A 260,224-nucleotide genomic window follows, 5' to 3' on the forward strand; every position below is an offset into this window, starting at 1 on the left:
AGGGGTACATTGTACCCCATACTCATTCATATGGGGGGACAGGATGTGGGGACCCCTTTGTTAAAGGGGGCCTCCATATTCTGAAAACCCCCCCCGCCCGCGGACCCCCACAACCATGACCCAGGGTTCGGGGGAAGAGGCCCTTGTCCTCATCAACATGGGGGACAGGGGGCTTTTGGGTGGGGGGGCAGAGCTCCCCCCCATGTTGAGAGCATGATGCGTTCTTGTATGGCCCCTTTCCTGACCTGCCAGACAGCATGCTCGGGTAAGGTTCTGGATTTGGGGGGGGGGGACCCACGCCATTTAAAAAAAAATTGCCATGGGGCACCCCTCCCAATCCATACTGGACCCAAAGGGCCTGGTATGGATTTGGGGGGGGGGGGCCATGCTGTTTTCTTCAAGATTTATTTTGCCGCCAATTGTTTCTTTTTTACATTCATCTGTCAGCGGGGAACCCCACTAACAGCCGATTACTCGTCGGTTGTTAAGGATGCAGCGGCCGGTAGGCTTGTGTTATTCGTTTCATAACGAATCGAAATTCGGCCGAATTTTGCATCTTTCGGACATTCAGATGCGTCTGAATATAAAAAAATAACGAATTACAACGAATATGAAAGAAATTATAGAGTGAAGGGCCCTCCTTACCTTGATGATCAGTGGAAAAGGGCTCCCTTATCTTAAGGGTCAGTGGAGAAGAACCCCTTACCTTGAACGCCAGTTGAAATAGGCTCCCTTACCTTGATTTTCAGTCAGAGAGGTACCTCCTTACATTGGTGGTCAGTGGAGAAAGGCTTCTCTTACCTCAGTGGTCAGTAGATAGGGGTCCCCTTTACTTCAGTGACTAGTAGGAGAAAGACCCCTTGATGGTGGTAGTGATGGTAGTGCTCTCATACATTGGTGGCCAGTAAGAGTTGGGCCCCTAACCCCTACACATTGTCGGTAATTTTGAAGACTGTCACTCTTATGTCGCGTACACACGACCGGACTTTCCAGCAGAAAAGGTCAGATGGAATAATTTCATTGGATATTCCAATCGTGTGCGGGCTTCATCTGACTTTTTTTTCCAAAAATTCTGACGGACCTAGAAATAGAAAATGTTTTAAATCTTTCTGACGAAATCAATTCCTATTGGGAAAACCGTTTATCTGTATGCTATTCCGACAGACCAAATACGACGCAAGGGCAGCTATTGGCTACTGGCTATTGAACTTCCTTTTCTAGTCCAGTGGTACTCGTGTGTGTAGGCAAGCCCATTTCAGCTGAACTCTGTCGGAACTCTATTGGAAAGACCGGCAAAGTATGGTCGTGTGTATGCGGCATTAGGCTCGGTTCACACTACCGTGACCTGAAAGTCGCGTGACTTACGGTGCGACCTTGCCTGGCAACTTTGTGGCGATTCTCTGTTGATTTGAGTACAACTAGATGTGACTTTGAAGAGAGTTTGAAGCAACTGTCAGGGAGTGCCTGGGTAATCTTCCTGTAATGTTGGATCCAAATCACATCAATATAGATGAGGATCCAATGTGGAGGTGACTTCTATTAAAATCTATGGGCACAATTTGGATAGAAGTCGCCTTGAAGTAGTACAGGAACCTTTTCTGGAGCAACTTCAGTATTATTAATTAAGACAGCTCTCATTGGCTAACATGGGATTTCACATGTCATGCGACTTGGGGTCTCACAAGTTGGAACCCAAGTCACGGCAGTGTGAACCGAGCCAAAAAGATAACTAAACATATCATTGGTGCCATTGGATGCTTTCAAGGGGGAAGAAACTCCACAAGTCCCACACATGGCAGGTGATGTTGACCCTAGAAATATGCAGGAACTATAAAGCATAAGGTCATTTTGCCACTGTCTGCTACTCAAGGACCCCCTAGTGATCCCCTAGCAACTTCTGGAAGATAAACTGATTAAGCTTGCGAGCAAACCAAACTAATGACTCAGAACCTTCTTAATTGATACAGCTGCTGGCACTGATCACAATCTCATAAGTGCATAAATATATAAAAACAAATAAAACACAGCACTATATTAAGATTACCAATGTGATATGACACATATAAAATGCATGAATATCTTAATGCAAACCGTGCATGATGTTAAACATAATAACATGTATTATATAAAATGTCCATTGTGCTGGCAAATTAAAACAATAACAGATGAAAAGTACAGCACTATATTGAAGTAACCAATGTGATATCACACATATAAATAAAGTGCATGAATGACTTAGTGCAAAATGATAATATCAAACATATTAAATAATAAAATATAAAATGTCCATTGTGCTGGAAAAGCAAAATCCTGTGATGGTGCTTCAAATTTGACAATGGTGTTTTATCGTTTGAAAATCACGTGCCGGGTGTCAGACCCAGGTCTCTACATCTGTAGATGCACTCCTTCACATTTTACAAACACTGCTCCATTTGTGTTACTGCAGAACACTTCTAATATCAATATTCTTATTAAAGGAGAAGTATGACCAAATCTTTTTTGGCCATACTTCTCTTGTGGGTCACAGGAGTACTAACTTGCAGGGGCGCCAATAGGGGGTACCACCGGGCCTCCTGTAGGGGGGGGCTGGACAGCAGGGGAATAGGTGTTGCTGGACAGGAGGACAATTACAGAACGATGCACTGTCTGTGTCTCTCCCTCCAGCAGCATGGGGCCCCTGTTAGGTAGGCTGTTCAGGGCCCCATGATTTCTAACAGCAGCCCCGCTTACTTGTACTTTCCTCTGACCCCGAATGAGCAGGCAGTGGGCTAGCCCACTGTTGGCTGATGTCACACAGCTTCTCCAGACCTCGAAGGATCCCAGAAATAATGTCTGGATCCACACAAATGCCCAATCGACAGCTGGCTCAGCCTCTTGGCACCCCACTGAGAGACTGAGCCAGCAGCTTACGCCCCCTCCCCAGCCTGGTGCTCCAGTGAGTGCTGGAAGCGCAGAGCAGGGAGCATTCCTTGATAGTCACTGCTCCAGACCGAGACCTGATCAATCAACGATCATGTGATCGCTCAGTTCCGGCAGGGCTCAATTACATTGATGCTGCAGCAAGTATAGATTTTTTTTTTATTACAACGCTTCTTTAAAAAATATATAAACACATTTCTATCATATAATAAAATTTATTTGCACATTTTAGATTTCTGAGTTGGCGTCACACCATATAAAAATCAGGAAGACATTTTAAAAACTTGGTATACAAGTCTACATCTGTATCATCCTAGTGTACTTACAATGATCTATTTACAGCACAGACATGGATACATTGTTGTTAGTGTTAACGTTATACATTGTTATCTCAGATCCCTTCCTGCCAGACTTTCATTTCACAGCATTGAAAACTGACTTTATGATAAAATCAGTAGGATAAAAAAGTATTTATATTTATATGCGCACAATTTACAAATCTGGCAGTAAGTTAGTAACTCAGAAGAGGTCATTGTTGGCTACGGTGCAAAGGATCTGGAACTCCATATCACGCATGTGTGCGGCGCGGGCTCCGTGTTTTCTGGGTCTTTATGTGACAGACATGAAGGTGGTTCTGGCGTGTGTCTGCTTATGTTCTGGATGGTGAGGAAATTAAATGATGGCGGCTATATTGTGTCAGATTCAACATAATCGCATCAATACGCGTACCATTGCGCCTATATAAAAATGGAGGTTATTTACATGTCTCCAATGGCTGGAGATCAGTGAGGGTGGATTGGATGCAGCAAAAAATAACTATGAGCGTAAACTATCAAAACACTGAAATTGATGTAGAGGGTATTCAGAAAAAGGAAAAGCTATTGCCTTCTATGGGGAAAAGTTTCACAGTGAACTGCTGTAAAATCCATTTATATGCAGCCTGTTCATTCTTTGTTTTTCTCTATCAGGATTTTTCAGCAAACTGCAGCACTGTTGTGTGGAAAATACAGTTAATGATGATCTGTACTGTAGAAGTTGTGCACTAAAATAGTAGGCAGATGGCAAAGAACTACTTATCAGTGTGCTTGAGGTCTTTTTTTTCTTTTTTTTTAGTTCTGGTCCACTTTAAAACAACGTTCTCTTTTTTTTTTTTTTGCTTTTTCCTGTGCATGGGCAGGATTATATTGACACTTGTCAGAGAAAAATCTTACAATTGTGTATTCAGATCTTAAAAAATAAATAATCTGATCTGAATGTACTATAATACAAATTTATATAAAACTGTAAATTTAGTGCTACCATTAGCGATCTTAAATGTAAGTCCTTTCTACGGAATTTTGTTAGGAAAAAAATAACTAAATCATCTAAGACAAAAAAATAAAAAAAAAGGTAAATTATTCCTGACTGATTATTCCTTCTTTTAGGCTGGATTCACAACTATGCATCTTTAGTGCTTTTAGCATTTTGCAGATTTGCACTACAGAACGTGTTCCATAGGAAGCCATGTTAAAGGGACTGTAGTGCAAATCTGCAAAATGCAAAAAGCACTAAAAATGCATAGGTGGGAATCGGGCCTTAAGGAGTGTTTTATCCAACCATTGCTGTAGTTCCCCAACCTATCCAGTCACTTTTGTCGGAAAACCGGTGATCTGTGAACCCCAGGTCTAAAAGTAGAGAGGAATTCCCAAACACACCCAAATGATCCTGCAAGGTGTCCTCTGGATTCTGGCTGCAGTGGATTATAAGGGACCAAATTTAAAGTTTCTGATTTTAAAATGGTTGCAGCAGTGACGGGACAAGGTCATCCAGCACCCAGGGCAAAGATGCCAAACTGCGCCCCCCTTTCCCTTAGGGTTAGGGTCAGGGTGCCCCCTACCCCTGCAATAAACCATTGCACCAGGGGCAGCTGACCCTCCTGCCCACCCCTTGTCCCGGCCCTGGGTTGCAGTGTAGGCTAGATAGCATTTTTCACTTGCATATTAGATAAAACCTGGAATTGATCTTTACAGGGAAATACATGTTTGGGAACTTTACACTATATTGTTATCTTAGGATTCTATAATATATTATTGAAGTGATGTCATGCAAAAGACACATACGCAAAGTCTGAACAACTTGCATGCTCCAGATTTCATGCCATAAGGGGTTTCATAAAGCAAAGTTTTTTTTCTTTTTCTTTAATGCAGTAAATACCCCATGGCACAGGTGAGGGCATCACAGAACATGGCAAGTTGACTTCTGCTAACATCTGCGTGCTGGACGACGGGTTCCAATCGGGATGGTAAACTGGAATCTGTGACCTCAAGACTTGTCAGCCAGCCGATCTTGCTTGAGGAGCTGAAAACTATCATTTAAACTGTTCCATCTGAAACAACAGAGCAGGATTTCATAAAAATATAGCAAGCTTAAGTGGGCTCAGTGTAGAAAAAAATCACAATTCAATAAAAAATGAAACCTGTATTCCAGGTATGGATTTTTATTGCAAAGTTACTTTATTGCATAGTATCTGTAAGTATGTATATTCCACACTTGGCCGATCCCCGTGGAAGCGGAGAATCAATGTAGTGGCAGTCACTACTACAATGATCCTTGTTGCCTTCCGGGTCCTGTGTTGTACAGCAGCCCTGCTGCATACTGAACACAGGGGGTCGCTCTGCACAAGCGCCATTTAGGGAACACTTTGCATTTTTATCAATGAATACAAGGCGTTCTCTGATTGAGAGAGGTGGAGATTGTGACTACACCACCCTGCCTCTCCACCTCGTCCAATCAGAGAACATCTTGTATTCATTGAGAAGAATACAGGCCGGTTTCTGAGTTACACCCATGCCGAGTAAGCAGCCCCATGTGTTCAGTATGCAGCAGGGCAGCCGCTTGTCACAGGGCCCAGAAGACAGTGAGGATCACTGTTGTAGTTGCTACAACTACAGTCAAACTACGTTTCCACAGGGATCCCACAGGTATGAAATGTTGACACTGGTCCAAGCTGGAGCAAAAAAAAACATACCTGGAATACAACTTTAGTTCTTAGAATAAAAATTTACATAAAACTACAACTAAATCAATTTAGAGCCTGTTCTGCTTTTAGCTGAAAATGTAATGCAAGATGCATTTTACAAGTGTTTAGCGCGCATTTTACATACACTATATTACCAAAAGCAGTGGCTGCCGAGGCTCAATATTTCGGGAGGTGGCAAACAAACCTGCCCCCCCTCCAGCTTGTCGTGGGAAGTGCTGGGCCATTGCTTCTGCTTCCGACCAAACAGGAAGTGGGTTCTGAGACCCGATGGGCTGGGAGTCATAAGTCACTTCCTAATTAGCTGGGAGGAGAAGCAGGAATAAATTAGCAAATATTAATGTAACTGGGTCTACTGGGAGCAGAAAGGTACCTCCAGATACAGGGGGCAAGCTTACATTCACCTCAAGGCTGAGTCCATAGCTATAATGGGAAGTTGAACATAATTTAGGCATCAGTCACTTTAGGTACTTTTCAATGCTTTAATGAGAACTTGAGAAAGGTTGTAGGAAAGAGGGTTAGGGGAGGTTTCAGATACACTTTTAGCAGATCACTTATGTCGCGTACACACGACCGGATTTTCCGGCAGACTAGGTCCAACAGTCTTCCCGATGGACTTTCGGCGGAGTTCTGACGGACCTTCCGAACGAATGGACTTGGCCACACACGAACGGACTAATGCCGCGTACACACGAGCGGACTGTATGGCGTACTTAGTCCGCCGAAACACATTTCAGCGGACAGTCCGCTCGTGTGTGCAGTCCGGCGTACTAAGAATTTCGGTTTTTGTCTGTCGTACTGCCATTTCGGCGGACAATCCGGCCGTGTGTATGCCAGTCTGCCGTACTTTTGAAATGAGCGGACATTTCCCGCCCGGAGAAAAGTCCGCTCATTTCGAGCGGGTATCCAGGTAGGCGGGGCCCGCGAAGGAGACGTCGCTGGCCCCGCCGCCTGGTATGGACTTAAAGGGGAACCCCAACGCCGAAAAAAATCGGCGTGGGGGTACCCCCCGAGTCCACAGCACACCCTTGTCCGAGCACGCTACCCGGCCGGCCAGGAAAGGGGGGCGAGCGAGCGCCCCCCCGCCTGAGCCGTACCAGGCCACGTGCCCTCAACATGGGGGGGTGCCTTGGGGAAGGGGGGGCCGCGCGGCCCCCCCCACCCCAAAGCACCTTGTCCCCATGTTGATGAGGACAAGGGCCTCTTCCCGACAACCCTGGCCGTTGGTTGTCGGGGTCTGCGGGCGGGGGGCTTATCGGAATCTTTAATAAGGGGGCCCCCGGATACCGGCCCCCCACCCTATGTGAATGAGTATGGGGTACAATGTACCCCTACCCATTCACCTGTAAAATAAAAGTACAAAAAAAAACACAACACACGAGATAAAATACTTTATTGCACAGCTCCGGGGGTCTTCCGTCTTCGGGGGGTCTTCTCGCCAGACTCCTCCGCTATCTTCTTGTAGCTCTTTTGCTAGCGGAGGAGTCCTTGTACTTAGTTTAGTGTAGTTTGTACTTTTATTTTACAGGTGAATGGGTAGGGGTACATTGTACCCCATACTCATTCACATAGGGTGGGGGGCCGGTATCCGGGGGCCCCCTTATTAAAGGGGGCTCCCGGATTCCGATAAGCCCCCCGCCCGCAGACCCCGACAACCAACGGCCAGGGTTGTCGGGAAGAGGCCCTTGTCCTCATCAACATGGGGACAAGGTGCTTTGGGGTGGGGGGGCGCGTGCCCCCCCCTTCCCCAAGGCACCCCCCCATGTTGAGGGCACGCGGCCTGGTACGGCTCAGGAGGGGGGCGCTCGCTCGCCCCCCTTTCCTGGCCGGCCGGGTAGCGTGCTCGTACAAGGTTCTGCTGTGGACTTGGGGGGTACCCCCACGCCGATTTTTTTCGCCGTTGGGGTTCCCCTTTAAGTCCATACCAGGCGGCGGGGCCAGTGACGTCTCCTTCGCGGGCCCCGCCTACCTGGAGACGCGTTCGAAATGAGCGGACTTTCCTCCCCGTGTGTGGGCGAGTCCGTTCATTTCAAAAGTAGGGCGGATAGTACGGTGGACTTAGTACGCCGTATTAGTCCGCTGAAAAAGTGCCGTGTGTGGGCAAGTAGCCCGTTCGGAAAGTTCCGACGGACAGTCTGGCGGAAAGTACGCCAGACTAAGTACGTCATACAGTTCGACCGTGTGTACGCGGCATTAGCCTGTTCGAAATTCTGTTTGTTTTGAACGTGATGATGTAAGAGAGGACTAAAAAAGGAAGTTCAATAGCCAGTAGCCCATAGCTTCCCTTACGTTGTATTTGGTCCATCGGACCAGCACACAGACAAACAGTTTTCCCGATAGGAATTGAGTCCGTCGGACAGATTTGAAACATGTTCTACTTCTAGGTCCGTCTGATTTTTTTATGTGAAAAACGGATTAGCCTACACACAATCGGATTGTCAGACGGACTTATTCCGTCGGACCTAGTCCGGTCGTGTGTAAGTGGCATTATATTCAGAGGACAAAACAGCTTTCTCTTTAGAAGATCTTGAATACCTGGATAAGTCTCTCTCACAGACTTAGCAACCAGAAGCAAGTAACCTTGATTAGACTGTAGAACAGCTTAACAGTACCAGAACCTTTAAGCCGACCCGGCAGTACTGTAAGGGTAGTTTAGATGTAGGTGCGTCCTCCAAACAAGTCATCAGGCCATTCTAAGAGACCAGCCATCTTCCTGGCTCTCTCCAGCAAGGGTCCTCCCCTGGATCCCCTCAGCTTGGTTCAGCTTCCTCCACACGGGTAAGACAACCTAAGGACCACCTCAGGATTAGTAGGCCCCAGACAGGCTTCTGGGCCTACTGCAGAAGATGCAGCAGCACATCCTCAGGCCAGAATGGCCCTGAGGGAAGAATGACTAGAGCACATGGCATCTGTCCAATAAATACCCCTTCCCAGAATGCACAGCGGCCAGGAACCTCCTACTGGGCTGTTTCTGGAAAAAGAACATTCATTACAGCTCAACCTAGCTGTAATTGTCCCACTGCCCTGTGGTACCAGTGACACCTACTGGCAACAGTAGGAAATGTACAACGAAGCCAAGTTTAGAACAGAACCAAATAAACTATGTACAATCAATCTGAGCTGTTTACAGCTCAGCCAAAAACTAAATTTACACTATAGCCCCATTTTTAGGAACAGGGGGCTATATTAATTTGCTAATGTCACACAACTGGGTGGGTTCAGGGCGCAGTGCTCTGTGCCTTAAGCCCACCCTTTTTTGAAGCCACTTAAAGCTTCCGGCTCTAATCACGTGCTTAAAAAAAAACCCATTGAAATCCATGCGTCTGGCGCACTGCATGTAGATTAGGGGCTGGGCGCATGGATTAAGGGGGCGTTGCCGCTGTGCCCCTAATGGAGCAGCCGCCACTGACCAAAAGTATTAGGACACATGCCTTTACACGCACATAAACTTTAATGACATCCCAGTCTTAGTGGTGTGGAGTTGTTTTGGACAATTTCATGCTCCCAACTTTGCAGGAACAGTTTGGTGATGGCCCCTTCCTGTTCCATCAAGCAAGTTCCATAAAGACATGGAGGAGCGATTTTGGGGGAACTTGACTGGCCTGCAAAGAGTCCTGACCTCAACGTGATAGAACACCTTTGGGATAAATTAGAGTGGAGACTGCTAGCCAGGCCTTCTCATTCAACATCAATGCCTGACCTCACAAATGCGCTTCTGGAAGAATGGTCAAACATTCCCATAGACACACTCCTAAACCTTGTGGACAGTTTTTCCCAGAAGAGTTGAGGCTGTTATAGCTGCAAAGGGTGGGCCAACTCAATATTAAACCCTACGGACTAAGACTGGGATGCCATTAAAGGTCATGTGTGTGTAAAGGCAAGCGTCACAATACTTTTGGTAATATATTGTATGTTCTCTGCTTGCAGGCATATGGGAAATATGGACAAAAATGCATTACATAAAATGCATATTTTGTTTTCATTGTAGGTTCAGTGAAATTTGCATGTGCTGCTATTGACTATAATGAAATTCACATTTTAAATCAGAAAGCTGGAACAAAGCAGAAGCATTTCCTGGGCTTACGGATTATGTATTCAATGTGTTGTCACAGTGATCGCATGATCAGAAGCCTGTCATACCAGCTGATGATCATCTCTCAATGCTGGGGGTGCGTAAGCGCAGAGCTGCAGATATGTGGCAATATGGAAGGCCCACCTCTGTGCTGACACATATATACATTCATCCAGCTGGAAGGGTTAAATAACACAGAGTCAGATGCTGGCAGGGTGCACTGAGAGTTGTAGTTCTTTGTTGCAGCTGATGGTGGACCAGTAATGCATTACAGACCATTTGCTATCCCTGTAATGTGAATCTCCCAGAAGAAATGCGGAGTGCTCCCATATTGATTTCATGATAGGAGTGGAGGTGAGATCTGAGACAGCTGGCTGTATTCTCGCAGCAGGATTGGACAGAATCCCCCTACAGACAGGTGCTATATGATGAACTGACAGTAAATCACTGAACAATATGATTGTGTTGCTGCAAGCGAAGGTGCAGAACAGGTGATGGAATGCGGTTTGGCAGCGTGATGGCATTAATCCTCATTAACTACAATCTGAAAAAAAAAATATATATGCTGCTGGGAGTATTCATAAATGAAAGGAAAACATTTCCACTCTATAAGCCTCTGTTCTGAAGTTCGAAGAGCTACTCTGTGTCTGCATAGCCACTTAAAAAGAACTCCAGTCTACTGAAAGATAGGTGACAACAACTATCTGCCACCTTTATGCCAACATGATGCCTGACACCTTTGCAAATGATTTAAACCTGAGCCTTTCACTTCCAAATACTGACAGCATAGCTCATGGAGTAACATATTTTAGTATACTATGTATGTCATACCTGTAAAATCCTCCCTTGCTCCCTGAGACTGCTGCTGGGTGCCACCATCTTGGATGTGATGTTAAAAGCACCAGCAGACTATGACTGGGCACGCAATTGACACTTTATACTTTCCACCCCCATTCCTGACAGCTATAGAAAAGGTTGTGTGTAAGGTAAGGGGTAGAGGAGCTGGGCCAGCACAGACAGTAATTAAGCACTCCAGAAGAGGAGAGAAGAGGAGACGACTATGACCTGCAAGGAAGGATTGAGCTGTGCTAGAAAGTTGACTCTTCCAAGAGTGTCAATCCCCTAGCAAGTTTAAGGCTGGGTTCACACTATTGGGTTTCTCCGCATCCAATTCGCATGACAGGAGATTGTGACGACTCTCTATGGAGCCGGTTCATACATCTCCGCAGCAGCTCCGGTGCAAATTGCACAAGAACCCTGTGACTTTTGGTCCATTTCAGGTCTGAATTCGGCCAAAAATTCGGGCTGATATATCGGACCTGAAATGCTGAATGGAGATGCATCGGATTCCTGCTGTGTTCTCAAGTGTGAACCCAGCCTTAAAGGGTCTGGTAGATATCTGGTAGTGTTGGACAAATAGGAATGAGAATTGGTTCTTGTGTAAATCCAAAGGAGGGGGTGTTCTCCTTGGGTAGGTGAACCATGATACAAGTGTGGTATGTAGATCTGTTTTTCAACCTAGGCTGCTGCCTTCCTAATCATGATAAAGGATCAGCCCATCAGAAGACCTGATCCTGGATATGTTATTAGGAACGCCTGGTAAGAACAGCCATCTACGGGTAGGTTGTACAGGACTCCATCCATAATCAGAACAATGATAAGTTAATCACTGTGAATTAAGGTTGCTGGTTGATCTCACAAACTGAACTCAAAGGTATTTGTGCCAAGGTCACCAACCTGTACATTATTTAGGTTCCAGTATTATTAATAACAGTAAAGAGTTGTGAGAGTGCCTATAGCAGAACTTCATCCTGATTGAGGTGCACAGTAAAACTAGGAAGTCTTCTCCCACTCACCTTTTTACTGAATGGATAAGGAGCCCTGGTTTGACTCCTCTGGTTGTACTTGGCCTCCATTTCTTCCATCCAATCAATGTTCCAATCTAGGACTGGCAGTGGATTCACTTTAGCCTTCCTGTTATGATCGGTGCCATCACTCTGATTCTGTGGAGCTAACGCTCCATCCAAAGGGGACGCAGATGGTGAGAAATCTGAGCAAAAAAAGTATACAAAAATAATTAAATATAGTTTTAAAGTATATTAATTACATAACATTATATAGCAATAACATTGCACAGAGAACAATAAACCATTAACATCAGTGTGTGCACCCAAGGAGCTTATACTCTAATCAATATCCCACCACAATCACACATTGGTGTGTTCCTCAGACTAATTGCTTCATATGATTATATGGATGGACTACATATCCCAGAGATCTTTGCAACCATCAGGAAGCTGGGTTTAGCTATAAAAGAAGCAAAAGCCCACGCGGAGCTCTCTTCCTCCTGGGCCTGACGTGTGATGGACCTCTCCGTGCATTGAGAGAGGGGTCGCGGCCTACCACGTGGTATAACACACTCCAACCCATACCAGAGGGGCCCATCTTTGCTGCTTGTCATCTGACGTCAATCCAGCACCACCTGGTCACCTGCCAGTTGGTGTACCAAGCTTCACATCGGGAGATCGAGATGGTGGATTCGCTGCAGGTGTGCTGCTACACAAGATACTGTCCGGAAGACATCCTATCGGCCTGGTCATTGGTGAGAGGCCAATCGCCCAACCTTTACCCACCCTTTGTCAAAATTTTACTGGGACACTTTGCACAGACATCTTTACCTTAGGAATACTTTACTGAATTTATTTTGAACACTGTTCTTAGACATCGATAGCCTTCTTCCCTACAAGAAACGTATTGCTTCCCACTACACCTTATTGGATTACAGTTAACGAGCTCCTACGTACCAGTGAAGACCATCAGATCTGCAATGGGGACACTATTGCTATTACTGATACGAGGGCCATTATACTGTTACTTCTAAAGCCGCGTACACACGTAGCCGTCTGGTCGACGTACTTAGTCTGGCGGACTTCCGCCAGACTGTCCGTCGGAATTTCTGAACGGGCTACTTGCCCACACACGGCACTTTTTCAGCGGACTAATACGGCGTACTAAGTCCGCCGTACTATCCGCCGTACTTTCGAAATGAACGGACTCGCCCACACACGCGGAGGAAAGTCCGCTCATTTCGAGCGCGTCTCCAGGTAGGCGGGGCCCGCGAAGGAGACGCCGCTGGCCCCGCCGCCTGGTATGGATCAAAAAAAATTGGCGTGGGGGTCCCCCCAAGTCCACAACATACCCTTGTCCGAGCACGCTACCTGGCCGGCCAGGAAAGGGGGGCGAGCGAGCGCCCCCCCTCCTGAGCCGTACCAGGCCACGTGCCCTCAACATGGGGGGTGCCTAGGGGAAGGGGGGCCGCGCGGCCCCCCCCACCCCAAAGCACCTTGTCCCCATGTTGATGAGGACAAGGGCCTCTTCCCGACAACCCTGGCCGTTGGTTGTCGGGGTCTGCGGGCGGGGGGCTTATCGGAATCCGGGAGCCCCCTTTAATAAGGGGGCCCCCGGATACCGGCCACCCCACCCTATGTGAATGAGTATGGGGTACAATGTACCCCTACACATTCACCTGTAAAATAAAAGTACAAAAAAAACACAACACACGAGATACAATACTTTATTGCACAGCTCCGGGGGTCTTCCGTCTTCGGGGGTCTTCTCGCCGGACTCCTCCGCTATCTTCTTGTAGCTCTTTTGCTAGCGGAGGAGTCCGGCGAGAAGACCCCCGAAGACGGAAGACCCCCGGAGCTGTGCAATAAAGTATTGTATCTCGTGTGTTGTGTTTTTTTTGTACTTTTATTTTACAGGTGAATGTGTAGGGGTACATTGTACCCCATACTCATTCACAAAAGAGCTATCTTCTTGTAGCTCTTTTGCTAGCGGAGGAGTCCGGCTTTCTTCCTCGCCACCGGCCTCTTCTTCCGACTTCGGGGGTCTTGTCCCCCTCTTCGGTTCTCCTGCTGGGCCACCGCGCCTTCTTATAGCTCTTTTACAGGCGGTGGCCCGGTCTTCTGTCGCCTCCGTCGCGAAGAACGGAAGGCGGCGGCGACGGCGGTGACAGAAGACCGGGCCACTGCCTGTAAAAGAGCTATAAGAAGGCGCGGTGGCCCAGCAAAAGAACCGAAGAGGGGGACAAGACCCCCGAAGTCGGAAGAAGAGGCCGGTGGCGAGGAAGAAAGCCGGACTCCTCCGCTAGCAAAAGAGCTACAAGAAGATAGCGGAGGAGTCCGTCGAGAAGACCCCCGAAGACGGAAGACCCCCGGAGCTGTGCAAAAAAGTATTTTATCTCGTGTGTTATCTCGTGGGCCGGTATCCGGGGGCCCCCTTATTAAAGGGGGCTCCCGGATTCCGATAAGCGCCCCGCCCGCAGACCCCGACAACCAACGGCCAGGGTTGTCGGGAAGAGGCCCTTGTCCTCATCAACATGGGGACAAGGTGCTTTGGGCGCGGCCCCTCCTTCCCCAAGGCACCCCCCATGTTGAGGGCACGCGGCCTGGTACGGCTCAGGAGGGGGGGGGCGCTCGCTCGCCCCCCTTTCCTGGCCGGCCGGGTAGCGTGCTCGGACAAGGGTCTGTTGTGGAATTGGGGGGGACCCCCATAACGATTTTTTTCGGTGTTGGGGTTACCCTTTAAGTCCATACAAGGCGGCGGGGCCAGCGACGTCTCCTTCGCGGGCCCGCCTACCTGGAGACCCGCTCGAAATGAGCGGACTTTTCTCCGGGCGGGAAAAGTCTGCTCATTTCAAAAGTACGGCGGACTGGCACACACACGGCCGGATTGTTCGCCGAAATGCGAGTCCGACGGATAGATTGGTGTGCAACACGGCATTCTAAGTCCGCCGTACTTTCGGGTCAAAAAAGTATGCCGGAGGCTACACACGGGGGGATTGTTTGGCGGACTTGAGTTTGCCGGACTTTTCCACCGGATTGTTTGATCGTGTGTACGCGGCATAAGCCTGATCTCTCATTAGGGTAACAGTCATAGGCCGGCCAGGTTCCATCTTTTACAGTGTTTCAGTATAATCTGTTAGCTGTTTTTATCCCTGCAGGGGCTAGCAATATTTCTTTGAGGAAATGTATATAACCTACTGTTTATCTGTCAACATCTTACCTTGTGTTATTCAGAGGAATTCCTTTGCTGAGTTGGCACTGTTGCCGAAAACTCAGCAGATCTATTACCTCTTCTTTATGACAATATCTCTTTGATTGGTTCTAGTAAACATTATCAGAACATAAACACACAGAGTTGTCTGATTTATTACTCCACAGTGGTACAAGGATATCTGAACCCAGAGTGTCAGGTGGGTTGGAATGTTCATCAGGTCATGGCAGCGCAGATGAGCAGGTAATTCCAAGCAGTCCCTTAGAGGGTCCTGCTACATACAGTTATATAGCTCTGATATATTCTACAGTGGTGTACAGAGAACTCTGAGCCAATCACATCAGTCTCTGCACCAGAGGGACTTACACTCTAATGTCCTCACCACAGTCACACACTATTAATAATATTGTATAGCTGGAAGGCCATTGATGAGAAGATTATGGGATTTTAAAGGCATTGACCCCTTCTGCCAAAATTATTACACCAACATGAGTTCACTTAATTAAAAGCATATGTTTATTACAAATTTATTAAAAAGTTGATGTATCAAACCCTTTTAAAAGCATCAATACAGCATGCCACACTGCTAAATGCCAAACCCCAGAAGATATGACACCCCAATTCCAGAGCATACATAAGATCTAATAATTTAGCATCAAATTATAGGTAAAACACAATGTCCTGTGTGTTAAAGAAGGGTTTAGCAGGGTGCCTGGACTCTACACATTTCATACTGTAGGCTTCTTCAGGGGTTCATGGGGTGCAATGAGCATGGTTGATGGTTCAAAAAAAAGATGTCCATTCACAAAAAATCATAAATAAGATAATAGTCACTCTAGATGCAGTTCAGGATATAGATGGCACAAAAGTGATCACAGACGTCCAGGCTAAGAGTATCCACATGGGGCCCCCAAGGGAACAGCACCCTAGTCAGGCGGGCGATGATAGGGAATGTAGCCCTACCTTCTTGATACCACCAGCTGGATGTACCTTAGTCTGTATTAGTGAGAAATAATTAAGTTCCTATCACACAGTCTAAAGTGACCCAAGAGTGGCCTGACCTTGATTCAATAATGGGTGGAGAAGGTCTGGTCAGGTGCCTCATATCCTTTCAGAGCAGCTCCTTCATTAATGGCCTTCTCATAATTATCTCATTGATGGCCTTCCAATTACAATTTGGGCATGTGGCACTGGCAAACACAGGTGAACTTGTTTACATAATAGTTCCAATATTGTATAGCTCTGACATATTACGCAGTGCTATACAAAGAATACTAAGCCCTTCAAATCAGTCTCTGCACCAGAAGAGCTTACGCTCTAATGTCCTCACCACAGTCACACACTATCATCAATATTATATAGCTCTGACATATTTCGTAGTACTATACAGAGAATGCTAAGTCTTTCATATAAGCCATTGTACACACGCTCGGAAATTCCGTCGGAAAATGTCCGATCGGACCGCGTTGACGGATAATCCGACCATGTGTGGGCTCAATCTGACTTTTTCCGTCGGAATGTCTGACCAACAAAGTTTGAGAGCTGGATATAAAATTTTCCGACAACATGTCCGATCGTTTGTAGAGAATTTCTGGTCGGACAAAGTGCCACGCATGCTCAGATCAAATTATGAGACCAAAGCTATTGGTTACTAGCCTGAACGTAGTCCCGTTGTAAATAACAAACGTCATCACGTTCCGAACGATCGGATTTTCCGACAACTTTGTCCGACCGTGTGTATGTAACACCAGTTTCGGACAAAATCTAATAGATTTTGTGGTTGGAATTTCTGACAGTGTGTACAAGGGCTTAGTCTCTGCACTAGAGGAGCTTACACTTTAAGGTCCCACCAAAGTCACACACTGTTATTAATATTCATTTACACACTATCATTAATATTACATAGCTCTGACATATTCTGCATTGCTATACAAAGAGCGCTTTGCCAATCTTATGAGTCCGCACCAGAAGAGCTTACACTCCAAGGTAAAAAAAAATACATTCTAGCAGCAGATAATCTCCCACTGCTTTAGGAGGATTAGACAAAGGAAACTTGGAACATTTTCTCTTTGGACTAAATAGATACTTCAAAAGCCTGTGTTTGCACTGCACTACACAGCAACATAGAGAAGAAATTCTATGCAAAGAATGCCTCATTGCCCTGCCTTCTAGTGCCAAGAAGGTGAAAGTGCCCTTTAAGACCCAAGGTGGCCTTAACATGTACCACCATGCTGCAGGGCTTGTCGCAGCAGAGCGGCAGGAATATCCGCAATGGGAAGGGGCATGAGCCAAGCACTTAATGCACTGGCTGCTTTTAAAGTATTAAACTTGTTTGCCTGCCAGCAAAGAGATTAGCAGAATGAGAGTTGGAAGGGGAGAAGCTCCGAGTTGGGAGACAAGACTTCATCAGCTCAAAAACATTTAGCAAAACTCCCGACCTTTGGCCAAACCTTTTCTGCAGCTCCGGATAATCAGGTGCTAAATATGCAAGAAATGATTTTATTGGTCTTGATAAAGTTCCTGCAGAATGTAGTTACTGTGTTATGGATCTGCGTTCATGAATAAAAAAATAATTAGTCTTTACTTTACAATCCGCCGCCTCCCCACTCAGCTCGTTAGCCGGCTAATGAATTTCCTGGAGAGCGTTTTGATATTTAGCAGAAAACATAAAACTGGCGAATTGTCAAAAAATTCCGCCTCTTGAAGGGGCCGTTTAGATGTGAATAGAAGAATTCTGCAACATCGGAAACTCTATACTGGCATACAGACAACAATGTCTTTATAAGTAAAACTTTTAACAATAAAGTATCAGAGCCTGAAGAGGGGACCTAGGTCATCCTGAAAGCTTGCATCTTAACCTACACAATAAAGGAGATCACTTAAATATGAAGTTCAGAGTCCATTCACTATAATACAGTTGGCAAAGGTGGTTTGAAAAGGTGCCTGCACTACTTTGGTGCAACTTTCCATGTGATTTTGATCCACAGAATGTAAAGTTCAATGAAAATCTACCAAAAGTTGCATCAAAGTCACTCTCCAACGTCGCACTGGAAATTGTGCAACATTGGAGATGCGCTAATGTGAAAGGAGCCTTAATCCACTTTTTTTTCAAATCTTTTATTTAACCACTTGCTTACTGGGCACTTAAACCCCTCTCCTGTCCAGACCAATTTTCAGCTTTCAGCGCTGATGCATTTTGAATGTCAATTGCGCGGTCATACAACATTGTACCCAAATTAGATTTTTATCCTTTTTTCCCCACAAATAGAGCTTTCTTTTGGTGGTATTTGATCACCTCTGCGGTTTTTATTTTTTGTTAAAAAAATTGAAAAAAAACGAATAAAAAAAAAATGGTAATTTTTCTCCTTCATTGATGTACGCTGATGAGGTGGCAGTGATGGGCACCAATAGGTGGCAGTGATGGGCACTGATGGGTGGCAGTGATGAGCACTGATGGGTGGCAATAATGGGCACTGATTGCTTAAACTGATAGGTGGCACTGATTGGCACCACTGGTGAACATTGATAGGTGGCACTTATGGGCATTTATAGGTGGCACTGGTGGGCACTGTGGGGGCACTACCAGGTGGCAATAATAGGTGGCACTGATGGGTGGCAGTGATGGGCACTGATGGGTGGCAATAATGGGCACTGATTGCCACCACTGGTGAGCATTGATAGGTGGCACTTGTGGGCATTGATAGGTGGCACTTATGGGCATTGATAGGTGGCACTGGTGGGCACTGGCATGTGGCAATAACAGGTGGCACTGGCAGGGGGTACTGATTGGCACAGATGAGGTGCCTGTGTTCCTTCCTCTTCGGGACCGATGTCCCTTTATCATAACCCGCTGTCAGTGTGAGGAGAAAAAAAAAGGGTTACTGAGCTTTTGTTTACATAATGTGATCAGCTGTCATTGGTGGACAGCTGATAAAATGGTAAGGGGCTGGGACCGGCCCCTTACTCGGACCGGTGATCACCCGAATCTGAGTGACTCGGTGATCACAGCTCGCTCCCCGCGCTCCCTACAGAGAGCGTGCACAGGGAGGATGTCCTATGATGGCCTCCAGGAAATTGAGGTTCGCGCTGTAGCCGTCATTTGGTTATGGCCCGGACCTCAAGTGGTTAAAAAAACATGAGAACACGAGACACAACATCTTAGATTACATAAAGATAGCATAAAGGCATTAGGTAAGGTAAATAAACACATTCCATTATATTCGGAACAGATTGGTTATTATTAGAAGCATAATGTAATAAGCTTACAAATGACTCTTAACCCATAGGAACCTCCTTATAGTAGTTCTGGAGGGCTATAGTTATAAGCCCTTAATGCTAAATTACCACAAGTCTATTCCATTGCCTTTTAATTTGCAGTAATAAGAGGTTGCGTGAGCTCCGTCTCAGCCTTTTCTAATTATCTAAAACAGTACTAGAAACAATTTCTGGAGAAACTTTCCAGGAACCTTGAAACAAAAGGGGTGAGTGAAAAAGGAGCAATAGAAAGATCGAGAGGGCCAAATGGCCCGGGGGGGGGGGGGGGGGGGTCGAGGGTAAGGGATAGAGAGGGATAGAAAGGGCAGGGGGGTAAGCAGGGTCACAGAGGAGGCGATGAATGTGTGTCTCCCCGATAACTTTGCAAGCAGGGAGGGTCAATGGTTAGTATGGAGGATCTGCTGTCTGCCATCCTCTTTATCTTAGAGGTACACTAATCTCACATGTCGCTCTCAAACTTGGCCCGCCCTTCATCAGAGAAGGCGAAGGTGTTCCAGAGTGTCCATGTCTTAGGATATCGCTCTCTTTGTTGATTGCGGTATGTGAGATAAGATCCTCCATTTTGCTAATTTCCTTCACTTTTTTAAGCCACAGTCCTATGGATAGAGGTAGGTTGGATTTCCAGCATAAGGAGATACACGCTTTGGCCGCGTCCAGGAGATGGCGAACTATTGATTTTTTATAGACTCTTTGCGGGATGTTGGATGCATTAAGCAGAAAGAAAGCCGGATCTTCGAGTATAGCGCACTCGGTAAACTTTTGTGTTGTATGGCAGATTGTTTTCCATGAGTGATCTAGTTTTGTGCAGGACCAGAATATGTGAAGCATTGTACCTTGTAGACGTGCACTGCCAAACAATTTTTTGTTTTTGTTTCTTTCCTTTGTTTTTTGGGTCATTCGTTATGATCGCAATTAGTAAATTCGTACATTCAAAAATTTGTACATTCGTAAATTTGTACACTCGTAAATTAGAAAATTCATATATATTCATAAATTCGTACATTCATACATTCGTAAATTAGAAAATTCGTAAATTTGGATATTCGTAATTCAAAAATCCGAAAATTTTAAAATCTGAAATAATAACTAAATATTAAATTATAGCTATTGTAATCTCCTTTCAAATCTGGCTGTTAGTGAACGTAACAAATACGAATTTATCCAAAATTATGAATTTTCCAAAATAACGAATGCCACATCTAAACAAATGGAACGGAACAAATTAATAATAAATAATAATAATAAAAAGTTTATTATTATTATTGTTATTTATTACTATTAATTCATTACGTTCAATTTGTTTGGATACAGCATTCATTATTTCGGATAATTCGTAACTTCGGATATATTTTTATTTGTTACGTTCACTAAAAGCCAAATTTTAAAGGAAATTCCAATACATATAATATTTAATAGTTAGTAATAGTTAAGTTATTATCAGTTAATTATTATTTCTGATTTACAAATTTACAAATTTACTAATTTACAAATTTATGAATGTACGAATGTACAAATTTATGAATATGCGAATTTACGAATGTGCGAATGTACAAATTTACAAATGTACGAATTTACGAATGTACAAATGTACAAATTTACAAATGTACAAATTAAAAATTTTCAAATATTCGAAAAATCTGAAAAATTTGTTAAACAGGTTTTCGTTAATTCGGATATTTCCGAAATGAACGAATTTGTTGAAATTCGTTAAAAAACAAATTCGGAAGGAAATGAATTGCACATGTCTAGTACCTTGCTCTCTCTGACATCTCCAGCAACGGTCTGAGGATGAGGGGAAACATTTCTTTAGTTCCGCGGGGGTATTATACCATCTGGTGAAGATTTAAAAATGAGTCTCCTGTATCTTCGTGCACTTGGATGATTTATATATAAAGTGGAGAGTGTTTTGTTTTTGCTGTGGGGAAAGCGTATTCTTGATTTCCCTTAATCCTCTTTTATTTTACCTTCCCTGGTTCCTCCCTCCCCCCTCATCAACACACTATTATAATACCTACATATAACTTTCCCACTTTTATTCCATATCTTATTTTAGACCCCAATGATATATTGACTGTGTCTCAGTGCTTCTCTTTGCAATACCTGCAGATCATGGCTGGTGGGAGGGGCCAGCAGGGTGCTATACATAGCTTACCAAAAACATCATAGTACCCTGAAGTAAGCAGTGGGATGGCTCTTGGGAGGAGTTATGCAAATATCAAAACCTCTACATCGCTAGTAAATCTGGAGACATGGGTGCTCCTAGACCAACTGTATTTGCATTCAAGTAACGCCCACATGCAATGCATACCTCCCAACTTTTTGAGATGGGAACACCTATTAGCAAAAGTATGTAGGCATAGGACACACCACCTGCCACTCCCACTTAATGGTGAATTATACAAACAATTATTATTTAAACCTACTATTCCTATTATACTGGCTTTTGAAATTTACAAATGCAACAATTTAGAAATCGGATGAAAGGTTTAGCACTGGGAAACACTTTTTGAAAGATAAATAGTGCATTTTATGCATGACCATATAGATCAGACCAAAATGAGGAGGAAAGGGGGACAGAGGGACTTTGTTCCAAATCAGGGACAGTCCCTCAAAATCAGGGACAGTTGGGAGCTATAGGGTTGATTTACTAAAGACAACTAGGCTTTGCACTTTGCAAAGTGCAGTTGTGCTCTGCATGTGCAGTTGCTCCAGAGCTTAGCAAATGAGAAAAAGTTCTGCTGACTTCCATCATCCAATTATGTGCAAGCAAAAATGTGTTTTTTTTTATTTTCCTTGCAAGTGATTGAATACTTTTTGCAAAGTGAAGCTTTACATCATTTACTAAGCTCTGGGGCAACTGCACTTGCAGAGTGCAACTGCATTTTGCTAAGGGCACAGTCTATTTGCCTTTAGAAAATCAACCCTATGTGTGATGCTGAGCCTCCATGACTGCATAGCTCCCAACTGTACCTGATTTTGAGGGACTGTCCCTGATTTGGAGCAATGTCCCTCTGTCCCTCTTTCCTCCCCATTTTTTCTCATTTTGGACTGATCCATATAGTTTTATATAAAATGCACTTTTTATCTTTCAAAAAGCATTTCCTAGTGCTAAACCTTTCATCCAATTTCTAAATTGCTGCATTTTTAAATTTTTAAAGCCAATATAAAGGAATAGTAGTGCTCAGAAAAGCCCTTCTGTATTTAATGAAGCTTTTTTTGTTAAAGCGGTAGTAAACCCGCAATTTTTTTTTTTTTAAACCTGCAAAGCAAAAGGCATAATGAGCTAGTATGCACCGCATACTAGCTCATTATGAAATACTTACCTTAGAACGAGGCCCCGACATCTGGCCCGATCCACGCCGAGGGAGCTGACATGCTCCCTCTGCGTTTCTTCCGGGTATCGCGGCTCCGGCGCTGTGAGCGGCCGGAGCCGCGATATCGTCACTCCTGCGCATGCGCGCGCGAGATTTCATTCCGGCCGGTCGGCCACTGCCGGATTTTCAGGCCGAGAATCCCCTTGTGCGCATGCGCCGCTGCAGTCAGCGGCGCATACCGAGGGGAATATCTCCTAAACCGTACAGGTTTAGGAGATATTTTTTTTACCTACAGGTAAGCCTTATTATAGGCTTTCCTGTAGGTAAAAGTTAAAAATGTGAGTATACAACCACTTTAATTCTCCTTTAAGGGGTATGGCAGGGGGTGTGTCCTATGCCTATAGACGTTTGATAGTAGGTGTCCCTCATTTCCATCTCAAAATGTTGGGAGGTATGTGACTTGAAGAGAACACAATAGCTCTATGAGAGAGATTCAGTGTTGATAGGGGAAGAAAATCACATCATCTATGGCCAGTCAACGCGGTGACCATGTTGCATATGCAACACGGAGGTCCTGAGTTCAACATCCACCAGTGATACTTGTTTGAATGCTGTCATTATGTTTGCACTGCTCCACTTACTTCTCAAGGTCTACCAACCTCTCAGTTGGCTAATTAAGTTCCAACCAAAGGCCACCCTCATCTATGACCATAACAGTGCGGTTTGAGTGCTCCTGGAAGTTGCTTTTTTAGAAGCTGAACCCTTCTCTATCACGTATTACTTCCATCTTGCTCCACCCATAACATCTACAGCAACAAACATCTTCCCACACTTCAGCCTTCTTGCTAATCCCCTCTGTCCTTGTCCGACATTGAATTATACAGTGCTGTGCTTTTGTGTGACAGACAGATGTTGCAGTAAAGCCGCTTAAAATAATCAGATTTTGCCTGATAACTCCGGATCCTGCTTGGGAACATAAGTTAACTGCAAAAAATGTAATGTTAACTCCTTGACCACCAAAGACCCCTCATTGGGTCCAAATGATGCACGGCTGCGTAAAAAAAAAAAAAAAAAAGTGCCGTTGATTAAAATAAACAGAGAACGAGGATTTACTGGCATCGGGGCTGTTGTTTTATAACCGCCATCAATAGCCGTACACAGATTGTCAGCTCTGCCCCATTAAGTGTGCCCGGGAAGGCTGACAAAAGCGATTGATTGGAGCGCGCCATTAAAGAACCCGCTGTTAAACCTAATTTCCTCATAAAGCAGGTCTCGTTCCAGCGGCTTTTACAATCTATGTTATTTGCACCTTTTAATAAAACAAAACTTGCAATTAACAGCCGGTAATGAATTAGTGGTGAGGAAAAAATAATTCATTACAACATCAGTAGGATAATTAATGGATTTCTGAAGTGCTGTTATCCCGTTATTACATACATAGAAGGCTCTGACAGACGTAGGGCTGAAAGGCAAACAACCATTGTTTCTGAAGGTGGCTAACCTTTGCTGGCCTTAAATTTAGTGTGAATGGTGGTATGCTCAGTTCTAAGTGCCTCTTATGTCTGATAATGATAGTGAAGACCAGCGCCACTTGTTACAGTTATATTAAGCAATTGCCGTTATAACAGTCATTTCACCTATCTGATCAATTTCAGATTGTACGACAAAGGACTGAAATCAACAAGTTTGTAAATTGTATTAAATATCGCTCTTGCTCCTTTGTTATTGCACAATACATGGAATGTCCTATATCAGTGATCGCCAATCAGTGGTCCGTGGAACACTGATGGTCCACACAAAATTTTAGGCGGTTCCTACGGGTTCTGCAGCAAATCAACATCGTGGCAGCTGTATACCATCCAATGTTGTTCTCAATGTTGTTAGCACACATTGATACCCAATGCCTCCTGTGAACTCAGAGGAAGGCATCAGGAGCAGTGCAGAGAGCAGGAGGTGAAGAAGGAGGGGACTTCCAATGGTGGCACTGATCACAGACTGTGGGAGGGAGCATGGAGTTCGAGCACATGGCTGGATTAGTAGGTGAGATCCAATGATGAGTCTGTGTAAGGTAGCAGTGTGTGCAGTGTGTGTGTGTGTGTGGGGGGGGGGGGGGGGCAGAGAGCTGGAGTATTGTATGTATAATGCATGTAAAATTCATGTTAGTGGTCCACGGGATTCAAAGTTATGAGTTTAGTGGTCCGTGAGGTCTGAAAGGTTGGCGACCACTGCCCTATATGACCAAAAGTAGGGCCATCCCCCGCTTAGTGGCTGTGATTTTCTGGGAAGGCTTTCCCCAAGATTGTGGAAATCTGAAATTTGTGGTCAGGTACTGATATTGGGTGAAAAGACCTGTCTCACATTTGGCAAACCAATTAATTCCAAAAGAATTGAGGTCAGAGCTCTAAGCAGGACACTCAAGTTTCTCCACACCAAATGAAGGAGTTAAGGTGTTTCTGGTAAAGTGTACTGTTAATACTACAGCAAATAAAGACATTTTAGACAATTTTGCCCTTTAAGCCTTGTTGTAATAGTTTCTGAAAGGCTCTTTTCTGTTTCAGAAAGACCATATGGAGTGGGGGAACTTGAGTGACCTGATCTCAGCCTCTCAGCCCTCTATTATACCATAAGCGAAGGATCATGGGAGAAGCTTTGGTAAAAGGGCGAGGGGACCATTCAAGGGTACGTGCCATTATTGAAGCTTTGCTATCAAGGTGTGTTAAATGAACACTTGGTGATAACATTATTTTCACCAAGGTTCAACACATGTATGCATACTATTTGAAGATTAAACAATCCATATAAATTTCTGTATGTAGCCAACCCTTCCTCCCTGTCCCACCATGTCAATGCTGTAGACTACCACAATATAACAAGGAACTCCCCAGTAGTCCAAAATGTAGGGGCCTGTTAGCTAATCTCTCACTCTAGGATCTCTGGGTTGTTTAGGAAAAATCGACGACCGCTTGTTATAAAACAATATCCTGCATGATTAGAGATGAATGAAAAGGCCTTGTATCTGATCGTTACTCGTATATTCTAACAAGAATTGCTGGATCACCTGTCCTCCCCTTAATTGAGAATCCACTGCCTCTGGGATCATTAATGGTGAGTAATGAGTCCTCGGGGTCTTTGAGGAGCAATCGTCCAGCTCACCTCTCCCTATTCACATAGTTAAAATCTCTAAGATGTCAATTATGAGCTGATAAACTCCACATTAAAGGGTTGCTATGGAAACAAGCATCCTGGAAAGACAAAAATGGTCAGTTTGCCAGGGGTGTGCATGTCGATATTGTAAAGGGCTACAGTGCTTTGAGGAATCCAGTGTTTACAAAGCATCTATAGAGAGTCACAGTAGAATATGGATATACAGTGGATATACAAGGTCGACACACCCCTGTTAAAATGTCAGGTTTCTGTGCTGTAAAAAAATTAGGCAAAGATAAATAATTTTAGAACTTTTTCCACATTTAATGTAACCTATAAACTGTACAACTCAATTGAAAAACAAACTGAAATCTTTTAGGGGGAAGTAAAACTTAAAAACTAAAATAATGGGGTTGCATAAGTGTGCACACCCTGTTAAAACTGGGGATGTAGCTGTGTTCAGCATTAAGCAATCACATTCAGACTCATGTTAACTAGGAGTTAGTACATACCTGCCATCATTTAAAGTGCCTCTTATTAACCCCAAATAAAGTTAAGCTGTTCTAGTAGGTCTTTCCTGGCATTTTCCTAGTTGCATCCTACAGCAAAAGCCGTGGTCCATAGAGAGCTTCCAAAGCATCAGAGGGATCTCATTGTTACAAGGTATCAGTCAGGAGAAGGCATTAGATATACAATGGAACACAGTGAAGACAGTCATCATCAAGTGGAGAAAATATGACACAACCGTGACATTACCAAGAACTGGACTTCCCTCCAAAATTGATGAAAAGACGGGAAGAAAACTAGTCAGGGAGGCTGCCAAGAGGCCTACATTAAAAGGAGCTGCAGGAATGTCTGGCAAGTACTGGCTGTGTGGTGACAACAATTTCCCATATTCTTCATATGTCTGGGCTATGGGGTAGAGTAGCAAGACAGAAGCCTTTTCTTACAAAGAAAAACATCCAAGCCTGGCTTACTTTTGCAAAAACACATCTGAAGTCTCCTAAAAGCATGTGGGAATATGTGCTATGGTCTGATGAAACCAAGGTTTAACTTTTTGGTCATAATTCCAAAAGATATGTTTGGCACAAAAACAACACTGCACAAGAACACCATATCCACAGTGAAGCATGGTGGTGGCAGCATCATGCTTTGGGGCTGTTTTTCTTTAGCTGGAACAGGGGCCTTAGTCAAGGTAGAGAGAATTATGAACAGGTCCAAATACCAGTCATATTAGCACAAAACCTTCGGGCTTCTGCTAGAAAGCTGAACATGAAGAGGAACTTCATATTTCAGCATGACAACGACCCAAAGCAAACATCCAAATCAACAAAGGAATGGCTTCACCAGATGAAGATTAACCTTTTGGAATGGCCCAGTCAGAACCCAGACCTGAATCCGATTGAAAATATGTGGGGGTGATCTGAAGAGGGCTGTGCACAGGGGATGCCCTCGCAGTCTAACAGATTTGGAGTGTTTTTGCAAACGAAGAGAAAAGACTGAGTGCTGTAATAAAATCAAAAGGTGCTTCAACAAAGTATTAGTTTAAAGCAGTTGTAAAGGCAGAAAGTTTTTTATCTTAATGCATTCTATGCATTAAGAAAAATAAACCTTCTTTGTGTAGCAGCCTCCCCAGCACCCCCCAATTACCTACCTGAGCTCCTTCTCTTTCCAACAATGTCCATGATCCCCTCAGCTATCCAATACCCTCCTCCCGATTGGCTGAGACAGAGCAGTGCTATTGTCTCCAACGGCTGTCAATCAAAGTCAGTCAGCCAATCAGGGGAGAGAGGGACGGGGTCAGGTCTGAATGGATACACGGAGCTATGACTCGGCTTGGGTGACAACCTGTAGCAAGCTGCTGGCTGAGGGCCACTCAAAAGAGGGAGGGGCCAGGAGCAGCAAAGAGGGACCCAAGAAGTGTAGGATCTGGGCTTCTCTGTGCAAAACCAACTGCACAGAGGAGGTAAGTATAACAAGTTTGTTGTTTTAAAAAAAAAGAATCCAGCCTTTACAATCACTTTAAGGGTGTGCACACTTATGCAACCATATTATTTTTTTATTTATTTTTTGCTTCCCTCCACCTAAAAGATTTTAGTTTGTTGTTCAACTGAGTTGTACAGTTTATAGGTCAGATTATACTGCGGCAACATGGCTCGGCTGCGCGAATCACCGTTATGGTGATGTCATGAGTACCATAGACAGCCACTAGGGGGTGCGTGCATGCTGCCCCGCGCTAATGCAAGTGCCCGGCGGTCTCAATCACCGCCGAGCTCTGACGATCGCTCGGGTCACATGGAGAACACATGGAGAAAACACAGTTTCCGGTTCTCTGAGGGGAGAACTGACAGAACTGTTATCTTCCCTGCACAGTCCCCATCCTCCTTCAGTTAGAACAAAACTAGGACACACTTAACCCCTTCACTGCCCTCTAGTGTTAACCCACTGCCAGTGAAATTTTTCCAGTAATCAGTGCATTTTTTATTCCACTGATAGCTGTATTACTGCCAATGGTCCCAAAAATGTGTCAAAATTGTCAGACGTGTCCGCCATAATGTCGCAGTCATGATAAAAATCACTGATCGCTGCCATTACTAGTACAAACCAATCAATATATGCTTATTGCGATTTTATTTACCAAAAATATGTAGAAGAATACGTATTGGCCTAAACTGAAGGAAAAAAAATGTTTTTTTAATATATTTTTTGGGGGATCTTTATTATAGCAAAAAAAATTGCATTTTTTTTTTCAAAATTGTTGCTCCTTTTTTGTTTATAGCGCAAAAAATAAGAACCGCAGAGGTGATCAAATACCATCAAAAGAAAGCTCTATTTGTGGGGAAAAAAGGACATCAATTTTGTTTGGGAGCCACGTCGCAATTGTCAGTTAAAGGGACGCAGTGCCGAATCGCAAAAAGGTGCTCTGGTCTTTGGCCAGCCAAATGGTCCGAGGCTGAAGTGGTTAAAGGTGGAAAAAAGTTCTGAGATGATTTATCTTTGTCTCATTTTTTTACGTTACAGAAACCTAGCATTTTAACAGGGGTGTGTAGACTTTTTGTATCCACTGTACATATAACAAAAAAATACACTTTTTTTTTTTGCTTTAAATTAAAACGCTCTTAGTTCTCGGTGGAGAAGGGTAGGGTTTGGTCCCTTACCAGAACTTTTCTGCTGTCAGTGAGGCTATCTAGACCAGCGTTTCTCAACTAGGGTTCCATTGGGGTTACGCTGGGGTGCCATGAGCACAAGACCCAGTTTGCCCTGGATCAGAGATGGATGAGAAGACTCAGTGATGAGGAGGACTATGTGGTGATGCGATGGGGGGGACTCTGTCATGGGGGTACTCTGATGTGATCCTGGGACTCTGTCATGGGAGTACTCTGATGTGATCGGGGGGGGGCTCTCAGTTGATGGGGGGAATCTAATGTAATGGGGGATTCTCTGTGGCGATGATGGGCTGATGTAAAGGAGGGCCCTCTAATTTACAGTATGTGAAGGAAAGATTCTGATGTGAAGATGCAGGGTTTCCACTGAGAAGTAACATTTATGTTTTTCATTTTAGACTGGGGTGCCTTGAGATTTTGCACACTTTTAAAGGGTGCCGTGACTGATAAAAGGTTGAGAACGCTGATCTGGATGATCTTCCCCACCGCAGTCCTAGTGTGAGCTTCATGGATTGGCAGTGAGCTAAACTCACTGGTGCCGCTCTACACAATAATACCTCCTCAGATTATGCACTGTGATAATATACCTCAAAATAAAAGACAAAAACCCAAAATGAAAATTGACATAAAACATAAATCATATTGCATAAAAGTCCATAAATTAGTCCTAGTGATATAAAATAAATCACTTCTCAAAATGAAATAGTCCCCAGTGATGAAAGTGCTTGTAGTTCTTCCACTATTAATTCACCATTCAGTGCCAAAACCACTGCATGTGATAAGTGCACCCTTCACCAGATGTGCCCTCACCTGGGATATATGACTGTACAATTAAGCTTGGTCTATACACACTTGTGTCCCACCAACGAGGACTCAAAATGATCTTTCAGGATCCTTGGGTAACACAGATAGTTCAGGCCACCTTCATACATTGGTATTACTCCTTTTTTTTTTGTTTCAAAGGACAGTTTTATTGAGCATAATGAACAGGATATAATCACGAAAACGCAATGCAACAGGCACTACGCAAACAAACTTGTGCATTTTACAGACAGGTACAGTAAATATACGAAAATGTTTTGCAACAAAAAATGTGTGATACAGTGATCAGCAGAGGAACCTAAAGGGTATACAGTGTAGGGAATAGTCCCTTGAAAAGACATAAAGACATACAGTACAGAGGTCAGCTAAGTCACGGCATTGCAGGTAGAAGCATTCTCCAACCATCTATCCCATATTTTGTTGTATTTATGGGGACAACCCCTATGAGCATACAACAGCTTCTTGAGGGGAAGCGTGTCATTGATCGCCCTAATCCATTGCTGTAGCGTGGGGGGACGCCCTCTCAACCACGTCCTAGCAATCTGCATCCTAGCCAAAAACAAGGTCTCCTGTAAAAAAATGTTGAGGTATTTCTCACTGTCGGGTAAAGAGAGGAGCCCCAGTATACACTGTCGAGGGGACAGGGACACCGGGGAGCCCATGCGGTCGTGAAGAAATCGGACCACCTGCGCCCAGTATCCCTGTATGATCGGGCAGGCCCACAATAGGTGGTAAAAGGATGCAGTCGGGGAGTCACAACGGGGACAGTTGGGGTCGAAATCAGGTCTGTATTTAGCTATGCGTTGAGGCGTAAGATAGGACCTGTGCAGAATGTAGAGGTGGGTAAGGCGGTCCGGGAGCCTAGGTGACATGAGCCTGTGATTCGCCAAAGCTTCATCCCAATCCGCGTCCGACACCGCACCCAAATCACCCTCCCACCGAGAGTGCACCTGATAGGCCACGCTCAGGGCAGTGGGGGATAGCAGATACGCGTACAGCCGCGAGATCAATTGCCGATGGTCGTCGCCCAGCACCAGGTCAACCACAGCTGGCGTCTCAACCCTCGGGATATTCCCAGTAAACTGGGCTTGGAGCGCGTGTCGGAGTTGGAGACAGCGGAACAACATGTGGTTGGGCAAGGCGTAGGTATCCTTGAGGGCCTGAAAGGATCTGACCACCCCATGGGAGACCACCTGTGACAGATAAATAACACCCTTATGCACCCATAACCCGGGATCCGGGACAAGGGCCAGTTCTGGTAGCTCGGAATTATTCCACAGAGGTGTGTGAGAGTGAGGAGAGGGGGCCTGTCCAAGGCGCATAGTAAGCTGCCAGATCCTACAGTGATGGGAGAGCAGGAGGTGTCCGTCGTTAGGGAGGGGCGGAAGGCGGGAGCTACTAAACAGCAGTTGGAAAGGGTGAAACAAAGGGCCTGAGGCCCGTGAACACACTAGGGTGGTATAGCGGGCTCTGTCCGTTTGATTGAAGTGAAAAAAGTGGGATAGTTGAGAGGCTATGTAATAGAGTTGGAGATCAGGCAGGGCGGCTCCCCCCAGGGTTGATGGACATTTTAAGACCCGCCACGACAACTTGTGTCGTGACGAGCCCCAAACAAATGTGTTAAGGATAGACTCCATAGCTTTAAATAGGCAGGGAGGGAGGTACAGCGGTGCCTGCCAGAATACATAAAGCAGCTTGGGAAGGATAATCATCTTAACCAAATTTATTCGGCCCATCACCCCAAGGGGGAGACGAGACCAGACTTGAGTTTTGGATTTTAGAACGTCAAATAGGGGTTCAACATTAAGGACGAGATAGTCGGAAAGGGACCTAGAGATGTATACACCGAAATATTTAATGGAGTCAGTTCTAGCAAGTGGGAGCGCTGCCTGTTCAGCGGTGGGGGGCCCCAAATCTAGCGGGAGTATTTGAGATTTGGACCAGTTAATCTGGAGCCCAGAGAAGGCTCCAAAGGCCGTAATGAGACGCAGGGCTGTCTGCAATGAGGGACCAGCATCAGCTAGATACAACAGCATATCGTCTGCATATAGGCTGATCACCTCATGCAGATCACCACAGCGAAGACCCCTAATGTCTGGGTGAGACCTAAGGGCTATGGCCAGGGGCTCTACAGCCAAGGCGTACAGCAGCGGGGAGATAGGGCAGCCCTGACGGGTCCCCCTGGAGAGGGCAAATGAGGGGGAAGTCCTACCATTCACTTGAATACGTGCCGTGGGGGCATAATATAGGAGCTGGATCCACTTAATAAACTTGGGGCCTATTGCGAATCTGCGGAGGCACTCCCAGAGGTAACGCCACTCCACAGAGTCAAACGCCTTGGCGGCGTCCAGGCTGACCACAACCCTGGATCCAAAATCAGCGTGCTGGGCCTGGAGGTTCATGTGGAGCCGCCGCAGGTTAAAGGCCGTGTTTCTTTGGGGCATGAACCCAGTCTGGTCCGGATGTATCAGGGAGTGGATCACTTTGTTTAGTCGTAGGGCGAGGACTTTGGCCAAAATTTTAACGTCCAGTTGGAGTAAGGATATGGGTCGGTATGAGTCGGGTAATTGCGGGTCTTTGCCGGGTTTGGGTATGAGGACTATGCGGGCCTCGCCCATAGATCTGGGGAGAATGCCGGTGTCGAATATATGCGAGTACAGTTTAGCCAATTGGGGGATTAAAATTTCGCTGAATTGGGTGTAAAACTCCAGGGGCAAACCGTCAGAGCCGGGGGTCTTGGACGTTGGGAGCTGCGACAGGGCTTCCATAATACAGTCAGTGGTGATAGGAGTCTCAAGTTGAGCTTTTAGCGAAGGGGTGAGGGAGGGGAAAGGAACATCACCAAGAAAAGTGGTAAGTTCGTCCTGGGTGTAACATGCAGCAGAGGAGTACAGGCCCGAGTAGAAGGACCCAAACTCCTCCGCCACCAGGTCGGGGTCCACAACCACCGCACCAGACACAGTTCTCAGGGACACCACCACTGGAGGCCGATGGTCAAGATGGGCCATGTAGGCCAACAACTTGCCCGCACGTTCGCCTTGTTCAAACAGGCGTTGTTTGTTGAAAAAAATACCCTGCTTGGCCTTCTCATGATGAAGTTGGTCTGTGAGCCTAACCTGCAATTTCAACAAAGAGGCGTTAGTCACCGAAGGATCAGCCTGAAAGGCCACCTCAAGAGCACGCACTCGCTCCTCCGCCTGCCTCAGCAGGCGCTTAGAGGAAGCCTTATGTCTAGATATGCGCATGGTGAGGATCATGCGGGCATGCATCTTGAAGGCCTCCCAGACGGAACCGAACGACGTGGAGGCGGCGTTTATGTGGAAGAAATGTTCCCACTCACGCTGGACAGAATCCAAGTCTGGCAAGACATTGAGCCAGAAAGGGTTGAGTTTCCAGTCTCTAGGCCCAGGGGGTGTTGGCAGCCGCAACTTGATCCAGTATGGGGAGTGGTCGGATAGCACCCTAGCTTCAAATCCTACGTCAAGAAGGTGGGGAAGGAGATGGGGCGAGATTAGTATGAGGTCAATGCGGGACAGGGCCGATCTAGAGGGTGTGTAGCATGAAAAGTGAGTCGATGTAGGGTGTCTGTATCTCCACGTGTCCGTGAGGGCGAACTCCGCTATAAACCTCCCAAACCGCGTGATACCCGAAGGCGGGGGCGAGGAGACAAGGGGGCTCAGCCGGTCAAGTGAGGGGCTCACAACCATGTTAAAATCCCCCGCCCAGACAGCCGGGACCAGGGGGTAGCGAGCCATAAATGCGACACCTTGCTGCAGTGCTGCAAAGGCAAAGGGTGGGGGAATATAAAATGCGAGAATGAGAAGCTCCAAGCCCCCTATAGTGGCATATAGAAATAGGAAGCGTCCCTGGGGGTCCGACTGCAAGTAATGCAGCTGGAATTGAACAGTCTTGGCTACCAAGACCGCGACCCCCCGGGAGTTCGTGGTGTGCGGAGCCTGGTACAGCCAGCCCACCCACGGTTTTTTAAGGCACAACTGTTTCTGTCCCGCCAGGTGGGTCTCCACCAAGATCGAGACGTCCGCCCTTTGGGACTTAACATGGGACAAAATTGCGGCCCTCTTAGCCCTGTCACCCAGACCTCTGACATTCCATGTCAGAAGTTTAAGAGACGCCATAACATAGGTAGATGCCGTAACAACAGGAATATCCCCCCAATACCATGAACACACATACTCTTAGAAAAGTCCATCCCATCCAGTGCGGACCCTGCTCCAGCCATCCGGAGCCAGCGCCAACATGGCGCATAGCAGGGGAGGGCGCAAACGCCACAGAGACGCCTGGCGACATGGGTAGGCACCGTCGGGAGGGCAAAAATACAATATATAGCATAGCGATAAACCAGTTGCAAACAATAATGTAAGACAGAAAAATAATAAACAAAAATACTGCATTAACTCTGGACCGACTAAGCAGGTTCAACTCTCCAACCTCCTCCGATGGCAGAGGGGCAGAGGCCGGCCAGGGAAACTGAAGCTTAGGGGTGCTGGGCAATCGCGGCATACACGCCAGCGTCCTGGAATCAGCCACAGCAAGAGGGGCGAACAAACTGAAGGGCATACAATAGTCACAGGAGGGATCAACCAGACCCACATCAGACGTGCAGGCAGGAGCCGCTCGAGGCATGCACAAACGGTTCGTGTTGGACAATGTCATATTGGGGCATGCTGCACCCGCACAGGAGTGCAGAAGCGCTGGAAAGCCAAGAAGAGCACCGGGAGAGGAAGGGCAAGGGCAACAAAGGGGGGCACAGGTAGCTCACTCACATGTCCCAACGGCGCGTATAGTCCAGGGGTCAAACAAGATCGGTATGAACGATCGTTCCAGATAGCATGTAGCAAGGATCAGGCCGGGCCAGCCCCCCCACGGCGCTCCATCCAGGAAAAGACAGCCTGCGGATCGTCAAAGAAGTGTGCTTTGCCTTCGCTGGTCACACGGAGACGGGCCGGAAAGAGCATTGCATAGGGCAGGTGGAGCACGCGGAGTTGGCGCTTCGCCTCAATAAACTTAGCCCTATTTTTCTGCACCTCCGCGGAGAAATCCGGGTACACCGCCACGGTCCCGTTGTCGATCGGTATGTTGCCCCGCTCCCGGGTAAGCCGAAGGATAGTGTCACGGTCGCGGTAATTAAGAAACTTGGCGATGAGGGTCCGAGGCGGGGCCCCCGCCGGAGGCGGCTTGGCAGCAAGACGATGGGCGCGCTCCACCACAAATGAGGAGGAGAACGCCTCACGACCATAAGTCCGAATTAAGAGATTCTCAATATAAGTGGGGGGATCAGCACCCTCACATCTCTCAGGCAGACCCACAAAACGAAGATTGCACCTCCGGAGACGGTTCTCCATATCGTCCTGTTTGGAGAGGATATTGTTCAGCTGGTACTGTAGTTGCTCAGTGGTGACCTGGAGAGGATGCAGGCCATCTTCCACCTGGCCGACCCGCCGCTCAGTCTCTGACACCCGCTCCCGGAGTTTGTGCATGTCCTGTCTAATTAAGGATATGTCGACCTTCACTTCTTCAATCCTGGAGGTGAGGGTCGATTGACAGAGGGCGATAGCCTCTAGCACGCGGGCGGTATCGCTTGCAGGATGGTCGTCTGCCTCAGGGCACGGGCCGGCGCCATCTTCCTCGGGAGGGCCGCGCTCGTCGCGGCGGTATTTATCCAGCTTAGCAGCGGCACCTGAGCGCTTAGAGGGTGACATAGTGGATGGCAGGGTTGCCCCGGGCCGATGTGACATCCAAAACTGGCAAAAAGGTTCTCAGGATCGGAGAAAAGGATAGGCCTCGAGCGGAGCTCCTACACAACGCGTCCTACTCCATGTAGCACCAGACCACGCCCCGGTATTACTCCTTTAAAGGTGGCCTAAAGTCTCTGTGTTACCCAAGGATCCGGAACGACCGCTCACTGGGATCCCTGCCTGTAATCTCACACATTCCTATTCATGAGTGTGAATGGGGCCTACAATGAAACTATTGCTTTGCAAAGCATGGGACAACATCCCCCCACCTTCTGAACCAACTTTCCTCCTATCAGCACATACCTGACATGCTGAGTACTGGTGGTTTTAGCCTGATTGGCCTGCTTTGCAATGTGACTTTGGTGTAGGGAGACATCATGGAGAAGGTGGCCTGTCTCTGCCTTTGGCCATTATACTCTCTTGCATCTCTTCGCACATGCATCAGATAGCAGCACACAAACGTAAACACTGTGCTGGCCCAATATAATACCGCCATGTCTGTGATTACATCAGGAATGTTGCTGCGGGAACTGGCAACAGTGGAGGGGGACTAAAATCAGAGAGCAAACTTAAACCAAGGTGTAAGCGCTGTTGAAGATTATTGGGAAATGCAACAAGCTAATTAAGAGAACGACTAAGAGTAAGGGATAAGGGGAAATCCTAATTAGAGAGTACTGTTGCCATGGTTGCAAAGAAAAAATGAGATTTGCATTTTCTAGATATTTTAGGAAACCATAGCTGACTGCAGCCTGAAATTAATGATAAATGGTAATAACACTAAATTGCAACATGTAGCAATATTATGTGTATCATTCTTTTTTTTTGGGCTTGTTCTGACATGCTTTGCTCTCTGTAGAGCGATCAGTGTTTGGATGGCTCTTCAGCGAGAGTTTGACAGGCAGTGAGAAGGCGTTGCTTTGCCTCCTAACCGCCTGCTTTAGCCCCTTCAATCTCAAACTAGCGGGGACCTTTAAGAGTGGCTCCATTTACTTGAAAAGGCAGTGTTCAGTGGGTGCCACCCCCACCAAAACGGGTATAAATCCTGCAACAGCTATGAAGCAAAGCATCGCAGCTGTGGCATGTGTACACCCCTGGTCACTCCCTCCCTAAAATCCAATGAATGAAGGGGCGGGCCAGGGACAGTCAGGCTGCGGAGGAAAGAGCTGGAGGACGTTGAGCAAGGAAATGAGGCAAGCTCTTTCAGAACTCTTGCAGCTTCAAATGCACATTGTGAGAAGCTCACAGAGTGCAGTGAAATCAGAGTAATTTCAGTTCAGGACAGGAGAACTGTGCAAGACTGAAGGGAATGCTGGAGGTCAGATGTAAGCTCCCTATTAGCTTGTCGAGCACCAGGAATTTATCCTATATACATGATTTGAGGTGTTGAGTCTTTGATAGTGTCACTTACCACTTTGGAGACGGTCCGCTACTTCCGACTGCGTCATTCCCAAGCAAAAACTGTCCACGGCCACAGCCAGAGCCTTGGCAAAACTGGCGTCCATCAGGAAAGAGCCGTCAGAAGAGCTGACCATGCTGCAGCGGGCACTGGTGTAATTATCCTCAGACACTGACCCCCAGCCATTGACCAATGAGCCAGCCATAGAGCTCTCGTATTCACTGATGCTGGATGTAGGAGTCTCACAATACTTGCGATACGACTTTAACGAGCTGACCTCTCCCAGTTCCATGTCATCATCTTCATCCACCGCATCCAATTCCGCCAGCTCAGATGGCAAAGGGCTGCAGATATAACCATAGGTGTTGGAGGAGAAGGGCCTCGGGAGGATCGATTCACTCTCAGAGGGGTGCCTATAACACAAAGATATTTTATATTTACATTTGAAATACATAAATCAAGACCCATTTACCTGCCTGAGGATTTGTAAACAGTTCAGACACTGTTGTAATCTAGACATTCCTGCCAGACAGCACAGAAAGGTCCTCGACCTCCACTGCAGCAGGTCAAGAACACACCTACCTCACCATTGAAGGTGAGCCTCTATTTTATATTCTGCACCTTCACTATGTCTTTCTAGTCAATGAAAGGGTATGGAGATGGTACTCAAATATTAAAGTGTCCCAGGATTTGGGGTTCTCAGAAGGCTCAAGGAAGCAATCAAGCGTTGACACCTCTAGGTGCCTCTTATGATTGCTGTAGTACACTAAATATGTTTAGTCACATCAAAAGTGTATTATATTTCTTTAATTCAATACATAGAAAATTGCATTCTCTTGCCGAGTGATGATGTTCTCCTGTTTCAGCCTACGCGCTTCATCACATTTGACTTTGTCAGGGGCTCAGACAAAAAACAACTAAAATGAAATCTGTGGGGACAGGAGAACATTGTCACCCAAGAGCACTAAGACTTGTTTACACTTGCAGTTGGGGGGCCAGTAAAAACATGTAGTTGAGCTTCAACTTTACTGCCCCCTTTAAGCTGCAAAGACAGCTGGTTGGGGGTGTACACATGCCGTGGATTCAATGCTTTGCACAAAAATTATGCCGCCCCGTCCCATTCAACAAGCAGAACCACTGCCCAACACTCAAGAAATTGGTGGTATGCTGCAACCACCCTGCACTCAGTTGTAGTGTGGTAGGTTGGCATTTTGAGGGTTGAAATGATCAGGATTGCTTTTTAGGGGGAGTGGCAAGCTGTGCCGCTAGTGTAAACCAAGCCTTAGGTTGCCCAACAGGAGTTGTATGGGGTAGTAAGGGGTGTCTTGCACCAGGTTGTGCACAATTCACATAGCACTTAGTTTAAAAGACCAGAATCCCTACTAGCCAGTGGCCATTATTATTATTTCAGTTTGTGTGCTGAATTTTCACAATAAGCAACGTCACAAAGAACACTAAGGCGCACACATAACCCTGATGAAGGCACAAAAAGTCGCAAAATGTGTTGGTTTGAGGAGAGAAAAGTTATTATGAGAAAAGTAATAGAAAATAAATAAGACATGAGTTGAAGATGATTAAAGTTTATAGGAATTCTATAGAAAAAGATTCAAGAAATATTAAATAGAGACAAATAATGTGGAACTTTACAAATCTTTGGAAAATTCTCTCTCTTGCTTCCTTCCCCTCCCTCTTACACATAATTTAAAAAGGTATAAACATGTTTTCTTTGATTACCGTTTTTAATTCATAAATCCTGGCCTAGGCTAGGATGATGTCTTGGCCCACCTGTATGGGCAGTACTCTGGCAGGGATTTCTGTGGCTTGTCTGCTCATGTGCCACATCACGTAAATAGGCCCCTGGGATATTTGACATAGCTTCCAAAATGCCATTTGTGAGATGTCATGTAGATGCAGACATGCCACAAGGGTCTGCCAAAGCACTAGAAGATTCTGCAGTGTGTTTGCACATGCGCAGGGATCTGACGCATGTGCATATACCCTGAGGGATCTCTGATGGGTCCCGTAGACCTGGCAGGCACTCACAACATATTTGCACATGCAGCAAAGATGGTGGTGCTGGAGAAAAGTGGCGGAACACAACAATGCAGGAATCTATTGTCTAATAAGTATGTTTTATTTTGATACAGGGATTGTTGTTCGTGATTCTTTTTTGAGTGGGCTGAAGTTCCTCTTTAAATTTTATGAGGTCTGGACAAAAAAAGGTGAAATAAGGGGACCCCAATCTCTTCCAACATAGATACATTATGTAAAAACAGGGTAAATCACCCTTTGATTTACTGTAAATAGAAATAAAAACATAAATTAGACAATAATGATAAAAGAAATGTAATTTTTTTTTTCATAATAAATACAATAATAATTTATGAACGTTGAAGGGGCCAACATGCAAATTAGTAATGCATATCACTTTCATTACTCTAAGATCAAAAAAACGTAAACCCAAGATACAGAGTAATGTTGGTTAAAGAAACAAAAACATCTCCAGATAAAATTACCGTATTCGTCATTAATAGGTAATGCAGACACACAAGGTGGATTTACAGGTCTTTTTTCTTCCATTACATAAATATATACCACATTCTCTTCCGCATTCTCAGCACATCTCAATTAGTCTGCTCAAAGTCTCTTGCACCATACAGAGGATCAGATCCCGGATACGGTGGAGGAATTGCTGAGCAGCTTGGCCCTAATCAATAGCTCTTCATCTAATTAATCTCCTCTCTCCCTGATAGACAGATATGGAAGCCGGGCAAGTTGGAGCTCTATCTGATAAAGCTGCGTCGCCCTTTCCTAACCGCCCTTGTGTGTTCGGGAACTTGATGAATAAAATTCATCGATTTAACTCCTTGCGTTCATATCGTTTCTCCTCTAAGCGAAGACGTTGCACTATTTATATACTGCCGATCAATGTCTATGTAAGTGGTTAAAGGACTGCACTGGTACCAAGGCAGATCTGCAAATCCTTGAAAGCGAAGTCTATAGCTAAAGGCCTTATATATATGCAAAAACAAAAACAGAGGACACTGGATAGTGCGATAAAACCACTTTAATGAATGTTAAATAGAAAAAATGCACTTACAATGAAGTGACTTAATCAGGACTAATGTGACCACACCAGGGAAATATAAAACAAAGTAATCCTTTGGTTCAATAATGCATTCCTCCTAGTCATAAATCAAAGAAATTGAATTTGATACTCAGAATTATCAAACAGAAAGTTGAAAGTTACTTTGTATGCTGATGGGAGAGGGGCTTATAGGATGGTCATGATGGGTATTACCTAGTGTGAGTGATATTCACTATTATCTAAAACAGAAATGAGTGCTCTGTCCCTTTAAATCCTCTAATAAATGATCAAATCAATCCTAAACTCCTTTTTTAAGGGAGCACTTCAGCACCTTTCAAGGACTTTTTTTTTTTAGCACTGAGCACCTTTATCACAATTACTTATATAAGGACCTTTTAAATAATAGACTTTTTATGATCTTTTTTGATTATTTATATCAACTTAATTTATTTGTACACTTACAATGTATTTACTGCTTGATTTGCACTATTGTATTTTTGCACAATGTTTTGTTTTTGTGGTTTACATACTTCTCAATTTGCAGTTTTTTTTTTGTATATTTTGCACTCTGAGTTCACAGATTGATGCAATTTAGGATTGATTTGATCATTACATGATTTAAAGGGACAGCACATTTGTTTTTGTTTTAGATTAGGCCCAGTGTCTGGGTTACATAAGTTGCAGCAGTCCATCATATATTTATTTCGAGCTAAGCGCAAGAATTTCCTTTAATATCGCAGCGATGTTCACTAATAACCCATTGAGAAAATAGGAGGTGGGGCACAAAACCACCTTGTTTCTACTATACAACTATAAAGCACAATAGTGTGGGGGAAAGTCATGCATGCGCACAAACCTTTTTCGCAGGTCTTCCAATTGCCTAATCAACTGGAACTGAACCAAAATTCTCTGGTTCTTTTCCCGATTCTTTCTTCCATCCCCTATAATTTCTTCCTTCCACCCCCTTACCTTCATTCCTGGTAAAGTTCTGCCATGAAATAAGCACCACCACCTATAATACTACAGGAGGGTCCCTGGTGATCTTGGGCCAGGGTTCTTTATTAATCTCTTTATAACAAGGGCCAATTGATGCATAGACGCCCAGACTAAATTCAGTAATAATTGGTATTTGTTGGCTAACTTGACAATAATGGCATGACTAACTTGCTCATTATAAATAGTTTTTGGTTGTTTTTTAAGGGCTCATTCACACTGCCCACATGCTAAATGTTTAATTTTAATTTATGGGCAACTGTCAGTTTTTAGCTTTGCACTGTTTTTTTTTTTATACGTGTCAAAAGTGTCACTTCATTCATGACAATGCACAGCACTGTTCTGCTGTGCTGTGTTTGCATTATAGCTCACTGCACCACACCCCTTGGCTGCACTGCAATGTGAATAATTGTTGTCTATGTGCCCTGGCTAGGGATGAGCCGAACATCCCCCTGTTCAGTTCGCACCAGAACTTTCGAACGGACCCCAAATTCGTACGAACGTTAGAACCTCATTGAAGTCTATGGGACTCGAACGTTCGAAATTAAAAGTGTTAATTTTAACGGCTAATATGCAAGATACTTTCCTAAAAAGGGTTTGGGAACCTGGCTCCTGCCCCAGGGGACATGGGTCAATGCAAAAAAAACGTTTAAAAACCGCCGTTTTGGCGGGAGTTCTGATTTTAATGACGATTAAAATAAAAAAAAAAAGTAATATTCCTTTAAATATGGTGCCTGGGGGGTGTCTGTAGTATGCCTGTGAAGTTCCACGTGTTTCCCGTGTTTAGAACAGTCCCTGCACAAAATGACATTTAACGGAAATAACGTCATTTAAAGCTGCTTGCGGTTTTAATGTTATATCTGGTTCCTGCAATATGGTTGAAAATCATTGAGAAAAATGGCATGGGTAGCCCTCCCTGCCCATTACCAGCCCCTTTGGGTCTTGTACGCATATTAAAGGGAACCCCGTACCCATATTAAAAAAAGGAAATACGTGTGGCCCCCAGGCCCTATATACTCAGAACAGCAGTATACAGGCGGTGCAAACAAGACAGGGACTGTGTAGGTTTGTTGTGTTAAGTTGAATCGGTTTGTAATTTTCAACTGGTACATTTTTAAAGTGTAGCTCCAGTCAAAAAAACTATTTTTAAGCTTTTTGGAAAACATAGGGAAGGGTTATCACCCCTGTATAATTTGTTTTGCCGTCCGTCTTTTTCAGAGCATGCAGACAGCACGCACAATCTCCTAACACTGACTGAAAGCTCTATTTAAAACGAGCAAGATATTTAGCTATATAGGTGGATATAGCGGTGTATACTGCGTTCAGAGCACGCAGACAGCACGCACAATCTCCTAACACTGACTGAAAGCTCAATTTAAAACGAGCAAGATATTTAGCTATATAGGTGGATATAGCGGTGTATACTGTGTTCAGAGCACGCAGACAGCATGCACAATCTCCTAACACTGACTGAGAGCTCTATTTAAAACGAGCAAGATATTTAGCTATATAGGTGGATATATTATTATTATTATTATTATTCAGGATTTATATAGCGCCAACAGTTTGCGCAGCGCTTTACAAAATGAGGGCAGACAGTACACTTACAATACAAATCAATACAGGAAGGATCAGAGGGCCCTGCTCGTTAGAGCTTACAATCTAGAAGGGAGGGTCAAGTTGAAACAAAAGGTAATAACGGTGGGGGGATGAGCTGATGGAGAAAATGAAAATACAGTTAGGTGTGGGTGGGGTAGGCTCCTCTGTAGAGAAGGGTTTTCAGGGATCGTCTAAAAGCTAATAAAGTAGGAGATAAGCGGACAGATTGGGGTAGGGCATTCCATAGGATTGGGGAGGCTTTGGAAAAGTCCTGGAGGCGAGTATGGGAGGAGGTGATGAGGGAGCTAGAGAGCAGGAGGTCTTGAGAGGAATGAAGAGGACGAGTACCGTATTTTTCGGACTATAAGGCGCACGTAAAAGCCTAAATTTTCTCACAAAATCGACCGTGCGCCTTATAATCCGGTGCGCCTTATATATAACCTGTTGACATGATGGCAAGCACCGAATTCGTTTTCTTCACTTGGGCTTTAACAGTATCTGTCAGATGGGCGCGCATGGAGTCACAGATCAATAGGGATGGAGATTCGTGGAAAAAGCCACCCAGTCTCTTACCGTAAACTGACGTACCGTAAACCTCTCTCAGGTTGTTCTACTGCGTGACTGATAGCGATGAGTTTGAAATCCGCTTCGTAAGCATGTCTCTTAACAGGAGCCATTTTTGGGGCAGCGGGTATACCGTAGAAAATGAACGAATGAATGCGCACACCTCCTGACTAAGATGGCCGTAATGCTCACGAAGCTGCACTGCTTGGATTGGGCATTACGGCCATCTTAGTCAGGAGGTGTGCGCATTCATTCGTTCATTTTCTACGGTATACCCGCTGCCCCAAAAATGGCTCCTGTTAAGAGACATGCTTACGAAGCGGATTTCAAACTGAAGGCTATCAGTCATGCAGTAGAGCATGGAAATAGAGTAGCTGCGAGAGAATTCAACATTAATGAATCAATGGTACGAAAGTGGAGGAAGCAAGAAGATGCCCTGCGCCAGGTAAAGAAGACCAAACTGAGTTTCCGAGGAAACAAAGCAAGATGGCCACGGTTGGAGGACAAAATTGAACAGTGGGTTATTGAACAGAGAACCGCAGGTAGAAGCGTCTCTACTGTCTCTATTCGACTCAAAGCAACAGCGATCGCACGCGACATGGAGATCAACGACTTTCGAGGAGGTCCCTCTTGGTGCTTCCGTTTCATGAAAAGGCGGAATCTCTCTATCCGCACAAGAACCACTATGTCACAGCAACTGCCAAAGGATTACGAAGAAAAGCTGGCCATTTTCCATACCTACTGCAAGAACAAGATCAATGAACAGAAAATCCGACCAGAGCACATCACCAACATGGACGAGGTCCCCCTTACCTTTGATATCCCTGTAAACCGTACTGTCGAGAGAACAGGGACCAGTACGGTATCTATACGCACTACAGGAAACGAAAAGTCATCCTTCACTGTAGTTCTCGGTTGCCAGGCTAATGGCCAGAAACTACCACCCATGGTAATTTTCAAGAGGAAGACTGCCAAAAGAAAAGTTTCCGGTTGGCATCATCATCAAGGCTAACCCGAAGGGCTGGATGGACGAGGAGAAGATGAGTGAGTGGCTGAGAGAGGTTTACGTCAAGAGACCGGGTGGCTTTTTCCACGAATCTCCATCCCTATTGGTCTGTGACTCCATGCGCGCCCATCTGACAGATACTGTCAAAGCCCAAGTGAAGAAAACTAATTCGGTGCTTGCCATCATTCCGGGTGGATTAACCAAAGAACTGCAGCCACTAGATATAGGTGTCAACAGGTCGTTTAAAGTTAAACTGCGAGCTGCGTGGGAGCATTGGATGACAGAAGGCGAACACACATTCACCAACACAGGGAGGCAACGCCGGGCGAGTTACGCCACTATCTGCCAGTGGATCGTGGATGCCTGGGCGAAGGTATCAGTCACCAGTGTAATCCGAGCTTTCAAGAAGTCCGGAATTATCACTGAACAGCTAAGTACCGGTACCGATGACAGCAACGAGCCTGACTCGGATACTGATGAGAATGATGAGAGGGATACGGGCGTGCTTGATGCCGAAATCGCCCAATTGTTAAACTCAGACACTGAAGATGAAGAATTTGATGGATTTGCGGGAGAAGAATAAAGTGAAAAAGTGAGTGTCTGGTTTTGTATTTAATTGAACAGTGTTAAGAGTTATTGTTATAGACCATTTTATGGTTATTGCTAAAGAGTTGAATAAAATTTGACTTACAGTACCACATCCGAGTTGTGTTTCATTAAATGCGCCTTATAATCCAGTGCGCCTTATAGTCCGATGCGCCTTATATATGGAAATATCCATTATATTAGCCGGTCGTTGCTAGTGCGCCTTATAATCCGGTGCGCCTTATCGTCCGAAAAATACGGTAGGTTGGTATTTAGAGACTAAGCGGTATAGCGGTGTATACTGCGTTCAGAGCACGCAGACAGCACGCACAATCTCCTAACACTGACTGACAGCTCTATTATAAAAGATAGATATATCGCTAGATATATAGGTGAATATAGCGGTGTATACTGCGGTCAGGGCACGCAGACAACAACCACTACAGAAGAGCAAGAACGAAAAATCGTCCGATAACGATCGGTGTATACTGTGTTGAAGGTACACAGAACACCCATTAACTGCTACAGATGCCAACACACTACACAAGGCCGCCGTGCTGGCGGCCTTATATAGTGTGGGGAGTGTACTACACAGCCTGAGCTATAATTGGCCACAGGCATCCTGCCTGTGGCCAATCATGGCTCTCCTCGCTGCCGGCGCTGTGATTGGCCAAGCATGCGGGGTCACAGTGCATGCTTGGCCAATCATGAGCCAGCAATGCACTGCGCCATCGCAGTGCATTGTGGGGCGTGAGCGCCACACGAATTTGGTGCGAATGGCCCATAACGTTCGGAATTCGCTGAACGGGCGAACAGCCGATGTTCGAGTCGAGCGTATGTTCGACTCGAACACGAAGCTCATCCCTAGCCCTGGCATTTATCCTGTGTGAAAACCACCAGTCACTGTACTATGCGATAATGAGCCCTAAGGAAATACAAGGATTTTTTTGGCGCTATGCATAAATAAAATAAACATCCATATTTTTTTTTTTTTTTTTTTTTACACAAATACAGTATTTTCAATCCCATTTCTAAAAAAGTTGGGACGCTGTTAAAATCTACATAAAAACAAAATGCAGTGATTTGCAAATCTCTTAAGCTCATATTTTTTTCACAATAGAAAATAGAAAACATATCAAATGTTTAAACTTAGAAAATGTACAATTTTAAGAAAAAAAATTAAGGTAAATTAGAAATTGAAGGCAGCAACACGTCTCAAAAAAGTGGAGACAGGGCTATGTTTACCATGGTGTAGCATCCGCTCTTCTTTTACCTCTGTAAATGTCTGGGAACTGAGACCAGTTGCTGGAGTTTTGGGAGAGGAATGTTGTCCCATTCTTGCCTGATAAAGGATTCTAACTGCTCAACAGTCCTGGGTCTTCTTTGTCATATTTTTAATTTCAAGGTGTGCCAAATATTTTCAGTTGGTATAAGGTCTGGACTGCAGGGAGGCCAGTAAAGCTCCTGGACTCTTCTACTACTAAGCCATGATGTTGCCATAAAAGCAGTATGCGGTTTAGCATTTTCATGCTGAAATATGCAAGGCCTTCACTGAAAAAGATTTCATCTGGATGGGAGCATATGCTGCTCTAAATCCTGGATATATCGTTAAAGAGGAAGTAAACCCGCCTTGTGTGTTTGTACCTATAAGTAAGCCTGTAATAAGGCTTACCTATAGGTACTGTAAATATCTCCTAAACTTGCACCATTTAGGAGATAGTTACTGTATACTGCGTCGATTACACCATCAGTGCATTCGCTCTGAAGGAATGGCCGCCTGTACCATTTCTTCAGGGCCTGTGCCGTGACCGGCGGCTCCCGTGCACATGCGTGGGAGTGACATCATCGCAAGTACAGTGGAGCCTGTGAACTGGGAGGAAACACTGGGGAAGTTGTCAGCTATGTCAGCAGTGTGCAGGCCTTCGTTCTAAGGTACGTTTTACATAATGAGCTAGTATGCTATGCATACTAGCTCATTATGCCTTTGTCTTACAGGGTTTTTGTTTTTCTTTGATCTGGGTTTATAACCTCTTTAAGCATTGATGGTGCCTTTCCAGATGTGCAATATGTCTATTCCATACACACCAATGAACCCCGAATATCATCAAAGATGCAGGCTTTTGAACTGAGCACTGATAACAAGTTGGAAGGTCCTTTTCCTTTTTAGTCTGGAGAACGCGGTGCTCAAGGATGCCATCTCTATGACCCTGGGAGGCCGAAAGCGACCGAATGATGTCACTTTCAGCTCTGGCACATATAAACACTGCCAGGTTTTATGGAGAGCAGAGAGAGCAATGTTTTTATTTTATTTTTTTAATCTAATGATTTCCAGGGTAAAGCAGATATCTGGGGTCTTATTGACCCCAGATGTCTTCACAAAGAGGACCTGTCATGCCTTATTCCTATTGAAAGGGATGTTTACATTTCTTCTATTAGGAATAAAAGTGATAAGGGACAATGTAAAAAATAAATAAATACAAATTTAAAGAAAATGTATGGTGGCCCACATCCCCTCATGTTTGATGCAGAAGCAAACACATACGTTGGTTGCTCCCTAATATGTAAACGGCATTCGCACCACACATGTATTAAAACAAACATTAGCGCAAGAGCAATAATTCTAGCGCTAGACTGGTAAAAAGACTCTAAACTGGTAAGAAATGTTTAAAGCGCAGCCTATGGAGATTTTTAAGTACTGAAGTTTGGCGTCATTCCACAAGTGTGCGCAATTTAAATGTGACATGTTAGGTATCTATTTACCCAGCGTAACATCATCTTTTATATGTTACCCAAAAATTGGGTTATATATTGTGTTTTTTTGCATCGAAATTAATGAAAGTGTATTTTGTCCAGAAAAAAATTATGTTCGAAAAATTGCTACGCAAATGTGACATAAATTGCAATGGCCGCCATTTTATTCTTTATGGTTTCTGCTAAAAAAATAAAAAATTTGTTTGGGGCTTTTAAGTAATTTACAAAAGCAAAAAAATGCCAGAATTGGCCTTTGCTGGAAGTGGTTAAAACTGTTCCTAATTTAGGCAAGCCTTTTCACCAGTTTTGATAACATTGCCGATATGAGGGACAAATTCAGGTAGTTCTTACTACTGCCATGTTAATAACCTGCCTCTAAGGCACCGACAGATTCTTAATTTACAGACCGCAGATTTATGAGGTTTAAAACAGCCTTAATTTCTACCCACTGGTCATGAGTCCACACATAGGATATATTTCAGCTCAGCTTCCTGTACGGAATTCACAGCTAAAGTCTGTGTAATGGCCAAGGTATTCAGAAGCAGCAGTTCATCACCATACAGGAAGCTTTGCCCATTTACAATCTACTTCTTTTCCCAACCCGCCTCTGTGTTTTACTGAGAATAAAAATCATCTGCTTCCTCAGCACAGGATCAAAGCACTTGATGAATGATGCAGCAACATGGCGATCAGTAGAACATCTTCGCACTGTGCCCAGTCTGCACTCTAATTGCTTGACAATCAATACGTTTCCAGTAAATCTTAGTTCCTGACATTATACTTGTAATGTATGGAAAGTCCCCTAAACAACCAGCATGGCTGAAAAGTGCAGAGCCAGCGCCGTGACAACTAATTGCAAGGAGTAATCACTTCTTCAATGACCTGCGAGGCCTCTTCAATAACGCAGGACATGAATTAGCTTTTGGCATTGCCACAGAGAAATCTTGGCAAGGCTGAGGTCCGTGAATATTACTTTATGGCAAGAACGCAAGCCTCGCAAGGGGCTTTTAGGCAGCAAGATCCCTACATGAATCATGGTTGAAGTTTTGAGTAGGTGCATTTTTGCTGCAAAACAATACAAGCAGTTTATTGATTGCTATATATCAGCCTTAACAGCAGACAATTATTGAAGATTTAAATCCTACGAAGAGAGCTTTAAATGTAATGTGCATTTATGAAAACAGTTTAGCAAACTCTTTTAATATCTCTCGCCTGCGATTATTGACTCCAGCTGTCAGATTTGTTTATTCATTGTAAGTGCTCCTGTTTGTGAAAATTAAATGGACAGATTGGCCCTCCCCAAAATAAATAATTAATTAAATGAAAGACAAGATGGATGGTCATCACTGCGGCTTGAAGTGTCACCGAAGGGAAGCTTTGATAAATGTGAATCATCTGTCAACGCTTCCTGTAGGATTATCCAGACAGAAACAGTAATTAATAACAAGAGCTTCCTTATGCAGCATGTCCTTAGATATTTGCTTCCAGAGAAAATTAGATAACAAACAGAAATCAGAAAATATGAGAGTTAGAAGGAAAAGGAAGGGGAAGTTTTTCTTATGTACATTATGTTTCAGATTGGTGAGTACGCTGGGCCAAGGGAGGAAATGACTACAGGCTATTCATTGCTTGGAGAAACCAGTCAGCTCTTACGTTCCTAGATAGGAGAGAAGAGAGCAGAGGAGAGAAGAAGAGGCATAGAGAGTAGAAAGGTGACAGAAGGTAGCAGAGGAAAGGGAAGAGAAAAGATGGGGGTTGGGGGGGGGGGGTTGGGAAGAGAGGAGGAGAGACAATGAGCAGCAGAGGGGAGAAGGAATTGAAGGAGAGATGAGATAGGAGAAGATAGAGAAGAGATGAAACAAGATGGAAGGATGGAGGAGGAATAGAGAGGGGGGGGGGAGGGGAAAGAAGAGAGAAGAGAAGGAGGAGAAGACATATAGGGGAGAAGAGAAGTCAGGAGTCAATAAAGAAGGAGAAGAGTGTAAAAAGACAGAAGAGAGAAGATTGGAGTGAGGGTTGAGAAGAGAGGGAGTACAGGGATATAGCAGAGAAAGAGGGAAGAGGAGAGTGGTTAGAGAAGAGAGAAGGGGAGAGAGAAGACGAAAGTGGAAAGAGGGGAGATAGGAGATTGGGGAAAGAAAGGGGAAGAGAAGACAGGATACAGAAGAGAGGAGTGGGGAGAGGGATTCAATGATTACCGTCACTCCTGGAGGGGTCACACTTAATCCCTACTAAACTATGGGAGGGCAGTAAGAGATGCCCCCCCCTTCCTTGCCCTCTTCCCCCTTCTCTCCCCCCACCTTTTTTTTTCTTTTCCACTCTCTCCTCTTTTTGCGCCCCTCCACCTTTCTTCTACCATTGAGCATGTATCTACCATATATCTTATACCTGACCATAACTTACCCTCTCCCAAACTCCAACGCAACCTTCTATACATGTTGGCAAGTCTCATTTCCTACTGTATGCCAACCAACTAATCTCCCCCTGAGAACCGCATGCCACAACCTATGCACCTGCAGCCAGAATTGATAGACTTATATGTGGCTTCGGCTCTCCTAGCACTGACCTATGCCTAGGCTCTCTACATTGTGGCCCAGAGGGCTGAACAGAACACCACTCTCCTATGAAGGACTTGGACGACTCCCTTACCTGATTCTTATTTTTTTGGTTTGTTATGGACCTAGATCCTCTGTCCACCGAGGCGAGATTACATTCATCCCTGCTGGTTTATGGATAGTCTACCTGAATATATCTGTTATGTTATCTTGTTATCTGCACATCATTGTATGATTAATGTTAATACTTATTGTATGCTTTACCTTTTCCAAATAAAAATTTGCTGTGTTAAAAAAAAAAAGAGGAGAAAACAGGTAAACAAGAGGGATGGGAAGAAGAAAAGGCAGCAGTAGAACAAATAAGGAACTTCAGCAAAATGAAAGCCAAGAGAAGTTAAGGTGATGGACAGAGTGGGGAGGAAAACAAAATATGGAAGGGTAAGAAAAAATAACAAGGGGAAGCAGAAGACAGATGTGGAAAGGAAGTAGAAAAGACAGGAAGAACAGAGAGAGAAGACATTAAAATAGTTTCTTGGTTCTGGCACTCACCTGGTATTGTCCCCTCTTTCGCTAAGTTCTAGATAATGGGCGACCTCATTTTGAGTGAGCACGTGATCATCACTGACTGACAAGAAAACGGGTGTAGTATGACTGAAGTGTAAATCATCTTGCGGAGCCTTTTTCTTAGCAACATTAGCTTGTTTGTGGTCATTGTCTTGTTGTAGTTTAGAATGAGAGGTGTGACCAGGGATCCTGTAAGAAGCATAGGAAGACCATGTGAGCTCCATAGACATGATACCTGGACAGATGATAAGCACCCTTGCTTGTGGCTTGAGATAAACTTAGCCCAACGACTAATGACAAAAAAAGTTTAAGTCTGAATGTTTGATAACTTAATAGTTTCCCCACTTTAATAACTTCACTTTGTTTTGTTGGTGATGTGATATATGGAAAAAGAAAGTTTTACATTTTTTTAAGTTTCCAGTAAACATAGGAAGTATGGGAATATTTCAACATTAGGAGGTCCTTTAAAGGCCTCTTTGGATTCCAGATATATCTACACAGAATAAGAACTAACTTACATGTTTTCCTGGGTCTCTGTGGCTGACTCCTCATCTGGTGGAGGGACAGGGGGTGGTGGCAAAGACGGGGTATAGGGCAGAAAGTCCATGACTTTGAAAGAAGTTGTGTACTGGAGAATTTTAGGAGAACTCAAGGTTTTCATAACTTTAGCGTATTCCACTGAGAATGCAAATAGAGAAGACCAATGTGTGAGGATGGGCAGAAAGTAATGAAAATAGATATTGTAACTAACCACATTGAGTGTTTCAGCACATGCAATTATGACCTGCTTACCTTTTCCTGCCGGGGCTCCATCCAAACTCTTCACACTGGGCACACTACCACTTTGGTTGGTCGTCTGACCAAATGGGGATAGAGGAGCACTATTCACATGATGAAGCTCTGTTTAAGATATAAGATTCTCTGATAATGAAATCTTAAATATAATCTGAAGGATATAATCTGGGTGACAATAGTCACTAGGACTAAGAGCGTGAACATCACCATCAGCACACAGACCACAATAAAGCTGGCCATAGATGTATCGAAATTCGGACAGTTCAGCAGGGACCAGCTAAATTTCCATCCATTTATGGCTGTTCCCATTCAAGAGAAGTCAATCTAACGATTGGACTACCGGTAAATTTTCAGTTGGTTGGCTGCAGCACTGATTAGTTTATTCTGAGAGCAGAGTCCTACTGTAAGAATAAAATCGCTGAGCAGGGAAGATTCCTGCATCCACCTTGTATTGTCGTTTTTTAAATTAGCACACATATAAGACAACTTTTCTGCAAAACTTACTGTCAATCAGGAAGACATACCCCCTGCAGTATTTCTATTCTGCTAATAGGGGTTACTGTAGCCAGTGTTATGGGTTAAAGACCTGAATGACGGCAAGTTTCCCACTTCCTGTGAGCCCAGGCTGTCATGGACCCACCCCTGGGAGTGTGCCATCATCCTGACCTGGGTTTAGAAAACTACTGTACTGAACAGTTGAATAAAACCTGATGGCTAAAGGCATGGTTAGGAACCCCTAGAGGTCTATTATAGATAGACCAAAACATAAAATATAAAAGCTATAAATTTATTTTCATATAACAATAATGGACATATACAAATCAATAGATAAAAACAGTATCTGATATCCAATTTGAACAATTGTATGAGCTGACCACTTTCCTGGTACGGGATGGACTAGTGATGATCAATACAGATGTATACACCTTACATGTTACTGACTAAATGTCCTTCTTCAGAGGTTAATGGTTCAGATAGGTACAGATTTTCTATAACAAAGAAAACTTTCAAATAGTACAATATTAGTATACAGTCATTAGTGTGAATATTATAACGATTGCAAGATATACAAAAGAATCTCTAATCATGTATGTTCAGCTATGTATATAGACTACTTACATAGGAAAAAATTCCACATGGGATAAGTCTGAGGAATAGTAGATGGTCACTCCAATCATGGACAGCAAATGAGAAACACAACAAGCTCAGAGAGACAGAAGGCAACCAATGCTTCACTACGAGGACTGGGCCAGTATAACTGTGTTAAAGATATAAATCATGGCAAGGTCACTAACAAGGGTATTAAGTGCAGTAAAATAAAGCACTAAGCAATAGGACCTTACAGCATCAATAAGGCTGCATAGAATAAGGTCTGTATTTGGTAATAATAAGAATAGTGAGCATACCTGAGAGATATTAGGATGTATCAAGTTGTGCTGCTTTACCACCATGAGCTCCTTGAGCATCTGAAATAAATGCCTGGAGAGCTGGTATATAAGCGTATATCAAAGCATCAGGCCAATCACATTGTTGAATGCTCGTAGTCCCCCGGGGAGATAACGCGCGGGTGGCTGCCGTCTGCACTGCAGACCGGAGAGCGTAATAACGGAGGAAAACCCAGAAAACGAGAGTTCATAGCCAGAGAGATGTCCCAGGTTGTCCTGGGGGAGCAGACAAGTGACCCGCGCAAGGCGGGAATGGAGCAACACAGTTATACTGGCCCAGTTCAAGCAGGAGCTTTTGCTCCTCAGTCTTGAGTCCTCGTAGTGAAGCATTGTTTGCCTTCTGTCAGGGCCGGTGCTACCACTAGGCAAACTAGGCAACTGCCTAGGGCGCACTTCTGTCTAGGGGCGCCTGGCTGCTGATTTTTCTCCACGTCTGCATGCTCTGCAGGCTGCAGCATGTAACTAACTCAGTCCCAGGCAGCTGCTCCATCCGACCGGTGGTGTAATTAGAAGCGCATAACAGCAATGGAGTGCCAGCACTAGAGGAAGCATAGCCAATGCTTCCTGTATAGCGCTGCCTCCTGTCACATGGGCAGGGCAAAGGGGGTGGAGTCAAAGGTAGAGACAATGGGGGCGGCAAAATTTGGTTTCGCCTAGAGTGTCAAAAATCTTTGCACCAGCCCTGCCTTCTGTGTCTCCGAGCTTCTTGTGTTCTAGAGGAGATCTCATTTACTGTCCATGATTGGAATGACCATCTACTATTCCTCAGACTTATCCTATGTGGATTATTTTACTATGTAAGTAGTCCATACACATGGCTGGACATGGCTGAACATACGCGATTAGAGATTCCTTTGTATATCTTGCAATCGCCATAATATTCACACTAATTACTGCATACTAATATTGTACTATTTGCACAGTTTCTTTGTTATAGAAAATCTGTACCCATCTGAACCAAATTAACCTCTGAAGGAGGACATTTAGTCCGTAACATGTAAGGTGTTTTACATCAGTATTGATCATCACTATATCATCCCACACCAGGACAGTGGTCAGCTCATACAATTGTACAAATTGGGTATCAGATACTGTTTTTATGTATTGATTTCTATATGTCCATTATTTTTATATGAACATTTTTTTATAACTTATGTTTTGGTCTGTCTATAATAAACCCCTAGGGGTTCCCAACCGTGCCTTCAGGCACCAGGTTTTGCGCTTTAAGGTCCGCTTTAACAAAGAAATCACCCTGTTTTTATTTCACACAAACAAAAATCCATTAGGGAACACTACCAGTTAGTTACATTTGGTAATGCTGGGTGGAACTGGAAATTGTGGTGTGAATACCTCATGAACAGGGTCCATGATAGAAATAAGGAGAAAGCATGTGATGGAAAATGGAAAAAACACCTTTGGGCAACATTCTCTTTTTTCATCACCTGAAAAATTAAGAAATTAAAACAACCCATAACACAAGGACTTTTAAGGTACCCACAAGATAATATGTTAAAATTACAGCATTTTATTTATGATACAAAATAATATTGTATGAATTGAAAAGTAGGCCCATTCTTACATAGTGTCAAAAGTAATCAAAGCTTATCTAGAGGGTATCCAGTATATGTAAATATTAACAATTTAATATGGTCAAAAAATGATAACGATATTGATATCTATGACTCATCAAACTGGGAGATGAAACTAGCCCTTGATATGTTTCTCTGAACTACATTCTGCTTCTTCAGAAAAACAGATGAGGATTATTATTGGATTTCCCATCTGTGTGCTGGTATGCAGGGGGGGTCCCTCTAAAAAAATTACATACATAAAATTTGAAGTACATGCTGAAAAGCTGGGGCCACCATCATTTAATGTTTCCCAAGCGAGCACTGAGACCATCCAGATGGATAAGGAAGGGAACCAGGTTTGCCAAACGTCAGTAAATTTATAGACAGTTTGTAAAAATCTGTGTTTTTTTTTACAACTGTCTGTAAATATCGGGGGCTGATAATTTGTCATGCTGTGTTGACTTTTTAAGTGTAAACCAGGCAAATTACTTGTTTTGGGTATTGTCAGTGTTTCCCTATTGTGTTTATAATCAATTGTCTTAGTTTTTAATAGGAGTTCTGGCATTTTTCATGTTGCCAGTAAAAAAAATGTGCTCCGTCAGTAAAATTGCCAAGTTTTCTCAGTAAAAAATGCTGTGGGAGGTTGGTAACACTGAAGGGAACACAAAGTATAAACCCATTATATACTTGATTTGCAAAAAGGGTACAGGTTTTGGTGTTTGCCCAGTAGGCCTCATATAAAAGGTAGCCCCAACTTTTTAGCATGCTCATCAAAATCTTTTGTAAGGACCCCGCCCCCCGCACACAGCACACAGGTGGGCAATGTATAGGCCCCAGTGACATGGGTAAGCTGTGATTTGCCACAGGGATAAACTACTAAAAGTTTGTTTTTTAATTGCATATTGTATAATATATTGTTTGTCTTATTTTAGATCATAATCCTCATCTGTTTTCCTGAAGAGGTGGAATGCAGTTCACAGAAATGCACTGAGTCAAGAGCTAGTCTCGTCCACCAGTCATAAATATGAATGTTTTTATTATTTTTTGACCATATTAAATAGTTTATATTTATATATACTGGAGAATGCTGTCTAGTTTTGGGCACCAGTCCTCAAGAAGGATGTACTGGAAATGGAGCGAGTACAAAGAAGGGCAACAAAGCTAATAAAGGGTCTGGAGGATATTAGTTATGAAGAAAGGTTACAAGCACTGAACGTATTCTCTCTGGAGAAGAGACGCTTAAGAGGGGGATATGATTTCAATTTACAAATACCGTACTGGTGACCCCACAACGGGGATAAAACTTTTTTGCGGAATGAAGTTTAACAAGACTCGTGGCCACTCTTTAAAATTAGAAGAAAAGAGGTTTAACCTTAAACTACGTAGAGGGTTCTTTACTGCAAGAGTGGCAAGGATGTGGAATTCCCTTCCACAGACGGTGGTTTCAGCGGGGGGAATCAATCGTTTCAAAAAACTATTAGATAAGCACCTGAACGACCACAACATACAGGGATATAAAATGTAATACTAACATATAATAACACATGTAGGTTGGACTTGATGGACTTGTGTCTTTTTTCAACCTCACCTACTACGGTATGTAACTATGTTCTGTATTTATGCAAATGAAAACATCTTTATTGAGCAGGAGTTTTGTGTTTAGACCTTTTTTTCACAATACAGTACAGTAGTTAAGAATGCTTAAAAAAACCTGATCATTGGAACAGAACCTGGTCGTTAAGTGAGGAGTACCTGTATATAAGAACATGCTTTTGCTTTTAATTCATACAATTTTATTCTTTGTATTATACATTGTAAATAAAATTTAATTTAACATATTACATTATGGGTGCCTTAAAAGTTTGCATGGTATGCATGGGCGTAGGCTAAACTTTTTTCAGGGGGGGGGGGCATCATTTTAAGGTCACGTATTGCAAAAAGATGTACACAGTGGTGTCGTGGCACAGGCACTGCTGTTACCTGTGATTCTTCAGCGATAGGCCCTGGACAGGCACTTGCAGCCAGGCAGTGTATTCTCTGTCGTCTCGGCCACTGCACGCCACGCACCTGTGACCTGTGGGATCGACATAGGCACAACATACATTTACATAGAGGCAGGCTGAGGCAGCAGCCAATCATGGAACAGTCAGGTCACAGTGATATTAAGCCGAGGCCCGAGGGGCAGAGCCAATCTGATGCTCGGGCCAGGGGGTGAGGAGGGAGGGACAGATATGTAGTCAGGAAAGAGTGAGAGCAGCCCCAGCCCCCAGGTCAGCAGCAGACTTTGAAAAAAAGTCCACGGCTGCCACGGAGGCGGCCACGGTGGCCATTATAACACAGCGGGGCAAGTGTCTTCACTCTGACTTCAACACTCTTACGATTCCGAGGGGGGCAATTGACCCAACTTGCCCTATGGTGTCGGACGCCCACGGTGGTATGGTTTGTCTTAATTTATTCACTTTCCTGAATATGAAGGATGTGTCACTCTCTTTTACAATGCCCCTATATTTGCTTTCTTATGAATTATTTCAACACAGTCAATACAATCATCAGCCATGGCAGCAGTTTTACCTCTTTTGCAGTTCTGGCTCCAGGGTTCTTTTAGGGCCATGCTTGGTGGTACGGGGAGAACTGGCTTGTGTGGGATCTTGTTTCTGGATCCACCATGTGTCAGATTGCTAGCACTGCCAGGATTAGAACCACGCAGGAACAAGCTTTGATTGAGAAGACCTGGAGATGTGGCTGATTTTGCCCTGATCCCCATTCCAGGGAGTCTGGTGGGCAGAGGACACTGGAAGGTTGTCATTTCTTTTCCAGGAAGATCCACATATAAAGCTCCATACATGCTGCCAGTATCAGGCACTAGCGGGATTATCTGGCTGCGGCTAGTCTCACTTTTGCGTTCAAATGAAATTGCTGCAGGGAAAAATAAATGACTATGAGAGCAAGTCAACAGATATAGAAAAACCAAATATAGAGGAACCACAAGTCACAACATCCTCCACAAGCCTAGTATTACTGGGCAGCAGGAAAATTAGAAATGTTCTTCTAAAACTCCAAATTAAATCTGAATCCAGAATATATTTTTGTTCCTGGATAATGTGGAGTATTTTGAAGGTTTTTTTATTGCTGCCTATGCCCTCATTGGAGAGATTTGCCCTCTCTATTTGTCCTGGTGAGCAACGCTGAGAAAGAAAAATGATAGTAAATACGAACATTTACATTTGTCACCAAACAGCTAAAGAGGGAAAATCTTCCAATCAGGACACCAGTTCCTGTGACAACAATCTAAACTGGGATTTGCCTGACTTTTGGAAAGAATTCCTCTGCTGTGTCTCTGGGACAGGATGTAAGGGAAATCCCCCCAGTAGGACCTGACAGGTTTTAAAATGAAAAAAGGGTTTTATGATAACCGTTAAAGATACATTTTATCCATTTTTTACGCTTGTCTGGGCTGGGCATTTGGTTTCTCTACACTCACTGACATTTTGGGAATTGATTGGCAGAATTACCTTCTGGCTTGGCTAAGGGATTGAATTACCTTGTATAAATGAGTTAGGGCTGCAGATAATACTGGGGTGCCGTGACGCGGCCTCTGCAGCTTGCGCATGTGTGTGCAAACTAAACCCCTGTTTTTTAACGTGAACTGTTAGACAGGAATATTCAGTTTGTTGCAAACTGGCTGGTAAGTTGAGCTGGGAATTTTTATTTGTTGTTATTTGTAGCAATGTAACAATGGGATCAACTGGGACAAATATATGCTTATGAGGGAAAATATCTATTCTCTATGCTTATGCTCAAATCTTTCATATCCATTCCCCCGAAGAAGCAGACGTTGAAGAAGACGTCCAAGAAACGAGTTAGGAATCAAAGGGATGATATCTTAACATTCTGGAACAAACAATAGAATGTACACCTCATCTCAGCTTTATCTTCATACAGATGTACTCTTTCTGCCAAAATTTCCTAAATGAGAAATGTGTCATGGCACAACAACTTTGAAGTCAACTGTTATCCAAAATACCATTAGAGAATTAGTAAAACGCTAAGATGGGTCAATTCAAACGGAACAGTAAAGTAAGTAAAGTGGGAGGGGATACTTGTCTTTACTTGTCAAAACCAGGTTACCGTCATTTGTGCCATTTAGTGAAGAGGAAGGGCCCTTAAAGTGGAACTTCCCCTTTTGGGTGTAGCGTCGCTTTATGCTCCAAGCCTTCTCGTGATATCCAAAACTTTGCCTATACAGAGCCTCCTGGACTTAAGCCTCATGTCAATGAATCAGGAGATTCCATTTTTGTAACCTATCTGTCCCTACCAAGGAACAGGGTTCTGTCCCTGCCTATTAACTTCCCAATTAAGGACTCCTTTGTGATACGGATAGTGCTATTCATAGCACATCTGCATTTAAAATGGCTGCTTAAATCAAATGTAAAAATCTGACACAGACTGCCCCAAGATAGTTCCTGATCCCCTTCTTACTTGCCTTTTATTAGGTCTTCTGGAAACTGCAATAAACATTCCAACTACACAAAGATTGCCTTGATATAGTACATTCACATTCCCTTTGTTTTCCCTTATGCATATACACATGGGAGGCATGGTGTCTCCATTTTGCCAAGTGAGCAAGCTACCATTTCTACTTAAAGTGGTTGTAAACCCTTACATATACACACTAAAGTGACTAACCTCAGGTAATTCACAGAGATTAAACAAATCCTATGTAAATTGCACCCGTTTATCTGTAGCCCTCTCTCTTCTACCATCATTCAGAGTACTGCATTTACACAACATGTCTCAGCTTCAGAAGGCAGAGGGCAGGGATCTGATGTCACACATTGCACAGCACAGGCTAAGTGTAATCTGAGACCTGAGTGGAGGAAAAGAACACATCCCCTCTACACAGTCTCATAGCATGCTGAGTATGGCAATCACCTGCTGTCTGCTGAAAGGGGGGCCTCCCAGGATTGCTTGGTGTTGGCATAGACTGTCTAATGCAGCTCATGCACATACAGGCAGAATAAGAGAGCAGACTAGAGTCACACTAGGTGCTTTGTGTTGAGGTCTATACTCACTATTGAAGAACATGATATGTTCATTTGTCATTTCAGGGCTTTTCAACCTTTTTAACACAGACTATAGTGCCTATAACCTACTAATTTATCAAAAGCATGAAAACCTTGACAGCGGCTCTGACTATTTTTCACTCTATTGAAGGCTGGCATTTCCCTTTACCAATCATTCCCTCAAATTCAAACAACGCTTATTCCTCCAGCTTATTAAACATCACTAATAATAATATAATAAGATGACAAAATAATAATATAATGACAAATTATCAAACTGCCACCCTGGCAAGACATGCTAAAATGTCTACGGCTTCTCCCACCACAGTTACTAAACCGCATAAAGATTGAAATGGGACCTAAATGTAAACCTGGAATTATTCCAAAGTGTGACGCCCAGATTGAGAAAATGTCACATCAATTAACGGTTTTGCAGAGCAAGCACTAAATAGCAAGTCCAGTTGTAAAAAAAAAAGAAGGATAATTAACACGCTGGCAGAGAACAGTGAAAATGAACGTGAATGAAAATGAGCTCAAGCAGTGATTTCCATGTCTCGAAGAGTGACATGTCCGTGTTAATATGAAGTAACTTAGAACTCAACAAAAAGCAGTGCCTACATGCAACACCATGCAATTATACATCATCCACCCACAGTAGCGACTGATGGACACATAATACAACAATTATACACACTATGGATGGTATACAGTAATCGCTTCCTTCTCAAAGCATCGGACAATTATGACAGGCACTTCCTACGTCAACCTTTTAAATGTGGAGGAATCCTTGAAATAACTTTCATTTCTCAGGGAGCCCTTGCTAATGATTACTATATCTACAGCTCAGGGTGTAGTCAGTGTAAACAGAAAGCTGAGAGACAAGAATAAAGAAAAGAATAAGGAATGTTGCATACTTTGCTTATTTGACACTCAGGGCTGTCCTATTCAACAATATTATTTTCAGTAATCATACAGTGCCTTGCGAAAGTATTCGGCCCCCTTGAACTTTTCAACCTTTTGCCACATTTCAGGCTTCAAACATAAAGATATAAAATTTTTATTTTTTGTGAAGAATCACCAAGTGGGACACAATTGTGAAGTGGAACGAAATCTATTGGATTTTTGAAACTTTTTTAACTAATAAAAAAATGAAAAGTGGGGCGTGCAAAATTATTCGGCCCCCTTACGTTAATACTTTGTAGAGCCACCTTTTGCTGCGATTACAGCTGCAAGTCGCTTGGGGTATGTCTCTATCAGTTTTGCACATCGAGAGACTGAAATTCTTGCCCATTCTTCCTTGCAAAACGGCTCGAGCTCAGTGAGGTTGGATGGAGAGCGTTTGTGAACAGCAGTTTTCAGCTCTTTCCACAGATTCTCGATTGGATTCAGGTCTGGACTTTGACTTGGCCATTCTAACACCTGGATACGTTTATTTGTGAACCATTCCTTTGTAGATTTTGCTGTATGTTTGGGATCATTGTCTTGTTGGAAGATAAATCTCCGTCCCAGTTTCAAGTCTTTTACAGACTCCAACAGGTTTTCATCCAGAATGGTCCTGTATTTGGCTGCATCCATCTTCCCCTCAATTTTAACCATCTTCCCTGTCCCTGCTGAAGAAAAGCAGGCCCAAACCATGATGCTGCCACCACCATGTTTGACAGTGGGGATGGTGTGTTGAGGGTGATGAGCTGTGTTGCTTTTACGCCAAACATATCCTTTTGCATTGTGGGCAAAAAGTTTGATTTTGGTTTCATCTGACCAGAGCACCTTCTTCCACATGTTTGGTGTGTCTCCCAGGTGGCTTGTGGCAAACTTTAGACAAGACTTTTTATGGATATCTTTGAGAAATGGCTTTCTTCTTGCCACTCTTCCCTAAAGGCCAGATTTGTGCAGCGTACGACTAATTGTTGTCCTATGGACAGACTCTCCCACCTCAGCTGTAGTTCTCTGCAGTTCATCCAGAGTGATCATGGGCCTCTTGGCTGCATCTCTGATCAGTCTTCTCCTTGTCTGAGCTGAAATTTTAGAGGGACGGCCAGGTCTTGGTAGATTTGCAGTGGTCTGATACTCCTTCCATTTCAAAATGATCGCTTGCACAGTGCTCCTTGGGATGTTTAAAGCTTGGGAAATCTTTTTGTATCCAAATCTGGCTTTAAACTTCTCCACAACAGTATTACGGACCTGCCTGTTGTGTTCCTTGGTCTTCATGATGCTCTCTGCGCTTTCAACAGAACCCTGAGACTATCACAGAGCAGGTGCATTTATACAGAGACTTGATTACACACAGGTGGATTCTATTTATCACCATCAGTCATTTAGGACAACATTGGATCATTCAGAGATCCTCGCTGAACTTCTGGAGTAAGTTTGCTGCACTGAAAGTAAAGGGGCCGAATAATTTGGCACGCACCACTTTTCAGTTTTTTATTTGCTAAAAAAGTTTAAATTATCCAATAGATTTCGTTCCACTTCACAATTGTGTCCCACTTGTTGGTGATTCTTCACAAAAAATTTAAATTTTATATCTTTATGTTTGAAGCCTGAAATGTGGCAAAAGGTTGAAAAGTTCAAGGGGGCCTATTACTTTCGCAAGGCACTGTAATGAAATGAATAATTAAAATAATAATAGCCAGAAAAGAAGGGCAGACAATGAAGTTGTAGTGTTCCTTCATACTGAAGGTCAGTCAAATGCCCCACTACACTGAAGGTTGTCAGGTCACCTTGAGGCGAGGTGACAGATGCACACCGTAGGGATCAGGAGTGCACTGCAAGGTTGTGGACCCTACGGCTGACTGCTGCAGACGGGAGACAGATCCCACTGGGGTTAGAGTGTAAGATTCCCTGGGGCGCGGAGTCTAAGAGCCAGCAGGTGTTCACCAGCGCCTCTAGTGGTGAGGATGGACTTGGCTGCAACTGGCTCCAGGTCGCGACCCCCAGGGTCCCCCAGCTCACACCCACAGTAGGCAACAGGAGGATAGGGATAGTGAGGGACAAAGCCAAGGTCAGGGCCACAAGCAGATAGGAATAGTCAGGGACACGCCAAAAGGTCAGGATCACAGGCAAACAGGGATAGTCAAGGAGACGCCAAAGTCAGTAACGGAACAACAGAAGAGCACACGGCAGGTAACAGGAAGCTAACACACAAAGGTTGATCAGCAGGGTTGACCTGCAGTGCACAGGTTAATATAGAGCTCCCTGATAGGAGCTAGGGTGGAGCCATGCCAGAGGATGGATTACAAAAGCAGACAGGTGAGGGTCGGCTGGTCTCTAGATGAACACATGGAAACAGGTAAGCAGACATTTGAAAAGAATCTCCTTACATTGGCTGTCATTAGGAAACATGTCCCTTGCATTGATGGAGAGTTGAGAAGAATCCCCTTACATTGGTGGTCAGTGGGAATGATGTTCCTTACATTGGTATTGAGTGGAAGAATGCTCCTTACATTGCTGATACTGGAAAGGATGCCTCCCTTAAATTGGTGGTCATTGGTCAGTAAAAAGAATGCCCCTTACAGTTGTAGTCATTGGGAAGAATGTCCCCCTTGCAAATAGCTTGAAAGATTTATGGTGTCAATGGCTACTGATCTAAAAATTGCAAATTGCTAATTGCTCGAAGAACCCCTAGAAACCTCTGGAAGAACCCAGGTAGAGAAAGGCTGGTTTAACTTTTTTCCCCACTCTGTACAAAAATAACAAATGTTTTTAATGGATTTCATGTTTATAGATGCCACACGTTTACCAAACTTATCAATTAATCGATCACTCAATGATCCTTCACCCATTCTATGTGCTACTGTATAGGGCAGTGCTTTTCTACCTTAGTGTAAACAAATCTTGGTCAATTTTTCCAAAACCTTCAATATCCAACCAGTAAAAATTAGTTTTTGCTCATACCACAAAATATGGGAATGCAAAAGCCCCCAAATCATTGGTGTCATAATGACCCCCCCCCCCCCCCAGGGAAGGACAGCACCTCATTGCATTGTTGTCAGTGGGATAATGGCCCCTAGGAGTGAATAACCTCCCACATCATTTGTGTCAATGGGATTGTTGGCCCCAGGAGAGAATAGCAGCTCAATTCATTGGTGTCAGTGGGATTGGGGCCCCTAGAGGGTTAAACCCCCAGCAAATCATTGGTGTCAGTGGGATTGTGGCCCCTAGAGGGGGAAACCCCCAGCAAATCATTGGTGTCAAAAAGATAGTATCCACCGGGAAAGAATAGCCCCCCAAATCATTGGCATCAGTAGGGTGGTGGCCACCAAGGAAGAATAGCTCCCTAAATCATTGGTATCAGTGGGATAGTATCCACAAGGGAAGAATAGCAGCCCCCCCCCCCCCCCAAATGTGGAATAGTAAATTCCAGCCAGGCAGGAGGGAGGCTGCAGACCCGTAGTTGAGAACCACTGGCATAGGGAATTGCAAGAGAATGGTACAATGTTAAACACGAATACTAACAAAATTTGCAATAAACTCATCTATTTATTATGTATGAAAAAATACCTAGCCATGGTATTTGTGTGTTTTCTGTCTGTTAATGATGAAGTCATTATTTTATGACTATCTGGATTGGGGAATTTTTATAAGGTCTGCATATCGATAGCCAGGTGAGTAAGCTGACAACCTGATTAAAGCTCATTGTGTCCGCTTCTATTATACCTGGCACAAACTTTCTTTCTTTCTTTCTTACTAGTACCAGCTACATGTGCAGTGAATATTTTGTTCCTTTTGCTAAGCTGAGTACATCATCAGACTTTTATATCTTTTAATAACACCCCTGCTCTAAAAGGTAAAAATACATTCAGTAATAATCATAGAATTAAAATAAAGCAAACAATACAGAACAGAAACTAAATGCATACAATGAAAATTGTAGTGCAGGGATTTCCTCCTGTTTTGGCTGTGAGACAGGACGTGAATATAAATCTCCCCAATGAACTGGGTTTATAGCCCTCCCTTACTCTATCCAAAGGAGAAAAAAAAAAGTTTCGGCCTAGGGCTTGTTTACACGTGCTTTGATCTCTGAAGCGCGATCCACATTCTGACAGCTCTTCAGAGTGCATTTGACAGGTGGTAAAGAGGCTTTGTATCACCTCCTTACTGCCTGCTTTAACCCCTTGAACCCCATACTAGCATATCACAATTGTACTGTACGTGGTTGTGGGGTACTTGTATAGCAGCTCCATTCACTTGAATGGGCTGGGCTCATTGGGCACTATGCGCACTGAAAGTGACAGGGAATATAATTCCTGCTGTAAACATGACGTGTACACCCTTGTACACTCCCTTTGCCGCTAAAGGGGGAGCAGCTGGGGGGGGGGCAGTAGAAGTGCAGCTCAACTGTGGGGTGTGAACAACCCCTTAGGGGCAACTAAAATCTTTGATGTCAATTCCTTCTTATCGCAGAGAAAAGAGGAGAAGCTCCGCTAATCTCAAGCCACTGGTTCATCCCAGTGGCATTGGCCTGGGAACAATGCAGGAACCATTAGGCAGTAAGTCAATGCACCATTGTTCAAGGATCCTCTAGCAGCCTCTGGAGAATCCCTAGGGTTCTACAGAACACTGACTGAGAAAGGCTATCCTTCACCATGTGATTTTACAGGGGAAAGATTTAAACTCTCTAGTATGTTGGATGATTTTGGTGCTTAGCCTTTTGGCACAATTCTGCAGCTCTTACAGGATTTGTGAAAGTCGGAGGTGTCTTTGCTTTCCATCCACATTAACTGGCTGTTCACACTGGTCGTGCTACTGTAGTTTCTTGAACATGATGCAGATTTCCAAGTGTTGGAAAGCCATGGGGAGTCACTTGTGTCCATCCTGAAATAAAAATGGATAAAGAAAATATTTACATCAATTCAATAACATTAAAAGATTAACTCCTTGCAAGGGGGGGTTGGGTACCGGGTTTATACCAAAACTCTTCTTTTGGTATAGATGGGCATGCATAGCTCCCAACTGTCCCTAATTTCAAAGGGACTGTCCCTGATTTGGATCAGTTCCTCTGACCCTCTTTCCTCCTCAATTGTCCCTTATTTTGGTCTGATCTATATAGTTGTATATAAAATATACTTTTTAACTTTCAAAAAGTGTTTTCCAGTGCTAAACCTTTCATCCAGTTTCTAAATTACTGCATTTGTAAATTTCAAAAGCCAATATAAAGAAAAGCCTGCAGGGGTTAACAAAACCCCGTAGGCAGAGGGCTAGCATGAATGCGTAAACAGTGCATGTCAGCCCTGCTTGATAGGGGATGCGGGATTGGCCAGAAGTGTAGGGGATGGGTCCTTCTGTGCAGCGAAGGTGATCCCGCCCCCTCCACGAGGCAGCATTCTGGAGGAAAGTTTCCCACCCTCCCTCCCTAAGATTGGATTGTATATGTCAAGTGGTGATTTTTCTGTGTTGTGTGTTTGTGTTTTTTCTTTTCAGGACAAGAACATGAAATGTCGTGGCAGTGGCTGGTGTTTGGTCTTTGCGGGTGAAGGAAGAGAGTTCTGAATGAAGAGTCAGAATCTGTCGGTGGTACGGGTCCTGAGGGTGGTACCCCAGTTAACGGAGGTTATCTGGTAATTGATTATGGGGGCATTGCGGTAGGTTGTTGTCTCTGAGTCAGCCTGTCGGCTTGAGGCCTAATAACCCACGTCAGAGGGACCGCAGTTTCATCATTTGTGGATATAGCTGAGTGTTATTGGTGGACCTGCAAAGACCAACACTAGGGGGAGCTGATGTTTGTCATAACTGATGTTGTTATTGTTTTTGTTATTGTCTTATTATTTTTTACGTTATTTAAAGAGTTATATATTTTTGGATATTTATACAGTTTGATTAATAAATTAATGGCTGCTACGGCCTATTTTACTCCAAAGGTGGTATGGTCTTATTTGTTATATAAATGGGGGGTAAGTTGGAGTATAGGTTGGTAGCAAATGCATATATGTTATACACTAGTCAAGGAATATCAGTGCTTAAAAAGAAAAGCATTTGTGGGTTTAACAAATCTTTTTTTTGTATAATTCTCCTTTAACTTTTGCTTGAAGGTGTCCCTCGTTACCATCTGAAAAAGTTGGGCAGTATGGACATGTGGCTTCAAACTTGTTTATGCTAGTAATTTTTCTTTAAGACAGTGTCAGAAAAGTGGTCAGTTGACCACTATAATGCTGGCACTAGGGGAATCCAACAAAAGGAAATGTGTCCTCCACTAAGGATTCCTGGCGCCATCTTGGAGGAGCCTGGGTTTGATTGAACTCAGAGTTCTTGTGAGATTTCAGCATACATGTTTGGGTGTAGGCGTACTTTAAATAGCATTATCTGCACCAAGATGGAGCCCTTAAATGGGAAGTGAAGTTAAGGACAGTACCCCATTTTGATTAGTTAGCGATAGGTTCTGCAGACATCTGGGAACAGACTGAGATGGAGAGATTCAAGGTAGTGGAAAAAGCAGAATTCTTTTGTAATTTGCCTATCTGCTCAGTTTTCAGTCTAAATACAAGTTTGTTTTTACTTCCAGTAGTGCTCTCCCCTCTTGGGAAGCCAAAAGATCTTGTGGGTAAGATGGAAGAAACTGTGATAGTTCATCTAATGCCGCGTACACACGATCGGAATTCCGGCCAGAAAAAGACAGATAAGAGCTTTTCATCGGAAAATGCGACCGTGTATATGCTCCATCGGAATTTAGCTGTCCGAATTTCCGCCAGCCAAAAATTGATAGCATGTTCTCAATTTTCCCGATGGAAAAACTTTCTATCGGAAATTCCGATCGTGTGTATGCAATTCCGACATGCCAAAAATCACGCATGCTCAGATTCAACTACGAGACGGAAGCTATTGGCTACTGGCTATTGAATTTCCTTTTTCTAGTCCCGTCGTATTTGTTGTACGTCAACGCATTCTAAACAATCGGAATTTGGTTTGACCGTGTGTAGGCAAGACAGCTTGAGCGGAATTCCGTCGGAATTCCGTCTGGAAAACCATCAGAGCTTTTTCAGATGAGAATTCCGATCGTGTGTACGCAGCATAAGAAAATCAAGAGCTACAAAGACTTGTTGCTTAAGAGAAGCTCTCTCTCTGATTGTGCTCCATGTAGAATAAGTGAAGACTTGTATCCTCTATGTACTGTCAAATTATATCTCTTCTTTGGGTGTTAAGCTGCTAGACCTCCTAAGGAAGGGGTACAAGGCTGAAAGAAAAAGTATTTATTTCTGTTTTCTGCATTTTTCTTCTTACCGATAAAAGATTTCTTAAAAAGAACTGTAATGTGGTATTGTGTTTATCCCCTGGTAACACCCCCAGAGCACCGATGTGTTACATCCTCCGAAAACATTATGGAAGTTCCTATCTAGAGAGGATGAAATGGGCACAACAGAAATAGGTGACAAGAAGCTGTAGTTCTATGCCACTTTCAATGGATTATATAAATTCTGAACTTCTGAGCCAGCTGGATGTCATTGGCTGTTGACTGATTGAATTTTTGTGGAAAGTTTTGCAGATGTAAACCCAATCATCACAATCTAATAATCTTATTATACAGGATTTATATTATAGAGGATTCATATATTCCTTATTGTGTTAGCATCATAGATAAGTCAATTTAAATGTTTTAAATTTGAAGCTTTCATTAAAATAAGCCTCAGTGATCCTGCCATGAAGGCCCTTGTTCAGCCACTTCCTGGTCTAGAGTCACAACGCTCTAACCCTGTCCCATAACAGGCCGTAGGGGTGGCATGTTGCAAGATTGTTGCACAGGAGAGGCCTATAGCAGCCAGGGTGTGTGTATCCTTGTCAAGCTGAGTATCTCCTTTCTGGTACAAGTGAAGCGGCCATACAGACACTTCCACAACCACTGGAACATGCCATCGCCTCTACGCAGCCCCTCCCTCAGTGACCTCCCTCCCCCATCATGTATGCTTGGCTCCACTGCCCCATCCAAGGGCCTGGGATGGTTACTACAGATGTCACTAAGTAGAGCGGAGGGGTATCAGTGAATGTCTTTTGCTAATACTCCTTTTAAAACCCCAAGTGCATGCACATACACTATATTTTCAAAAGTATTGGGACACCTGCTTTTACACGCACATGAACTTTAATGGCATCCCAGTCTTCGTCCATAGGGTTTAATCTTGAGTTGGCCCATCTTTTGCAGCTATAACAGCTTCAAGTCTTCTGGGAAGGCTGTTCACAAGGTTTAGGAGTGTGTCTATGGAAATGTTTGACCATTCTTCCAGAAGCGCATTCATGAGGTCAGGCACTGATGTTGGATAAGAGTCCTGGCTTGTAGTCTCTGCTCTAATTCATCCCCAAGGTGTTCTATTGGGTTGAGGTCAGGTCTCTGCGCAGGCCAGTCATGTTCCTCTACCCCAAACTCTCCCATCTATATCTTTATGGAGCTTGCTTTGTGCACTGGTGCGCAGTCATGTTGGAACAGGAAGGGGCCATCCCCAAACTGTTCCTACAAGGTTGGGAGCATGAAATTGTCCAAAATGTCTTGGTATGCTGACGCCTTAAGAGTTCCCTTCACAAGCCCATCCCCACACCATTATCCTCCCTCCACTAAATGATTTTGACCAGTGCACAAAGCAAGGTCCCTTCTGGACCATACCAGGCTACATGCCCTCAACATGGGGTGGGGGGTGTACCATGAGAGAAGGGGCTGGGATCTGGGGGCTCCCTTGTTAAAGGGGGCTTTGAGATTCTAATAAGCCCCCTGCCCGCAGATCCCCACAACCACCGCCCAGGGTTGTCAGGAAGAGGTCCTTGATCCCCATCAATATGGGGCCAAGGTGCTTTGGGGGGGGGGATCACATGCCATTTTTTTTTATATTTTTTTGGTGTGGGGATCCCCCTCAAGAACCTCAGAGAACAAGTGGCATGCCAAAAGTCAGATCAGTTAAGATGATGATCCTGACTTCCATTCAAATTAACGGGCTGAAATTGTGCCCAAGTCAGTCCAAAGTAGTGCAGGAAGCATTTTCAAAGTCAGACCAACACAAGTCGGACCAGTTAAAATGGCTCTCATAGGGAACCATTGATTTTCACATGTCATGCGACCTGTTCTCTGGAAGTCAGAGCGCATGTTGGACATGTATGAACCGGCCCTAAGACTGAGATGCCATTAAAGTTTATGTGCGTGTAAAGGCAGCCGTTCCAACACTTTTGACAATATAGTGTGCATACACACAAATACACATGTTGTGTGCTCCTTGTATTAAAATGGTGCTTTGGTTGAACATATTAGGAATCAATGCGCACACCCGAATGACTGCAATAATTCTAGGGCCATTGTTCACTCATGATTAAGTCAAAACAGATGATCCGTAAAGGCTTTTAAAGCAACACCTATGGACAGTTTGAATTCCAAAGGAATGTCACAGTTTCATGGGTGCGGAATGTTGTTTGGTGTCTATCAATGCAACACAACTTCATCTTTTTATGTTTTAACAAAAAACGGGTGATATATGTGTATGTGTGCACAGAGGGAGAGGGAGGGGCAGGGAGCCAATCAGTGGTGTTGCAGGGCATTTGAGCTACCAGGGGACAGAAGAAGAGAGCAGAATAAAAAGAGAAGGATGACTTATCTCTGTAATACTGCTGCTCCTTCACTGTCCAATCACAGGCTTCGGGTGGAGAAGAGAGGGGGCTGTATTGCCTACAGTCTACAGTAGAGAAAATTCATGTCTGCAGCCTAGCAAGGTTGATTATATCTCAGGACTCGAAGGACAGAAATATAAAGACTTTTGCACCCACAACAATATATTTCAATAGCTTACTTAGCTGTTTGCCTGGAGTTCATTTAAAAAGAAAAAAAAAAAAAAAGTCGAAAGTATTGTTAATCCCTGGAGGCTCAAGTAATGTTTTATTTCAGCACTTAACTATATTTTAGAGCCAGGAAGATGTAAAGTACCGCCGTGGAGAATGTCACACAGTATACGTAGCACTATATCTCCTGAGACAGCAATTTATTGCCGCTTCTGAAGGACAAACGCAAATGAGTCTTATTGAGGTGAGGAATTGCTGAGACGTAACGATATTTTATAGCTGTTAAATGGCGCTGTCACAAACTCATTCCTTAACTTATTTTTTTCCCCTGAAATACAGCCTGTCTTAGAACGACATGCAAAGCGAATTCACGGCTGTGCGGCGGAAAGGCGAATTCTGCCAGATCTCAAACTCTTTTGAGTTCCTGAGGCAACTAGTCGGGTAAGTGAATGATTGGAAGCATACGAAAATCTTGTTATTATTAAAAATATTTTATAGTCTGATTTAAAACGAACAATCTTAACACGCTCTCTGATTTTCCTTTTTGCCAGCGGAACTGGGGATATGAACTATACAAGAATTATACGATTCTGTCTGCAGCTGGAGAACAGCAATCAGAGCATTCGCTATGGTCAGCGTATAGTGGCTTTCTCTCCCTCTTCCCTTCTGCTCTCGGGCTCCTCTGGTGGGGCCTGGTTGCAGGGACCCTGTCTACAACTCTAACCACTTCAGCCCCGGAAGAATTTACCCCCTTCCTGACCAGAGCACTTTTTGAGATTCTGCACTGTGTCGCTTTAACTGACAATTGTGCGGTCGTACGACGTTGCACCCAAACAAAGTTGACTTCCTATTTTTCCCACAAATAGAGCTTTCTTTTGGTGGTATTTGATCGCCTCTGCGGTTTTTATTTTTTGCGCTATAAACCAAAAAAGAGCAAGAATTTTGAAAAAGACACAATGGGGGTTATTTACTTAAGGAAAATCCACTTTGCAGTGCAAGTGCACTTGGAATTGCACTGAAAGTGCACTTGGAAGTAAAGTCGCTGTAGATCCGAGGGGGACATGCAAGGAAAATAAAAAACAGAATTTTAGCTTGCACATTATTGAATGATAAAATCAACAGAGCTTCCACTCATTTCAAATCTACCCTTTAGATTTAGAGCGACTGCACTTCCAAGTGCAGTTGCAGTGCAAAGTGGATTTGCCTTTCTTAAATAACCCTCAATATTTTCTACTTTTTGCTATAATAAATATCCCCCAATTTTTTTTTAAAAAAGCTATTTTTTTCTCAGTTTAGGCCGATATGTATTCTACATATTTTTGGTAAAAAAAATATATATATATCGCAATAAGCGTATATTGATTGGTTTGCACAAAAGTTATAGCGTCTACAAAATAGGGGATAGATTTATAGCATTTTTATTATTTAATTTTTTTCTTACTAGTAATGGTGGCGATCTGCGATTTTTATTTTGACTGCGACATTATGGCAGATACGTTGGACAATTTTTGGAACCATTGGCATTAATACAGCGATCAATGCTATAAAAATGCATTGATTATTGTAAAAATGTCACTGGCAGTGAAGGGGTTAACACTAGGGGATATCACTGGCAGTGAAGGGGTTAACACGGGGGGGGGCGGTCAAGGGGTATACTGTGTTCCCTGGGAGGTAACTGAAGGGGGAGGGGACTGACTAGAGGAAGTCACAGATCGTGGTTCCTAGCTAATAGGAACACATGATCTGTCACTCCTCTCAGAACAGAACATTGAAGTGTGTGTTTACATACACTCGTCCCTGTTCTGTGTCTCCTGCTCATGATTGCTCATGGCCGGCGGTCATCGCGACCATTGGCCACGAGCTTCGGCACCCCCACTGAGTAGCCGGCGTGCACGCACCTGCTATCCCAACCCCGCGAGCTGACAAACAGCTACAATGGCTCGCACAGGGGATCCAACCTGCCGCAGTATAATTGCGCCAGCTGGTCGGGAAGCGGTTAAACATTGCACGCATAAACCTCAAAAAAAATTCAAGAATTTTGATTGCTAATTTTTTCCTTTCCATAAAGACTTTCTTTATTGACTTGCAATGTGCTAGAAAATTGGACTAATCCAGGAAGAGTCAATTCCCTAGCACGGGCCCTCCTTCCTTGCATGTCATAGCCCTTTCCTATACTGGAAGTTTCTAATGACTGTCCAGCCCCTCCACTCCAACCTCACCTTGCTACATAACCTTTTATGTACCAAAATCTGGACAGCTGCGCTCCAAATAAAATCCATTTTTATTGTAGTATAAAAATCAACATGAAACAGCAAAAAGACATTGTGGGGAATGTGAAAAAATTCAATGTGTTAAGTGCTCACACAGCACGAAACGCGTTAACTTATATCTATCTCCTGATTGGCTCACTGGCTGCCAAAAGCCAATCAGGAGGGCTAGTCCCCAGAAAGCTAAGTCTCTCATGGACATCGCTGGATCCAGAGGGGGCTAAGGTAAGTATTAGGGGGGCTGCTACTAGATGAGAAAATGTGAGTCACATTATGGAAGTGTCAAGCAGGAAAATGCATACCTCCTTACAGGGTCCTTTGTAAACATTGAGTGTACAGACTCCATATTCAGGGAGCTCACTCTACATGCTCATACCTCCCAACATTTTAAGGAATGAGGGACACCTACTAACAAAGGTATGTAGGCATAGGACACACCTTCTGCCACAACCCCCTTAAAGGAGAATTAACCAAAAAAAAGTTAATTAAATCCAAAAGTGCTTTTTTTTTACCACTACTATTATATTGGCTTTTAAAATGTACAAATGTAGCAATTTAGAAATTGGATGAAAGGTTTAGCACTGGGAAACATTTTTTGAATGATAAAAAGTGCATTTTATATACAACTATATAGATTAGACTAAAATGACGGACACATGAGGAGGAATGAGGGACAGAGGGACATTGCTCCAAATCAGGGACAGTCCCTTGAAATCAGGGACATTTGGGAGCTATGCATTCTGCTAACAAAGGGTCCACGCTACATGGTATCAATTTTGAATGGGTTGATTGTTGGTGTCAGGAGAAATAGACACAGTTTAATAATTCTATTATTAAAGGATTACCTAACTCAAGGCCAACTGTAGCTGCACCCTATCACCAAACTGTAATCACAGTGCAGAACATAAATGTATGTTATAAGCAGATCTCAGGTCTTACCTGTGTTTGATGATAGTGTCCTCACTTGCAAATCGATACAGACCTGTAAAAGATGGGAACTGTGTTATTATTGTAATATAAATTATATGTATTACCACAGTATAAACAATGAGGGCTTACTGCTGTGTTTCTTGGAGCTGTAAGGCTTTGAGTGACGCTGACACAGGTAAACCACGGCCACCATTAGCATGATCCAGATGGTGCCACCCACTGTGGCGATAAAAGCCGGATGTTTTATAACCTGCAGGAGGAGATCTAAAGGAATATGATCAACCTGTGTTTCTTCTTTCCCTTCAGGAAAATCTGCAAGGACAGAGGAATTAAAAACAAAATCAGCTGGTACTGGCATGTACGTCGTTCTTAATTTCACTTCACTTCAATCCCTTCCCTGCCATTCTACATCCCAAATAATGTCTCGGACTGCTTGATGTGAATTTAAATTGGCCACAGTAGACTTTTATTTAAAAAGCATTCCAAGTTCAAACTTGTACCAACTGTGTTGCCAGGAGAGGTTTTTTCTTAACAAAAGTCCTAACTAAGCTCTACTTCTATTACAAGCCGCATTCCACCATTTCAAGGATAGCTTCAAATTGAGCATATATACCACCTTCCGCCAAGAACCAAGCCCCTGGAAGAACAAACAACAATACAAGTAGAGGTTTCCAGTTGCTCCCAAGTTCTCTACAATGGGTCACTCCCTCAGCTGTCCAGGTGCAAAGCAGGGACTCGTCCTCACCCTAAATGCCAACACATCCAGAGAAAAACGGCTGGTGGTACACCATGAGGTCCATTGCTTGTTGTAAAACTTTATTATTCCAGAGCAAGTGGCACAAAGTCATGCCAGTGACCTGCTCCTCCAGTGTTACAAGTGTTGGACTTTGCGAGGTGCCACTGGCTGTATTTCTCAGAACTCCTGTTTTGTAACAATTCCAAGTCTTCCAAAAGACCATCCGACCAGCCAAGCTGCAGTTACAAGGACGATAACCACCCTATCCCAATCAGCTGATCACCCAATGAGGACAACTACTTCTGCAGCCAACAGTTCTGGAATGACCTCCCAGCAGTACCACTGTCCCTACCCTTGTAGTTCCCCCCTGCCATTTGACCAGAAATCGCCAATCAGGTAAAACTTGATTCTTACAGCACCACTCCTAGTTATGTAGAGACCCCCTCCTTATTCCAGATTTCTCCTCTGGAGTTTGCTTTTCTTTTAAAGCATCCCTGAGAAGTCTCTGTTCATGTTCTGTTTCTTTCCATTGTCTAGGGACATGATTTCTTGGGACATGACTTGGCTCTGCTGTGCCATCTGCAGACAATATTTAATAGATCCAGACAGCAGCTCTGTGTTGTATCTTAGGACAAGTGAAGTAAATTTCTTGTCTCTGCTGAAGGACAGAGAAACATGACTACAAAAACACAAATTTGGGAAAAATTTGATTCAAAGTGCAAGTGAAAGATATTATCCACAAGCAGGCCTTACATTTACTTTGATTCCACAACCTACTAATTCTTAAGTAATGTGACCAATATACCTGAAAAACGTATTTTATACATCGGTCACATGACCGCAGTTACTTCCTTTTCATCACTCCCTGCTCATACAGTCTGTGATTGGCTTATGGCTCTGCAGAGCCCAGCAGGAGTGTCTTAGCCTGTGATGTCAGGCTTATTATGGGTCCCAATGAAGAAGACATGCAGCATCTGCTTCCATGGGTGGTGTAGTCAGGAAGCCCTGGATTGTCAAAGCATGGCAGGATAACCAGAATTTAGTGTAACTTGTACTTGCTGAATACACAAAAGGAATCGTATTTACTGTGGACAGAATTACGTAATCCCATACTTTTTATATTTAGTTTACATAGGCTTTAAGAAAATCTGAGGAACGAAAAAAAACACAGAAGTCATCTTCAAGAAATGATTTTCTTGATATCGTTCCCATCTCACCTATAAAGATGTACTTTGGTTGGCTTGGTTTGCCAACACCTACATCATAGATGGCGGCTACTTGAATCTTGTAGGTCACACCAGCGGGTAACATTGAAATTTCTAGGCGCCGGGTTTCTGAGTCTACGGTCCAGTTAGCTTGGTGATGGGTCTCATTTCCGAAGCACCATACCTGAAATACAAGTATAAATCTGATGACCAAATTAATTCAGCTGCAACTATGTTATTGTAACTAAACACTACAAAAATGATAGTAGCCAATCAGAATCGATCTGTGGGCAGCACAGAGTTTGCTGTAGTAACTAATTCTACTATTGTAACGTAGCTTTCCACAGCTCCTACCAACTACATTTCAGCACGCCCCTCGCCTCAAATCTCTGCAGACAGCCCCAGAATGAAAGCCTCAATGCTTATTTACCCCTATTACATCCAGAAGTAGGATGGCTATAAGGATATAGTCTATTGTGGCAAAAAGATTGTTTAGTAGGATGCTTATATAGATAGTCTATAGCGGCAAAAACATTCCTTGACCCCCCGTACAGTGTCTCCCATTGGTGCCCCCAATCTTCCTATGGGCTGTCCAGTAACAGCTTTGAGAGTGTTTAAGGAATATTTTATTTTAGTTATATCTTTATAACTGTCCTACTAAAGAACATATTTTTGGCTGCTTTTTTAAAAGCTCACCTATGTGCATACCTAAGCTGGCCATAGACAGTTCAAATCTTGGCTGGTTCAGCAGAGACCGTGGTGCATTGAGGGCACATGGGCTTCATCCCCCCTATCCCTGCTGCCGCCCCCTATCCATGTGCCCAGTCCCTTTCAGGTGCCGGGTGCATGGATTCCTATGGCGGGGGTGGTCGGGTTTTTTTTTTAAGCAGGTGATTAGAGCCATATGCTCTAATATACTTCAAAATTGGTTGACTGGGGGCGCAGAGAGTGCGCCCTGATCCCACCCAATTGTGTGACCATAGTGAATAAATTTGTGTTATTTTCACACTACAGTGCCTCTCCGCCAATTAGGAAGGCAGGTCGTGAGATCTCTTTCCCAATTGACCAAAGCACCAGGCGATCCTATTGGATGCCTATCGCTTTGGCGGAACAGGAGACACAGAGGGAGGAAGCATGAAGAGCGGACACCGGAGCCGCCAGTAATGCTGACCTGTATACCCTATCTGTAATGCTGATCTATCCCCTATCTGTAATGCTGACCTATATACCCTATCTATAATGCTGACCTGTATACCCTATCTGTAATGCTGACCTATATACCCTATTAGTAATGCTGACCCCTATCCCCTAATTGTAATGCTGACCTATATACCCTATCTGTAATGCTGGGCCATATACCCTATCTGTAATGCTGACCTATATACCCTATCTGTAATGCTGACCTATCCCCTATCTGTAATGCTGACCTATCCCCTATCTGTAATGCTGACCTATATACCCTATCTGCGATGCTGACCTATCCCCTATCTGTAATGCTGGGCCATATACCCTATCTGTAATGCTGACCTATATACCCTATCTATAATGCTCACCTATATACCCTATCTGTAATGCTCACCTATATACCCTATCTGTAATTCTGGGCTATATACCCTATCTATAACGCTCACCTATAAACCCTGATCTGTGAGGCTGAGCTGTATACTCCTGATACTATGGGTGGAAGGAAGTGGAATACAGGGGACAGAGTGGGTGGATTCTATAAGGTATGGGGCTTATGAGAAGTGGGAAGGGTCAAATAGGAAGGGCGGGGTCTGGCACCTCCATCCTAAAAATTCACCAGCCGCCACTGTTTGAACCATGTATGTGCATACTGATTGTACCCGAATTGATTGATCAATCAACTTAGGTACAACCAGTCTGTTGGATTTTTAGTGCGATTAGTGCGGGAGTAGCCGCTAGCAATAATCGATATGTGTTCTCCCGGGAAGGGATGGTTCCATGTGCCGGAAGAACACAATGGGGTAGATTTACTAAAGCTGGTGCACTCAGAATCTGGTGCATGGTACATGGTAGCCAATCAGCTTCTAACCTCAGCTTGTTTGCTGTGGCAATAAAACCTGGAAGCTGATTGGCTTCTATGCAGAATTGAGCCTGATTTTGCACTCTCCAGCTTTAGTAAATAAGCCTCAATAGCTCTGCGGGAAGGGGTTCCCCCCATCAACACTGACTATGTTGATGGGGGAATTGCACTATGGCCAGCTTTATTGATATTGTATGTCTAGAGTGTTAATATTGATGTGCCAGGATCTCTATATCCCCTGAAGCTCGTCTCCCCACATACTGAGTGCAGTTGGACCTGGCCAAGTGCATACACATGATTATGCTCCTTATTTTCTCCTGAAGAAGCAGATTTTAATATCTGGGAAATGCATTGAGAACTGGCCTCATCTCCCTGCAGGTATCAGTGGGAAAATTGAAAAATAATTGATTATGTGTTACCAACAAATAGATGTAATTGATTCAGCCAAGTTGGAGGTTATGAAACAATTTATGGTTACTCTATTCTGTGATATGATTGTAAAAGTAGCAAATAAAATTATGCAACAGCATGCATTTTTGCAATTTGTGATTTTATGAATATTTTCTGTGAACAGAAAAAAAAGATTTTTTTATACAATTTATTTTGTTGAAGTTACTTTGAGAATTGGGTACTTTTAAAGTCCCACATTTTATGTAATATAGTTAAGATACATCGATCACTAATACCCAGAGATGACAAGTTAAAGGACCAGTAAAACCAAAACAGAAACGTTATTTTTTGTAAACGATCATCTTTTCAGAAATGTGTGCATAAAATATACACACTGAGAATATTATATTTTTGGTGTTACTATGGTTTTACAGTGACACCTTTTGTTTTACATTAGCTGCCATGTTAAGTTATATTTGGCTCAGATTTTACATTCTTCTAGAAATCAGCAGTGTGTTGTAAAATATCCCTCCCCACATCTAATGCAGGCCATACATGGATCGAATTCCAAATTAATTTTCTTTCGAAAATCAGAAATTTTGTGCGTTTTGTGATCCAATGATGCCACCGTTGAGTTCGAAATTCAACCAACCTTGTCTTCAATTTTACCTCATGTTGCTACAGAAAATTATTTTCGTCGATGGGAATCTTCTTTTCTTTACGAGAATTTTCTATTCTTACATGATTCTCCCATGATTGATTAGAAAATTGTTAATTTTTCCAAAAATTTCCAACATGCCCGATCACTCACTTTCAATGGCTGCACGAGAATTGTCCATTTGTGTGGCCCGCTAAAGATGCGGAATTCAAACGAAAATTCTTAGAAAAGATTTTCGAAATAAAATTCTTTTGGAATTCGACCCATGTATGGCTGGCCTTATATATAGTTACATAGGCAGTCAGGTTGAGAAAAAAAAAACACAAATTCAACTAACAAGAAAAAACTAATAATTAAAATAAATATAAAATATATTTTAAAGTAGATTCAGGGCTCGAGTCCTGCGGGAACGCATGGGAACGGCGTTCCCGTACTATTCCCACAGCGGGAACGCCGTTCCCATTAGCTGCCTGAGGGCTGAGGCTATGCAGCGCGTAGTTCGCCGCCGCTCCTCAGCCGCCGAGTGACTGGTTGCTAGGCAGGGGCCGCTCCGCATCTAGCAACCGGTCACATGACTTCGGCCGTGCACGTGGGCACGCACTGGCGCGAGTCAGTGGGCAGGCTGAAACACGCTGCGCGCCTGCTTGGATCCGGAGTTCCGGACTGTCCCCCCCCTCCTCCCCTCTACCCAGTGCCAGTCAGTCCTGGCCTCCTGGGGCCACACGCTGCACTTTTCCAGTTTACTTCTCCTTCTCTACCAGGTTAGTCACTAGTGTGTAAGTTGCACTCTGCAATACCCTGCCAATACTCATCAATACTCTGCAATACCCTGCCAATACTCATCAATACTCTGCAATACCCTGCCAATACTCATCAATACTCTGCAATACCCTGCCAATACTCATCAATACTCTGCAATACCCTATCAGTATCAATACTCTGCAATACTCTGCGAATACTCTGCAATACCCTATCAATACTCTGCAATACCCTATCAATACTCTGCAATACCCTGCAATACCCTATCAGTATCAATACTCTGCAATACTCTGCGAATACTCTGCAATACCCTATCAATACTCTGCAATACCCTGCAATACCCTATCAGTATCAATACTCTGCAATACTCTGCGAATACTCTGCAATACCCTGCCAATACTCTGCAATACCCTGCAATACCCTATCAGTATCAATACTCTGCAATACTCTGCGAATACTCTGCAATACCCTATCAGTATCAATACTCTGCAATACCTTGCCAATACTCTGCAATACCCTGCCAATACTCTGCAATACCCTATCAATACTCTGCGATACCCTATCAATACTCTGCAATACCCTATCAATACTCTGCAATACCCTATCAATACTCTGCAATACCCTGCCAATACTCTGCAATACCCTATCAATACTCTGCAATACCCTGCCAATACTCATCAATACTCTGCAATACCCTGCCAATACTCATCAATACTCTGCAATACCCTATCAGTATCAATACTCTGCAATACTCTGCGAATACTCTGCAATACCCTATCAATACTCTGCAATACCCTATCAATACTCTGCAATACCCTGCCAATACTCTGCGATACCCTATCAATACTCTGTGATACCCTATCAATACTCTGCGATACCCTGCCAATACTCTGCAATACCCTATCAGTATCAATACTCTGCAATACCCTGCCAATACTCTGCAATACCCTATCAATACTCTGTGATACCCTATCAATACTCTGCGATACCCTCCCAATACTCTGCAATACCCTATCAGTATCAATACTCTGCAATACCCTGCCAATACTCTGCAATACCCTATCAATACTCTGCAATACCCTATCAATACTCTGCAATACCCTGCCAATACTCTGCAATACCCTATCAATACTCTGCGATACCCTGCCAATACTCTGCAATACCCTATCAGTATCAATACTCTGCAATACCCTGCCAATACTCTACAATACCCTGTCAATACTCTGCAATACCCTGCCAATACTCTGCACTACCCTATCAATACTCTGCAATACCCCGCCAATGCTCTGCAATACATACCCTGCCAATACTCTGCAATACCCTGCCAATACTCTGCAATACATACCCTATCAATACTCTGCAATACCCTGCCAATACTCTGCAATACATACCCTATCAATACTCTGAAATACTCTGCAATAAATACCCTATCAATACTCTGCAATACCCTGCCAATACTCTGCAATACCCTGCCAATACTCTGCAATACCCTATCAATACTCTGCAATACCCTATCAATACTCTGCAATACATACCCTATCAATACTCTGCAATACATACCCTGCCAATACTCTGCAATAAATACCCTATCAATACTCTGCAATACATACCCTGCCAATAGTCTGCAATACCCTGCCAATACTCTGCAATACCCTATCAATACTCTACAATACATACCCTATCAATACTCTGCAATACATACCCTGCCAATACTCTGCAATACCCTATCAATACTCTGCAATACCCTGCCAATACTCTACAATACTCTGCCAATACTCTACAATACATACCCTGCCAATACTTGCAATAACCTGCCAATACTCTGCAATAACCTATCAATACTCTGAAATACTGTGCCAATACTCTGCAATACCCTGCCAATACTCTGCAATACCCTATCAATACTCTGCAATACCCTGCCAATACATACCCTGCCAATACTCTGCAATACCCTGCCAATACTCTGCAATACCCTGCCAATAGTCTGCAATACCCTGCCAATACTCTGCAATACCCTATCAATACTCTACAATACATACCCTATCAATACTCTGCAATACCCTGCCAATACTCTGCAATACATACCCTGCCAATACTCTGCAATACCCTATCAATACTCTGCAATACCTTGCCAATACATACCCTGCCGATGCTCTGCAATACTCTGCCAATACTCTTCAATACATACCCTGCCAATACTCTGCAATACCCTGCCAATACTCTGCAATACTCTGCCAATACTCTACAATACATACCCTGCCAATACTTGCAATAACCTGCCAATACTCTGCAATAACCTATCAATACTCTGAAATACTGTGCCAATACTCTGCAATACCCTGCCAATACTCTGCAATACCCTATCAATACTCTGCAATACCCTGCCAATACATACCCTGCCAATACTCTGCAATACCCTGCCAATACTCTGCAATACCCTGCCAATAGTCTGCAATACCCTGCCAATAGTCTGCAATACCCTGCCAATACTCTGCAATACCCTATCAATACTCTAAAATACATACCCTATCAATACTCTGCAATACCCTGCCAATACTCTGCAATACATACCCTGCCAATACTCTGCAATACCCTATCAATACTCTGCAATACCTTGCCAATACATACCCTGCCGATGCTCTGCAATACTCTGCCAATACTCTTCAATACATACCCTGCCAATACTCTGCAATACTCTGCCAATACTCTTCAATACATACCCTGCCAATACTCTGCAATACCCTGCCAATACTCTGCAATACCCTGCCAATACTCTTCAATACATACCCTGCCAATACTCTGCAATACCCTGCCAATACTCTTCAATACTCTGCCAATACTTATTCCTGTTTGTGGGATATTTTCTAATGGGCTGTGTAACAGAATTTGGAACAGGGTGTATTTGTGGTAGAAATTCCCTGCGAGGGAAAGATCATCACCCATTGTGTTGATTGTTTTGTTTGACACGTTATTTTGTTTTTGTAAACTGGCACTTTACAATAAATGTTGTACTGTATTTTCTGTGAAGTATATATGCATATGAGCGTACCTTTTTTTTTTTTTGGTGGGGGAATGGATCTTGGGTGGGAGTTCCCACACTTTTTTTCCCAGGACTTGACCCCTGAGTAGATTCAAATATATATATTTAAATATATAATATATATTGATATAGAAAACCTCCATTTACAGAATCTTATACCCACAGTTGATCCAGAGGAAAGCAAAGGACACCCTGTAAAGCATAGTCCAATCTGCTACAGCGAGGAAAAAGAAAATTCCTCTTGATCCCCCAGAAGACAATTGAATATATACGATATCTCCTGTTCTGAAATGTTCCTGAACCTTTTAAACATTTATACATATTAAAGCAGTGATTCTCAAACAGGGTTCAGTGGAACCCTAAGGTTCCTCCAGAGATAGCTAGTTGTTCCTTCAGCATTGGGCCATTTCTGCCTCTTGGATAAGTTCCCACTGACACCACTGTTCTTTTTAGCTATCTGCAAGTAGGTAATTCTTCCCAATGTCCACATGTGTAGGGACCATTCTTTCCACTGACCATCACACTAATGTATTGTGAGTTGTAGATTTCTAATTTTTAGCAGGGGTTCCCCGAGACTGGAGAACTATTTCAAGGGTTCCTCTGTGTTGAAAAGGTTGAGAAAGGCTGTGTTAAAGTATAACTAAAGCCTCATACACACGATAGGACTTTGTACAAACTTTCCCTTGGATTTTGTACAAAGGGCGTCAGCCCTGAACTTGTATTGCATACACACAGCAGGACTTTTTCAGCCAACTTTCACCAAATCATGTGGTTTTTCTGCTCTTTACCGCCACCTTTGGTCAACTTCTGTATTGTTGTCTGATCTTTTGCATTTGTTCTGAGCATGCTTGTTTGTACTTTGTACAAAAGTCCTATGGTTTTCTGTACACACGCTCAGACTTTGCTCCATCGGACTTTTGTTGCCAGAAAGTTTGTCCGTTCGCACAGCCAACAAAAGTCAGATGAAAACCAAAAAAGTTTGTCCGAACTTTTTTTAGTTTTTGTTTTGGATAGAGTGGAGATGGATTAGATCCCCTGTCAGTTTTTATTGCTGTCTGTGCCCCCGTTAATTTGTCCTGTTTAACATTATCATTGACAGTAAATGTAATAGAAAATCCCTAGGGTTGACCCTAGAAAAGTAATAGGGGAAATCTTCCAATGAGCACACTAGTTTTGGTGACCTGAGGGCACCCAAGGGATTCCCAAAATTTGAAGGGATTTCCTCTCACTTCCTGTTTGGCTGTGAGACAGGAAGTGATGGGAAATCTCCCCAATGGGACACAGATGGCGGAAAAAAAATCTGACAGAGGTTATAACTCTCCCTTACTCCATCCAAAAATAAAAATAAAGTTTTGCCTATAGTTCTGTTTTAAAGGATATGTAGACCCTAACAATAAACTTGAAAGCATTTTTGTTATATCTGTCAATAAGTGCAAAAATACCTATTGATCCTGCCAGAAATCTTGTCAGCTGATAACTTCCTGTGCTCTCATCCGGTATGTTATGAGATACAGAAACCCTCCACTTTATGTTATTAAAGCGGAGGTCCACACAAAAATGGAACTTACGCTTTACAGAACCCTCCCCCCCCTCCAGTGTTACATCTGGTACCTTTCAGATACCTGTATAATGCGGTAATCGCAGTGACCTACGCCACTTCCCATCCCCCTCCCACGCTCTCTGTTGGTAGACACACAGGTCCCAAAGACAGCAGGGACCATTCAGACTGCGCAGCACGACTCGTGCATGGGCAGTAGGGTACCAGGAAGTGAAGCCACAATGGCGGCGGCAGCATCCAAGGACTGAAGGATAGTTCGGCCTCAGGTGGACATCGTGGGCGCCCCGGACAGGTAAGTGTCCTTATTTTAAAAGTCAGCAACTGAAGTATTTGTAGCTGCTGACTTTAAAAAAAAAAATTGTCAGACCACAGCTTTAAGATGAGAAGAGGGAAGGTTATTGTAGTTCTTTCCTAGGCTGACAACACTGCTCCCCCATAGCTACAACAGCCTGGAAGAAGAAGTCACTTGGGCTGCCCACCCCCACGCTACACCACTGGGCTGGCCCGGCCGAATTACATCATCGACATTCCGCAATCAATTAAAATCGTGAATGGCTGTATCCGTTTCATTCCGGGACACTGTATTGTCCCGGAATGAAGGTGCCCGGGACCCGGGACAGACCTGCTAATTGCCAAAATGTCCCGGGCAATCCGGGACACGTGGGCACCTTACAATACAGTGAATGTTGTCACCCAAGGACAGGAAGTGTGTTACTGGTAGGATCACCAAGTGAAAATAAAGTGAAGAAAACAAATGCAGCCACCTCATCTAAGCACAGGCTGCAATATTATACCTATTTGTTTTTGGGTTTAGATACATTTCAAAAATCTCTTTTATGAAAGTTGTGATAAAAATGTTTAGTGGCCCTTTAATATATACAGTATATGAGTGGCAGGGCGATTCTAAGACATCATTATAAGACAACTGCGGACATGGCGTAGCTCAGTTGTTTTACAATCTAGACGTCTCTCCGCAATGTCTGTGACATTCCCCCGCTGCGAATGAAAAATCATTCCTGCTGAGCGAGTGTTTCCTTGCTCTCTTCCTCAGCAAAGCATTGAGATAAGTATATGTTAATTTGTAGTGAAACTGACAATATAATTAAGAAAGATTCACCTGTCAGACCTGAATGGCATCAGTCTTGTCTCTTTGTGATAAAATGTAATTTGGATTTGTAACACGTTCTGGATTTCTGCATCAATCAGAATTCTTATTATGCACAAGAGTTTTCCCTATTGTCTGCTCATCATCATCGTGATTTATAGCAAGTTCTTTTGTTGGACTTTACTTTTATATGTATTCCTTTTTATTTTGTATCTGTTCTGGGAACAGATCTAAAGATACAGGTACATGGTGGATACATAGGAGCATCTGATCCTTCCAGACAGAGCTATCAGAGCCCCAAACTATCCTTTTACTTCATCAGACAGTTTACGCTGGATATACAGCGCCTTGCAAAAGTATTCACCCCCTTGGCATTTTTCGTGTTTTGTTGCCTCACAACCTTTGAGGATTTGCAACATTTACTTTACAGAACATGCCCACAGCTTTGACGATTTTATTTTTTGTTTTATTGTGAAGCAAACAAATAGGGCAAATTAACCTTTTGTGGCTATCACAGCTCCAAGTCGCTTTGGATAAATCTCTATGAGCTTGCCACATCTTAGCACTGGGATTTTTCCCATTCCTCCTTGTAAAACTGCTCCAGCTCCTTCAAGTTGGATGGTTTGCGCTGGTGAACAACAATCTTTAAAGGCCCGTACACACGGTCGGACTTTTTGACAACAAACATGCAAATTAGCTGTTTTGGAGCAACATCCGACTGTGTGTACGCTCCATCGGACAAACTTTTTCTGTTTTCATCGGACTTTTGTTGGCTCTGCGAACGGACAAACTTTTTGACAACAGAAGTCCGATGGAGCAAAGTCCGACCGTGTGTATGCAAAAGCATCGGACTTTTGTACAAGGTACAAACACGCATGCTCAGAACCATTGCAAACGATCAGACTACAATACAGAAGTTGACCAAAGGTGGCGCTGGAGTCATTGAACGTCCTCTTTTGAAGCGGCGTCAGTACGTTGTGACGTCATTACGTTCGTGTTTGTTGTCAAAAAGTCCGACCGTGTGTATGCAATACAAACTTGTGGACAACACACTTTGTACAAAAGTCCACGGAAAAGTTTGTACAAGTCCGACCGTGTGTATGGGGCTTAAGGGGGAATTTGCACTCACCACTGTAAGGATCAAGGTATGTGGAAACAAAATGGTTGACAGTATGCTTTACTAAAATACTTGTCTATCTTTATCCTTCTCAGTAATATAAGGACTCATCATCTTTAGTCACGTACGCATAAGAAGAGGCCGCATCAGCCCTAAAAAGCAGTCTACGCCCAGAAGATTGTCTTATCAGCTGATAACACCCGGAGAATTGCCTTTTCTTTGCAAAATGTTGTTTTTTTTACATTGCTGATGCTTGCCTTTTTCTGTCTATAAAAGAGATAATAAAGAAGCCTCAGAGTCAGAGTTAAGCACGGACTTCTGAGCAGAAATACTGAGTACCTCCGTGTCTCTTTGCTTAGATAAGAACTCTAACTAACAATTGGGAAACGGTAACATAACCTGACAAATAGGTGACTTGTTGAGGTCACACCTAACATTCTGGCGCTGCCGAACAGGGACCTGCAGAAAGAAACTACAAGAGGCGAACGAACATAAGGACGGAACAAAGAGGTCGGGCACATCAAGAACCACAGACAAATCCTGCGCAGGTAAGAAAAGCTTTATTTTCTTATAAACTCTGTGCTTCTTAGATCTGTGCCCACCTGATCTGTCTGAATTGTTCTTCAGGTAAACACCAACCTCTGTAGTAAGCGGGTCTCGAACTTAATATTTTGACTTATGTTACCGTTGTTTCTTGTCTGTCTACTTGTCATCTGTCTGTTGTGAATGAAATAAGCCCTGTTTGTATGGTGTGAATTGAAACATATATCATCCCAATGGGTAACGGAATGCGCCCTTAACTCGTAAGAGTACTTTGGGGGTCCGACACTTAAGTTTGATATACGCTTTTTGATTCATGAGCCTAAAAACGGGTTGAAAGTATAAGTCCTGACTGCCTCGATAAAGCAGGAATAAGAAACGAATGCTGAGAGATTCCATGGTAATGGGAAGGGAATAAGGTCTCCACAAAGTCCCGGAGATCTAGTCATATGTGTTTGGCCACCTATAAGTGATGATTGTGATTGTCGTGTCTGCTGTATTAGTAGTCGCATTCATTGTCTGGTTGGGGTATAAAGTAGTTCGGTTTCAAAGTAAATACCCCGGACAAAGTTTTAATATTTTGGCACCCTAGGAGGAGAAGGCAACGAGACACTTAATAAGTGATCCAAACGCCACCTAGGCAAGACTGTCAAAATGGGCCAGACACAGGGTAAACCCCAGGAGGAATCTCAGAAATGTTATAGTGTTAAAGACATAATTACAATGTTGTATGGGAAGGATAAGGCACAAGGCACAAATAGGATTCTCAAGAAATTGGGGATGGATGGAGAAAATGGATTAAGTGTAGAAGGTTGGGAAGAAATAAAGAAAGACAGACAGGGAGAGATATTGAAAAACGGATGGGTATCACAAATACAATGTCTAATTAAGGTATCCAACAGGGCTAAAGAGGAGGGATGGGAGTATTGTCAGGAAAAGGGTGGATGGGATATGAAGGTCCGACACAAAAGTCTTCCTTCTGCTCCCGGCAATAGGGTAAATACGGGAGATACTCCACCTCCTTATAACACCACCACACCAGGTAATGAAAGACCAAAACTTTATCCTTCCTTAAGAGGAAGAGGGTGGGTATGCCGAGTATGCGGTACCCAGAACCCAGACTGGGCACAGGAATGTGTGCATTGCGGCGCTCAAAGACCAGAGCCCGTAGCTCCAGTCCATAGTCGGACTAGGGTAATACAAGTGAATAATCCAAATTTCGGGCAGGAAGGAGAACCGCCTACGGTGACTCGACAAGTTGTCTTGAGGGCATGGGCACCTTGGACAGCTAACACTCTTATGGCACTGGTACAGAATGCTCCTGATCCCGTAGCAAAACCCGCCGCCTTCTGCAGATTTGTGACACAGTTACTGGACACACATGAAGCAGCTTGGCAAGATGGGGAAGATATATGTAGACATAAAATGACACTGACAATGTTTAATCAATTCATGACTAGACTTACCCCACTTAGACCGAATGGGGATCCTGCCACGGACCCGCCAGGAGTACATCCTCGTCATATAGATTCTAGACCCCTGTTTATTGCTCAGTTACGAGAATTTTGCCAAGAGAAACAGCGGGAAAGGGGCTCAACGGCGCCCATAAAACAAGCCCCAGGTCAGACTGTTACCGAGTTTTACCTTAATATGGAAAGCATGATGGCTGACGAAGGGCTAGATTTAGCCCTACCCATCACCATTAGGGCTTTCAATCGACAGTTTATGGAAGGATTAGTACCACAAATAGGTGACAAACTAAAGACGTGTACTCCTGAATGGAGAGCCTTACAGGACAGAGGAGCGCTGTTGCAGAAAGCACAAGGTATCGAAGCTGATCTAACAGAAACTAAACCTAGGAGGACACCGGGAGTTAACACTGTTGCCCGGGTTAGGGAAGGAGGGAACTCCTCCCGTAGACCTCTTACCTGCTATTACTGTGACAAGGTAGGACATATAAAAAGAAATTGTAGAAAAAGGATAAAAGACGAACAGGAAGGAAGCACGGACAGAGACGAGAGGGACAACAGACAGAGGAGTAGCAATGATAGGGACGATACGGCATGACTTGCCCCGGTCCTAGCTGAATCAGAGAACAAAATGCTCCACATGTTGATGAAGGTGGAAGGTAAACATATTCCTTGTTTGGTTGACACAGGAGCGTCACGCAGTCTGTTGTCTGATTCAGTAGTCCCTCCACACATGACGTCCCGTGACACCATACCCATAAGTGGTTACGACGGACTCCTGACTGATGCCCCGCTGACTAAACCTTTAAAAGTAAAGATAGGAAATCACATGTTTTTGTCACGCTTTTTGATTTCCAGGGGAGCTCCCACTAATTTATTAGGAGCAGACATTCTTCAGAAAATAGGAGCGAACATTACTTATCACCCAGATGGCATGGTCACCCTAGCAATAGGAGATGACCCAGAGGGTATAGAAATCTGTAGTAAAATACAATGCTTGGAAGAAGAACCAGAACCGTCCAATACGCCCTCACCGGAAATAGACCAAATTCTGTCTAGCCTTTCGGAAGGGTTATGGGAAACACATCCAGCAGACGTTGGGCTTCTGCCCATACCCCCGGTTGCTCTACAGCTGATTCCAGGAGCAGTTCTCCCTCAGCAGAAACAGTACCCACTCAGTGCGCCCCAGGAAGCAGCTATAGAACTACAAGTGGAGGCTCTACTTAAAAGTGGAGCATTAAAAGAAATACAATCACCAGCCAATACCCCATTGTATCCAGTTAAGAAAAAGACATTGGGGGATGGCCCAATAAGGTATAGGATGGTACAGGACTTAAGGGCAATAAACAAAATATTGGCCCCAATAACGCCATTAGTACCGAACCCGCATACCTTACTGTCAGAAATACCATCAGATAGCTCCTCATTTACAGTTGTAGACTTGGCAAATGCTTTCTTTTCTGTACCCCTGGCGGAGGAATGTCAACCATGGTTCGCGTTCCGCCTTCGAAACCGTCAGCTAACCTGGACACGCCTACCTCAAGGAATGGCGCATTCGCCAACTCTATACTCACAAGCCCTGCAGACAGTGTTAGGAGAATGGCTACCGCCTGACACTTGTGTATTGTTGCAATATGTAGATGACCTATTGTTATGTTGTCCGGATAACGATACTTGTTTAAAAGCCACTCTCTCATTGTTACAATTCCTGGCTGAAAAAGGGTGCAAGGTGAATAGAACTAAGTTACAGGTATGTCAGAAAAAGGTTGTCTTTTTGGGCCACTGTATATCCCAGGGTACTCGACACCTCACTGAAGAACGAGTCCAGGCCATAAGACAAATGAATGTCCCACGCAACTTTAAGCAACTTCGTATGTTTCTGGGAATGGTGTCATATTGTAGACAATGGATACCACATGCCAGTTCTCTGATGCAGCCATTATATGATTGCTTGAAAATAGTACCCTATGTACTCACAGAAGCAGGTCATGAATCTTTTAGCACCTTAAAAAGGTTACTAATTTCGGCACCTGCGATCGGGATCCCTGATTATACCAAAACATTTCATTTGTACATTGCTGAAATCACGGGACACGCAACAGGGGTGTTGACACAACAACACATCAAACAAAGGCCGGTAGCATACTTCTCGGTGGCTCTCGATCCTGTCTCTAGAGGATCACCGTCCTGTGTACGAGCAGTTGCAGCAGTGTCAATTATCATTGACAAATCCTCAGAAATTGTCTTAGATAATCCTGTAGTGGTACATACCACACATGACATACACGCCATCTTGTCACAGGTCCAGCCAAAACACATATCAATGGCAAGGCAGCTGCGTCTACAATGCACCTTGCTCCTACCCCCCAATGTTACCTTTCAGCGATGCACTTCTTTTAACTTAGCACAGCTTTTACCATTACAGACAGATTTGACAGGGGGGAGTAATGATGATAATGGTGTAGACACAGCACAAGATACTCAGGATTCTGACACACTTTCGTTTCAGGACATAACATCTGATGAACACGATTGTTTTCAACTTATGGAACAAGAAACCACGGGGTTCCCACATGTCACAGACATACCCATTGCAAATGCAGAACACACACTGTACATAGATGGTAGTAGATTTGCCGATGACAAAGGTAAATATCACACAGGTTATGCTGTGGTAACGGACACACAGGTAATTGAGGCAAAGTCACTACCAGCACACATGTCGGCACAAGAAGCGGAACTAACCGCTCTAGAGAAAGCCCTAGAACACTTGGAGGGACAAGAAGGGAACGTTTACACTGATTCCGCATACGCCTACGGTGTTGCACATGATTATGGCCACATATGGAAAGCTAGAGGTTACCTTACAGCAGCAGGCACACCTGTTAAACATGGTGAAGGAATCAAAAGAGTCCTGAACAATCTTCAAAAGGTTAAAAGAGTAGCCATCATGAAGATAGCGGCACACACGAGCGCAAAAACAACTGAGGCAAAAGGAAACGCATTTGCAGATTTAACTGCAAAGAAGGCAGCTCTAGGGGAAGTAAGCCCTGAGACCTTAGCCACGGTACAGGTGAGTATGCCCGAAACCACATGGCAGCAGCTAATCGAACTACAGGAACAAGCAGGGGCTATTGAGAAGGACCGTTGGGTTAAGGAGGGAGCTGCACCAGGCCTTGACAATGTATGGAGAGAAGGAGACAAAATATGTCTACCCGCTTCTCTATACCCCGCAATGGCAGCGGCTGTCCACTTACCCACTCATGTCAGCTCCAATTCTATGTATAGGATTGTAAGCCAAGGATGGCTAGCCCCTGGATTCAGTAGTACTGCAAGGAACTACTGTGCTGCATGCCAAATCTGTCTGATTAATAACCCAGGACAGAGAGTGAAAACCCCACGTAAACATCAGGTCCGGGCCCAATATCCCTTTCAGAGACTGCAGATTGACTACATACAAATGCCTAAGAGCGGCCCCTTTGAATTTGTTCTCGTGTGCATCTGCCTATTTTCAGGCTGGCCCGAAAGTTATCCTGTGAAATCAGCTACGGCAAAAGCCACCGCCAAGAAACTGATTACTGAGCTGATACCTAGGTTTGGTCTCCCAGAAACAATAGAATCAGATAGGGGGACACATTTCACGGGAGAAATAATGCAAAATGTGATGGCAATGTTAGGGGTTCAACAAAGTTTTCATACTCCTTACCACCCACAGAGTTCAGGATCAGTAGAAAGAGTAAATGGTACAATCAAGCTGAAAATACAAAAGGCCATGCAGGAGTTGAACAAACCATGGCCTGAGTGCCTACCCTTAGCTTTGTTCTCTATAAGGTACACCCCAACAGGAAAAACCGGGTTATCCCCATATGAAATACTGTTTGAAAGTGCACCTAGATTAGGTTTATATTTTCCTCAAAGTATGCAATTGCAATGTGATAGTTTAACTACGTATGTAATACAGTTGCAACAGCGTCTGACTAAAATCCACAAGAGTGTGTATTCTTCTCTTCCAGACCCTAATTCTGTCACAGGTACACACGATCTACAACCAGGAGACTATGTGTATGTAAAGAAACATACCAGGAAGACACTGGAACCAAGGTTTGAAGGTCCTTTCCAGGTGCTTTTGATTACAGCAACCTCAGTGAAATTGGAAGGGAAACCTACCTGGATCCACGCTTCTCACTGTAAAAAGGAGCCAGTTGGCAAATGACAACATGTATCTTTTTATTCTTTTTTGTTTCAGTAATCCTGGCTAATAGTTTGGTTACCTCACAGAATAAAATACACAAGGATGAAGGATTTTCTAAAAATTTTTTATTACTGAAGTTTAAATATGCTTATGCCCAGAAGTCAGGATATGAGAAATGTTGGATTTGTAGCAAATTACACCCCAGCACAGCAAGTATACCACTGATGGCAGTTCCTATAAACTATACTGATCTTGCTAACAGTAGCATTAACATAATTAGAACAAATACCAGCGAGACAGTAATGTTTAAGTCAAATGGCTTCGCCTTTTCCCCTGATTGGTGTTTCAACCTAGGGAACACAACGGGAGGAAATGGAGAATGCCAAGACAGCAAATTTAACTTGTCCATTTTCATACCAAAAGCTACTCCTGGGAAAAACACGGTCTTCTACCCTAGTATAACCCACACACACCAATCGTTAGCTGAGTTCCTCGGTAATATTTCAGACAACAACACCAGGTGGTTAGTGAGTAACCTATCTCTTTATGGATACACCTCCCTTTATAGAAATAATATCGGTAGTAGATCAGTAGCACTGGGAAATAATATATATATCTGTTGTGAGGATAAATGTTATACTTGGATACCTAGAAGAGCTCAGGGATGGTGCTATCTCGCAAGTTTAGTACCAGTAATGGGAGTAGTAGGTGATGAACGAGGTGATCACCTATTAGAAGCTAGCATGCACCCTAGGTATCCCCTCAGGTATCGTAGTAAAAGAGAAATATTCCTGAAGAAGGACATGGCATGGGCTTGGTTCCCGTCCTGGACAGGATGGGGTATAGACTTAATGAAACGACTAAATAACTATACAGGAATTATTAATGATGTTTTGGAGAAAAACTCTGATGATATTACTAAGTTAAATCTGGAGACCAGAGCCATCAGACAACAATTAGAATTACATGAATTAGCAATTGAAAGTATGAGTGCAGCACTGACAGGACTCTGTGAAACTACTGAGGACTATGAGTGCTGTACTTGGATACATAACACCAGCATTGAGGTACCTGACTATTATGACATCATTGCACAACACCGTACGGAGGTAAAGAATTTACAAGAGAAGGCCCGAAATATTGGTCGCGACTGGGATCCGTTTGGTGGAACTTTTAGTTTCTCAGGGTTATTCTCTTGGGTTAAGAAGGCAGCAATGACGATTATAGTGGTGCTCTTATTCGTATTTTTCTTTTATGCATGCTTTAAGTTGTTTATGTGCTTTTGCAAGAAAGCCAAGGTAAATGCTGTAGAAAAGATGGAACTTTTGTAAGTTGATAAGTTGGATAAGATAGGTGGATTTAGTTTCTTGACATCACCCATCTTGCAGAAAAGCCACTCTTCCTGAATTTTAGATGTTGGTACTGTCCAGGGGGATGGGTGTATACCCCTCTGACAACTCGCGGTCAGGGAGAGTACTCTGGATATAGGCCGACTAGAACTTGTTCAGGTGGACCCAGGGCAAGAGGGAGGGGTGATGTCAAAGGGGGAAATGTAAGGATCAAGGTATGTGGAAACAAAATGGTTGACAGTATGCTTTACTAAAATACTTGTCTATCTTTATCCTTCTCAGTAATATAAGGACTCATCATCTTTAGTCACGTACGCATAAGAAGAGGCCGCATCAGCCCTAAAAAGCAGTCTACGCCCAGAAGATTGTCTTATCAGCTGATAACACCCGGAGAATTGCCTTTTCTTTGCAAAATGTTGTTTTTTTTACATTGCTGATGCTTGCCTTTTTCTGTCTATAAAAGAGATAATAAAGAAGCCTCAGAGTCAGAGTTAAGCACGGACTTCTGAGCAGAAATACTGAGTACCTCCGTGTCTCTTTGCTTAGATAAGAACTCTAACTAACAATTGGGAAACGGTAACATAACCTGACAAATAGGTGACTTGTTGAGGTCACACCTAACACCACCATGTAACAGGGAATTTGTACGCCACCCACCAATAGAAAAGAGGGATTTTTACACTGACACCAATGTAATACTAGCATTTACACCAACCTCCAGTGTAAGGGGGAATATACAATGACCTACATGTAAGGGGGAATTTGCACTGACAACCATTGTCAAGGAGATTTGTACTGACCACCAATGTAAGGTGACACTTCTACACTGACCACAAATGTAAAGGGGGATTTACACTGACCACCAATGTAAGGGCAATTCTGAACCCACCACCAATGTAAATGGAAATGTATACTGATCACCAATGTTTTAAAGAATTTACATGGACAACCAATGTAATGGATGATTTTACATCAACAGCCAATAAAGAGGGATTTCTACACTGGCCACCAATGTAAGGGGGGTTCTGTCAACAGCAAAGACTCACTTGTCACTGCCCATGATGGAGCCAGTGCTTGCTTTCCCTGACCACCTGGCACCACCAAAAAGGTACTGGACTAAGTCAGTGAAATTTCATATTTATGTAGTGCACCCCCTAAGGAGCCGTAAGTAACTGGGATACTTCACCCTGCAGAGTCAGGCACACTAAGGGCTGGGCGCGCAATCTACAGGCCGGGGTCGCGATCTATGGGCCGGGAGGCACGGTCTATGGGCCAGGGGCGCGGTCTATGGGTTGGGGCGTGGTCTATGGGCAAGGGTTGCGGTCTATTTTGTAAAAATCATTCCTGGTCTAAAAATCAAGACGGCTAATATTTATGTATGTGATCAATGTCTGTAAAGTATTCCGAAAAGGAGATCATTATTGATTAGCATCATATTCAGCTCATGTAGACCAGTGATAAATACAGAACTGGCTTTGTATCATTAGATAGCAGGTCAGCAAGGTTGTCCACAAATTAAGTAGTATTCATATAGATGTGTCTATATCAGTCTGCATGAGGTCAGCTTAGCTGGAGTAGTTTAAATTGTTTTTTTTTTTAAAGTGACTACATAGCTCTCGCTGTTTCTTCCCTCAGGACTCCACTTATAAAGCTGGCAACACATGTCAATTTGTGCCCGTCTCAGCCCACCCTGGTTAATTTCTGATCAGTCCATCCTTCCAACTGGGGGTAGTGGAAGGCTGCGGGCAGTTGATGGTTGAGAAGGAGTTCCTGCGTTCTTGCCCCATGTACTTGGAAGAGAGCCTCCTCCATCTCTGTCCTGGTATGTAATCTGTACATGTGCCCAGGACCTCATGCTGGAGTGACTATTTAGGTATATGCCAGGGTACTGCTTGTATGCAGCACTAATACATGAGCAGTAGAACCAAGCCATTGGCAGTAAAAGACTTACCTTATATGCTTTAATGTTCCATCTGTGAGTGGTCGGAGGTGGTGGCTCCCAGCTGACTAACACCGACCCACTGCTGTCATCAACCAGGGTAACATTGATGTCCCGAGGAGCGTGCCCAGGAACTAAAAGAGGATACAACACTCATATTACTGGACTGTTTACCCAAAGAAACAAAAACCAGATGTCTGTGCTACTCCTACACCTTTATGGCTTCTAGAGCAGCTTACAAGATCAAAGGGAGAAGCCATACAGATAGTGAGGGCTTAGCAGTTTCCATGTTAAATTTTATAGGCTGAACCAGTAATGGGCAGCAGAGAAATTTCAAATTTGTATAATGGCCTTGCAGTGCTGGGGGGTCCTGAGTACATTTCAACCAGGATTTTTACTGAAAGTTTGTGTAGGTTCTTTCCATGTTTAGTATACGGACCCTTTTTAGAAAATATTGGCTTCCATCCAGTGACGGGACAAGATCATCTAGAGCCCAGGGAAAACATACCAAACTGCACCCCCTTCCCAAGATGTATGAACCATATATGTCAGCATGCTTACCCCCCAATCATAAATTCCCCCTCCTTCCAGGACAAATCCGTCCCCTGCTGAAATGCCCCCTCACAGCACAAACCTTTGCACCCCCCCCCATCCCCCCACAGCCTAAATCCTCTCTCTCTTCAAATCCCCCCCCTAAAAAATGAGGAAAATTTCTCCTCATAGCACAATTTCTGCACCTCTCAAATTTCCACTCCGAGTACACATCCTCTCCCCCACTCCAAATCCCCCCTCCCAGCACAATCCCCCCCAATCTTCCCTCCTAGCACAAATACGATCATCCCTACTAGAACAAATCCCCCCCCCAAAAAAAAAAACAAATCCCCCTCCTAGCACCAATCTTCCCCTCTCTACCATATCACATCTTCAAATCACCTTTCCTAACACACACCACCAAATTTCCCCTTCTAGAAAAATTCTTACCCCCTGCTGCTCCCAAAACTCCTCCACTCAACAAATCCCCTCCCCCCAAACCTCCTCATATTGCCCCCTACCTCACATGATACCACAGTGACCAGGGCAGCTTCCCCTTCTGCCTACCCCTTGTCCTGGACCTGCTTCCAAAACAGTGTAGCAGCTATAGCAGCGCCCCGTGTCTGTATGCCTTTTGTGGGACAATAGAGTGCATGCTCCTCCGACCCGTGCAGAGACTCAGTGTTCTCTGTACAGCATTGCGAATATGTCAGAGCTAAATAAATGTATAATAATAATAGTGTGTGACTGTGGTGGGGCATTAGAGTGTAAGCTCCTTTGGTGCAGAGGCTGATGTGACTGGCTTAGAGTTCTCTGTACAACACTGTGGAATAGAACTACAGAATATAAATTAAATAAAATAATAAAAATATTCACATACGTGAAGAATAAAACACATGACGATAGTAGATTCAGCACTAGCTTAGACTAACCAAAAATTTTATTTTGTGATTTTTCTTTTTTATAATTTAAAGTCTACCACTATCTAGGAAAGTGATCTGATTCTGAATGAATAGGTAGTTGTGTGACAGATGTACACTGCCACCTAGAGGTCACTGCCATGCTCACACAATGTCTATTACAAAGAGATCAATCAACAAACAGAACAAAACTCCGCTATGAAAAGGTTATTATTTTTTCTTGTTAAAAAAAAAAAAAAAAAAAAAAAGGTTATTCTTTAGTTTACTGTGGATGAAGCTATGCAATTTTTTGACAAATGACAGAATCTTAAAACAGCTAAATCACTGATTGAAGGAAAATGGAATTAAACTGTTGATCAAGCACCCTTTCACTGCCGCCACATACGTTGGCAGCGGCGGGTGGGTTTACACACATTCTCGCTGCTACAGCACTGATAATTTGTACTGCCATCCAACCCTGGTACATTTGCAAAGCTCCCCCACCTGTGTACTCTCGCCATGTTTTCCTATGTCACCTATGGACCTGGGAACCCCATGGCAGGCGCCACCGGGAAGGGGGAAAAAACCTGGAAACAGCGTGTATTACATTGCTTCTAGGTTCAGTTGTCACTTTACTTGGCCGCTGTGGTCAGAAGAGATGCTAATGGAAACCGATCAGTGCTGCATTAGCTTCAATAGAGGGCAGCTGAGACATCAGACCCCTGATGTCTCATTAAGGAGAACCTGCCACAGCAAAATAACAGCAACCTCCAAAAAAATGTTGCCCCCCTACACATACTGTACCTGCACATAAAAACATAAACATGTCTAGAGCCCTTGTACAAAAACGTTGCTTGTGCTACACAGGATACATACTGCTGCCCATGTTAGATCAATAATCCTACAGCCATTATTCACTGTTAACTTTAAATTGATGACCTGTAGGGGCTTTTAAAATGTTGTCTATGGAAAATTTACAGTACTGAAGTTTGTTGCAGTTTTACAGGCGCATGCAAATTTTGCTGCAGTTTTGCATTTGATAAACCATTGTGTCAATATTGTGCGACATAAAAAATTAGAACTTCCAACAGTTTATTCTACATGATCTCTGCTTTCCCAAAATATATAATATTTTGGGGGTTTTACATAATCTTCAAGCCTAAAATGATTTTTTAAACTTGTGCAAAAAAACACAAAAACAGCTCTGGTAGTGAAAGGGTTAAATAACCAGGGAACAAATGGTCAAAATGGAAAAAAAAGGTGACCATTTTGTCCTTTTATAAATGGTCGCCATAGTTAGGAAAAGTAATTGAGAAAGGTCTTCTATACATTACAGGTTGTATATTTATTTAGCGCAGTTGTTTTGATAGAAACAAGACACATGACATCAGAGCATGACATCATGGTATAATTCTGAGCATTTATTCTTTACCTCCTTCTGGGATCTGGACGTGTTTGATGTTACTGTCAGTGCCAAAGGTGGCCCGTCCATATGGTCGAACCTTGAACTCGTACCTCTGTCCTTTCACCAGAGATGGGATGATGGCGCTGTTTTCTGTTAGCGGGACTGAGCGCCATTTTACCCATTCAGAATCCGGGGGCAGATGAAGGCGATAAAATACGACGTATCCCTCGGTGTACTGTGACAGTGATGACACCTAAAGAACCAATCATACCACGGATATATATTTTTTATCATTAATACATACTGTATATATGTGTTACGGTGGCCACACACACTTAGTTTTTATTATCTGATTGATGTGCGATTCGATCAAAACCATAAAATATGCAAACAATCAAAAAGCCATGAGTTCCCTTCTGATTGATTTGTACTCATTGTAGAACGAATTTAATCAAACGGAGTCAATTAACCAGAGCGGAAAATTATCAATCATTTTACATTGATCAGCAGGACTAGGATACTTTGCTCATGAATACGAACATATTTAGGTCAGATTATGAAAGTATATGGTGGTAACAGGAGCACAGAAAATATATACAGTATGTCTTTGCAGTGAGAGATGCAATGTAACAATTCTGTAGATCAGGGCAACCCCTGGCACTGGGACCACAGACAAGCGGCACACGAAGCCTCTTTTGCCAGCACTCGACTACCTCCCCATCAGCAGAGCAGCACAGGGAAGCCTCGGTGAGACAAAAATGCATTCCAATTTTAGAATTCCCCACGCTGCACCTGCACTGAGGGGGAGAGGGGGGAGGGGGCACTGTGCCCCCCCAGTTTGTAATGGATGGGAAACATTGTTTGGTTCTCTAACTTTTCTGTAGCTGAGATCGTCAGCTTTTGTGATGGGGAAGAGATTGGGTGCAGTCCTGCTGGAGGGTGGTCCCTGTTTGCAGGAGGGGCGGGACTGTCATTGGCCACTGCTAAAGCCAATCACAGTCCTGCTAGCCCTGCCCACCATCTGGATGAAGATAACTCGATTGGTTGCCACTACCAATCTCAGAATGAAGGGATTTTACTGTGATTGAGAAAACGCTACTCAGGTGACAGTTTGTTGAATTACTGTTGAGCTTCTGCGAACTTTGTTGAAAATATTCCTAAACCTTTGTGTCATTTACTACTGAACCCCTGCACGCTGTGTCCCTTTAAGCCACAGACAGTATTCAGCACAATGAAAATCACACCCAACTTATCCTGTGGCGCAGAGCGCTGCTATTTCTCAGCTGCAGGGGCCCATCTTATGATCTTGCACACAGGCCCACTGCTTTCAGAAAATGCCCCTGACCTGAGCTCATCATTGCGCATCCATACCATATGCTTGTATGTGACATCACATACATCACATATATCACATACAAGCACGTGGGCTGGATGTGAGAGGTGGATCAGCAGGATGAGTGTGCCAGAACAGGTATATGTGTCTCATCTCTGCTTCCTTCCACCACTCTGTATATCACACATATCATAGATGATGGTGGAAGGTACAGTGGTTGGAGGGATAAAGAAGGGGGTTCAGCGATGGGACAGAAAAGCAGGGGGTACAGTGATGGGGCAGATGAGTAGGGGTCTACAGTGATGGAGCAGATGAGAAGGGGGTTACAATGGTGGGAAAATGAGCAGGGGGGGTTCAGTGTTGGGGCAGAGGAGAAAGGAGGTACATTGGTGGGACAGATGAGCAGGGGGTTACAGTGGGGGGCCAGAGGAGATGGGGGTCTGGCGGTGGAGCAGATGTGCAGGGAGGTACAGTGGTGGCACAGAAGAGCAGGGGGTACAGAGGTGGGGCAGATGTGCAGTGGGTAAAGTTGTGGGACAGAAGAGCAGCGGGTACAGAGGTGGGGCAGATATGCAGGGTAGTACAGTGGTGGGGCACATGTGCAGGGGTACAGTGATCTAAGGTGTAAAGGTGCAGGAATTGGGACTGACCTGAGGTGTGGAGGTGCAGGATGTTAATTTTTTCACTACTAAAGTAGTTTACAGCATTTACGTTATAAAAAATCCTTTTCATGATTGAGAGTGTGAAGTTACATTTTTTTCGTTATATCAATTTCTTTATAAACATTTTTCGGCACACTGTGCTCAAAAGGTTGCCTACCCCTGTTATAGACTGCTAGAGAGAATATAAATACAATTAATGTACTTCCCTCTAGTATTCCCTAGAATTGTCATATTGTATCTCTTGTTACAAAGATATATTTCCTATGCTCTTCATCCCCATTCAATGGCCATAATGTAGTATTTTACTATGGCTCATAATAAAAGAACGTTCATTCAGGAGAGAAAATAACCTAATAACATTTGTTTTTGTCCCATTTGCACAGAACTAATGTACATGCAGATTTGTATCTGGATGTATGAATGGCTATGCAGTGTTTTTTATAAATAGACCTCTTATGCCCTGTACACACGGTTGGACATTCCGGCAACAAAATCCGTTGGATTTTTTCAGACGGATTTTGGCCGAAACTTGAGTTGCATACACACGGTCGCTCAAAGTTTTCAGAAAATCAGATCGTTCAGGACGAGGTGAGGTAAATCACGTACGACGGGACTATAAAGAGGCCAGTAGCCAATAGCTTTCGTCTCGTAATTTATTCTGAGCATGCGCGGCACTTTGTCCATCGGAATTCTCTACACACGATCGGAAAAAGTCTGATCGAATTTTGTTGTCGGAAAATTTTAGATCCAGCTCTCAAACTTTTTCCGTCTGAATTTCCGACCGTGTGTATGGGGCATTAGAACCCTGCTGCCCAACCTTTGGCTTTAAGGCCAAATACAGCCCTTTAGGGCTCATTTACACTTGTTTCAAAATGTGGCACTGGACATGCTTTTTTAAAGCATTCTGAATGCCAATCAAAGCCCCTGTCACTAAATAAAATGGTTACCTTAAGCCCTATACACACTATCAGATTTTCTGCTGATTTTTGTCTTCAGATTTACCAAAACCATGTAGTGCAAGGGCCTGCCTGATTGCATACAAATTGAAACTCCCAAGGTTTGACCTCATATTATATGGTTTTGGTAAATCTGAAGGAAAAAAATCAGCAGAAAATATGATAGTGTGTATGGGGCTTTACAGTTCTATTCACACAGTGTGTTTGCTATTTACTTCAAAAATTATACCCCATGTTGCTTTCTTGGTGCTTCAAAGCACCTCCAAAGCCTCCATAGAAGTCAATGACAATGCTTTCTTACAGCACCTGTTACTTATGAGGGGCTTCTATTTAGCTCTAGCTTTTTGCTGGTATTGTCATAGTCATAGTCATAGTAAGTAAGGTTTAATAAAGACACCAGTCCATCCAGTTCAACCTGAGTGAGGGTCTACAATTGTCCCTATCCCTGTCCCTACCCTCAAGCAGCACACAATCCAAGATCTCCATTCATATAGTAGGGCCAATTTTTGGACAGAAGCCAATTAACCTACCTGCATGTCTTTGGATTGTGGGAGGAAATTGGAGTACCCAGAGGAAACCCACGCAGGCACAGGGAGAACATGCAAACTCCGGGCAGGTAGTGTTGTATATATGAGATATCCCAGGATGCACTGGGAAACCAACAAGCGAACCAGAAACACATTATCAGCAAAAAAATTGGGCTAATTTTACTGTTTCGTTTTTTTTAAATTCATGAAAGTGTCCCTTTTCCCAAAAATGTGCGTTTAAAACACCACTGCTCAAATACCGTGTGACATAAAATATTGCAACAATCGCCATTTTATTCTCTAGAGTCTCTGCTAAAAATATATATATAATGTTTGGGGGTTCCAACTAATTTTCTAGCAAAAAATATGGATTTTAACTTGTAAACACCAAATGCCAAAAATAGGCTTAGTCATGAAAGGGTTAATAGTAATAAAGCCCAGAGGTTTCATGTAACATGTTCCTAGTCTCTGAATGTCTCCTACAACATGACTTCATCCCATCCACTCCTGTAGAAGAATCTCTGGCCATTTCCTCTAGTAAGTTTTCAGTCTTTGAGAGTTTTTAGTCGCATTACATATAATATATGCCCTTTTGGAGACAGAAGGGGCTGAATCTGAGGTACCACTTAAATTGACAACCATTGCCTGCCATGGGGAAGAATCATAAAAAAAAAAAAATGTCTGAGACAAACTTTGTCTCAAATGGAGCACAGCCAAAAAAATTTAGAAAATGGAAAGTAGAAGCTGATTGGTTGCTATGAGCAAAGGCAGCAGATGAGCGAGCACTTGTCTCTTTTGTGAATTCCCCCACTGAATCATTTGATCTGTTTTTGGTGCTGAAATCTCTGCACTGCAAATTACCACTGTCCACGTGGATCACTTACTCCATGATGGGAACGACTACTACAAGGGACAATCAGTGCTACTCCAATGACAGGAGTCCATTTATCTCACCTTCCAATGCAGCTGCACAGAGGAAGAGTTCTGCACAGTCACCGTGTCCAGATACACTCGCACATTTGTTAATTCTTGAAGGAAATCCTTCTGTCTGTCCCTCTGACCCGTATCCAGAGGATCTGAAAAGACACATCGAGTACAACCATATCACTTACTGCTCCATGAATTTAAAGTGGAGTTGCCCCCCAAAAAATAAAACTACTTAAAAATCTTAAAAAAAATCCCAAAAAAATAATTGGCAAAAAAAAAAATTTTTACTCACCTCTAAATACCGGTTGCTAGGGGGTCCCTCGTAGTCTGCCTTCTTCATTGCCCGGGCTGGTGACATCACTTCCCCTCGCGCCGCACATTCACCTGGGACCTGTCACGTGTCCCAGGTGACTGTACGGCGTATCACGGAGCCCTGCGCCGCTCGCGCATGCGCAGTGGGTGCCCGGCTGTGAAGCCACAGCCGGGTGCCCACAGTATGCATGACGGCGCCGCGAGCGGAGCGGGGAGCGAGGGGGGGGGCTTCGTTCCCCCGCATCGCTGGAACCCGGGACAGGTAAGTGTCCGATTATTAAAAGCCAGCAGCTGCAGTATTTGTAGCTGCTGACTTTAAATTTTTTTTTTTAGGGGGTACCCCACTTTAAGGCTGAAATTTAATCTACTTATATTTTGCTTTTCCAGAGATTTCCTAGGCAGGCTGCATTTGCATACAGACCACCCTATGTAATGCCCACAGCTCCCAACTGTCCCTGATTTTGAGGGACTGTCCCTGATTTGAAGCAATGTCCCTCTGTCCCTCTTTCCCTCTCATTTGTCCCTCACTTTGGTCTGATCTATATAGTTGTATATAAAATGCACTCTTTCAAAAAGTGTTTTCCAGTGCTAAACCTTTCATCCAAATTCTAAATTGCTGCATTTGTAAATTTTTTAAAGCCAATATAAAGGAATAGTAGGGGTAAAGAAAAAAGCTCTTGTGGATTTAAATAACCTTTTTTTGGGTTAATTCTCCTTTAAGGGGGTGTGGCAAGAGGTGTGTCCTAAGCCTACATACATTTGTTAGTAGGTGTCCCTCATTTCAAAATGTTGTGAGGTATGGATGAGCCTCCATGTTGGAAAGAATGGAAATCCAATGAAAAAAAAGGGGTAGGCCAGGGACCATCAAGCTGGGGGAGACTGATGTAAGGGAGAACTCCGGGGACTCTAACCTAAGGGATGCTCAGGGAACCCTGATTTAAGGGGGAACACCGAAAACCCATTACACTCTTGCCTTAGACAACTACAGACAGCAACCCTGCTGGGAAGCCAGAGTCTGGTCTGAATAATGTGCCCTGGTTTCATGTGGTCTGAAACCCGGACACATGATTCAAAACCCAAACTGTCTGGGTGAATCCCGGACAGGTGGCAACCCTACTTCTAATGCACATTATGAGAAGGTCACAATGTGCAGTGAAATGCAGTGAAATCAAAGTATGTAATTTCAGTACAGGAGAGGACCTTGTACAACTGTGGAAGACTGAAGGGAAGGCTGGAAGTCAGCTATAAAAATTACTCCATAATTGTTGGTAAATGTGCAAATCAGATGACTTTTCTGGCCTTTTTTTCCACTGTTGGTTCTCTTTTCTCCGGCTCTCCTGTTGTCTGGGGAGAGCGTGTCTCTCTCCTTCTGCTGTTTTTTTCAAAAATAAATGTAATGTAAAGATTAAGGGAGAATAGAATCGCAAAATGGAGATCAGAGGTCCAAGGAGCCATAGTGAGATCCACACAAAATGAATATATGTATAAAGTAAGCTTGGCTGGACTGACCTAACCACCCCCAGACACACCTGTTTTGCTTTAAGCTGGCCATGCACTATACAATCTGATTCTATCTCCTTTACAGTCTCTTGACCATCCACTATGTAGTGCAAGGCCTCCCAATTGTCCCTGATTTGGAGCAATGTCCCTCCATCCCTCATTCCTCCCTCATGTTGGTCTGATCTATATAGTTGTATATAAAAAGCACTTTTTATCTTTCAAAAAATGATTCCCAGTGCTAAACCTTTCATCCAGATTCTAAATTGCTGCCAATATTAAAGAATAGAGCTAAAAAAAAAAAAAAAAAGCACTTGGCAATTAACCTTTTTTGGGGGTTAATTCTCCTTTAAGGGTGTGTGGCAGGGGGCATGTCCTATGCCTACATACATTTGCTAGTAGGTGTCCCTCGTTCCCATCTCAAAATATTGGGAGGTATGTGAATGGAATGTTAGGTCTGACATATACAGTTCTGGTAGATCTGAACAGTACAGAGATTGTATAGTGTTCTGCCAGCTTTAGTAATTTACACAATTACACAGACATCTTATGGACAGCCGTTACATAGTTAGTCAGGTTGAAAAAAGATACAAGTCCATCTAGTTCAACCACAAAAAAATAATAATAATAATAATATCATATAATCCCATATACCCAATTCTGTATCCACAGTTGATCCAGAGGAAGGCAAAAAACCCCAGCAGAGCATGATCCAATTTGCTAAAGCAGGGGAAAAAATTCCTTCCCGATCCCCCGAGAGGCAATCGGATTTTCCCCGGAACAACTTTACCTATAAATGTTATTACCCAGTTATATTATGTACACTTAGGAAATAATCCAGGTCTTTCTTAAAGCAATCCACTGAGCTGGACAGAACCACCTCTGCAGGAAGTCTAGTCCACATTTTCACAGCTCTTACTAGCTCCCCCATGCTCCTTTGTATACACAGAGCTGAAGAAAGTATTTAATAAATTAGCCTTCTCTTTGTCCCCAGTCACCCACTCCAGATTATTTTGTAAAGGGCCTACATGCTCAGACTTGACCTTTTTACTATTAATATATTTGAAGAATTTTTGGGGGTTTGTGCTACTATCGTTTGCAATCTGTCTTTCATTTTGAATTTTTGCATCCTTGATTTCCTTTTTACATATTCTGTTATATTCTTTGCAACATTTAAATGACACTAGTGTTCCTTCATTTTTATATTTTTTAAAAGCTCTTTTCTTATAGTTTATAGCTTTTTTTAACTTTGACCGTGAGCCACATAGGTTTTATTTTTAGCCTTTTATACTTATTACCCATGGGAATATACTTTGCAGTGAGATCACAAACAGTCTTTTTGAAGAATTTCCATTCTGTTCTGTGCCCATTGATGCCAATATTCTCTCCCAGTCTAGGTCCTGGAGAGCAGCCCTCATCCTTGGAAAATCTGCTCTCTTGAAATTAAGTGTTTTTATCTTTCCCGTATGTGATTTTTGCTTACAGCTAAAATCAAATTAAATCATGTTATGGTCACTGCTACCCAGGTGTTCCTTTATCTGAACATTAGTAATACGCACTGCATGGTTTGAGATTACCAGGTCCAACAGAGCATCATTCCTAGTTGGGGCCTCAATAAACTGGACCATAAAATTGTCCTGTAATAGGTTTATAAATGTTTGCCATTTAACTGTCACAGCAGTGCCATTACTCCAGTCAATTTCTGGGTAGTTAAAATCCCCCATTATTATCACTGTCCCAGCCCTTGCAGCCCTTTCTATCTGTGCAAGGAGCTGAGTCTCCACCTCCTCATTAACATTGGGTGGTCTATAACAAACTTCAATGATTAACTTTGAACTACGCACATCTGTATGCAGTTCCACCCATAATGCTTCATACTTCTCACACTCTCCATCCACCGGGTCCTCTTTCTCACTCGTTTTGAGATCACTTCTCACATACAGACAGACCCCTCCACCTTTCATTTTTGCTCTGTCTTTCCGAAAGAGTGCATAGCCAGGAATATTAATAGCCCAGTCATGTGAGGAATGAAGCCAAGTTTCAGCAATACCGATTACATCATAGCTCTCCTGATGCACCAGAGCTTCCAACTCACCTATTTTGCTTGGCAGATTTCTGGCATTGGTGAACAAACATTTTAATGCATTAATACATTTTGACCGGTCACATGCTATCCTCTTGGGTGTTCCGAGATTGCAACTAGAACTTGCTACTATACTTACCTTGGGTTTATGTGCTTTGGTTACCCTACTACTAATGCCCCTAATATTACCCTCTGAAATATGTTCCACACTGACTATGTCTATCTCTGGACCCTCCCCCCCATCACCTAGTTTAAAAACTCCTCTAACTTTTCCCAGCTGATCTGCACCCTCCTCATTTAGGTGCAGTCCGTCCCTTCTATAGTACCAGTTATCAACTGAGAAGTCATCCCAGTCCTCCAGGAACCCAAACTCCTCCTTACTACACCAGCTCTTCAGCCACTTGTTTACTTCCCTAATCTCCCTCTGCCTTTCTGGTGTGGCTCAATGTACCGGTAGTATTCCTGAGAATACTACCTTGGAGGTAATTTTCCTCAATTTAGCTCCCAAGTCCCTAAAATCATCAAACGTGCACCATGACAGCAGGGTGTTCCCCAGCCCCTCCCAATAATCTGTCCACCAGATCCGTGATATGCCAAACCCGAGCGCCCGGTAGACAACATACAGTTCGGCGCTTCAGGTCTTTGTTACAGATTGCCCTCTCTGTCCTTCTAAGAATTGAGTTCCCTACCACCAGAATCTGTCTTTCCTTTCCCTTCGCTCCCCCCCCCCCCCCACACTCTCACTGGAGGAGTTCTTCCCCTGGCAGCTAGGAGAATTGCTCAGCTGCAGCAGTGAGACTGGGATCACCAATGTCACTCAATGGAGCGTACTTATTGGGATGCTCCAGCCCTGGATCGGCCTCCCTGGCACTTGCCCCTCTACCCTTCCTGACTGTCACCCATCTACTCTTTGCTAGTGCCTGCATCTCTTTGTCTTCACCCACCTCTGTGCTGGCCCCTGCCGGCACCTGCTGTGTACGTTCCTGGCTCTCATTTAATGTGGATGGTCCTCTCAGTGCGGACAGTTGCTTCCCCAGATTCAGGACCTGGGCTTCCAGGGAAACAATGTGCTTACATTTTGCACAGCAGTATTTGCCCTTGATCAGATGATCAAGGAACGCATACATGCCGCAAGATGTACACGAGTCGCCTCTCCACACCCACCGGCCATCGTACCTATTAATTTAATGAGGATTAGAGATTATACCCAGTCCAAATTACCTAACAACTAGCTTTCTGACACTAATACTCAACAAGACAATACACAGGTACTCACAGACCAACGTGCACCCACAATACACAAGTACTAACGATCCACACACACTACTCAGACAACACGCAGGTACTCACACTACACAGGTACTATGACCCCTGTTATAATCTCACTTTGACCAGTTAGACAGAGTTCCCACAGACTCAAGATTACCTTCCACCACCAGCTTGGCAGTGACAGACACCGTGTCCACCTGGTTCCTGGCGGTGCAGATATACTTCCCCGAATCCTGGACAGTCACCCGCTGCAGACTCAGAGTGTTCTCATTGGTTATAGCGTACCTACCAGGACAAGGTTCCCATGGTTAAACATTTTAAACAACCTCCAAATCCAAAAAATTTTCTCAAACGTTAACTGATTTTGAATCTACAGTGTTTATCAGAGTTGTTTTCTACAGTGTATTTCCAGACAGTTTTTTCTTAGTTTTGGATGGAGCAAGGAAGGATTAAAACCCCTGGCTGGTTTTTACTGTTATGCAGGGTTCCGTTAAATAGATTCTCTCATTTCCTGTCCTGCTGACAACGTTTTACCAGGCAGGAAGTGAGGGGAACTCTTCAACAGCAACACAGACACAATAAAATTGCTTTTCTTCATTAGAGTGGGTAAAGAGTAGAATCCCTGTCATAGTCCCTCTTGCAGATTTCCTCTCACTTCCTGCCTGGTGAAACAGAAAAGGAAGCGGGGGAAATTTATCTAAAGGGGCCCTGAATAGAAGTAATAACCCAACAGAGGTTCTAATCCTTCCAGTCCATCCGAAACAAAAAATTTTTTTTATGTACACATAATTTTTCACTTTTGGTTACAGGTCTCGTCCCTACCCTCAGCCTGTGAATGGACAGTGAGAGGAGAATCAGCACAATGATAAGCTCATCGCTCTCTCCACCTATCAGCGTGACCCATTACTACATCACAACTAATTTGCTCCTTGTGCTGCTTTGGCAACCAAACCACACTAAATTTCTGTATGATAATATAATATAATATAATGTAATATAATTATAACAAAACCAAACCTCACCAAATTCCTATATGATAATATGATATAATATAATTATAACACAACCAAACCACACCAAATTCCTGCATGATAATATAATATAACATAATATAATATATAATAAAATATAATACAATATAATATAATACCATATCATGTTGTATCATATCATATAAAATAAAATATAAAAATATATAATATAATATATTATAACAAAAATATAATATAATAGAAAATATGATCATACAATTATGATCTGCACCACTGTCTAATAAAGTCAATGAAAAAAAAGTAAAATAATAATAAAATAACTTTATCACAATAATTAGCAACATTTATTTTTCAGAAGTACAAATAGTTTGCATTAAAGCAGCCATGAAAAACATTTTTTCATACATAGACACCTGTACTTTCTAATAAGTTGTATTACCACTTACCGACCAATAGGAAGCGCCCCCTGCTCTTTGCTCCATTGTATGATAGGTCTGGGCACACCCTGGGCTCCGCATGAAAACTGCACAGTGTTGCCAGCCTTGGTGACCACATCCGCTGGTTTGTTGGTGAACAAAAGTGGCTCTGCAGGAGGGATGGCGGGACATGGATTAAAAACAAGCCAATCTCTTCTGTAAGAATTCATGGGTATATGCACATTAAGGGTACACACATATCATAAGGGTTTCAACATAAGAATTTAGAAAGGTGGTAAGAAGCATTTTTTTTTCAGAAATACTTAATTTAAAGCCATTCTTAAGCTCCAGCCAGTGACTGTGCCTAGGCTGAGATGATGTCATCAGTCTGCCACAGGCAGGAGGAAGCATTTTCTCAGTGTCTGCTCCCCCAGTGATCTGACTGTACATTATAACTTTGTAGCCAGTCACAAGGTGATGTGTGTATGTGTGACACAGACACATTACTTGGCTAGTTATGTCTGCTTTACTTCATCCAATAAAATTATATAATTTATAACACAAAACCTTTAATAAGGAGGTAAAATGTTCCATTGCAAATTGGACAGAAAAATGTAATTCTGCCTTACCCAGCACATTGATCTGAGCAGAACGACTCTTCTTCTCACCGGCCTGATTGGAAGCGAGACAGACGTAGACCCCCGAATCTGATCTCTGCGCACGAGCAATGGAAAGCTTACCGGCAGACACCTGCAATGGAAAAGCCGTTAACTGTACAATGTTAAGGGTCAATAAGGATTAATTAAAAAGCATTATTAAAGTTCTCTGTTCTCCTCTTACATTCTCTCTGTAGAATAGCATACATAAAAATCCAGCAGGTGTACAGAACCAGAAACTCAGCACAAGGATTGGGGACCCCTCATAATGGGCACAGTGGGCGCACACACCCGGGAATGTAGAACGGGGATGGTGGGGCCCCTCATAATGGGCATAGCAGGTATGCAGACCTAGGAGCTCAGCACAGGGATGGTGAAAGCCGTCATAATGGGCACAGTGGGTGTGCGGATCCGGGGATGTAGAACAGGGATGGTGGGGTCCCCTCATAATGGGCATAGCAGGTATGCAGACCTAGGAGCTCAGCACAGGCATGGTGAATGCCATCATAATGGGTACAGCAAGCGTGCAGACCTGGGAATGTAGTACAGGGATGTTAGGAGGCCATCATAATAGGCACAGCAGGTGAACAGACCCAGTAGTGTGGAGCTGCACAATTCTGGCCAAAATGAGAATCAATTTTTTTGCTTGGAATAAAGATCATGATTCTCGCGGCGTAACATCCTCTTCCACATTATACAAACAAATTGGGCTAACTTTACTGTTTCCTTTTTTAATTTAAATTTTATTCATTAACCACTAGGGATCCGCGCTATAGCCGAATGACGGCTACAGCGCGGACCTACTTTGCCGGGACGACGTCAATAGTGCACGAGCGGCCTGCGTGCCCCCTGAGGGGCGTGCACGGCGCGCTCCTTGAGGGGCGCGCGCGGCGCGCTCTGTGATCAGCGAGTTTATGAGACTCGCCTGATCACGGATCCGAGCAAGGGGTCGATCCCGACCCCTTACCATGTGATCAGCTGTCAGCCAATGACAGCTGATCATGTGACACAACGGAGCCGGTAATCGGCTATTTTTCCCGCGAGGAGAAAAAAAAAGAGCCGATCACCGGCGGCCGTGATCGGGACATCAGTCCCGATCACGGCCAGCTTACCAGTGCCCACCTGCTCCCTGCCAGTGCCACCTCAGTAATAAAAAAGTGCCCCCCATCAGTGCCCATAGTGCCACCCATCAGTGCCCACAGTGCCACACATCAGTGCCCACAGTGCCACCCATCAGTGCCCACAATCTGCCTCAACAACAGTGCTGCACCCCAGTGCCACATATCCGTGCCCATGAGTGTCATCTACCAGTGCCCATCAGTGTCCATCAGTGCCGCCCATCAGTGCCCAGCAGTGCCACCTATCAGAGCCACCTATCAGTGCCACCTATCAGTGCCCATCAGTCCCATCTATCAGTGGTACCTATCAGTGCCCCTTAGTGCCACCCATCCGTGCCACCCATCCGTGCCATTTTATCTGTGCCCATCTTTGCCCATCAGTGCCGCCTTATCTGTGCCCATCAGTACTGCCTTATCTGTGCCTATCGGTGCCACCTTATCTGTGCCTATTAGTGCCGCCTTAACTATGCCTATCAGTGCCCACCAGTGCAGCCTATCAGTGCCCACCAGTGCAGTCTATCAGTGCCCACCAGTGCCGCCTCATAAGCATACTTCAATGAAGGAGAAAAATGACCTGTTTGCAAAATTTTATAACAAACTATTAAACATGATTTTTTATTTTTTTTTATTTTGCATTTTTTTTGTTTGTTTAGCAAAAAATAAAACTCCCAGCTGTAATTAAATATCACCAAAAGAAAGCTCTATTTGTGGGAAAAAAATGATAAAAATTTAATTTGGGTACAGTGTTGCATGGCCGCGCAATTGTCATTCAAAGTGCATCAGCGCTGAAAGCTGAAAAGTGGTCTGGGCAGGAGGGGGTTTAAGTTCCCAGTAAGCAAGTGGTTAAAGCAGTGGTCATCAACCCTGTCCTCAAACCTGGCCTGTTAGTGGACAGGTTTGATGACCACTGCATTAACCACTTTCCGCCCGGCCTATAGCATATTGACGGCAGGGAAGTGGTTCTGTTATCCTGACTGGGCGTTGTATGACATTCAGCAGGATAATATGCCGGCACGTGCCTGTGGGGGCGCGCAGCGCGGCGATCACGGGTGCGGCGTATCAGTCTGACACCCCACATCTCCGATCGTGACTTTGTCAGAGGCTTCTTACCAAGTGATCAACTGTGACCAATCACAGCTGATCATCGCGTGAACTAGGAAGTGCTGGTAAACGGCATCAGCGAACTCTCCCTGTCAGAGGTGGGTGTCTGTGCTGATAATCAGCACATTGATTATCAGCACAGCACCCTCAGATGTGCCAATCACCTGCCAATCAGTGCCCAGCAATGTCGCAAGATTAAAATCTGTCAGTGCCGACTACAGTGCCAATCACTACCCACCACAGTACCAATCACTGCCCAGCAGTAACACCTCTCAGTACTTATCAATAGATCATCATCAGTGCTGCCCATCAGTGCCAATCAGTACCACATATCAGTGACTGTCAGTGCCGCCTGTCAGTGCCCATCACAGCTGTCTGTCAGGTTCCATCAGTGCCACCTATCAAAGCCCATCAGTGCCACCTATCAGTGCTGCATATCAGTGCCGCCTATTGGTGCGCATCAGTGCTGCATATCAGTGCCGCCTATCAGTGCCCATCAATTCTACATATCAATGCCTCCTCATCAGTGCCACTTTATCAGTACCACCTCATCAGGGCCCATCATCAGTGCCTCCTCATCAGTGCCGCCTCATCAGTGCCAATCAGTGAAGGGGAAAACAACATTTTATGACAGAAACTAAGAAAAACTAATTTTGTTTAAAAAATGTTGGACTTTTTTTACTTTGTTTAGAAAAAAAAAAACCCCAGCAGTGATCAAATACCACCAAAAGAAAGCTCTATTTGTGGGAAGAAAATTATAAAATCGCGGCCCGCGGTCCGGCTTTGAACGACCTGCCTGGTTATTTAAACATAGACATCTTTTGTGCCCCCCGGCGATCTCCCAGCGCCGGGGTCACAAAAGATATATAGTCTGGCTGCCTCGGAGGGAGGAGGCAGGATGAATGCCGTGCAAACAGGAGGAGAATTTCCTGTTTACACGGCAGCTGTAATAGGAAGTCCCATCTCTGCCATTGGACGACTGTTCTGTCCATCAGAGGAGGCGGGACTTTCTCTTAAAGGGGCCATTGTGTAAACAAGGAATTCTCCTGTAGGATGTCTTTGGCCCTCGTCCTGTCCTCCATGGCTGTACTGATAGTAATGGTGGCTGCATTCCTGGCAATGGTGAGTGAATTCCTGGCAATGGTGGGTGCATTCCTGGCAATGGTGGCTGCATTCCTAGCAATGGTAGGTGAATTCCTGGCAATGGTGGGTGCATTCCTGGCAATGGTGAGTGAATTCATAGCAATGGTGGCTGCATTCCTGGCAATGGTGGCTGCATTCCTGGCAATGGTGGGGCTGCATTCCAAGCAATAGTGGGTGCATTCCCGGCAATGGTGGGGCTGCATTCCCGGCAATGGTGGGTGCATTCCCGGCAATGGTGGGGCTGCATTCCTGGCAATGGTGGGTGCATTCCTGGCAATGGTGGGGCTGCATTCCTGGCAATGGTGAGGCTGCATTCCTGGCAATGGTGGGTGCTACATTCCTGGCAATGGTGGGCGCTGCATTCTTAGCAATGGTGGGCGCTGCGTTCCTGGCAATTGTGGATCTGCAGATGGGCACTGACCCTTATTTTGCTTCACAGTTCCTTATTTAAAATGTAAATTTTTATTTTCCTGAAGCTTCCCTCTTAAAGTGAAGGTGCGTGTTATACGCCAATAAATACGGTATATCCAAATAATACACTTGAGTTCATCTCTTCACCACACACAGCCACAAAGGCAAGAGAATTCTTGTTGGGTAGTGTATTAGTGCTCGGACGAACACACTTAGACCGAATTTTAATGGTTCAAAGAATGTCAGGCAAAATCGTCGGCCCTCTCGCATGTTCAGTTCATCAAATCTGGCCCCCTTTGAAAAAAGTTTGGACATTCCTGGTGTACAGTGTTGCATGACCGCAGAATTGTCATTCAAATTGTGACAGCAATGAAAGCTGAAAAATGTCCTGGGCAGGAAGGGGCGTAAGTGCTCTCCTTCTCTCCACAGTATCCCTGCTCTTGATCAGATAGATTGATAGCAGTGTAGCCATTGGTTCCCACTGCTGTCAATCAAATCCAATGATGCAGGCGACAGGAGGGGCAGGGCTGAGTTTGGCAGTCTTGTCTATGGACGCAAATGCTGGACTCGGGAGCGTGCCCGAATGTAACCCCCCCCCCCCCCCCCCGGGAGAGCGCTTACCCTAGTGGATTATCTGATGCTGAGAGGAGCCGCGAGAGCCACCAGGGGACCCCAGAAGTTGAGGATCGGGGGCCACACTGTGCAAAACGAGCTGTGGCGGTAAGTATGACGTTTCTTATTTAAAAAAAATACAAAAAAAAGGGTTTGCAATCACTTGAAGCCTTAAAAGAACAAAACGTTACAATGTTTATTGTTAGCTCCACAGCTAAGGAATGTTGTAAAACTTGGCAGATTGGATTTTTTTTTTTGTTTTGACAGCTGTCAGCTTGAGCAGAGAACTCTCTGCATAGAATCAGGAACATGCTTTGTTAAGATCAGAAGGGGGCAAAATCGTGCTCTCGGATCTTAACGATTAATCGTGCAGCTTTAGTAGCTCAGCACAAGGATGGTGGGAGCCCCTCATAATGAGCACAGCAGGTGTGAAGACCTGGGATCATAGCACAGTGATAGTAGGATGCCCTCATAAGGGGCACAGAAGGTGTGCAGACCCAATATCTCACCCAATAGTAGGCTTGCCCCTCATCCCTTTAAAACCAAACACATATTAATTAAACAGGTTCTGAGGCTAATTTAATGCTGATAAGGCACCAAGTGAGTTTAATTACCACCTTAATCAGCCATAGAACACGTGTAATTAATATGTGTTCAGTTTTAAAGGGATGAGGTGGCAACCCTACCCAATAGATTCCCCAAGAGATAGAGGTGACTGCTAGGTGGTCTAGCACTCTAACATCAACCAATGAAATTTCAGCTTTGGGCAGACTGACTATTGTTATATTTTACTACCTGCTCGGAGGTGTTTTGACACCCCAATAATTCTGTGGTCGTAGAGAACGGACTTGACTGGATAACAAGTGAAATTTGCCTTGATGATCACAGTGAAGAAATTGGATTTATTGAAGGTGTCACAGTAACACAACCGCCTCAAAAATCCCTTTTCATCTCTCCAGCTCATTATGAAAAATTCATATGGTTTAAATTAAATAAGAGCAAGATTAATGAGTACAATCTCGGAATACAGCGTAATCCAGGTACAAATCAATCATTGTCTTTAATTAACGTTCAGGTCCTAATTATTTGTTTTAATGTGCCCAGATTTTCTAAGACTACAATTATGGGGAAGGAGGAGTCGTCAAGGACACCAGTGAGGATTTTCAAGTCATATTTCAGCTTTTTTTTTTTCACTAACGAAAGTTATAATGATGAGACATAATAAAATATTGCACTGGTGCCATCTAGTGTTCGGTAGCTAAAATAACACATAACCAGGTTGGTTATAGTGAGACAGAACTGAAGGGATCAAAAAGCCTTCCGACCAAATAGTGTGTAGTCTTCTTTCTAGGATAGGAGGTATTCATGTGTCTCATTCCATCACCTAGAGCTGCACGATTCTGGCTAAAATTAGAATCATGATTTTTTTTTTTCTTAGAAGCTAGATCACGATTCTCTCACATTTCTCATGCCGTAACATCATCTTTCACATTAAAACAAAAAAAAATTGGGTTAACTTTACTGTTTCGTGTTTTTTTATTTTTTTATTCATTGAAGTGTATTTTTTCCCCAAAAAATTGAGTTTGAAAGATCACTGGGCAAATACAGTGTGACATAAAATATTGCAGCAGTTGACCCTTTTTTTCCCTAGGGTCTCTGCTAAAATATATATAATGTTTGGGGGTTCCAAAAGTCATTTTCTAGCAAAAAATATTGATTTTAACTTAAAAAACAAGTGTCAGAAAAAGATTTAGACTTCAAGTGGTTAAACTTCCTGCATTTACAGGTTGTTTAAAAACTTGGCAGACTCCCCAGATGTTTTTCTTTACACACAGAAGTTTCCCTTTGATCTAAGAAGAGTTAGTGACAATATTTCATTTTAAAAACTTGGCAGCCCAGATGTTTTGTTTTGACAGCTGAGTGAGCAGATAAGTCTCTCCACTTGTATGAAAGAATAGACAAATTCTGCAATAGAGATGTCAGAGGGGTTGAATCGAAGATCACAATTTTTTAACGATTAATTGTGCAGCTCTACCATCACATATCCCACAAATAAGAGGATTGTTCCTGATCTCGGGACAGTAGGCAGAGCCATGCAAATCATTCCCTTAAAGTGGAGGTTCACACAAAAATTGAACTTCTGCTTTTCAGAACCCTCCCCCCCCCTCACATTTGGCACCTTTCAGGGGGTGCAGATACCTGTCTAAGACAGGTATTTGCACCACTTCCGGGCATAGACTCCCGCGGGAGTCTACACCTCTTCCTGTCCCCCCGCACTGTCTGTTGGGACACACATGGGTCCCAGAGACAGCAGGGACAATTTGGATTGTGCAGTGCCACTCGCGCATGCACAGTAGGGAACCGGGAAGTGAAGCCGCAAGGCTTCATTTCCTGATTCCCTTACTGAAGATGGCGGCGGCAGCATCCGAGGACTGAGGGACAGTTAGGCCTCGTGCTGACATCACGGGGGAACCCATGGACAGGTGAGTGTCCTTATTTTAAAAGTCAGCAGCTGCAGTATTTTTAGCTGCTGACTTTAAAAAAAAATTTTTGCAGGACTTCCGCTTTAAGCCCCAACAGTCAGATGCACATGCAGAACTGCAGGACTACATTAGTCTACTACTTTACAGCCATTTATTCAAAACTGCATATAGTTGTTTCAGGCTATTTGGCCATCATCAGTGCAGTGTATGGAAACCATGGCTTCTATGAACTCAACAAGACAATATATCCTTATGGATTATAAGGCAATCAGTACATAGCACAGTAAAGCCTTAGGCTGGGTTCACATATGGGCGAATTGGATGCATCTTAAACCACATCCAATTCGCATGACACGTGAATTGTGATTGGCTCTCAATGGAGCCGGTTCACACATGTCCGGGGTGGCCGTGGTGTGGTTTCAAAAGAGGTTCTGTGCGTTTTTGGGTTCCTGTTCAAGTGCAAAAATTTACAGCTGAATCGATGAACAGGAACACACCGAACCCCGCACTGCAAACCGCAGCTGCACATATGTGATTCCTGCCTTAGTAAGATTGTGAAATCCCAGAACATAACCTAGTATACACAAGCACTATATATATTAGTGGATATATCAGTGGAATTAAGTAGTAATTGATTGAAGGAATGAATCCTTATGCAGTAAGCTACACGAGTAGCATCAAACAATGCTCCAATCATGTGTTATTGAATGTTACTGCATGCTACTCCTATTGCTTACTTCATGGGGAGCCATGTGTTCTATTTGTAAATGAATTAATTGCTACTCCTGGTGATTAATCACTAGAGATTTTAGATACACAAACAAATCTGTGTAGCTCTAGCTCAGCCATTCTCAACAAGGGTTCTGTGGAACATTGGGGTTCCTTTATGGTGGCGAGTGAACCAGTGGCATGGCACCAGTGCCCATCAAAGCAAGGGGGCACTACACTGACCAACAATGTAAAGCTAGAGATAGCATATGCTTTACTTGTAATCAACAAGACCTGCCACTGCCTTTTGGGTGGGGGCAAAAGGGTTCCACCTTCATCAAGGCCTGTTTCTTTACTGGTTGAGTGTTTGGGTTCAGTAAAGATTGGGTGTGGTCTCCAGGCAAGGCCCCTTCCTATGTTCAGCGTTGATGGTCTTTTAAGCATAGAGGCAAGGAGCGCTAGCTTCATTGAGGTGATGTGGACAGTGAGTCCAGCCAAGTCATGGGAGTAGACATTTCTAGGAGAGCAGCAGAATGCAGGGACTACTGGTGCAACTGAGTAGAATTAGATTTCTTCTGATCACTTAGAACTCAGGGACCCTGGTTGGGTTCACTGTGCATATCACAATCTCAGGGCTGGTCCAGGGAAGGCCTGGATCACCGGAATTGGCTAGTGCTCCTTCCCTGCATGCTGAAATTATATTTTCTGCTCAGTACTGACTGGAAGGGGCCTCCATGGGAGACTGCACCCCCTCCCTTACCAAACCTTAACTCTCAGACAGTAGAGGAGTGACGAGACAAAGCAGTAGAGCAATTCTCACTTTTTCCACTGCATAACAACATAAGTGACATTCTTCAAACTGGCCACCATTATGAGGGATAGTCTTGCAACTGACCACCAATGTAAGGAACGTAGTTCCCACTGCCCAGAAATGTAAGGGACATTTTCCCACTAACCACCAATGTGAGGAACAGTCTTCCATCTGACCATCAATATGAAGAGCATTATTCCCAATGACTACCAATATAAGTAGAATTCCTCCCACTGACTACCAATGTAAGGGACATTGTTCTTAATGACCATCAATATAACAAGGCAATCTTTCCACTAAGGTGGTACTGTTCCACTGATACTCATGTAACAGGACTCTTTTACACTAGCCACCAAAGTAAAAGGGAACTTTTCCACAGGCCACCAATATAAGAAATTGCTTTTTTCACTGACCACTAATGTAAGGGGTGTGTCTTCATTGATCACCAATATAAGAGAGAACATCTCTACTGACTATGAATGTAAAGGAGCATTTCACCACAGATCATCAATGTGAAGGGGCACAAAAATCAAAAGGGCTACTTTTCTACTGACCACTAATGTAAAGTAGCACATCTCTGCCAATGTAAAGCCTCATACACATGATTAGACTTTGTACAAATTTTCCAGTGGATTTTTGTACAAAGGGCATCGGCTGTGAACTTTTATTGCATGCACACAGTAGGACTTTTTCAGCCAACTTTCACCAAATCACGTGGTTTTCTGCTCTTTACCACCACCTTTGGTCAACTTCTGTATTGTTGTCTGATCTTTTGCATTGGTTCTGCACACGATCAGACTTTGCTCCCTCGGACTTTTGTTGCCAAAAGTTTGTCCGTTCGCACAGCCAACAAAAGTCCAATGAAAACTGAAAAAGTTTGTCTGATGGAGCGTACACACAGTCGGATGTTGCCTTAAAACAGCTAATTTGCATGTTTGTTGTCAGAAAGTCAGATTGTGTCTGTGGGCCTTTAGAGGGCACTACACTGACCGCCAATGTAAGGGGGTCCTCCTGCACTGACTACTTATGTTAGAGGGCACTACATTGACTCTCAATGCGAGGAATACTTCATCCACTGACTACCAATGTAAAGGGTATCTGTCTCTAATGATCACCAATTTAAAGGGAGCAATACAATGAACACCAGTGTAAGCAGAGATATACAATGACCCTCAATATAAGGGGGCGCCCCAATTAATACCGGAGTAAGGGTTGACTACAATGACTACCAATGTAATGGGGCACTTAACCAATAACCTCAAATCCAGAGTCCTTCGTCCCCGGACCACCGATTTAAAGACACTGCAATGTATTACTGGTTTCTTCTATTTACCAAGAAGTGATCAGAATACTGAGAGCTTAAAAAAGTTTCAAGAGTTCCTCCATGGTAATAAACTTTGAGAAACCTGATCTCTCCTATTAAGGTGACTAGCAGCAAGTGGTTAAATCTCTTTGTAGAAAGAGATTAAAATCACCTGTGTAGCTTTTCCCACTGTGATGGCCATTAATTATTTCATACATTTAGATGGCAGAGCAGCATGAGGGACCTTGCAGCAATTCTAACCCACCCTCACCCTAAAAGAAAATAAGTCTGAAGTGTAAAACATGAGTCAGGTTTCTGCTCTGTACCGTGTAATAGCTGCTGTTCTGGTTCAGAATAATTCCATCTTTCTCCCACGTCACTGTCGGCTCTGGATGTCCCTTAGGCGGAGAGCACTCAAGCACCAGTGGTCTGCCTGCTGCCACCATCTTATCTGATGGCTCCTGACGAAATTCTTCTTTTAGAACTGGAAAAAAAATCACATTCACTTACACATGAAGAACAACGGTTTCCTTAAAGATGGTGTAAATTGAAAGACTAAAATCTCATATCATGTTCTCATAACATTTTAAGTGAAAATCCATATTCAATGTTTTTAAATCTGCATTTCTATACATTCATTTCTGGTGATCCTGGAATGATGTCTTTGTTCACGTACTTCCTGCTATAGGGTGACAAAGCTTTGTCCCCATCTCTCAGTTTTGCTCCCACATTGTCATCCTGTCATACAGGTTTCCGATGGAGACTACAAATGGTAATTTTAACACATATTTTGAAGGACCATTGTTGACACCATCAGGAAAAAGCCATGAGAAATGTAATTCTTTAAGGTACACAGATCTTTAGCATACTCAAATGTCATTTGTTAAGGCTCTGGTGCCCAACGTGTGGCTTAGGGGCTGCATGCGGCCCTTTGGGCCCTTGCAGCCTATACTGAATTATGTCCTTAGTCTCCAACAACTCCTATAGCATGTTTGCAGTTTCCGACTATCCCTTGTAGCCTTCCCGAAGTGTCTGACTATGTCCTGTAGTATGCCTGCAGTCTTTGATCATCTCTTCTGTCATGCACACATAACACACACAGTCCAGGTGCAATTAGTAGAACTTGCATTGTAGTAAAGGCAGAAATGTTCTCAACACACCAGTGGGAAGATAGCCCAACTGAGAGCACTCATGAATACCAACTGTGTAGTGGAGCAAGTATCAGCTGAATTGACAGCATCTGTCTGGAGGGGAAAAATGTGGCTGGCCATTTCATACCCAAGCAGAAAGATGTCCAAGAGATTGTGAGCCAGAAGCTTTCCCTCCTCATCTGGAACCTTTCCCTGCCTTTAATACTGGCCCTGACAGAAGAGTAACCTGTCCTTACACTACTCACATGCAGGTGTACGCCGAACCTGGGAGCCAGGGCCCTAAATAGGCTCTGCCGAACCCAAGATAGCTGCTAGAGTCACATGGGGCAGCAGCATTCAATCATACAGATTCCCCAGTGATGCTGGAAACCATAGAGGAACCACGTTCCTCTTGACTTCTTCTCCCCCTGCTATGCCACTGTGGTTGAGCACCACCTGCAGTGGGGAATATAGACTGTGCCTGCATATATGCCCAAAGCTTTTTACCATATCCTTTAGTGTGTCTGATGTCTCTGACACCGAATATTGACTAAATATTATATGTGGCCCTTTGTGATGTCAGCGGCCGCACATGAGGAACACTATAGTAAGAAAGATGACTACTACACATTTACGGTTTGTTTGCACATTAAACCCTGACCCCCAACCAGAGTGGGAATAGTTAAGGGTTTTAATTTCTGTACATGACCCCATAGAGGAGCTTTTTCCCAAATTCCAGTCCATGCAACACCACAACAAGAAATTAAGGGTCATTAGGACAGAAAGGTACAGACAGCAATAGAAATATTGTCAGAGGTTCTAACCCTTCCCCATGTTTTTGCATCCCTCTTTTGAGAGATTTAAATTACTTCCTTCCCCGCCATGTAAAGGAAAGAGGAAATTGGATATATTGGTGTTTTGCCAACATCCTGAACATACAGAGAGTTTGTGCACCTACACCATAGTGCAGGGTTGGAGCAGCCCCCTTGGACTTTTTAGGCAGATATGGTCATAGAGATAGTTTTATAGTAAAAGGCAATATAATACCACTTTTATTAGTACAAAACATAAAAACGTATTTATATGTAGACATAGCCAACAAGGCAAGTCATGTAAAACACACAATACAAAATTAGAAAAAATGGTGGTACATCAATGCATATTTGTCAAACCCAACAAAAGGCAAATGTGCCCTGTGCTGCCAGAGACGAGCTGTGGTCCGTTAATAGGGATTTCATGCATATAGCCAAACATGTTTCAGAATAAACAATGTGTACTCTATGATGGGGTGATAAGATACTTGATTCCCATATCCTAATCCCATGCAACATTTATCCTGTCTGCTGATAATCAAGTTTAGGAAGTATGTGTTAATATGCTCTTCCAATTGCTCTTTTTGCTTTAGATATTGATACCTTTTTGGCTGGTGTAGCCTTCAGGGCATTTCTTGTGGATGTTTGCGGGTTGCTCATACTGGGATACACACCCACCCAACTGCTGCTCTGCGGACTGCTTCAGTCACTTTGGGAGTCCCCATTGATTTTATCCTTTGTGTTCGTTCTTTGGTTATTGTATTGTGTGATTATCATGTGAGTATCAGAATGGTTACATATATATATATATATATAATATATACACACACACACAAAATGTATACTCTTATATTGCTTGCTATGTTCACATTGTGCTCTATAGTGTGATTATCATGCGACTATGTTTACATTTCAGATAATGAGATATAAAATCACCCAGACATAATCTTCCCTGATGAAGGAATACACATTGTTCATTCCGAAACATGTTGGGCTATATGCAGGAAATCCCTATTGACTGACCACAGCTCATCTCTGGCAGCTCAGGGCACACTTGCCTTTTGTTGGGTTTGAAAAATATGCTTTGATGTACAATCATTTTTTCTAATTTTGTATTGTGTGTTTTACATGACTTGCCTTGTTGGCTATGTCTACATATAAATAAGTTTTTATGTTTTGTACTAATAAAAGTGGTACTATATTGCATTTTACTATAAAACTATCTCTATGACCATCTGTGCCTAAAAAGGGTAAGGGGGCTGCTCTAATCCTGCACTATGGTCTAGGTGTACAAACTTTCTTTCCTGCCGTGTAAATAAATGATGCTTCAGCTCCCAGTGCCTGAAACAACTCCACTGTTTGGGGGATAGTAGGAGGATGGTAGGAAAATATTATATAAAATAACATTTTAGAAAGTTATACCAGCAGTAATTAGACTAAAGGATGTTTTGAATGGTTGGCTAGAATTCTGCTTTAGAATAAAGTATATCTAATGGCAAAACAATTTTTATAGTTTTGTATGGCGTAGAATCCCTGATGTCCCCAGAATAACCAAAAATAATGTCCCCTGTTGGGGAAGGATGTGGTAAGAACTTAGCCTTAGTGTGGATTACCAGATTCTGAGGTTGAAGGGCTTAGAGAATTAGAATTAGGCCACCCACCTACCCCATATCTTATATAACGTCTTTTGGGTGACCAGTGAGTTCATCTGTATAGAAATTGCTACAGCTAACATTTTCAGAAGAAGACGTCAACAACAACATTACATTAAATATACCCTTGTGGCTGACAGAGACCAGTGTTCAAAAAAACACTTGAAAAACTTAATGTGAACAAATCACTAGGACCAGATGGCTTACGTCCAAGAGTTTTTGAAAAATTTAGCCATGTTATAGCCAGAACATTGTTCCTAATTTTTAAGGAAAGCTTATTGGCGAGAATAGTACCAGATGATTGTCGAAAAGCAATTTTAATTTTAAATCCCCCAAAAACTACAGACCAATCAGCCTGACATCAGTAGTATGTAAACTATAAGTAAACTATGATAAGGGACCATATCCAAGAATTTGCTGATGAAAATAGTATAATTTATGGGGTTCTTTACTGTTAGGGGGTAAGAAGGTGGACCTTCCTTCCAAAGTTGGTGATGCCAATGGGGAGTGTAGATAAATTAAAAAAACATTCACATGTGTTTTTTAGCAAACACAATCACATACACACACAGGTTGAAATGGATGGACTGGTGTCTTTGTTCAACCTTACCAACTATGTAATAGCGGGCTATTTTCTCAACCATTATTTTCTCCAGGGGCCCATTCGCACCAGCAAGGCCTATGCTGTCAATGACCTCATATGGCCATGTGACCATATAAGAAAGATGTCATCCCTGCCCCTTTGTGTACTTGCAGCTGTGGGGCGGGGAGCACATCAGCCGCAAATAATTGGCCCAGAACTGACAACTTCCTTTTGGGATTGGCTGAACAGGGGTACAGACCGAACACAAGCTCATCTCCTAAAATGTCCCTTTCACAACACAAAACACAGACTAGTCACTTGGAACATACACCAGAGCTGACATTCTAATATAATAAAGACTATGCGCTGCCCAGAATTGAACATAATAGAATACTACCAAAAGAATTGCACAGTCAGAGAGCAGGATGTCAGACAATACTGTGGCGGACAAGTCACTTCCTGTTTCCTGTTCAGGCACAGCACCTGGACGAGCGGGTTCAGATCTGCATCTGTACAGCAGATTCTCCGAACAATGATAAGGATACCCACTCTGGTGCAGATTATTTAATCAGAGACATTATTTTAAACTTTCTCTGCCAAACAACCTGGAAGGTTCTGGCTGCTCCTGACTTCCAAGGCTGCAGACTCCCATTTCAAACAAATCATTAGATGATCTGGTTGTTTATTTTTGTGGATTTTGTTTAATATTGTGACCGTATCTAGAAAAAATCCAAGTGTGTGTGTCCAATTTTTTTCAACCAATTTTGTGAAATGACAAGAAAAGCTGAAAATGTATTTTGGAGGTGGTTGTGGTGTAAAAAGATAATAATAATAATAATTTCAACCTTATCATTTAGATTCAACAAATCTAAATGTGATTGCATGAGGATTTTAATGCTACCACTTTTTTGTACTCATTAAAAATTGTTTGTAAAGAAAAAATGTAATAAAAATCATAGTTAGGTCCCATATGTATTGGGCTTCTGTTCATGTCAGGACCGCTTGTCTCATTATCCAAGTCAATGGAATCACAAACACAATTTAAAACAAATTGATGGAGCTTTAACATTTTGCCAACCACAATATGGGTGGGCCTTAAAGTGGATGTAAACCCACTCTCATCCTTTCTAAACTACTGCAATATTGTTTATCTAGAAGGATATACATGCCTCCTGCATGTATACTTATCTGTCAAATGTCTCCCCTCTGTCTGCTATGAAACTGAAAAACTGCAGATTTTGTGGTTGGGTCTGTTTTCCAGGGCTCAATGGGTGGAGTTGTGATGTCAGTAGACTCCCCGCCCTCCTTTATCAACATGCATTTTCTCCTGTGTATTTCTTACACTGAACTTCTGCTATGATCACTAACATCCAGTCAAAACCCAGAAAAGTCCCCACATGACTTCAGTATTCCAAATCATGCTGAGGTGTGGAACAGCCAATCCTTTCAGAGCAGCAGAAGAAAGGAGTGGGAGGGAATTAAAAAAGAATGCATGTCTCTAAGGGCCGGTTCACACTCGGGGCGATGCGAGGCGACACGACTTGCCGTGCCGCGATCTGACAAGTCGCCCCCGTTCTGTACAATGGAACCGTTCTAAGAGGAGCGACTTGAGTCGCTCCGTCTTAGAAAAAAGGTTCCTGTACTACTTTTGGGCGACCTCGGGGCGACTTGCATTGACTTCTATACAGAAGTCATTTGCAAGTCGCCGCTGAGGCCGCGGCAGGTCGCGGCGAGGCAAGTCGTGTCGCCTCGCATCGCCCCCAGTGTGAACCGGCCCTTAGGCTAGTGCACGAGATATGTAAATCACCTGTCACTCACAGCAAGGGGGAGGATTTGACAAAGTTTTCTCTGTTTGTCAAGATTTATCTCACTGAACAATAAAAGAGGATTGCTCAGAGCTGGATTAACTTTGTGTGGCAAGAGTGGGCTCAAATTATATAAAATCTTATACTCTATTATTATTCTTCTATTATTACTCATTATGACATGAAAAAAAAAAAAAAAAAAATTTGGGTTTACAACGACTTTAACGGCCATGTGCTGCACATTATATATTTATTTATGACAAGTATTTATATTGCGCCGACAATTTATGTGGTACATTATATATATATTTTATATTCATATCAGTCCTTGCACCCACGGTCCCTAACTTGCGCCCCTTGCAGCTTAACCGCTTAAGAACCAGCCGCCATCATACTGTGGCAGGTTGGCTCTCCTAGGCGAATCATCGTAGGTGTACATCGGCCCCTTTAAGAGTGATAGGGGGCATGTAGCCGGCGGCCGCAATGTCCGCCGGCCACCCGCATTCGCTCCACAGAGAGCCAGAACGGTGATCTGTCAATGTAAACAGACAGATCTCCGTTCTGACAGGGGAGGAGAGAGAGATCTGCTGTTCCTAGTGATCAGGAACAACGATCTCTCTCCTCCTCCAGTCAGTTCACTCCCTGTTATAAACATGTTAGAAACATCTCCCAGGGAACACATTAAACCCCTTGATCGCCCCCAAGTGTTAACCCCCTCCCCACCAGTGACAGTTACACAGTAATCAGTGCATTTTTAAAGCACTGATCGATGTATAAGTGTCAATGGTCCCAAAAGTGTCCGATCTGTACAACACAATGTCGCAGTTCCGCTAAAAATCACCGCCATTACTAGTTAAAAAAAATAAATAATCTTCATATGCCATAAATCTATCCCCTATTTTGTAGACGCTATAACTTTTACTCAAACCAATCAATATATGCTTATTGCCGATTTTTATTTTATTTTTTACCAAAAATATGTAGAAGAATACATATTGGCCAAAACTGATGAGGACATTTGTTTAAAAAAAAAATGTTTAGTACATTTATTTAAAAAAAAGTAAAAAATATTGTTTTTTTCCAAAACTGTTGCTTTTTTTTGTTTATAGTGCAAAAAATAAAAACCGCGGTGATCAAATACCACCAAAAGAAAGCTCTATTTGTGGGAAAAAAGGACTTCAATTTTGTTTAAGTACAATGTTGCACGACCACGCAATTGTCAGTTAAAACAATGCAGTGCCGTATCGCAAAAATTTCCGGGTCATTAAGGGGCAAATCCTTCCAGTCCTTAAAGCGGAGGTCCACCCTAAAGTGGACCTTCCACTCATCGGAACCCTCCCCCCCTCCGGTGCCACAATCGGCACCTTTCAGGGGGGAGGGGGGTGCAGTTACCTGGATAATCCAGGTAACAGCACCCACTTCCGGGATAGCTGTCTGCGGAAAGGGGCGTAACTTACGCCCCTTTCCGCAACTGCCCGCCCCTTCCCGCAAGTGCCCCGCTGCCTGCTGGGAAACACACAGCTCCCAGAGGCAGCGGGGAGCGTCCTTATTGCGCCGCGCGATTCGCGCATGCGCAGTAGGGAACCGGGAAATGAAGCCGAAAGGCTCCATTTCCTGATTCCCATACCCAAGATGGCGGCGGCAGGACCCGAGAGACGACCGAGCGATCGGCTTCGGGTGCCGACATCGCGGGCACGCTGGACAGGTAAGTGTCACTATTTTAAAAGTCAGCAGCTGCAGTATTTGTAGCTGCTGGCTTTTAAAAAAAAAAAAATCGCGGAGTCCCGGTGGACTCCCGCTTTAAGTGGTTAAAGAGAAAGTAAAGTCTGGTTGTTTTTTCCTCTCCAAAGTAAAGGCATAATGTGCTAGTATGCATTGCATACTAGCACATTATGTGACACTTACCTGCAAACAAAGCTTATTGTTCCCGCTGGAGGACGCATCCATCTTCACCTGTCTTCCTACTGGGGCTGCGGCTCCAGCTCTGTGAATGGCCGGAGCCGCGTGACGTCATTCCTGCGCATGCACACAGAAGAAACTACTGAAGAAACAGCACGGGTGGCCGTTCCTTCAGAGTGCATGCGCCCGTTTACGAGATATTTATAGTGCCTATAGGTAAGCCTTATTCTAGGCTTACCTATAGGTATAAACATACCAGAAAGGTTCAAAACTTCTTTAACCCTTTGACACAGGCACCTCCTGGCCCTTTAAGGAGTTTGCCGGGAGACGGGGTTTATGATTATTTGAACGCCGTTATTAGCTGTCATGGTGGTCACATGATCAGAAAGCTCCAGATCGCAAGCAGCGACCGGGAGCTTTCTGTTAGCCGTCAGTAACTGTGTCGGAAGCACACAGGGCACACGCTCTCGGGACAGCTGTTTTTGCAATATTGCACGCAAATATGCTGCCACTCGGTGCCAATGCCCACCCGTCGAGAGGCCGCATATTTGCGTACTAGCAGCGCCAAGAGGTTAAAGTATAACTACAGGTAAAACTTTTTTAATTTTGGAGAGAGTGGAGAGAGATTAGAACACCTGTCAGTTTTTATTGCTGTCTGTGCCCATGTTGTGACAAAATGACCAACCTGGCAGAATGTGCAACCCATGTCACTTCATGTAGCGTGGAATCAGCTGTATCTCCAAACCGAGTGCAGTGCGCACGCGCAACGCGTTATACATCCCTTCAGTCGCTGACATCGGCTCTGGGGTGGCTGTCCCTCCATCCCTCTCCCCCTTTTCCCCTTTCCCTCTCCATCTCTCATTCATCTCAAACTCCAACCACACCCCCTTTGAGTAACGCCCATTTAAGCCACACCCACTATTCCAGGTAAACCACACCCATTTACCGTTTGTAGGTGTGCCATATATTTTCTATGCCACACCTACAAACACATGCCCCCCCCCCCTATTATAATGCGACTCTGCCTACAGCCAAAAAAGCATCCCTAAATCATTTTTTACAATGTTGCCAACTATGCAGGCTTAATCAACAATTAGTGCTAGCTGTTCCTGTGGAACCAAGTGACGTGCTGAGGGTGACTAGGAGTAACAGGCTGCAGCAAGTGCTGTGCTGGTGGAGTGGGTAGAGATGAGCTTCAAGCAAGTTTGTGCAGGAGGAAGCTGAAGGAGTATGTACAAGGAGTGTATATAGTTGTCCCAAAGAAACCAACTGCTGTTATTCATGCTGGGCATCCCATATCTCCCATCCCCATCCAAGTTATACCCCTCAATAAAACAAAAAAAACAAAACAAAGTTCACTGTCTGCTTTATGTCTCTGAGTGCCTGAGAGTGAATGCAAGGCTGTTCAGAGTGACAGACATACCACAGTTCTTAGCAGCTCCTGCTGGGGTACTGCTACACTACTATCGAGGGAGTAGTTGGAGAGGGGGTAAAAACATGACACAGCCAACTGTTTTTACTGCCCCTCAACCACAAATGTAAACCTACCCAAAAGATGCAGATTGGATGATATACTGAAGATGTAAAGATCCTTCCAGGTCTGCCTGACCAGTCTTTGTATCATCTGCCTTATCTTGTATATGATTTTATTTTGGCATGGGCGTTGCTTGCCCTATACACTATCCTGTAAATGTTATATTAGCTCACATTATATTCTGAAATATACACAGTGTTGTTTCCACCTTAAAACATGTAACTTGATTAACATTATAATGACTCATCCAGCCCCAGGTTTCAGGAAGGCCTTGTGTACAGATTTCCCAGATCTGCCTAAAGTGACATTTTGCTGCCCATAAATAGTGACATTCCCGGCAATGGAAGGGTACAAAGACGATTAACCCTTTCCTCGCCCAGAGGCACTGAAGCTCCCGGCCTAGAGATTATGTGAGACACAAAGTTGCACAGAGGCTTTTCAGGGATTTCCATGTCTATTCTCAGCAATATGGAGAACAATCATTAATGAAGAGAGTAATTAGTGGTGCAATTAATTCCTGTCAAATGTGGCAGGCAGCGTCTTTCATTAGCGCTTCGTTGGTTGTCAAGTTTTCATTTCTTCCTCTTTGGCTCCCACGAGATTCCTATAGCACCTGCCCCCGGGGGGTCGCTGTTCATAAATATTCATCCAGAGGGGAGGGCCGGCTCCATCACAATATGGGAGAGAAAAGGAGAAGAGCGCATTATAGCATCCAGTTGAGTCGGGTGAGGTCCAGCGTTTCATGCTGCCAGGTGATGCCCAATACTTTCAACTGATGTTTTGCTCTGGAGATTTATTTAAGGGCCGTTCCCATGCAGTTCCTCAATGCATATGCATTAATAGATGTTGTGTCACTTGTTAACATGCATTGCCTTAAAGTGATTGTAAAGGCTCATTTTTTTCCCTATAAAAATAACAAACATGTTATACTTACATACTCTGTGCACTGGATTTGCACAGAGCAGCCCGGATCCTCCTCTTCTCGGGTCCCACTTCGGCACTCCAGGCCCCTCCCTCCTGTTTAGTGCCCCCACAGCAAACATCTTGCTATGGGGGCACCCGAGCCGAGTCATAGCTCCCTGTGTCCATTCAGACACGGAGCCCCGCCCCACCTCCGCCTCCACTCTCCCCTGATTGGCTAGCTGAGTTGAATTTACAGCAACAGGAGCCAATGGTGCCGCCAGGGCCGGACTGGCCTACCGGGATACCGGGAAATTTCCCGGTAGGCCGTCTGCACTCAGTGCCCTGGGGCCGCTTTTGCCCCTGTGCTGGCTGGCGTCAGCCCAATAAACTGCAGCGGTGGCCGTCGCATTTTGCAATGCACTGGCACTGCCTGTGTGTGCCTGTGCCGCCTCTTCTGATCTGGCTCCGCCTCCGCCCATTGATATGCCTGAGAGTGAGGGGAGGAGCATGTGGACGCTGACTCCTAATTGAATTTCAGCCCGTGCGGCGCCAGCACCGCTGATTTCTTCTACTTTGACTCGGCCCGCCCACTAGACTGCACCGTCTGCATGAGGAGAATAGGAGGACGGCCGCCCCTGGATCAGAATAGAAGAAGGTACCCCTGCCCTGAGCTCTCACTCTGTCTCTGTCTGTCTCTCTGACTCTTTCTCTTTCTCTCTGTCACCCTCTTTCTATCTATCTCTCTCCCTGTCTCTCTCTCTCTCCTTCTCCCTGTCTGTCTCTCTTTCTCTCTATCTCTCCCTGTCTCTCTTCTTTCTCTCATTTTTTGCAAGTAAAAAAAGAGTGCATTTTTTAATTTGTTTTTTGCAGTTTTTTTTTGGGGGGGGTGCAAAGTACTGAAAAAACAAACAAATATCAATTGCCACCACTGCACCCATCAAACGCAGACACTGTGCCAAACGCAGCCACTGTGCCCTTAAACGCAGCCACTGTGCCCGTCAAACGCAGCCACTGTGCCCGTCAAAGGCAGCCACCGTGCCCATCAAACGCAGCCACCGTGCCCATCAAACGCAGCCACCGTGCCCTCCAAACGCAGCCACCGTGCCCGTCAAACGCAGCCACTGTGCCCTCAAATGCAGCCACCATGCCCGTCAAACGCAGCCACCCTGCCCGTCAAACGCAGCAACCGCGCCCGTCAAACGCAGCCACTGTGCCTATCAAACGCAGCCACTGTGCCCTCAAACGCAGCCACTGTGCCAAACGCAGCCCTTGCCCATCAAACGCAGCCCTTGCACCATCAAACGCAGCCACTGTGCCCGTCAAATGCAGCCACTGTGTCAAACGCAGCCCTTGCCCATCAAACGCAGCCCTTGCCCATCAAACGCAGCCCTTGCACCATCAAACGCAGCCACTGTGCCCGTCAAATGCAGCCACTGTGTCAAACGCAGCCCTTGCCCATCAAACGCAGCCCTTTCCCATCAAAAGCAGCCCTTGTGCCATCAAACGCAGCCACTGTGCCAAATGCAGCCCTTGCCCATCACACGCAACCACTGTGCCCTCAAAAACAGCCACTGTGCCAAACGCAGCCACTATGCCCGTCAAACGCAGCCACTCTGCCCATCAAACGCAGCCACAGTGCCCTCAAACGCAGCCACAGTGCCCTCAAACGCAGCCACAGTGCCCTCAAACGTAACCACTGTGCCCGTCAAACGTAACCACTGTGCCTGTCAAACGCAGCCACTGTGCCCTCAAACGCAGCCACTGTGCCCTCAAATGCAGCCACTGTGCCCTCCAAACGCAGCCACTGTGCCCTCAAATGCAGCCACTGTGCCTGTCAAACGCAGCCACTGTGCCAAACGCAGCCCTTGCCCGTCAAATGCAGCCACTGTGCTAAACGCAGCCCTTGCCCATCAAACGCAGCCACTGTACCCTCAAATGCAGCCACTGTGCCAAACGCAGCCCTTGCCCATCAAACACAGCCCTTGCCCATCAAATGCAGCCACTGTGCCCATCAAACGCAGCCACTGTGCCCGTCAAACGCAGCCACCGTGCCCGTCAAACGCAGCCACTGTGCCCTCAAATGCAGCCACTGTGCCAAACGCAGCCCATGTGCCAAACGCAGCCCTTGCCCATCAAACGCAGCCCTTGCCCATCAAACGCAGCCCTTGCCCCCGTCAAACGCAGCCATTGCCCCATCAAACGCAGCCCTTGCCCCCGTCAAACGCAGTCACTGTGCCCGTCAAACGCAGCCACTGTGCCAAACGCAGCCCTTGCCCATCAAACGCAGCCTTTGCGCCATCAAATGCAGCCACTGTGCCCGTCAAACGCAGCCACTGTGCCAAACGCAGCCCTTGTCCATCAAACGCAGCCACTGTGCCCTCAAACGCAGCCACTGTGCCAAACGCAGCCCTTGCGCCATCAAATGCAGCCACTGTGCCCGTCAAACGCAGCCACTATGCCCGTCAAACGCAGCCACTCAGGGCCGTCTTTGAAGCAGGGCAAAAGGGCCAGCTGCCCTGGGCCCTGGCATTGTTGTGGGGCCCATAACAGCTGCCTCATACTTGCCAACTATCCAGGTTTAAATTCCCTTGTCCCTTAAAGTTTTAGTCTTGTGCTGGTACTAATGCTGCCCAGCTCTTGCCCTATTGTTGTGTGCAGGTGACTCCCCCGCAGACCCTGTGTTTACATGTAAATAACCTGCATTTATATGTAAATGGCGGCGACAATACTAAGTAAATAGCTGCTGCCAGCGGCAATGATATGTAAATAAAGGCGACATTCCTATGTATATCATGCTCCCCTGCTGCGAGGAGATGATGTGCTGTAACCTCTAGCAACTAATCAGTGAGCCGTAATGTGTGCTGTAACTCCTAGCAACCAGTCAGTATGCAGTAATGAAATGCTGTAACTGCTGGCAACCAATCGCAATCGCTGCCTGATCTGATACAGTAAACAGATTTTAAGTCTAGCTGCTATTTATTGTATGTCTCCGAGCTGGTGGAGAGGGAAATTGCATGGGGGGGCCCCCCAGAAAAATTTTGTCCAGGGTCCAATCAATATTAAAGACGGCCCTGCAGCTACTGTGCCCGTCAAACGCAGCCACTGTGCCCATCAAACGCAGCCACTGTGCCCAAACGCAGCCACTGTGCCCGTCAAACGCAGCCACTGTGCCCTCAAATGCAGCCACGGTGTCCTATGTATATATAATGTACTTTTCAAATATGCTTTAAAATGTTTGGTTTTCTCTTTTATGAACAAGAAAATAATGACGTTATGCTGCTGGGCTGGTATAATAATGCTATGGGGCTGGTATGAAATTATTTCCAGGGCTGGTTTTCATTCCCAGTCCGGCCCTGGGTGCCGCTGCTATGTCTCAGCTAATCAGGAAGGAGAATCTGCCCAGAAAACTCTGCAATACGCAGCCATACCCTGCAATACCCAGCCATACCCTGCAATACCCAGCCATGCTCTGCAATAGCCAGCCATGCTCTGCAATACCCAGCCATGCTCTGCAATACCCGGTGATAACCAGCCATACTCGACCATGCTCAGCCATACTCGGCCATACTCGGCCATGCTTAGCCATACTCGGCCATGCTCGGCCATACCAAGCCATGCTTAGCCATCTTAGCCATACTCGCCATATCCAGCAATGCTCAGCCATACTCGGCTGTACTTGGCCTCTGTATGTGGCCAGGCTGTGGAAGTCTCATACGTGTTATTGCCGTACTCAGGAGGAGTAGGAGAATCTATTTCGGGGTGTTATTCTTGCTATGTACATGCTATGTGTTAGAAATATTGTATAAATGGACAACTTTGTGTTAAAAAAAAGCGTTTTAACCACTTCCTGCCCACCAGTCGTCATATGACGTCCTTGACTTTGTGCGGGGATATCTGAATGATGGGTGCAGCTACAGGCATCATTCAGATATCAGCTTTTTCAGCCAGAGATTCCCTACACAATAAGAATGATCATATTGGCTGTTCCACCGGTTGATTGTTCTTACAGGAGGGGATGTCCCCCCTCCTGACGCCCTCCGGTGCTTCTACTGACTCACCGCTACGATCAAAGCCAGGATCGTTTTTTTATTTTTTTTATTTCAGGCGTCCCAGCCTAGAGGTGAGGTATGGGGTCTTATTGGCTCAATATCTCACTGTAAAGAGGACCTGTCATGCCATATTCCTATTACATTACTTGTAATAGGAATAAAAGTGATCAAAAAATGTATTTTTGGGAAAAAAGTGTCAAAATAAAATAAATAAAGTAAAATGAACAATAAGCGCCCCTGTCCCCGTGTACTACTTTTACAAAGACCAAATAATATACACAAATTTGTACGGCACTTATTTTTACCAAAGATATGTAGCAGTATAAATTTTGGCCAAAATTTATGAAGAAAAATTACTAATTTGCTAAATTTTATAACAAAAATTAAGAACAATTCCTTTTTGTACAGAATTTTCAGTCTTTTTTTCTTTTATAGCGCAAAAAATAAAAAACCCAGCGGTGATTAAAAACCACCAAAAGAAAGCTCTATTTGTTTGAAAAAAAGGACAAAAATTTCATATGGGTACAGTGTTGTATGACTGAGTAATTGTCATGGATAACAAGAAAGGCAGTAAAATAAATCTAGCGTTACTGTAAGTTATAGGGTGCTGCAACACATGTGCTGGAGCTGCATTACCTCTGTGTGTCTGGATGCCATTCAAAATAAATAGTAGGGCAACACACTAACATAGCTTCCAACTGTCGCTGATTTGGAACAAAGTCCCTCTGTCCCTCTTTCCCCCCTCATTTTGGTCTGATCTATATAGTTGTATAAAAAATTCACTTTTTATCTTTCAAAATGTGTTTCCCAGTGCTAAACCTTTCATCCAATTTCTAAATTGCTGCATTTGTAAATGTTAAAAGCCAATATAAAGGAATAGTTTTGGTAAAAAAAAAAAAACACTTGCGGATTTAATTAAGCTTTTTTTTGGGTTAATTCTCCTTTAAGGGTGTGTGGCGGGGGGCGTGTCCTATGTCTACATACATTTGCTAGTAGGTGTCCCTCATTCCCCTCTCAAAATGTTGGTAGGTATGCACTAATGCACTTAACATGCATTACCGCAATACACCCAATCGCAAAGCTGTGTTCCAACAATTTATAATCCAGTTGTTATAGCGGAACTAAACTCTCTCAATCAACTTGAACTATTTTTAATGCTCATGCTGCTAGCATTGGTAAAATGATAGGAAGGTATATTAAATTTGCTTATTTAATTTATTTTAATTTTTTTACATTTCTTCAGTTGCTTTCTGGTTTCTGGCCTAGACCACAAGGATGTCATACATCCCAGTAGTCTTCATGGGCATATATATATATATATATATATATATATATAGATAGATATATACATACATATATATATATATATATATATATATATATATATATATATATATATATATATATATACCCTGTTTCCCCGAAAATAAGACCTAACGCGATTGTCGGTGATGGCTACAATATAAGCCCTACCCCCCAAATAAACCCTACCCTGTTTCCCCGAAAAGAAACCCTACCCTGAAAATAAGACCTACAAGGACTTTAACTAGGGCTTATTTGGGGGGTAGGGATTATATTGCAGCCATCACCGACAATCATGCTAGATCTTATTTTTGGGGAAACAGGGTACATGGTATTTCACAAAAGTGAGTACACCCCTCACATTTTTGTAAATATTTTATTCTATCTTTTCATGTGACAACTATGAAGAAATGACACTTTGCTACAATGTAAAGTAGTGGGTGTACAGCTTGTATAACAGTGTAAATTTGCTGTCCCCTCAAAGTAACTCAACTCACTTTTGTTGCCAGCGGTTTAGACATTAATGGCTGTGTGTTGAGTTATTTTGAAGGAACAGCAAATGTCCACTGTTATACAAGCTGCACACTCACTACTTTACATTGTAGCAAAGTGTCATTTCCTCAGTGTTGTCACATGAAAAGATAGAATAAAATATTTACAAAAATGTGAGAGGTGTACTCACTTTTGTGAGATACTGTACTTGTATGAAAAAGTCTTCTGTTCTGTTTGTATTGCTTCCTTTATGTGAAATTCCTGGTGTTCCTGCCAGTCCCTCTGCTTCCCATTCAAAAACTGACCACACTAAGCAGAAGAGCACATCATGGTCAGTTCTTTTAGCTATGCTGGGAACTCAGTGTGCTCCCCTCCAATGATCAGACTTGTCTGGACACCCCCCTTCTGCACAGCCATTTGCTGGGAAGCTTAGTGTGCTGCTGCTTCTCCTCCCCCCAGCTCCTCTGCAGCTCAGAACAGAGGGAATGTGATTACTTATAAAAAAGAGAAAAGGGGTTGTTATAATGTTTTTTTTATATCTATACACAAATGTTTGCCTTTCATTTCTATGTTAAACTGAATAGATTGTTTTACTTTAAGTATCCACTTCCAGACCGGGCCTTTTCTGGCACTTTACATGCAACAATCAGTATTTTTGCTAGAAAATTACTTGGAACCCCCAAAATATTATATAAAGCAAAGGCCCTAGAGCAGGGATATGCAATTAGCGGACCTCCAGCTGTTGCAGAACTACAAGTCCCATGAGTGCTGGTTCACACAGGGGCGACACGACTTGCAGCGCTACTCACAGACGTGACCTACACACGACTTCAGCAGCGACTTGCAAAATGACTTCTGTATAGAAGTCAATGCAAGTCACCTGAAGTCACCCCAAAAATAGTAATGGAACCTTTTTCTAAGTCGGAGCGACTTGAGTCGCTCCTATTAGAATGGTTCCATAGTACAGAAGGGAGCGCGACTTGTCAGACGGCTAAGTCGCCTGACAATTCGCGGTAGTGTGAACGGGCACTCAGGCATAGCAAGACTGACAGCCAAAGCATGACACCCAGAGGCATGATGGGATTTGTAGATTTGCAACAGCTGGAGGTCCGCTAATTGTCACATGGTATCTGTGCAGCATTTTTTTTTAACACAATTTTTTGAATTTTAATGCAAAAAAACACAATACATAACCCTGTGTTTTTGTAAAATATAAAAGATGATGTTACAACGAGTAAACAGATACCCAACATGTCAGACTTTAAAATTGCGCATGCCCATGCAACAGTGACAAACAGCATACATTTTACTATCCAAAGGCGACGCTTTAAAAGCCTTTACAGGTTACCACTTTAGATTTACAGAGAAGATCTAGTATTAAAATGACTACCCATGATCTGATGTTTGCGGTGATACCTCACATGTGTGAGACGATCGCTGTTTGCATGCATTCAGGATCGACACTCGTTTGCCTTTGATTGCAGGCATGAGGGAGATGGGGGTACTTTTCATTTTTTATTTTATTTATTTATTTTATTACTTTTATTGCTGTCACAACGAATGTAAACACCCTTGTGATAACAATAGGCAGTGACAGGTACTCTTTATAGAGAGGTCTGTGGTCTATAAGACCCCAAATCCCTTTTCTGCACTTAAAAGCATTCAAAACACCAAGTTTAGTGTTTTGGAATGCTTTTGATTTATTAAAAATGGCGCTGTTTACATCTAGGTAACCTGAAGTGATGTCAAGTCACCGCTTCTGGGTTACCATAGTGGAGAGCCAATCAAAGCCGATCCCTGATTTGTTCAGATTTCTGACCAGCAGGTTGGCAGGGTCTCCCGGTGGGACGGAAGAGCCTGAGCAAGCCTTGGAAGGAGGCAGGTGGGGAGGGCGGAATGTCCCCTCGCGCTGCTTGTAAAAGCAAATCAGCAGCTAGTTAGCTGCTAGGAGAACCAACAGTCGGCTCTAAACAAACACAGCTGCGGGCATCATCCCGGTATAACCACCTGAGTACATCGCTGGTCTGAAAATCGGTATACTGAGTTTAGTTCTGCTTTAAAACCTGCATTGCTGTGCACTAATAAGGTAATGTGTGTGTAAAAATGCACCGCAATCCACCCTAAATAGATTTTTACACTCAGCTAGTAAATACTTGAATGTGACTTGGTATCAGCTCATTGCAATCCCACACACAGCAGAGCTCAGACTGAGAAAGGGAAGGGTGGCACAAGAACCCGTCACTGTGCTCCTGCTGGTTCTTCACTGGCCAGTAGCAGGCTGGGTGCAGGACAATGACCAAGTTGTATGTAACACCCATACTAGAAAATAGTCAGGTCACCAACCTGGCTGTGCTGTTTGACACAGCTGTATAAATTTCAGGACTGGATGTACAGAAATACCAATCCTTTGGCAGATAAAACAGCATAAATGTATCAGATCTGTATATTTTGCTGTTTTCCTGGAGTTCAGTAAAACAGCCTTTATTCTGGGTTCTTACCAGCAATAGTCAGAGAGGCATTCCTGCTGATGGCCATCCCCAGGTTATTCCGGGCCAGGCAGGTGTAAATCCCTTCATTCGATTTTCCTTTTAATTGGTAGAAGAATATGGAACCATCAGGGATCAAGGAGCCATGAAAGTTGGAGAAGTTGACTTTCACTCCGTTGTGGTACCACTCGACTGAGGGCTCCGGGTTCCCTTCAGCTCGGCAGTTCATGGTTACCGGCTGCTCCCGACGTACCACCGTGTCCGAAGGATGTTCAATAATACGAGGGCCAAATTCACTTAAACGTGACTTCATACCTAGAAGAGAAGAAAAACTATTCAATATTATATGAGCCAACAATGGGGCCAATACAGCATTCAGTAAATGTAAACAGGTCCCTAGGGGCCACACAGGGAGCATCACAACTTTTATTAAAAGTGGACCTGTCATTGAAATTTACTCTTCATATCAATCAATAGGGCATGGGTCACATAACCAAATCATGTCTCTCGCACATTCTTGCTTGGAACAAAAAATGGTGCTCTCCAGCTTTTTTTAGCCTAAGCAGCTTTAATCACTTGGATCTCTGGCTATCAGCATTGTGGATGTTTCATGTTGTTAAAGAATGCAAGGAGTTTTTCATTTCCAGTCATACTGAACCTGTCATGTAGACTTTCTGTAAGATAAGTGGATCAGTGAGCCTGAAGATGTAAAAATTAGGGATAAGTAAAATTCAGTTTTAATTTTCCCCAAATTTTGGCTAAAATCAGGAGATTTCAGTGAAATGTTGTAATTTTTGCCAAAATGCATTGTGTCAAACTTCAGCCACCATGGATGCTCATGAGCAGCATGTGAGCCGTAAGGCCCATCCTCCTTGTGAGTGTACATATGTATTACATGGTCGGCAAGATGCCCCTTCTTCAAGTTCAGGCCTTTCTCTGACACATGTTGTTTACAAGTACAAATCATTCACAAGCACAGTGAGGCTGTATTCACTGGCACAGAAAAGCTGCATTTGATGGACAGTGAGGCTGCATTCATGGGCACAATGAGGCTGCATTGATGGGCACAGTGAGGCTGCATTTACAGGCACAGTGGGGCTGCAATGATGGGCACAGTGAGGCTGTATTCACGGACACAGTGAGGCTGCATTCACGGGTACACTAAAGCTGCATTTGATGGACATAGTGAGGCTGCATTCATAGGCAAAGTAAATCTGCATTTGATGGACAGTGAGGCTGCATTGATGGGCAGTGAGACTGCTTTCATGAATACAGTGGGGTTGCATTGATGGGCACAGTGGGGCTGCATTCATGGGCACCGTAAAGCTACATTTGATGGGCACTGATGAATCTGCATTGATGGGCACTGATGAGGCTGCATTTGATGGGCACTAGTGAAGCTCTCTGACCTTCTTGTATCATATCTGCAGTCTGACCATCACCTGTACCATATCTGCAGTCTCTGACCATTTCCTGTATCATGTCTGCAGTCTCTGACCATCACCTGTACCATGTCTGCAGTCTCTGACTATCTGCTGTAGTATGTCTGCAGTCTCTGACCAACTCCAGTACCATGTCTGCAGTCTCTGACCATTTCCTGTATCATTTCTGCAGTCTCTGACCATCTCTTATATCATGTCTGCAGTCTCTGACCATCTCTTGTATCATGTTTGCAGTCTCTGACCATCTCTTGTATCATGTCTGAAGTCTGTGAGTGAGTATGGAGAGGAGACAAGAGGGATGGGGGTCATGGGAGAAGTCAGACGTGTGTGGACTGTGGAGAGGAGACTATAGGATAAAACCAGAGCCACCAAGCTGAAGCTGACTGACTGAGCCCTGCACGGTGCACCTGAGAGCAGTTCAGTGGCAGTGCCACCAGGCCAGTCTGTGGGGGGAGTGAATGCAATAATGTAAGGGGGACTGATATAAAGGTTTCCCCCTTTATATCAGTAAACCTTAGTGTATTCTGTAGTTGCTTCCTACGTTCCCAGAGTTCCTGGGGTCCCCCATGATGATTGACCACTTTTAACTGGAATTTTCTTTCATAAATATTTAAAACCCTATGTGCTTTCATATCTGTCATATCTATATATAATACACGCTTCAAATGTGCTTGGTTGAAATACATGGTTTCCCCTTTCATGAACAAGAAAATAATGACGTTATGATGTTGGCCTGCTATAATTATGCTATAGGGCTGCTATGAAATTTTTTCCAGGGTTGGTTTTTACTCCCAGTCTGGCCCTGGGTGAGTCCCATCTCTAGCCAACTCGTCTGTCAGGAGACTATCCTTTCTCATTTGCTGAGACAGCAGTGGGCGCCATTGATTCCTGCTGCTGTCAATAAAAGTCAGTGAGCCAATGGGGAGAGAGGGGCCGAGGGCAGAGCCACAGATCGGTGTCTGAATGGACACACAGAGCAGCTGGTCAGCTCGGGTGCCCTCATAGCAAGCTGCTTGCTGTGGGGACACTCAGCAGAAGGGAGGGGCCAGGAGCGCCTGCAAGGGACTTGTGACTGACTCACCCGGGACAGAGGCTTTTGGAGGGTACTGAATGCTAGCCTCTTGACTACCGATCATGGGCCCTGGCATTTGGAGGAATGGGGTTCTTTGTGAGCTGTATGCCTGGGGACTCTTGAGGTGGTGTTACTTTGGATTCAGGTCCATGTCCCCCAAGACACATAGACTCTGGGAACCCTGTATATGCCATATTAGAAATAGTGACTGATTCATACTGTTGGGACACATACTGTAAGATGCTAATGTCATCAACTCCAGCCACCTATCTGTTGTCTTCTATAATGTAAATTAGTCTAGTCTGGCTTGCCACAGCTTCTAAGAGTATGAGTATTTCACCGATTGTTGTTTGTGCTAATTGACCCTGCAATTGTATGAAGGAGTTCTGTGCTGATGTTTATGGTGATGTTTAGAATCTACTGCGTGAAGCTCGGTGACAACAAGTCTGACCTGTAGTGAAATCCTGATTAATCATAACAATGCTCAGGAGAGCACAGAGTCACATCAGCTGCTTTAAGGGATTAGTTAATTAGCTCTTGTTAATTCTGTTTCTGGTTACAGTTGTATTGTTAGAGTAATATGAGCAGGAGGGTGGAACCTCCTCTTTTACTGTATATAAGACTTGTATTTTGATTCTAATAAAAGGGTCCATGTTCAGCAACTAAACAAGTATAGTATTGTTTTGTGCTTGTGAGCGGTTGGAATATCTGATATCTATATTCAGGCTGGGAGGAAGTAGTATATGACAAAAGCACTCAAGCGGAGTGTAGGGACGTTTTGTTACAGGACCCAAGAAGAAGAGGATCTGGGCTGCTCTGTGCAAAACCATTACACAGAGCATGTAAGTATAACATGTTTGTTATTTTAAAACAAAACAAAAAAACAAGATTTTAGTATCGCTTTAAGTTAATACACATTGATGCTGTGATCTCGGGACATGGCCTGGGACACAGCAGCAAAGGGCCAAGATAGGGGGCCCAGGCCATTCTTGAAAATCCATGACAGTTGACATGTACAGTATATCGTAAATAGAATATTATCTTCTGCAGCAAAGTGTCCTTGGAATTGAGTATAAAATTAAAAAAAATTGCAACTGAGGAATGTGACTGAAAAAATAAGAAAGCCTCAGATGATGAACTCACAAAAAATGCCTGGAGCGTGCTGTTCAGGAAGACGCTTAGGAAAGCGCCAGGGATACAAAGGACCCGCGATGACAGTCAGGGCCCGGAAATGGCCTTGCTTTTTGTATTTTTAGTCTTGTGCAGCTCATGTGTTTACTGGATGGACACAATAGGTGGAAGTAAATATTGTGATGCCAAAGAGAACCTCCGGCAGAAAATCAGGTTTCACGTTTTGTGTTCCTAATAGATTACTTCCATTGCTACAAGACGTGCAGTCAGAAAAAATAACCGAGCTGTTATATGGGACTGGCTCTGACTGAACAATGCACCAATCTTCAGTGTCCTCAGCCCGTTCTGGTTTTACATGTAATCCGAAAAATAGCTTACAGTCTGAGCATGCTCATGCCATCCAAGCTAAATACTTAAAGTGGAACTCTTGCCTGTGCAGAGTTCAGGTTTTCTACGTACAGAGTGCAGAGTTCAGGGGTGCGATACACACAGAGTTCAGGGGTGTACTACACGCAGAGTGCCGAGTTCAGGTGTGCACTACACACAGAGTACAGAGTTCAGGGGTACACTACACGTAGAGTGCCAATTTCAGGGGTGCGCTACATATAGAATACAAAGTTCAGAGGTGCTCAACGTACAGAGTGTAGAGTTCAGGGGTGCGCTACACACAGAGTGTGGAGTTCAGAGGTATTCCACATACAGAGTGCAGAGTTCAGGGGTGCACTACACACAGAGGGCAGAGTTTAGTGTTGCTCTACAAACAAGTGCAGAGTTTAGGGGTGCTCTACACAGAGTGCAGGGTTTAGGGGTGCTCCACACACAGAGTACAAAGTTCAGAGGTGCGCTATGTACAGATAGCAGAGTATAAGGGTGTGCTACATGCAGAGTTTAAGGGTGCACTACATGCAGAGTGCCGAGTTCAGGGGTGTGCTACACATAGAGTGTGGAATTCAGAGGTGTTCCACATACAGAGTACAGAGTTCAGGGGTGCTATATGTACAGAGTGTAGTGTTCAGGGGTGCGCTACCCAGAGTGTGGAATTCAGAGGTGTTCCACATACAGAGTACAGAGTTCAGGGGTGTGCTATACACAGAGGGCAGAATTTAAGGGTGTGCTACACACAGAGTGCAGAGATCAGAGGTGCTCTACGTACAGAGTGCAGAGATCAGGGGTGTGCTACACACGGAGTACAGAGGTCAGGGGTGCGCTACACACAGAGTGCTGAGTTCAGAGGGGCTCTATGTACAGAGTGCTGAGTTCAGGGGTGCTCTATAAACAGGTGCAGAGATCAGAAGTACGTTACACACCGAGTGCAGGGTTTAGGGATTTGCTATGCATAGTGTGCAGGAATCGGTTCTCTTTCACAGGCTGTTCACATCTCACTTCCACGCCTCCCCTGGATGCGAAGGGAGTGATCTAGCTCTTTCCTTCCCTCACCAGCCTGACTTTCCCTGGGCTGCCTCTTCTTCTTTATTGGATTTCAGTTCACTCCACCAAGGAGGCTCAGGATCACACATGGGGATTACCCAGGATGATCTGTAGCAAATTAAGCCTTCCAAAGAGCACCCACCCCCCATCAAAGCAATTTTATATTTGCATAACTCCTCCCAGGGCCAGTCCACTGCTTGAATCAGGATTGAGGGCTCTGGATAGGAGCCCTGAGGCAGGGTGCTGTGATGTTTACAGGAAGCTATGTTCAGCACCCTACCAGCAGGGGAGGGCTGGCAGCCTTAGGCCTGGGGGGCAAGTCCAGTCAAGTGGCCCATTGAACCACCGAATCAGCTCACCATCAACGCAGCCTCACCAGTGCTCATAAATGCAGCTTCACCAGTGCCCATCAGTAAAGCCTGATCACTGCCTATCAATACAGCTTCACCAGTGCCCATCAGTAAAGCCTGATCAGTGCCCACCAATGCAGCCTTGCCAGTAACCACCAATGCAGCCTCACCAGTGCCCATCAATGCAGCCTCACCAGTGCCCATCAATGCAGTCTGTTCAGTGCATGGGGATTAGAGAGAGGAGAGAAGCTGTCATACGAAGTCCCGCCTCCTGGACCAGTTCTTATGATAGACCTCACCAGTGTGCTGTCTATCATAGGAGCCAATTTCAGGAGACAGGACTTCATATGACAGTGACCAGCAGGTAAGCGGGAAAATCCAATCCCCGCTCTGTGTAATCTGGTGGTGCTGGCCCCCCTCCCCTCTGAGGCAGCGCAATGGGCCCAGCGGGATCCATGGTAGGGCCCCCCCCCCCGCCCCAGCTCACAGTGCACACGGGTGGGACAGGCCCTGCAAAGCCAGGACATAACCAGGGACGGACTTGGTCCAGGGACAGTGTCCTCAGTCAGGGGACTGTCCCCGGAAACTGGGGACGTCTGTTCACCCTAGGCTAGTGGCCAGCAGGCCCCGAAGGCCATGACCAGCAGGACCTACAGGCCATGGTCAGCTTTCAGCAGAACCCAGTAGCCAGCAGGACTCACAGGTCAGCAGCCAGCAGGACCCACAGTTCAGTGGCCAGCAGGTGCTGTGGGTCCTGCTGGCCGCTGACCATGGCTGACCTCCTTGTATACCAATCTTCTCCACAAAGCCTCCCTCCTTGTATAACAGTCTCCTCCACAGCCACCTTCTTTCTTTGCAGCACAGTCCAATATATCACTGCCCCCCCCCCCTTACCTTACACAGCAGGTAGAATTCAGAGGATGCGGCATGCCAGAGCAGAAGGAGGGAGCTGTCCAACTTTCAATTTAACAGACAGACAATTGGTTCCTAGGAGGGCCCCTAGCAACCAATCTTTTTAACTTAACTCTGCTCGGATGTTTTGCCTTCTACCTGCTGGATGAAAGCGTCAGTGGCTGAAGGAGGAGTCACGAGGCACAGGAAAGGAGAAGACACTTAAGCAGGCGGTTTTCACCTACACATGCACTTTCCCCACTCACTCCCTCCAGCAGCGGTACTCTGCAGCCAGCACTGGAACTAGCAGTGCAGGGAGCTCAGTCTGCACTCAATGCAACAGCGTGCAGCTGTTCCCCTGGCCCGACTTCGTCAGAGAAAAAAAAATCATCAGGCACCCACCAGCCATTTTGCATGTAAATTGTGGCGGCCTGGGGGGAAATTGCCACCCTACCCCCCGGCCCAGCCTGCCCCTGCCTGCCGGTCCCTCACACCATCCATGATCTGCATGCAGTGCATACAGAAGCACAGAAACCCAGTGACAACTTCCCTGGGTTTACAATAATTTATGTAATGAAAATAGAAAGTTTTTTTTTATTTCATTAGCAGAGAGGAGAGGAGAGGAGAGGAGGCAAAATATAAACAGATAAGAGTGTTTGTTACCCTAAAAAAAAAAAACTGATTCTGTTTCCTTAAAGCTTGAATAACAGCACAGTGCTTGTGCTGTATAATTTGGCCCCTTCTATGACCTAAAAAACATGCTGATCCGGCCTGGCTATACCTTCCCCCCGTAAACTGACCACAGTTTATCATGCCTGCTGAACCATGACACTGTGGTCAGTTTACGTGCCTCTGTCATCCACAGCCGTACTTTGTCCTTCTCTGTCCTCCTCTCCCTCCGCCTGTCTGTTCTATGTCAGTGCCCGCCCCCTCTTCTCCTGCTGTTATCATAACTAGAAAAAAACTCCCATCCCCTCTGTAACATAATGTTATGTGTCCCTGTGCCTGTGTTATATAAAAAAAATCTGCCGCTCTGTACCTTATATTAGAGCTTCTCCTGGCACTTATGTGACTTCTCGTCTCTCTCTCTCTCTCCTCCCCGGCTGATATCAGTGGGAGTTCTCGGCCCTTCATGCTATAGCTGTGAGGCGGGCAGAGGAGAGAGCCAAGGAGTCACGTGAGCGCTGGGAGATGCTCTGATATAAGGTACAGAACGTAAGATTTTTTTTATATAACACAGGCACAGGGGCATATAGTGTTATTTTACAGAGGGGGTGGGAGGTTTTTTATTGTACTGGGTTAACAACCACTTTAAAGATGAGCATTTTCCTTACTTTTTTTTATTTGTTTTTTTACTTTTTTTTATTTTGTGTTGATGTGGAGAGGAGAGGAGGCAAAATATAAACAGATTAAGGTTCAGAATTTACCTTAATCCATATATGCCACCAATTAGCTCTCTAAAATATTCAGAGCAATTCATTACTGCTTCTGTAAAGTATCTTTACTTGATCTTCGCTCGGAGATATCACAAATTGCCGTTGCTGAGATGTTAATAGTGTACAACTGCGATACACAACACTCGCCAGATGTGATAATTACACACTAAGCACATTAGCTAAGTATAAAATGTTCAGCCCTAGGATATGAAAACTTCATGGGAGCCTCTCCACTACTATAGAGAGAAACTTGTTAAATCACCGCAATTCACATCAACATGGCACATCACTAATTCAAATAGCTGAAATCAGGAGTAAAATCGCTGTCCAAGAAACACAGGGAAAGTTTATGTTATGGCCGACGATAATAGAAGGACTTACAAAATTAGAACATATGACTGGCAACAGTCTACTGTCACCGAATAATAAAAGCATATGTAAACCCAATCACTAGACTCTCATAGACACTTTATTATGTTAATGCCATTTCAAAAGGTCATAGTCACCATTTTGAATCTTCATCTTTCATATAAATGAATTTCTCGTCATCCTGCCATAAAGATCAACTTCCTGTTATAGGGTGACAACACCCTGTCCCTGTCTCCCTGTTGTGCTTCTGTATTGTCACCCTTTCAAAGTATCTGCTGCCCTGATTCCAAATTCAACAATTCATTTTTTTTATAAACCTTTTTATTTATTTCCTTAATAAACAAACAAACAAAACAAAACAAGACAAAACAAAACACCATATACATTAGACCAAAATATTAATATAAATTCAAGATCCAATCACCTTGCATATCAGCCATCAATTCAAAAAAGTGTAAAAAAGGAAAAATAATTAACAAAAGAGTATTTTAACTAGGCTGGGGAAATCTGAGACAAATTGCAGAGCGTGGCACCACATCCAATAATAATTGAGCAAAAACAGGGAAAAGAAAAAAAAGAGGAAAAAAGGACTTTAAAGGTTGCAACTAGAGTCCCGAAATAGGAAAAAAAATGGTCTAAAATTATTATAAAATTATTTAATTTATTATAATCACATTAAAAATACATGTTATATAAAAAAACATGAACATATCTGGAAAAAACACTGTGTAACTGTATAAGAATAGATATAATGCTGATATATGAAAATCGCATGGATGGCCTAGAAATAGATTACAAGGTAGTCCTAGAAGGTCCCTTACATACACATACGAGATCAGTGTCAGCGCCACACTGTGATCTTGTATCTGTGGCCTTCAGACAGAAGGGCTTCTATCCACAATGGCCCCAAACATCCTAGATATAGAATTGCCTATATTATGATCAATAGCCCCCATGGACATTAGATGCTGTATATGGTTTGTTCAGCCACTTTGCCCAAATGTTGTCATACTTACTAGGACAACCCCTATTCATGTAGGTATCTCTGTACAGTGGGAGATTATTATTTACTAGGCCTGTTACTGTTAACATTTTCGTGTTCGATTAATTGTTTTTTTTTTAATCGATTAATCGACTCATTTTGATTAATTATAATGCACATACAGATCCAACTACTTTTAGCTGATCTCCTTGCATTGCAACCCTGCATTAGTCAGTGGTAAATGTGGTATACACTATATACAATAACCCGACACTAGTTAGTTTCCACAATCCATGACTTAACTTCACAGTTCACACAAATACATTTTAAATTCAAACTGTAGCACTGACGTAATTTTTTTTCCCACAGTAGCGTGACAATCCCTCCAACTCTGGTCTAACTAATCACTCTCACCTTATTGCATGGACCCCTGTGCAAACAGGTGGTCATGCAAGCGGGTATCAAAAGGGTTAACACAGACCATAAACTTCACGTCTCCTTAGATCTCAGCAAGAACGCCAGGTCATGGTTAGAAAGAAAAGATCTAAGTGCTAACCGCTTAAGTATAAGATTTATTTTTTTGTGTTCAAACACAAACTACTCACATAAACATGATAAAAACACAGCATGTAAAGCCGACAATCGTGTTAGTTCCATACGGCAGCAGCGGGTGACGTCATGCAAAGCTCCTCCCCCGTATGCGTTAAGTTCAATCAGAACTTCAATGTCACTGGACTCTTCCCCCCTTCCCTTCGTTAGCAGACGGAGGCACTTGGGGAAGGGGGGAGGAGCCCGGTGACGTCAATGTTTGTGACGTCACCGGATCGCCGAAGGAACTCCCTGAAGACTCGGAAGCCGGCGGAAAGGTGAGTACCGATCAAAAGAATTTTGATTGATCAAAAAAATTCATCGATCAATCGAGGAATTAATCCTTCATTTCCACAGCCCTATTATTTACCAATTGTTTCCAGTATGAAAGCGTAGGAGAGAGGGGTTTCTTCCAATGCAGAGCAATGGCTTTTCTCACCTTAAATAATGTAGTATTAGAAAACACTCGCTCAGACATTGTAGGGAAAATAGCCTCCACAGACTTACAGTCATTAAGACCGGCAGAGGTGCGGAAGCAATAGAATTCAATAAATCCACCACTTCCAGCCAAAAAATAACTATCTATGAACAGGTCCAGAAGATGTGTATGAAATCCCCCTGAAGTGCTCCACACTGCCAACACTCAGAAGAGCACACAGGATTTATCTCAAGGATACCAGGGATCGCAGAGGGAAATCCCACACACTCCTCCAATCTTCCATATCCAGATCCGGTATGTCTCGCGTCCACCTAGCTCTAAGACCCTCTAATTGCAGGAGAGAAATTAAGGTGAGATGAGAATATGGCCTTGATGTGGGCTTCTCCAGACATTCAGACCTAAGTACTGATTCTAGAGTAGATTGTGTAATCATTAAACTATCTTGTGGAAACTGGGCATGAAAAGTATGGGAAAGCTGAAAATCTAAATAAATGGGAACTAGACAAGTTAAAAATTGAGGTAAGTGTAGAGAAAGTAGACAGTTTCCCATCAGTGACCACCCGAGAGCATAATTTCATATTATACTTAGTCCATGCAATAGGCTCTGGTAATTTACAAAATTGAGGAAGAGTAGGATTAAGCCATATAGAGGCATTTGGAGAGATTGTGTCCTTAGGATAATGTTAACATCTAATGCTAGCTTCTCAAGCACGAATAATGTTGAGCATTGAAGCGGTCAACTGGTAGGATGCCCTGTGACCCCTAAATACAAGTACTTTAATAGCTTCTATAGAACCTATCACTGCTGCTTTCAACCTAGTAGAGGAGTTCGATAAATCCGGGCTCAGCCACCATGGGACTGTGACCAACTGAGTGGCTAAAAAGTATTTATTTCGATCCGGGAAACCTAAACCACCCTGGTCACAAGGGCGCATCAGGGTGGTTAATTTATACCTGGGGTTCTTTGATCCCCATAAGAATGATGAAAAGTGTTAATTTAATCTTATAAAAAAGGAAACAGGCAGCCAGGAGAGTGTCTAAAAAAGTATATAAATTTTGGTATAATTTTAATTTTTAAAAGATTATGGCTTCCCAGTAGGGATAATGGTAGAGACTTCCACACTTTCAACTTTGACCCAATATCCCCTAGGATCAGGGTCAAATTCAATGAGATAAATTCAGAGGCTTGGCGGGAGATTACAACTTGAAATTCACTGCACTGCAATGGAATATCATTTCAAAAGCCATACTTCGGACCTCAATATCTATTTGGAACTTTAACAATTCATTTTATTAAAGCCCCATTCACATAACCTGTTAAAGCAAAGTGGTTTTGTGCATTAAACATCATGTATACCCAATCTCGGCTTAAACATGTTAATTCAATTTCAAAGCAACTTCCACATATTTAAAGAGGAAGTAAACCCTGATGGGTTTACTTCCTCTTTTTTTCCCTGCAAAGGTAAAGCATAATGGACTACTATGCATCGCATAGTAGCTCATTATGTGTCACTTACCTGACACAGGAGCCAGCGAAGTCGCCGCTGTCCCCTGTAGTCCGCCGCATCCATGTTGCTGGTGGCGTCTCGCAGCTCCGACGAATCACAGCGGCGCAGCCGCGATGACGTCACTCCCGCGCATGCGCACGGGAGTCGCGTCTCGCAGCTCCGCCGCTGCCATACGGCGAAGCCGCGATGACGTCACTCCCGCGCATGCGCACGGGAGTCGACAAATTAGGCAAATCCATTCTTGGATTTGCCGCATTTAGTGCGCCTGCGCGCCGCTGTCTACGGCGCATGCGCCGTAGACAGCGGTGCCCATTTTCGGGCAAATATCTCCTAAACCATATAGGTTTAGGAGATATTGCTTGGACCTACAGGTAAGCCTTAATCTAGGCTTACCTATAGGTCCAAGTTGTTTGGAAGGGTTTACTTCCTCTTTAATACTGCAGCTTTGATTGTAATAACCCCTATTTATCCTTTCATACGGTAATTGTTCAGGCACTTCCTATCATAGGGTGACAACGTTCTGTCCCTATCTCTCAATTGTGCTCTGGGGTTGCCTCCCTGTCCCATGGGCTGCCATTGGAGCCCACAACCAGCTGTTTCAACACATTACAGAGACAGAAATGGTCCACTGTTGTCACCATCCAAAAACCTATTGTGAGAAATTCCATACAACCATCGATGGAGTGCATATAGACAGGAAGTGGCTGCATAAGATAAGACACATTGGGATGTAACAAAGGATAGAAAGGATATGTTAATCATACAGTACAGGACACAGACTTGGTATTCATAGACCCTTGGTTTAAGGTTCCATTAACACTTGTGCGACTTGGCATGTGACTTTGGACACATAGGGGGTTATTTACGAAAGGCAAATCCACTTTGCACTGCAAGTGCAATTGAAAGTGCACTGAATGTGCACTTGGAAGTGCAGTCGCTCTAAATCTAAGGGATAGATCTGAAATGAGTGGAAGCTTCGCTCATTTTATCATCCAATCATGTGCAAGCTAAAATGCTGTTTTTATTTTCTTTGCATGTCCCCCTCGGATCTACAACGACTGCACTTTGAAGTGCATTTGCAGTGCAAAGTGGATTTTCCTTTAGTAAATAACCCCCATAGGGTTAATTTACTAAAGCCAAATGGACTGTGTACTTTGCAAAGTGAAATTGCACTCCACAAGTGCAGTTGCTCCAGAATTTAGTAAATGAGGCAAAGCTTCATTTTGCAAAGAATTTGTGTGTCAGGGAAGAATTCCCAAGAATATTTGGCAAATATGCCAACATCCAATACGGTTTCACTACTGCGTGCATGCTCATTAGCAAACGGCACGCTATGGCGAATCTGCGCGCATGGCGATGCATCGGTACACTCAAAGCATGCTAATTGCCAGTATATATAAGGACAGCAGCTCCTCTCACAAATTGCTGAATTGTTGTGAGCCTTCTGTGTTCCTGAGCCCTTATGCCTTTACCCTTGGATTTCCTGTTGTGACCTGGCTTGCCTCTGACCTGTCTGATCTCCTCTCCTGGCTTTGACACCTGGCTTGTTCTACCAGCTCTGCTGCTCTCTAGTATCGCTTAAGTATAAGAGGATTTTTGAAGTCCAAGATCGGGCAGGCATGATCGAGCAATAATTGTTTACCTGATTTGACACTGGTGGTCCCTTGATTGTACCAAGCAACGATATCTGTACCATTTTTATTACTTGTTCTACCTATCTTGCCATTTGATATCATAGTCTGTATGTTCTCACTGTTTATCAGTGTCACTATTCATTCTAGATATTTTGTCAAGTATTAATAGGATATTGTTTTATACCATTGTTTTGTATATGAATTATTAAATCGCTTATTTATCCACCATTTTGTGTTGTCTTGCAAACCATGTGCTTCATTTAACCACTTGCCGACCGCCGCACGACGATATACGTCGGCAGAATGGCACGGGCAGGCATATGGGCGTATATATAAGTCCCTGCCTGCCCGCGGGTGGGGGGCCCGATCGGGCCCCCCCCCGGTGCCTGCGGCGGTCGGCATTCCTTCGAGAGCGATCCGGGATGAGGGGGCGGCCATTCATTCATGGCCACCCCCTCGCGATCGCTCCCGACGAATAGAAATCCCCCGTGACATCACTTCCTCTCCTGTAATGTAAACACAGGAGAGGAAGTGATGTATTCTCTCCTCCGTGTCGGTATTTTTCGTTCCGACACGGAGGAGAGCGGATCGGTGAGTTGCACCAACACTCTACACACACAGTAGAACATGCCAGGCACACTCACACCCCCCCTTTACCCCCCGATCACCCCCCCAATTACCCCTGCCCCCCAGTCACAGTGACACCAATGTCATTTTTTTTTTTTTTTTTTTGCATTGGTGTCATTTGTGACTGTAATAACTGTTAGGGCAGTTAGAGTTAGCCCCCTTTAGTTCTAATGTACCCCCCTAACCCCCCCAATAAAGGTTTAACATTGCATGGGTTCACATTGCAGCGGTTTATGAGAACGAATGTGATTCGCACCGCACTGCAGTGCAAATCACATCCGATCTCTGTGCGATTCGAGTTCAGCCATTCGCCGCACCCGCCGCACCCGCCACACCCGCCGCACCCGCCGCAAATTCGCACGGGACCCTTTTTTTGGCCCGCAGCAGAATCGGATCGCATGGGTGTTCACACCATGCGATCCGAGTTTGCAGATCGCACTGCGATATGCGAACTGATCTGGGGGTGTCAGTAACATTTCACTGACACTCCCAGCAGTTCGCATAGGGCAGTGTGAACTGCCGCCGGGAGGCATGTGATGCGGGAACCCGCCGCGGATTCGCGGCGTTTCCGCATCGCTCCAGTGTGAACCCAGCCTAATAAGCGATCATTTTTCTGATCGCCGTATTAGTGTCACAGGTGACGCTAGTTAGGCAGGTAGGTATTTAGGTTCGCCGCAGCTTTTTATAGCGCCAGGGACCCCCATATACTACCGCATAAAGCCCCCTGATTGCCCCCTAGTTAACCCTTTCACCTGTGATCACCATATAACTGTTACAGGTGACGCTGGTTGGTTAGTTATTTTTTTATAGTTTCAGGGCACCCGCCATTTATTACCTAATAAAGGTTTAACCCCCTGATCACCCGGCGGGTGTCATTTGTGACTGTAATAACTGTTAGGGCAGTTAGGGTTAGCCCCCTTTAGTTCTAAGGTACCCCCCTAACCCCCCCAATAAAGGTTTAACCCCGTGATCACCCCCCGTCGCCAGTGTCACTAAGGCTGGGTTCACATTGCAGCGGTTTATGAGAACGGATGTGATTCGCACCGCACTGCAGTGCAAATCACATCCGATCTCTGTGCGATTCAAGTTCAGCCATTCGCCGCACCCGCCACACCCGCCGCACCCGCCGCAAATTCGCACGGGACCCTTTTTTTGGCCCGCAGCAGAATCGGATCGCATGGGTGTTCACACCATGCGATCCGAGTTTGCAGATCGCACTGCGATATGCGAACTGATCTGGGGGTGTCAGTAACATTTCACTGACACTCCCAGCAGTTCGCATAGGGCAGTGTGAACTGCCGCCGGGAGGCATGCGATGCGGGAACCCGCCGCGCATTCGTGGCGTTCCCGCATCGCTCCAGTGTGAACCCAGCCTAATAAGCGATCGTTTTTCTGATCGCTGTATTAGTGTCACAGGTGACGCTAGTTAGGCAGGTAGGTATTTAGGTTCGCCGCAGCTTTTTATAGCGCCAGGGACCCCCATATACTACCGCATAAAGCCCCCTGATTGCCCCCTAGTTAACCCTTTCACCAGTGATCACCATATAACTGTTACAGGTGACGCTGGTTGGTTAGTTATTTTTTTATAGTTTCAGGGCACCCGCCATTTATTACCTAGTCTCACTAGTGTACCCCTAAATTTAGGGGTGTCTACTTTCCAAAATGGGGTCATTTGGGGGGGGTTTGTGCCATCTTGGCATTTTATGGCCTTCAAAACTGTAACGCCCTTAGAAAGCCTGAAGGCGGTGCTTGGTTTTCGGGGCCCCGTACGCGGCTAGGCTCCCAAAAAGTCCCACATATGTGGTATCCCCGTACTCAGGAGAAGCAGCAGAATTTATTTTGGGGTGTCATTTTACATATGCCCATGGCATGCGTGAGCAATATATCATTTAGTGACAACTTTGTGAAAAAAAAAAAAAAAAAAAAAGTTAGTAATTTTCCCGCAACTTGTGGCAAAATATAAAATATTCCATGGACTCAACATGCCTCTCAGCAAATAGCTTGGGGTGTCTACTTTCTAAAATGGGGTCATTTGTGGGGGTTTTGTGCCATCTTGGCATTTTATGGCCTTCAAAACTGTAATAGGTAGTGAGAAGTGAACTCAAAAATTTACGCCCTTAGAAAGCCTGAAGGCGGTGCTTGGTTTTCGGGGCCCCGTACGCGGCTAGGCTCCCAAAAAGTCCCACATATGTGGTATCCCCGTACTCAGGAGAAGCAGCAGAATTTATTTTGGGGTGTCATTTCACATATGCCCATGGCATGCATGAGCAATATATCATTTAGTGACAACTTTGTGAAAAAAAAAAAAAAAAAGTTTGTAATTTTCCCGCAACTTGTGGCAAAATATAAAATATTCCATGAACTCAACATGCCTCTCAGCAAATAGCTTGGGGTGTCTACTTTCTAAAATGGGGTCATTTGTGGGGGTTTTGTGCCATCTTGGCATTTTATGGCCTTCAAAACTGTAATAGGTAGTGAGAAGTGAACTCAAAAATTTACGCCCTTAGAAAGCCTGAAGGCGGTGCTTGGTTTTCGGGGCCCCGTACGCGGCTAGGCTCCCGAAAAGTCCCACATATGTGGTATCCCCGTACTCAGGAGAAGCAGCAGAATTTATTTTGGGGTGTCATTTCACATACGCCCATAGCATGTGTGAGCAATATATCATTTAGTGACAACTTTGTGTAAAAAAAAAAAATATTTTTTTTTTGTCATTATTCAATCGCTTGAGGCAAAAAAATAAAATATTCAATGGGCTCAACATGCCTCTTATCAATTTCCTTAGGGGGTCTACTTTCCAAAATGGGGTCATTTGGGGGGGTTTTGTACTGCCCTGCCATTTTAGCACCTCAAGAAATGAGATAGGCAGTCGTAAACTAAAAGCTGCGTAAATTCCAGAAAACGTACCTTAGTTTGTAGATGTGACAACTTTTGCGCAAACCAATAAATATACAATTATTGACTTTTTTTTTACCAAAGACATGTGGCTGAATACATTTTGGCCTAAATGTATGACTAAAATTGAGTTTATTGGATTTTTCTAATAACAAAAAGTAGAAAATATCATTTTTTTTCAAAATTTGCGGTCTTTTTACGTTTATATCGCAAAAAATAAAAATCGCAGAGGCAATCAAATACCATCAAAAGAAAGCTCTATTTGTGGGAAGAAAAGGACGCAAATTTTGTTTGGGTACAACATTGCATGACCGCGCAATTACCAGTTAAAGCAGCGCAGTGCCAAAGTGTAAAAAGACCTCTGGTCATTTACCAGCAAAATGGTCCGGTCTGAAAGTGGTTAAAGTCCCAACTCCTTTTCTTTCAAATCGCTAGCAATTCGCCCACGTGCTGAAAAATATATAGTCATAATGACAGGGATGGAAATACACAACCTTACCAGGCCGTAATTTCATTTGTACTCGGAGTCTTAACGTAATTATGAGAACGATATGCAAGAGCACAAAAGGAAAAGACCTGAGGTGTGCCAAAAGGTCACGTGGTCAGTATGCCTAAAGGGGGCATACCCAAATATGAAATAGAAAGGAAAATAGAAATAAAAAGGGGGACGGGAGGGTGGGAAACACTGAACACGCCGACAGGAGCAAGGAGGAGGAGGGCGGGTTTAAATACCCCCCGACTCCTCCTACAAACTCAGGCCCGCCTGCGGCCGGCCTTCTTATTTGTACTCGGAGTCTTAACGTAATTATGAGAACGATATGCAAGAGCACAAAAGGAAAAGACCTGAGGTGTGCCAAAAGGTCACGTGGTCAGTATGCCTAAAGGGACCAAAAAAGAAGACAATAGGGTAGTTTAACAAACAAGTTTATTACCCAACACCATAACATCAGTCAGTTAAACGTCTGAAAGCCTGAGCCATCTCAACCTGCGGATCCGGGATGTATCTAGTAAAACATGCAGAGTTCCACCTCCCCAACTTCTTAATAACATGGGCCGGAATCCCCTGACGAGAAGCCGCGGAAGCCGCCCCTATCCTAAAAGAATGGCCTGAAAGCTCTGCCGGGTTCAAACCTAAATTAGACCATAACATCCGGCAATGCCCGGTGAACTGTGCCATGGTGAGGGGAGCGTGAGGAAAGGGCAGCAACGGGCTGTCCCTCAGCTTGCCCGCAACCAACGCCCCGAGTTGATCCAATACTGCCACAGGGCACCAGGCACTGCCGGTACTAAAATACCTCAAATCCATACCAGCCCCAAACTGCTGAGTTTTACATGCAGACAAATGCAAAATATAATGATCAGGATGCCTAACCAAAAGCCCTACTGTGAGTACCCGTGAACCTGGGCTAGTACGGGTTAGTTCCCCCGGCCTAAGGAACCCAAAAAAAGCCAAATAGATAGCAGCTTTAAGGACCAAACTGAGGAACCTCCCAAAAGGCAGCCTGTCCAACAGCTCCGACATGCCCCGGAAAATGGGCCCTGTGACCGGTAATCTCCTGACCGAAGTAGGGGGGCTGCTCCTCAGGACACCCCTCAGAATGGCCTTAACAGCATGCGCTGAAAATATGGATGACCTATTCGGATCCTGCAGGGACAGGTGGTGCTGAACCCCTGCCAAATAGCACTTGATGGTGCCATGCGACAACCTCAATTGGGAGTGGCAGTAAGCCACAAAAGCCAGCAGGAAAGGAAACATCATACCCATCAAAAAACGGGAAACGAGACCGGAAAATCTGGAAAGTATTCCAGGCCGAGGCATACGCCTTCCTGGTGTTTGCCGATAGAGACACATCGATCAGTGCTGCAGCATCCAGTAAATGGGATTTCAGTCCAACCTCAATAGTGACGGCTGCGGGGAAGGTGTGGCGAGAACGTCTGCGTCTGGGACCTGTTGGAAGAATAGTGGGAAGTTGAGCCGAGACAAAGCATCTGCCGCAACGTTCTCCACCCCACTGATGAATTTGCAATGTATATGGAAATGGAACTGCAAGGATAACCAAATTAGCCTGCGCACAAAAGACATGATGACCAAAGACCTAGACCTGCCTTTGTTGATAATCTCCACGGCCGCCAAATTGTCCGTGGAGAACACTACCGTCTGCCCCGTCCAAGACCCACCCCATACCTGGGCCGCAGCCACTATGGGGAAAATCTCAAATAAGGCAGAAGAATCTGTAAACCCTGGGATGGCCAAGATCTCCTCCGACCATGGTCCGGCCAACCAATGGGTGCCAAAAATGGCAGCATAACCTACTGTGGCAGCCGCATCCGACCCCACCCGAGGAGAGGAAGAGGATGCCGCCGGAATGAACATGGCAATCCCGTTCCAATGCCGGAGGAAATGATCCCACATGCGCAGATCCGCAAGCGCGGCAGCATCCAGCTTGATGCGGGAGTCTGAATCCGGGGCTGATGGCAATAATGCCAACAATCTTGAAATAAAAGTTCTTCCCTGCGGAATAATCCTCATTGCAAAATTCAACATACCCAATAAGGATAACAACTCCACCCTGGAACAAGACTGTGAGAAAGAGAAGGTATGAATACATTCCCTAATCCTGACCAGCTTGTCGGCCGGGAGACTGGCCTGCAAGGCCTTGGAGTCCAAAATTATCCCTAAAAAGGTCAATGCCGTAGCCGGGCCTTCCAATTTCTTGACAGCCAGCGGGACATTGAGCGCCATGAAAACAGAGCACAACTTGCGCAGATCTACAGGAGCCGGCCCTGGATCCTCAATGAGGAGGAAATCATCCAGGTAATGGATGACCTCGTGACAACCCTCCACCTGAACGAGAATCCAAGCCAGGGCCTGCGCGAATGCCTCAAACAACCAAGGACTGCTTTTTGAACCAAAAGTGAGCTTGGTAGCGAAATAGTACAGCCCCCTCCACTTCACCCCATGCCACTGCCAGAGCGATGGCATGATCGGAAGGAGTTTGAAAGCGTCCGCAATGTCTGCTTTGGATAGCCAGGCACCCCTCCCCACCTCGATGATCCGCTGGATGGCCTGATCCACAGAAGCATATTTCAAAGAAAATTCCTCCGATGGGATTAAGGAATTTAAACTAGGCACCGCAGAGCAATGAGGGGCAGACAAATCGTAAATCAAACGAAATTTATTGGAAGACTTCCCCGTCACCAACCCCAAAGGATTCACCCTCCAATGCTGAAAAGGAGACACCTGAAAGGGACCAATGATGAACCCCTTATCCAGCTCAGACTGCAGCAAGGTGTCTACCGCCCCCAAATCCACCATAGAGGACCTGAGATTGGGACTCTCAAACGTGCTCGAGGGCAGAGCAACAAAACCCGTATGGAACCCTTCCGTGAACCCATCCACCAGAAAAACCCTGGATGTAGGAGAAGGGTGGGTGATTAACCAGAATTCCAACAGATCCACATTAACCTGGCTCAGTCAGCTGCGCTTGCCCTGCCTGAGAGCGCAGGCAGATTTAGGATGGGCCCTGAAACAACCAGAGCAAATATGTAACAATCGACATTGACTGTAATTACAAACTCCATAATTGAAATTATTGCAAATCTGCGACTTCCCCAGATACTGAACAGGCCGCCCCAGTTTGTCAACAGTGGCAGACTGAGTCGGAGCTGGCAAAGCACTGGGGAAACCCCTAGAAGTGCCCGGGAGAACAGGGAACTCAGTGTTGGGGCACCAAAAAGCCGTGTGAGATGATGATTGGCAAGTGGCACAGCAGGAGACCTCAAACCGGCAAAATGACGGCAAAAAAGCTCAGTGTCCATACTACTCCAGTTAGTGACCACCCGATGCTGAGAAAACATGGCAGCAGCTTTAGCAGAAAACGAACGATGGTAGTCATAAAAAGCCGATCCCCCAAATTTGTGACCCAACTCTACCACCGCATACAAGTAATGATCCAATTCCTCCCTCCTGTGGGGACTCATTGAGCAAACAATGTCCCTGAACATACTGAAAGCCAGCACAAACTCAGGGATCGAGAGCTTTCGGTTCAACCTATGATCCCTGGACTTGATGACAACTGACACATCGCCGCAAGCAAACGACTTATTGTCCGCAACATCATGAGCAGCAATCAATAAGGAGGCCAGATTAACATCCTTGCCCTCCAAAATATCCCTCCTGAGATTCCCCGGGATAAAGTGGGCTGGGGTGACTGAAGGGACATCGGAACTAGTACCTGCCACCACCTGAGCCGGCCCCGCCACCACGGGAACCCCAGCTCCTGCAGTGATCCCTGAAGCTGCCAAATCCACAGGGGTTGGATTAGGACCGGACTCCAGCACCTCCACCCTGGCCCGTAACTCCTGAAAAGAACCTGCCAACGAGCTAAGGGTAGCCTGGATCTGGGAAAGGGAAGAGGACATCGTATGCAGGGTGGCCTGCTCCACGCCAGAACCTGAAGAGGTGGGGAACAAGAGTCTAAAAAGTTCCGCCTTGCGGGCTGAAGCCGAGAAAGAGATCCCCCTAAGACGTAATTCAGCCATCAACCTCGGGACAGTCCAGGTCCTCATTGAAGGCGAGCTGCCCTGATCCGAACCCCTGGCAGGGGAAGAGGAAATGGAAGCAAAATCTCTGATGTCTGCAGCCTGCGACATATCCTAAATGAACAAAACATAACCTAAATAAACAAGCATGAAAACAACAACAACCTAAACGGACCCTCCACCAACCACCAACTCAGCCCCAGAAACCCCCCCCAAACGCGGCCTTCCAAGACCAGAAACCCACCTAACTTAACCTGAAGGCCGAGAAAACCTACAATGTAGGCTAATTAAAAACGAAAACTCAGGCCTCCTGAACCTGAAAGCGTGACAGGTTCCCTGCAACTAAAACCAACCTCCGGGTGAATAGACCTGCCGCCCGCCCTACGCCCATTTAAAAACGAACCTCTGCACCTGCTAGACCTAACCCCGAGCCACATGGCGTAGCAGTGAATAACCTACAACCGAGGAAACGAGAAACCAAGAGAACAACAACCCCAAACCTGACTTACCTTCAAGCACCTTTACCTGGACAGGACAAGGCTTGCGACTGGCCCCTGATGCCTGCCCTACAACACAAATACGAACGGAACTGAAAACCATGACAGACTTATCGAACGTGTATGAAACGTAAAATAGATGAAACTACGAGACCCAACCTACGAACCTGAAAAACGTGTCAGGCAATGAAAGGAAAACCTGCCCATCGAAACCATGAACGAGCCCTGACGTGACTAAACGGCTGAGGAGACTTGCCACTGCACAAGACAATTAAAAACGAACATCTCAAACCGTATGACACCCACAGACGTGGTGGGTGACCCCGCAGTGGCGTGACAGCCCCCCCCCAACCAAACCCTTGGCCTGAGTAAGCTGATCAGAAACCTCAACCCACCCCACCCCCCGAAAGAACTGGAACCCCCCCCCAACCTACGAGCCTCCGACATGAAGAAACACACTTGCACCCCAACGAGGGTGACCCACCCCCTCAAAACACTTACTGCAACGGGGGAATAGATAGTTTAACAGGCAACGATGAAAACCTTGACCAGCAACGAGAAACTGATGAACGTGAGACTTCTACCTGCAGAAAAAACAAGTTATGGAAACAAACCACAAACGCCTGCGCAGGTGAATTGCCCAAACCATAAATGACCAGAAACAACCCCCCCTACTAACTCCCCCCCCTTGCAAGTGACCACGTACCCCAATGATATGTGGTTTCCCCCTACCCTTAACAAATGTCTACATGTGTCCACTTAATTTCCAACGTTCAATTTAAAACATTGTCCTCTCCCTCTTTTATCCCTCTTTTTTTTTTTTTTTTTTCCATGAATGCCCCCACCCTCCCTCAATAAGCCCCTCGTCGCCGTGATGCATGTTTTTTTTTTTTTTTTTCGGCACTCCACCTCCCCCCCCCCACACACACACCCCCTACGGCCACAAAACCCATCCGCCACTCCGCCGGCATCCCAAAGGGCCCCAACCCTACCTTTCCCCAAGCCTCGACACTACCTACGTGAAGAGGCGACAAATATAACCTGTCCGAACCCTCAGCGTGGAACCGAGGGTGGCCGAGAGGAACTGGGAACTGCCGGGAAGACCTGAAGAACGGAGAAGAGCCGACCGCCGGCGGAAACAGCCGATTGCTGACGGGAGCAGCCGAAAAGCCAACGGAAACAGCAGAAACCGCCGGAAATCGCCGAAGACGCCGAGACCTCGTGGAGTCGAACAGGAAATGCCTAACCCCGCCGAACAGCTGTGACAAACACTGAACATGCCGACAGGAGCAAGGAGGAGGAGGGTGGGTTTAAATACCCCCCGACTCCTCCTACAAACTCAGGCCCGCCTGCGGCCGGCCTTCTTATTTAAAGTCCCAATTTTTTCCCTCTCCCCCCTTTTTTTCTCTAAGAGACTCCTACCGAGCTGTGTATCCTGCTGCATCCAGTATACATCAGACAACCATCGGTCCTACTCTTAGGAGCCCGTCTGGCAACCTGTGCTTCTTTGGGCACTACACCTTCTGTACCATCTCCAGGGGTGTACTAGGTTGTTTTTTGTTTATTAGATGAGCTTCAGCTTTGCTGCCTGGAAAGAGGAGTAATAATACAGAAAAGTTGCAGCTTCCATCATATTCTTTTTACACAGGCCCTTTGCTAATAGCTCAACTCTCAATAAAGAAGATATATTGGCTTGATTTATTATGGGCAAATAGGCTATGCACTCTGCAAGTGCAGTTGCTCCAATTCTTAGTATGGACAAAGGATATATATAGAAAAAGACTATTGGTCACATTCGTATGGATGATAAAAGGGTGCCACATCCCAGTTAAAGATTATTTAGAGATAAGGGGAAATTGAGAAAAGGGACTGGAGGGTAACCAACCCCCGGGACTTTTATGACGGCACCAAATATATTTAAACGGTAAGTAAAATCGATAAAGTTTTATTTAGTGTACAGAGAACATTTTTCAGACAAAAAAGACAGCTTCATCCATTTACATACAGAGTAGAAAATGCGGGTATACAAAAGTTGGTATATAAGCCTACAAGACTCCTCAGATTACCACATTCATATACGATTTAAACTGCATTGTTTCTTTCCTACATGTTTCGCTCTTCTGAGCTTCCTCAGGACAATTGCAGCATACAGCAATCAATAGAAAAACCCATATAGCTGATGAATTTATATAAATGTATATCGTTGTTTCCAAATATTATACACATCAATTTGTGCCAAGGCGAGGATAAATTATCTTCTCCTCCTTTACCATCAAACAGGCGGATCGCGGCGAGAGCACCATTAGGGATCCCCCATTCCTCCCCTCATGAATCTGGTGATACCAAGAGGGTGACTAAACTAGAACCAGTTGGACGTGCCTGGTACCAGCGAACCCCATATATTGTCAGATGAAAATTGAACAGAATATGTTTTTGAACACGAGAAATTTCTCTGTGCTAATCTGTTCAATAGAGCAGTAGTAGTGTAGTCAGGAAGATTTAAGTGCTCTTCAGGTGACGGAAGCAGACACGTGGAGCCGCTTACTGACGGAGAAGCACTTAAATCTTCCTGACTACACTACTACTGCTCTATTGAACAGATTAGCACAGAGAAATTTCTCGTGTTCAAAAACATATTCTGTTCAATTTTCATCTGACAATATATGGGGTTCGCTGGTACCGGGCACGTCCAACTGGTTCTAGTTTAGTCACCCTCTTGGTATCACCAGATTCATGGGGGGAGGAATGGGGGATCCCTAATGGTGCTCTCGCCGCGATCCGCCTGTTTGATGGTAAAGGAGGAGAAGATAATTTATCCTCGCCTTGGCACAAATTGATGTGTATAATATTTGGAAACAACGATATACATTTATATAAATTCATCAGCTATATGGGTTTTTCTATTGATTGCTGTATGCTGCAATTGTCCTGAGGAAGCTCAGAAGAGCGAAACATGTAGGAAAGAAACAATGCAGTTTAAATCGTATATGAATGTGGTAATCTGAGGAGTCTTGTAGACTTATATACCAACTTTTGTATACCCGCATTTTCTACTCTGTATGTAAATGGATGAAGCTGTCTTTTTTGTCTGAAAAATGTTCTCTGTACACTAAATAAAACTTTATCGATTTTACTTACCGTTTAAATATATTTGGTGCCGTCATAAAAGTCCCGGGGGTTGGTTACCCTCCAGTCCCTTTTCTCAATTTCCCCTTATCTCTAAATAATCCAATTCTTAGTAAATGAAGTAAAGCTTCACTTTGCAAAGAATACTCAATCATGTGCCAGGGAAATTAAAAAACAGCATTTATGCTTGCACATGATTGGATGATGGAAGTCAGCAGAGCTTCTGCTCATTTTCTAAGCTCTGGAGCAACTGTACTTGCAGAATGGACAGTCTATTTGCCTTTAGTAAATCAACCCCATTGAGAGAAACAAGGCGGCTACCATTGTTGAGCTCCTGATAATGCTAGTTGTCTGGCAGTCTCTGACTTCAATGCTTTAGCCCCTAGGTTGGAGGATTTACATACTAGTGCAGGTCTGGGAGGAAATGGAGATATTAATTCTGCAATACGTCCATTTTCAGGACAGGTCATTAAAGCGGAGGTCCACCCTAAAGTGGACCTTCCGCTCATCGGAACCCTCCCCCCCTCCGGCGCCACAATTGGCACCTTTCAGGGGGGAGGGGGGTGCAGATACCTGTACAGTACAGGTATCTGCACCCACTTCCGGGATAGCTCTCTGCGGAAAGGGGCGTAGATTACGCCCCTTTCCGCAAGTGCCCGCCCCTTTCTGCAAGTGCCCCACTGCCTGCTGGGAAACACACAGATCCCAGAGGCAGTGGGGACCGTCCTTATTGCGCAGCACGACTCGCGCATGCGCAGTAGGGAACCGGGAAATGAAGCCGAAAGGCTCCATTTCCTGATTCCCATACCCAAGATGGCGGCGGCAGGACCCGAGAGACGATCTAGAGATCGGCTTCGGGTGCCGACATCGCGGGCGCGCTGGACAGGTAAGTGTCACTATTTTAAAAGTCAGCAGCTGCAGTATTTGTAGCTGCTGGCTTTAAAAAAAAAAAAAAAAATGCGGAGTCCCGGCGGACTCCCGCTTTAATGATAGCCTTCTGCCCACACTGCTTTCCAAAAGCCAAACTCCAGTTTCTCTACCATGTGTCCATTGTGATTGGTTCCCACAACAGTCAGATGGCCTGTAGCCCATCCACTGGCTCCTGATCCAAAGCAATGACCAAGAGCTGTCAGAGTGCTGAGAGTGCAGTGTGTAGTGAGCGTGTTCTCAGCACACAAGCTCTGGTCTCCACAGACTCATATTTGCAGTGGCTGGGTGTTAGAGCCCACCTTTCCTTTTTCACGTGGTCGGTAAGAGGTTAAAATGATTGTAAACGATCACCTTGTAAAACAACATATTCAGTTTAAAATAGAAAAGAAAGGCAAAACATTCCCTCTGTTCTAAGCTGCGTAAGAGTTGGGGGGAGGAGAAGCAACAGTACACTGACCTTCCCAGTGAAAAGCTGTGGGGTTGGGGGCTGTGTCAGGACAAGTCTGATCATTGGAGGAGAGCAGGCTGAGTTCTCAGCACAGCTAGAGGACTGACCACAATGTGTGGTCAGTTTTTAATAGGAAAGCAGAGGGACTGGCAGGAACAAGAGGAATTTCACACAAAGGAAGCAATACAAAGAGGACAGGAGACTTTCTCATACCAGTATATGGTACAATAGGCACATTATGATTATGAAGTGTTGATGTAACAAACACTTTAAATAAAAATACAGTTGTAGCCATTTTCTTAACTCAGTATGCCATCCTTTACATCACATATTGTGACCCGCTCCTTAATTGTGTGTTGTCCTGTACATCTAATTCTGTAGGCTGGCCCTTAAAGTATCACTAAACCCACATCATAAAAAAATTACCAATAAATGGTGTATTACACACTGTTCATACTCACTATGAGATACATATTCTCAATTTTGCAAAAAACTGGTTGATCTTGCTGCTCACTATCTCCCCCTTCTGTTCATGGCCCCAATTCAGCTAGAGATTTTGCAACTGTGGTGTAAACTCTGCACATGCTCAGTTTTCAGTGTGTTTCTATGCTAAGCATTTCCTCCCTGTTACATCTGAGCAGCCCATGTGACCATGGAGTCACACATGTGGGCGTATACACAGTGGTAAATGACAGCCCACTCCTTCCCTCCTCCTCCATACCCACTGACCAGCTAAACATAATGAGAGCGGGATATTATATGCAGAATAATGGAAGCTTCACTTCCCTAAATTAAACAGTGTGTGTTTAGTATCACTTTAACTCTGTACTCTGTCCTATACTTCACATATGTTGGGTAACTCCTTAACTCTGTACACCATCCTGTAAACCTCATACTGTGGGCACATCATACCTTCTAACTGTCCTAGATGCTGTGGTACTGTCCTGGCATTTGACCAAGAGCCAGGCATCCCATGGATCCAGGACATGTCCTTCTTCTGGGTGCTGGAATCCTCATTCCAACACCCAACAGCAACTCTATGCAAACACTGTGTCAGGAAGGTCACACCAGTATGGGAGATGGCATGTCTGTTGAGCATCTGTGTGTAAGCGCATGTTGGCTTTTGTGCGAAAGTGTACATACAAATATAGGCAGCAGTGTGCTATTCTTAGTGCCATGCAGTCTATTTACATTGGATAGCTGCCCATGGCCAATGCTGATTTGCCTTCAGAAGTACCTAGTGTCTAGTATTTTCTGATGGCCTTCCTAATATCAACCCGGTTGGTCCTGACCTTCTCTTGCCATCTGTCTGTACCGACCATAGCTTGCTCCACGATCACACTTCCTTCTGCTCCTCTTGCTCTACATCTGCTAGCCTAATATTGAACCTGGCTTAAACCTGACTTTGTGCTGCCTGCCCACTCTATCAGAGGCCCTGGACAGGTGGTGTAAGAGAGGCCATTGTTGTCTTATCAGTCTCCTATGCCAGGTACATAACAATCCATCAGGCACAGTAATCACCTGCCTCACGGTACTAATTTCCAGTGCTGACGTCTCTTGTTATTTGGACCCTTTAAGCCAGTGGTCTCCAAACTGGGGCCTGTGGGTGCGAATGTGGCCCTTTGCTTGCCTAAATGCAGCCCTTGGAGCACTGTTCTTCACACTGATACAAGGCACGAGTCCTACCACAGATTCCAATGATGGGGATCATTCTTTCCACTTACACCAATGAAGAAGCCCTATTCCTTTCACTGTCACCAATGATAAAGCCCTATTCTTTCAAATGACACCAGTGATAGAGCATTATTCCTTTCACTGACACCAATAATGGGGCATTATTCCTCCCACCCACATCAACAATGGGGCACTATTGCTCCCACTGACACCAAGGATGGGGCACTATTCCTCCCACTGACACCAATGATGGGGCACTATTCTTCCCACCGACACCAATGGTGGGGCACTATTCCTCTCACTGACACCAATGATGGAACACTATTCCTCCCACTGACACCAACAATGGGGCATTATTCCTCCCACTGACACCAACATTGGGGCACTATTCCTCCCACTGACACCAACAATGGGGCACTATTCCTCCCACTGACACAACGATGGGACACTATTCCTCCCACTGACACCAATGATGGGGCACTTTTCCTCCCACCAACACCAAGAATGGGGCACAATTTTTCCCACTGACATCAATGATGGAGCACTATTTCTCCCACCCACACCAACAATGGGGCACTATTCCTCCCTCCCATACCAACAATGGGGCATTATTCCTCCCACTGACAAAACAATGGGACACTATTCCTCCCACTGACACCAATGATGGGGCACTATTCCTCCCACCAACACCAAGAATGGGGCACTATTCCTCCCACTGACACCAAGAATGGGGCACTATTCCTCCCACTGACACCAAGAATGGAACACTATTCCTCCCGATGACACCAACGAGGGGGCACTATTCCTCCTCCTACTGACCACAGTTGCTATAAAATTCTTTAACTCCCACTAACCATCAAGCCTGAGACATTGTCTACTACCATTGACACTGGGGCATTTTCTACTTCAACTGGCCACTGTCCGCCCCCCCCCCCCCCAAGTCTGATGGACAGTACACCGCTCCTCTCTTTAGAAGTTTTGGAGACTCTTGCTTTAAGCCATGCCCAATATTTAGCTCACTGTAGCCACATCCACTTTTACTGCATGTCGTCTCCCTTCTCAAGATGTCCCTCTTTCTTTTGTTGTAAAGATAGATAGATAAAATGGCTTGAGTAAAAATTAAAAAGCACTCAACTGTGTTACATGCCTGCAGTCATCTCAAATCTCCCACCTAAGGACCCTTTCAACCAGGGTTACATGAAACTCTAAGGTTCCTCCAGCGGCAATTAGAAGTTCCGTGAGCAATGAGCAGTTTTTACCTCTCAGGTGAGTAACCACTGATACTGGTAATCTTTTTATATATCTATAAACTGGGGATTCTTCCTAATGACTACAAATGTAGGAAGCATTTTTCCCAGTAAGCATCACACTAATGTAGCTGTAGATTTAGTAATTTTTGTCAGGGGTTCCCTAAGACCAGAAAGTTATTTCAAAGGTTCCTCCATGTTAAAAAGTTTATGAAAGACTGCTCTAGATGAGGTGTAGGCAGATATTGCAAAGCACCTCGTGCCCCATAACCTATAGTTCTTGTAAAAAGTATTGGGTTGACCACCACGCTTACCTTCCAATGGTTCAGTGTCTGCGCCACACACTATAATCACCAGGAAAACTCCCCAATAAGGTGACATGGCTGTTCCTGGCACAGTGTCCTCTGTAAACCTTCAACGTCCTCTTCTCAGGCAGTTCACAGCCCGAGGAGTCCCAGCTACAATACTACAATCCCTTCACTAACTGCTCCCAGTTTCCTATTTCCTAACAGACCAGCTGGAGACCCCTCCCATCATACAGCAGAAGACAATAGCAAGTTACTGGTTAACCACCCTTGTACAGCTCTGCTCCACCATTGTCTCCGCTATTCATCCCTTCCATTCTTCATGGATAGTTATAATTTTATCTGGGTTCATATAAGGCCACAGGAGTCCTTGGAGCTCAATCGCACAACGCCGCATGCAGTATTCTGTGCACCAAATGTGTGTTTGTTGGTATGCTGTGATTAAATGCATTGCAGTGCTTGCTAATTTCCCCTTGCTTTTTTTAACTTTTCAATCATTCTTTAGAACAGTGGCGCATTGACACGCATTGTAACCATTTTAATTTGCAGAAAACAAATATAGCATGTCTACATTTTTCCCCATCACACACAAAGCTTTAGTGTGAACATGGCATATAGACAAGCATGGTATTTGTTGTGTCTTTGTGTTAAGCCTGTGTTGATCATCTTAAATCAATGTAGTTCAATGCACTAGGTGTGAATGAGTCCTACCAGTTCTATGATGACGCTGTACTGCACTGGTGACAGTATGTAAAAAACTGTGAAAAAAAAAGTAAATGTATTCATTTTTAAAAACTGTGACAAAAAATGACAACTTCAAAAAATTTGCTATGCCTCTTACTAAATACATTGGACTGTCTTATTTTTCAAAAAGGGGTCATTTGGGGGATATTTGTACTGTCCTGGCATTTTTGGGCCCCAAGAAATGAGATATAATTAAATCTGGATTGATAAATTTTCAGATATATACCATGGTTTGCGGACTCTATAACTTTCCTACAGATTAAAAAATATACATGGATTTGGGTTATTTTCAAAGAAATGTAGCAGTATGAATTTTTGTCTGAAATTCATTGAGAAAGATTAATTAGCAAAATCTTATAACAGAAACTAAGACAAATGCATTATTTGAACTGCTTCCGGATCACCCACTGCATTTATACTGTGGCAGGGCGGCCCGGCTGTGCGAAACAACATATCTATATTTTTCTTGTTTCTTCCGGGTCTGAGAAGCATGCCCGCACCCCCGTCGACCCGCCCCTCTCCCCCCCCCCCCCGTGATTGGACACAGCGGGAGCCAATCAGTGGGTCCGGCGGACACGATGTCCGTTGGGCACCCAGCGATCATTCGAAGAGAGGCAAAAAAACGGTCTGCCTATGTAAACAAGGCAGACCACCGTTTTGTCAGAGGGGAAAATGGAGATCTCTGTTTTCCTCCAGTAGCACTATCCACCCCTACAGTTAGAAAGCACTCCCTAAGAGCACACTTAACCCTTTGATCGCCCCTGATGTTAACCCCTTCCTTGCCAGTGTCATTTATACAGTGCATTTTTTTTTAGCACTGATCACTGTATTGGTGTCATTGATCCCCAAAAAAGTGTCACTTAGGGTCAGATTTGTCCGCTGCAATGTCACAGTCCTGTTAAAAATTGCTGACTTCCACCATTACTAGTAAAAAATATAAAAAAAATAAAAAGTTCATAAATCTATCCCATAGTTTGTAGATGCGATAACTTTTGCAGAAACCAATCGATATACACTTATTGGGTATTTTTTTACCAAAATATGCAGCAGCATACAAATTGGCCTAAACTGATGAAGAAATTACATTTTTTTACATTTTTGTATTGGATATGTTTTATAGCAAAAAGTAAAAAATATATATATTTATTTTTCAAAATTGTCGGCCTTTTTTTGTTTATAGCGCAAAAAATAAAAACCGCAGATGTGATACATCACCACCAAAAGAAAGCTCTATTTGTGGGGAAAAAAAGGACATACATTTTGTTTGGGTACAGAGTCACAGGGTCACGCAATTGTCAGTTAAATTAAAGCAAAAAAATTTCTGGTCAGGAAGGGGGTAAAACCTTCAGGGGCTCAAGTGGTTAAAAAAAATTAAGTTGTTTTTTGTTTGTTTAGCAAAAAATAAAGAAACCAGTGGTGATTAAGTGGTTGTAAACACTTACAAACCACTTTGACCTACAGGTAAGCCTAGATTAAGGCTTACCTGTAGGTCCAAGAAATATCTCCTAAACCTACACGGTTTAGGAGATATTTGCCAAAACACAGGCACCTCTGTCTACGGCGCATGCGCCATAGACAGCGGCGCGCAGGCGGACTGAGCGAGCCGCTGTCAACGCTGATATGCCGCGAGTGGCGGCTCCCGTGCGCATGCGCTGGAGTGACGTCATCGCGGCTTCGTCGAATGACAGCGCCGGAGCAGCGAGACCCACCGAGAAGATGGAGGCTCCGTACACAAGGGGACAGCGGTGACTTCGCTGGCTCCTGTGTCAGGTAAGTGACACATAATGGACTACTATGCGCTGCATAGTAGTCCATTATGCTTTACCTTTGCAGCGAATCAAAGAGGAAGTAAACCCATCAGGGTTTACTTCTTCTTTAACCACTTAAGGACCGCCACATGGCAATGTACGTCGGCGCAATGGCACCGACAGGCACAAGCACGTACATGTATGTGCTCGCCTTCCAGCGGGTGGGGGTTCCGATCGGACCCCCCCTCCGCTGGATGCGGCGGTCCGTTTCGCTGCAGGAGCGATCCGGGATGATCGCTCCTGGCGAATGAGAAGCTTCCCCCGCTGTGCATAGTAAACACAGGCAGGGAGGAAGTGATGTCATTCTCCTCGGGGCGGTCTTTTTGACCGGACTGCAAGGAGAACAGAGAAAGTAAGTGTGCACCAACACTACACTGACATGTAGGTACACATAGGCACACAAATCCCCCCCCGATCGCCCCCCCTCCCAGTCACAGTGTCACTGATTGCAGTGATCATTTATTTACTGATCACTGCATTTAGTGTCAGTTGTGACAGTAAAAACTGTCAGGGCAGTTAGTGTTAGGTCCAGGGTAGCCCCCTACCACCCCCCAATAAAGGTTTAACCCCCTGATTGCCCGTAGAGTTAACCCTTTCACCCCCTTTTGCCAGTGTCACTAAGCGATCGTTTTTCTGATCGCTGCATTAGTGTCACTGGTGCCGCTAAGTAGCTAGTTATTTTTTTAGGTTCACCGCCAGGTTTTTATAGCGCTAGGTACCCCCATATACTACCCAATAACGGTTTTAACCCCCTAATTGCCCCTAGTTAACCCTTTCACCCGCGATCACCGTATAAGTGCCACTGGTGACGCTGGTTAGCCAGTTAGTTATTTAGGTTCCCCGTCAGGTTTTTATATAGTGCCAGGGACCCCCATATACTACCTAATAAAGATTTTAACCCCCTGATTGCCCCTAGTTAACCCTTTTACCAGTGATCACCGTATAAGTGTTACGGGTGACTCTGGTTAGTTAGTTTGCTTTTTATAGCATCAGGGCACCCACCATTTATTACCCAATAAAGGTTTAACCCCCTGATCACCCGGCGGGTGATATCAATTAGGTTTTAGGGTCTGCGTCGCCCCAGGCAGCGCTAGGTTAGTGCCAGTACCGCTAACACCCATGCGCAAAGCATAAACCTCCCGTAGTGGTATAGAATCTGAACAGATCAATATCTGATCAGATCTATACTAGCGTCCCCAGCAGTTTAGGGTTCCAAAAAAACGCATTGTTAGCGGGATCAGCCCAGATACCTGCTGGCACCTGCGTTTTGCCCCTCCGCCCAGCCCACCCAAGTGCAGTATCAATCGATCACTGTCACTTACAAAACACTAAACACATAACTGCCGCGTTCGCAGAGTCAGGCCTGATCCCTGCGATCGCTAACAGTTTTTTTTGGTAGCGTTTTATATTTAAATCCGGAAGGCAGTAATTGGATTTCGGGGTCCCGTACCTGGCTAGGCTCCCAAAAGTCCCCCACATGTGGTATCCCCGTACTCGGGAGAAGCAGCAGAATTTATTTTGGGGTGTAATTTCACTTATGCCCATAGCATGTGTGAGCAATATATCATTTAGTGACAACTTTGTGCAAAAAAAAAAAAAAATTGTAATATTCCTGCAACTTGTGGCAAAATATAAAATATTTAATGGACTCAACATGCCTCTCAGTAAATAGCTTGGGGTGTCTACTTTCCAAAATGGGGTCATTTGGGGGGGTTTTGTGCTATTTTGGCATTTTATGGCCTTCGAAACTGTGATAGGTAGTGAGGAGTGAAATCAAAAATTTGCACCCTTAGAAATCCTGAAGGCAGTGATTGGTTTTCGGGGTCCCGTACGTGGCTAGACTCCCAAAAAGTCCCACATATGTGGTATCCTCGTACTCCTCAGGAGAAGCAGCAGAATATATTTTGGGGTGCAATTCCACATATAACTATGGCATGTGTGAGCAATATATCATTTAGTGACAACTTTTTGTAAACTTTTTTTTTGTGTCATTATTCAATCACTTGGGACGAAAAAAAAATTCAATGGGCTCAACATGCCCCTCAGCAATTTCCTTGGGGTGTCTACTTTCCAAAATGGGGTCATTTGGGCGGGGGGTTGTACTACCCTGCCATTTTAGCACCTCAAGAAATGAGATAGGCAGTCATAAATTAAAAGCTGTGTCAATTCCAGAAAATGTACTCTAGTTTGTAGACGCTATAACTTTTGCGCAAACCAATAAATATACGCTTATTGAAATTTTTTTTACTAAAGACATGTGGCTGAATAAATTTTGCCCTAAATGTATGACTAAAATTGAGTTTATTTGATTTTTCTTATAGCAAAAAGTTATATCGCAAAAAATTTAAATCGCAGAGGCAATCAAATACCATCAAAAGAAAGCTCTATTTGTGGGAAGAAAAGGACGCAAATTTCGTTTGGGTACAACATTGCATGACCGCGCAATTACCAGTTAAATCAGTGCAGTGCGAAACTGTAAAAAGACCTCTGGTCCTTAGGCTGAAGTGGTTAAATACCACCAAAAGAAAGCTCTATTTGTGTAAAAAGGAAATAATAAACATGTCATATGAGTACAGTGTTGCATGACCACGCAATTGTAATTCAAAGTGTGACAGTGCTGAAAGCTGAAAATTGGCCTGGGCATGAAGGGGGTGAAAATGCCCAGTTTTGAAGTGGTTAAAGTGTAACTGCTACCCAAACTTTTTTATTGATGAAGTGGAAAGGGATTAGAACCCCATCTGGTTTTTATTGCTGTTTGTGTCCATTAATTATGTAGCGGCCACAACCCTTGCTGGGCAACCTTGACTTATTGGGCATTGGGCTTACCAGTTACCTTCTCTTGGCCTGCTCTTCCACATCTAGGGGTTCCCAGGGTTGATAATAAAAACGACTTGAACACTGACACGGATAAAGTCCTTTAACAAAGGTTTTATTTTGCGGTAGTAACATCCAATAACACAGTCTCTCATGGGAACAGAGGGCACGGGTGAAGAACTCAGGCACCTTGAACTGCAGGTCTAGCAAAGTCTCTAATTCCACCCAGAGAGTAGCCACTCGCAGCTGGGTACTTCAAGGCTGAATAGATCTCTAGCCAGAGATCATGGCATTCAGCACGTTGACTCAAAACTTGAAGCAATCCTATGAACCTGTACAAGTTGTAACTATGGGTGAACAGGAACCCTTTTCCTCAGTACCTGGAACGTTTCCCGTCTCCTCAATGGTACTGGAAAAATGTGAATTCGTCAATGCCCTTCCCAACTTAGTAACCAGGCACTTCTCAGGATGCCACTTGACGGCCCTCCTCCGAAGAGTCCTCCTCCGGTCACTTCCACGAGCTGTGGTGCCTCTCCAAGCCGAGAGCACACCCGGATACCTCGAATCCTCCCTCAGTTACTGCGCCTCGGACCAGCAGGGTCCGAGACTCGGGAACAGATGGATCCTTACCCCAGACCAGGCAGTTCTATCAGGGGCCTCTAACCGGAACATGTTGCGGGGTGTCGAAGACCCCGTGACCGGGACCCCTCATGGGCTACCCCGGTACTGGAACTAGAACAGACCCCCACAGGCCTCACAAACTCCTCTCCCTAAACACATGACCCATACATCTTAAGTACCCCTTGCCAGACTCCTCAGCGGGCCCGGCACTCCCACTGATTGGTTCTAAGAAGGTTAATACTCAAAACATCCAACCAGGCCTGGTTCTGGCCTGTCATGTGCAGTGCACCTTGCTGCTCGCAAGTCCAGGCAGAACTTCCAACACAGCCCGGCCAGACTGATGTCAAGGCCAACCTACATACTTAACCCTCAGAACCCCTACTGTTCTGAGGCAAAAACTAAATTTACATGCGTAGGACATTTTGTCCAAAATGTCATCAGCTGCAATTATATTCACCTTCTCTATTTGTCATGTTAACTGTTATCACCAAGTTCCCAACAGAATAGGAATAGAGGGGAAATATTCCAATAGGGACACTAGTTCTAGTGGCCTGGACAACTCTCTGCCTCATCCACCAATTCTTCTCCTGTGTTGTCACCCTAGAGTATGTCATCTGCACACCATTGATCTTTAATAGTATTTAACATTGTGATGGGAGTCACTTTGGGTGGGGGTGCTGTCGGAACCCAGAATTCCTTGGAGAGGTTGGGAAACCCTTGCTTCAGCTCTCCATGCACCTCCTATGTCTAAGTCACCCTGTGTCTGTCTATTAGGCACCAGAGTGACCAAGAAAAAAATGGACATTAAGTATGTGGCTTGGATTACTTAAAATGGAACAGTAATATTTATCCACAATATCTCCCAGGAAATATACAAAGACTAGTCCTGTTTTGTTTGATTCTGAACTATACATGTTAATTGAAAGAGCTGGTCACCTTGGCCTCTGGAGACGGACAGTCTGCTAATTCTTGGAGCTCCTGCTATTATGTTAGGCTCTGTTCACATCTAGGCATTTTTGGGCTTTTTCTGCTGTAAGCCTCAGCTCTAAAAACACCCAACAAGACATATCCCATTCATTTCAATGGCCCCTGTTCACATCTGAGCGTTTTTGTCATCTGAAGCAAAACGTCTGAAGCTCAAAAACGTACAGGAGCTTCTTTTTTGGCAGATTACAGGTGTTTTCTGCTTTTTATATTGGTGACCCTTTGACCTGTACAAAATCTGTAGCAAAATCGCAGAAAAAATTGCGCGACTTTCTGCCTAAAAACAAAATGCCTAGGTGTGAACAGGGCCTAAGGCCCCTTTCACATCAGCCATCTGCTTGTTCAGCAGGAATTGCTCCGTTGATCCCCACTGAGCCGGTGGATGACAAGTCCGTCTCTGCGCAGGGACAGACCTGTCAGATCTCCACTCTCCTCTATAGGGGATCGGATGAAAACGGACTGCCTGTCCATTTTCATCCAATCCGATAGAAGGATGGAAAATAGGGTTTCCATCAATCTGGATTTTGCGGAGGGGAGCGGATCAGGGCGGAAGGGATGTCAGAGGACATGTCACTGCTGACATCCGTCGCTCCATAGAGCTGTATGGAGCGACTGTTCAGATCCGCTGAAAAAACGGGCAGGTGGACCTGAACGGTCTGCACATGTGAAAGGGCGTGTGTAAAGGTGTCCTGTGTTTATATTTATGATAATGAATGTTGTGTCTTCTGAGCTAAAAGGCAGCAAGTCTGTCCTTAAAGGTCATAGCTCTGAGTCACCTAGGCTGTTTAAATGATTAGTTAATTAGCTATGTTAATTCTGTTTCTTGTTACAGTTTGCTAGAGTAATATGATCAGAAGGGAGGAGCAGGGGAATGTCCTCCTGGTGTATATATTTGTGTGAGTTTGTCCAATAAATGATTCCATGTTGCAGTTTTGTAACTGAGCTAGTCTCGCCTGGTTTTTACAATATATGGGCTGTAATATCTGATATATGAAAGTCCAGACTGGAGGAAGCAGTGTACTGACGGAAGCACTCAAGCAGAGTGTGACGGGGATAAGTCCACACACTTATTGAAGTGATCAATTCACAGTTCAGTGTCAGTGCAACATATCAAGGCCATGCAAGACCCCTTCATCAGGCATGTTGCTATACTGAGTAGTATATAGATAGTATATTTATAGAGCAGTGTCCCTTCTGCCCCTAAACCTTTGTCCCAGCCCTATCTGGAGTTACTGCAGATAGGAAGTGGCTGCAAAGAAGCTGCTGGGGATAAGAAAATAAAAAAAAGAATGAAGCTTTTTTATTTCCCCATGAGGAAGTTATGAAGTGCTTGATGAAATGCGTTGGGGGTGGAGCTATGTGATATCATCATGCAATACCTGGAAATGGGGTATAAAGATTTTTTTTTACGATTAATGTGATGCCAAGGATGTCTCTTAAGGGGGCAATTTAAAAAGGGATCTTCACTGCATCTGAGCACCATAAACTGAAAACGCTACTTAGTTCATTTTTAATATTTAAAGTGAACTCCCCCATCCATCCATGTCTCCATTCTTTATTTTGTGGAAACATAACTTTGAAAAATTTCCCCCCTAGCATTTTTACAGTGACTGCACTTCCAAGTGCACTTGTAGTGCAAAGTGGATTTGCCTTTCCTAAATAACCCCCTATATGTTATGTAGTTGGTGTATTTTCACATAAAATATGGAATTTTATTTTATTGCGCTGCACTTTATATGGAGCAAGTTTTGGGTTGATGTGGGAACATGTGGCAGTGCATATCTTGAGTATAGGTGTGTCTAAAAAGTTTGGTGAATGGTCCAATATCTCAACGAAAACATGGACCAGGTACGCGCACGTGTACATGGATATCCAGAGACACATCAAGAAGCACCATCTAGCGTGGAGTACATGTGACCGACAGGGTAAATCCACTGCAGGCAGTTGAACGTAGTCAGTGTGAGAGGGAGAGTCACAGTGCAATGGAGCAAAAAGTGAACATGAAGTTCTGCTACAAATTGGGGAAAGCGGTGACAGAGACACATGAAATGTTGGTGCAAGTGTTCGGGATGGAAGCCGTGAGTAGAAAATGTGTTTACAACTGGTTCAAAACGCTTTCATAACGTGAAGGAAACGACTGAGGATGAGCCACAACATGGGCCATCAACAAGCAGAACCCCAGACATGATCAAGCGAGTGCGATAAATGCTGGCATGAGATCGGCGACAGACTCTAGGATTGATGGTGGAGGAATTGGGCATTAGCAAGGACATCGTGTGCACCATCGTCTGCAAAGATTTGGGTAACCGGAAGATCTGTTCCCAGCTTGTGCCGCACAAGCTGACAGATGAACATAAAGCAAAACAGTTTGAAACCTCTGGAGATTTCATGACTAGGGTACCACCGATGTATACTCTTAATATGTAATTACCCCTTTAAACCTCCCATACCTATAACTCTAAACAAATAACGAATGACACAAATCTGGAGGAAATTTGGCCGGGTTGGGCATTTATTAACAAATAAACAAAATAACCTTTCCTTAAAACAGGAACAAAAAACATAATCCAGAGCCCATAACATAAAGGTTGCCGGTCTTGGGAGGTAAAAAAGAACCAAATTCAGATTGTGCATTAGCTTTAATACTTAACAATCCCCAGCCGCACAACCCAGGCTCAGGGACAAACGCACTTCACCATAGATACCTCCTTGTTAACACTTCCCATTACTCCACCATTAACTGGGATCCAATAGAGGACGCCATACCTTAGATGGGTCACGCTATGAACTGTTCCAAGAATTATAATGTCTACAAAGACCCCAACCGCCAACCTTTTGAACTTCACAAAATAAAACACAATTAAGTCAAACAATCCAGGGCGAGGATTCTTGATCATCCGTTGCTGCAGGGGATCTGCCACACTTCCAGATCTCCTCTCTGCATACCCCACCCGCAGCCCCATCTGCCTGGGCAAACCAGCCAATGCCAGTGAGTGACCTCCCTATGATACCCTAAGCCAGTGAAGATGAACCTTGGCATCTCAGATGTTTTGGAACTACATTTCCCATGATGCTCTGGCACTCTGCAGTGTAGTGGAGCACCATGGGAAATGTAGTTCCAAAACATCTGGGGTGCCAAGGTTTGCCATCACTGCCCTAAGCCATTAACCTCCTCTGCACTGTATACCTAGTCCCCCCTGTTATGTGGCCCTACGCTTATTTTTTTTATTTTTTTGCTTCGGGCCTATCGTTATCGTGTGTGACAAGGATACATCCTTTCTGTGGTCCATCATTGATGAGACCTGGTGCTACCAGTTCGATTCAGAATCCAAGCGACATCCACCTTACTCCCCTGATCTGGCACCTGCAAACTTCTGTTTCCCCACCTGAAAAGCATCACAAAAGGCACACGTTTTGTGGACGTGGCGGCAATCCAAGAATATGCAACAGTGGTTCTGCGATTGATTGCTAAAGAGGCCTTTGCTGACAGTTTTCGGAAACTTTATGAATGTTGTGGCGATTATTTTGAAGGCCAATAAATGTAATTTTTTTGTATCTTCTGTTTTGTTTGTTTTCTGAAACCATTCACCAAACTTTTTAGACACACCTTGTATATGCACAGTGTGGTAGAGTGGGAAATAATTCTTGCTTTTTTGTTTTATTTAGCCTACGTTTTCCATTGGGGGGTGCTTTAACCAGTTGCCGACCGCCGCACGCCGATGTACGTCGGTACAATGGCACGGGCAGGCATAAGGACATACATGTACGTCCCTTGCCTCCCGCGGGTCGGGGGCCCGATCGGGCCCCCGCCCGGTGCCTGCGGCGGTCGGTATTCGTTCGGGAGCGATCCCGGACGAGGGGACGGCCATTCATTCATGGCCACCCCCTCGCGATCGCTCCCGACGAATAGAAATCCCCGGTGACATCACTTCCTCTCCTGTAATGTAAACACAGGAGAGGAAGTGATGTATTCTCTCCTCCGTGTCGGTATTTTTCGTTCCGACACGGAGGAGAGCGGATCAGTAAGTTGCACAAACACTCACACACACAGTAGAACATGCCAGGCACACTCACACCCCCCCTTTACCCCCCGATCACCCCCCCAATTACCCCTGCCCCCCAGTCACAGTGACACCAATGTCATTTTTTTTTTTTTTTTTTTTTTTTTTTGCATTGGTGTCATTTGTGACTGTAATAACTGTTAGGGCAGTTAGAGTTAGCCCCCTTTAGTTCTAATGTACCCCCCTAACCCCCCCAATAAAGGTTTAACCCCGTGATCACCCCCCGTCGCCAGTGTCACTAAGGCTGGGTTCACATTGCAGCGGTTTATGAGAACGAATGTGATTCGCACCGCACTGCAGTGCAAATCACATCCGATCTCTGTGCGATTCGAGTTCAGCCATTCGCCGCACCCGCCGCACCCGCCACACCCGCCGCACCCGCCGCAAATTCGCACGGGACCCTTTTTTTGGCCCGCAGCAGAATCGGATCGCATGGGTGTTCACACCATGCGATCCGAGTTTGCAGATCGCACTGCGATATGCGAACTGATCTGGGGGTGTCAGTAACATTTCACTGACACTCCCAGCAGTTCGCATAGGGCAGTGTGAACTGCCGCCGGGAGGCATGCGATGCGGGAACCCGCCGCGGATTCGCGGCGTTTCCGCATCGCTCCAGTGTGAACCCAGCCTAATAAGCGATCATTTTTCTGATCGCCGTATTAGTGTCACAGGTGACGCTAGTTAGGCAGGTAGGTATTTAGGTTCGCCGCAGCTTTTTATAGCGCCAGGGACCCCCATATACTACCGCATAAAGCCCCCTGATTGCCCCCTAGTTAACCCTTTCACCAGTGATCACCATATAACTGTTACAGGTGACGCTGGTTGGTTAGTTATTTTTTTATAGTTTCAGGGCACCCGCCATTTATTACCTAATAAAGGTTTAACCCCCTGATCACCCGGCGGGTGTCATTTGTGACTAATAACTGTTAGGGCAGTTAGGGTTAGCCCCCTTTAGTTCTAAGGTACCCCCCTAACCCCCCTAATAAAGGTTTAACCCCGTGATCACCCCCCGTCGCCAGTGTCACTAAGGCTGGGTTCACATTGCAGCGGTTTATGAGAACGGATGTGATTCGCACCGCACTGCAGTGCAAATCACATCCGATCTCTGTGCGATTCGAGTTCAGCCATTCGCCGCACCCGCCGCACCCGCCGCAAATTCGCACGGGACCCTTTTTTTGGCCCGCAGCAGAATCGGATCGCATGGGTGTTCACACCATGCGATCCGAGTTTGCAGATCGCACTGCGATATGCGAACTGATCTGGGGGTGTCAGTAACATTTCACTGACACTCCCAGCAGTTCGCATAGGGCAGTGTGAACTGCCGCCGGGAGGCATGCGATGCGGGAACCCGCCGCGCATTCGTGGCGTTCCCGCATCGCTCCAGTGTGAACCCAGCCTAATAAGCGATCGTTTTTCTGATCGCTGTATTAGTGTCACAGGTGACGCTAGTTAGGCAGGTAGGTATTTAGGTTCGCTGCAGCTTTTTATAGCGCCAGGGACCCCCATATACTACCGCATAAAGCCCCCTAATTGCCCCCTAGTTAACCCTTTCACCAGTGATCACCATATAACTGTTACAGGTGACGCTGGTTGGTTAGTTATTTTTTTATAGTTTCAGGGCACCCGCCATTTATTACCTAGTCTCACTAGTGTACCCCTAAATTTAGGGGTGTCTACTTTCCAAAATGGGGTCATTTGGGGGGGGTTTGTGCCATCTTGGCATTTTATGGCCTTCAAAACTGTAACGCCCTTAGAAAGCCTGAAGGCGGTGCTTGGTTTTCGGGGCCCCGTACGCGGCTAGGCTCCCAAAAAGTCCCACATATGTGGTATCCCCATACTCAGGAGAAGCAGCAGAATTTATTTTGGGGTGTCATTTCACATATGCCCATGGCATGCGTGAGCAATATATCATTTAGTGACAACTTTGTGAAAAAAAAAAAAAAAAAAAAAAGTTTGTAATTTTCCCGCAACTTGTGGCAAAATATAAAATATTCCATGGACTCAACATGCCTCTCAGCAAATAGCTTGGGGTGTCTACTTTCTAAAATGGGGTCATTTGTGGGGGTTTTGTGCCATCTTGGCATTTTATGGCCTTCAAAACTGTAATAGGTAGTGAGGAGTGAAATCAAAAAATTACGCCCTTAGAAAGCCTGAAGGCGGTGCTTGGTTTTCGGGGCCCCGTACGCGGCTAGGCTCCCAAAAAGTCCCACATATGTGGTATCCCCGTACTCAGGAGAAGCAGCAGAATTTATTTTGGGGTGTCATTTCACATATGCCCATGGCATGCATGAGCAATATATCATTTAGTGACAACTTTGTTAAAAAAAAAATAAAAAAAAAAAAGTTTGTAATTTTCCCGCAACTTGTGGCAAAATATAAAATATTCCATGAACTCAACATGCCTCTCAGCAAATAGCTTGGGGTGTCTACTTTCTAAAATGGGGTCATTTGTGGGGGTTTTGTGCCATCTTGGCATTTTATGGCCTTCAAAACTGTAATAGGTAGTGAGAAGTGAACTCAAAAATTTACGCCCTTAGAAAGCCTGAAGGCGGTGCTTGGTTTTCGGGGCCCCGTACGCGGCTAGGCTCCCAAAAAGTCCCACATATGTGGTATCCCCATACTCAGGAGAAGCAGCAGAATTTATTTTGGGGTGTCATTTCACATACGCCCATAGCATGTGTGAGCAATATATCATTTAGTGACAACTTTGTGTAAAAAAAAAAAAAAATTTTTTTTTTTGTCATTATTCAATCGCTTGAGGCAAAAAAATAAAATATTCAATGGGCTCAACATGCCTCTTATCAATTTCCTTAGGGGGTCTACTTTCCAAAATGGGGTCATTTGGGGGGGTTTTGTACTGCCCTGCCATTTTAGCACCTCAAGAAATGAGATAGGCAGTCGTAAACTAAAAGCTGCGTAAATTCCAGAAAACGTACCTTAGTTTGTAGATGTGACAACTTTTGCGCAAACCAATAAATATACAATTATTGACTTTTTTTTTACCAAAGACATGTGGCTGAATACATTTTGGCCTAAATGTATGACTAAAATTGAGTTTATTGGATTTTTCTAATAACAAAAAGTAGAAAATATCATTTTTTTTCAAAATTTGCGGTCTTTTTACGTTTATATCGCAAAAAATAAAAATCGCAGAGGCAATCAAATACCATCAAAAGAAAGCTCTATTTGTGGGAAGAAAAGGACGCAAATTTTGTTTGGGTACAACATTGCATGACCGCGCAATTACCAGTTAAAGCAGCGCAGTGCCAAAGTGTAAAAAGACCTCTGGTCATTTACCAGCAAAATGGTCCGGTCTGAAAGTGGTTAAAAGCCCCTACAGGTCATCAGTTTAACGTTATACGCCAATAATGGGCCCAGAAAAATTACTCTCACCCTGACACGTTATAGCATATGTAACGCAAAGCAAGTTTTTCATGCATAGGTGCCCCTGATGAGTGTGCTTATGTTCACAAAAGTGTTAACGTACATTAGGGAAGGCTTCAATTTGTGTTGTGTTAAGGCAGCCCATTTAATATGCAATGCACCACAACGGATAAAAAGAATGAAAGAAAACACGCATGACCCTTTTTTAGGAGTGCATCATGGTTGTGTTTTGGGCTCTACTTGTGCAATGAGTTGGGGTGTCATGCCTTGAGACAATACATATAACTGTGTGCGTATTAGCATGCCTTGCCACAATACACAAGTATGAATAGGCCTTAAAGATGACAGCTGGTTTAGTAAAGGACGATTGAAGAAAACTTCTGCCTGTTACAAAGAAACAAGTTAAAACAAAGTATCGGAATCGGTGGAACAAACGTGCTAATAATGGTGTTTACATTACATATACATCGCAGGCCGTGAATAGGGGGCCAGGCTGCGCTTTCATGTGCTGGAAGAATTACAAGTGTTTGTTTTACTCCAATAACCACCAAGATGAAAGCTCTGTCTAATTAGAGGAATTTCAAAGGCGAAACAAGGCTGACCAAGGAAGGAATGAGCCCAGCACGCGCTTTGTGATACAGATACAACGAAGCTGATTAAACATCCATCATACTTACTGTGCAAACAGACAGAATTAGGTGATATAGGGGATAGAACTGCAAATAATATACATTCATTACTGCAGCTATAGAAATGATAAACGCTCATTTCGTTCGTGGCGATGGGTTATGTTGTGTGTTAGCGTGCACTGCATTAAGAAAGCCTATTCAAAATTAGTGGGCTGCTAACGGAAACCCAAATGTGCTTAAAATTGTACATTGCCCTGCTTTTTACACTACAACGCATGGCAATACATGACTACGCAATAAATATGGCATTTTCTGCACTGCTTTAATAAAAAATAAAAAAACACCCTTCGTTTATCATAATCACACAAAACCAGGATTGGAGTTAAAGGGACACTAAAGGTTCGTGCATCTTATGCGATCTACCGCCGACACCCCCAGGGGCTGTAGGATTTGTGGTGACATGCAAAATTCCCATAGCAACTTTGTTTTCCTGAACATGGATTAGTTCTGCTAAAGGATTGGCCAGACATATATCTCACACTTGATACTCTCTTCTAAATTAAGGTGACCAGATTTTTTTAATGAGATCTGGGGACATATTTTTATTTATTTTTTTGGCAAATGGTAAACTATTTTATAAGCATATTTTCCTTGAATTATATATGCACTCAGTGGCGTAACGTGGGTTGTCAGTGCCCGGGGCAAGACAAGAAATTTGCGCCCCCTAACCCGCAGACTTTTCACACTCCCTGAGTCCCTTCCACTAGTACAGTAGTACTGACCAACCTGATTCCTACACTGACCACTGCACTAACCTACCTGATTCCTACACTGACCTACCTGACCACTGCACTAACCTACCTGATTTCTATGATTTCTACCCTGACCTACCTGAAAAACTACACTAACCTACCCAATTAATACACTGTCCACCACACTGACCTACCTAATTCCTACACTGACCTACCCGATTCCTACACTGTCGACTACACTGATCTACCTGATTCCTACATTGACCTACCTGATTTTTATACTGACCACTACACTGACCTACCTGTTTTTTATACTGTCCACTGCACTGAGCCACCTGATTCCTACACTGACCTACCTGACCACTACACTGTCCACCACACTGACCTACCTAATTCCTACACAGACCTACCTGATTCCTACACTGCCCACTACACTGGCCTACCTGATTCCTACACTGACCTACCTGAGGATTCCTCCATAGACGTGTATTCCCTGTCCTTGCCCCTATACATCTCTCTCTCTTCTTATCACCACCAACTAGCCCCCCCCCCCCCCCCACCCAAAGGGGTAGATTTACCAAGAAGGCCCAGTAACCCAATGTAGCATTTGATTAGAAAAGGCTGTGCTTGACCTGCTGCCTACCCCCTGGCTTGGCGTGGATCATTTTAGCTGCGCTTTTTTGCCGAAAAAGGGTTATAAGCACCGGCAAAGTACCGCATTTGATTTCAATGGGCAGGGCCATTTTAGAAGTGGTGTATACGATGCTCCTAAAGCACCTCAAAGATGCTGCTTGCAGGACTTTTTTTAGCGTCCTGCCAGCGCACCGCTCCAGTGGGAAAGCACTCGGGCTTTCACACTAAAGTGACAGGAGAGGCTTTTTACAGACACCATTTTTAGCGCTATAGCGCTTATAAATCACATCAGTGTGAAAGTAGACTTAATGTAATTCAGTTTGGGCTTACATCTACTTTAAAGTGTAACTCCACTTTTGTTGAGAAAAACACATTCCCCTCTGGGTGATCAATGTACATTATAACAAACTTTGATGCAGATTCCTACCTTTTGTTAGACTCCTTTCACACTGAGGCAGGTTTCAGGCGTTTTAGCACTAAAAATAGAGCCTGTAAAGCACCTGAAGGCTGCCTCTCCTGCCTCCCCAGTGTGAAAGCCGAGTGCTTCCACACTGGGGCGGTGGGCTTGCGGGACTGGAAAAAAGTCCCACAAGCAGCATCTTTGGGGTGCTTTGGGAGCGCTGTATACAGTGCTCCTATACCACCCCTGCCCATTGGAATGAACAGGCAGCCTGAAAAGCGATTCTGAAGCGACGAAACACGGGTGCTTTTAACCCCTTCTTAACCCCTTCTTGGGGGTTAAAAGTTCCCTGCTAGCCACCGAAAAACACACACATTCTGTCTACAGAACACCTCCAGGTAGCCATTATTGCATTGCATTTACAGAAAATTACAGAGCTGCAGATTGAAAAGGAAAGTTACTTTTTAATAACATTCAATTACAATATGACTTTTGCATACGCTATATTATTTTTTCTTCATTTGCAATTTTTAAAAAATGTTTTACCCTTTAAGTATTGCACCTTTTCAAAGTTCTTCTATCTATTTATATTTTTTATATTTATTTTTTATTAAGCGTCTAAATACATACAATATCTTTCTCATACTTTAATGTATTTTAGCTGTGAATAATGAGAATTTTTAACGTGTTAACAGAGGAAGAACTCTAATCAATCAGTCACTTCTGGATGGAAAGGACATTTTGGAAAAAGAGGCGACTCTTAAGACAATTCAAAGAAGAATCCAGATTGTCCTCTTTCCTGGAAAACAGGAAGCAGACGTCACCGTCTGACAAAGCCAAGAGTGCAAAAACAAGCAGGAAATATTACTACAATGAGCGAGGCATCCCAAAAGGAGCCTGCTGCACCCAGAAATAGAAAAGAGTGTAAATTTCACCCATGCTGTAACCGCTTTCAGCTTTGTGGGGTCAAATGTTCAGGGAGAAAAGTGAATCCAAATGGTGTAAACCGTTACTGGTTATTCTGATTGCTTAGCGGCAAAATCTGAAAATTGAGCTGTGATGTCATTCGATAAAAATAATTCATACAGTTTTTCAATTCGAGAGGTTTCAGTTTTGTACTATAGGTGATCTCAAAATTAAATTTAATAGGCACAGCACATTTTGCCATAACAAAAACATTAATGGGAAAAATAAAGAAATGACATATAAGATACAGTCTAAAAGCAATATTAACTATACAGTTAACATATTTTTATTACCTGTTGATCCTGTCAGTATGTCGGCAGCGCTAACTGTGGCCCTACGGGGAATGGGAGAGAGTGCTTGTTAGTGCCCCTAGAGGCGGACTGAGGCTGTTACTTAATGCAAATGGCGCTTACGGTAGCACTCCACCTTGGAAGGTTAATTCTCCATTGAGATATAATTTACTTTTTGTAATCTGTGGCCCAATTTCTTAACTTTTTACTTTGTATACTACAGACAACAATTCCTCATTACGTTTCATAACTCTACTCTCTCTTTTGTTGTGCAGAGTCTCTGAACCGGTACCACTGAGCTTATAGTGGACTCCACCAGCCCAGCTACCCATCACCCCATCCTAGTGACATTGATCTGTATGTAGCGGCACTCCAGTAGGAACCGCAGGAATACTGTCTAAGGTTCAGTTACACATTTCTTCAATGACCAGCTTAGGTGTGTTGGTTTTGATGTTTTTATTTTTAAACAACTTGGATGGGGTTGAGGGCATTAGGTGGTATACTCCAAAAACAAGAACTATGTACACTTGAGGACGTAAGCATTCTTCAGAACAAGTTATATTAAAGCCTGTGCTTGAAGCAAACAGTAGAATTCAGCTTTAAGGTAGTGGCAGTAGTGGTTATTGTGAGCTTCTTTCTTACAGCCAAAAGAACAGAGTCCCTTTAGGTAGATTAGGTGGATAAAGCTCTTCAGAACACCAGCCGATGTCCCCTTTAACTAGACCCACAGCTGTCTTTCTCTATCAGCAGAGGGGTGGCAAAAGCACAAAGGTCCCCAAGAGCTTTCAAAGCGTCTGTACACAAGGTCCAAGGAATAGCTGGTTGCCTCGGTCCAACTTCCAAACAACACCTTACTCCAGTGATAACAGAATACATTTTCTGCATTGAAGGAGGGAGCCGTGGGGCTGGTGCCAGTCTGAGCCTAGTGTCACCCTCTGGTGGGAGTCACCCAGGTATGGGACGCACCCCCCTAGCAACACCACTGAGAGGGAGGTAAGGACTCTGCACTTGGATCGGCCATTGGCCCCGCTGAAGCCACAGCTTAAAGTGGCCCCAGGGCAGACGGCCTGCCGATCCCTGATCTCTAATTCTGGGGGGCACTTGACCCCTTTGCCCCCCTCTTGCGGACGCCCATGGTTGGATCCATATTCATGCTGCTATCTGCATAGCTCCACACCTATCATCCAGAAACTTCTCAAGTTCCCTGGATACAGGGGAAGATATCAGACACACTCACAGCAGCTAAACACACTGAATAGACCTAACTAATTGGTCACACCTAAAATACAGTGAGTAAATTATGCTTTTACCTATCAAGCCATTACAGCCACACTAACTACAGTATGGCAACTAAATTTACCTATCAAAACACAAAGAATAAGTAAAAAAAAAAATCCACACTCTTCCAGATAACACCACTGAAAAGCGAGAGAGAGAGAGAGGATCCAGCACATATATTCTTCCACCCCAGGGCCATTCTCCCTCCCAATATCATTAGCTTAACCACTTCAGCCCCGGAAGGTTTACTCCCTACCTGACCAGGCCATTTTTTGCAATGAAGCACTGCGTTACTTTAACTGACAATTGTGTCGTGTAATGCTGTACCCAAATAAATTTAATGCCCTTTTTTCACACAAATAGAGCTTTCTTTTGGTGGTATTTAAAAATAAGACAGACAATTTGGAAAAAAAAACAATAGTTTTTTTACTTTCTGCTATAAAACCCAACCAATAAAAGAAGGTCAAAAAATGTAATTTGTTCATCAATTTAGGTCATGTATTCTGCTACATATTATTATTTATTAAATCCCAATAAGTGTATATTGAGTGGTTTGCGCAAAAGTTATTGTGTGTACAAACTATGGGATAGTTTTATGGCATTTCTATTTATTTATTTTTTTACTAGTAATGATCGCCATCAGCAATTTTTAGTGGGACTGAGACATTGCAGCGGACAAATTGGACACTTACTGACACTTTTCATACTTTTTGGGGACCAGTGACATTACAGTGATCAGTGCTAAAAAAAGACACTGACAGGGAAGGGGTTAACACCAGGGACGATCACCCTAGGGGTGCTTTCTAACTGTGGGGGGATGTGCTTTGACTAGGGGTAAACAGAGATCCGTGTTTCTGCTTAGAAGAAACACAAGATCTCCAATTTCCCCTCTGGCAGAATGGCGATCTGCCTTGTTGACATCACCAACATCCCACCCCTTTGTTTACATTGGCTGCATGGGGCACACTATTGTCCTTTACACATGTCTGATGTTTCAAAATTAAGCCAGTGCTTATGCGCTGTCTAAATGAATCTCTCTATATCTACCTTAATGCCCATCTCCTTTTATAGGGCACACGGTGTATAGGAATTAGGGATGAGCCGAACACCCCCCGGTTCGGTTCGCACCAGAACTTGCGAACGACCCCCGCGTTCGGCACGAACGTTAGAACCCCATTGAAGTCTATGGGACTCGAACGTTCGAATTGGAAAGTGCTAATTTTAACGGCTAATATGCAAGATAGTGTGCTAAAAAGGGTTTGGCGATCTGCCTCCTGCCTCAGGGGACATGGGTCACTGCAAAAAAAAGTTTTAAAAACTACCGTTTTGGCGGGAGCACTGATTTTAATGACGATTAAAGTGAAAAAAAAAAGTGAAATATTCCTTTAAATATGGTGCCTGGGGGGTGTCTATAGTATGCCTGTGAAGTGCCACGTGTTTCCCGTGTTTAGAACAGTCCCTGCACAAAATGACATTAAACGGAAATAACACCATTTAAAACTGCTTGCGGTTTTAATGTTATATCTGGTTCCTGTAATATGGTTGAAAATCATTCAGAAAAATGGCATGGGTAGCCCTCCCTGCCCATTACCAGCCTATTTGGGTCTTGTACGCATATTAAGGGGAACCCCGTACCCATATTAAAAAAAGGAAATGCGTGTGGCCCCCAGGCCCTATATACTCAGAACAGCAGTATACAGGCGGTGCAAACAAGACAGGGACTGTGTAGGTTTGTTGTGTTAAGTTGAATCTGTTTGTCATTTTCAAGCGGTACATTTTTAAAGTGTAGCTCCAGTCAAAAAAAATATCTTTAAGCTTTTTGGAAAACATAGGGAAGGGTTATCACCCCTGTATAATTTGTTTTGTCGTCCATCTTTTTTCATCTCACTTGCTGTTGTCTCCTTCCGTTTGCAAGTAGGAGATGTTTGTAAATTGGATGTTTGAAAGTAGGGGCCTGCCCTATATGCTCTGCAGAAATGGCGGAACAAGGTGTTGGTTTTGCAACAACATTGTAAGCCCTCAAAGTGACTCTTGGTGGCCGCTGGAGCGCCCTGCTGTGAACGATTATATCAAGAATTGTAATTACATGCCATTGTTGAACAGTGGTAGAAAAATTGACCTTTGGTGGTTGTGGTGCTGGTGCCACAACACTATAAGTCCTCACAGTTACTCTGGGTGGGCACAGGAAGGGGCCCTCCTGTGAAATATTATATCAAGAATTGTAATTACATGTCCCTGTTAAACAGGGGCAGAAAAATTGGGCCTTAGGCACTGGTGCCATCACACTGCAACCTCTGCCATACACTCTAGTTTTATTGCAGGAATTAGCCCTGCTGCAAAGCATTGCATCAAAAATTGTACTTAAACGCCCCTGTTAAACAGGGGCAGAAAAATTGGGCCTTAGGCACTGGTGCCATCACACTGCAACCTCTGCCATACACTCTAGTTTTATTGCAGGAATTAGCCCTGCTGCAAAGCATTGCATCAAAAATTGTACTTAAACGCCCCTGTTTAACAGGGGCAGAAAAATTGGGCCTTAGGCACTGGTGCCATCACACTGCAACCTCTGCCATACACTCTAGTTTTATTGCAGGAATTAGCCCTGCTGCAAAGCATTGCATCAAAAATTGTACTTAAACGCCCCTGTTAAACAGGGGCAGAAAAATTGGGCCTTAGGCACTGGTGCCATCACACTGCAACCTCTGCCATACACTCTAGTTTTTTTGCAGGAATTAGCCCTGCTGCAAAGCATTGCATCAAAAATTGTACTTAAACACCCCTGTTAAACAGGGGCAGAAAAATTGGGCTGCTGGCATCACCCAGAACCAAAAATGTTCTTCCAACATATCAGCGGAGGAGGAAGAGGATAGACAATCAACATAACAGGACAGTCACTCAGCATCAGCATAGGCAGTCTTGAAGGGATGTGGTATTTCAAAAAAAATTATTCGGTTACATCAGCTTCAGGTGCTTGGTAGCTGTAGGTGATCCAAGACTGATTCATCTTGATGAAGGTCAGTCGATCAACTGATTCGGTGGACAGGCGCACCCTGTGATCGGTAACGAAGCCACCAGCAGCACTGAAGGTGCGTTCCGAAAGAACGCTGGATGCAGGACAGGCCAGGAGCTCAATTGCATACTGTGCAAGCTCTGGCCAGTGATCCATCCTCAAGACCCAGTAAGCCAGAGGATTTTCAGTGGGAAAGGTGTCCAAGTCTGACCTTGCCCCTAGGTATTCCTGCACCATGTAAATTAGACGCTGGCGATGGGTGCTGGAACCAATCATACCTTGGGGCTGCGGACTAAAAAATTGTCTGAACGCATCAGTCAGACGGCCACCTTCTCCACCGCTCCTTCTGACTGATGCCTCAGCAACACGTTGTCCAGGACCAGGAGTTTGTGACCTCCCAGTCTCTGGGAACGCGTTGCACAGAGCTTTCTGCAAGGCCTCCCGGAGATGTCTCATCCTCTGCTCCCTCTGCGATGGCAAGATAAGGTCGGCAACCTTACCCTTGTACCGTGGATCAAGGAGAGTGGCCAGCCAGTAATGGTCCCTCTCCTTGATCCGAAGAATACGAGGATCCTTCCGCAGGCTTTGCAGGATCAGGGAGGCCATGCAGCGTAGGTTAGCTGAGGCATTCGGTCCGGAGTCCTCTGGGTCACTAAGGACAACATGATCCGCAGCTACCTCCTCCCAGCCACGTACAAGTCCACGTGTTTCTTAGGACTGTAAATCATCCCTATAAGACTGCTGCTGCTGATGCTGAGTGCCAGCCTCCACCTCCATGCTGACACAATCATCCTCCTCCTCCTCTTCCTCCTCCTCACCCTCTTCCTGTGTGATGGGTGGCACAGCAGGAACACTGTCTGGATAAAGGGGGCCTTGAGAGGCAAGGAAGTCCTCCTCTTCCTGCCTCTGTTCTGCCTCAAGTGCCCTGTCCATTATTCCACGCAGCGTATGCTCCAAGAGGTGGACAAGAGGTATAGTGTCACTGATGCATGCACTGTCACTGCTCACAATCCTTGTGGCCTCCTCAAACGGTGACAGGACAGTGCATGCATCCCTGATCATGCCCCACTGGCGTGGTGAGAAAAAACCAAGCTCTCCTGACCCTGTCCTGGTGCCGTAGTCGCACAGGTACTCATTGATGGCCCTCTGCTGCTTGTGCAGCCGCTGCAGCATGGCCAATGTTGAGTTCCATCTGGTGGGCATGTCACATATAAGGCGGTTCTTGGGCAGGTTCAACTCCTTTTGGAGCTCAGCCAGCCGAGCACAGGCATTAAATGATCGGCGGAAATGCACACAGACTCTCCTGGCCTGTTTCAGGACATCCTGTAAGCCGGGGTACCTGCCCAAGAACCGCTGCACCACCAGGTTAAGGACGTGAGCTACACAGGGCACATGGGTCAGTTGTCCCTGTCGGAGGGCGGAGAGGAGGTTGGTGCCATTGTCGCAAACCACCATTCCTGGCTTAAGCTGGCGTGGCATCAACCACCTCTCGGCCTGCCCCTGCAGAGCTGACAAAACATCCGCCCCAGTGTGGCTCCTGTCCCCCAAACAAACCAGCGCAAGCACGGCATGGCATCGTTTTGCCTGCGTACTTGCGTAGCCCCTGCAACGCCTACGGAGCACCGCTGGTTCTGAGGACAGAGCACTGGAAGAGGCCGTGGAGGAAGAAGAAGAGGAGGGGGTGGAGGAGAGAGGTGTGTCACAACCAATAGTAGCATTTTGGAGGCGTGGTGGCGGAACAACCTCCAATACTACTGCACCTTGTCCTGCATCCTTCCCAGCAGCCAGAAGAGTGACCCAATGGGCCGTGAAAGACAGGTAACGTCCCTGTCCATGCCTGCTGGACCATGAGTCAGCGGTAATATGCACCTTACCGCTGACCGCCCTGTCCAGCGAGGCAAGGACATTGCCTTCCACATGCCGGTAGAGAGCCGGAATTGCCTTCCGTGAGAAAAAGTGGCGTTTGGGGACCTGCCACTGAGGAACCGCACATTGTACAAACTCACGGAAGGGGGCCGAATCTACCAACTGAAAAGGCAGCAGTTGAAGTGCTAGCAATTTAGCCAAGCTAGCATTCAACCGCTGGGCATGTGGATGGCTGGGAGTAAATTTCTTCCGCCGGTCCAGCAGCTGGGGCAGGGACATTTGTCTGCTATAATCGGACGTGGATGTACCACTAGCAGAGTTCCCGGAAGCACTTGGCTGTAACACACCTAATTCTACACCTTCATTCCTCTCAGAGCAGGTTTCAGAGAGGACTGAAGGTCTAGTGGGGTTGGAGATGCCAGCTGATGAGGAGCAAGGAGAGGTCCGCTTTGTTCTTTGGTGTGGGTCTTTGAGGTATGCTTGCCAACGAGCTGCATGGCAGGTCAACATATGTCTGGTCAAGCATGTGGTGCCCAAGCGGCTGATGTTTTGGCCACGTGAGATACGCTTGAGACATATGTTGCAAATAGCAGCGGTGCGATCTGATGCACTCGTCTCAAAAAAGGCCCACACCAAAGAACTTTTAGAATAACGCGCAGAGGAAGCGCTCTGCGCAGAGGAAGCGCTCTGCGCAGGCGGAGCTCTGCGGTGTGATTCAGTCGGTGTGCTGCCCCTAAGCTAGCCCCCGGAGGGCATCCTGCCTCGTTGGACATGTGCCTCCTCCTCCTCCTCCTCCTCCTCCTCCTCCTCCCTCCTTCCAGGCACCCATGTGGAGTCAGTGCCCTCATCATCCCCTCCCTCTTCATCGCTGTAGCAAACCTGGCAGTATGCTGCAGCTTGTGGAACATTACTGCCAGATTGCTGTCCTTCTTGAGCATCCCCTCTCTCTGTGCTCACGCTACTGCCTTCCTCTAGCTGAGTGTCATCATCAGAGCCCACCAAACACTGGGCATCTTCCTGGAGCATGTACCCAACACTGTGCTCAAAGAGTTCAGGAGACTCCTCAGGAGGACGTGGTGGGTCTAGGGAAGGAGTCACTGATGATGACATTGAGAGGAGGGACGACGATGTGTTGGCAGCTGCTTTTCTACTACCCTGAGACTGGGTGAGAGAGGATGAGGAGGATGAAGAGGGCTTGGTCATCCACTCTACCAAGTCGTTGGCATGTTGCGGTTCAACATGTCCAGCTGCAGAAAAGAAGGACAAGCATGTCCCATGGCCACGTGCTGATGACAATGCACCGCGTCCCCGACCAGCACTGTTGTCTCTAGACACAGAGCCTGCTTGCCCTCTTTTATCGGCTCGCGCCTGTCTGCCTCTCCTTGCTGGCCTTCCAGACATGGTAATGGCCTGAAGGGAGTTGGGTAAAACAGTAGTTGGGTAGTTTATATTGTGCTGGAGGCACACAACACCCACTAACTCCTGCAGATGCCTTTTTTATAGAACAGCAGAGTTAAAGGGGTATATACAGATGTATACTGTGCTGTGCTGGAAGCACACACAACTTCCAATAACTCCAGCAGATGCCAATCGGGCCCAAATACAGAACAGCTATGTAGGTGGATAATAGCGGTATGTACTGGGTACAGAGCAGGCACACAGCACGCACTATCTCCTGAGTGACACTGCTGACTGCAAGCTCTATTGTTAAAGATGGACCACTAGCTATATAGGTGAGGTGAATATCACGGTGTATACTGCGGTCAGGGCACGCAGACAATAACAAGAAAACAGCAGAGTTAAAGGGGTATATACAGCTGTATACTGTGCTGTGCTGGAGGCACACACAACTTCCAATAACTCCAGCAGATGTCAATCGGGCCCAAATAGAGAACAGCTATGTAGGTGGATAATAGCGGTATGTACTGGGTACAGAGCAGGCACACAGCACGCACTATCTCCTGAGTGACACTGCTGACTGCAAGCTCTATTGTTAAAGATGGACCACTAGCTATATAGGTGAGGTGAATATCACGGTGTATACTGCGGTCAGGGCACGCAGACAATAACAAGAAAACAGCAGAGTTAAAGGGGCATATACAGCTGTATACTGTGCTGTGCTGGAGGCACACACAACTTCCAATAACTCCAGCAAATGACAATCGGGCTCAAATAGAGAACAGCTATGTAGGTGTATATAGTGGTATGTACTGGGTACAGAGCACGCAGACAGCACGCACTAACACTACTGACTGCAAGCTCTATTATTAAAGCTAGATCACTAGCTATATAGGTGAGGTGAATATAGTGGTGTATACTGCGGTCAGGGCACAGACAGTAACCACTACACAAGAGCAAAATAGTAAATCAGCCAAAAACGATTGGTGTGTAACTGTGTTGAAGGTACACAGAACACCCACTGCTTCAGATGCTAACAAACACTACACGAGGCCGCCTGAAAGGCAGCTTTATATAGTGTGGGGCGTGCACTACACTGTCTGAGCTATGATTGGCCACAGGCAGGATGCCTGTGACCAACCATTGCTCTTCCCGCTACTGGCGCTGCGATTGGCCAAGCATGCGGGGTCACAGTGCATGCTTGGCCAATCGTGAGACAGCAATGCATTGCGCCATCGCAGTGCATTGTGGGCCACACGAATTTTGCCGCGAACGGCCCAAACGTTCGGAATTCGGCGAACGCACGAACGACCGATGTTCGAGTCGAACATGCGTTCGACTCGAACACGAAGCTCATCCCTAATAGAAATGTACAATTTAAAAGATGGGGAACTACAACCGGATGCAAAGAAGGGGAAATACAAGTTGGTGCATTACAGCTGGGTCAATTCCCACCCAGGGGAAATACAAGTGTGAATACAGGGGGTCCCCGGGTTACAAACAAGATAGGGACTGTAGGTTTGTTTTTAAGTTGAATCTGTTTGTAAGTCGGAACAGGTACGTTTTTGAAGCGTAGCTCCAGCCAAAAAATCTATTTTTAAGCTTTTTGGATAACATAGAAAAGGGTTATCACACCTGTAACATTTGTTTAGCTGTCTGTGCCCCTGTACAGGAGATTTCATATCACTTTCTGTCCCAATGATAGGTAGATTTCCTCTTACTTCCTGTTATTTTCCTCCGTTTGTAAGTAGGAGACATTTGTAAGTCGGATGTTTGTAAGTAGGAGACCCCCTGTATATACCCAGAAGCTTGCAGACATCATTTTTAAAGTGCTAAGTACTTAATATGCTCTATGAAACCATCTTACTGAAATCTATTACTCACCCTGTGCTGCCCCCTGACTGACATGTGGAGACGGTGGCTGGCTCTTCCCCCCCTAAATGTTTTAAACTTTATCCTCCATAAGATTATTTTGCATGTCCTTTTCAGAGTACTCCAAAAATGTTAACTTCTTATACAAACTTTGTTCAAAACTAAGCACAGATATATAAAAATAGCTTTTCATGATTTTTGTGGAGTTGACTTTCCAGCCATAATGCCATTGTCAAGTGGCAAACCCCTTTTTAAATTCCTTGGGAAATTTAGCAGTTTTGAGATGGTTGATTTTGTCCGTTTTTGGCTGTTGACATGCGGCTGCTGTAAGGCTAATTCTTTGGAGTGAATTTTAACCTTTTAACATATTTTCTTGGGTAGGAAGATGATATGCACAGTCAATATTTGCTTTGTCCTTTGATTCCATATTAAAGTAATAAAATCAGCACCTATTGTATTGCTTTTTTTCTTCTGTTAGAAAGCATAATTAATAGTACCAAATTAACTTAATATAACTTATTTGGTCTGGTATTGTTGCAGTAATTTTCAAAGAGGGGGGGGGGGGGAGAGATTCCAGAAGCCCCTTACCTCTTCCGCCACGGCTGTACTTCTGTTCTCCTGCTGCCCTAAGGCATAGCTCCCAACTGTTCCTGATTTTGAGGGACTGTCCCTTATTTGGAGCAATGTCCCTCTGTCCCTCTTTCCTCCTCTTTTGTCCCTCATTTTGGTCTGATCTATATAGTTGTACATATAATGCACTTTTTATCTTTCAAAAAGTGTTTCCCAGTGCTAAACCTTTCATCTGATTTCTAATTTGCTGCATTTGTAAATTTGAAAAGCCAGTATAAAGGAATAGCTGCTGCCTAGCCTTTCTTTTTACTCAAAAGCTGCACCCGCTAAGACACTCGTAGCCATGTACCCCAGATTCGGGGCTATAGCCCCAAAAGCCAGCCCTTGCGCTGCCACTGGTGTGAACGCTGATACAACAAGCATGCATGCACCCCTTAAAGCGGGAGTCCGCCGTTTAAAAAAAAAAAAGCCAGCAGCTACAAATACTGCAGCTGCTGACTTTTAAAATAATGACACTTACCCGCCCAGCGCGCCCGCGATGTCGGCACCTGAAGCCGATCTCTCGATCGTCTCTCGGGTGCTGCCGCCGCCATCTTGGGTATGGGAATCAGGAAGTGGAGCCTTGCGGCTTCATTTCCCAGTTCCCTACTGCACATGCGCGAGTCGCGCTGCGCAATAAGGATGGTCTCCGCTGTCTCTGGGATCCGTGTGTTTCCCAGCAGACAGCGGGGGACCTTCGGAAAGGGGCGTCGATTCTGCGGAAAGGGGCGTAGCTTCTGCAGATATCTATGCCTGAAGTGGGTGCAGATACCTGTACTGTACAGGTACCTGCACCCCCCTCCCCCCTGAAAGGTGCCAATTGTGGCGCCGGAGGGGGGAGGGTTCCAATGAGCGGAAGCTCCACTTTAGGGTGGAGCTCCACTTTAATGATTCTCCTAAAGTGACTTCAGACCAGGCAAAGTTATATAACTACAAAATTCCTTGCTAAAGTTATTTAAAGCGGAGGTCCACCCTAAAATGGACCTTCCGCTCATCGGATTCCTTCCCCCCTCTGGCGCCACAATTGGCACCTTTCAGGGGGGAGGGGGGTGCAGTTACCTGGATAATCCAGGTAACTGCACCCACTTCCGGGCTAGCTCTCTGCGGAAAGGGGCGTACATTACGCCCCTTTCCGCAAGTGCCCGCCCCCTTCCGCAAGTGCCCCGCTGCCTGCTGGGAAACACACAGATCCCAGAGGCAGCTGGGACCGTCCTCATTGCGCAGCGCGGCTCGCGCATGCGCAGTAGGGAACCGGGAAATTAAGCCGAAAGGCTCCATTTCCTGATTCCCATACCCAAGATGGCGGCGGCAGCACTCGAGTGTCGATCTAGAGATCGGCTTCGGGTGCCGACATCGCAGGCGCGCTGGACAGGTAAGTGTCACTATTTTAAAAGTCAGCAGCTGCAGTATTTGTAGCTGCTGACTTAAAAAAAAAAAAAAACGCGGAGTCCCGGCGGACTCCCGCTTTAAAGTATAGCAAATAAATGGTTCAACATTCAGGTATTTTACTGGTGTCCCTGTCCCATGAAGTAGTCATACCCTAAATAGGTGTGAGAGTTATTTTAAGTTAATTAGTCAATAACCTTGGAACACCCGATTGGGTTCCAACAAGGGGTGGTTAAGCGCAGGCAATAGATTACATCCTTAGCAGCATACTTATTCCTTGGATGGGGTAACCTGAACCGATCAGACCTCAGAACACACAAAAAATCAAGCAGGCAGGCAGACTAACAGACTCCTCTAAAAACAGACAGCAGTACAAAAAAGAGCCTTTTAAGCCAAACCTAGCATTTTGTAACTTCTTAGCACCAGATGTCTACAATAGCAACCATGATTTACAGTAAATGCAGAACTTTACTGGATGAGTCCATCTTATTGCTTCCCAAGGCTCTCTAGATTCCCCCTATGGCAGAGTAACCCCTGGTACTTCATCTAAGGTCCTCATCAGATCCCCCAGTGTCCTCAGACAGGCTCCTATGTCTCAGAGCCTTGAGAACACAGTTAGGCTTCAGGCCTAGTCACACAGTTGCTCCACGTACACCCACCCCAGAGCACGGCCTGTTTGGAAGACACCAATCACCTTGCCACCCAAAATATTTATACTCACTTGCAACATGCAAGAATGGCAAGGAAACTTGCACTGGTTGGCAGGAGAAGTATAAATATTCATTAGCCAATTTTACTGTAGCTCATCATACTAATACCAGGGGTACCAATGACACCTACTGGCAAAGGGAGGAACCACAGCTACACTAGATTTAGGGGAGACCCAAATGATCAAATAAACTACAAATCAGCCAGGTCACCTACCTCCAAGTGAAGCTAAACTTAATTAGTATCCCTAGGTCCTATTTACTTTTTTGTGGTGCTTTCACATGTTATGTTGCACATTATATAACAGAAAAAAGGGGCCTAAATATGTGTGTGGTAAGGCACAAATATGTCCTCAATACATCATGTACCCAGTATGGGTAGTGTCAATCTAGTCTACAAATATAGCATATACAAAAATACTGTCCTAATTAAGGCTGAAAAGAACCAGAGGATCAAAAGGAGCGACACAGTATACAATGTATAGGAAAGTGAAAAAGAATGAGAATTTTATTACTGAATAAATGTCACTATAAAACTCCTTAAAGTGGATGTCATATTGCAGATTATAAGATTTTACTATCATTTGAGCCAAGTCTTGCCACAAAGAGTTAATCCAGCTCTGAGCAATCCCCTTTTATTGTTAAGTGAGATAAATCTTGACAAACAGAGAACATTTTTGTCAAATCCTCCCCCTTGCTGTGAGTGACAGGTGATTTACATATCTCATGCACTAGCCTAAGAGACACGCATTATTTTTTAATTCCCTTCCACTCCTTTCTTCTGCTGCTCTGCAAGGATTGGCTGTTCCACAACTCAGCATGATTTGGCATGCTGAAGTCATGTGGGTTCTTTTCTGGGTTTTGACTGGATGTTAGTGATCATAGCAGAAGTTCAGTGTAAGACATACACAGGAGAAAATGCATGTTGATAAAGGGAGTGTAGAGGTGGGCAGGGAGTCTACTGACATCAAGACTCCACCCACTGATCCCTGGAAAACAGACCCGCCCACAAAATCTGCAGTTTTTCTGGTCTCATAGCAGACAGAGGGGAGACATTTGATAGATAAGTATACATGCAGGAGGCATATATATCCTTCTAGATAATCCATACTGCAGTAGTTTAGAAAGGATGAGAGTGGGTTTACATCCACTTTAATAGGAGACAATAATGTAGATACTGAGAAAACTTGACAAACAGCCAGAGAAGTCAGCATCAGGTAACCTCTGGGTGTAGCTACAAACAACACGGGACATACTGTATTTATCGACGTATAACACACACTTTTTTCCCCCTTAAAATCAGGGGAAAATCGTGGGTGCGTGTTATACACCAATCCCCCACCGATCCTCTGATGATTGTGAGCGGAGGAGCGAGCCGCCGAGATCATAGCTGAGTGTACACGGCTAGACTCGGCTCCACTCACAGTCATGTTCAGTCCTGCCCTATGATGGACATAACACAGGGACTGGGCGGGACTGTGAGCAGAGCCAAATCTAGCCGAGTACACTCGGCTATGATCTCTGCAGCTCTCGGCTCCTCTCGGCTACTCTCACAGTCATGCCCAGTTATGTCCATCATAGGGTGGGACTGGGCAGGACTGCGAGAGGAGCCGAGAGCCACCGAGCACCGCCGAGATACACAGATCAGCAGTGCCATTTTTAAACTGGAAAGCTGCAATGACACTGAAGCAATGACAATGGAGCAAGGCTACACTCACAAGTCTGCAAATGACACTGGGACAAGGCTGAAATGACAAGGCTACACTGACACTGACAAGGCTGCAATGACAAGGCTACACTGACACTGACAAGGCTGCAATGACACTGCACAAGGCTGCAGATGGACACTGATAAGGCTGCATTGATGGGCATTTAAATGTATTTTTTTTTCCTTAAACTTCCCTCCTAAAAGTTTTTTTCCTTAAAATTCCCTCCTAAACTTGGGGTGCGTGTTATACGCCGATAAATACGGTAGACAAGACACACAAGAAATAAACAAATAAACAATCATCCGGACGCTAAGAATCTGTATATGGATGTGAATGCCACACCAATGATGTATATAATGACGCACAATTGTGTATAATAAAGCATAGGCATCCATATAGTGGTCCCTGGGAAGCTCGAGCCCACGGTATGGATGGAAAGGAAAGGTGGAAGGGAAAATTGAATTGTGCCTCGGGAGGAAACTAACTTGTATATGGGGAGAGCCCCGGTAAAGTCAATATCTGCTGATAATGGAGGAGACAGCCTGGATGGAAAGTAATAGCACCTAAAAGGGAAGCGTAACTGCTAAAGGATAAATAAAGACGGTCCATGATCTTTCCATATAATCTGCCAAAAAATAAAGTCCTGTAGAAAAACAATGGGGATAATGCCCATATAATGGCAAAAAGGATAAAATTAGGACCAATCCATAGTACACTTAGATGTTGGAGATTGAAGCAGTTCAAAAATACAATCACTACCCAGTATGTTCTGGCATTTGGATGTATCAAAAATGACACTCAGACTGGCCAGTGTTAAGTATAGATAAAGACTCCAGAGTCTACTTGCCAGCAATCCACTTTATCGTACACAGTGTCTCAAACACTATCAAGCCTACGATACTTTCCTGTTGTGATGCAATTTATGTTGGATCTGCATTCAAAGTACTGTTTGGTGTCCACCCTCCCTTATATCTGAGAAGACACCATCATGCATGATACTGGCATTTAATCCTATTGATACGGTACTTGTTTCTCATCTAGCTGTAAACACTCTCCGTATATAGCGGCATCTACCGAGTTCCTCCAGCCTCTCATGCATGCATAGACCGTGGGGGAACTTTCGGGACACGGAGGAAGGCATCACATGATGCTGATGATGTCAACGTGTTTCGCAATAAAGATCACATAGCTTTGTCTGGACGTGACATTAACTTGCATTGCAGTAAGGCAGCCCGTTCAAAATGAATGGGTTGCCAACATACCCCGACGTCCTAAAAATTGCACATGACCCTTTTTTCTAATGCAACGCACTACTGTGCTTCATGGCTTGCTACAGCACAGGTGCGTTGCTGTAGTGAGTCGGGGTACCGTTCAAAATAAATTGCACCGCAATGCAGCAATGTATGTTACATGCATTACCCATGTTGCCGCAAAGCAGAAGTGTACATGGGCCTTTAAAACATTCAGGGAACTACAGTGCTTTCAAAAAGTTATTATATCCCTCGAAATTGTACACATTTTGCCATGTTACAACCCAAATTATCAATGTATTTTATTGGGATTATATGTGATAGACAAACACAAAGTAGCACATAATTGTGAAGCGGAAAGAAAATGATAAATGGTTTTCAAAAGTTTTTACAGATAAATATGTAAAAACTGTGGTGTGCATTTGTATTCAGCCCCCCTGAGTCAATACTTTGTAGAACCACCTTTCACTGCAATTACAGCTGAAAGTCTTTTTGGGGATGTCTCCACCAGGTTTGCACACACAGAGCTCAAGCTCTGTCAGATTGGATGGAGAGCGCCTGTGAACAGCAATTTTCAAGTCTTGCCACAGATTCTCAATTGGAGTTAAGTCTGGACATTGATTGGGCCATTCTAACACATAAATACGCTTTGATCTAAACCATTCCATTGTAGCTCTGGCTATATGTTTAGGGTCATTGTCCAGCTGGAAGGTGAACCTCCGCCCCAGTCTCAAGTCTTTCGCAAGTCTCAAAACTCTAACAGGTTTTCTTCTAAGATTGCCCTGTATTTAGCTCTATCCATCTTCCCATCAACTCTGACCAGCTTCCCTGTCCCTGCTGAAGAAAAGCATCCCCACAACATGATGCTGCCACCACCCTGCTTCACAGTTGGGTCGGTGTGTTCAGGGTTATGTGCAGTGCTAGTTTTCTGCCATACATAGCAATTTTTGCTTTTAGGCCAAAAAGTAAAATGTTGGTCTCATCTAACCAGAGCACGTTCTTCCACATGTTCGCTGTGTCCTCCACATAACTTCTCTCAAACTGCAAACAGGACTTCTTATGGCTTTCTTTCAACAATGGCTTTCTTCTTGCCACTCTTCCATAAAGGCCAGATTTGTGGAGAGCACGACTAATAGTTGTCCTGTGGACAGATTCTCCCACCTGAGCTGTGGATCTCTGCAGCTCCACCAGAGTTACCATGGGTCGTTTGACTGCTTCTCTGATTAATGCTCTCCTTACCAGGTCTGTCAGTTTAGGTTGATGGCCATGTCTTGGTAGGTTTGCAGTTGTGCCATACTCTTTCCATTTTCGTATAATGGATTGAACAGTGCTCTGTGAGATGGTCAAAGCTTTGGATATTTTTTTATTACCTAACCCTGCTTTAAACTTCTCCACAACTTTATCCCTGACCTGTCTGGTGTGTTCCTTGGCCTTCGTGATGCTGTTTGTTCACAAAGGTTCTCTAACAAACCTCTGAGGGATTCACAGAACAGCTGTATTTATGCTGAGAATAAATTACACACAGGTGGACTCTATTTACTAATTAAGTGATTTCTGAAGACAGTTGGTTCCACTAGATTTTAGTTAGGGGTATCAGAGTAGAAGGGGCTGAATACAAATGTACGACACACTTTTCAGATATTTGTTTGTAAAAAAAATTGGAAAACTGTGTTGGGCTATCACATAAAATCACAATAAAATCCATTTACGTTTTTTGGTTGTAACATGAGAAAATGTGGAAAATGTCAAGGGGTATGTATATTTTTTTAAGGCACTGTATTTATGTAAAGTTGATCCAGGAAATATCCGATCACCTCTGGGGGGGGGATCAGGGAATACATTTTTCCTCTACTAGAGCAAATTGGATCAACTGTAGGAAAACGATTGTGTATATGCAGGTTTTCTACTCGTTTTTCCTATTGGTTGAACTGGATGAACTTGTGTCTTTTTTCAACCAGACTAACTATGTAACTATGGCACGATTACCAGGGATTATTTTTTTAATTAAAAGCTCCAGACTGCAAACAATTTCTTGAAATTACATCACCATGTAAATGGGATTTTAGTCTATGTACTTTAATAATATCTAGTGGAACGATTAACAAGCACCTTTCCTGCCAATATAAGGGAAATTATTATTATTATACAGGATTTATATAGCACCAATGGTTTACACAGCGCTTTACAACTTGAGGGTAGACAGTACAACTACAATACACATTAATACAGTAGAAATCAGAGGGCCCTGATCGTTAAATAAAAAGGCAAGCAATAAAACTGGCTAATGAATGATATAAACAGAAAAGCCCTAAAATTCTCAGGGCATATTTTAAAGCAGTGCGTATGACATTCAACAAACTATCACCACAGGTGAATCTTCCAGCTGCACGTGTTTTAAATGAGCGTGATTAATTCACCATCACTAAATATTTACATGTGAAACTCACATTCACTGCTTTATACACATGTCCCTTACATAGCAAAACACTTTACATGTTACATACTGCAGCCCAAAACAAACGCATTTGTGCCTAGATAATTGTACATTTACAGGAAATGCCATGATCTTAGATGATGTAAATTTCGTAAACCCAAAACATTTTTTTAATAAGTCTAGATTTTTGGACAGTAAAAGTGGGTATAAAAATTAGGTTAAATTGTGCCCTATAGACCTGAACATACACATGCTGGTGATATGTTTTTTGTGGCCAGGTGTGAAGGGGGTGTGAAGGGGAAGATCAGAGCCAAATGCTGGTGCAGGGTTCTTACAACAACCATTTGCTATATCTGTGAGGGTTCTCGTTTTTTCCAAGTTATATTACAACTACCGGTAGTAGTAGATGGTCAAATTCAGCTGGACTTCTTGTGTAATGTTGAAGATGATTTGTAGCTTGTCCCTTGTCAGAGACACACCCCTGCATTTATATCCACATCCTGGACAATCAACATCTACACATTTTATAGTGATTTGATTAAGGCTGGCCATACATGAGTCATTTTTTCTTCTCATTCAACCAGCAGGTTGAACGAAAGAAAATGACTTGATTCCCCAAGCCACTCACTCAATGTGAATGGGGGAATCCCTCCCGTTGAGTTACTCTATTTTGACAGCAGGCAGACTTCCCTGGCACCAGAATACGCTGATCAGCACCACCAGATATAGCCGGCGGCACCGATTGAGAGACATTTTTTCAACAGGCTGGTTGTACACAAGTTGATCGAAATGTGGCTGAACAGGCTGAATTTCGATCCATGTATGGCCAGTTTATGGTGTCTTAAGGTGTGGATATAAATGCAGGTAGCTCCACAACTTGTGTACCTCCCATTCTGTTCTTTGACAGTCAACATCTACTTATTCCATGGTGATTGAATTAAGGTGCCCTAAGGTATAGATAAAAAAACTTATGGATATCTTCCTGATACTCACTGGAAATGAAGAAGTGGGTTAGATAAGCTAAAAAATAACATATTTAGAATTATAGAAAAAGTCCAGTTAAGTGTGACTAATACATGATTGCTATTGTCCCCAGTCAGCCAGGAATGTCTGCAGGTACCCACAAACACAGGGATATTGGATATTGGAGATTGCGGGGGGGGGGGGGCATTTAAATCATCCCCAAGCAGCTTATTATCTAGGTGGCATGCACTAAAATTAAAATCCTAACGTATATTGTTCTATCGTTCTTTAAAATGCAATAGCAACAATGCAAAGTTTTTATTCTCAAATTTGTTATTCATCTACCATTGATGATCAAATATGTCTAAAGCAAAATATATGAATGCTGTTCATGTAATTCTTTATCCGAAAAGTATATCTACAGCCAATTTGTTTTTGTTTAGTTTTTGCCTTAAATCAGGAAGATTTAAGAGCTCTGATGGATTTTACAGCTATCCAGGGCTCCACTAGAGAGATTTTTCCACACTTGTCCCAGTGACAACAGTTTCACCAGACAGGAAATTCCTGTTTGGAAAAAAGAGTTTTACCTGGAGTCCTGGACATACACTTTCATTTTGCTCAAATGTGTCCATTATCCTATGTTCTAACATATTGCCATTTCTTTTATTTCACCTGATGTTCTTATCTACTGCACTAAAGACTAAAGAAAATAAAAAAAGCTGTTCTGCAATTAACTTTTATGCCCATCATAACCTCCTTAGGAAGTCTTTAACGAGGAAATGGTAATTGATGAGGAGCGAAGGCTAGCAAGGTGCTGATTTTGGCTCTTACCTCTTACACGGTGTCTTCTTTTGGGTCGGTGGTGGTGGAGGTGCCTTGGGTGACGTTGGGAAGTCAATAGGTCATGTCCTTCAGGCTTCAAGGCTTGACCACAATGACAATAGTTCACCTGTGTGCCCCATCCTAGTGGCAGGAAGACAAAGCTTACAAAGAAAACCATCAAAATCATTGACGTTGATGTTTGATTTGCACCCAGGTAAAAAAAACTAAAAAAAAACTTCCAAAACACAAGGTTCAAATGAAAAAGTGCCCAAGGACGCCTTCTTGCAGATACAATTCAAGTTTGTGCTTTCTATTCCCTTCCATCCAGTTTTGCCAAATTATTTAGAATGTGTTATTAAGGATGTTTTCAACAGCTTTTGTGCGATTTTTTTCACTCTCTTCTTCCTCCTCCTTTTTTTTTCTTTATGAAGTTTCGGAACAATGGGGCAGAAAAGCATGCAGACCCCATGCTGGGAGAGGGTCTGAGAAGTTTAGACAAGACTTCTCTCTCTCTCTTTCCAGCATCCCTGTCATCTGAAAGCACTTGGGTGGGGGCTTTGACAGTATTTTGTACCCTCGCTGACACTAAGTAAATAGAGAAGCAATTTTGGTTTTTATTTCTTTCTGAATCGCCACTGGCGCCCATCACTTTTTCCATTTTCCCTCCATGTGTGAAATTTATTTTTACGTTTTGGCAAAGTCATGTGAAAATGTCATTTTCAACATTCCTCTGCAAGATTGACTATTCAGTTGAATAGCAGTGCGGCTTTGCTGACGACCGTTTCGAAAACTGAATTGATTGCCCTTTGATCGCGTTTAAAGCGTCTAAGGAGGCTTTGTAAGACCGGTGGGGAAATGTGAATTTTGAAGGGGGCTTAAGACATTTCCATTTGTCAAGGAAGGACAATGCCCTCTATATGTTTGCTATCACATTTACCACTAGAGGTTGCAATTATTTTGAGGGGTCACCAGTGTTGGAAAACATTCATCGATGGTGGTGGGCCTTAGCATTGCCACCTCTTGTTTCCAACATGCTGAGGGCAATTCTTTCTCTCCCGGTGAGGTACAAACATAATTAGCTGTAAGAAATTTGTACCACTCTGGTGTATGGGCCATTAATCATCCTTAATAGTGGAGCTCCTTAAACAGCTGCCAAAAGACCATAAGAAGTGATAGAGGGACCATTTAGGATGGGAGTTGATGGACTGCTTAAAAGTGACTGATGCTCTGTAACACTGTCAGGACTGCAGAAAAAAGTTCCAACTACAATACAAATACCAAACAGCCACCTAAAGTAATGTAAGTGAATAATTAGTATGGACAAATTATAGGCATAATATTGAATAGACAAGATATACCATCATATGGTGGATGGCATAATGGTTCCGAAATATGCATAAAAGTGGCATGGTCAATGTTGGGGTAGAGACAATTCCTTTGGACCTTGAAAAGACTTAAAACAGACACTGGCCTACAAGTGGCCCAACTTTTAGAAGGTGCTTCATATTATTTTCCTTCATTGGCAAGGACGGGTATATATATATGGCCACTGGTTGGGTGGGCTTTAACTCAAAGTGGCCACATATATGTGTCCGAGGGGGGGGGGGCTTTTCTGTGCTGAGTGAGTACTCACTGTAACAGCAACCAATCACAGCGGTCTGAAGATCAAGATCTGAAAGCCTGCCTATGCCTCCTGGCATTTAGATCCTCTTAAAGGTACAGGGACAGCGGAGGCAATGGGTTAAAGTGTATGTAAGCCATAACAATAAATGCGTTGTATTTGCTCCTTTCTGGTCTGTTAAATATACCATACTACAACTCTGAGGACTACAGAAGAGCACCCCCTATGGTATGATGATGAGAATAGAGGAAAGTCTTCTGTAGTCATAGCACACTTTCTGTCCTAAAATGATAACCCTGCTGCTCCATAGACACAGTACAGTGAGTGAGTGTTGTCCTCAAGACAAGAAGTGGTATAATACAGGAAAAGAGAACTAATCCACTCACCACAGCTAAAAGCTGGTAATCTGGGATGCATTGTTAGGCCTCATGCACACTGGGCAGAAAAAAATTCAGGTTTTACAGTTGTTTGGCATTTATTTTTTCAACCCTGTAAACACACGTGTATGTTAGCCTACGTGTCCATGCACACATACTGTAGGTATTTAATGGAGCAGACTGAAAGAAAATCCCATTACCAGCGCATTTAGGAGAGGAACGCTTGGGAAGAAAAAATGCGCACGTTAACGCTAGACGCATTTTGGCGCATTAATGCATTCTAATGGCCGGAATACATTAATACATTAATATTGTGTGAACGTGCATAAACACATATGCCAAACAAGGCTTTTACTGCATTTTTGCAAACAGCTTTTCTCCTGCCAGGAGGTAAACCAACATAAAAGGTGTTGCCTTTAAGCCCCTGCCAAAATGTAGCTGGATACTCTGCTGGAGTGATCACAGCCTTTGGGAGGTGATAGGAGCCTAATTGGGGTTCCCGGAGCGAGTCTCATGCCTTGGGTTCTTATGGACTTGTAGCTGGACTTGCCTTTGTGGGTTAATGCCAATCACTGGCTCTAAGGGACTTGCACTACCTTTTGTGGATTATTGCCTTAATGGACTATCGCCTTAAAAAGGAATACTTTCTGGACTTGCCTCCACTATAACGTATGCACACTTTATGTAGAAGTGCTCTGTACAGAATTTGTGTTGAAACAACTTTTTGGGAACTATGCTGTATTCAGTAAAGGATTTATATTTGTTTACTTGCTTCGCCTGTTCTGAAGTCTCTTAAAAGAGGTGCATGTACAGCGTATCAAAAGAGCAGGGCTTGCAACACAACAAGGGGACTGAGCTAGAGAAAGATACAATAGATGGGTCTAACACACAGAGTGCTGTCTATTTTAAGTCCAAAAGAGGAAACTGCATTTGTCTACCCCCTCCTCTCCTCATTTTGGGGGGGGAGCCAGTACCTGGTTTTGACAGGTACCAGCTCCCAATTCCGGCTGCGGGCTTTGTGCATGCGCAGTAGGGAGCCGGCTGTGAAGCCTTAAGGCTTCACTGATGGTTTCCCACTAGCCGAGATGACGGTGGCAGCACCCGAGAGCCAACTGAAAATCGGCTCAAGTGAGGACATCACTGGATTTGTGGACAGGTATGTGCCCTAATATTAAAAGTCAACAGCTACAGTATTTGTAGTTACTGATTTTTTTTTTCTGAAGGAGCCTGGAGCTCCTCTTTAATGTGTTGTTGCTAAGGATTACAGTGTTTGTGTCACATGCAAGGTAGCCAATCAGCCAGGAGCCACTGGCAGGGTAAATGTTTCTTCTGGTAGTGGAGAGGGTTAAGTGCTTTGCACCTCCACTTGTGGTCATTTACCCACTCTTTGGAAGTGGACCCCTGGCTCAGAGTGCCTAGGGACCCAGCCTGAAGTCATGGGAAGAAGAGAGATCCAGAGGGGCCCCAGGAGAGAGAGCAAGCGCAGAGGTTGGAGAGAGATAGAGAGTTTCCTGTCTTCCATAGCAACCATGGGATGTGTCACTGGGAGAGAGGTTACATGAACTGCTTGATTAGTGGAGTCTGGTAAAGGCTCAGTGGTATCAGCCTCAAAATTCTTTACACATGGGAGTGGTGTCCTCTTTGTATAAGGGTGTCTGGGGTGCTTAAGTGTCATCAGTGTAACATTAACAGTGTCATTGCAGCTCGCTCTTAAGCCTGGGAGATCTCCCTTAATGTCCACATGACCACAGCTCCCAGCCTGAGGTTCAGGCCGGCATTAGCGAGTGCAGTTCCACTTGTTCCCATGCAGGTTTTTAGGCCCCACTCACAGGGATATATAGCTAGGATATCATGCTTTTATACTTTTACATATAAATTCTTTTAATACTTTTATGGTGCTCAGGGTGAGAAAGGAAAAAATAACATTACATCAAGGTCAGCTTTAAGAAGATTTTTTTTTTAATCCAAAGAAAGCATTTAAAGATTGAAGTTCCTCTGTAAAGTTGAATTTCGGGCAAGAAAAGGATGGATTGGAGAGATATGGATAGAGTTTACAACTATTTCTGATAGATATGCATAGAGTTTAGTGTTGCCCATTTAGGAGATTTCTTTACACTTCCTGTGTGGTCAGTGGGACAGGATATAAGCAAATTCTCCAGTATTGAAAGGATTTTTCTTAGTTGGGGAAGAGTTAGTGACTCTGTCAGGGCTTTGTTACTGTCTGTGTCCCTTTGTGGCTATTGTCCCAACAGGGGCCAGAATAGTAATAAAAAGGGCAGATGTTCTAACCCTTCCCACTCCAACAAAAAATGGTTTTGCTTGAGTTCCACTTTATCTAAACAGCGTGAACATTGTGTTGTGACAGTTGTGTCACACGTAGGCTTCACATGCAAAGCGTCAAAGAAATTTGGCTGAAGAGCAGAGCTCCCTCAGCCAAACATGTGTCGCCAACTCCAATCATTGCAGGGCAGCTCTCCAGTCTCCCACATGAGATTCCCGTTCTCTGCACCTTCCATAATCCCCTTGATATTCTGGTCACACGTGCAAATAAGAGAGGCTTCTCTGTTTCATGCAACAGTGACAAAGCTCCCTTTCAGAAAATGGCTTCAGATAACCGTGTTGGCAAACATGGAACTCAGAATGAGGCTGGAGATGTCTTTGTAGGACTTCATCCTTAGAGCAAATAGATTGTTGTCTATGGCCTTTATCTGGAGACTTGTTATTCAGGACCTCAACAATCCTGATGTTTGTTTAGAGGTCCGATCAATAGATCAACAGTTTTAGGTTCTCTAATGAAGTAGAGTAGGAAAATCATGGAAATCAGATTCCAGTAGTTCGGCTGAACTCCATACAGTGTGTGACCAGCAATTAATGTGTAGGTGCTTGAAATTAAGAAATATACTGGCCTACAGCACAGGCTATCTGCACATATGTTCTGTTCCTATGGAATTTTCTTGCTCAAAACTTTGTAATCTGGTTGCAAATAAGAACCAGAAGTTCATATCAGCTCTCTGGCAGCCCACCTCAGCTAAGCCTGAAGAAGGGAGTGCTACACCCCTGAACTATTATGCCTTTTGTATATTTTGGAGTTTAATCACTTAGGGCCTTGTAACCTCAAGTGTTGCCCCATAGTCATATCTTGGATGCCACCCACAAAGCATCCCAATAGGCAAAGTTTTACTTGACCTTTCATTTAATTTTATCAGTTCTTATCAGAGATTGCTTCCAAAACAACCTAGTCTTTCAGATATTTGACCCCTGTATTGGAAGCTTCTATCATGGCCATATATGAATATGATGAATACAAATGAGAATCCTGTCATTCAAGATATTGGCAGGGAAAAAATATCTGTTATTTATCATATTGTCTGTGTAAACTGTTTATTGGAATGTATATATTTGATTTTTCAAGGATACCATCTTATTCAGTGTATATTTCTGAATGCTTGCAAAAGCATATGATACATTTTTAACCACATAACATTATTTGATGAATAACCAATTTTTTTTTTGTATCAAAAATTTGTATAATATATAACTGTCATTCAGACTTTAAATCAGGTGCTTCCAAACTTTTCAGTACATAAGCCACATGCTTTATTTTATAAATATTTGCAGGCCAATAAAATCATTTTTATAAATCATTGAATAATAAATGAATGGATACGTTTTTGGAATCAGCATCAGAGCCCCCTTTACATCAGGATCTCATCATAGCCCCACCTTACATCAAGGACCTCATCAGAGCATCCCTTACATCAGATTCCACATCAGATCCCCCTTACAATCAAGGTTGGCCTTAGGAGTCCCCCCTTACATCAATCCTCAGAGTCCCCCAAACCATCCTTCACATCAGAGTCCAACCTAGACAATTCTCCTTACATCAGAGTCCCATTTCCATTATATACCGTATCAGTTGTCTCCCCTTACCTTGTTTATAGTGTAGGTGTAGTCAGTGAAGCCAAAAAGGACCACTTATATACAATCTCAACGGCTGCAAACCAACCTCGGGAACTGTTTAAACTGGTTAATCAATCAATGAATCCGGTGTGCCTAGAACCCCCAGAAAGTGAATCTCAGGTTTACTGTGACAAACTGTCTGATTTTTTTATCGATAAAGTCAAAACCATCAGGGAAACAATTTGTCAGAAGAAAACATCCGACCTCAGCCAGCAAATACATAAAGAGGATGTCTGCACCAACATACCGCAGCCGCCGAAATTTTCACTATCCCCAATTACCGTAGACACCGCAAAAACATCATTAATAAACTGCGTGACAGTACCTCACCTATTGACATCATCCCCACAAAACTACTGAAAGAATGCTCCGACATCGTGGCTCCAACCATAACCCACCTCATAAACCGATCATTCCACGAAGGGATTGTTCCCAGCATTCTCAAACGAGGCATCGTCAAACCTCTACTCACGAAACCAAACCTAGACCCTCAGGATCCAAACAACCATAGGCCAATTACGAGCCTCAACACCATTTCGAAGATCATGGAGAAAGCTGTAGTACATCAGCTACAACTTCACCTGGATACTCACAAACTCCTGGACCCACTGCAATCAGGCTTCCTCCCGGGTCATGGAAAAGAAACAGCTCTCCTCAAGATTTGGGATGACGCCCTCGAAGCAGCAGATGACGGAGAGCCGTGTCTCTTCGTACTGCTAGACCTAAGTGCAGCGTTTGATACAGTAGATCATAATACTCTACTCGTCCGCCTCACAGAAGTAGCCGGAGTCCAAGACATAGATCTCCAATGGTTCGCGTCCTTCCTAGGAAATCGGTCACAGACAGTGAAAGTAGGAAAATTCCTCTCCGAAACTCGGGCAGTCACCTGCGGAGTCCCTCAAGGCTCTCCTTTGTCACCCGTTCTCTTCAACATTTACATTCGCCCACTCCTTCAAATCATCAGATGCTCAGATCTCTGCTTCCACTCTTAAGCTGATGACACACAACTTTATTTCCGGATCAATGGAAAAAAAGATCACCAACAACAACTTGAAAACTGCCTCAAATCAATAGAGGACTGGATGACCACTAACTCCCTCCAACTGAACGAATAAAAGACAGAGCTTCTTATCTTACACCCAAATCATAAGCCCGCAACCAAAACCTCCTGGTCTCCACCAACCGTCTTTGGGCAGACTATCTCCCCAAAGACCAAAGCGAAGAGTCTCGGGGTTATTTTAGATGCACAAATGTCAATGGATGCGCAAATAGGATCTGTAGTCAGTGGATTTCACCATCTGCTGCGCATCCTTCGCAGACTCATCCCTTTTATCCCAAAGAATGACAAAGCAGTGGTAGTTGGAACAATCATTAATTCACAACTGGACTACGCAAATTCGCTTTACCTAGGATTACCACAATATCAACTTGCGCGATTACAACTGATCCAAAACACGGCGGCAAGGCTGATAACAGGAAAAAAACCCTGGGAATCCATCTCTCCTTCGCTGAGGAGCTTACATTGGCTAACCGTAAAAAAATCGGATCACGTTCAAGACCCTTTGCCTCACCCACAAATGCGTGCATAGAGAAGCTCCGCAATGCCTAATGGAGAAAATAAATCATTACACACCAAACCGCAGTCTTCGATCAGCCAACAAAAACCTCCTCCTCGTGCCCAAAGCCCGGTATAAATCCAAGGGGGATCGGAGATTCGCTGTCCAAGGGCCTCGGCTATGGAATGCTCTACCAATCAACATTCGCCTGGAAGAAAATCACCTGGCTTTTAGGAAAAAACTCAAGACCTTCCTCTTTTAGCAGATGATCAAAGCTCGCCACAGCGCCTAGAGGCGATTCAGTTCACATTGTGAGCTATACAAGTATTTTATTCATTCATTCAGTGTATCAACAGGAATGGCACAAGAACAGGTATGGACAAGAAGTTCTGTCCTAGTGCTGGGACAAGCACATCATCAGTTGCTGGGATGTTGGCAGGGCCGGATTTATAAGAGGCAAAAGGGGTAATTGCCTCAGGCCCCCCTGACAGAAAAGGGCCCCTTCTATACAACGATTATAAGACAATATAAAAAAGTATATATACAATTATAAAAAAAAATAACAGTTAAAAATGTAAACTGTATAATAGAAAAAAATAATTATTTTAGTAAATGTATCTTGAGAAGTAATATTTTGTCGGCCATCATCTGTAAAGCTGTGGACTGGTATGTTGTATCATTTTTCAAAAATTTATTTTGGATGCTTAAGCAAACCACACATAGAACACTATTGCCCCGTACACAAGGTTGGACTTTCCGACAGAATATGTGCGATTGGATTGTGTTGTCGGAAAATCCGATTGTGTGTGGGCTCCATCTGACTTTTTCCGTCGGAATTTCCAACACACAAAGTTTGAGAGCTGGATCTAAAATTTTCCGACAACAAAATCCGATCGTTTAAATTCCGATCGTGTGTAGACAATTCCGACGGACAAAGTGCCACGCATGCTCAGAATAAATTACGAGATGAAAGCTATTGGCTACTGGCCCGTTTATAGTCCCGTTGTAAGTGTTGTACGTCACCACGTTCAGAACAATCGGATTTTCCGACAACTTTCAACAGTGTGTATGCTAGACAAGTTTTAGCCAAAATCCGTCAGAAAAAATCTGACGGATTTTGTCGTTGAAAAGTCTGACCGTGTCTACAGGGCATAAGACTGCGTGTGTGTGGGCATGTGTAACCTCACAATGACATTGTGCCATGCATTTTAAAAATGTGGGACTGTCATTCAGAATGTAAACCAATTCTGTGTATAAGGGGCCTCCCGAACCTGAAGTGCCCCAGGCCCTTCAAGGTCTCAATCTGGCTCTGAATGCTGGCGGTCCTAGCAATCAACTGTCTTGGAAAAAGACAACACAGCAGGGGCAATCTGATTACAGCTGTGGGCTGAATGCAATCCTGTAGTAGGCCATATTTGGCACCTGGACCGTAGTTTGGAGACTCCTGCTTTAGAGTAAAATGTAACATCTAAGGGCTATCATAACTATCTGTATCACTTTCAGTCACATAACTTAATGAAGAGTGATTTTTTTTTTTTAAATCATTTTTGGCCTGCCCAACATTGACATTTTATTGACCACCTTTATCTCTCTTTATCAGTACCAAAACAATCATTACAACCAATCAAAATAAGACATGTTGATTGAAATGATCTTCTTGTGTGTTGGAATTTTTTTCTCTTCTTTTGAGCATTTTGAATACATTTTTAAGCCACACAGAACTTTTACCAGCTGTGGCAAACAGTATGACTATGCTGGCTGTAGACATACTATTAGGTTGGGGAAGGTGTGGTCAAAAACAGTAATAGTTTTACATAAGATGAATCAGTGAAAACTATTGTAATACAGTATACTGTACAAAGAAGTATCAGTTATGGATTTTCCAACCACCATCAAGAACAACAACAAAAATAAGCTTCTGCAACAAGGATTGGGCAAGACTTCTCAAATGTCTACATATACTACATAACTATACATGAAAGTACCATTGTATTCTTAGAAGGAAATAAGTCATTTTGAACCATTTAGGAAACAAATTTATGCCTCTCCATAATATGCATTAGTTTTTAGATTTTCCCCTCCCTTATGAACTCTTCATCCCTAATCTGTAGGCACCTGTGAAACATTCGCCGTGGGGGCCACCCACGGCACACTCCAGCCCGGCAGGCAGGTAGTTGCTGCGCTGTACAGATCAGCATGAGTCTTTAGCACTTAGCTTGACCCTTAAATTGGACCCTAATCATCCCCACAGGAATGCTCAGCTTTTCTGTTCCTCCCCTGTGGAGAGGCCATTTCTCTTAGCCCCGGGCCTTTGTCACAATCCTTTGCCATTTGACGGCTTCCAAGGCTAAAAAGTGGAGAACTGAACACATCAAGGCACTTCGAGAAATTGCTAAATTCATCCTCACGGCAGGTGAGCCATTTTCGGTGGCTCTTTTTTATCTTTTGCATTGGGCATAGGCCCACACACAATTGCCATAGCAACGGCAACGGCGAGGTCCAGCCTTTCTATTCTATCGTCTATCCCTGCCTGGAGCCAAACCTGCTGCCTATGAAAGGGAAATATGAAGTGCAAAGAGCCCTTTCACAGTTAGTTAAAACGAAAAGTACAACTTTCTCTTGGGGCCGGACATGTCACGGGAGTGGAAAAGGTGCTGAAAGTGGAATTTTGTTAAGCGCGGACAAAAAAGGGGAAAGGGGGATTTGAAAGGGCTGAAGCCGAGGTCTTCTTCTGCTTGAGTGATGCTGAATGCCAGCAACTCTGGCTGCAAGGAAGGGGGATTTCTTTGTCACTTCTTCCCAGCTGGAACATGACAAAGGGGGTGCCATACACAATCTCCAATGACATAGTGAATCGGGAGGGCATTGTTCCCAGTATTTTCCCACTCCAAGACGGGTGAGGGTGGGGGGCGCAGTAAGCAGATCAAGGTGCTGATTAGCCCCTGTTGGCTTTGCATACATTTTCCAATTCGTCCCCCAGAGCTGACAACCAAAACAAGGTCACCTAAAAGAAAACCAGCAAAAAAATCCACCTTTTCTGTCTTGTGGGATGGCAAATGCCAAGTGAGCATGTAAAAGCGTTTTCTGGGGTTTGGTAAAATGCAGGAATTTTGTAGAATTTTGCTTTCTAGGCCCAAAATTCTGTTGCAAGTAGATGTACCTTATGGGATGTCATAGGGGAACCTTAACAGCATATAAACATATATGACAGCATACAGCATTAAAAAAATAGACCAAAGACTATTTAAAGTCCACAATATTTATTAGGGGGTTACCTTATTTAAACTAACAGAATGGATTAAAATTACCTATAAAACAAGCCTAGTTTTAGAAGCATAGGCACAGATACATAAATAATCTTCCTAAGCTAGGTCCATTCTGTTATAAGCTAAATGACCATCCTTGCTAATTACAACATGTAGCAAATGGGCGAGGGGGAACTTCAAATGGAATGTACCAGATGTGCAGCAGTGACAACTGGACCTTTTAAAGACAGAGATCCTCATGCTCCCAGTGGTCCAGTAAGGGATACCAAATGAGAAGATTGAAACTCTGTTTCTATACAGGAGACCCTGTATAGAAGAGCATGGCAATGAACTGGTACCTGATTGGCCAGACAGCCAACTGATCATCACTTTGTTGCTACTCAGGTACCAACTGTAACACAAAATACTCTATATGATCAAAATCCTAACCCATCCCTTAACACTATTATTAAAAAGTCCCAAAGGACGTCCCAAATGGCACCTCATTATATACTACAAAGCCTTTGCTTATTTACTGATGCACCAGATCGACAGTTTATACTGGAGTGTACAAGGATGTCCAGGGAAAGAAATCTTCAACTTGTAATAGAGTTTTTTTTTGCATCCCATGAAACATGGCTAACGTCTAGTGCAGGGCAAAGTGTCTGCATTGTCTGCAGCAGCCAGTTGGATTTTGCTCTCATGAGTAATGTGTCTAGTGCTAATTAAAGAATAAAAGATAATTGCCAATTCATGAACATCACTGGTTTTCCTTTGTACATTAATTAAGCATTTATGACTGCCAGTAGTATATAGGACATAATACAAACAATATGAAGTTATCATTTTCAAAGTCATTGCTTTCCTCTTGCTCCATGGAAGCCCCCTCACTTATAATGATCCTGATCAAATGCTTCATTGCCCCAGAACTAGCATATACGTAAAATGGAAAAATGGAGAAAATGCACTAACCTAACAGAAAAACACAAAATTAATCTAAATACCCGGAAGCAGCGATTATTCTGGTGTGATACACACCCACAAAGCACATAAAACAAAAATTACAACCGCACTCTCCCATATAATAAACCCCAGTGGAACTCAACCACCATCTACTATGACTGACAAAAATAAATAATGGTGAACAAATAAAAATCAATCGTGATACATATACATAATTAGTGCATATACAGTGTAAACAGTTTCGCTCAAAAAAATAAATAAATAATTATAAAAATTAATTGAAATAAAAATAAATTAAATATAAACATAAATAAATTTATACGATTAAATAACTTATAAAGTGCTTGAAGATAGAAATGTGCAAACATCAAATTAAAAAACACAAACACACGTGCCCAATAAAGTGTTCTCAGATAAACGAAAAATAAGTGCAACAGTCCATTAAAGCGGTTCTGCACCCAAAAAAAAAATATTAAAAGCCAGCAGCTACTAATATTGACACTTACCTGTCCCAGGGTCCAGCGATGTCGGCGGCAGATGACGAGCGATCGCTCGTCTTTCTGCTGCCCCTGCCGCCATCCTCTGTCTGGGAATCGGGAAGTTAAGCGTTGCGGCTTCACTGCCCGGTTCCCTACTGCGCATGCGCGAGTCGTGCTGCGCGTCTCTTCTGGTACCCGCTGTGTCCTGGGAACTGCGCGTTTCCCAGAACACAACGGGGGGCGGGGTAACTGCACCCCCTCCCCCCTGAAAGGTGCCAATTGTGGCACCGCGCTTACCAAATCATAAAGAAATCTGGGCATATACGTAGCCTGTCAGTACAAAGTGTTACCCATACGAAGGTTCTCAAATAGCTATTCAGTTTTATGTAATGCATTCCTTAAGGTAGACCCAAACCCAATCAGTAGAAAACCCAATCAGTAAATCTCATGCCAGCTTTAACATATTCATGTCATGTCAATTCAAAAGTTCTTTTCAATCTATTGAAATCTGCAGCATTCATTAAAAAAAATACCTGGTGGTTCTCCTCGATCAGGCACTTTTGTTTCCCACTTTGTCACTCTGTCAAAAGCTCCCCAGGTGTTGTCTACAAGCAGCCATGTTGACATGCATTGCACATTTCTGGTCCACTGTTTTCACTATCCAGGTTAATTGTGTGAAGCCAATGCTGGAGCATATGCATGTAGAAAGGAAGAGTTTTATAAAGAATGCAGGAGATCACAAAGACAGAGATGATTCATGTATAAAGAAAGAGTTTGAAGGAGGATGCGAGAGATCAGCAACACAGAGATACAACAAAGGATGAAAAGTGGTCAAAAACACTATTTGATTTAAAAAAAAACTGTCATGTTTATACATGGTTCCTAAATGTCCATTCTTTGGAACTAAATCCCCATCTTTTTTATTTAGTTGTCCCTATTTTTTGTCTTATATATGGACTTTTGTGAGTTTATGAGTTTATACATCAAACCAGCCTCTCAACTTGGTCTTTGCAGGGAGGTTAGCGGGCGACAAGCGATTGCGGTGTACAGAGGTAGAACTTGGAACTGTCTATGTAAACAAAGCAATACCCCGTTCTGCCTAGTAACCTGTCAGAGATCTTCTGTTCCCAGTCATCTCTCTGTCATATCCTAGGTAGCCCATCCCCCCTGCAGTTAGAACACACCCAGGGAACACATTTAACCGCTTGATCGCCCCTTAGTGTTTACCCCTTCCCTGTCAGTGACATTTATACAGTAATCAGTGGCTATTTTTAGCTCCGATCGCTGTATAAATCTCACTGGTCCCAAAAAAGTGTCCGATCTGTCCGCCGCAATGTCCCCGATCGATCGCCGTCATTACTAGTAAAAAATTCATAATAAAAATGCCATAAATCTATTCCCTATTTTGTAGAAGCTATAACTTTTGAGCAAACCAATTAATATACGCTTATTGCATTTTTTTTACCAAAAAATATGTAGAAGAATACATATTGGCCTAAACTGATGAAGAAATTATTTATTTATTTATTTTTTGGGATAATTATTATAGCAAAAAGTAAAAAATATATATTTTTTTCAAAAGTGTCGGTCTTTTTTTGTTTTGTAGTGCAAAAAAATGAAAACCGCAGAGGTGAACAAATACCACCAAAAGAAAACTCTATTTGTGGGAAAAAAGGACATAAATTTTGTTTGGGTACAACATCGCATGACTGCGCAATTGTCAGTTAAAGCAACGCAGTGCCATATCGTAAAAAAGGGCCTGGTCATTAAGGGGGAAAATTAAGGGGCCAAAAGTGGTTCAATTCATTATTTTCCTCAAAATTCTACAAACAATACCCCATAATGACAACGTGAAAGATGTGTGTTTGAAATCTTTGTAAATTTAATAAAAATAAAAAAAATCACATGTACATAAGTATTCACAGCCTTTGCCATGACACTCAAAATGGAGCTCAGGTGCACCCTGTTTCCACTGATCATCCTTGAGATGTTTCTACAACTTGATTGGAGTCCACCTGTGGAAAATTCAGTTGATTGGACATTGTTTGTAAAAGCACACATCTGTCTATATAAGGTTCCCGTAGAGGGTGCACGGGTGCCGCTCCCCCCCCCCACTCATGCGTTCGGCCCCCTGATCTACATATAAATGCACCGGACTATGGATTCCAATGGGGGAGCGTTTTTTGAAGCACCTGATTAGAGCAAGAGGCTCTAATAGGCTTCAAAAAAGGGATGGGCTCATATGGAACTACTAGGAACTCCCAGGAGTCCTGGGATCTCCTGGGATTTGTGTATGTTTGGGATTTTGTGATGATGTGCTCTTAGGTTTTTGTGAAGGAGCAAGGCTCAGGGTCCCGAAAACCGGAAGTGATGTTATTTACTTATTCACTGTTATAATTTATTGATTTTCACATATTTGTCCTTAGGCTGCTCAAATAAACTTTATTAAAGGGATAGTTCACCTTTACCACAAAACTGCCTATGCAGATAAAGGGCATCTGTAGATAAAAACAAATGGTGCAGCTCTTATCAAGGTTGAAAAATACCCTTGCTATAGGTGTACACATTTACATACCTTATGAAGCCAAAATGGAATACTCCCAGGAGGTTGTTAAGTTCTCCCAGGACGTTGCTAACTGAGGCCTAGTCATCACTGTTCACTTCCACATCACAGGAGTGAGCTCTCAAATTCTGGGCTCAGAACTACTATATCCGGGTAGAGAAAGAGTATGTAGGGGGATTTGAATCAGAGAAAGAGTTTGCTCCTGTGATGGTGGAGGTGAGCAGTGATGACTAGGCCTCACTTAGCCACATCCTGGGAGTATTCCAGTCAGGCTTCATAAGGTATGTAAATGGCCTACACCTATAGCAAAGGTATTATTTTCTTTAGTCAGAGCTGCACAGTTTGTTTTCATCTACAAACAATCCTTAACTGCAAAAGGCAGGTTTTTTGCAAAGGCGAACTATCCTTTTAAGTTATCTCCCGCATCAACAAACTGTAATTTTAAATATAAGGCACAAATATTACAGTTGGCACCTACTTACACCTAACTACTACAAGTCCCCCTGGAATTACTTCTGAGGGGTCCAAGGGTTACTTATTCTTCTTATAGTAAATTAATTATAACATCAATGGGTTTTACCATATTTATGTGCACATATGCTGTTTTTTATAGGGTTATATAGTTCAAGTTGGGGGACGCTGCTTTAGTCAAAGGAAGTAGATGAGGTGAGAATTCAATACTGAAGCGTACTGTTAATAATGGTTACTTAGTTACAAAAATCCCTAAAACGTACAGAAAAAAAAGTCTTTCCGTTTACATATTTATTCCTAAATTTTGCGTTTTGCCTCCAGCGTTGCTTTAATGAACCCAGAATATGCACAGCTTGCACTATGACTTACCACACTTTAAATCATCACTCCGACTCTTGTTATTATATTACAAATTCCCTCTCACGGGCTATTCAGGGGGCAGCTCTTAAAAGGCAAAAAAAAGACTTTGCTTCGGTTAAAAGGAATAGATTAAGTTGATGTATCTTGTTCACGCTTTACTCATTAAAATGTAGAAATCCGTTTCCTCACAAGGAAGGTGGAAGTTTATCACAGGAGCCACGCTGAGCTATAGAAGATGCCAATGACTACATCTAGCTCAAGGCTTTGACATTTATGATGCTCTGTCAGGAGGGGGTGTAATGTGCAGGATTATTTTCTTTGCAATGTCTAAAGATGAGGAATCTTTGCACGCCTGTCACTCCTTATCACCAAAGATATTCTTATTTCCATTTTACTAAATCGTGGCAATCATTTTTACAAACTAACCCTGACCTTGTCTGGCCATTACAAACGCAAAGGAAAAATAGAGAGGACCTGTCCTGGAAGGGTTAGCTGCAAAAGCTAAAATTTCACTGCAAAATAAATTTGAGAAATCCCTATATAGATATATAAAATATCAGACAACAAGCAGGTGGGAGGACACTGCCCACAGGAACTTGCAATCTAAAAAAAACACAGAGTAAATGAGACAAAGAAGTTTTTACTTGTTATACATCTAAAATATAACAGAATTATTTCTGCTTTATTGTATCAATATCAACTGAATATGTAAAATGGAGTCACAAGAACTCCCAAAAGATACAATTAGAAAGATATACTGTAAAAAGACTGTATCTAGTGGGGAATGGTGTGAATCTATTTTATACGCACAAATGGTGTTGATACAATAAAGCTGATTATTGTATATTTTATGCATTCTTATTTGCCCAGATCTCAATTATGTATATTACCATACCTCCCAACTTTCTGAGGTGGGAAAGAGGGACACATGTAGGCAACAGACGTGCCTCTGCCCAGGGGCGGACTGACCATTTGGCCACTCGGGCACTGTCCGAGGGCCCCATGCCACTAGGGGGCCCCATCAGGGTTGCCAGCCTCAGTAAAACCAGGGACAGTATGTAAAAATCTGTGATTGTATTACATCTGTCTCTGAAATGTCCCTTACCGACATCCTTTTGGCCTAAAAATCCCGAGATTATAGCTGCCCCACCTCTCCAGTACCTTCTCAGCCAATAGAAACATGTCTGTGTATACTGTGTGATTGTATACTGTGTGTGTGTATACTGTGTGATTGTATACTGTGTGTGTGTGTTTGTGTATACTGTGTGGCCCCATAATGTCTGATTGCCTGGGGGACCCCATAATCTCCTATTGCCCGGGGGCCCCAGGAGTTGTCAGTCCGCCCCTGCCTCTGCCATGCTTCCAGTAATGCGGACCATGAGGAATAATGCACAAAACAAGTGGTTTAAAATAAAATGCTTTTCCGTTATTTTGTTTTTTTCAGTTTAACATTCGTTGCATTAACTACTTGAAGCCAGGCGTGTTAAAACTCCTTTCAGTTCAGGCTGTTTTTCCGTTTTCGGCACTTTTTTTTAATTATCATTATTATTATTCTTCCCCGATGTTGTAAAGCACTGTGCAAATTGTTTTTGCTATAATATAATAATAATAATTATACAGGATACGGTTTGTGCAGCACTTATACTGTATAATAATAATAATAATAAAAATTATACAGGATACATTTTGCGCAGCGCTTAAAGAGGAAGTAAACCCTGATGGGTTTACTTCCTCTTTGATTCCCTGCAAAGGTAAAGCATAATGGACTACTATGCATCGCATAGTAGTCCATTATGTGTCACTTACTTGACACAGGAGCCAGCAAAGTCACTGCTGTTCCCTTGTGTACAGAGCCTCCATCTTCTTGGTGGGTCTCGCTGCTCCGGCGCTGTCATTCGACAGAGTCGCAATGACGTCACTCCCGCGCATGCACACGGGAGCCGCCACTCGCGGCATATCACCGTTGACAGCGGCGTGTTCATTGCGCCTGTCTTTTGGCAAATACTGTATCTCCTAAACCGTGTAGGTTTAGGAGATATTTCTTGGACCTACAGGTAAGCCTTAATCTAGGCTTACCTGTAGGTCAAACTGGTTTGTAAGGGTTTACAACCACTTTAACAAAATTAAGGCAGACATTGCAGTTACTTTGCAATTTGGTACAAGACGAATCAGAGGGCCCTGCTCAGTAGAGCTTACTATCTAGTAGGGAGGGTCAATTGATACAAAAGTTAATAGCTGTGGGGGATGAGCTGAGAAAGTAAAACACTGTATTAGTTAGAAGCAGGATAGGCTTCTTTAACTAGATGCTGACCGCCGACCGTCCAATGACGGCCAGGCGGTGCACCTATTGTGGCGGGAGGCCATCATATGACGGCCTCCCGTTTAAACAGGGAATGCGCGCGATCATGCGTGCGCATCCCTGTTTCTTCGGTGGCGGCGTGTCACGGAGACACCGCTCGCCACCGAACGGGGTGAACAGCCATTGGTTATGGCCGATCACAGATGGTCACACCCCGGCTGTGCACGGCGCTGTTGTTCTCCTCCTCACACACCGGTCGTGTGTGAGGAGGAGATTGCGGTAACATCTCGTTACCGCCTAGTGTACACCAATCACACTGATTGCCCCCCCCCAATAAAGAGGACCTGTCACCACCCCTCATAGTACTTGTCAATCACAGTCCATCAGAGTACCTGTCACAGTCCATCAGAGTATTTGAGTACCTATCACAGCCCATCAGAGTACCCGAGTACCTGTCCCAGCCCATCAGAGTACCCGAGTACCTGTCCCAGCCCATCAGAGTACCCGAGTACCTGTCCCAGCCCATCAGAGTACCCGAGTACCTGTCCCAGCACATCAGAGTATCCGAGTACCTGTCCCAGCACATCAGAGTACCCGAGTACCAGTCCCAGCCCATCAGAGTACCCGAGTACCTGTCCCAGCCCATCAGAGTACCTGAGTACCTGTCCCAGCCCATCAGAGTACCCGAGTACCTGTCACGACACATCAGAGTACCCGAGTACCTATCACGGCCCATCAGAGTACCCGAGTACCTATCACGGCCCATCAGAGTACCAGAGTACCTGTCACGGCACATCAGGGTACCCGAGTACCTGTCACGGTCCATCAGAGTACCCGAGTACCTGTCACAGTCCATCAGAGTACCTGAGTACCTGTCACAGTCCATCAGGGTACCTGAGTACCTGTCACAGTCCATCATGGTACCCGAGTACCTGTCACAGTTAATCTGAGTACCCGAGTACCTGTCACAGTTCATCTGAGTACCTGAGTACCTGTCACAGTTCATCTGAGTACCCGAGTACCTGTCACAGTTAATCTGAGTACCCGAGTACCTGTCACAGTTCATCTGAGTACCCGAGTACCTGTCACAGTTCATCTCAGTACCCAAGTACCTGTCACAGTCCATATGAGTACCTGTCACTGCCCTTCAGAGTACCCAAATACCAGTCACCAAGCCAACAGAGTACCTGTCACCAGGCCATCAGAGTACCCGAGTACCTGTCACCAGGCCATCAGAGTACCCGAGTACCTGTCACCAGGCCATCAGAGTACCCGAGTACCTGTCACCAGGCCATCAGAGTACCCCGAGTACCTGTCACCAGGCCATCAGAGTACCCCGAGTACCTGTCACCAGGCCATCAGAGTACCCCGAGTACCTGTCACCAGGCCATCAGAGTACCCCGAGTACCTGTCACCAGGCCATCAGAGTACCCCGAGTACCTGTCACCAGGCCATCAGAGTACCCGAGTACCTGTCACCAGGCCATCAGAGTACCCGAGTACCTGTTCCAGGCCATCAGAGTACCCGAGTACCTGTTCCAGGCCATCAGAGTACCCGAGTACCTGTCACCAGGCCATCAGAGTACCCGATTACCTAGCTCCAGCCCATCAGTATACCCGAGCACCTATTTGCAGCCCATGTCTCATAGAATATATACGTTGGGATGTTTTCTTTCCAAAATGGGGTCATTTTGTGGGTAATTTCACTGTCCTGGTGGTCCAGGACCTTCAAAAGTGTGATGGGTAGGAATGAAATGAGATGTGTCATTTATGCTCCTAGAACGCCTGAACGTACTACTTCAATGTTTGGCCTCTCTATGTGGCCAGGCTGTGTAAAAGTCCTACACATGTGGTATCGCCATACTCGGGAGGAGTAGCAGAATGTGTTGTGGGTTGTAATTTTTGCTATATACATGCTATGTGTTAGAAATATCTCATAAATTGACAATTTTGTGTAAAAACAAAATGCGTTTTAATTTTTTTCCACATATTCCAAAAACTTCTGGAAAAAAAGTAACCATTCAAAAGACTCATTATGCCTCACAGATTATACGTTGGGGTGTTTGCTTTCCAAAATGGGGTAATTTTATATGAAATTCCATTGTCCTGGTACTCCAGGGCCTTCAAAAGTGTAATAGGTGGTTGAGAAATGAGATGCGTCATTTTTAATCGTAGAACGTCTGAAGGTACTACATCAATGTTGGTGCTCTGTATGTGGCCAAGCTGTGTAAAAGTCTCACACATGTGGTATCGCCGTACTCGGGAAGAGTAGCAGAATGTATTTTGGGGTGTAATTTGTTGTATGCATATGTTGTGTGTGAGAAATAATCTGATAATATGACAATTTTGTAAAAAAATAATAGTAATAAAAAAAAATCTTCACTTTGCAAAGAGTTGTGGGAAAAAATGACAACTTAAAAAAACTCATCATGCTACTTACTTAATACCTTGGAATGTCTACTTTGTAAAAAGGGGTCATTTGGGGGGTATTTGTACTTTCCTGACTTGTTAGTGTTTCAAGAAATGAGGTACACCTGATGTACTGAAGCCCTGATCAGATGTGATCAATTTTCAGCGATTGGCACCATAGTTTGTAGACTCTATAACTTTCACAAAGTCCAAATAATATATACTAATGTGGATTATTTTTACCAAAGATATGTAGCAGTATAAATTTTGGCCAAAATGTATGAAGAAAAATTACTAATTAGCATAAATTTATGACAAAAACAAAGAAAAAGGCATTTTTTCCACAAAATTTACATTTTATTTTATTTATAGCACAAAAAATAAAAAACTCACTAGTGATTTAAATACCACTAAAAGAAAGCTCTATTTGTGTGAAAAAAAGGACGCAGGTTTCAAACTGTGAGAGCGCTGAAAGCTGAAAATTGGTCTGGTCAGGAAGGGGGTGTAACTGCACTGTATTGAGGTGGTTAAAGAGAAAGGTTTTCAGGGATCATCTAAAAATCGTTAGATTGGGGGGTGTGGCCAAGACAGGCATGTGAGAGGACACATCTCCCACAGCTCCCAGCGTTAATCTGGTACCGATCCTCCCCCAGCCGCCCAATCGAGCCCCTACCGGTGTGTGCTGCACACCTGCACACCAAAGACAACTGCGGAACCACCACTGGCTCTCTGCACAAGAGGGATGACCCAAAAAGGACAGATAGAGGCCGTGGGTCTGGAAATCCAAGATGGCGCCATGCTCCCTGTGAAAGGTGCACAGCGAGGGCAGGACAAGCAAAACTCTAAGGCAAGTAAGCCACCTAAATCCCATCACAAGGAACCCCCTAAGAACATGGTATATTATACCCAAAAGCTATCTGGGGCCATGGGATCGGAGAAGCCATCCCGCTCAAGGGGCACACAACACAGGCAGCACAATATGCAGACAGCGCCTGTCCCTGATCAATGGGATGAGGAGGAGGGAGAGCAAGCAGAAGCTACACTGATAGAAACCCAGGCCCCAGACGAAGAGGACAGTGCAACCCACACTGGCAGATATCCTTAAAGCTGTACACAACTGCACTGCGTCTGTTAACACATTAAAGGAGCCGTTTGGGGGCCTCAGAGAGGATGTATCACTATTAAGGCAAGATATGCAGAAAATCCGCGAATGCACCACTGCTGCGGAGAGCAGAGTCAGTGAGGTGGAAGACCATATGCAGCCCATGGCCCAAGACTATAGAACTGCATTGCAAATGGCGCGGGATGCAAACGATTGTGCAGAGGATCTCGAAAATTGTTTGCGACGAAACAATGTGCGTATAGTGGGACTGCCGGAGAAGGTTGAGGGCAGAGACCCTACCACATATGTGGAGAACTGGTTGATAGAAATATTCGGTAAAAAATGCATTTTGACCCCTCTTTGCTGTGTAGCATGCGCACAGGGTTCCATTCCACCCTCCCCAGCCAAAGGGCCCCCCTAGATCTATCTTGGCAAGGATACTCCACTAGCGAGATAGAGAGGCAGTGTTGCACCAGGCAAGAAAGCGAGCAAATATCCAACACAACGGAACCAGGGTGTCCTTTCACCCAGACTTCTCGGCAGAGGTCCAGAGACACAGAGCCAAATATATCCATGTTAAACGCAGGCTGAGGCTCCTGCAACTACCCTATGCCATGCTATACCCGGCAAAACTCTGGATAGCAGTGAGGGGCCAGGCCCAATTCTTTGAATCAGCCAAAGAGGCCGCAATGTGGCTAGACCGCAATGAACAAACGCTGCAAATAAGAGCACAAGAGGATGAGGATTGACACTTGCATCATGAGTTGACCAGTGGGCAAATACAACCACATGACGAAAGGTATTTTAGGTTTACCCTGTTCAAGGGAAACCCCCTTTATCTCTGCTAAGAGGATACTCCCTGGCTGTGGGACAAAATATTGCACAATACAATGAGAGCGAAATGGATGACCCATCACCAACGCAAAGGTTGTCGTTGGACAGTGAGTGGCGACGGAAGGTCCCAACAAAGTTGCAGCTGCCCTGTTGGTAGCCAGCAAAGTTCGTAGACCAGTTTGGTCTGCAGTTTCAACTCAAGGATTCTTCCCTAACAGTTGTTGGGCAAAAAAGGTACACTACAAAAGACATGGACTCCGAGCCTGCTCGAACACAGATGATCTTACAAAGACCAACCAGAGGGAGATGAAAAGGCAACCACCTACAGGACTGTATGTATATCCACACCCACAACCATCCTGGCAAATTACTTTTATTGTTGGTATAAATGGCTAAAGTCCGCATAGTGTCCTGGAATGTCCCAGGCCTGAAATCCCCATTGAAACATACTATGATCTTTCTGAGCCTGAAGAAGTTTCTCCCTGGGGTAATATGTCTACAGGAGACCGACCTGACAACAGAGATAGAATGTTTTTTGTGATACTCCTGGGTGGGGAAAGCCTACCACTCTACACATACCTCCTTCTCCAGGGCAGTAAGTGTATTGATCCACGGGCCCTGGATTTCCAGGAATTTGAAAGTGTCATAGACATGGAGAGGAGGTTTGTCTTTATCCATGGCAGGTTTCATACATTGACATGTGTGTTAGCATGCATATATATTCCTCCGCTGTTCATGGCAGCGGTGCTGTGGCTCCTTCTAGCATTTCTGGATGGTAGGCCAGAGGTGCCGCTGCTCTTGATTGGAGATTTTAATTGCTGTCTGGACCAGGTGGCAGATAGACACCCTGGCCCCAGACCCTCTGCCCTTTGCAGGAGTACTCCCCTGGCGAGGTTGTTGTAAGAGGTGGGCTGGGTGGATGTCTGGCGGCACCACAATCCAGATGTGAAACAATTTACATGTTTTTCTAAATCGCATGGTTGTTTATCTAAAATCAACCTGGGGGTTGGCTGATGTGATACATAGACCCCTTAGTGTTTCAGATCATTCTCCCTTAGTGATCTATCTCCTGGTAGCACCGCCTTCCATGTTACCTAAGGCCCCCTGGAAGTTTAATGCCTTTTGGCTAAAGTTGTTCTGCTCACATGAGGGCATTGTGGGGAGCATGCGTGGGTTCTTTGACGCCCAGGACCGAGATGTTTCAAGGATATTACAATGGGATGCCTTTATGGCGTACTTAAGGGGACTGTTGATTGGTGAGATAAATAAGGTAAAACATGAATTGACTGCCCTAATGAAGGAGGTGGAGGTGCAGGTTCAAGCAATGGAACAAGCATACATTGACAGGCCTTCCGATTCCGCCAGGGAGGTATGGTAGGTGGCACAAGATGCCTATCCGCATCTGCTCTCCTCCTCGGCTGAGAAGAAGAGGTTCTTTACGAAACAGGCGTTCTTTGAGGAGGGAGAAAACAGGGCGCCTCTTGGCGTGGATTGCGAGCTCCCACCAACGTTCGCCTGCAATAGGAGCTATAAGGTCTCAAGCGGGTAATATAGTGAACCAGCCAGAATTGATCATGCAGGAGTCAATTGTTTTTTTTGACCTTATATAACCCTGGCACAGCATACACCCAAGAGGACTTGGACCTTACTGAAAGCCCCGTTCACAGTAGAGGAGCTATAGGTGGCACTTTTCTCGACTGTAAGGCCCCAGGGGAAGATGGTATACCAATAGAAGTATATAAGCATTACTCTGAGGAACTACTACCACAACTGCTAAGAGTTTTCAGTGATGCTAGAGAGAGAGAAGCCCTCCCTTCCTCCATGTCCAAAGCAAATATAGTCCTACTACTCAAACTGGGCAAGGAACCTGTAGACCAGGGGGCATATCAACCAATTTCGTTAATCCGGGGGGACGGAAAATAGGCCGCAAAGCTCTTCACAAAAACGACTATTACACAATGTACACAGGGGACCTGTTCCAATGGCCTTGGAGGCCTTGGGCTTTGCCAAACCTCACAAAAAATATCCCACCCTTAATTTAATTCAGAAGGTATGGAATAAGTCTAAATATATCCAAAACGTAGAAGGATACACAGAGTATAGTCCCATATGGTGGAATGACACATACACTGAACTGGCCAAGCTAAAGGTGGGTGCTAGGTCTAAGAGGTATGGGGTTACACACCTTAAACACATATCCCTCATTGGGGTGCTGAGAATTTGAAAGACACCTATGATCTCCCATCATCAATGCACTTTCAATACGTGCAGCTCAGTCACGCTGTGGCAGCACAAAGCCGCTCTTCGGAGTGGCGATTGTCTCCGACCCCAGTGTTCACCCTTCTGGAGGATGTTGCCCCATCTAAAGGATTTATTTCTCAATGCTATACCATCCTGCTGCAATTCGTGATGAGGCAGCATCCTCTGAAGGTAAGGGAAAGGTGGGAAGCAGATGCTGGACAATTAGATGGGGAACAGTGGGAGGAAATATTCCAGGCAGTGAGTAAGTGTTCATTAAATGTATCGCAAAGGCTGACACAGCTGTATATCCTGCTGAGAACGTACTACACCCCCCATAGGCTTCACTTGATTAATTCACAACTTGGCCTTACCTGTACTAGATGAAAAAGGGAACACGGGAGTCTTATACACATGCTATGCCGTTGCCCCAAACTGCATATGTACTGGGCAAATGTAGTGACCACAGTCAATTCGGCATTTAAAGTTTCCCTCCCACAGGACCCGAGAGCATGCCTCTTGGGTGCTCTGGAGGAATACGAGAGGGAAGAAAACTGCAGAGAGTCTGTGCTTATTTCAGGCAAGGAAATTAATCATGCTACATTGGAGATCTGAGATTCTCCTGACTATAAAGGAATGGATTGTTAATATTGGAATGATGCTACGTATGGAAAAATTAATATACCAGCATAGAGGCAGCACACACAAATTTGAGAAACTGTGGGCAATGTGACTAGATGTACTGAGACTGGCTCCAGTGAACCTGATAACAGATAGATTACTGGGAATAAATGTCGGGTGAGGTTTTGAGACAGGCAAAATAATAAAGGGAATAAAGTGATGCTATTATATAAGGATATGTTTTCTGATTGAACAAAGTACATCGTATTTCATATTGCAATAAAGATTTTATGTATACTGCAAATTGCCACTTAATGCAAAGAGATCTATGATTGTAATGTACCTGTGCAAACTAAATAAAATTTGGTTGGATTAAATAAAAAAGATCGATTTGGGGACAGTCAGACAGATTGGGGTAGGGAGTTTCAAAGGATGGGAGAAGCTCTGGAGAAATCCTGTAGGTGAGCACAGGAGGAGGTGACAAGGGAGCTAGAGAGCAGGAGGTCTTGAGAGGACTGGTTGATATTTTGAGACTAGGATAGTGATTTAGCTGGGGGCAGAGTTGTGGATGGATTTGTAAATTATTGTTAGTACTGAATTTTATTTGTTGGGTAAGTGGAAGCCAGTAGAGAGATTGGCAGAGAGGGGTGGAGGACACTGAATGGTTGGTAAGGTGGATGAGTCCTGCAGCTGCTTTCATTATGGACTGAAGGGGGGATAGTCTATGTAAAGGTAATCCAATAAGGAGGGAGTTGCAGTAAACGAGGCGAGAGATAACCAGGGAGTGAATTAGAAGCTTGGTGATGTCATTGGTTAAAAAGGGGCATATTCTAGAAATGTTGCAGAGGCTAAGGCAGCATGATTTGGACAGGGATTAGATGTGGGCCTGAAAAGACAGCTCAAAGTCTAAGGTTACCCTTAGTACCCTGGCATGTGGGGATGGACTGATAGTTGTGCCATTGATCTTAACAAAGAAGTCAGGGGGAGAGGCACGTGGGAAAGGAAATATTAAGAGAGTAAATGGTGTGATATCCAGGCTGATATGTCTGTTAGTAACTGAGTTAGTGTCATCGGCATCAGTGGCGTAACTAGAACCTTCAGGACCCCGATGCAAGAAACCATGAAGGGCCCCCCCACAAGGTACTCCAAGCTCAGTGGCGGAACAACAGGGCCCGGTTGCAAGTGGGTGGCTGCATGTAAAGGAACCAATTTCTCCATTTCCCGCTGCTTCTCCACCTCTCCCTCCCACAGGCATTCAGCGGCTGCAGGAGGAAAATGGAGAGATGGGTTCCTCTATGCCAGTGTTTCTCAATCTTTTTCCAGTCAGGGCACCCTTTAAGTACATCCCTAGGTGAATGGGGCTGCACTGCAACCCCCCTGCAACTGTGTGCATTACATGCAGTTGCAGCATAGTGATGATGCATTTAAAGGGGTTGTAAACCCTCGTGTTTTTTAAGATGCATTAAGGTGAAAAAACACCTGGCAGTCACTGGAACCCCAGCCACCCCCCCCCCCCCCCGTTTTACTTACCTGAGCCCTGGAACTTCACCAGGTGGAGATGCGCTCTTCCTTTGCTCAGGGTTCTCGGCTCCTGATTGGATAGATTGATAGCAGCTCAGCCATTGGCTCCCGCTGCTGTTAATCAAATCCAATGACGTGGGCATCTGGGGCGCCTGCAAGGTAACCCCCCTGGGAGAGTGCTTCTCCTAGGGGGTTATCTGATAAGAGGAGGAGCCACGAGAGCCGCCGAGGGACCTCAGGTTCGGGGCCTCTCTGTGCAAAACGAGCTGCACAGTGAAGGTAAATATGACATGTTTGTTATAAAAATAAAAATAAAAATAAAAAAAAAGCTAACCTTTACAATCACATTAAGGAGTTAAAACAGGTGGTGAGGGGGCAACATATTGCCTCTTTACTGAGCACAGATCGCTTTTCAGAGGAACAGCATTTTTTTACTGGTACTTTGAACAAGCAAGAAAACAAATCAGTTCTGATTATACACATATGGGGTAGGGCTGGGGAAAAAATCGATTTGAATCTTGAATTAAGTAGAGAGGTCAAATCGATTCAAATTTTCAGCAAATCGATTTTTTTTCGATTTTTTTTTTCACCAGGATCGGCGTTGACACCGCACCAGTCCTGAGGAGCTGTGGGCAGGAGTTTTTAGGTGAGGCCGCGGCTTTGGCCTAGTCTGCGAGGCCAGACCCGCGGACTAGGACGAAGCCGCGGCCTTGCCTAAAAACTCCTGCCCGCAGCTCCTCAGGACTGCTGCGGTGTCCATCAAAAAAAAAAAAACTCGATTTGAATTGTGAATTTTTTTTTAGAAAATCGCCCAGCTCTAATATGGGCAGGGGGGTCAGGATGAAATGTGCATACATAAAATGTGCATACATACATCTACACAGCGGCGGCTGATGCTCAAAATTTTTGGGGGGGCGCAAACAATTTAGAAAAAAAATCATCAAATGCAGCCACTGTGCCGTCAAGCGCTGCCACTGTACCCTCAAATGCAACCACTGTGCCCAAACGCTGCTACTGTGCCCAACAAACGCTGCCACTGTGCCATCAAACGCTGCCACTGTGCCATCAAACGCTGCCACTGTGCCATCAATTGCAGCCACTGTGCCAAATGCGGCCACTGTGCCCATTTAACACTGCCACTGTGCCCTCAAATGCTACAACTGTGCCATCAATTGCAGCCACTGTGCCATCAAACGCTGCCACCGTGCCATCAATTGCAGCCACTGTGCCATTAAACGCTGCCAGTGTGCCATCAAATGCTGCTAGTGTGCCCTTGAATGCCCCCAGTGTGCCCGCCGCGCCCGCTCGCCATCTACACACATGCACATACACATACACACACGCACATACATGCACATACACACACACACATACATACATACACACACACACGCACAAATATATACAGAAAGTCTTTTAAAAAACGGCAGTGCTTTCTCTATCTTACCTCTTCCTGCCGGGAACTGTACTGTAGAGGGAGACAAAGAGCACACACTGCTTTCACTTTAGTTGTAATCAGTGTGATGACTCCGAGCTCCCTGCACAGTGCCGATTACAGTTCGGCTGAAGATCGGGGAGCTTGGTCTCAGCCGCCTGCTCCTTGATATATACAGGGGGACCCTCAAGGGCTCCCTGCAGCATGGGGTCTGGTCGCCTTGGCGATCTCAGCGACCCCTATAATTTCGCCACCGATCGGCATATAAATGGTAGTGGAAGCCATGGAAGGCTATCAGCTGAAACCAGGAAGGACGCGTAGATTGAGAATAGTAGAGGTCCAAGGACAGAACCTTGGGCGACCCCAACAGTAAGAGGAGTTGGAGAGGAGGAATTGGAGTTATAAGTGACACTGAAGGTGCGGTGAGATAAGTAAGATTCGAACTAACAGAGAGCGCAGCCATGGAGACCAAGCAAATTGAGTTTTTTGAGAAGGAGGGGGTGGTCAACTGTATCAAAGGCAGTGGAGAGGTCCAAGTGTTAGGCCTTGTACACACGGTCGGACATTCCGACAACAAAATCCGTCAGATTTTTTCCGACGGATTTTGTCCGAAACTGGTGTTGCATTCACACGGTCAGACAAAGTTGTCGGGAAATCTGATCGTTCGTAATGTGATGACATTATTTAGTTACGACGGGACTACGTTCAGGCTAGTAGCCAATAGCTTTGGTCTAGGAATTTGATCTGAGCATGCGTGGCACTTTGTCCGATCGGAAATTCTCTACAAATGATCGGACAAAATCCGATCGGATCATGTTGTCGGAAAATTTTTATATCCAGCTCTCAAACTTTGTTGGTCAGACATTCCGACGGAAAAAGTCAGATGAAGCCCACACACGGTCGGATTATTCTGACAACATGGTCCGATCGGACATTTTCCGTCAGAATGTCCGACCGTGTGTACAAGGGCTAAGAGTAAGGAATAATGATTGTTGGCTTTGACTGTTATAAGTCGTTTGTGAGTTTTAGGAGGGCAGTTTCTGTGGAGTGCTGTGGGCGAAATCCGGACTGATGGGGATCAGGAAGGTTATTCCCAATGAGGTGGTCGCTCAGTCGGTAGATTAAACGTTCAAGGAGTTTGGAGGCAAAAGGGAGTAAAGAGATGGGTCTTAGGTTATTAAGATTGGTGGGGTCCTGTGAGGCCTTTTTTGATATGAAAGTGATCAGCGCATGTTTTAGAGGGTTGGGGAAGATGCCAGTAGAGAATGGAGAGGTTGAAGATATGAGTTAAAGAGTGTAGGATAGAGTAAGAGGGTGACCGTAGTATTTGAGAAGGAACAGGGTCCAGGGGGCAGGAGGTTAGGTGGGCATTAGAAAAAAAGTTTAGTGACTTCTTCTATAGTAGCTGGGTTAACCACTTCAGCCCCAGACCAATTTTCAGCCTAAGGACCAGAGGTCTTTTTACAATTTCGCACTGCACTGCTTTAACTGGTAATTGCGCAGTCATGCGATGTTGTACCCAAACAAAATTTGCGTCCTTTTCTTCCCCCAAATAGAGCTTTCTTTTGATGGTATTTGATTGTCTCTGCGATTTTTATTCTTTGCGATATAAATGGAAAAAGACCGAAAATTTTGAGAAAAAAATATATTTTCTACTTTTTGTTATAAGAAAAATCGAATAAACTCAATTTTAGTCATACATTTAGGGCAAAATCTATTCAGCCACATGTCTTTAGTAAAAAAAAATGTCAATAAGCGTATATTTATTGGTTTGCGCAAAAGTTATAGCGTCTACAAACTAGAGTACATTTTCTGGAATTTACACAGCTTTTAATTTACGACTGCCTATCTAATTTCTTGAGGTGCTAAAATGGCAGAGCAGTACAAACCCCCCCCAAATGACCCCATTTTGGAAAGTAGACACCCCAAGGAAATTGCTGAAGGGCATGTTGAGCCCATTGAATATTTTTTTTTGGTCCCAAGTGATTGAATAATGACAAAAAAAAAAAGTTTACAAAAAGTTGTCACTAAATGATATATTGCTCACACATGCCATAGTTATATGTGGAATTGCACCCCAAAATACATTCTGCTGCTTCTCCTGAGTACGGGGATACCACATATGTGGGACTTTTTGGGAGTCTAGCCGCGTACGGCACCCCAAAAAACCAATCACTGCCTTCAGGGTTTCTAAGGGTGCAAATTTTTGATTTCACTCCTCACTACCTATCACAGTTTTGAAGGCCATAAAATGCCAAAATAGCACAAAACCCCCCCAAATGACCCCATTTTAGAAAGTAGACACCCCAAACTATTTACTGAGAGGCATGTTGAGTCCATTAAATATTTTATATTTTGCCACAAGTTGCAGGAATATTACAATTTTTTTTTTTTTGCACAAAGTTGTCACTAAATGATATATTGCTCACACATGCTATGGGCATAAGTCAAATTACACCCCAAAATAAATTCTGCTGCTTCTCCCGAGTATGGGGATACCACATGTGGGGGACTTTTTTGGAGCCTAGCCACGTATGGGACCCCGAAAACCAAGCACTGCCTTCCGGATTTAAATATAAAACGCTACCAAAAAAAACCTATTAGCAATCGCAGGGATCAGGCCTGACTCTGCGAACGCTGCAGTTATGTGTTTAGTGTTTTGTAAGTGACAGTGATCGCAAAACGCAGGTGCTAGCAGGTATCTGGGCTGATCCTGCTAACAATGCGTTTTTTTGGAACCCTAAACTGCTGGGGACGCTAGTATAGATCTGATCAGATCAGATATTGATCTGTTCAGATTCTATACCACTACGGGAGGTTTATGCTTTGCGCGTGGGTGTTAGCGGTACTGGCACTAACCTAGCGCTGCCTAGGGCGACGCAGACCCTGACCCTAAAACCTAATTGATATCACCCACCGGGTGATCAGGGGGTTAAACCTTTATTGGGTAATAAATGGCGGGTGCCCTGATGCTATAAAAAGCAAACTAACCAGAGTCACCCGTAACACTTATACGGTGATCACTGGTGAAAGGGTTAACTAGGGGCAATCAGGGGGTTCAAATTTTTATTAGGTAGTATATAGGGGTCCCTATATATAATTAGAGGGTACTAGTGCGCTTCACCTTACTAATCTATGTGTAACAAACCAAAAAAATTTTAAATCATATTAAAGTGTGGAAGCAGCCTGCAAGAAAAGTGATCTCCACACTACTAGTGATACAGTAAATAATAAATAAATTGCGGCGCTCACCATAAAAAAATGACTAATCAAATAGTAAACTAAAAAATATATATATATAGAAAGTGCAATGAGTGTGAATCACCTCTCAAAGTGCAAATAGTGCAATTAGATAAATGCAATTAAATAAATACAATTCAGATAATTGCTGCAATAATAAATGTGCTCATATAATAAATATATGCCCAAAAAGAAAAAATGCAAAATCCGAGGGCATAAAAAATGTGCAAAAAACAATTTTAAAAGACACAGACAATCTGTAAATCATAAATGTTCATAAATTCCTGTTCATGCAAATGTTTTGTGAGCTAAAAACAAAGTCCATGCATAAAAGTGCCTTCCGCAGTGTGTACTAATCCAGTGATTCAATTCAGTGCCAAGCCAGTGCACCACCTGTTTCCCCCAGCCTCTCACCTCCAATATTTGATAAAGAAGCACAATTTAAAAGCCAGAGCTCTTTCCTCCACAATCATCCAGTGGCTAGTATCCAGCTGACTTTTTCTTTCCCAGGTTCTCCACCTCTCACATAAGTAAAGAACAGAAGGACAAGGGGGCTCTCATGTGTAGTATCCAGATAAAACGATTTTAATAACAAACAATAGTAACTTACAGTTCAGTAAATGACAGCGAGTAGATGTAGCAACAATCCGAACTTCCGGTCTCGGCCGCGACCGGAAGTAACAAGTGCAATACCACAGCTCCTTCCCTGACGCGTTGCGTCACGATCACATGACTTTTTCAAAGGGTGAAAAAGTCATGTGATCGTGACGCAACGCGTCAGGGAAGGAGCTGTGGTATTGCACTTGTTACTTCCGGTCGCGGCCGAGACCGGAAGTTCGGATTGTTGCTACATCTACTCGCTGTCATTTACTGAACTGTAAGTTACTATTGTTTGTTATTAAAATCGTTTTATCTGGATACTACACATGAGAGCCCCCTTGTCCTTCTGTTCTTTACTTATGTGAGAGGTGGAGAACCTGGGAAAGAAAAAGTCAGCTGGATACTAGCCACTGGATGATTGTGGAGGAAAGAGCTCTGGCTTTTAAATTGTGCTTCTTTATCAAATATTGGAGGTGAGAGGCTGGGGGAAACAGGTGGTGCACTGGCTTGGCACTGAATTGAATCACTGGATTAGTACACACTGCGGAAGGCACTTTTATGCATGGACTTTGTTTTTAGCTCACAAAACATTTGCATGAACAGGAATTTATGAACATTTATGATTTACAGATTGTCTGTGTCTTTTAAAATTGTTTTTTGCACATTTTTTATGCCCTCGGATTTTGCATTTTTTCTTTTTGGGCATATATTTATTATATGAGCACATTTATTATTGCAGCAATTATCTGAATTGTATTTATTTAATTGCATTTATCTAATTGCACTATTTGCACTTTGAGAGGTGATTCACACTCATTGCACTTTCTATATATATATATTTTTTAGTTTACTATTTGATTAGTCATTTTTTTATGGTGAGCGCCGCAATTTATTTATTATTTACTATATAGGGGTCCCTGGCGCTATATAAAAACCTGACAGGGGGAACCTAAATAACTAACTGGCTAACCAGCGTCACCAGTGACACTTATACGGTGATCGCTGGTGAAAGGGTTAACTAGGGGCAATCAGGGGGTTAAAACCATTATTGGGTAGTATATGGGGGTACCTAGCGCTATAAAAACCTGGCGGTGAACCTAAAAACATAACTACCTACCTAGCGACACCAGTGACACTAATGCAGCGATCAGAAAAATGATCGCTTAGTGACACTGGCAAAAGGGGGTGAAAGGGTTAACTAGGGGCAATCAGAGGGTTAAAACCATTATTGGGTAGTATATCAGGGTACCTAGCGCTATAAAAACCTGGTGGTGAACCTAAAAAAATAACTAGCTAACTAGCGGCATCATTGACACTAATGCAGCGATCAGAAAAACGATTGCTTAGTGATACTGGCAAAAGGGGGTGAAAGGGTTAACTAGGGGCAATCAGGGGGTTAAAACCATTATTGGGTAGTATATGGGGGTACCTAGCGCTATAAAAACCTGGCGGTGAACCTAAAAAAATAACTAGCTACTTAGCGGCACCAGTGACACTAATGCAGCGATCAGAAAAATTATCGCTTAGTGACACTGGCAAAAGGGGGTGAAAGGGTTAACTAGGGGCAATCAGGGGGTTAAAACCATTATTGGGTAGTATATGGGGGTACCTAGCACTATAAAAACCGTGTAGTGTTTGTAGTGTAGTGTTTGGTGCAGACTTACTGTGTCCTCTCCTCGTAGTTCGGTCAATAAGACCGCCCCGAGGAGAATGACATCACTTCCTCCCTGCCTGTGTTTACTATACATAGTGGGAGGAAGCTTCTCATTCACCAGAAGCGATCGAGAGGGGATGGCCAGAAACCAACGGCCATCCCCTCATCCCGGATCGCTCCTGCAGCGAAACGGACCGCCGCATCCAGCGGGAGGGGGTCCGATCGGACCCGCCACTTGCTGGAAGGTTGAGCACGTACATGTACATGCTTGTGCCTGACGGCGCCATTGCACCGGCGTACATTGCCATGCGGCGGTCCTTAAGTGGTTAAACAAGGGAATAATTGTGTTAGGAACGTCTAGTATTGAGTCTGACTTGGTGGAAGGGGACCTCTCCTACGGCTCTGGTTCCGGTCTCTCTGGAATGGGGACAGGGAGACAGGAGCGCAGCGGGGTAGAAGAGTCCGGCCGGGTGCAGCAACCGGTGCTGGGTAGATGAGGATCCTTGGAGCAGGAACTCCCAGTAGTATGGAAGAAACAGGGAGCAGGCTGCTGACTGTGGGTCCTGGATGGAGGAGGTCCGCTGGACGAGGAGGTAGCCGACTCAGGAACAGGCAGGAATCAAGCAGAGGTGTCAGGTACAAGCAGGAGGTCTGGCAACAGGAAAACAGTCCAAGAAGGGTCAAACAAGCCGGGGTCGGAGCAGGAGAGGTCAGCAAGGTCAAACGGAGCCGGGTCGGGTATCAGATGAGTAGCAGGCAGGTATCAGGTAACTTCAGGCACTAGCTGCAGACGAGACAGCACAGAACCACAACAACTGTGCCCTTAAAAAGGGTCACTGGCGCCGATCGAGCTAACGTACGCTCGTGCGTGCGTGCGCTGCGCGTACATACGATCGTCGTGCACCCGCGCGCGTCGGAAGGCGCTCGTGCCTACGACGACCCGCAACACGAACGCGTGTGCGCGCACGGAGAGCCGGTCGAATAAGACGGACGGATTCCTGACATTGCCCCCCCACAAGGGGCAACCTCCGGGTGCCCCTAGAGGCTTTCTTCTCCGGGTGAGCAGCAAAGAAAGCCTGGATCAGTCTATTGGCATGTACATTAGAAGCAGGTTCCCAAGAATTACTCTCTGGGCCATAGCCCTTCCATTTAATAAGAAACTGACCTTGTCCCCGTCGTCTTCTGAAATCCAGAACGGCCTCGACTTCAAATTCTTCATTGCCATCAACTAGCACAGGGTCAGGTGGTCTTGTTTCTCTACCAGGGAAGGGATCAGGTACAGCAGGCTTAAGAAGAGCTACGTGAAAAACTGGGTGAATTCTCATGGAATCAGGCAGGAGCAGTTCATAAGACACCTCATTGATCTTTCTCTTAACGGGAAATGGACCCAGAAACTTGGGTGCCAACTTCCTGGAAGGGCATGCTAACTTTAAATTAGAGGAAGACAGCCATACCTGGTCCCCGACTTGAAGGATTAGTTCTCCCCTTCTTCCTCGATCGAAGCTCCTCTTACTGTCAGCCTGAGCTTTGGTTATGACCTCCTGAAGCGTCCGATTGTTCTGTTGCAGGAAGGATATCCTATCCTGGATCGCTGGAACCTGGGATTCTGTAGGAACATCGGGAAGAAAAGACAAATTAAAACCGTAGTTGGCAAAAAACGGGGACTGCCCAGTGGTGGCATGGCTGGCATTGTTATAGGCGAATTCCGCCAGAGGTAACAGGGGAACCCAATCGTCCTGGACAAAAGAAGAGAAGCATCTAAGATATTGCTCGAGGGTCTGATTGGTGCGCTCCGTTTGCCCGTTGGTCTGTGGGTGGTAGGCGGAGGACAGAGCCAGTTCAATTCTTAAAGATTCGCAAAGGGCTCGCCAGAAGCGGGAGGTGAACTGGACCCCTCTATCGGACACAATATTGATGGGTACCCCGTGGAGCCTGATTATTTCTTTAATAAAGACATGGGCAGTCTCGGTTGCAGAGGGGGTTCCCGCTAAGGGTAGGAAGTGGGCCATCTTGGTCAGACGATCACAAACTACAAATATGGCAGTGCAGTTTTCAGAAGGGGGAAGTTCCACAATGAAGTCCATCGTGATCATCTGCCAAGGGCGGTTGGGTGCGGGAAGAGGTTTAAGCAGCCCCCAAGCCCGATTTCTGGGAACCTTATTCTGGCTGCATACGGGGCAGGTGTTTACATATTGCTTGCAAAATTCCCTCACGCCTGGCCACCAGAAGGAACGCTGTACTAGTTCTAAAGTCTTGCGGACACCAAAGTGCCCAGCGAGCGGGTGGTCATGACAGAGACCCAAGACCTTAATCCTCACGTCTTCAGGGACGAAGATCAAGTTGTCCTTCCAAAGCAGACCCTCCCTGGATGCTAGCGAGATTCCCGGGGGACCGGAAGAAGAGGAGGAGGCATTCTTGAGCAGAGTTACTAGATCTGGCTGGATGAGAAGAAAAGTATTAGCAGGGAGGATGGTATCCGGGGGTGTGGTGTCCTTAGGGCTGTCAAACATACGGGAAAGTGCATCAGGCTTAACGTTCTTAGATCCGGGACGATAAGTTATATGAAAACAGAACCGGGAGAAAAAGAGGGCCCAGCGAGCTTGCCGAGGTTTCAGGCGTTTTGCGGAGCGGAGGTACTCGAGGTTCTTGTGGTCCGTGTAGATGAGCACGGGGTGTACCGCCCCTTCGAGTAAATATCTCCATTCCTCCAAAGCGGACTTAATGGCAAGTAATTCCCGGTCGCCTACATCATAGTTCCTTTCCGCTGGAGAGAGTTTTCGGGAAAAGAACCCTACGGGGTGCATCAGGTCGTCCACGCCAAGGCGCTGGGAGACTACCGCCCCTACTGCTATCTCAGAGGCGTCAACTTCTAGAATGTAAGGTCTGGATGGATCCGGGTGTCTGAGGATAGGAGCGGAGGTGAACAGGTCCTTAAGTCTCTTGAAGGCAGCCTGAGCTTCAGGACCCCAAAGAAAGCGTGTATTTTGCTTGGTAAGCTGGGTGATGGGGGAAATAATGGCAGAGAACCCTCTAATGAATTTTCTATAAAAATTAGCGAAGCCCACAAAGCGCTGGATGCCTTTCTTGTCAGTAGGGGCTGGCCATTCAAGGACAGCAGCGACCTTTTGCGGGTCCATCCTGATGCCTGCTGGGGAGATTTCGAGGCCGAGGAATTGGATCTCCTGCTGTTCAAATTTGCACTTCTCGGCTTTAGCATAGAGTCCATGTTCCCGGAGCCGAAGCAGAACTCTGCCGACGTGCCCCCGGTGCTGCTCCAGGGACCTGGAGAAGATCAGAATGTCATCAAGGTATACGATGACAAAGATATCCAAGAAATCACGGAAGACATCATTAATTAAATGTTGGAAGGTGGCTGGTGCATTACACAACCCGAAAGGCATTACCAGATACTCGTAGTGCCCAAAACGAGTTCGGAATGCGGTCTTCCATTCGTCGCCTGCTCGTATGCGGACCAAGTTATAGGCACCTCTTAAGTCCAATTTAGAGAAGATGGTAGCTGACCTCAGCTTCTGGAAGAGCTCAGGAATCAGGGGTAGGGGGTAGCGATTTTTGATCGTAACCTTGTTCAATTCCCGATAGTCCACACAGGGTCGAAGAGATTGATCTTTTTTGGTAACAAAGAATATTCCAGCCCCGGCAGGGGATGTGGAATGACGAATGAACCCCTTTTGGAGATTCTCGGAAATGTAAGCCTTCAGGGCCTCTTGTTCCTTTTCGGATAAAGGGTAGACACGTCCAAACGGGATCTCAGCCCCAGGAAGGAGCTCAATGGGGCAGTCATAGGGACGATGTGGGGGTAAGGAGTCAGCCCCCCGTTTACTGAAAACGTCCAGAAACTCATGGTAAGGTTCGGGGACAGATTGGCATAAGTCCAAGTCTGGGTCTAGGCAGAGGAGTGTTCTGGAGTGTATGGAAGCCCCAGGCAAGCAGTGGTCCCGGCAGTAAGGGGAGAGGAACTTCACCTCCCTTGTAGTCCAGTCAATGGAGGGATTGTGGGCCTGCAGCCACGGGATGCCCAGAATCACAGGGAAAAGTGGGGATGAGATGACATCCAGGGTTAATAGTTCAGAATGTTGGCAGGGAGTAGAGGCGGATAGTGGAAGGGTCTCCTGGGTGACTCGGCCGGACTTAATCTGAGAACCATCGGCCAGAAAGATAGCAAGTCCATGAGTCTTTTTCTGTAGTGGAATCGAATGCAGGTCGGTGAAGGCGGAGTCGATGAAGCAGCCGCAGGCTCCGGAGTCGAGAATGGCATTAACGTGTATGGTTCTTCCCGGCAGCTGAAACGAGAGCAGAAGGACAACATGGAGAGGGTTGGAAGGTGGGTTAAAAGAACTGTGAGACACAGGTGAGAGGCACTTACGTGGCTTTACAGGACAGTTGGCCACATAGTGTCCGGGGCCGGCCCAGTATAGACACAAGTTCATTTGACGGCGGCGGGCTCGCTCTTCAGGAAGCAGAGAGGGTCGGAGTAGTCCAAGTTGCATCGGTTCCTCAGGAGCAGGAGGCACACTGGTTGGTCCTCTTTGAGGAGGCGGAGAGAAGAAAGGTGTAGGAGACGAGGTCCTAGCCGTCATCCAGGCAGGTCTCAGTGGTTGGGAAGAGCGTTCGGCCCTACGCTCGCGAAGTCTGCGGTCTATTTGGATGGCCAGAGCAATTAAGTCCTCCAAAGCGTCAGGAGTGGAGACACGAGCTAACTCATCCTTGAGGCTTTCAGACAGGCCCATACGGAATTGGTGTCTAAGGGCCGCCTCATTCCACAGGGTATCTGCGCTCCAACGTCTAAAGTCAGAGACGTAGTCCTCAGCCGTCCTGCGGCCTTGCTGGAGCGCAGTTAATGCAGACTCTGCGGTGGTAGCCCGTTGGGGGTCATCGTAAAGTTGCGCCATCCCCTCGAAGAAGGTGGCGAGAGTCTGTGTAAGGGGGCTGTCATTCTCCAAGAGATGGTGGGCCCAGGACTGAGGCTCTCCTTGCAGGAGAGAAATGACAAACCCCACCTTGGTGGCCTCCAGAGAGAAAGTCCTGGGCTGGAGGGCAAAGTAAAGCTGGCAAGCGTTGCGAAAAGCCCGGAACTTGGAGCGGTCCCCAGAAAATCTCTCAGGAGTGGGAACCCTAGGCTCAGGTGGGAGCATCATGACTGTTGAATGTGCAGCTGGCTGGGCAGGAGGAGGCTGAGGTATGGCGTCAGATGATCCCGGAGTAGAGAGGTGCTGGACACGTTCCTCCAACCTGGAGTAGCCATCTTGAAGGGATTTCACGGCCTGGGTGAGGGCCGCAAGGTGGGAGCAAATCTCCTTCATGGCGGAGGTCCCTTCCGCAGACTCAGACATGGCTGTCTCGTACTGTTAGGAACGTCTAGTATTGAGTCTGACTTGGTGGAAGGGGACCTCTCCTACGGCTCTGGTTCCGGTCTCTCTGGAATGGGGACAGGGAGACAGGAGCGCAGCGGGGTAGAAGAGTCCGGCCGGGTGCAGCAACCGGTGCTGGGTAGATGAGATCCTTGGAGCAGGAACTCCCAGTAGTATGGAAGAAACAGGGAGCAGGCTGCTGACTGTGGGTCCTGGATGGAGGAGGTCCGCTGGACGAGGAGGTAGCCGACTCAGGAACAGGCAGGAATCAAGCAGAGGTGTCAGGTACAAGCAGGAGGTCTGGCAACAGGAAAACAGTCCAAGAAGGGTCAAACAAGCCGGGGTCGGAGCAGGAGAGGTCAGCAAGGTCAAACGGAGCCGGGTCGGGTATCAGATGAGTAGCAGGCAGGTATCAGGTAACTTCAGGCACTAGCTGCAGACGAGACAGCACAGAACCACAACAACTGTGCCCTTAAAAAGGGTCACTGGCGCCGATCGAGCTAACGTACGCTCGTGCGTGCGTGCGCTGCGCGTACATACGATCGTCGTGCACCCGCGCGCGTCGGAAGGCGCTCGTGCCTACGACGACCCGCAACACGAACGCGTGTGCGCGCACGGAGAGCCGGTCGAATAGGACGGACGGATTCCTGACAAATTGATTGTGCAGTCGGACAAGGAGTGTAAAGTGAGGGAGATATCTGTAGAGTGGTGATTTCGAGAACACATTTTCTTAATCTAGTGATTAGCAATCTCCTGGCCAGTGAGTAAGTTAGTGGGTGGAGGTAATCAGGGCCGGTGCAACCACTAGAAAAACTAGGCAGCCGCCTAGGGCATCCTGCTGTCACTGGTGTACCTACTCTCTTCTCTCTGCAGCAAGCAACTAAGTCTCAGCATTAGCAGGCAGCCACTGCTCCGTTCGCACATAGTGTCAGTGGTGCAGCGGCAGTGGAGGACTAAGTCTGTGTCCCGATTCCCGAATGAATGTAAGCAAGCAAACATTAATTGATGGGCGCTGGTAGGCTGCATTTGATGGGCGCTGGTGAGGCTGCATTGATAAGCGCTGGTGAGGCTGAATTTGATGGGCGCTGGTGAGGCTGAATTTGATGGGCGCTGGTGAGGCTGAATTTGATGGGCGCTGGTGAGGCTGCATTGATGAGCGCTGGTGAGGCTAAATTTGATGGGTGCTGGTGAGGCTAAATTTGATGGGCATTGGTGAGGCTTCATTTGCTGGGCACTGGTGAGGCTGCATTTGATGGGCGTTGGTGAGGCTGCATTGATGGGCACTCGTACACTGCATTGATGGGCGCTGGTGAGGCTGCAATGATGTGAGATGGTGGTCTGCATTTGGTGGGCCCTTCATTAAAAAGGTGGGGTTTACATGGGCAGGGGAAAGGGGGTGGAGTCAGGGATGGAGCCAAGGGGGGCGGCAAAATGAGGTTTCGCCTAGGGTGTCAGAAATCCTTGCAACAGCCCTGGAGGTAATGGAGGACGAAGTAGAGTGGTAAAAGTAGAAAAGAGTTGACGGAGACTGCTTGAGAGAGCGTTAATGAGAGTGATAAAGTAGGTCTGTTTGGCAGTGTGGAGGCAGGAATGGTATTTTTGGAGTGCAGGTTTATATTGGCTGAAATCTTGCTGTGACTTAGTCTTACGCCACAGACGCTCAAGAGCGCGCCTAAATTTTCTTAAGGCTTCTGATATTGTCTTTCTGCCAGGAATGTAGCGGTCGGGCCTGATTCTGTGTGTAGTGAGGGGGGCCAAGGTATCCAGGGTGGATGAAAGTGAACTCTTGTAGACAGAAGTGGCCAGGTTGGGGCAGGACAAGGACGATATTTTGTCGTAGGGACAATCTGTAACAGAAAAAAGAAGAGAAGGGTTAAGATAGTAAAGGTTTCTACGGGTAATATTTTGGTAGCTGGAAGGCAAGGAGAAAGAAGATAAGAAGGCAGTGAAACTAATAAGGTGGTGATCAGAGAGAGGAAAAGGAATGTTGGAGAGGTTGTGTGGAGTGCATAGGTAGAAGAATATGAGGTCAAGGCAGTTGCCATCAGAGTGAGTAGAAGTGTGTATCCATTTTTTTAGGTTAAAAGAGGAGGTTAGGCTTAGCAGTTTGGAAGTAGCGGGAGTGTTAAGATTAACAGGGATGTTGAAGTCACCAAGAATGATTGTTGGAAGCGCTGTGATACTTTGACTAACAATTACACTGTACTCAAATTATTTTTATATATTTTTTTAAAACAGATAGTGCTTTCCTTTGGTGATATTTGGAGTCAAATATATGTTTATTGCATTTAACAGAATGCAGCAACATAACATATGTAATAACCAGAAGTTCAATACAGGAGGCAATACAATGTAGGTCTTATATCAGATACACTCTAGGAAATAAACCAGTGGGGTATGTGGGTATGACCATCATCCAAGAGGTAGTGGCTGAGCCCGCAGTGCATTGCAAGATGAAGTATAAGGGATGGGGAGGAAAACATCTGGGTTACCGGTCAAGGAGACATAAAATTGGAGAGGAGGGGGAGAAAGAAAAAGAGGGAAAGGGAAAAGGGATTTGGAGGTTGGGAAGGAGAAAGGTGTAGGTGTAGTAAGAGTGAAAGGTAGGATGGAAGGAGGGTGAGCAGACCCCGGTGCAACAAATCAGGGGGTTCATCATGTATCAGTGAGTGTTGTCGTTTATAAATGGTGGAGAGCAGGTGTCTGGGTGTTTCTGAGAGAGAGCACAGTTGTTTGTAGCCTGTTAGGGGTCTGGGAATTTGGGAAGCGGAGAATAGGTCCGAGCAAAAGGAGGATATGCAGAGAGCTGTGAGTCCGTTGCCCTGGTCTCTTGGTACAACAGGTGTGCCTGAGGTTGGGTTCACAAACAAACTTGCTATAAGCCATGTGGAGCGGAGATATGGGCCCACTGTACTGGATCTCATACCCTACGGGAGGGCAGGGTGGTCAAATAATGATGTGAGTGGTGAGGGATCCATGGACAGCAGCAACGACAGTCCCCTTTTGTACCATAGGGGTAGTGCCTCGTAGTTAGCGGGGAGGAAGTGGATAGTTGTGGATTGTGAGTTTTAGGAGGGCAGTTTCTGTGGAGTGCTGTGGGCGAAATCCAGACTGTAAGAGAGAGAGAGATGTAGGAGTATTGTGTAGGAGTATTTGAGGAGGACCAGTGGGCAGAGGCTCTACAGGCAATACAAGGGTGCTCACTGAACAGGGCACAGCAACTGTCACAACTGTTTATAGTAATGAGGGTACACCTGACACCAGCTAGACTACATGAGATGGGCATTGGGGACAGTGACACTTGCACTAGGTGCACCAGAGAACACAGGGATTTGATTCACCTGTTGTGGTGATGCCCCAAACTGCATAGCTACTGGGTGGGGGTCATCAAAACTATAAATTATGTATTCATGGTTAAGATCCCACAAGATCCTAAAGTGTGTATCCTAGGTATTCTGGATGATCTCCCAATTGAAGATAATCCAAAGAATTCCATTGGTAGATCGCTTTTCCAAGCCCGTAAATGTATCCTTCATCATTGGAACGCAAGTGATCCTCCTGAGCTGCGGGAATAGAATAGCTCAGATGGGTACTACACTACGCCTGGAAAAGTGCATTTACCAACACAGGGGTCGCCCTGAAAAATGTAATCTACTGTGGGATCCATGGCTGAATACTCTGGGTTAACCCTGGAAATGGTTATGGGCAGATTATTAATCTAAGAACTGTATTAGTGGGCAGAAGCTGTTGGCATTGATGGTATAATAACAGAGAAATGGAGGGGAACGTCCGGGGGCTAATAACAAAAATATAATTGGCATATGACAGAATGCAGCAGGTACTTGATTCCACTACATGTATGTTCTAATGATTCACTGGAATGATATGGTTGTTCTTTTCTTGTAATTTTTGTAAGAACATGTATTTAAAAAAAAAAGGACAACAATGGTGTCCCTGATCACTAGCCAAAGCAGCAGTACTGCCCTAGGCACGACTACATGTGTGCACCCCCTAATTTAAATATGACCCACCCCGTTCTGTCAAGGCCACACCACTTCCTGTTTAAGACCCACTCTGTCATCTGTAAACCACACTCCTTCAGTGCCTCATATCAGTGCAGTTTAAGAGTGCCACCTCATCACTGCAGCCTTATCAGTGTGGCCTCATCAGTGGCCATCAGTGCAGCCTAACAGTGGCCATCAGTGCAGCTTATCAGTGCCCATCAGTGTGGCCTCATCAGCGGCCATCAGTGCAGCCCTATCAGTGCAGCTTAAGAATGCCGTCTCATTAGGGGGTATCAGTGCAGCCTTATCAATGTCCATTAGTTCTGCCTCATCAGTGCCCATCAGTACAGCGCCACCTCATCAGTGCCCATCCCAATGGTGCAGCTTATCAGTGCAGCCTCATCAGTGCCCATTAGGGTAGCCTCATCAGTGCCCATCAGCGCAGCCTATCAGTGCTGACTTATCAGTGCAGCTTAAGAGTGCCGCCTCATTAGTGGGTATCAGTGCAGCCTTATCAATGTCCATTAGTTCTGCCTCATCAGTGTCCATCAGTACAGCGCCACCTCATCAGTGCCCATCCCAACGGTGCAGCTTATCAGTGCAGCCTCATAAGTGGCCATTAGGGTAGCCTCATCAGTGCGACGGGGGTTAATACAACTAAGAGACTATCAAAGACTCATGTAGGACCCTCTACCAGTAGGTAGGTTCTAGTATAGTTTTTTTTTACTAGTGACAGCACATGCAAATTTAGGCAGGCCTATGCTGCATGCTAGGCCTGTCTGTTTTGATCTGGGGGCTGGGAGTGGTCAGAGTAGCAGTGGGTGTAACTACCTGTGCTCTAGCTCTGAGGCACCTCCCCTGCTTCCAGAGAGAAGATTCTGGAAGAGGGGCTGGGCCTTGAACTGGAGTGGCAGGCAGCTCATATGGGAGCCTTGACCAATCCCCAATCGGAATTGGCAGGGGCAGGCCTCCTATATAAGCTGAGGTGACATGCCACTGGGAGGAAAAGTTGGCTGAGTGAAGTTAGGAATGAAATGCTAGGCAGCAGCAGGAGACCCCATCCCCATCGTGGGGGGGGTTGCGCCGATCGCAGGAGAAGGCTATAACTGTGTGAGGAAACATTGCCTCTACATGGTCATTGGCAATGTCTCTGTCACCATACAATTGGTGGCAGGAAACTCCAGTAGAGCAGAGGGGCAGGTGAAGCTGTTGGAGCGCATGGTCCGGTCAAGTTCCTCATCAAGGGCTGAGGGCTGTGGAAGGTTAGTGAGTGTTACCACAGTGGAGGGCTGGAGGTGGCAGGAAGTCTGTGAGGGAATTCTGCTTTTACGCGTCATTAGCAGAGTCTTCATCAGACACACGGTAGATGATGGGGAGTCCTGGATCAGAGAAGAGACTGTGGGGATCTGTGTCAACTCTATGTGGCCTGGGGGCACATGATTTGCAAGTTTGGCTGGCTGGGAACAGTAGTCCATTACCTAAAATAATGCTTTTAACCTACTAGGCCTCCGGGGAGAGGTTCTGCAGGCCTCAGGCCTAGTAGCAGCAAGCAACCAGAGCCAGTAAAGGGACTTATTCAGAGTGGACCCCTATTACCCAATAGAAGAAGATGTGACATACTTAATTTCAGTAACTACAAGTGTGTGCAGGAGGAAACCCGTGTTGGTAGAAGGAACAGAGTCTGTGCAGGAGAAGAATTCTAGAAAGTAACAGTCTGGCTCTAACATTGTGCTTTTGTGCTTCAATTATAAATATGATGGCAATGATTAATCCTATGGGCATCCCATATTCCTATCCCTATCCAAGTTGTACCCCCCAATAAAACAACAAAAACAAAACCAGAAAAAGACTGTTCATTGTCTCTGGAAGTGATGTATGAAGTCTGGCAGTGATTGGTGGATTGTTGGACAGTGATTTGGTGGATTGTTTGCTACTAGAAGCAACACCATGGCTACACTCCCATCGAGAGTGCCTGACTACGTCCGCCCTTTCCGCCCAGCTGCTCCACTCATGTTGCAATTTTAACTTGGGTTGCAGAGTTTGAGATCAATTCTTTCATTTTACCTTCCCTATTGACTTCAATACATTTAGCTAAAATAGCTAAATTTTGCCTAAATCTCTCATATTTTGATATATAAAATTGGTGAAGGTCTCTTTATACAGGTGAGTATAAATTATGACCAAGGTAATAGAAAACAGGAGGAAGAGCAGTAAAGGATAAGTAAAAGATAAAAACAAACCACAAATAGAATTCCCATTTTTCCGCCCTCACAGGTACACTTTAAACACAGACGTGTGTTTTCCGCTCACAAACACTCTGACAATTCTCCAGAAAAATCAATGCAGCATAACAGCATGCAGCAAACAGCAACACATCTGCAACAAGAAGATACTCGAGTGACTTCATTATATTGAGTAACGTCCTAATGGCAACAACGCACACACACAGCTTCGAGTGTCTGCGGGAGCCTCACACTAGTCGTGTCCTGTCTTCCAAGACACACAACCCATAACTAATAGGATTGACTCTGTTCCATTAAATCCCCTTTATCTAGGCCAGATTGGTTTCCAACCCACGTACAAGCGTCTTACCCAACATCTATCATCGCCTGAGGAATGCAGTCAGCTAACAGCCATTGCCATACATCTCGCTGGCTGTGGAGGGCTCCAGGAGAACACCATGAAGGAGATTAAAAGGTTTTTGGACGCCCCTAGTTTTACGCTGTAATATCACGGCACTGTGGGGAATTCCGTACTTTTATGTTAATTAAGAAAAATAATTAATATATGTTTTACTAATGTTTAAGTTAAAAATCTTAGGTGCTTATATGCTATGTTAGTTTTTTTTTTTTTTGTATAATTACAGGTTTACATGCTAGAATGACTTTGTAGAAAGATGTTATACAAACTGTTGTCCGTGGAATGTCTTGTTGTGGAACATAAAGACAGATGGGGGTTATTTACGAAAAAGGCAAATCCACTTTGCACTGCAAGTGCACTTGGAAGTGCAGTCACTCTAAATCTAAGGGGTAGATCTGAAATGAGTGGAAGCTCTGCTGATTTTAACATCCAATTGTGTGCAAGCTAAACTGCTGTTTTTTATTTTCCTTGCATGTCCCCTTCGGATCTACAGCAACTTTACTTCCAAGTGCACTGGCAGTGCAAAGTGGATTTGCCTTTAGTAAATAACCCCCATAGTCTCCTTGGCCTACAGTGAGATAGACTACATTTTCAAAAGTATTGGGACGCCTGCCTTTACACGCACATGGACTTTAATGGCATCCCAGTCTTAGTCCGTAGGCTTCAATATGGAGTTGACCCACCCTTTGCAGCTATAACAGCTTCAACTCTTCTGGGAAGGCTGTCCACAAGGTTTAGGAGTGTGTCTATGGGAATGTTTGACCATTCTTCTGGAAGCGCATTTGTGAGGTCAGGCACTGATGTGGACGAGAAGGCCTGGCTCACAGTCTCTGTTCTAATTCATCCCAAAGGTGTTCTATCAGGTTGAGGTCAGGACTCTGTGCAGACCAGTCAAGTTTCTCCACCCCAAACTCGCTCATTCATGTCTTTATGGACCATGATTTGTGCACTGGTCCAAATAATTTGGTGGAGGGGGAATTATAATTTGGAGCTGTTTTTCAGGGGCTGGGTTTGGCCCCTTAGATCCAGTGAAGGAAACTTTTAAGCCATTGACATACCAAGACATTTTGGAAAAGTTCATGCTCTCAACATTGTGGGAACAGTTTGGGGATGGCCCCTTCCCGTTCTAACATGACTGTACACCAGTGCACAAAGCAAGGTCCATAAAGACATGGATGAGCGAGTTTGGGGTGGAGGAACTTGACTGGTCTGCACAGAGTCCTGACCTCAACCCGATAGAACACCTTTGGGATGAGCAGAGATAGTGAACCAGGCCTTCTCGTCCAACATCAGTGTCTGACCTCACAAATGTGCTTGTGGAAGAATGGTCAAATATTCCCATAGACACACTCCTAAACCTTGTGGACAGCCTTCCCAGAAAAGTTGAAGCTGTTATAGCTGCAAAGGGTGGGCCAACTCAATATTAAAGCCTACGGACTAAGACTGGGATGCCATTAAAGTTCATTTGTATGTAAAGGCAGGCATCCCAATACTTTTGACAATATAGTGTATTTGTGAGTCTGGACCTCAGCCAAGCTGATAAGATGTTCCAAAATATCAGTAATCAATGTCTCTTGTAATTGTTGATCTGCTGCTTGTGCAAAATCTCAAATTAATGAGTTAACATGTAAAATGTTTATGTTTACAAAGTCCTACATGGTACCTTTCCAGGATTGGACCTTAAAAGCCTTCCCTTTTGACCATTGGGTCAGATACTTAGCCTGACACTTGCCTTGTCTGAAGACCTCTGTACACATTTAACGCTCTACTTTCTAAGCTTTACTTTCACTTTGTAACACCTCTCTTATAAATAAACTTTAAGGCTCGGTTCACACAGGGGCGGCACGACTTGCAGCGCGACTCACAGACGCGACCTGCAAACGACTTCAGCGGCGACTTGCAAGACGACTTCTGTATAGAAGTCAATGCAAGTGGCCTGAAGTCGCCCCAAAAGTAGTACAGGAACCTTTTTTCTAAGTCGGAGCGGTTCCATAGTACAGAACGGAGCACGACTTGTCAGGCGGCGAAGTCGCCTGGACAATTCGCCCCTGTGTGAACCGAGCCTAAAACTTTTCACTAAGAGCAGAGGTCATTATTTCCCTAATAATTTAAAAAGGCCAGAGCATAACTCATCTCTTCAGAGAAGCCTATCACACCTCTAATGCCCCGTACACACAATCGGACTTTCCGACAAAAAAACTTGGATTTTTGTTCGAAAGTTGTCTTGCATACACACGGTCACACAAATGTTGGCCAACAATTACAAATGTGGGAACGTGGTGATGTATAAGACGTATGACGAGCCGATAAAAATGAAGTTCAATAGTCATGTGATATCTCCATTACAAACGCTTGTTTTACAAGACCGATCGCTTCCAGCCCGTACTTGATTCCGAGCATGCGACGGACTTGTGTACACACGATCAAAGTTTTGTTGGCGGAAAATTTGAGAACCTGCTAGCCAAGATTTGTTGACTGAAAGTCTGACAACAAATGTTTGATGGAGCATGCACACGGTCGCATTTCAGCCAACAAGCTCACATCCAACATTTCCCGTCGGAAAGTCAGATCGTGTGTACGCAGCTTAACAATTGAACTTTTAATCTTCCATTAGCTCATCCCCTACAGTTATCATCTTTTGTGCCACTTGCCCCACCCTATTAGATGGTAAGCTCTTCTAAACAGGGCCCTCTTAATCATCTTGTATTTTATTGCATTGGAACTGTACCATCTCCTTTTATTGTAAAGCGCTATTGGTGCTATATACAAACAATTTTTAGGATGTAAATCCTGTATAATAATAATAATAATAATAATAACAATGAACAGCTGAACTCTAGGCAGATATAAAAGATGCAAATGAATGCAGCTCTGTTTTTAAATGATTAAAGCGGAGTTCCACCCAAAAGTGGAACTTCCGCTTTAAGGCCTCCTCTCCGGCTCCTGTTTGTAAAACTGAGCTTTTGGGGAGGAGGGGGGATCAGGTACCTGAATTTGACAGGTACCTGCTCCCACTTGCATTCCGGTCGTTTGTGCTAGGAGGGAGGATTGGGGGGGAATTTGTGCTGGGAGGGGGGATTTGGAGTTTGGGTGTGTGGGAGATGTGTACTCAGTCGGGAAATTTGAGGGGTGGAGCATTTCTAAAGGTTTTTTTTTTGGGGGGGGGGGCAATTGTGCTGGGGGGATTTGGGGAATGGAGTGTGGAGTAGGCAAAGATTTGTGCCAGGAGGGAGGATTTCATTGGGGGTTGGATTTGTACTAGCAGGATGGGGTATTTATGCTTAGGGGGTAATTAGTGCCCAATTTTTTTTGGGGGGGGGGAGGATTTTAGTTGACACATAGTGCTCATACATCTGGGGGGGGCACAGTTTGGCATGTTCACCCTGGCTCTAGGTGACCTTTTCTCGGCACTGCTCTTACCTGAGAAAGTAGACAGTTTTATAGGGGATAGTCGACCCAAATGTGACATGTCAGTCCTATGTGAAGTCTGTTAGCTTGGGTCACCTTTTGGCTTCTTTTTTTGTTTTGTTTTTTGGTTGAACAAGATGGACTTGTGTCTTTTTTTCAACCTAACTATGTAACTACAGTATATGTAACTATGTGCATACACTGGATTCCAGTAACGGATTCTTGCAGCTGGGATGACAGGTGTCTGCGAAAAGCAGCGGCCACAGCAATGACAGGCTGAGAGGAGCCGTCGCTGTTTGTATGTATCGATACAAGCAGAAATGACCTACATTAAGGACAGATATCAAAGCCTGGGCACATCTATCTGCATTCAGCCCGAGGGCTTTCACACTGGAGCGGTGCGCTGGCAGGGTATCAGGAAAAGTCCTGCCAGCAGCTTCTTTAAAGCGGTGAAGGAGCTGTGTGTTTACCGCTCCTCCACAGCTGCTCCCCATTCAAATCAATGGGCAGCGCGGCTATACCGCCGGCAAAGCGCCATTATTGCGGCACACTGCAGGTGTTCTTTTTCTCGCCCGCTAGCGGGGGTTAAAGGCGACCCGCTAGCAGCCAAAATGCGCCGCAAATCCGATGGTAAAACACCACTAAAAGTAGAGGCGTTTTACTGTCAACACTATGGGCGGCAGAGTGTGAAAGCGGTCTTATGCCGCATACGCACGACCGTACTTTCCATCGGAATGAACTCTGATGGACTTTTCAACAGAGTTCTGATGGGGTTCCGCTGAATCAGACTTGCCTACACACGATCACACCAAAGTTCGATCATTTAATGCGATGACGTACGCCGGGACTAGAAAAGGCATTTCAATAGCCAGTAGCCAATAGCTGCCCTTGCGTCGTTGTTGGTCCGTCGGACCTGCATACAGAGGAGCGGTTTTCTCAATAGGAACTGGTTCCGACGGAAAGATTTGAAACATGTTCTATTTCTATGTCCGTCAGATTTTTAGACAGAAAAGGTCCGATGAAGCCCACACACGATTGAATTGTCCGATGGATTAGTTCCATCAGAACTTGGCTGTCGAAAAGTCTGGTCGCATGTACACGGCATTAGAGAATGTTCTGTTTAAACTGGAAGCTGTTTATAGAACCTGCAAATTGGATGGGTTAAATGGTTTCTATTTATTAATAATACTAATTGTTTCCCTAGCAAAATGTAGAATGAAATATAATAGACTGTTTAGAATGGCACAAAAGTTTTTCAAAGCTGGTGTTTAATCTGCTTTATGCCTTCCCTTATCTTCCCACCCTAATTAATATGCTGCAGTAATTTACCTTTTTTTCCATTTTCATTGCATACCCTATTTTAGACCCAGTGATGTCATCACTGGGCCTCTGTGCTTCCCTGTCCAATGCAGGCAGATCATGAATGGCGGGAGGTGCTATGTATAGCTTCTTAAAAACACCACAGCACCACAGTATCCCTTTGATGAAAGCCGTGGGCTGGATCTTTGGAGGAATTATGTAAATATGAAAATGTCTTGAACTGCAAATGTCAATTTGGAGGAGTGTGGATTTCTAGGCAGACTACATTTACACGCAGACCACCCTAGGTAACTGCCACATGTGATGCTCAGCCTCCATGATTGAGACATCCGAAATCCAATAAATGAAAGGGATTGGCCAGGGACTTCCAGGAGGGCTAGATGATGCTGGCCATCCTCCAGCCAGGAAATAAGGTGGGCTATATCTGACTAGCTGTGAGAAGCTCACAGTATACAGTGAAATCAGAGAGTAAGTAATTTCACTACAGAAAGAGGCTGGAGGTCAGCTTTAAAAAAAATGGCAATGGGGGGGGGCGTGGCTTGGAAAAGTTTTTTTTTAACTTTAATCACTTTGTGCTAAGGAGAGATTTCGGAACTCCCTTTGCCATTTAGCTAAGGCACTGACCTAATCAGAGAATTGAGATATACTTACAGTAAAGTGGTTGCAAACCCTTCCATATACCCAGTAGAGCTGTACGATTCTGGCCAAAATGAGAATCACGTTTTTTTGCTTAGAATAAAGATCACGATTCACGCGGAGTAACATCATCTTTCACATTATACAAAAAGATTGGGCTAACTTTACTGTTTCATTTTATTTTTTAATTCATTAAAGTGTATTTTTTACCACAAAAATTGCATTTGAAAGGCCGTAGCGCAAAAACAGTGTGACATAAAATATTGCAACAACCTAAATTTATTCTCTAGGGCAGTGATGGCGAACCTTGGCACCCCAGATGTTTTGGAACTACATTTCCCATGATGCTCATGCACTCTGCAGTGTAATTGAGCATCATGGGAAATGTAGTTCCAAAACATCTGGGGTGCCAAGGTTCGCCATCACTGCTCTAGGGTCTCTTCTAAAAACAAACATATAATGTTTGGGGGTAATTTTCTAGCAAAAAATACTGATTTTAACTTGAAACCAACAAGTGTCCGAAAAAGGTTAATGCCGCATACACACGACCGGACTTTGAGGGACTAGGTCCGACAGACTTTCGACGGAGTTCTGACAGAGTTCTGACGGACTTTCCGAATGAACGGTCTTGGACACACACAATCACACCAAAGTCCGACGGATTCAAACGTGATGACGTACGACCGGACTAGAATAAGGAAGTTCATAGCCAGTAGCCAATAGCTGCCCTCGCGTCGGTTTTTGTCCGTCGGACTAGCATACACACGAGCGGATTTCTCAGTAGGAACTGGGTCCGGCGGAGTTCCGGTTTAAAAATTTGAAACATGTTCCATTTCTAAAGTCTGTCAGACTTTTGCAAATCAAAAGTCCGCTGCAGCCCACACACGATCGAATGGTCTGCCGGAATAGTTCCGTCGGACCTTTGATGTTGAAAAGTCCGGTCGTGTGTACGCGGCATTAGTCTTTAAAGTGGAGTTCCCCCTGCAAAAAAAAAAGAAAATAGAAACCAGCAGCTACAAATACTGCAACTGCCGACTTTTAAAATAAGGACACTTACCTGTCCAGGGTGCCTGCGATGTCCTCACCCGAAGACGACCCGTCCCTCAGCTCCAGGTGGAGGCGTCGGCATCTTCAGTAAGGGAATCAGGAAGCGAAGCCTTGTGGCTTCACAGATTGTCTCCTACTGTGCATACGTAAGTTGTGCTGCATGTTCTGATTGGTCCCTGTTGTATTTTGGCACCTGTGTCTCCCCCAGAAGACAGTAGGGGGGACAAAGGAGGGGCTGAACATGGTGTAGTTCGCTGCGGATTCTGAGGCACTCTTTTGCCAGAAGTGGGAGCAAATACCTGGATTAAACAGGTATCTGCTCTCCCCTCCCCGCTGAGAGATGCCAAATGTGACACCGGAGGGGGGTAGAAATCTGATCAGCAGAAGTTCCATTTCTGGGTGGAACTCCACTTGAAAGCAGAGTTCCAGGCTTTTTTTGTTTATTAAAAGTCAGCAGCTAAACTTTTTGTAGCTGCTGACTTTTAACAGACACCCACCTGTCCCAGCTCCTCTCCCCCTCCTTTCCTCAGCGCAGCCAATAAAACTGCGGGCACCTGAGCGTGACAGCTTGCGGCTTCACAGCCGAGTGCGAGTCGCATTGGGCTCTCCTAGTGGCCAGGCAATCTTCTGGGACCTGTCACATATCCCAGAAGATTGCAGAGAGGGAGGGGCTGTCTAGGGGGAGGTCACCTAGGCGGCCTGTAGGTGGAAGCTGGAAGTGGGACAGGAAGTCCCACTCAAAATTAGTCACCCGCTCCCCCCCCAAAAAAAAATTACATTCCAAATGTGGCATGTAAGCGGGCGAGGAGTGCTTAAAGCGGAAGTTCCACATTTGGGTGGAACCCTGCTTTAAGTGGTTAAACTGGCCTCATTTACAGTCTGAAGTTCATTCCTTTGATGTAAAGAACAAAACGTTACAATATCTTATAGTTAGCTCAGCAGCTCAGAAATGTTGTGAAACTTGGCAGAGTGCATTTTTTTTTTTTTTTACAGCCGTCGGCTTGAGCAGAGAACTCTGCACAGAATTGGGAAAATGCTTTGTTAAGATCGCAAGGGGGGAAAAAAATTGCGATCTTGATTCTTAATGATTAATTGTGCAGATCTAATACCCAGTACAGTGACTGGCCTCAGGTAATACACAGCAATGAAACAAATCCTCCTACATAAGTTGTACCTGTTTAACTGCCTTCATCTCTCCTATACATCTGTTTAAAGTGCTTAACTTATACAACTTGTCTGAGCAGTCAGAAAACAGGGGGCAGGGAACTCAAGTATCACTCTGCAGAGCTCAGTGAGGAGAGCTGAGAGATGATTGGAGGGAAGAGAGACACCTCCCTTTACATAGCACACAAGAACAGAGCTGAGGCTGTCAATCACAGGCTGTGTGCTGGAGATTCCTCCTCTGTCACCTTTTTACCTCTTGGTGTCAGGAAAGTGATTTAAGCTAATAACAGAGGAGGAAGAGCATTACTGGCCAGAACAACAAAGGAAAGTTTGGGGTGCCCTTTTTCAGATGACTGCAAAATAAGCAAATTGTGGGGCCAGGAGGTGGGGAGAGTGAAATTGTGGGATGCATCATTAGACAGATAACTACCAGGATGAAGGAGGTCCTGATTCCTCTGTATAGATCTTTAAAGTGGAACTTTAGTCAGAAAACAAAGTCCTTCTAGATTACGTCAGGCTGGCCCGTTTTACAGGTATAAACATTAAAAATAAGTGCCTATACTGTTAAAAATCCAGTAATCCATTGTCTCACCCTGTTCTGCACATGCTCAGTTACTCTTTATTTTTAGGCATTGTGCTGAAAATGTATCTGCTGGCAACCTAAACATTTACTGCTGCTCATGGGGCTCTGGGCTTCAGCAAAATGGCAGCCTCCAGCGAGAAGAAACAGTAACAATGCTGGAGGAAATTTACAGCACACTCATTTTGGTAACATAAATATTAATGTGGAATGTAAGTTCTTTTCTAAGGAATATTATTTTGATCAAGTTTTAATAGGTAAAGTTCCACTTTATTAACATTTGAGGGATCACCAGCGGGAGGAAGGAGGTGCTGACTACTCTATATAGTTTTTTAGTTATTACTAGAGTGATTATCAGCAGGGACAAGGAGATCCTGATTCGATATAGATATTTATTGATCACTAGAGGGATCTTCAGCAGGAAGAAGAAAGTCCTGATTCCTCTGTATAATGTTAATGCCGCGTACACACGACCGGACTTTTCAACGGACAAGGTACGATGGAATTAATCCGTCGGCTATTATGATCATGTATGGGCTCTAGCGGACTTTTTTTTCCCAAAAGTCAGACAGAGCTAGAAATAAACCACGTTTCAAATTTTTTCGGTGGAATCGAGTCCGGCCGAAAAATCTGTTTGTCTGTATGCTAGTCCGACGGACGAAAACCGACGCTAGGGCAGCTATTGGCTACTGGCTATGAACTTCGTTATTCTAGTCCAGTCGTACGTCATCACGTTCGAATCCGTCGGACTTTGGCGTGCTTGTGTGTGGCTAAGTCCGTTTGTTTGGAAAGTCCGTCGGAACTCCGCAAAAGTCCATCGGGAAGACCATTGGACCTAGTCCGTCGAAAAGTCCAGTCGTGTGTACGCGGCATTAGTTATCACTAGCAGTATCGGCAGCAGGAGGAAGGAGGTCCTGTATTCCCCTATATAGATCTTTAATTATCAAGAGAGGGTTTACCAGCAAGTGAAGGGAGGTCCTGATTCCTCTATATAGATTGTTAGTTATCACTAGAGGGATTACTATCTGGTGTAAGGAGATCCTGATTCTTCTGTATAGATTTTCAGTTATCATTAGAGAGATCACAAGTAGGAGAATGGAGATGTTGATATTCCTATGTAGATCTTTAGTTATCATTAGAGGGATCACCAGCCAGGGGAAAAGAGGTCCTAATTCCTCTATATAGATCTTTAGTTATCACTAG

The 260,224-nt window shown here is 44.5% G+C and overlaps 1 protein-coding gene across 2 annotated transcripts; it reads right to left on the minus strand.

Moving 5' to 3' along the window:
* Positions 1 to 3,114: 3,114 nt before the first annotated feature.
* On the minus strand, positions 3,115 to 205,782 carry ROBO4 (roundabout guidance receptor 4). 2 transcript variants are annotated; one of them, XM_077457781.1, is made up of 20 exons: positions 205,316 to 205,782; positions 138,371 to 138,673; positions 120,038 to 120,195; positions 109,995 to 110,115; positions 109,396 to 109,534; positions 108,115 to 108,242; positions 102,824 to 102,945; positions 98,419 to 98,644; positions 95,569 to 95,690; positions 75,409 to 75,580; positions 73,585 to 73,767; positions 73,465 to 73,507; positions 65,190 to 65,329; positions 57,024 to 57,368; positions 51,434 to 51,541; positions 51,160 to 51,319; positions 50,627 to 50,830; positions 36,949 to 37,349; positions 11,864 to 12,057; positions 3,115 to 5,284 (listed from the first exon to the last, which is right to left on the minus strand). In XM_077457781.1, the coding sequence occupies exons 1-20, from the start codon at positions 205,491 to 205,493 to the stop codon at positions 5,267 to 5,269; spliced, it is 3,465 nt and encodes a 1,154-aa protein (XP_077313907.1). In that variant the 5' UTR covers positions 205,494 to 205,782; the 3' UTR covers positions 3,115 to 5,266. The 2 variants fall into 2 exon arrangements, with proteins under 2 accessions (XP_077313907.1, XP_077313908.1); XM_077457782.1 differs by lacking the exon at positions 205,316 to 205,782 and adding an exon at positions 167,926 to 168,085.
* Between the last annotated feature and the right edge of the window lie 54,442 nt (positions 205,783 to 260,224).

The sequence above is a fragment of the Lithobates pipiens genome, unplaced genomic scaffold (genome assembly GCF_037356315.1).
Source record: "Lithobates pipiens isolate NorthernLeopardFrog02 unplaced genomic scaffold, aLitPip1_a1.2 Scaffold_27, whole genome shotgun sequence".
Taxonomy (NCBI): Eukaryota; Metazoa; Chordata; class Amphibia; order Anura; family Ranidae; genus Lithobates; species Lithobates pipiens.

Excerpts from the sequence above, each read along its gene's own strand:
- ROBO4 (XM_077457781.1), bottom strand. The coding sequence starts at position 205,493 with ATGATTTTGATGGTTTTCTTTGTAAGCTTTGTCTTCCTGCCACTAGGA. Across the intron at positions 110,116-120,037 it reads AGAACAGCAGCTATTACACG|GTGTCTGCCGGTAAGCTTTC; the intron begins GTACAGAGCAGA and ends TTTCCATTGCAG. Across the intron at positions 109,535-109,994 it reads TGCTCAGATCAATGTGCTGG|AGCCACTTTTGTTCACCAAC; the intron begins GTAAGGCAGAAT and ends TCCCTCCTGCAG.